General features: G+C 43.3%; 1 protein-coding gene across 4 annotated transcripts; it reads left to right on the top strand.

Moving 5' to 3' along the window:
- The first annotated feature begins 94,058 nt into the window (after positions 1-94,058).
- Positions 94,059-234,159, top strand: syde2 (synapse defective 1, Rho GTPase, homolog 2 (C. elegans)). 4 transcript variants are annotated; one of them, XR_011887961.1, is made up of 7 exons: positions 94,059-95,385; positions 127,867-128,571; positions 141,671-142,764; positions 170,784-170,910; positions 197,217-197,398; positions 198,076-198,156; positions 209,717-209,735. XR_011887961.1 is itself a non-coding variant. In XM_072273280.1 (7 exons), the coding sequence occupies exons 1-7, from the start codon at positions 94,263-94,265 to the stop codon at positions 229,149-229,151; spliced, it is 3,966 nt and encodes a 1,321-aa protein (XP_072129381.1). In that variant the 5' UTR covers positions 94,059-94,262; the 3' UTR covers positions 229,152-234,159. The 4 variants fall into 4 exon arrangements, 3 of the variants coding, with proteins under 3 accessions (XP_072129381.1, XP_072129382.1, XP_072129383.1); XM_072273280.1 differs by lacking the exons at positions 198,076-198,156; positions 209,717-209,735 and adding exons at positions 216,915-217,146; positions 228,649-234,159; XM_072273281.1 differs by lacking the exons at positions 198,076-198,156; positions 209,717-209,735 and adding an exon at positions 198,846-199,283.
- Positions 234,160-288,358: the final 54,199 nt, after the last annotated feature.

Genomic DNA, 288,358 nt, shown 5'->3' on the forward strand with positions numbered 1-288,358 from the left:
GTCACACTTGATAAGTCCTATTCTTTCACGTCTTATCCTCTTGCTCTTCACATGCTTGTAGAAGGCCTTGGGGTTTTCCTTAATCCTGCCCGCCAAGGCCTTCTCATGGCCCCTTCTGGCTCTCCTAATTTCCTTCTTAATCTCCTTCCTGTTAGCCTGATAATTTTCTAGATCTCTGACATTACCTAGCTCCCTGAACCTTTCGTGAGCTTTTCTTTTCTTCTTGACTAGATTTATTACAGCCTTTGTACACCATGGTTCCTGTGCCATACCATAACTTCCCTGTCTCATTGGAACGTACCTATGCAGTACTCCACACAAATATCCTCTGAACATTTGTCACATTTCTTCCGTACTTTTCCCCGGGAACATCTGTTCGCAGTTTAAGCTTCCAATTTCCTGCCTGATAGCCTCATAATTCCCCTTACTCCAATTAAACGCTTTTCTAACTTGTCTGTTCCTATCTATCTCCAATGCTATTATAAAGGAGATAGAATTATGATCACTATCTCCAAAATGCTCTCCCACTGAGAGATCTGACACCTGACCAGGTTCATTTCCCAATACCAAATCAAGTGCAGTCTCTCCTCTTGTATGCTTATCTACATATTATGTCAAGAAACCTTCCTGAACACACCTAACAAACTCCACCCCATTTAAATCCCTTGCTCTAGGGAGATGCCGATCAATAACTGGGAAATTAAAATCTCCCATCACAACATCTCTGTTATTATTACTCCTTTCCAGAATCTGTTTCCTTATCTGCTCCTCGATATCCCTGTTACTATTGGGCGTCCTATAAAAAACACCCAGTGATGTTATTGACCTCTTCCGGTTCCTAACCTCCAACCACAGAGACTCCGTAGACAACTCTTCCATGACGTCCACCTTTTCTGCAGCTCTCACACCATCTCTGATCAACAGTGCCACACCTCCTCTTCTTTTGCCTCCCTCCCTGTCCTTTCTGAAGCATTTAAAACCCAGCACTTGAAGTAACCATTACTGTCCCAGAGCCATCCAAGTCTCTGTAATGGCCACCACTTCACAGCTCCAAGTACTGATTGATCCATGCTCTAAGCTCATCCACTTTGTTCACAATACTCCTTGCATTCTGAAACCGTTGGTCTGAGCGCGTCCCTTCTCTATCAGCTGCCTATCCTCCCTCACACACTGTCTCCAAGCTTTCTCTATTTGTGGGCCAACCGCCTCTTCCCCAGTCTCTCAGTTCGGCTCCCACCCCCCCAACAGTTCTAGTTTAAACTCTCCCCAGTAGCCCTAGCAAACCTCCCCGCCAGGATATTGGTCCCCCTGGGATTCAAGAGCAACCTGTCCTTTTTGTACAGGTCACACCTGCCCCAAAAGAGGTCCCAATGATCCAGCAGTCTGAATCCCTGCTCCCTGCTCCAATCCCTCAGCCACACATTTAGCCTCCACCTCATTCTATTCCTATACTCACTGTCACGTGGCACAGGCAGTAATCCCAAGATTACTACCTTTGTGGTCCTGCTTCTCAATTTCCTTCTGAACTCCCTGTAGTCTGTTTTCAGGACCTCTTCCCTTTTCCTACCTATGTCATTGGTAGCAATATGTACCACAACCTCTGGCTGTCCTCGTTCCCAGTTCAGGATATCGTGGACGTGATCTGAAACATCCCGGACCCTGGCACCTGGGAGGCAAACTACCATCCAAGTTTTTTTCCTGCATCCACAGAATTGCCTGTCTGACCCCCTAAGTATAGAGTCCCCTATCACTACTACCTTCCTCTTCCTTTCCCTACCCTTCTGTGCCACAGGGCGGACTCTGTGCCAGAGGCACGGCCACTGTTGCTTCCCCCAGGTAGGCTGTCCCCTCCCAACAGTACTCAAACAGGAGTACTTATTGTTCAGGGGGACAGCCACAGGGGTACTCTCTAGTACCTGACTATTCGCCTTCCCTCTTCTGTTACCCACTTGTCTGTCTCCCATGGCCCCGGTGTGACCACCTGCCTATAACTCCTTTCTATCACCTCCTCACTTTCCCTGACCAGATGAAGGTTATTGAGCTGCAACTCCAGTTCCCTGGAAATGCTAGCCATTTCTGCCCTTTGAAAAAGCCTCTGACTAGCCACACGATCAATGCTTCTCATCATCTTATACACATCATTTTATATATCTCATGGACTTTTGGTCTTATGGTCTAAAGTCACAGTTGCAAAAGAGAGGACAGTGTAGCCAGTTTCAGTAACAAGCTCAGTGGCAAATGAGCAATGGTTCATCCCACCTCATCTGCACCCCCCATTTATTTAATTAAATTAATTACATTTAATTTAATAAAATAAAAAAATAAGGAATAAATGTCAAGAACATGAGATGAAGAGTCCTTGAAAGAGGAAACATTTCAATGATGGGACAAGTGAAGTTCTTGCCTTCCTAACTACCAGAGAAAGTTAGAAAGTTAGACTTATTATCACGAAGTCTACAATAAGCTCATTGGTCTTGCTGACATTTAGTATGATGCCAGATTTTCAATCTCCCTCCTATATGTTGTTTCATCGCCACCTTTGATTCAGCCTACAACAGTGGTGTCATCAGCAAACTTGAATATGGCATTAGAGCTGTGCTTAGCCACAGTCATAAGTGTACAGTGAGTAGAGCAGGGTGCTAAGCACACAGATCTGTGGTGCACCTGTGCTGATGGAGAGCCTGGAGGAGATACTGTGCCAGTCCAAACTGACTGGGATCTGCAAGTAGGAAATCCAGGATCCAATTGCACAAGCAAGTATTGAGGCCAAGGTCTTGGAGCTGATTGACTAGTTTTGAGGGGAATACCGAGCTATAGTCAATAAAGAGCATTCTGATATGCGCATCTTTGCTGTCCCAGATGTTTCAGGGTTGAGTGAAGAGTTTCTGCTGTGGACTTGTTGCTCCGGTAGGCAAATTGGAGCGAATCTAAGTTGGTCCTCATGAGGAGCTGCTTTGTTTCATCACGAACCTCCTAAAACACTTCATCACTGTGGATGTAAGTGCTACTGGGCAATAGTAATTGAGGCAGGTCACCACCCTCTTGGGCACTGGTATAACTGAAGCCTGCTTGAAGCAGGTGGTTACCTCAGACTGCGGATGTGAGAGGTTAAAGATCTCAGTGAGTACTCCAGCCAACTGATCTGTGCAGTTCTTCAGTACTTGGCCAGGTACACCATCTAGGCTGTATATTTTTCGTATGTTCACCTTTCTGTAGCACGTCAGCTTCAGAGACTGTAATCTTAGGATCAGCAGAGGATGTGGGAGTTCATGATGGTTTCTCCATGTTTTGAAAGTCAAAGTGAGCATAGAAGGCATTGAGGTCATCTAGAAGTGAAGCTCTACTGACTCCCATCTCACTTGATGTAACTTTTTAAGAGGTGATAGTATTTGAGCCATAAGACCATAAGACAAAGGAGCAGAAGTAGGCCATTCGGCCCATCGAGTCTGCTCCGCCATTTTATCATGAGCTGATCCATTTTATCCTATTTAGTCCCACTGCCCCGCCTTCTCACCATAACCTTTGATGCCCTGGCTACTCAGATACCTATCAATCTCTGCCTTAAAGACACCCAATGACTTGGCCTCCACTGCTGCCCGTGGCAACAAATTCCATAGATTCACCACCCTCTGACTAAAAAAATTATTTCGCATTTCTGTTCTGAAAGGGCGCCCTTCAATCCTGAAGTCATGCCCTCTCGTACTAGACTCTCCCATCATGGGAAACAACTTTGCCACATCCACTCTGTCCATGCCTTTTAACATTCGAAATGTTTCTATGAGGTCTCCCCTCATTCTTCTAAACTCCAAGGAATACAGTCCAAGAGCGGACAAACATTCCTCATATGTTAACCCTCTCATTCCCGGAATCATTCTAGTGAATCTTCTCTGTACCCTCTCCAACGTCAGCACATCCTTTCTTAAATAAGGAGACCAAAACTGCCCACAGTACTCCAAGTGAGGTCTCACCAGCGCCTTATAGAGCCTCAACATCACATCCCTGCTCCTATACTCTATTCCTCTAGAAATGAATGCCAACATTGCATTCGCTTTCTTCACTACCAACTCAACCTGGATGTTAACTTTAAGGGAATCCTGTACGAGGACTCCCAAGTCCCGTTGCATCTCAGAACTTTGAATTCTTTCCCCATTTAAATAATAGTCTGCCCGTTTATTTTTTCTGCCAAAGTGCATAACCATACACTTTCCAACATTGTACTTCATTTGCCACTTCTCTGCCCATTCTTCCAATCTATCCAAGTCTCTCTGCAGACTCTCCGTTTCCTCAGCACTACTGGCCCCTCCACCTATCTTTGTATCATCAGCAAACTTAGCCACAAAGCCATCTATTCCATAATCCAAACCGTTGATGTACAATGTAAAAAGAAGCGGTCCCAACACTGATCCCTGTGGAACACCACTGGTAACCGGCAGCCAACCAGAATAGGATCCCTTTATTCCCACTCTCTGTTTCCTGCCAATCAGCCAACGCTCTATCCACGTATGTAACTTTCCAGTAATTCCATGGGCTCTTATCTTGTTAAGCAGCCTCATGTGTGGCACCTTGTCAAAGGCCTTCTGAAAATCCAGATATACAACATCCACTGCATCTCCCTTGTCTAGCCTACTGGTAATTTCCTCAAAAAATTGTAATAGGTTTGTCAGGCAGAATTTTCCTTTATCTTGTCATATGCCTCCAGGTACTCTGTAACCTCATCCTTGACAATCGGCTCCAACAACTTCCCAACCACCGACGTCAAGCTAACAGGTCTATAATTTCCTTTTTGCTTCCTTGCCCCCTTCTTAAATAGCGGAGCGACATTTGCAATCTTCCAGTCCTCCAGAACCATGCCAGAATCTATCGACTTTTGAAAGATCATCGCTAATGCCTCCGCAATCTCCACAGCTACTTCCTTCAGAACACGAGGGTGCATTCCATCTGGTCCAGGAGATTTATCGACCTTTAGCCTATTCAGCTTCCTGAGTACTTTCTCTGTCGTAATTGTGACTGTGCACACTTCTCTTCCCTGCCACCCTTGAGTGTCCGGTATCCTGCTGTCTTCCTCAGTGAAGACTGATGCAAAATACTTGTTCAGTTCCTCTGCCATCTCCTCATCTCCCATTACAATTTCTCCAGCATCATTTTCTATCGGTCCTATATCTACTCTCACCTGTCTTTTACTCTTTATATACTTGAAAAAGCTTTTAGTATCCTCTTTGATATTATTTGCTAGTTTCCTTTCATAGTTAATCTTTTCTCTCTTAATGACCTTCTTGGTTTCCTTTTGTAAGGTTTTAAAGACTTCCCAATCCTCTGTCTTCCCACTAATTTTTGCTTCCTTGTATGCCCTCTCCTTAGCTTTAACTTTGGCTTTGACTTCTCTTGTCAACCACGGTTGCATCCTTTTTCCACTCAAAAATTTCTTCTTTTTTGGAATATACCTGTCTTGCACATTCCTCATTTCTCGCATAAACTCCAGCCACTGCTGCTCTGCCATCTTTCCCGCCAGTGTCTCTTTCCAGTCAACTTTGGCCAGTTCCTCTCTCATGCCACTGTAGTTTCCTTTACTCCACTGAAACACCGACACATCAGATTTCGGCTTCTCTTTTTCTAATTTCACAGTGAACTCAATCATGTTATGATCACTGCCTCCTAAGGGTTCCTTCACCTCAATCTCTCCAATCACCTCTGGTTCATTACACAATACCCAATCCAGTACAGCCGATCCCCTAGTGGGCTCAACAACAAGCTGTTCTAAAAAGCCATCTCGCAGACATTCTACAAATTCTCTCTCTTGAGATCCAGTGCCGACCTGATTTTTCCAATCTACTCGCATGTTAAAATCCCCCACAATTATCATAACACTGCCCTTCTGACAAGCCTTTTCTATTTCCAGTTGTAATTTGTAGTCCACATCCCTGCAGCTGTTTGGAGGCCTATAAATAACTGCCATCAGGGTCCTTTTACCCCTGCTATTCCTTAGCTCAACCCATAAAGATTCTGCACCTTCCGATCCTATATCACCTCTTTCTAATGATTTAATATCATTTCTTACCAATAAAGCCATGCCTCCCCCTCTGCCTACCTTCCTATCCTTCCGATACACCGCGTATCCTTGGACGCTCAGCTCCCAGAGACATGCATCCTTTAGCCAGGTCTCAGTGATAGCCACAATATCATATCTGCCAATCTGTAGCTGTACAACAAGATCATCCACCTTATTTCTTATGCTGCGTGCATTTAAGTACAACACCTTAAGTCATTTGATACTTTTTGCTTTGATTTCACTGCAACTTTATTGCACTGCAACTCATCCCAATGGCTACACATTTGCCCCATCACCTGCCTGTCTTTCCTGACATCTTTACTGCTCACTATCTTAGATTTATTTCTGTTTTCCCCTTCCTCCGCTCTATCATTCCGGTTCCCATCCCCCTGCCAAATTAGTTTAAACCCTCCCTAACAGCTCTATTAAACCTTCCCGCCAGGATATTGGTCCCCTTCGGGTTCAGGTGTAACCTGTCCTTTTTGAACAGGTCATACTTCCCCCAGAAGAGATCCCAGTTATCCAAGAATCTGAAGCCCTGCCCGCTACACCAGTCTCTCAGCCACGCATTCATCTGCCTGATCCGACTACTCTTGCCCTCGCTAGCACGTGGCACAGGTAGCAATCCCGAGATTACTACCCTGGAGGTCCTGCTTCTCAGCTTCCTTCCTAACTCCTGGAAATCTCTCTTCAGGACCTCCTCCTTTGTCCTTTGCCCTGCCACAACTGTTGAGCACCCTTCGTTGATTCAAGATTGGCCCAGAATTTCCACTTTGTCTGCGAGATGGCTTCTGGAGATCACACTTGGACCTCTTGTAACTTCCTTGGTCACCAGACTTGAATGCCTCTGATCTGGCTTTCAGCAGATTGTGGATCTCATGGTTCTGACTGGAGAAGACTCTGAATGATTTAGTGGGGACACACTTGCCTACAGCTGTTTCAATAATGTCCAGTGCAACTATGGTGTATTTATTCAGATCCCTAGATGAGCGCTTGAATATGACCCTGTCCACTGACTCGAAGCAATCTGCAGCCGCTCCTCTGCCTCCTGCAGCTGCCTCTTTATGTCCTAAGTGTGGCCTAATAAGTGTGAGGTGATGTAATTTATATGGTCAAACCAGGGTAGGACCTAATGGGACTCAAACCAGGGCACTAATGAGTGTTGTGGAACAGAAGGACTTGGGAGTACAAGTACACAGTTCGCTGAAAGTGGCTATGCAAGTAGACAGGGTTGTGAAGAAGGCATTTAGTATGCTGGCCTTCATCAAGGTTCAAAATTCAAGTTTATTTATCACGTGTATATTGGAACATACAAAGAAATGTGTCATTTATGTTAACAACCAACACAACCAAGGGTGTCTTGTGGGCAGCCCACAAGCGTCGCCACACATTCTGGCACCAACATAGCCTACCCACAGTGCTCGGCAGAACAACACAGACCACAATAATCAACAAAACAGGAATCTTCTTCTTCTTCACTTGCCTTGCGCGTTACACGCTTGGGCGATCATGGCTCTCCACATTGAACAATCCCTCGCAGCGTCAATGATATCTCGCACACTTAGATCTGTTAGTTCTTTCACAGTGTCCGTGTATTTTCTTCTTTGCCTTCTTCTTCCGCGTTTCCCAGGCATTCGGCCTTGTAATGTAACGCATTTTTTTTTGGCATGTGCCTGTGTGCCTGCGAGTCTGTGCGTGTGCGTGTGTGTCTGTGTGTCCGTGCGTGCATGTCTGTGCGTGTGCGTTTGCGTGTCCGTGATGATGTCTTTTTCATGGCTTTTACAAGGTGCAGAGCGAGAGACAGACTGTGCGGCGCACCACTCCTCACACAGATATTTTCGCAGTATTTTTCCCTTTTATTTTATGAGGTCGAGTTGTGATCTCAACACTCAACCCGGCACGGATGGAAAGTGTACTCGGGAGCAGACCCGACTAGTTTCGAACCCGAGAACCTCCGCTCCCGGGTCTGGCGCCCATGTCGTTGCGCCATCAGCCGGCCCATAATGTAACGCATTCTATTTCTCCCTTTCTGATGACATGGCCCAGAGATGGATTCCAAACTTAGGTGGAGGATTGTCTTTGTACAACAACAGCAAAGGTTGGGCGACATCTAGTGTATGATTCCCAGTTGGGAACACCAGCAGAGGTCACACGCTCTAGGTAGATGAGCACTGCGGCAACAGAAGGCAACGGCAAACCAGTGTTGAAATTTCTGCCTGGTCAGTCATGGAAAGAAACAAAACAGGAATAGTAAACCAAATTCATTCATCAGTCAGGATATCAAGTTTAAGAATTGGGACATAATGTTGCAGTTGTAGCCATGTGCTACACACAGAGCTAGAAATAATGACACACATTCTGTAAGTTGCACTGGAGACTAGTTTATTCAAACTTCGTGGCACTGGCTTTTATGCAGTTCCATTCCCGCCCTCTCCTGGCGGAAATGATGTCAGAGGTGCATTACAAAAGTCCCTTCCCGCGCGCGGGCTTTCTCCCCTTGCTGGTGAAGAAGAAGGCCCAGCGCCATTTTGGGGCTGGCCTCTCTGCCAACGCGTGCGCCATTTTGTGAGCCGGTTCGCCTGCGTAGAAAGTGGGTCGCCACATATGGGCCGGTTTGAGTCAGTCCACCATGAAAACCTCCTCTTTCCCCCCCAATGTCCAGAACGTACGTGGACCCGTTATTCCTGGTCACCTTGAATGGCCCCTGATACGGCCGCTGTAGCGGTGCCCGGTGTGCGCCCCTTCGTACAAATACACTTACAGTTCTGCAGGTACTTGGGTACGCAGGTCGGGATCTGTCCATGCTGTGAAGGGGGCCAGGTTGCCGAGCCTTTAGTGTAGTCTGTCCAGGATTGCTGTGGGTTCTTCCTCTTGCCCCCTTGGGGTTGGTATGAACTCTCTTGGGATGACCAGGGGTGTGCCGTACACCAGCTCGGCCGATGAGGTGTGCAGATCCTCTTTGGGCACTGTGCAGATTCCAAGCAGGACCCAGGGAAGCTCGTCCACCCAGTTAGGCCCTTTCAGGCGGGCCACGAGAGCCGACTTTAGGTGACGGTGGAAGCGTTCCACTAGTCCGTTCGACTGTGGGTGGTAGGCAGTTGTGTGGTGTAGCTGTATTTCGAACAGGCTGGCCACAGCCGACCACAGGCTGGAGGTGAAATGGGCGCCTCTGTTGGAGGTAATGTGGGCCAGTATCCCGAAGCGTGCTACCCAGGTTGCGATCAGTGCTCGGGCGCAGAAATCGGAGGTGGTGTCGGTGAGCGGGACTGCCTCTGGCCATCTGGTGAACCGGTCTATCATAGTTAGGAGGTACCGCGCTCCTCGTGACACTGGCAGGGGCCCCGCGATATCCACATGAACGTGGTCGAACCTCCGGTGGGTGGGTACGAACTGCTGCGGCGGGGCTTTGGTGTGCTGCTGCACCTTGGCTGTTTGGCACTGAGTGCATGTTTTGGCCCATTCACTGACCTTGTTTGCGAAGTCCGTGCCACACGAACTTGCTGGAGACCATCCGGACAGTTGTCCTGATAGATGGGTGCGCCAAGCTGTGCATGGAATCGAAAACTTGCCGCCGCCAGGCTGCCGGGACGATGGGGCGAGGTTGGCCGGTAGCTACGTCACACAGGAGGGTCCTCTCACCTGGGCCTACGAGGAGGTCTTGCAGCTGCAAACCCGAGACTGCAGTCCTGTAGCTGAGCATCTCGTCGTCTGCCTGCTGCGCCTCCGCCAGTACTGGGACACCCCCTGGGACAGGGCCTGGATAGCTGGTCTGGAGAGTGCGTACGCCATGACATTCTCCTTTCCTGAGACATGCTGGATGTCCATCGTGTACTCAGAGATGTAGGACAGATGTCACTGCTGGCGGGCTGACCAGGGATTGGACACCTTTGTGAATGAGAAGGTCAACGGTTTGTGGTCCGTGAATGCGGTGAACTAAGAAGTACCTGAAATGCCGGAGAGCCAGATAGAGTGCCAACAACTCCAAGTCGAAAGCACTGTACTTGAGTTAGGGTGGCTGTAGGTGCCTGCTGAAGAACGCTGGGGGTTGCCGGCGCTCCTCGATAAGTTGCTCCAGCTCCCCACCAACTGCTGTGTTGGATGTGTCCACTGTGAGGGCGGTTGGAACGTCCGTTCCGGGGTGCACCACCATCGCGGCGTCTGCCAAGGCTTCCTTGGTTTTAATGAAAGTGGTCGCGGCCTCTTCATCCCAAGTCATGTCCTTGCCTTTAGCCGACATCAGGGTGAACAAAGGGCGCATGATATGGGCTGCTAAGGGGAGGAAACAGTGGTAGAAGTTCACAATACCAATGAACTCCTGCAGGCCTTTGACTGTGTTGGGCCGGGCGAAGTGGCGGATCACGTCTACCTTGGCGGGCAGAGGTGTTGCCCCGTCTTTGGTAATCCTGTGGCCCAGGAAGTCGATGGTGTCGAGTCCGAACTGGTATTTGGCCGGGTTGATTGTGAGACCAAAATCACTCAGGTGGGAGTAGAGATGGCGGAGGTGGGACGGATGCTCTTGACGACTACCGCTGGCTATGAGGATGTCGTCCAAATAGATGAATAGATGAACGCAAAGTCCAGGTCGCGTCCCACCGCATCCATTAAACACAGGAACGTCTGTGCGGCATTCTTCAAGCTGAACGGCATTTGGAGGAATCCGAACAGGCCAAACGGGGTGATGAGTGCTGTTTTTGGGATGTCTTCAGGGTGTACCGGGATTTGATGGTATCCCCGGATGAGGTCTACTTTGGAAAAGATGCTTGCCCCGTGTAGGTTTGCTGCAAAGTCCTGTATGTGCAGCACGGGGTAGCTGTCTGGAGTTGTAGCCTTGTTCAGTCTGCGGTAGTCGCCGCATGGTCTCCAGCCCCCGGCTGTTTTGGGCACCATGTGCAAGGGGGAGGCCCATGGGCTGTCTGACCGCCATATGATCCCAAATTCCTCCATCCTCTTGAACTCCTCCTTCGCCAGGTGGAGCTTGTCTGGGGGGAGCCTTCGTGCACAGGCATGGAGGGGTGGTCCCTGGGTCAGAATGTGGTGTTGTACTCCGTGTCTGGGCATGGTTGCCGTGAACTGAGGTGCCAGAACTGATGGAAAGTCCGCCAGGATTCTGGTGAATTCGTTGTCAGACAGCATGATGGAGTCCAGGTGTGGGGCCAGCAACTTGGCTTCACCCAGGGAGAACGTCTGGAAAGTCTTGGCATGGACCAGTCTTTTCCCTTGCAGGTCGACCAGCAGGCTGTGAGCTCGCAAAAAGTCTGCCCCCAGGAGTGGTTGGGCCACGGCAGCCAGTGTGAAGTCCCACGTGAACCGGCTGGCGCCAAACTGCAGCTGCAATGTGCGGGTGCCGTATCGTGCTGCAATTTGCAGCCCTCAGGGTCCCGTCTCCCTTTTGCGGGTGTCATACCCCGTCGGGGGTAAAATACTGATTTCCGCTCCGGTGTCGACCAAGAAGCGGCGTTCCGACTGTTTGTCCCAGATATACAGGAGGCTGTACTGGTGGCCAGCCGCCGTAGCCATTGGCGGTGGCTGGCCCTGGCGTTTTCCGTGAACTTGCAGGGCGGGCGACAACGGCGAGCTTCTGTGCCCCACCGCTGGTGGTAGAAACACCACTGTTCATTGGCCTCCTCACTCCTGTCTCTGGGTTGTGTGCGCTCCGTTGCCAGGCCTGATCTGGCCTGTTGTTGGGCGCGTGGCTTGGTAATCTGTCTGACGGACGCCCCGTTCTCCCTCTTGGCTTTCCACAGCACGTCCGCCCGAGCCGCCACCTTCCAGGGGTCACTGAAATCTGCGTCGGCCAATTGCTCTAGGAACGCCTGCTCAAACATGAGGCAGGGCTTTTGTCCTTCAGCCAGGGCCAGTATTTCGTTCATTAATGCTGACAGCGGCCTGTCTCCCAAACCATCCAGGTGCAGCAAGCGGGCACTTCGCTCACACCGTGAGAGGCCAAAGGTCCCTACGGGCAGTGCTTTGAATACTGCATATTTGCCTTCTTCTGGGGGTGACAGTATGAAATCCTCAACCCATGCGGCTGTCTCCTGGTCAAGGGAGCTCACCACGTAATAGTAACGCGTGGAATCAGAAGATATCTGCCGAATCTGGAACTGGGCTTCTGCTTGGTCAAACCACACACGTGGTTGTAGCGTCCAGAAAGTTGGCAGTTTTAGGGAAACTGCGTGAACAGGGGAAGAGTCGATCATCTTTGGTCCAAATCCCGTTTGGACTGTCGGGGTCACCAATGCAGCCATGTGCTACACACAGAGCTAGAAATAACGACACGCAGTCTGTAAGTTGCACTCGAGACTAGTTTATTCAAACTTTGCGGCACTGGCTTTTATGCAGTTCCGTTCCCGCCCTCTCTGGGCGAAAGTGACGTCAGAGGTGCATTACAAAAGTCTCTTCCCATGCGCGGGCTTTCTCCCCTTGCTGGTGAAGAAGGTCCAGCGTCATTTTGGGGCTGGCCTCTCTGTCGACGCGCGCGCCATTTTGTGAGCCGGTTCGCCTGCGTAGAAAGTGGGTCGCCACACAGTTATATAAGTTTGGTTGGACTACACAGTGTAGTTGTACTAGCATAGTGGTTAGCATAACTCTTTACAGTACCAGCAACCTGGGTTCAATTCCTGTCACTGCCTGTAGGGAGTTTGTACATTCTTCCTGTAATTGTGTGGGACTTCTCTGGGCAGTCTGGTTTTGCCCCACATTCCAAAAATGCACCTGTTGATAGGTTAACTGGTCATTGCAAATTGTCATATGATTGGGTTAGGGCTAAATTGGGAGTTGTAGGGCAGTGCGGACGAAGGGCTGGAAGGGCCTACACCACTTGATAGCTTAATAAATAAATAAATAGATACAAGAAATAGACTTAGAGAATTATTAGAGTGCAGTGTTATGTGTTTCACTCGAACGGGGCTGCACGAGGACATACCCGATCAAAACTTTTCCATGGACGGCTTCCAGACTGTTCTGGCTGACCGGAAGTGCACTGAGGGCGGTAAGCGTAAAGGAGTTGGGTGCTTACTGTTCTATTAACAACAGATGGTGCAATCCGGATCATATTATGATCGAGGAACGTGTTTGTAGACCGGATATTGAACTTTTTACTGTTGGACTTCGGCCATATTCCACCGAGATACAACATTGGGCGGCACGGGAGGTCGTTCCTGCCTGTGGCCATCGAATATGCAGCTTCTCCCGTGGAGGGTCAGACACCCTGAGCCAATAGACTGGTCCTGGACTTATTTTCCATCTGGCATAGTTTGCATTTTGTTGTTTGATTGTTTGTGGTTTTCGTATTGCTATATTTATGCTCTATTCTTGGTTGGTGCGGCTGTAACGAAACCCAATTTCCCTCGGGATCAATAAAGTATATCTATCTATCTACCTATCCATCTATCTATCTATCTATGCAGTTTGGTCACCCTGTTATTGTTATCCTGGAGAGGATGCAGAAGAGATTTATGAGGACGTTGCCTGGACTAAAGAGCATTAAGTTATAGGGAGAAGTTGGCCACACTGGGTCTTTATTCCTTGAACCTCACAGAAGTTTATACAATCATGAGGAGTATGGATAAGGTGATAGCCTTTTCCTCAAGGTGGCAGAGTCCAAAACTAAAGGACACAGATACAAGTTAGGGATCTAAGAGAAACTTCTTTGCACAGAGAATGGTGAGTACCAGAAATGAGCTGCTAGTGGCCAAGGCAGCTAAAATTACAACATTTGGATAGGTCCAAGGAGGGGAGGGGCTTGGAGGGTTTTGGGCTGATGCTGGGCAACTGGGACTATCAGGGAGGATGCTGTGGTCAGCATGGACCAGTTGGGTGAAAGGCCTGTAACTGAGCTATATTGCTCTACGGCTCTTGTACACAACCAAAATAGAAATGCCAGAAGAACTTGCTCAGTCAAACAGCATCCTTGAGAAAAGACACCCTCAGCTTTTTAGGATAACTACCCTTCCTCAAATCGTAGATCCTTCTAGGAAAGTATCCTTGACATGAAGCATTAACTGGTTTCTCTTTCACAGATACAGTCTAACTTGGTGAATTCTTCCAGCGTTTTTGTTTGTGTTGCAGATTCAAGTACCTGCAGTCTAAATTGTTTCCCAGAAACAGCAGTGTGGTCGAAACCAGATGATGTGACCATTATCACGATGACTTCAGCTGTGGCTCCAGACACCTGGGTTTGATTCCAACCTTAGTGCTGGCTTCGTGGTTGTAGCCTGAAGTGAAGATACAAAGTGAGGAAAAAAGGATTTTGTCTAATCTTTTGACAAAAAAAATGGCTCACTGACCATAAAACATAAAACCAAGAATATAGACCTGTTGAAATTCCTTAAGGCTGTCACTGCCTGTGGAGTGTGGGTAGTGGATTAAGCTTTTAAATACTCCAATTGCGTGCATCTCAAGTAGTCTCTGACAACCAAGTTCAGCTCCTGGCCTGTACATGTGGTTTAGATACTAAGTCCAACAGAACCACATCCACTGATAGAAGGAGCAAAGGTGCCTTAAATCCAGTCGCTTCAGGCAGATGGGGCTCATCAGCTGTGGTTGGCAGCGCATCTAGGAGAAGAAACACTTTGATCTCAAACCTCACTCCCTTGCAGCTATATCCACTCATGGGGAAGGCTTCAGGAGTAAATCCCGAGGAAAAACCCAGAGCTGGAGTCCTGAAGGCAGTCCTGCATTGAGTTCCTCACTGACTGGCAACTCTTGTGTTGCTTTGTATGTCATCAAAGACTCGCAGATTTCCACAGATGCACCATGGAGAGCAGTATAACTAGTTGCATCACTGTCTGGTATGGAGAGGCCAATATACAGGATCGAGAAAAGCTGCAGGAACTTGTAAGTTCCTTCTTGGGCACTCACCTCCCCAGCAACCAGAACAACCTCAAAAGGTGATGCCTCAAAAAATGCAGCATCCATCACTAAGGACCCTCATCAACCAGAACATGCCCTCTTCTCATTGCTACCATCAAGGAGGAGGAACACGAGCCAGAAGACACGCACTCAATGTTTCAGGAACAGCTTCTTCCCCTCCGTCACCAGACTTCTGAATGGACAATGAACCCATGAACACTCCTCACTACTTTTTCCCTTTTCTTTCTCTCTTGTTGCTACTTATTTAATTATATACAGTATGTGTCTATATATATATATTTAAGTTATCGTAATTTAAAAAAAAATTATTTTGTATTAGAAACATAGAAACATAGAAAACCTACAGCAAAATACAGGCCCTTTGGCCCACAATTTTGTGCCGAACATGTACTTACTTTAGAAATTGCCTAGGGTTACCCATAACCCTCTATTTTTCTAAGCTCCATGTACCTATCCAGTAAAAGACCCAATTGTATCCGCCTCCACCACAGTCGCCGGCAGCCCATTCCACGCACTCACCACTCTCTGTGTAAAAAACTTACCCCTGATTTCTCCTCTGTATCTACTTCCAAGCACCTTAAAACTGCGTCCTCTCCTGTTAGCCATTTCAGCCCTGGGAAAAAGCCTCTGACTATCCACATGACCAATGCCTCTCATCATCTTATACAACTCTATCAGGTCACCTCTCATCCTCCGTCGCTCCAAGGAGAAAAGGCCAAGTTCACTCAACCTATTCTCGTAAAGCATGCTACCCAATCCAGGCAACATCCTTGTAAATCTCCACTGCACCCTTTCTGTAGTTTCCACATCCTTCCTGTAGTGAGGTGACCAGAACTGAGCACAGTACTCTAAGTGGGGTCTGACCGGGGTCCTATACAGCTGTAACATTACCTCTCGGCTCTTGAACTGAATCCCACGGTTGATGAAGGCCAATGAACTGTATGCCTTCTTAACCACACAGTCAACCTGCGCAGCAGCTTTGAGTGTCCCATGGACATGGACCCCAAGATCCCTCTAATCCTCCACACTGCCAAGAGTCTTACCATTAATACTATATTCTGCCATCATATTTGACCTACCAAAATGAACCACCTCACACTTATCTGGGTTGAACTCCATCTGCCACCTCTCTGCCCAGTTTTGCATCCTATGGATGTCCCACTGTAACCTCTGACAGCCCTCCACACTATCCACAACACCCCCAACCTTTGTGACATCAGCAAATTTACTAGCCCATCTCTTCACTTCCTCCTTTGGGTCATTTATAAACATCACCAAGAGAAGGGGTCCCAGAACAGATCCCTGAGGCACACCACTGGTCACCAATCTCCAAGCAGAATATGATCCGTCTACAACCACTCTTTGCCTTCTGTGGGCAAGCCACTTCTGTATCCACAAAGCAAGGTCCCCTTTGATCCCATGCCTCTTTACCTTCTCAAAGTACTGCTCCTGCAAAACAACAAATTTCATGAGATATGCCAGAGACATGAAAACTGATTCTGATACTGAATCACAATTCAAGATTAAATATCAGATTTATTATTTTATCACAAAAACAATCAAACCATTGAAACATATAGTGAAAAGCATTGTTTGTGTCAGTGACCAACACTGTCCGGAGATGTGCTGGGGGAAGTGTTGCCATGCTTCCAGTGCCAACATAGCATACTAACAACAAATTGCTATTGTTTACCAGATTAATTACTGTTATATACACTCAGTCACCATGTCATTCGGTACACCTGTACACCTGCCCTTGAATCTAATCAGCCAATTATATGGCAGAAATTCAATGCATAAAAGCATGCAGACTTCGTCATGAGTTTCTGTTGCTGTTCAGACCAAACATCAGAATGGAGAAGAAATGTGATCTAAGTGACTTTGACCATGGAATGATTGTTGGTGCCAGATGGGGTGGTTTGAGTCTCAGAACCTGCTGATCTCCTAGGATTTTCACGCATAACAGTCTCTGGAGTTTACAGAAAGTGGAGTGAAAAACAAAAAGCATTCAGTGAGCAGCAATTCTGAGGGCAGAAACACCTTGTTAAGGAGAGGGGACAGAGGAGAATGGCCAGACTGGTTCAAACTGACAGGAGGGTGACAGTAGTTCAATTAGCACACATTACAACAGTGGTGTGCAGAAGAGCATCTCTGAACTCCCAACACATCAGACCTTGAAGTGGATGGGGTACAGCAACAGAAAACCATGAACATACACCCAGTAGCCACTTTATTAGGTACAGGAGGTGCCTAATAATGTAGCCTTGAGTGTAGACAAATTACTTTTTCCTGTCCTTAATTATACAAATTGGTTACAATAGTTTAAAGAAATTTCAGAGCATTAATCCATGATAAATATTAACATATTGACATCCCAATAAGAAAAGTAAAGAGTTAAATTAATTTGTACATCATTATAAGCAATTGTTTTTAATCTGTGTTATTTCAAAGAGAATGTTTAATCGTAAATTGCTCTAACCTCAACTATTTCGGTTGAACTCTCGGACAGCTGTTAGTACTTACAATTATTCCACTTACAGAAGGCATTTGTGCTTTTGAAGGATGTAATTTTTCAAAATAGCAAAATAAATCAAAACATTTGCAGACGAGCAAATTTCTCATGCTGATCCACAGAGACTCCAATGTCCCGTAATCCACGTAACTGCCTAATATACCGTAAGACCAGAATTAGGCCACTTCGCCCATTGAGTCTGCTCTCCCATTTCATCATGGCTGATCCATTTTCTCTCTCAGCCCAACTCTCCTGCTTGCTCCCTGTTTCCCTTCCTGTCCCGACTAATCAAGAATCTATCAACCTCTGCCTTAAATATACCCAATGACTTGGCCTCCACAGCCATCTGTGGCAATGAATTCCACAAATTCACCATTCTCTGGCAAAAGAAATTTCTCCTCATATCCATTCTAAAAAGGTGCACCTCTATTCTGAGGCTGTGTCCTCTGGTCTTAGACTTTCCCACCATAGGAAACATCCTCTCCACATCTACTCTATCCAGGTCTTTCAACATTTGATAGGTTTCAATGAGGTAATTCTTCTGAATTCCAGTGAATACAGGCCCAGGGCCATCAAACGCTCTTCATATGACAAGCCTTTCAACCCCTGAATCATTTTTGTGAGCCTCCTTTGAACCCTCTCCAGTTTCAGCACATTCTTTCTGAGATAAGGGGCCCAAAACCATTAAAGTGAGGCCTCACCAGTGCTTTATAAATCCTCAACGTCACATCCTTGCTTTTATATTCTAGTCCTTTCGAAATGAATATCAACCAGCTATTTCTTCTCACAATGTCTCCATTGTGAAATGCCTCATAAAGATTAGCTTTATTCATCATACTTACACTGGAATGTATCGTGAAATGCATCATTTGCATCAATGACCGTCATAATCCAAGGCTGTTCTGGGGCCAGACTGCCAATGTTGCCATGCTTCCAGTGCCAACATAGCATATCCACAGCTTACTAACACTAACACACACGTTTTTGAAATGTGGGAGGAAACCAGAGCACTTGGAGGAAACCCACACTGTCATGAGGAGAATGGACAAATTCCTTACATAAATGGAGAGGACGTTTCCTATTGGGGTAGTCTGGGACCAGAGGGCACAGCCTCTGAACAGAATGACCTCCCTTTCAAACAGGTGAGAAGGAATTTCTTTCGTCAGAGGGGTGGTGAATCTGTGGAATTCATTGCCACTGACAGCTTTGGAGGCCAAGTCATTGGGTTTATTTAAAGTGGAGTTTGATCATTTCGGTGTCAACGGTTTTGGGGAGAAAACAGGAGAATGCGGCGCAGGGATAATTGGGGTGCTACAATCGTGTAGCAGTTGGCATGACACTATTATAGCTCAGAGAGTTGGAGTTCAGAGTTCAATTCTGACACCCACTGTAAGAAAGTTTGTACTTTTTTCCTATGAGAGCATGAGTTTCCCCCAGGTGCCTGTGGTTTCCTCCCACAGTCCAAGGATGGACCAGTGAGTAGGTTAATTGGCCATTATAAATAGTCCTGTGACTAGGCTGGGGTTGCTGAGCAGTGCAGTTTATTGGGCCAAATGGGTCTGTTCTGTACTGTATTTCTAAATAAAAACTGTAAAAAATTAGTGATGTTTGAATGACAGAGCAGACTTGATGGGCTGAATGGCCTAATTCTGTACCTATGTCTTATGGTCTTAGGCAGGAATTGAACTGTGATTGCTGATGCTGTTATAGCGTTATGCTAAGTGCTATACTACCATGTTGCCTCAAAACATAATCAGCATACAGTTTAATTTTATTATTTTTATTAAAATAATGGTACAATGCTCTAAACTAGAGTTGGGGAAAGTACAAGTTAAGTCAGAAAATATCATGGCTAATACGGGGGGGGGGATAAATTTTAAAGTGATTAGAGGTAAATATAGGGGGTGTTAGAGGTAGGTTTTTTACACAGAGAATGGTGTGTGTGTGGAACGTGCTTCCAGGGGTAGCGATAGAGGCAGATACATTAGGGCAGGGGTTCCCAAACTTTTCTTATGCCAGGTTGGGAACCCCTGCATTAGGGATGTTTAAGAAATTCTTAGATCAGCACATCTTTGATAGAAAACCGGAGGACTATGTTGAAGGAACGAATTAGATTCAAGATTAAGATTATTTATCACCTGTACACCAAAACATACAGTGAAATGCGTTGTTTGTGTTAACTGGGGGCAGCCTGCAAGTGGCTCCACACATTCCTGCATCAACATAACATGACCACATTGTTCTGCAGATCAACATAGAACACAATGAACAACAGCAGGTCCAAGCTCCGTTCCTCAGTCCTTTAACCCCAGGACAGGCCTCCAGTGGGCATGTGTGGTAAACCATGTATATATGTTGTAACTCGGTTACCTGACTGGACACACCCCTCTGCCGACTGCCCCTATGGCTCCTCCCACAGAGTCCTGTATAAAGGTGTTCGCCTTGCCCCTCCCCCTCAGTCCGGGGGCAGACACTCACTGTGGAGGTCATATTGTACAGCGAATAAAAGCCTTTCAGTATTTTACCAAACCTCAGTCTTTTGGAGTAATTGAAGGTGCTTCAGCATGTGCTCGGGCCTGCAGACAGCAGGCTTTGATCTCCCCAGCAGAGAAGTTGAAGACTGATCTTAGAGTAGGTTAAAAAGTTGGCATAGGTTGTGAACCAAAAGTCTTGTATTGTGCTGGAATGTTCTATGTTCTACATACACATTCTCAGCCTATAAAATGCACTGCCGGGGGTGGTGATGAAGCGATACATTAGGGACAATTTGAAAACTCATAGGTAGACACATGAATGATAGAAAAATGGAGGACTATATGGGAGGGAGTGGTTAGATTGAAAGGTCGGCACAACATTTTGGGCTGAAAGGCCAGTACTGTGCTGTACGGTTCTATATCTTATGTAATATTTGGTAACAGATTTTGCTCAAATAATCCACATCTGTACTATGGCACCAGACATTCTCGCTGAACTGTTAGCTCAACAGAACCACAGTGGTGTCAATAATCAAGTATCATGTTATAAGGCAAGAAAACATTCTTGCAAGGATGAATTTCACACATGGGCTACAGCATCTCCATTAAACGTAATTGGCACTCTGAGTGATTAGTGGTTCCATACCACTGGAATAATCAGTCTCGGATGGAGACCCCTGCAAATTGCCTCTTCCAAAAGTTCCTTTCTGGAAAGCACTATAGGGCTATTAAAACAAAAAAAAACCTTAAAAGTTTCTTCTCTCAGGAAGTTAATCTGATTGACTATCCTAGTTTGCACCCCCACACCCTGCTATCTATTACTCCCATCACTGCTTCTTTTTCTTCTTCTTAAACCCTCTGACAGCAGCTCACCTGAGTTCTCTGTTCTGGGCCAGTCCTTCAAGTTGTCCCAGGTGTAGCCCATCTTTGAAGATCCTTCTTCTCCCAAGTATGAGGTCTTCGGAGTTTCTATTGGAGTTTCTCTAGTTCTAGGCTTTTCCGGGAGGGGTTGTTAGCCCCGTGACCAACCTTCCTTCTTTCGCAGGTGGGATGGGAACACACATGGTGGAGTTCCCCATCACGGCACTGCAAATACTTTAATAATGCTGTTTACATTGTAAATGATATTTATGTATTTATGCACATTTTATTCTCAATCTGTACTTTAACCTCCAACTTTACTTTTATTCTTTATAATTGTTAAATGTTGGTTTTTGTTGCGCCCTGGCCTACACACTACAGCAAGCTTCTGATACATGTAAATGTACAGCAGCATGCAAAAGTTTGGACACCCCTGGTCAAAATTTCTGTTACTGTGAATAGTTAAGTGAGTAGAAGGTGAACTGATCTCCAAAAGTCATAAAGTTAAAGATGAAACATTCTTTTCAACATTTTAAGCAAGATTAGTGTAGTATTTTTGTTTTGTACAATTTTAGAGTGAAAAAAAGGAAAGCAGCACCATTCAAAAGGTTGGGCACCCCAAGAGATTTGAGCTCTCAGATAACTTTTACCAAGGTCTCAGACCTTAATTAGCTTGTTAGGGCTATGGCTTGTTCACAGTCATCGTTAGGAAAGGCCAGGTGATGCAAATTTCAAAGCTTCATAAATACCCTGACTCCTCAAACTTTGTCCCAACAATCAGCAGCCATGCACAAAGACGACCTAGAAGAGTCATCAGAAGAAAACCTTTCCTGCGTCCTCACCACAAAATTCGGCATCAGAAGTTTGCAAAGGAACATCTAAATAAGCATGATGCATTTTGGAAACAACTCCTGTAGACTGATGAAGCTAAAATAGAACTTTTTGGCTGCAATGAGCAAAGGTATGTTTGGAGAAAAAAGGGTGCAGAATTTCATGAAAAGAACACCTCTCCAACTGTTAAGCTCGGGGGTGGATCGATCATGCTTTGGGCTTGTGTTGCAGCCTGTGGCATGGGGAACATTTCACTGGTAGAGGAAAGAATGAATTCAATTAAATACCAACAAATTCTGGAAGAAAACATCACTCTGTCTGTAGAAAAGCTGAAGATGAATAGAGGATGGCTTCTACAACAGGATATTGATCCAAAACACACCTCAAAATCCACAATGGACTACCTCAAGAGGTGCAAACTGAAGGTTTTGCCATGGCCCTCACAGTCCTCCGACCTAAACATCATCAAAAATCTGTGGATAAGCCTCAAAAGAGCAGAGCATGCACGACGGTCAAAGAATCTCACAGAACTAGAAGCCTTTTGCAAGGAAGAATGGACGAAAATTCCCCAAACAAGAACTGAAAGACTCTTAGCTGGCTACAGAAAGCGTTTACAAGCTGTGATACTTGCTAAAGGGGGTGTTACTAAGTACTGACCATGCAGGGTGCCCAAACTTTTGCTTTGGGGCCTTCTCCTTTTTTGTTATTTTGAAACTGTAAAAGATGGAAATAAAAAAGTTTTCTTGCTTAAAATATTAAAGAAATGTGTCACCTTTAACTTTATGCCTTTTGGAAATTGGGTCATCTTTTACTCGCTTAGCTATTCACAGTAACAGAAATTTTGACCAGGGGTGCCCAAACCTTTGCATGCCACTGTATATGGTGGATAAAGTTGATCCTTGATTCTTCAAAGCAGGACAGTGGATGAGAAACAGGACCAGCTATGAGAGTGGTGCAGCAGATAGGGGTGTTATAGTGCCAGAGACCAGGGTTTGATTCCTACCTCCAGCACTGTCTATGTGGAGTTTGCATGTGTTTCCTCTGACCATGTGGGTTTTCCCTGGGTGCTCCGGTTTCCTCCCACATTTCAAAGACCTACGTGTTAGGCTTAGTGAGTTGTGGACATGCAATGTTGGCACCAGAAACCTGATGAAACCTACGGGCCATCCCCAGCACAATCCTCGCCAATTTGATTTGATACAAACAATGCATTTCACTGTATGTTTCAACGTACAAGAGAAAAATAAAGTGTGGGTCACGAGATTCTTCTGAAAGCTAGAGAAGACTCAATAGGTCAAACAAAATATGAAAAATGTAACTGTTAACCTGGTTTTTGATTTTGCTTTTAAGTTCGAGCTATAGACTCAACATGTCACAGTGACGTGAAAAATGACCAGGCGAGAGTTTTGACTTCAGAGGCAATTGCTGGTTCAGTTACATTTCTCAATAATTCATTTCATACCCTGACAAATGGGAAACCTTCCATAAACCCACACAACTGGGTAATTCTAGAGAATGGTGATTTTCTTTTTGTTAAATTGTTTAAAACATAACTTGAATTCATATCCAACTATTTAAATAACAAAATGTTCTGCAAGAAGCATTAAAGATTAAAGATTGGCTTTACGTATTTGTCACATGTGCTGTTCATTGAAACATAGAGTGAAATACATTGTTTACGTCAAATCAAATCAATGAGGATTGTGCTTGGCAGCCTGCAAGTGTCTGGGCCATGCCATCTTCTCACAGCTCTCATTGTGGTGGGAGTATCTAAGACGAGAGGACACAGCCTCAAAATAGAGGGGCATACTTTTAGAATGGAGTTGAGGATTTTTTTTTAGCTAATGAGTTGTGAATCTGTGGAATTCATTGCCACAGGCGGTTGTGGAGGCCAAGTCTTTATGTATATTGAAGGCAGACCAGATTCTTGACTGGTCAGGGCATGAAGGGATATGGGGGAAGGCAAGAAACTGGGGCTGAGAGGAAAAATGGATCAACCATGATGAAATGGCGGAGCAGACTCAATGGGTCAATTGACCTAATTCTGCTCCTATATCTTATAGTCTTATCAGGCAGGAGGTGCAAAAGCACCACCAGGCACAGGAACAGATATTTCCCTTGAATCATTCGGTTTTTGAATCAACTGGCTCAATCCTAATCACTACCTCAGTTTAAGACTACTTTGCACTAAAATGTACTTCTTTTGATCTGATCATGTTTTCTGATTGCCATGCTTCCAGCACCAACATAACATGGCCACAACTCACTAACCTTAACCATATGTCTTTGGAGTGTGGGAGGAAACTGGAGCATCCAGAGGAAACCTACACAGTCATAGGGAGAATTCCTTGCAGGCACTCTTAAGTTGAAAAGACTTCAGGTAGGTTAAAAAGGTGGCACAACATCATGGGTTGAAGGGTCTGGACTGTGCTGTAGTGGTCTATGTTCAAGATTTCCAGCATCTGCAGAATCTTTTATGTCTCAGGAATTTCATTGCACCTTTGGTGGATATTTATGACGATATACAAATCTGAATCCAAACCCAAATTTGAACCTGAAACTGAACAAATAACATTTATTCAACAAATGTTGAGGTGCTGCCTCAGCAAGGTAGCATCCACCATCAAAGATCCCCAGCACCCTGAACATGACATCTACTTGCAGCTACCACCAGGCAGGAAGTACAGAAGCCTGAAGTCCCACATCACCTGGTTCAAGAACAGCTACTTACTTTCAAACATTCGGTTCTTGAACCAACCAACACAACCCTAATTACTACAGTTTAGAAAGACCATAAGACCTTAAAACCATAAGACACAGAAGTAATTTCCCCCGGGATCAATAAAGTATGACTATGACTATGATTATGTATAATTAGGCCATTCGGCATATCGAGCCTGCTCTGCCATTCAGTCATGACTGATCCTTTTTTTCCCCTTCTCAACCCCATTCTCTGGCCTTCTCCTTGTAACTTTTGATGCCATAGCCAGTCAAGAACCTATCAAGCTCTTCCTTAAATACACCCAATGACCTGGCCTCCATAGCCACCTATGATAACAGATTTCACAAATTCTACCACCTTAGGCTAAAGAAATTTCTCTGCACCTCTGTTTTAAATAGATGCCCCTCTATCCTGAGGCTGTGCCCTCTTGTCCTAGACTCCCCCATCATGGGAAACAACCTTTTCACATCTACTCTGTCTAGGCCTTTCAACATTGAAAAGGTTTCAATGAGATCCCCCTCAGCCCTCTAAATTCCAGTGAGTACAGGTCCAGAGCCATCAAATGTTCCTCATATAATATTGCTTTCATTCCTGGAATTATCCTTGTAAACCTCCTCTGAACCCTCCCCAATGCCAGCACATCTTTCTTAGATGAGGAGTCCAAAACTGTTCACAATACTTAAAGTGAGGCCTCACCAATGCCTTATAAAGCCCCAGCATCACATCCTAGCTCTTGTATTCTAGATCTCTTAAAATGAATGCTAACATGGCATTCGCTTTCCTTACCGCCGACTCTACCTGCAAGTTAACCTTTAGGGTGTTCTGCACAAGGATTCTCAAGTCCCTTTGCATCTCAGATTTTTGGATTTTCTCCCTGTTTAGAAAATAGCCTGCATATTCCAAAGTGCATGACCATGCATTTTCCAACATTGTATTTCATTTGCCACTTTCATATCCATTCTCCTAATTTGTCTAAGTCCTTCTGCTGCCATGATGGCCACTTTGATCACTTTGCACTAAAATGGACTTTTTTTCGTTCTGATTGTGTTTTCTTATGGATAATGTGTATGTTTTCCTTGTGGATGCTCTGTGCCAGTGATGCTGCTGTAAGTTTTTCATTATTCCTGTGCGCACATGGACAATGAACTTGGCTGTGACTTTGATCTTCCTCCACCTCCTTCGCCTGATTCTGCAGCTGAATAAAAATTGAGTTGTCTTAGAGTATAGGATACTTACTTCTATTTGGAGATGTAGCGCAGAACAGGCCCTGGACTCTGACGTCCCAAGCTGTAATAGTGTCGATCTAACCGTTACGCTACCGGCATGGTTTTAAGGTGAGGAGTAAGTGGCTCAGAGAGGGTCTGAGGAAAATCATTTCTTCGGGGAGGGGGGGCCGGTTTATTGGACTCTGGAATGCTGTCAGCGTGGACAGTCATGGGCACCAGAACAAACCAAGAGGAAAATATTGTCAATGCTTGGAGATCTGAAATGGAAACAGTGGATGAGAAAATCCAGGTGGAGAGAAATCTGGATTACTCTGGAGCGGTGGGTGGTGAAGGCAGAGGCTCTATAAAGATGTCAGTCTCTGAGGCTGATGTGAGACCATCCTCCAGGAGGGTGAACCCATGGAAAGCATCTGGCCCAGATGTGGTATCAGGCCAAGTACTAAAGACCTGTACCGGTCAACTAACTGGCGTGTTCACTGAGAACTTTAAACTCTCATTTTGACAGTCTGAGGTACCTACCTGCTTCAATCAGGCTTCAATTATATTGGTGCCTAAGAAGAATGTGGTAACCTACCTCAATGACTATCATCTAGTTGAACTTATATCCACAGTGATGAAGTGCTTTGAGAGGCTGGTGATGAAACCTATCAACTCTTGCCTAAGAAGCAACTTGAATCCACTCTAATTTGCCTACCAGAGCAACAGGAGCAGTCTTTCATCGACCCTATTGTGTTTCTTTTGTACTTACTGTGAATGCCTACAAGAAAATGAATCTCAGGATTGTATACAGCAATTTATAAGTAAATTGATAATAAATTTACTTTGAACTTTGGACAAGTATCTGGACGCACTTAGATCACCAAGGCTATGGACCATGTGCTAGTGTTTGGGATTAGTATAGGTAGCCATTTGAAGTTCATTAGGGGGCTGAAAGGCCTGTGATTTTGTGGTTCATGACAAAACTGAAAAAAGGCTGAATATGGAAGTCTGAAGATGAAGGCCAGAAGATCAAAGCTCCAGGGTAGCTTGTCCAGAGGGCAGAGGCTCAACGTCTGCAAGTCTCAGCCAGGAACTGGAGGCGCAGAAGTGACCTAAGCTGAGGTTGGAGGCCTGACGTGTGTGTGTGTGTGTGTGTGTGTGTGTGTGTGTGTGTGTGTGTGTGTGTGTGTGTGTGAGAGAGAGAGAGAGAGAGAGAGAGAGAGAGAGGGAGAGCAGGTGGGAGGGTGGTACAGGAACATAGTGGTTAGCACAGCACTAGATTTAAGCTGGGTTTTGATTTCTGCCACTCTCATTCTCCCCATGACCACACGGGTTTCCTCCAGATGCCTCCCACATTTCAAAGATGTACAGTTAGGATTAGTAAATGGTGGACATACTATGATGACACAGGAAGCGTGGTGGCAGTTGCAGGCTACCCAGCAGAATCCTCACTGATTTGATTTGACACAAAATTAATTTCACTGTACATTTCGATGTACATGTGACAAATAAAGTTAATCTTTAATCTCTTTCCCATTTTAAGAAGCTTGTTTAGTTGTTGTTGCTTGCGTTATTCTGTCGAGCATTGTGGGTATGCTACGTTGGCACCGGAATGTGTGGCAACACTTATGGGCTTCCCCAGGACACCCTTAGGTGCGCTGGTTGTTAACACAAATAATGCATTTCATTGTATGTTTCAATGTACATTTAATAAATAAATCTTAAACTGAATCAAATAACTTCTATTCACTGGCTAGCTTCTTCAAATCAACCCAAAATATTATTTGCATTGTTCTCTCTCTCTAGATTTCATTTTGGTATGTCACCAAAGAATCTCATAAATTTCTACAGATGCACTGTGGACAGCTCTCTAACTGGAATGGAGGGGCTACTGCACAGGATCGGAAAAAGCTGCAGGAAGTTGTAAACTCAGCTAGCTTCATCGTGGGCACTGATCTTCCCAGCATCCAGGGCATCTTCAAAAGGCGATGCCTCAAAAAGACAGCACCATCATTAAGGACCTCCATTGCCCAGGACATGCCCTCTTCTCATTGCTACCATCAAGGTGAAGGTACAGGGGCCTGAAGACACACAACGTTTCAGGAACAGCTTCTTCCTCTCTGCCATCAGATTTTGAATGGACAATGAACCCATGAATACTAACTCACTATTTTTGTATACTATATATTGCAATTTGTAGCTTTTTAAATATATTACAACAAATTTCACCATATATGTCAGTGATAATAAACACGATTCTGGATCTGATTTGATTCTTTGAATTTGGGGCTGAACCACTATTCTGCCTAATCCCATTGAACCTGCTTGGTTCCTGTACCAAAGAACTCACCGGAACTTAATGACTTCAGACCAATTACCATCACATCTCATGTGATGAAGGTGCTGGGGAGGCTGGTCCTGACTTACCTTGGACCGCAGGTGAGATCTTCATTGAACTTTCTACAGTTTGCCTACCAACCTCATGTGGGAGTGGACGATGCCATCACCTACCTTGTGCAGAGAGCTCACTCCCACCTGGATGATGCTGGTGGCATTGTGAAAATCACATTTTTTGATTTCTCCAGTGCCTTCTATACAATCCAGCCACTTCTTTTGAGTGAGAAGCTGCAAAGGATGGGTGTAGACAAATCCACTATCTCCTGGATTACTGACTACCTGACAGATAGACTCCAGTTTGTACGGCTGGGTAGTTCTCTGTCTGAGATGGTGGTGAGTGGCACTGGAGCACCACAAAGGACTATCTTTTCTTTGTTTCTGTTCACGCTGTACTCCTCAGATTTCCAGTACAAATCTGAGTCTTGTCACTCGCAGCGGTTCTCTGATGACTCTGCGGTGGTTGGGTGTAACAGAAAGGAGCAGGAGTCAGAGTACAGAGGACTGGCGGACAAGTTTGTGGAGTGGTGTGGAAGGAGTCACCTGCTCCTGAATGTAGCCAAAACCAGGGAGATGGTAGTTGATTTTAGGAGGAAGAGGACTGTGATGATCCTGTATACATTCTAGGAGAAGACATTGGGGTGGTGGAAGAGTACAAATACTTGGGAGTTCACCTAGACAACAGAATTGACTGGAAAACCAACACCAAGGCTGTTTAGAAGAAGGAGATGAGCAGACTTTATTTTCTAAGGAAGCTGAGATCATTCAATGTGTGCAGCAGGATGTTGGAGATCTTTTACCAGTCTGTTGTAGCAAGTGTAGTCTTCTTTGTGCCTTTACATTGGGGGAGCAGCATTGGTGCTGGTGAATAAATAAACTCATCAAAAAGGACTTGGTTACAACCCGGACTCTTTTGAGTTAGTGTCAGAGAGGAGGTCACTAAATAGACTGTTATCCATTAGGGACAATCTGACCCATCCTCTCCATGATCTACTGAATAAACACTGGAGCACCCTTTTGAACAGACGTATTCAGCACTGCTGTCACAAGATCTCTGCTCTTAAGAAAATCTTTCTTACCAAATGCAATAAGCATGTACAACAGTTCATCTCTATGTGACAGGAGAACACACATCATAGTACAATAGTCTCTGTTTTATTATTTCACTCATTATTATTACACAGTATTGCACATCATTGCACATTAGTAAATTATTACTGTGTATATTATTATCTATTATTAGTTAAGTCTGCACACTGCTAAGTGTGTTTTAAATGTTGCTTCTGTAACGAAAGCATTTCCTACTTGGGATCAATGAAGTATTTATTGTTGTTATTATTATTATTATCATTATTATTATTAAACTGTGGATCTTCATACCCTTCCCATTCATGTAACTATCCAAATTTCTCTTGAATGTTGAAATCAAACCCACAGGGGCGGCATGGTAGTGTGGTGGTTAGCACAATGCTTTACGGTACAGGTGACCGGGGTTCAATTTTGCCACTGCCTATAAGGAGTTTGTACATTCTCCCCGTGCCTGCATGGGTTTCCTCTCAGAACCCAAAGACACACCAGTTGGTAGGTTAATTGGTCACTGTAAATTGTCCAGTGATTAGGCAGGGATTAAATTGGAGGTTTGCCGGACTGGGCAGCTCGAAGGGCTGAAAGGGCCTATTCCATGCTGAATGTCAATAAATGAATCCACCACTTCCACTGGCTGCTCGTTCCGCACTCTCACCTCACTTAGAGTGAAGAGATGCCCCTTCATTTTCCCCTTAAGCAGTTCACCTTTCACCCTTAACCCATGACTTCCAGTTTAGTCTCACCCAGCCTCAGTGGAAAAACGTGAACACGAGGAATTCTGCAGATGCTGGAAATTCAAGCAACACACATCAAAGTTGCTGGTGAACACAACAGGCCAGGCAGCATCTCTAGGAAGAGATACAGTCAACGTTTCGGGCTGAGACCCTTCGTCAGTCCTGATGAAGGGTCTCGGCCCGAAACGTTGACTGTACCTCTTCCTAGAGATGCTGCCTGGCCTGCTGCGTTCATCAGCAACTTTGATGTGTGTTGCTCAGTGGCAAAAGCCCGTTTGCATTTACCCTATCTATACTCCTCATAATTTTGTATGCCTCTATCAAATCTCTCCTCATTCTTCTGTATTCTAGGGAATATAGTTCTAATCTATTAAACCTTTCCATATAACTCAAGTTCTTACGGCCTGGCAACATCGTTGTAAATTTTCTCTGCACTCTTTCAATCTTATTTAAATATTTCCTGTAGTAAGTGACCAAAACTGGACACAATAATCCACATTAGACCTCACCAACATTTTATACAATTTCAACATCATATCTCAATTCATGTACTCAATACAAAGATTTTGAAGGCCAATGTGCCAAAAGCTCTTTTTACAACCATGTCTACCTGTGGCGCCACCTTCATTGAATTATGGATCTGTATTCCCACCACACTCCTCAGTGCCCTACTTTTCAATGTGTAAGGTCTATTAAACCTGATTCTGACTCCACTGTTCTCTGTTCAGCTTTCCCAGCCTTGACAGTATTTTGTTCTTAGCTTAAAAATATGATGTATGCTCAAGCATGATTGTTCAGCTTGTCTACAGCAGTCAGCACTGCAGAGGAAAAGTTTTTAATTGCATAATGTCATGAAAAGGATTGTGTAGGAGGAGGGAGGAGGTTGGGGAAACAACAGAGAAGAAGTTGCAAAAATATTGTTCAAACTTACAGGCAGTTATATAAAAGCGAAATAATCTATTTGTAATTTCAAACCAAAGCCCTGAAACAAACTTCTTCTGAATAGCAATCTGATAGTCGGCCAAGTTCATTCTCAGCATAAAGAACTGCATAGTGTAACGATCATGGCACTCAGGAGAACTGTGAACATCTGGTTTATATATTGTTGTGGCAATGATTTACAAAGAGATTTAAATTGGTAATGCTATTTGATTGGATTGCTAGTGTAATTTTTTGCAAGTCAGATGTGTAGTGGTGAGATGTAGCTGATTGTCAACAATGCTCTCTTTAAAATAAGAAGTTAGAAGTCGCACAACGTTTAGGTAAATGATCCATGATACTACACAACGTTTAGCTCCCACACAACATTTGGGTAAATGATCCCATGATACTACACAATGTTTAGGCCCCACACAACACTATAAACATTCTCTTTGTGCTCAATAATCCATGTATCACTGCAGTGTTTTAAGAATCTCATTCCAATAGCCATTAACTATGCTCAGTTGTGGTCGATTCTTTATAGGAAGGATGTGGAAGCTTTAGAGAGGATGCAGAAAAGATTCACCAGCACCCTGCTTGGATTGGAAAGCAGGTCTTATGAGGATAGGTTGAACAAATGATGCCAGCACCCCTTTTCTTAGATGAGAAGCCCAGAACAGTTCACAATATTCAAGGTGAGGCCTCACCAGTGCCTTATAAAGCCTCAGCATCACATCTCTACTCTTGTACTCTAGATCTCTTGAAATGAATGCTAACATTGCATTTGCCTTCCTACCACTGACTCAACCTGCAAGTTAACCTTTAGGGTGTTCTGTACAAGGACTCCCAAGTCCCTTTGCATCTCAGATTTTTGGATTTTCTCCCTGTTTAGAAAATAGTCTGCACAGTTATTTCTACTACCAAAGTACATGACCATGCATTTTCTAACACGTATTTCATTTGCCACTTCCTTGCCCATTCTCCTAATCTGTCTAAGTCTTTCTGCACCCTGCCTGTTTCCTCAACACAACCTGCCCGTCCACCTATCTTCATTTCTTCTGGCAACAAAGCCATCTATTTCATCATCTAAATCACTGATTTACAGTATTAAAAGAAATGGTCCCAACACTGACTCCTGCAGAACACCACTAGTCACTGGCAGCCAACCAGAAAAGAATCCTTTCATTCTTCTCACTGCCTCCTACCAATCAGCCAATGCTCTAACCATGCCAATCACTTTCCTGTAATACCATGGGCTCTTAACTTGGTAAGCAGCCTCTTGTGTGGCACCTTGTCAAGGCCTTCTGAAAGTCCAAATATACAACATCCCCTTTATCTATCCTACTTGTAATCTCCTCAAAGTATTCCCCCAGGTTCATCAGGCAAGATTTCCCTTAAGGAAACCATGCTGACTTTGTCCTATCTTGTCCTATCTCACAAAGTACTCCATAACCTCATTCTTAACAATTGACTCTAACATCTTCCCAACCACTGAGATCTGGCTAACTGGTCTAAAATTTCCTTTCTGCTGCCTTCCTCCTTTCTTAAAGAGCAGAGTGACATTTGCAATTTTCCAGTCCTCTGGCACCATGCCAGAGTCCAATGATTTTTGAAAGATCAGTACTAATGCCTCTGCAATCTCTGATGCTACCTTTTTCAGAACCCTAGGGTGCAGTTCATCTGGTCCAGGTGACCTATGTACCCTTAGGTCTTTCAGCTTTTTGAGCACCTTCTTCCTTGTGATAGTAACCACACTCACTTCTCTTCCTCCACACCCTTCATTATCTGGCATGCTGCTAGTGCCTTCCACAGTAAAGACTGATGAAAAATACTCATTTAGTTCATCTGCCATCGCTTTGTCCCCCATTTTTATTTTCCAACCCATTTTCTATTGCAGATAATAAGACGCATAGATAGAATAAACAGAATATTTTCCTGAGGGCAGAAATGTCTGATATGGGAGGGTATAATGTTAAAGTGATTATTACTGCATTTTTCTGAGACTGCATTTTAGCAAGTCGGTTCATTTGGCTGTACTCCTACTAACTGCGTACGGTACAGACAGAGCCTAAAGATCAAGGCTCCGGAGATCAAGACAACCCAGGGGTGGTTGCGGGAGGCTGAGGAACGGTTACAGGATTGCCTTGAGTTAGTGGACTAAGCCATGTTCAAGAACTCATCTGAGGACCTGAATGACTACACCAGGGCTGTTACAGACTTTATTAAAACAGCTGTAGCTGAGAGTGTCCCCACAAAATTGTTCCGTGTTTTCCCCATCAGAAGCCCTAGATGAGCAATGAAATTTGGAAACTGCTGAGGGTCAGATCAGAGGTTTGGAAATCAAGAATGCTTCAAGAGATGCAGGTATAACCTCTGGAAATCCATCTCTTGTGAGATTCTGGACGAGACTGGAATCAATGAGGGATGCTCGACAGCGGTGGCAGGGTTTGAATGCCATAATCCTTTACAAAGTTCAATCTTGCGATATAGGGGACAGCAGAACTTTGCCTCCAGATGCGCTCTGTGCCTTCTACGTTCGCTTTGATCACTAGAACAGGGAGGAACCATCACACAGCCTCATGTCTCCGGATGACCCTTTGGGATGCTTTCAAGAGAATGAATCCAAGAAAAGCATCGGGTCCGGACAGAGGACCTGGCTGAGTACTGAAGACTTGTGCTGACTAACAGAATTCATGGATATCTTCAACCTCTTGCTTTGCTGGTGTGTGGTATCCACCTGCTTTAAGCAGGTTTCAATCGTACCAGTGTCCATGAAGAGCATGGGAACCAGTCTAAATGATTAGCGCCCAATGGCACTTACATCCACAGTGATGAAGTGTCTTGAGAGCCTAGTGCTGAAGCATATCAGCTCCTGTCAGAGCGCCAAATTGGATCCACTCCAATTCGCCTACCAAAGCAACAGATCTACAGCAGATGCTATCTCATTGGCTCTTTACTTAACCCTGGATCATCTGGACAGCAAAGATGCATACATCAGAATGCTCTTTATTGATTACAGCTTGGCATTTAACACCATCATCCCCTCAAAACAAATCAGTAACCTCCAAGGCCTGGGCCTCAATACCCCTTTGTGCAACTGGATCCCGGATTTCCTCACTGGTAGATCAGATTGGCAAAAACATCTCCTCCACAATCTCCATCAGCACAGAAGCACTGCAGGGAAGTGTACTTAGCCCCTTGCTCTACTCCCTTTACACCGATGACTGTGTGGCTAAACACAGCTCCAACACAATATACAAGTTTGGTGATGACACCACTGTTGTGGGCTGTATCAAAGGTGGGGATGAATCAGCACACAGGAGGGAGATTGAAAACTTGGCTGAGTGGTGTAATAACAATAACCTCTCACTCAATGCCAATAAGACCAAGGAACTTATCGTATACTTTAGGAGAGGGAAGCCAGAAGTCCATAAGCCAGTAATCATTGGAGGATCAGAGGTGGAGGTTATCAGTAACTTTAAATTCCTGGGTGGCACTATCTCAGAGGACCTGTCCTGGACCCATTATATAAATATAATTATGAAGAAAGCACAACAGCACCTCTACTTCCTCAGGAGTCTTCGGAGATTTGGCATGTCATCAAAAACCTTGCCAAATATGTACAGATGTGTGGTGGAAAGTGTGCTGCTGGCTGCATTACAGCCTGGTATGATAACACCAATGCCTTTGAGCGGAAACTTCTACAAAGGTAGTGAATTTGGCTCAGCACATCATGGGTAAAACCTTTCCAACCATTGAGCACATCTACATGAAATATTGCCATAGAAAAGCAGCATCCATCATCAAAGATCCTCACCACCCAGGCTGCCATCAGGTAGAAGGTACAGGTGCCTCAGGACTCACACTACCAAGTTCAAGAACAGTTACTACCCCTCAACCATCAGGGTCTTGAACAAAAGGGGATAGCTACACTCATTTAAGGACTCTTTTACCTTGTTATTTCATGCTCATTATTTATTGCTATTTATTTATTATCTGTATTTACACAAATAAAGGGAATGTCAAAGGAGGGTGTTGTACATAGAGAGTAGTGGGTGTGTGGAATGCACTGCCAGGGGTATTGGTAGAGGCAGATACAGTAGGGAAATTTAAGAAGCTCTTAGATACGCACCCAGATGCGTATCTAAGATGGTCTTTTAAAAAAAAACCTTTCAGAGATTTACTGTTTGAAACGATGCCTGGTTTCTACCTCCTCAGTCAAATGGAGTTATCTATTTCTGTTCTGCTTTAAGATAGCATTCCCTTTGTCCATGATTTTAATTCAGTCCAACAGGTTGAGCAACCTGATATTTTTGCTTGCCCGGCAAAATGGAGGCCTACGTGGGAGGGAAGGGTTAAATTGATCTTAGAGAAGGTTAAAATATTGGCACAACACAGCGGACCTAAGGGCTTGGTCTGTGATATAGTGATCTACAGTATGTTCTAATTTCTATATTCTATAAGATTAAAAGCTTTACCTCTTTAGGTGGCCTGATTGCATTCACCAGTTTCCTTTCAAAACAGAAATGACAACTCCCATTTATATTGCATCTTTAACATAAGAAGAGGCTCCAAGACACTTCATATGAGCGACACAAGACTGGGTTTAATATTAGCCAGTATTAAGCAAGGCAAAATATGGCAGTTGCTGGAAGTTCATCACTTGTGCCGATAAAGTTGTTAAGTTCTCCACAAAAGACATCTCCTGACTTTTCACACAAAATTGTTAAGTTTTCCACAAAAGCTGTCTCCTGACTTTTCATACCTTTGGTTTCGACAAAAGGCGGTTGCTGATGAAGCTTAAGACAGGACATTCTTTTATCAATTAAAATTTAAATTTCAGTGGCGTCTTTTACCTAAATTATTAAGTTTTGCTCTATTTGAGTAGCTGGGATGTCTATCGAACTGATCGTTCTTTTGCATCAACTTGATTGTTCTTTTGTATCGGTGGCCTGGTAACTTGTAACAATTCTGACGTTGGGCAGTGAACTTGTTGAACCGCTGGAGGGATGAGAATGCTTCTCCCCTGATGTCAGGACCAAGTTCACTCGCCGGCTGAGATAGAAGAAATAAACTGGTGAAAAGATAAGTAACGACCTTTTTGTGCTGTGGTTATTTGATCCGGCAAATTTACGTTTACAGTGCCACAGTACATCTGCTGCAACCTCGCAGATCCCATCACCCAGATTTAACCCTAACTTTGGTTGTTGTCTGTCTGGAGTTTTCATGTTCTCCCCGTGACCAGATATGTTCTCCAATTTCCTCCCACATTCCATAGAGAAGCCAGGTCAGTGTGTAAGTTGGAGTAAGAATCCAGAGGTATGGCAGGGTAGATTGATGGGAATGTGGGGAGAATGAAATGAGATTAATGTAGGGGTTAGTGACAGAATGATTACTTACTGCTTGCCATAAGCAACCAAAGGCAAAGTAAAATTTATTATCAAAGTACGTAAATGTTAGCATAAATTACTTTGAGATTCATTTTCTTGCAGGCATCTACAGGAAAATAAAGAAATGAGGCTTTATAAGGCACTGGTGAGGCCTCACCTTGAGTATTGTGAACAGTTTTGGTCCCCTCATCTTAGAAAAGATGTGCTGGCATTGGAGAGGGTCGAGAAGAGGTTCACGAGGATGATTCCAGGAATGAAAGGGTTATCATATGAGGAACATTTGATGGCTCTGGGTCTGTACTCACTGGAATTCAGAAGCATGAGGGGGGGATCTCATTGAAATCTTTCGAATGTTGAAAGACCTAGACAGAGTAGATGTGGAACGGATGTTTCCCATGGTGGGAGAGTCTAGAACAAGAGGGCATAGCCTCAGGGTAGAGGGGTGCCCTTTCAAAACAGAGATGTGGAAAAATTTCTTTAGCCAAAGGGTGGTGAATTTGTGGAATTTGTTGCCACATGCAGCTGTAGAGGCTAGGTTGTTGGGTGTATTTAAACAGAGATTGATAGGTTCTTGATTGGACATGGCATCAAAGGTTATGAGGAGAAGGCCGGGAACTGGGGTTGAGGAGGAGATAGAAAAAAAGGATCAGCCATGATTGAATGGCAGAGCAGACTCGATGGACCAGATGGCCTAATTCTGCTCCTAAGTCTTATGGTCTAAATACAATAGAATTTCTGACGACACTTGAGTGGTGATGTTTAAGGCTGCCCCAGCACACCTTCAGACTGTTTTGTTTTGTTTGTTTTGAGGTACATATGATAAATATATCTAGCCTAATATGATCCAAACTTTGCTTCACTTCCCACAGATGTCGCCTGATCCTCTGAGTGTTTCTGTTTTTCAAAGTTGAAAGTTCAAAGTAAATTTATGACCAAAGAACATATCAAGTGAGGTCGTCACTTTTTATTGTCATTTCAACCATAACTGCTGGTACAGTACACAGTAAAAACGAGACAACATTTTTCAGGACCATGGATGCTGTTCTTGGACTACAGTTCAGCATTCAACACCATAGTTCCATCCAGGCTCGACAAGAAGCTCAGAGACCTCGTCCTTGACCCTACCTTGTGCAGCTGGATCCTGGACTTCCTGTCAGATTGCCGGCTGGTTGTAAGAGTGGGCTCCCTCACCCCCAACCCTCTGACTCTCAATACAGGAGCCCCTCAGGGCTGCGTACTGAGTCCCCTCCTTTACTCCGTGTATCGCCACTCCAATCTGCTAATTAAATTTGCTAACAACACCACATTGATTTGTCTTATCTCAAACAATAACGAGGTGGCCTACAGGGAAGAAGTCTTCTCTCTGACACAGTGGTGTCAAAATAACAACCTCTCCCTCAATGTCGCAAAAACAAAGGAGCTGGTTGTGGATTATAGGAGGAATGGAGATGGGCTAACCCCTATTGACATTAATGTATCTGGGGCTGAGAGGATAAACAGCATCAAGTTCCTTGGCATTCACGTCACCGAGGACCTCATGTGGTCTGTACACACCAGCTGTGTGGTGAAAAAGGCACAACAGCGCCTCTTTCATCTCAGACGGTTGAGGAATTTTGGTATGGGCCCCCAAATCCTAAGAACTTTCTACAGGGGCACAACTGAGAGCATCCTGACTGGCTGCATCACTGCCTGGTATGGGAACTGTACCTCCCTTAATCGCAGGACTCTGCAAAGAGTGGTGCGGACAGTCCAGCGCATCTGTAGTTGGGAACTTCCCATGATTCAGGACATTTACAAGGACAGGTGTGTAAAGGGGGCCCATAGGACCATTGGGGACCCAAGCCATTCCAACCACAATATACTCCAGCTGCTACCATCTGGGAAGTGGTGCCGCAGCATAAAAGCCAGGACCAACAGGCTCCAGGACTAGGCCATCAGACTGATGAACTCAACACTGATTTGAGTGTATTCTATACTACATTGACTGTTCTATTTATTGAAAATTATTATAAACTACTATGATTACATATTGCACATTTAGATGGAGATATAATGTAAAGATTTTTACTCCTCAGGTAGTTGAAGGATGTAAGAAATAAAGTCAATTCAATTCAATTCAATTTAATTCAATTCAGTGATCACAATATGATTGAGTTCAACTTGAAATTTGACAGGGAGAAAGTGAAATCTGATATAGCAGTATTTCAGTGGAATTACTGAACAGTGGTATGAGAGAGCAGTTGGCCAAAGTAAATTGGAAAGAGCTGTTGGCAAGGATGACAGCAGAGCAGCAATGGTGTGAGTATCTGGGAAAAATGAAGAAGGTGCAGGATACATGTATTCCAAACACAAGGAAATACTCAAATCTCAAAATAGTACAACTGTGGCTGGCAAGGGAAGTCAAAGCTAATGTAAAACTAAAAGAGAGGGCATATAACAAAGCAAAATTTATTGGTAAGACAGAGGATTGGGAAGCTTTTAAAAAACTAAAGAGAGCAACTAGAAGAATTCTTGGAGGAAAAAGATGAAATATGAAAGCAAGCTAACAAACAATATCAAAGTGGATAGTAAGCACTTTCTCAAAAACGTAAAAAATAAAAGAGAAATGAGAGGATATAGGACTGCTAGAAAATGAAGTTGGAGAAATAATCGTGTGGGACAAGGCGATGGCAGATGAGTATTTTGCATCAGTCTTCATTGTGGAGAACCCAGATGTTGAAAGGGAAGAGAAGTGAGTACAGTTACTATTACAAGGGGGAAGGTGCTCAAAAATCTGAAAGACCTAAGGGTAGATAAGTCACCCGGGCCAGTTGAACTGCACCCTTGGGTTCTGAAAGAGGTGGCATTAGAGATTGTGGAGGCATTAGTAATGATCTTTCAAAAAAAATCATTGGACTCTGGCATGGTGCCAGATGACTGGAAAATTGCAAATGTCACTCTACTCTTTAAGAAAGGAGGAAGGCAGCAGAAAGGAAATTATAGACCAATTAGCCTGACCTCGGTGGTTGGAAAGATGTTAGAGTCAACTATTAAGTATGATATTATGGAGTACTTGGTGACACAGGACAGGATGGGACAAAGTCGGCATGGTTTCCTTAAGGGAAAATCTTGCCTGATGAACCTAACGGAATTCTTTGAAGGATTACAAATAGGATAGATAAAGGGGATGCAGTGGATGATGTTCTGCAGGTGTCAGTGTTATGACCACTTCTTTTTATGCTGTATATCAATGAATTAGATGATGGAATAGATGGCTTTGTTGGCAAGTTTGCAGATGATATGAAGATTGGTGGAGCGGCCGGTAGTATTGAGGAAACAGGTAGGCTGCAGAAGTACTTGAACAGATTAGGAGAATGGGCAAGAGAGTGGCAAATGAAATACAATATTGGAAAATGCATGGTCATGCACTTTGGTAGTAGAAATAAATGTGAAGACTACTCTCTAAATGGGGAGAAAATCAAAAAATCTGAAATGCAAAGTGGCTTGGGAGTTCTTGTGCAGAACACAGGAGGTTAACTTGCAGGTTGAGTCAGTGGTGAGGAAGGGAAATGCAATGTTGGCGTTAATTTCAAGGAGTCTAGAATACAAGAGCAGGAATGTGATGTTGAAGCTTTATAAGGTACTGGTGAGGCCACTCATGAACAGTTTTGGGCTCCTTATTGAAGAAGAGATTTGCTGGTATTGAGAGGGTTCAGGGGAGGTTCACGAGGATGACTCTGGGAATGAAATGGTTCCCATATGAGAAACATTTGATGGCTCTGGGTCTGTATTCGCTGGAATTTAGAAGGATGATGGGGTTTTTCATTGAGACCTTTCGAATGTTGAAAGGCCTAGACAGAGTAGATGTGGAAAGGATGTTTCCCATGGTGGGAGAGTATAGGACAAGATGGCACAGCTTCATGATAGAGGGCATCCATTTAAAACAGAGATGCGGGGGATTTATTTCATCAGAGGGTGGTGAATTGTGGAATTTATTACCACCGGCAGCTGTGGAGGCCAGGTCATTGGGTGTATTTAAAGCAGAGCTTGATAGGTTCTTGATTGGCCACAGTATCAAAGGCTACGGGGAAAAGGCTGAGGAGTGGGGCTGAGGCGGAAAAAAAAGATCAACCGTGATTGAATGGTGGAGCAGACTTGATGGGCCAAATGGCCTAATTCTGCTCCTGTATCTTATGATTGTATGGTCTTATGATCCGCCAAAGGGGACTGGCTCAGGATCTTCTGGTTTCCTCCTCCTGGAGTCAATAATTAGCTCTTTGGTCTCTCTAACATTGAGTGAAATGTTGTGGCTCCACTCAGCCAGAGTTTTAATCTTCCTCTTATATGCTGACTCGTCACCGCCTTTGATTCAACCAACGACAATGGTGTCATGAGCAAACTTAGATATGGTGTTGGAGCTGTACATAGCCTTATAGTCATAAGTATAAAGCAAATAAGCAGGGGGCTAAGCACATAGCCTTGTGGTGCATCTGTGCTGATGGAGATTACGGAGGAGATGTGGTCGCCAATCCAAACTGACTGGGGTTTGCAAGAGAGAAAATTGAGGATCCAATTACAGAAGTAGGTACAAAGGCCAAGGACTTGAAGCTTGTCGATTAGTTTTGAGGGGAGGATGGTATTAAATGCTGAGCTGTAGTCAATAAAGAGCATACTGATGTATGCATCTTTGCTGCCTAGATGTTCCAGGGTTAAAAGAAGAGCCAATGGGAGGGTATCTGTTGTGGACCTGTTAATGGTGGGCAAATTGGAGTGGATCCAAGTTGCTCTTCAGGCAGGAGTTGATATTTTGCATCACCAACTTCTCAAAGCACTTCATCACAGTATAAGTGCTCCTGGATGATAGACATTGAGGTACGTTACCACATTCTTCTTGGGCGCTGGTATAATTGAAGGCTGCTTGAAGTAGCTGGGTACTCGGACTACCGAAACGAGAGATTAGAGATACTGTATCGGGGAATAATGTATACATGTTCTGGTTTAAGGTGGTCTTGGTGAAGCACAGCGATGCCTTGCTGGCAGCAAACGCAACTATGAACTACCTTACTCTTACTTTTTCTCAAAAACTATCAGTGCAATCAATAGCCTGTAACTTCCCTTTCAGAGTCGAGCTTTTGAACCGCCTGTACAACCTTGCATTTTTGTGATGTCAACTGAAGTCTTGTATGTGCAGGAACATTGCAGCGTGGCATGCGGAGCGTGGGCCCGGACCTGGGAGCAGGGAACGAGCCAATGTTAGCACTTTGCTCGAGGCGGTGGGGCCCAGGCCCAATAGCATATCAGAGTGGCAGGGCTCGGGCCTGAGTGCAAGGAATGACCCAAGGTTTCATTGGTTTAAGTGCCGGGCCAGATTGAAAAGGTCAAGTTTTCAGGACCAGAGCTAAGGGACCAGCCAGTATTTATCTTGCTGCTCCACGAGGTTTACTCTTCACTGCACTGAACTGAGACTGCGGCTTGGATCGGCTGTGACTGGCTTCGTGGCTGTGGACTCACTTTCATGAGCTTCAGTTCTGAATGTTATTTGCCTACTTTTAATGTTTGCACGATTTGTTGTTTTTTCTACTGTTTGACAGTCTTCTTTATTACTGGTTTCTGTTGGGTTTCATTGTTCTGAGGCTGTATGTAAGCAAATAAATTTCAAGGTTGTATATGAGACCCGATGCAGACTGGGAGATCATTTTGTTGAACACCTATGCTCTGTCCGCCAGAGAAAGCAGGATCTCCCAGTGGCCACACATTTTAATTCCACATCCCATTCCCACTCTGATATGTCTATCCACGGCCTCCTCTGCTGTAAAGATGAAGCCACACTCAGGTTGGAGGAACAACACCTTGTATTCCGTCTGGGTAGCCTCCAACCTGATGGCATGAACATTGACTTCTCTAACTTCCGCTAATGCCCCACCTCCCCCTCGTACCCCATCTGTTATTTATTTATATACACACATTCTTTCTCTCTCTCTCCTTTTTCTCCCTCTGTCCCTCTGACTATATACCTTGCCCATCCTCTGGGTTTTCTTCCCCCCCCCCCCCACTTTTCCTTCTCCCTGGGCCTCCTGTCCCATGATCCTCTCATATCCCTTTTGCCAATCACCTGTCCAGCTCTTGGCTCCATCCCTCCCCCTCCTGTCTTCTCCTACCATTTTGGATCTCCCCCTCCCCCTCCCACTTTCAAATCTCTTACTAACTCTTCCTTCAGTTAGTCCTGACAAAGGGTCTCGGCCCGAAACGTCGACTGTACCTCTTCCTAGAGGTGCTGCCTGGCCTGCTGCGTTCACCAGCAACTTTGATGTGTGTTGCTTGAATTTCCAGCATCTGCAGAATTCCTCGTGTTTATGTTGTATATGTCATACATACTTTGATAATAAACGTACTTTGAACTTTGAACAATTCAGCCAGTTGAGCAGCACAGGTCTTTAACACACGTTTTTTATTCTCTAATGTCAAAGGAAAGCAGCCAGGCCCTCCGTCACACTGGTGGTTATAAACTGTGTAACTGGCCTCCTAATCAAAACTACAATGTTCCAATGTGAGCTGAGCTGGGATCAAGATATGAAGGGACCTTCAAACTCTAGTTTCATAATTCATGCTGGTACATTGGTTTATTAATGTCACATGTACCAAGGTACAGAGAGAATCTGACCTTGCATACTGTTCAAATACATTAATTCATCACATCAGTGCACGGAGGTAGTACAAGTGACAACGATAATAGAATGCAGTATGACGTCTTAGAGTTACAGAACAAGTGCAGTGCAAGCATATAGAAAGATGAAAGATCATAATGTGGTAGATTGTGAGGTCAAGAGTACATCTTATCGTACTGGGCAATTACTCAATTATCCTATAATTATAGTCATATTAAACAGAGATAACACTTAACATCATAAAACGTAGAACATTACAGCACATTGCAGCCTCTTTGGCCCACAATGTTGTGCCAACCTTTTACATTACACCGAGGTCAATCTCACTTTTCCCTTCCACACAGCCTTCCATTTTTCTATCATCTGTGTGCCTATCCAAGAGTCTCCTAAATCTCACTAATGTATCTGTCTCTACCACCATCCCCGACAGTGTGTTCTACACTCTTAGCATTCTCTATGTTAAACAATCTCTAACACACCCCTTATACTTTCCTCCAATCACCTTAAACTTATGCCCCCTTGCACTAGCCATTTCTGCACTGGGAAAAAGTCTCCGGCTATCTATTCTATCTATGCTTCTTATCATCTTGTATGCCTCTATCAAGTCACCTCTCCTTCTTTGCTCCAAAGAGAAAAGCCCTAGCTCACTCAACCTGTCCTCTTGAGACATGTTCTCTAATCCAGGCAGCATCCTGGTAAATCTCCTCTGCACCCTCTCTAAAACTTCCACATCCTTTCTCGAATGAGGTGAACAGAACTGAACATAATATTCCACGTATGGTCTAACCAGGGTTTTATACACGACCCTGTTGCTCTTGAACTCAATCCCCTGACTAATGAAGGATGGCACACCATATGCTGAATTAACCACCCTCTCAACTTGCAAATTTGATGGAGACGCTAGCATATACCAATCAAGTCATGTTGGTTAAAGTCTTGACTGATAGTTACACTGGGGAATGGAGGGCTTAATACATAATCTAGGTTGGCGGGGTGGAGATACGTCTCTATGTCTCTACCAAAGATTCTCTATTCTGTACTTTACTGTATGAGAGTAACTCCACCATGGACAGATGCAGGCCCAGCTGTGAAAGGAACAAGGTTGGGCATCTGGCTTGCAACCCCATCCTGTAAACCAACAGAAGCTCCAAAGACATCATACCAGGGAGGAAAGATCTTTGAAGATGGGTTGCACCTGGGGACAACTTGAAAGACTGGTCCAGGCCAATGAGCTGCTGTCGGCAGTCTATGCCCCAGTAAGAGTGATGGGCTTAACTTAATGTATAAGAACGCTTTTTGATAGCTAAATATATTGTCACTGCCAAGATCACATGTGGTTTGGTCAGATCGAGTATCTATTCAAAGAGATTAAATTACCAACTAGCATGATTGTTGTATTGTAAATCAATTTAATGTAGAAATGCAATTATTACATTCTTTTTATGACTCTGAAATTCCATTTGATAAGAAAGGCTGCTTGATTAAAATAACTTTTTGAAGGAACATGGAAATTATGAGAACGTAGCTGCTTTGACTGTCAATTCTGCCTTGAACAGACAGAATACCATAAGACATAGGAGCAGAATTAGGCCATTTGGTCCATCGAGTCTGGTCCACCAGTCAATCATGCCTGATCTTTTTTTCTCCTCCTCAGCCCCACTCCCTGGCCTTTACCCCGTAACCTTTGATGCCGTGTCCAATCAAAAACCTATCAAGCTCTGCCTTAAATATACCCAACTGACCTGGCCTCTACAGCACACTGTGGCAATAAATTCCACAAATTCACCACCCTCTGGTGAAAGAATTTTTTCTGCAAAGCTGTTTCAAATGGATGCACCTCTATATTGAGGCTGTGCCCTCTTGTTCTAGACTCCCCCACTATGGGAAACATTCCTTTCACATCTACTCTGTCCAGGCCTTTCAACATTCGAAGGGTTTCAATGAGATTCCCCCTCATCCTTCTAAATTCCAGCAAGTACAGACCCAGAGCCATCAAATATTCCATGTATGACAACACTTTTATTCCCAGAATCGTCCCTGTGAACCTCCTCTGAACCCTTTCCAACGCCAGCACATCTTTTCTTAGATGAGGAGCCTGAAACTGTTCACAATACTCAAGGTGAGGCCTTACCAGTGCCTTATAAAGCTTCAGCATCACATCCCTGCTCTTGTATTGTAGACCTCTTAAAATGAATGCGAACATTGCATTTGCCTTCCTCACCACAGACTCTACCACTGGAGAGGAATAGGAACAGACAAGTTAGAGAAACGTTTAATTGGAATAAGGGGAAATATGAGGCTATCAGGGAGGAACTTGGAAGCATAAATTGGAAACAGATGTTCTCAGGGAAACGTACGGAAGAAATGTGGCAAATGTTCAAGGGATATTTGCGTGGGGTTCTGCGTAGATACGTTCCAATGAGACAGGGAAAGTCCTGCATCTTGAGGCTTGAGGCTGGGGTCCTGCGTCTTGAGACTTGAGGCTAGGGTCCTGCGTCTTGAGGCTTGAGGTTGGGGTCCTGCGTCTGGAGGATACAAGAACCGTGGTGTATAAAGGCTGTTGTAAATCTAGTCAAGAAGAAAAGAAGAGCTTACGAAAGGTTCAAAAACTAGGTAATGATAGAGATGTAGAAGATTATAAGGCTAGCAGGAAGGAGATAAGAATGAAATTAGAAGAATCAGAAGGGGCCATGAGAAGGCCTTGGCAAGCAGGATTAAGAAAAACCCCAAGGCATTCTACAAGTATGTGAAGAGCAAGAGGTTAAGACATGAGAGAATAGGACCAATTGAGTGTGACAGTGGAAAAGTGTGTATGGAGGCGGAGGAGATGGCAGAGGTACTTAATGAATACTCTGCTTCAGTATTCACTACGGAAAAGGATCTTGGTGATTGTAGGGATGACTTGCAGCAAACTAAAAAGCTTGAGCATGTAGATATTAAGGAAGAAGATGTGCTGGAGCTTTTGGAAAGCATCAAGTTAGCTGAGTCACCAGGACCAGACAGGAGGTACCCAGGCTACTATGGGAAAAGAGGAAGGAGATTGCCGAGCCTCTGGCGATGATCTTTGCATCAACAACGAGGATGGGAGAGGTTCCAGAGGATTGGAGGGTTGTGGCTGTTGTTCCTTTATTCAAGAAAGGGAGTATGGATAGCCCAGGAAATTATAGACCAGTGAGTCTTACTTCAGAGGTTGGTAAGTTGATGGAGAAGATCCAGGGAGGCAGGATTTATGAACATCTAGAGAGGCATAATATGATTAGGAATAGTCAGCATGGCTTTGTCAAAGGCAGGTTGTGCCTTACGAGTCTGATTGAATTTTTTGAGGATGTGACTAAACACATTGATGAAGGTAGAGCCGTAGATGTACTCTATATGGATTTTAGCAAGGCATTTGATAAGGTACCCCGTGTAAGGCTTATTGAGAAAGTAAAGAGGCATAGGATCCAAGGGGACATTGCTTTGTGGATCCAGAACTGGCTTGCCCACAGAAGGCAAAGAGTGGTTGTAGATGGGTCATATTCTGCATGGAGTTTGGTGACCAGTGGTGTGCCTCAGGGATCTGTTCTGGGACCCTTTCTCCTTGTGATTTTTATAAATGACCTGGATGAGGAAGTAGAGGGATGAGTTAGTAAATTTGCTGATGACACAAAGGTTGGGAGTATTGTGGATAGTGTGGAGAGCTGTCAGAGGTTATAGCAGGACATTGATAGGCAGCAAAACTGGGCTGAGAAGTGGCAGGTGGAGTTCAACCCAGATAAGTGTGAGGTGGTTCATTTTGGAGGATCAAATATGATGGCAGAATATAGCTTTAATGGCAAAGCTCTTGGGAGCGTGGACGATCAGAGGGATCTTGGGGTCTGAGTCCATAGCACACTCAAAGCTGCCACGCAGGTTGACTCTGTGGTTAAGAAAGCATAAGGTGCATTGGCCTTTATCAATCATGGAATTGAGTTTAAGAGCTAAGAGGTAATGTTGCAGCCATATAGGACCCTGGTCAGACCCCACTTAGAGTACTGTGCTCAATTCTGGTCGCTGCACTACAGGAAGGATGTGGAAACCATAGAAAAGGTGCAGAGGAGATTTACAAGGATGTTGCCTGGATTAGGGAATATGCCTTATGAGAATAGGTTGAGTGAACTTGGCCTTTTCTCCTTGAAGTGACGGAGGATGAGAGGTGACCTGATGGAGGTGCACAAGACAATGAGAGGCATTGATCATGTGGCTAGTCAGAGGTGTTTTTCCAGGGCTGAAATGGCTAGCACGAGAGGTCATAGTTTTAAGGTGCTTGGAAGTAGGTACAGAGGAGATGTCAGGGGTAAGTTTTTTACACAGAGAGTGGTGAGTGTGTGGAATGGGCTGCCGGCGGTGGTAGTGGAGGCAAAAACGATAGGGTCTTTTAAGAGACTCCTGGATGGATACATGGACCATAGAAAAATAGAGTTCTATGGGTAAGCCTAGGTAGTTCTAAGGTAAGGACAAATTTGGCACAGCTTTGTGGGCCAAAGGGCCTGTATTGTGCTGTAGGTTTTCTATGTTTCTATGTTTATACCTGCAAGTTAACCTTTAGGGTGTTCTGCACAAGGACTCCCAAGTCCCTTTGCATCTCAGATTTTTGGATTTTCTCCCTGTTTAGAAAATAGTCTGCATATTCCAAAGTGTATGACCATGCATTTTCCAACATTGTATTTCATTTGCCACTTTCTTGCCCATTCTCCTAATCTAAGTCCTTCTGCTGCCATGATGGCCACTTTGATCCCTTTGCACTAAAATGGGCTTTTTTTTGTTCTGATTATGTTTTCTTATAATTTATGATTAATTAATTTATGTTTTCCTTGTGGATGCTCTGTGCCAGTGATACTGGTGTAAGTTTTTCACTATTCCTGTGCAGACATGGACGTGTGCAGATGACAATAAACTTGACCGTGACTTCGACCTTCCTCCACCTCCTTCGCCTGGCTCTGCACCTGAATAAAAATCAAGTTGCCCTAGACTAGAGAACATTCATTTTTTATTTAGAGATATAGCGTGGAACAGGCCCTGAACTCTGAAGCTCCAAGCTGTAATAGTGTTGCTCTAACTGTTATGCTACTGATATACAAACGTAGTTTTAAAGTGAGGAGTAAGTGGCTCAGAGAGGATCTGAGGAAAATAATTTCTTCTGGGGGAGGGTGTGGTGTTGGACTCTGGAATGCTGTCAGCACGGGCAGTCATGGGCACCAGAACAAACCATTTAGAAAATAGTCTGCACATTTATTTCTACTGGTCATAGTCGTAGTCATAGTCATACTTTATTGATCCCGGGGGAAATTGGTATTAAATAGTAATAAAACCATAAATAGTTAAATAGTAATATGTAAATTATGCCAGAAAATAAGTCCAGGACCAGCCTGTTGGCTCAGGGTGTCTGACCCTCCAAGGGAGGAGTTGTAAAGTTTGATGGCCACAGGCAGGAATGACTTCCTATGACGCTCTGTGTTGCATCTCGGTGGATCTACTACCAAAGTGCATGACCATGCATTTTCCAACATTGTATTTCATTGCAGCAGGCCAGGCAGCATCCATAGGAAGAAGCACAGTCGACGTTTCAGGCTGAGACCCTCCGTCAGGACGAAGGGTCTCAGCCTGAAACATCAACTGTGCTTCTTCCTACGGATGCTGCCTGGCCTGCTGTGTTCCACCAGCATTTTGTGTGTGTTGCTTGAATTTCCAGCATCTGCTGATTTCCTCGTGATTGTTTTTCATTTGCCACTTTCTTCTCATTCTTCTAATCTGTCCAAGTCCTTCTGCAACCTACCCGTTTCCTCTACACTACCTGCCCCTCCACCAATCTTCATATTATCTGCTAACTTGACAACAATGCTATCTATTCCATCATCAAAATCATTGACATACAGCATAAAAAAAAGTGGTCCCAACACCGACCCTGCCAAGCACTACTAGTCAACTGGCAGCTAACCAGAAAAGGATCCTTTATTCCCTCTTGTTGCCTTGCTCTAACCATGCCAGTAAATTTCCTGTAATACCATGGGCTCTTAACTTGGTAAGCAGCCTCATGTGTGGCATCTTGTCAAAGACCGCTGAAAGTCCGAATATACAACATCCACCACATCCCCTTTATCTGCCTTTTATCTCCTCAAACAATTCCAACAGGTTTATCATGCAAGATAGAGGAGCATCCTTTTAGAAAGGAGATGAGGAGGAATTTCTTCTGCCAGAGAGTGGTGAATCTGTGGAATTCATTGTCACAGGTGGTTGTGGAGGACAAATTTTTAAGTATATTTAAGGCAGAAGTTGATAGATTTGTGATTAGTCAGGGCATGAAAGTATATGGGGAGAAGGCAGAAGATTGGGACTGACAGAGTAAATGGATCAGCCACGATGAAATGGTAGAGCAGACTTGATGGGTCAATTGGCCTAATTTTGCTCTTATATCTTATGGTCTATGGTCTTTATAAAACTCTAGTTGGGCTGCATCTGGAGCACTGCATACAGTTCTGGTCACCCAATCACGGGAAGGATGTTGAGGCTTTGGAGACGGTGCAGAAATGGTTTACCAGGATGTTGGGTCCTGCTAAAGGATCATGGCCCGAAACATCAACTATACTCTTTTCCATAGATGCTACCTGGCCTGCTGGGATCCTCCAGTATTTTGTGTGTTGCTTAGATTTCCAGCATCCGCAGATTTTCTCTGGTTTGTTATCAGGATGCTGCCATGATTAGAGAGCATGTGATATAATGAGAGATTGGACAAACTTGGGTTGTTTTCTCTGGAGCACCAGAGGTTGAGGGGAGACCTGATAGAAGTTTATAAGATTATAGATAGAGTAGAGACAGTATCTTTTTCCTAGGGTTGGGAAGTATAATCAAAGCTCAAAGTTAAAGTTCAACATACATTTATTACCAAAGTATGTATACATTATACAACCTTGAGATTCATCTCCTAACAGGCAGCCACAAAACAAAGAAACCAAAAGAGCTTGTATAAAAGAAGAAGACAGTCAAACACCCAATGTGCAGAGAAAAAGAACACATTATGCAAATAATAATCGCAAGCAAATAGTGTTCTTACCTGAAGTCCGCTAAGAGTATCCTATAGTTCAGTGTGAGCCAAGTCGAGGAGCCGCGATTTGAACCGGCCTGTCCCTCGCCTCAGGCCCTGACACCCTGACCTTTTCAATCTGGCCCAGCGCCTAAGGGTTTAATCACCTCAACACTCTCTGGGGCCAGGACGCTGCCTCCTTGATTTGGCCTGTAGCCAACCTTTCCGGTTCAGCATGGCACTTAAATCTCTAACCAAACATTGAGTTCAGTCACCTCAATCCTCTCTGGTGCCTGGACCCCACTGTCTCGATTCGGCCTGTACCTGACTTTTCTGATTTGGCCCTGCGCTTAAGCCTCCATCCAAACATCGAGTTCAGTTGATTTGGCACGCCTTGGTGCCTGGACCTCACTGTCTTGATTCAGACTTCGGCACGGGGTTTAAGGTGATCGAACCTTGAGTTTTCCTTGCTCTCAGCGATGGGCCTGCTGCTTCTCTTTGCCTCCATCCTACCACATCGAATTGCCTTCAAGTCCAAGGGGAAGTTACAGACTATTACTTGCAATGATCGTTTGTCAGAAAAAGTGTGGTTAACAAAGTATTTAGTTGTTTTCTTTGTTTCATTGGCCACCAGCCAGAAGTCCCTAAGGTTCCACCAGCATCATCTGGTTGTAATACCGAAGGCATGCAGTTAAGGTGAGAGGGGGCAATTTCAAAGGAGATGAGAGGGCAAGTTTTTTACTCAGAGTGCGGAGGGTGCCTGTAATGTGCTGCCTGTGGTGGTGGAAGAGGCAGAAACATTAGAGACTTTTGAGAGTTGTTTAGATAGGCAATTGAATGTGAAGAAAATGGAAGGATAAGGCAAAAGAGATTAATTTAATTGGCATTTCATTTCTAATTTTATTGGTTTGGCACTACATTGTGGGCTGAAGGGCCTGTTCTTGTACTGTACTGTTCTATGTTCTATGCTCTAACACCCAGTATTTTTCTGATCAATAGGAAAATATTCATAAGAAAGCTGCTTGAAATGGAGGGCTTATTAAGAAAGATTGGATAGGCTGGGACCTTTATTCTCTGAAGCGGAGGAGGATGAGGGAAAGTTTTTAAAAAGTTCTTAAAATTCTAAGGGTCTCTTGTTGTGCTATGTGATTTTATAATTGGGATTTAAATAAAGAAGCTTTCACTGAAATTTAAATAGGAATCCACCAACAAATTTATCACAGATGTCACCATCAAACATCCCCATTCCAGAGTTCAGGACAAGGATTCTGATACTTAATCAGGATCAGCTGCTTCTATCAAATCAATTCAAAGTCAAGTTTATTGTCATATGCACAGGGTGACATAGTAATGTATGAGTGAGTATATTGCTTTACAGTGCCATTGAACCAGGTTCAACTCCTGCTCCTATGTGTAAGGAGTTTGTACGTTCTTCCCGTGACCATGTAGGTTTTCTCCTACATTTCAAAGATTAACACACCATTTTACGGCACAGGGAGCCCAGGTTCAATTCCCACCACTGTCTGTAAAGATTTTTACATTCTCCCTTTCACCCTATGGGTTTCCTCCAGGTGCTCCAGTTTCCTCCGGCAGTCCAAAGACATACCGGTTGGTAGGTTAATTGGTTATTATAAAATTCTCCCATGATTAGGCTAGGATTAAATTGGGAGATTGCTGGATGGTCTAGCTCAAAGGGCTAGAAGGGCCTTTTCTGCTCTCTATCTCAACAGATCAATAAAAAAATAAATAATTCATTTCAACTTCACCACCTGGGTCCATCAACCCATTCTCCAGATGCTTATCTGCTCGTGTCCCTTCAAGGTTCGAGATCCAAGATTGTTCAATGTCATTTCCCATACACAAGTATAAAGGAAAACAAAATCATTGTTACTATGGATCCAACACAGCACAAAAAAACTCACAGTAAGATATAGAACATAATAATTATAAAAAGCACAATAAATATAAATACATAAGATAGCTTATTTACATAGATTGGCTGTATGTCCGTAAAGTGATGCTAGGCACAGGAGTGTCTGTACATAAGGTGATTGACTGGAAATGATAAAGTAGTGGTGGTTGGGGGTGTGGAGGGGTGGGTTAGTGGTCGGGGGTGTGGAGGGGTGGGTTAGTGGGTGGAGGTGTGGAGGGTTGGGTTAGTGGTCGGGGGTGTGGAGGGGTGGGTTAGTGGTCGGGTGTGTGGAGGGGTGGGTTAGTGGTCAGGGGTGTGGAGGGGTGGGTTAGTGGGTGGAGGTGTTGATCAGCCTCACTGCTTTGGGAAAGTAACTGTCCTTGAATCTGGTGGTCCTGCCGTGAATGTTACCTAGACTAACAGTCCATGAGCAGGGTGAGTGGAACCCTTCATGATGTTACTGGCCCTTTTCCAGCACCTTTCTGTATATATGTTCTTGATGGTGGGTAGGCGGGTAGTCAAAACTGCATTGGGCAGTTTTGACCACCCACTGTAGAGCCTTCCTGACTACCACAGTGCAGTTTCCGTACCATGCAATGATGCAGCGAGTTAGGATGCTCTCTACTGTGCATCTGTAGCAGAACTGCATTCCTGGTTCAACTTTGCTATCCCCCTTCCCCTCCCCACCTGGCACCAAATGTCCATCATCCCTCTCTCTTTTCTTTCCATCTTTCACCTGCCACCATCTGACCCAACACCACCTTTCCCCACCATCCTTTCCCCACCCAGCTCCATCTGTTCATTGGTTTTCCCTTCCTCTTCTATCTTCATCTATCATATTCAGATTTATTTATCATACATTCATCAAGACATACAGTGAAATCCATCATCTGTGTTAGCAATCAACACAATCTAAGAATGTGCTGAGGGCTGCCAGCAAGTGCTGCCATACATTCTGGTGCCAACATAGCATGCCCACAATATTCAGCAGAACACCGGCAACAACAAAACAAAACAACAGCAAAACAATCCCCTCTCCCACCCTCTCACCCACCAATGATACATTCAGATGGGCCACTGGATCTTCAGTCCTTGGCATTGGACTCCTAGACTTGTAGACATTGGACCTCTAACCTCTTGTACTGGGCCTGTCAATCTCTGCCTTTACACCCCCCCTTTCTGCACCTGGCTCCATCTGACCATTTTCTCCCCCATCTTGTTCCACCTCTGTCTCAACCCTCTCTGACCTCTGGAGACTGAGGTATTCCGGCAACACCCTCAGTCTTGATGGAGAGTCTTGACCCAAAGTATGATCCCTCTGCCTCCACAGATGTTGACTAACCTGTCTGGAGCATAGGCTTATTTTATGCTCCAGATTCAAGCATCTGCAGCCACCTTTGTCTCCAAATGGTAGGATTCCACCACAATAAAGCAATACCAACTCCGATGGATAGGTTATATCATCTGGATGCCTAGTTCATGTCTCCCCAGATAGATTCTTTACTCCCAGTTGAAGGGAGGTCAGCGAGCCCCTGGTGGGCAAAGGAAACACTTCAACGATAAGATCAAAATCAGCTTGAAGAAATTCAACATGACATCTAAAAACTGGGATGACATGGCACTCAACAGATACACCTGGAGAAACCTGTTCAAGAGGGAGCTGCACTACATGAGACCAACTTCCAGTATGCCGCAGAGAACAAGTTGCAGCTGTGAAAGGAGAGGCCGAACAACCAAAAGACCCAACCACTAATCACAACCACCACTTACTCTTGCAAACACTGCACCAGAAAATGTAGATCCTAGATCGGCCTCTACAGTCACCTGACGACCCACCAGTAGATAACCCCCTAGGGAGAACACCTTACTTGACTCAAATGATTTCACTCTACAATGGCAGGATTCTTCCAGCAGCACCACAGTCTTGTCATGGCTTGGAGGTTTATGTGCCTCAATGACCCAGAGAACTATGCTGGCTGGAGTCAGGGCTTTATGCTTTGGCTCTTGGTAGGGTCACCAATGCCAAACAGGTCAAAGGATAGAGGCCAGACTAAGAGTGGCCCACCATTCCTCCAGGTTCGGGGGTTCAGCTCAGGGCTAACAAACCCGACTGGTAAAACAAAATTGTTACAAAAACAGCAATGAAGAATTCTTCTACATCTGAGTGCCATGGTATTCCTGAGACTCTACCCAGGGCTTGCATGACTGACAGTAGTGCAAACCAAGCTATTGACACAATGAAGGATGCCCTGAACACTGCCAGGGATGGAGGACATTCATTGATGCCCTAATTACCTGTGGTGTAATGGGCAGTAGCTAGGTATGGCAGGATTAGAATGGTTTTTACCCAGAGAGACACAAAACCTGCACATTTCTGTTGAGAGAACACCTGATTTACAATATTGCCAGGTTTGTTCTGTGCAGTGATCAGTAGGAGTCCGAAGTCAAAATTCAAAGTAAACTAATTATCAAAGTTTATTTTATTTATTTAGAAATACAGTGCAGAACAGGCCCTTTCTGCTCAATGAGTCATACCACCCAGGAACCCACCTATTTAACCCTAGCCTAATCACAGGACAATTTACAATGACCAATTAACTTACTAACCTGTATGTCTTTGGAATGTGGGAGGAAACTGGAGAACCCAGAGGAAACCCAATTGCTCATGGGAAGAATGTACAAACTTCCTTACAGAGGACTTTGGAACTGAACTCCAAACTCCAACAGCCCAAGCTGTAATAGTGCTGCACTAATCGCTGTGCTACTGTGTGCCCCAGTACATAACATGCTACCTTGAGATTAATTTCCTTGCAGGAATTTACAGGAAAAGAAAGAAATACAATAGAATTTATGAAACACCATACATAAATAAAGAATGACAATAAACTATTGTGCAAAATAAGACAAATTGTACAAATAAAAAGAAATACTGAAACCATGAGTTGTAGAGCCAGTCCGTTAGGGTTTACAATCCCACCCTTCCCTGTCCTCCCCCCACTGAAAAGGCAACAGATATCATGTCCTCCAGTGAGAACGGCCAGCTAGGTTGTAGATTCCTGCCCAGGCCTAGTGCTTCAGGCTGGAGAAGAAGGTATTAACTGAATTCTTCAATGGCTAACTTCTCAAAATAGAAAAACTATGTAATGCCATAAACTTCTGAAAAGGCTCCAACTCCACTCATGTTTTAAATCAAAGTTAATACAATACAAAACCAATTTGTGCCTCAGTAGCGTTGTGGCACTATTACAGCTTGGGGCATTGGAGTTCAGAGTTCTTTCCTGGTGTCCTCTGCAAGAAGTTCATATGTTCTTCCTGTGAACATGTGGGTTTCCTCTGGGTGCTCCAGTTTCCTCTCACAGTCCAACGATGTAGGTTAATTGGTCATTGCAAATTGCTCTGTGATTAGGCTAGGACTAAGCAGGTAGGTTGCAGGGAGGTGCAGCTCAATGGATCAGAAGGGCATGTTCTGCGCTGTATCTCAAAAAAATGCCAATACCCCCCCCCCACATCCCCTCCTGAAATATATGGAGGGAGATTGAGGAAAGGGGTTGTTGGCTTGAGCCGTAGAATTGTATTTTTTCTGTCTTTTTACTTTTCCATACTTGCTTGGCAGTACAGTAGTGTAGCAGTTAGCATAACACTATTTCAGCGTTAGCAACCTGGGTTCAATTACCACCGCTATTTGTGTGGAGCTTGTACATTCTGCCTGTGACTGTATGGGTTTTCTCGGGGAGCTCCAGTTTCCACCCATATCTTAAAGATGTGCGGTTTAGTAGGATAATTGATCTTTGGTGTAATTGGGTGGCGCATGCCAGAATCTCTAAATTGTATCTCTTAAGTATAAAAATATAATTTTATATAATCACCTATATACTGTACATGTAATTGTTCAATGAATTCTCCTGTAATTACAGAGTAGTTGCCCCTGTATTTGTCAAAGTTCAAAGTAAATTTTATTATCAAAGTACATATATATCACCATATACAATCTTAAGATTCATTTTCTTGTGGATGTTCTATAGAATAGCCTGTATTTTACATTCGTCTGTAAATGTCTTTATTTCAGTTGTGGGTGTCACATTACTCAAATATGGCTACTTTATGAGTTAACTGTTATCAATGGAATTTCTGTTATCTCTAGTCTGGTATGAGAAGACCACATCTTTTCTTTGCTTCTCTCGACGACCCACCCTTGCTCTTGAACTACTTAGTAAAGCAACAACAAGTTTTATGCCTCAATCTTGATTTCTGAAAAAACCTTTGATAGCAACTGGATCAGGATCCAACAGGGTGTTAGTTAGATATTCTTGTTGGAGACACCTCTCAGTGGAAGTCAGTTCTATACGATACCAAATAGACCTCTGTTGTCTGTGGCCGACCTGCAAAACAATTGTCGATCATCAGGGCCTGACAGTGGTCCAGTCAATTAGAGGAACTAGAGATTCTGCAGATGCTGGATCTATGTAAAAGAGCAAACAGATGACGTTTTGGGCCAAGACCTTTCATCAATCCTCATTCTTGGTCTCGGTGCGAATTGTCGACTGTTTATATCACTCAATATTTGCAGACTGACCTGCTGAGTTCCCACTTGTGTGTGTTGTTCTCAAAATAGAAACACTATGCTAGTTTAAGCATGGTCTGATCACTGTTAGAAGTGTGTGAGAGCTGTCTCTAATGAGTTTTCAAAGTGTAAGATAAACTTATCACCATATACAACCCTGAGATTCACTTCCTTTCAGGCACTCTCAGTAAATACAAGAAACACAATAGGATCAATGGAAGACTGCACCCAACAGGATGGATAAACAACCAGTGTGCAAAATAAAAACCAAAAAACAGTGCAAATATAAAAAGTATACTACTATTAATAATAAAACACAAATAATTAGTTAATGTTGAGAACATGAATTGAAGAATCTTTGAAAGTGAGTCCATAGGTTGTGGGAACAGTTCAGTGATGGGACAAGTGAAGTTGAGTGAAGTTATCCCTCTGGTTCAAAAACCTGATGGTTGAGTGGTAATGACTGTTCCTGCACCTGGTGGTATGTGTCCTGAGGCTCCTGTACTTCCTTCCTGATGACAGCAGCAAGAAGGGAGAATGGCCTGGCTGGTAGAGGTAGGTCCCTGATATTGGATGCTGCTTTCCTGTGATAAGTGCCTCTATAAGTATATGAATATATGAACTATAATGATATTTTATTAACTTAGTTATGGAAATTTTTTGTTTTATGTGCTGTGTGTAATATATGTTTCGAAGGTGCATTGTGGTCCAGAGGAACACTGTTTCGTTTGGTTGTATATATGTACAGTGGGATGACAATAAGCTTGAACTTTAACTTGAACTTGAAGTGTCGTCTTATATAGAGAAGAGAATACGAGAAGATTAGCTTTATTTGTCACATGTACATCTAAACATCGAAACATACAGTGAAATTTGGCAAACAACAGGAATTCTGCAGATGCTGGAAATTCAAGCAACACACATAAAAGTTGCTGGTAAGCGCAGCAGTGAAATTTGGCGTTTGCATCAATGACCGACACAGTCTGATTATGTGTCTGGGGGCAGGCTGCAAGTGTTTCCAGGCTTCTGGTATTAACATAGCATACCCACATCTCACTAACTGTAACCTGTACGTCTTCTGGAACATGAGAGGAAACTAGAGCACCCAGAGGAAACATACACAGTCATGGGAGAATGTACAAAGCCCTCATAGACAACGGCAGAATTGAACCTCGATTGAGGTAGCCTGTGCTGTACAGCAATAGCAACATTTGTTACACTACCAGGCCGCCCTGTATTTTATTTTGTTTTATTTTATTTAGAGATAACAGGACCTTCCAGCCCAACGAGCCTCCGCTGCCCAATTACATCCATGACCAATTAACCTACAAATTGGTATGTTTTTGGACCGTGGGAGGAAACCAGAGCACCCTGAGGAAACCCACACAGTCATGGAGAGAACGTGCAAACTCCTTACAGACAGTGGTGGGAACCGGTGCATCAATGCTAGGGCCATCAGAATCAAAAACAATTACTTTCCCCAAGTAGTAAGCTGATCAACACCTCCATCCACTAACTCCACCACTACTTTATTATTTCCTGTCAGTCACCTTATGTACAGCTCAGCGTCACTTCATGAACATCCAGTTAATCTTGTTTTTAAGTTATCTTATGTATTTATATTTATTGTTTTTAAAAAATTATTATTGTGTTTTTTTTGGTGCCCTATCAGATCTGAAGTAACCATTATTTTGTTCTCATTTACACTTGTGTGCTGGAAATGACATTAAACAAACTTGAATCTTCAATCTTGAATTTTGTGTGCCTTGTTTGTTGTTACTGCCAAACTGCAGTCATTTTTCTGGACCTGGAAGCTGCAATTTAAATTGGCAAAACTTCAGACACATTTTACACAAGGATTGATACCATTGTTCTAATGCAAGGAAAATGTTAAGCACAGTTGGTAACATCAATCACAATTGCCTGGTCTAATTTCAAGATTTCACCTGGAAATAATTTCTAATGTAATTTACTTAAGCTTGTTCAAGATTCAAAATTGTTGGGTGTGGGCTAGGACGAAATGACTAGGAAGTTTACCAGGATGTTGCCTGGACTGGGGGCCTGAGATACAAGCAGAGGTTGCCACAACTCAATATCAGCAAGACCAAGGAGCTGGTTATTGACTTCTTGAGAGGAAACCAGAGGTCCGTGAGCCAGTCCTCATCAGGGGATCAGAGATGGAGAGTGACAGTAACTTTGCATTCCTCGGTGTTATCATTTCAGCGGATCTTTCCTAGGTACAGCATGTAAGTTGCCATTACGAAGATAGCATATTAGTGCTTTTACTTTCTTAGAAGTTTGCATGTCATCTAGAATTTTGTCAGACTTATATACTTGTGTGTTGAAGAGTATATTGACTGGTTGCAACATGGCCTGGTATGGAAACACCACTGCCTTGAAAGGAAAAGTCTACAAAAGATATTGAATACAGCCCAGTCCATCATGGGTAAAGCCTTTCCCACCATTGAGCACCGCTACATGGAGTGCTGTCGCAAGAAAGCAGCATTCATCATCAAGGACCTTCATCATCGAGGCCATGTTCTCTTTTTGCTGCTGCCATCAGGGAGAAGGTACAGGAGCCTTAGGACCCTCACCACCAGATTCAGGAATAGTCATCAGGCTCTTGAACCAAAGGGGATAACTTCACTCACCCCAGCACTGAACTGTTCCCTTAACATATGGACTCACTTTCAAGGACTCTTCATTTCATGTTCTTGATGTCTATTGTTTATTTATTTATTATTATTATTTTGCTTGTTTTTTTGTTTCTTGAACGCTTGCATGAAATGAATCTCAGGACAGTATATGGTGACATATATGTACTTGGATAATAAATTTACTTTGAACTTTATTTCCTAAAAAATAGGAGATTGAGGGGTTACCTGATAGAACACGAGGGGCACACACAGGGTGAAAGTACATAGTTTTTATCCCAAGAAGGAGGTTGCTAAAAACAAAAGAGAATAGGTTTAAGATCAAAGGCCAGAGATTACAAAGATTCAGATTTGTTAATTTATCACATATACATGGAAGCATACTGTGAAAATGTGTCATTTGTATTAACAACCAACACAAGCTAAGGATGTGCTGGGGGGAGCCCACAAGTGTCACTGCACATTCCAGCACCAACACAGCATACTCGTCATGTTGAGCAGAACATCACAGAACATCAGAGGTAGCTTTTTCATGCAAAGGGTAGTGCATATTTACTAGATACAGTTAAAGGACATCTAGATGTGGAAATCTTGGGGCGCCACTGTAGCATCGTGGTTAGCTGAGGGCGTCGGAGGTCGGTGTTCAGTTCTGAGTTTGTACATCCTTCCTGTGAGTGCTTTTGTTTCTTCTAGGTGCTCCAGCTTCCTCCCAAGGTTCAAAGACATTCGGGGTAGTAGGTTAAATGACCATTGTAAATTGTCCTGTGGTTAGGCTAGGGTTGCTAGGCCGGAATGGCTTGTTGGGCAAGAAGGGTCTGTTCCACACTGTATCACAAAATAAATAAACAAATAAAAGTACATGGGTAGGAGGGACCAAATACGGGCAAATGGGACTGGCTCACTGAGCAACACAGTCAGCATGGACCACTCAGGCCTGTTTCTATATTGTATAATTCTAATGTGATAGACACAGATAGATGTCTGATGGCTGGCTTGGTCATGATGGGCTGAATAGCCCATTTCTGTGCAGTATGTCACTATGGTGCCAGCTAGCAATGGCAAAATTCTGCTGACATTTCACAAAAATACTTCTTTTACTTCTTCGTTCAAATATGGTTCTACCTCTACGCTGCATGTTATTGGAACCTGTGATTTACATTCAGATAGTGTGTTTTGGGGCCAGTTGAGCAATCTGGCACTTTGCTGTCTCTAAGGGAGAGGAGTATGATGAGGTTTAGAGTAGAGTGTGTGGCCTGGAGACCGTGTCTGACTCCATTGCTTCTCTCTAATTGAAGTGTCGAGTAAAATTGAAGTCAATGAAGACAAGAGCAGAGAGGGTGGTATGGGGGTGGTACTTAGCACAATCTGTCTGCATTTGACTGGTCTTCCTTTTCCTCTTGCTCACTGTTGTTGGAGGAATGTGCAGGAGCCTTGGGTTCCATGCTGAAATGATTGATAGGCAATGGTGTGCACTCATTTTGGGGGACTTTCAGCTTCACTTGCACGTGTTTCTAGATTCTGGTTACTCTGTTTTTGAGCAGCTTTATCTGGGCAATCGATGCAGCCTGGGGCGCTTTGGCAAAGAATGACCATGCAGGCTGCATTGGATGGTGGTGCGGAGTTGAACTGAATACTACTGGACATCTGGTTTGATGTTTGATATTTTATGTGTTGACTGCAATTTATTCCCTATTTTTAACATGTTGGGTGTTTGATATTTTAATGGGTTTCTTGGTGGTTCTTTGTTTCATGGCTGCTTGCGGGAGGACGACTCTCAAAGTTATATTCTGTATACATACTTTAATAATAAATGTGCTTTGAATCTTTGAATCTTGAAACTAGGTGAACCCTTACGCTCCCCACAACAGCCCCCAGTCCCAGGGGCTCCTGCAAACAGACTGTTCCTTTCCTGATAGTTTTGGCACTTCTGCTGACTGCATAAACTTGCTGAACTATCTGGGGACCACTCAATATCGTTCTAATGGCAGCTTTTATTATGGTTTCCCTGTATTTCCATTAGACTGTGCAGAGAGAGACTCTAGCATTACACCAACCTGAGATTAAGTAAGTTCCACAAATATAACTGTTGCTCTTCACATTATTTATCAATTTGATAAATTGTTCTTATAGAAATATTAATACTTCTCTGTGGTTTTATGGCCATTAACAAGTAACCAAAATATTTATGTTGACCACAAAATAATATGTGAAACCTATACATCTGGCTTTTCTGGGAGAAAATTTCATCTGATTGCATCACATTAAAATGTTGCCGTCTTGACCAAATATTTAGCATTTTACAGCTCAAAGTGTTTCCAGACCTGCAATATACATTTTTTGTAGCTATTTTTGTTCAAGATGCCTTTACGTTCCCTGAGAGATTTATGGCCTATTTGAAAAGCATTCCTGAGATATGCCGGAAGTCCCAGATCCAATTCTCGCTCTCTGCTAGGTTAGTCAACTTTGGGCATGGTGCCATTGGCCCCACTTGGCTAAAGCTGCCAAGATTAAGGAATGTTATTTTGTTTTAACCTTACTCCCTGCCTGATTTGCAATAAGCCATAGAGTGAGATTTGTCTACACTGTCTCCGCCACAGCTAATGGTTTGCACTCCTGTCTTGCAGTGAAACTCCTAGATGTGCTCAAGGCACTTAGCCATAAAAACCTCCATTTACTCTCCAGGTAAATGGCTTATTTGGAGTAAGATTTCAAAGTTCAAAGTTCAAAATACATTTATTATCAAAGTATGTTCACCATACACAATTTTGAGATTCATCTTCTTGCAGGCAGCCACAAATCAAAGCAACATAATCAAATCCATGAAAAACACACACAACGAAGGCTGACAAAGAAAGAACAAATTGTGCAAACAATAAAAAAGGTAATCAAATTACACACAGAACATCACAAACAAGAGAAAATCTACAGATGCTGGAAAGCCAAGCAGCACACACAAAATGCCAGAGGAACACAGCAGGCCAGGCAGGTTCTATGGCAAAGAGTACAGTCGACGTTTCGGGCCGAATCCTTTCCAAAGATGCTGCCTGGCCTGTGGAGTTCCTCCAGCATTTTGTGTGTAACACACAGAACATGAACTGTAAAATTACCAAAAGTGAGTCCAGAGCCACAGAACCAGTTCAGTGCTGAAGCGAGTGAAGACATTCCAGGAACCTAACAGCTGTAGGCCATAGTCAAGGAGCCAAATTCAGGCCTGAGGTGAATGAAGACAGTCCAGGAGCCTGAAGGCTGTAGGCCATTGCTGCAGAGTCTGGTTCAGTGCTGAGGTGATTGCCAATGGCTGCAGGCCTCAACTGCAGAATCAGTTCAACACTAAGGCGAGTAAAATCTCACGGAGTAGTGAGATGAACACTGATAGTCCTCCACCCTCGGTCTCGACATCTCCATCTTTTTAATCTGGCGTGGAGCTTAAAGAATCTCCTCGTTTGTCCTCCCAGCTAATATGATCTGAGGATCAGAGTTGGAGAGGGTCAGTAACTTTAAATACCTTGGCGTTGCTACGTCAGAGGATCTGTCCTGGGACGAACATCACAAAGAAGGCACGGCAAGGCCTCTACTTCCTTAAAAAGTTTGTGTAGATTCGGCAAGTCATCTAAAATCTAGACAGACTTCTATAGATGCTCAGCCAGCATGGTCTGGTATGGAAACACCAATGCCCAGGAATGGAAAAGTCTAAAGAAAGTGGTGGATACAGGCCAATCTATCACAGGCAAAGCCATCCCCATTATTGAGCACATTTACAAGGAGCATTGCCACAAGAAAGCAACATCCTTTATCAAGGACCTCCACCATCCAGTCCATGCTCTCTTCTCACTACTACCATTGGGCTGGAGATAAAGGAGCCTTAAGGCCCACACCACCAGGTTCAGGAACAGTTATTACCATCCAACCATCATTCTGGTTTCTACTGAACCAGAATGGATAACTTCACTCAGCCCAACACTGAATTGATTTCACAACCGATGGACTTCCAAGGACTCTTAACAACCCATGTTCTCAATATTTTTTATTTGTTCAGTTTGTCTTCTTTTGCACATTGGTTGTTTGTCTTTGTTGATACATAGTTTTTATAAATTCTATTGTTTCTTTCAGTCACAAAAGAACAAAGAAATACAATAGATTCAATGTAAAACTACACACAAAGACTGGCAAAACCAAAGTGCAAAAGAAGGCAAATTGTGCAAACGCAAAACTAATAAATAAATAATAGAGTCCTTGAAAGAGACCATAGTTTGTGGAATCTGTTATATTTGAATATGTTATAGCTGTGTTATATTTGAATGCGTGAAGTATACAGAATAAGGTAGAAGAACGTAGCACAGTTACAGATTGACATTAATGATGCTGTAGGTGTCACTGAATCATGGACGAAAGAAGATTATAGTTGGGAGCTTAAAGTCTGAGGATACATATTGTATCGAAAGGACAGACAGGTAGGCAGAGGGGCGGTATTGCTCTGTTGGTAAAAATGACTTCAAATCATTAGAAAGCGATGACATAGGGTTGGAAGATGTTGAATTATTGTGGATAAGGAACTGCAAGAGTATAAAGACCCTGATGGGAGTTAGATACAAACCTCCAAATAGTAGTAAGGATGTGGTGTAAAAATTACATTAGAAGATAGAAAATGCATGCCAAAAGGGCAATGTTACAATAGTCATAGGGGATTTCAATATGCAAGTAGACAGGAAAAATCAGGTTGGTGCTGGATCCCAAGAGGAGGAATTTCTAGAATGCTTACGAGATGGCTTTTTAAAGCAGCTTGTGCTTGAGCCCACTAGGGACCAGCTATTCTGGATTGGGTGTTGTGCAATGAACCGCAATTGATTAGAAAGCTTAAGGTAAAAGAACCCTTAGGAGAAAGTGATCATAATATGATTAAATTCACCCTGAAATTTGAGAAGGAGAAGCTAAAGTCAGATGTATCAGCATTGCAATGGAGTAAAGGGAATTACAGAGGCATGAGAGAGGAGGTGGCCAAAACTGATTAGAAACGAACAGTAGCAGGGATGACAGAAGAGCAGCAATGGCTGGAATTTCTGGAAGCAATTTGGAAGGCACAGGATATAGACAAAGAGGAAGAAGTATTCTAAAGACAAAATGACACAATCGTGCTAACAAAAGAAGTCAAAGCCAACATGAAAACCAAAGAGGGCATATAATAGAACAAAAATTAATGGGAACTTAGTGGATTGGGAAGCTTCTAAAAGGTAACAGAAGGCAATTTAAATGTCAATAAGAAGAAAAAGATGGAATATGAAAGTAAGCGAGCCAATAAAATTAAAGAGGATACCAAAAGTTTCTTCAGATACATGAAGTGTAAAAGAGAGAGGAAAGAGTATATCGGACTGCTGGAAAACGATGCTTGAACGAGGTAGTAATGGGGGCAAGGAAATGGTGGATGAACTGAATAAGTATTTTGCATCCGTTTTCACTGTAGAAGACACCAGCAGTATGGTGGAAGTTTCAGAGACTCAGAGGTCAGAAGTGTGTGAAGTTGCCATTACTAGAGAAATTGTTCTTGGGAAATGTTCTTCTGAAAGTTGCCTCACAGGTAGATAGGGTAGCTAAGAAAGCTTATGGAGTGTTAGCTTTCATAAGTCAAGGGATAGAGTTTAAGAGTCGCGGGGTAATGATGCCGCTCTATAAAACTCTGGTTAGGCCACACGTGGAGTACTGTGTCCAGTTCTGGTCGCCTCACTATAGGAAGGATGTGGAAGCATTGGAAGGGGTACAGAGGAGTTTTACCAGGATGCTGCCTGATTTAGAGAGTATGCATTATGATTAGAGATTAAGGGAGCTAGGGCTTTCCTCTCTGAAGAGAAGGAAGATGAGAGGAGACATGATAGAGGTATACAAGATATTAAGGGGAATAGATAGAGTGGACAGCCAGCACTTCTTCCCCAGGGCACCACTGCTCAATACAAGAGGACATGGCTTTAAGGTAAGGGGTAGGAAGTTCAAGGGGGATATTAGAGGAAGGTTTTTTACTCAGAGAGTGGTTGGTGCGTGGAATGCACTGCCTGAGTCAGTGGTGGAGGCAGATACACTAGTGAAATTTAAGAGACTACTAGACAGGTATAGGGAGGAATTTAAGGTGGGGGTTATATGGGAGGCAGGGTTTAAGGGTCGGCACAATATTGTGGGCCAAAGGGCCTGTACTGTACTGTACTGTTCTATGTATATGTCCTATGAAACTGAAAGGTCTGAAGGTAGATAAGTCATCAGGACAAGATGCTAGACACCCCAGGGTTCTGAAAGAGGTAGCTGAAGAGATAGTGGAGGCATTAGTAATGATCTTTCAAGGATCACTAGATTCTGAAATGTTTATGGAAGATAGGAAAATTGCAAATGTCACTCCACTCTTCAAAAAGGGAGAAAGGCAGAAGAAAGGAAATTATAGGCCAGTTAGTCTGACCTCAGTGGTTGAGAACATGTTGGAGTCGATTGTAAAGGACATGGTTTTAGGTTGCTTTGAGGCACATGATAAAATAGTCTGTGGTCAGCATGAAGAAATAATAAGCAGGATAGATAAAAGAGAGTCAGTTGATGCTGTGTACTTGGGTTTTCAGAAGGCCTTTGACAAGGTGCCATACGTGAGGCTGCTTAACAAGTATGATAGGAAATATACTAGCATGGATAAAACAGTAGTTGATTGACAGGAAGCAAAGAATGGGAATAAGGGAGCCTTTTCTGGTTGGCTGCCGGTGACAAGTGGTGTTCCACAGAGGTTTATATTGGGACCACTTCTTTTTATATAATATGTCAATAACTTGGCTGATGGAATTGATGGCATTTTTGCAAAGTTTGCAAATGATATGAAGATAGGTGGAGGAGCAGGTAGTTTTGAGGAAGTAGAGAGGCTACAGAAGGACAGACAGATTAGGAGAATGAGCAAAGAAATGGTAGGTGGAATACAGCGTTGGAAAGTGTATGGACGGTCATGCACTTTGGGAGAAGAAATAAAAGGACATACTATTTTTAAACGGACAGAAAATTCAAAAATCTGAGGTGCAAAAGCTCTTGGAAGTCCTTGTGCAGGAATCCCTAACAATTAATTTGCAGGTTGATTGTGTGGTGAGGAAGGCAAATGTGATGTTAGCATTCATTTCAAGAGGACTGGAATATAAAAGCAAGGATGTAATGTTGAGGCTTCATAAAGCACTGGCGAGGCCTCACTTGCAGTATTGCCAGCAGTTTTGTGCCACTTATTAAGAACATAAGTCCATAAAATATAGGAGCAGAATTAGGCCATTTTGCCCATTGAGTCTGCTCTGCTATTTCATCATGATTTTTCCTTCCAGCCCCAAATTCCTGCCTTCCCCCTTATCCCTTCATGCCCTGACCAAACAAGAATCTATCAACTTCCGCCTTAAAGATACATAAAGACAGCCTCCACAGTTGCCTGTGGCAATGAATTCCATAGATTGACCACTCCCTGGCTAAAGAAATTCCTCATCATCTCCATTCTATTCTGAGGCTATGTCCTCTGGTCTTAGGCGTAGCCACCAGAGGAAACATCCTCTCCACATCCACTCTATCAAGGTGTTTCACCATTCAATAGGTTTCAACGAGGCCCCCCCTCATTCTCCTGAATTCCAGTGAATACAGGCTCAGAGCCTGTGAGAAGTAGTTCAATCCTGGAATTATTTCATGAACCTCCTTTGAACCCTCTCCAGTTTCAACACATCCTTTCTAAGATAACGGGCCCAAAACGTCTCACAATACTCCAAGTGAGGCCTCAACAGTGCTTTATAAAGTCTCAGCATTACATTCTTGCTTTTATATTCTAGTTCTCTTGAAATGAATGCAAACATCACATTTGCCTTGCTCACTGCAGACTCGACCAGCAAATTAACCATTAGGGAGTCCTGCACAAGGACTGCCAAGTCCCATTGTGCCTCAGATTTTTGTATTTTCTCTCCATTTAGAAAATAGTAAGCCCTTTTATTTCTTTCGCCAAAATGCATGACCATTAACTTCCCAACACTGTATTCCATCTGCCACTTCTTTGCCCATTCTCCTAATCTGTTTAACTCCTTCTGTCACCTCCCTACTTCCTCAAAAATACCTGCCCCTCCACCAATCTTCATATCATCTGCAAACTTCGCAACAAAGCCATCAATTCCTAACTCCTTGTAGTCTTTTTTCAGGACCTCTTCCTTTTTCCCACCTATGTCATTGGTACCACTATGTACCACGACCTCTGGCTGTTCTCCCACTGCAGGATAACGTGGACGCGATTTGAAACAACCCGGACCCTGGCACCTGGAATGCAAACTACCATCTGAGTTTCTTTCTTGTGTCCACAGAATCGCCTGTCTGACCCCTTATCTATAGAGTCACCTATCACTGCTGCCATCCCCTTCCTTTTCCTAGCCTTCTGAGCCACAAGGCCAGACTCTGTGCCAGAGACACAGCCACTGTCGCTTCACCCAGGTAGGCTGTCCACCCCCAACAGTACTCAAACAGGAGTACTTATTGTTAAGGGGTACAGCCACAGGGGTATTCTCTAGTACCTGACTCTTCCCCTTCCCCCTCCTGACTATGACCCACATGGCTGTCTCCCGTGGCCCCAGTGTGACCATTTGCTTATAACTACTTTCTATCACCTCCTCGTTCTCCCTGACCAAGCGAAGGCCATCGAGCTGCATCTCCAGTTCCCTAACTTGCTCCCTTAGGAGCTGCAGCTCGACACACCTGGTGCAGATATGGCCTTCTGGGAGGCTGGGAGACTCCAGGACCTCCCACATCTGACACCGAGCACAGAAAACTGGCCTCACACTCATACTACTTCCTTTCTGCAATTAACACAGGTAAACCTACCTCGCCTCTTCCCGTTACCACCTAAGCTCGTTGAGCCAAAGCCTATCACTCTGCCGCCTCTCACTCTGCTGCCTGCTGGATATGGCAGTCTTCTTTTTAAACCTTTTGCGCTCTACTGGCTGACGTCACACACCTGCGCAGTCTCGCCTCTCTTTTACCCCGAGTTGTAAAAACTCTCTTCGCTCTGAAAAATCAGCCTATTTTCAATGAAAATAGAAAAATTTTCATTGATTCTATTGTTTTTCTTTGTATTTACTGTCAATGCCCACAAGAAAATTAACAACAGGATTGTATATGGTGACATATATGTACTTTGATAATAAATTTACTTCGAAATTTGAACTTTGGGGTGGTACGGTAATGGTGCGGTTAGCATAATGCTTTATAGTGCCAATAATTGGGGCTCAATTCCCACTGCTGTCTGTAAGGAGTTTTTATGCTCTCCCTGTGACTGTGTGGGCTTTATCGAGGTGTTCCTGTTTCCTCCCACATTCCATAAATGTACGGGTTAGGGTTAGTGTGTTGCTGCCAGAAGCATGGTGACACTTGCAGGCTGCCCCCAGCACATCTCAGACTGTGTTGGTCGTTGATGCAAACAATACATTTCACTCTGTATTTCAATGTTTTAATGACCATGTTAGAAATAAAACTAATCTTTGACTTGTTAACTTTACCAACTTTCCTACAGTCTTGAGCTGTTCATTGTCTGTAGGCTGTATATTGTCATTAACCAATGACCAATTAAACTAACATTTTCTTTAAGCTAAACTGGAAGTTGGTTTCAAGGACCTGATAACTTAGAATCATTAAGTCATAGAGCACTACTGCACAGAAGCAGGCCTTTCAGCCCATCTAGTCCATGCCAGTCTGTTATTCTGCCAAGTCCATTGACCTGTACCAGGATCATAGCCCTCCATCCATGTACCTATCCAAACTTCTCTTAAATGTTGAAATCAAACCCACATCCATCACTTTCGCTGGCAGCTCATTCCACGCTCTCACCACCCTCTGAGTGAAGAAGCTCCCCCTCATGTTCCCCTTAAACATTTTATCTTTCACCTTAAATCTATGACCCCTGGTCCTTGTCTCACTCAGCCTCAGTGGAAAAAGTCTGTTTATATTTACTCCATCTATATCTCTTATAATTTTGTATTTGTCTATCAAATTTCCCCTCCTTCTCCTACACTTTATGGAATAAAGTGCCAACCTATTCAACCCCAGACATCCCACCCTGCAAAAACTCATTTCAGGGAGGTATCACCACCATTTCATGGAGGTAGCACCCCCCCCCCCGCAACCCCGTATTCCCCCGCCCCCTGTCGACCTCCAAGGGTGTATGTAATACTTTGTTTAGTGATTTTGTCTAATCTGTAAACCAAGTTGGGTATATGCAGCAAATGTGACATTAAAATATGTACTTATATTATATTATCATGTTTATTCTATTACAACTTTAAGCAAGTCTACAGGGAGTTTGGACTCATCACGTAGGACATCAATAGCGTAGCTCCTTAGCAGCTAGCCAGCTAGTTTAAGTAATGTTAGCTATGCTAATGAACGAATGACACCTGTTAAACTCACCTCAACATGTCTTTTACATCTTAACCCACCATGGGCAATAGAAAAGTCACTGTTGCAAACAGTGCAGCGAGCAACACTGTCATTATTTTGAGGTCGACTGTAAAGCCCGCCCACAGAGAAAACTGATAGGTCTACTTAGCAGGGGTCCCCAACATTTTTTGCACCACAGACCGGTTTAATATTGACAATATTCTTGCGGACCAGCCGACCGGTGGGGCGGGGGGGTGGTGGGTGTTAATCACGACCGGAATATAGGTGATAAGTCAATAGCATCGTAATATTTTAAGTAACATTTGGATATTAAGCACACAGCGCATATTTTCCTTGTATGAACATATAAAATCATTGCAACACACCAATATCACTGAATCAGTGGGAGCCCTGGACTTGTTTTCCTGCAACAAGACAGTCCTATCGAGGGATGATGGGAGCCAGTGATACTCGAAGGGGGTTCCTTATGTCCAGTCTATTCCACAATTTAGTTTTCCTTGCATTCATTGCAGAAAACTCCACTTCACAGTGATATGATGTTGGAAATGGAAGCAACGTTTTCAGTGATTTCATGGCTATCTCAGAATATTTAGCCTTGACTTTGATCCAGAATGCCGGCAGAGATGTAATGTCAAACATACTTTTCAGCCCGCCGTCATTTGCAAGCTCGAGGAGTTGATCTTCCCGCGTTGACATGGATGACACGCGGGTAATGACCTCGCATGCGTTCAAGTTCCAACAGTGGGTGTGACAGGGAATGAGGAAAGGTGCAGCTGACTCATATCGCCAAATCATATCGTTTCCTCGTGGCCCGGTGGTTGGGGACCAATCTTAGCACAAAGAGAGACCAATCAGGATGCTCGCTCTCCCGCTCAAAAAAATCTATTTCCGGGATATTGTATATAATTTCCGGGCATCAGGGAGCCACTATCGATATCCGGGAGAGGTGGGATGTCTGCAACCCATCCCCATAACTCATGTCCTCATGTCCCGGCAATATCCTAGAAAATTTTGTCTACCTAGTCTATTAACTGCTAAGTTCAGTGAAGCTAGCCAAGAGTTATTAAATGCACAGTGATCAGTCTAATTTACCATGCAAAACAGAGGGTTAAACCAGCAGCTTGCCTGTCTAGCTGAAAGGGATAAGTTTTTCACTCAGGGTCGTAGATGCCTGGATGCCCTGCCTGGTATGGTGCTAAAGGCTAATACATTGGAGGCTTTTAAGAGATGTTTGCATAGGCACCTGGATGTAAGGAAGATAGTGGGTTATGGGCATGGTGTAGGTAGGAGGGATTAGTATTTGGGTGTTTTTGATTTGCTTTTTTAGCTCATTCAGCACAAAATTGTGGACTGAATACCCTGTTCCTGTGCTGTACTCTTCTATGTTCTATGTTTTATGAGTTGAAGATTACTTGAAAGTGAGTCCACAGGTTGTTGGAACATGAGGGGCAAGTTTTCTTATACAGAGAGTGGTGGGTGCCTTGAATGCACTGCCTGCTCCATCAGCAGAGACCCTCCCCCCCACCACGCAGGACATGCATGCTCTGTTCTCACTGCTGTCCTCAGGAAAGAGGTACAGGAGTCTCAGGACTCAAACCACCAGGTTCAGGAACAGTTATTACCATCAGGCTCTTGAACCAAAGTGGATAACTTCACTTGCCTCACTTCTAATGGACTCTATTTCAAGGATTCTTCATCTAATTTTCTTGATACTTATTTCTTATTTATTTATTATTATTAATTCTTTCTTTTGGTATTTGAACAGTTTGTTGTCTTCTGTGCACTAGTTAAATGCCCAGTTGGATGGTCTTTCATTGATTCTGTTATGGTTATTATTCTATTGATTTATTGAATATGCCTGCAAGAAAATGAATCTCAGGATTGTATATGATGACATGTATGTACTTTGATAATAAATTTGCTTTGAACTCTGAACTGGGGTAGCGATAGAGGTAGGTACATGACAGACTTTTATAAGATGTTTAGGTAGGCACATGAATGTGAGGAAAACGGAATGTATTGTGTTAGTTATTTAATTACTAATTTATTTAGTTCAGCACAGCAGTGTAGACCAAAGCCTGTTTCTTTGCTGTACTGTTCTATGTTCTATGGTCCCAAAAAGCAGCAGAATGCATTAAAAACTGTTTACAGACACATTAATTATTCCAACTAAGCAATGTTTATAATTGATTTATGGCTTCAATTAAATTTTATTTTCTCTTTTGCATCTCTATGCACTCAATGGCCACTTTATTGTGTACCTCCTGTACCAAATAAAGTGGCCACTGAGTCAATGTTCGTGATTTTCTGCTGCTATAGACCATCCACTTCAAGGTTCAACGTATTGTGCATTCAGGGATGCTCTTCTGTCCACCACTGTTGTAATGTGTGGCTATTTGAATTACTGTCAGTTTGAACTAGTCTGGCCATTCTCCTTGGACTGCTCTCATTTTGCCCACAGAACTGCCGCTGATTTTTTTTTTGTTTTTCGCACCATTCTCTGTAAACTCCAGATACCGCTCTGCATGAAAACTCAGGAGGTCAGCAGTTTCTGAGATATGCAAACCGCCCCTCCCCCATCTGGCACCAACAATCATTCCATGGTCAAAGTCACTTAGATCATATTTCTTCCTCATTCTGATGTTTGGTCTGAACAACAACTGAACCTCTTGATCATGTCTACATGCTTTTATGCTTTGAGTTGTTGCTGCATAATTGGCTGATTAGATATTTGCATTATTAAGCAGGTGTACAGATGTAACTAATAAAGGGGACCATTAAGTGTATATAATTGATTTTATGTCTTCAAATGAATGTTTTTACTTATTTTGTTTCTCTAGGTATTGGACGGGCTGATCACAAAAAGAAAGAAGTTGAAAAACTTCTTTATTTGTCATAAGTACAGTACACTGCAACATCAAAGCATACAGTGAAATATGTTGTTTACGTCAAATCAAGTCCGCGAGGATTTGTGCTGGGGGCAGCCCACAATTGTTGCCCTGGTTCCTGTTTCAACATAGCATGGCTACAACTCACAAATGTGTTTGCAATGTGGTAAGAAACCAGAGAACCCAGAGGGAACCCACGTGGTCACTGGGAGAACATACAAATTCCTTATAGATGTTTGCCAATGTTTGCAAAGTTGAATTTACACATTGTGATTTCAGAGTGTCCCAAAGGATTTTAAAACAATTGAATTATGTCCTGAATTTTTTCACGAGAGTCAAAACTCCTACTCCTGCCAGGAGTGAATTGACTCCTACTCCTTAGACTAAATGTGCAGAGGGAGCTAAAGGTGAAGATCAAGGTGGCTAAAGAAGAATACAAGAGAGAACTGGAGAACAAGCTTGGGCACAGTAGCACATAGGAGTTGTTTAGAGGCATGAAGCACTGATTTCAATCAGCCTAGCTGTAGAGCCTTGGAATGTAGCCATTAATGGGCTAATGAGTTAAATCAATTCTTCAACACACACAAAATGCTGGAGGAACTCAGCAGGCCAGGCAGCATCTATGAAAAAAAAGTAAAGTTGATGTTTCAGGTTGAAGCCCTTCGGCAGGACTGGAGAAAAAAAGCTGAGTAGATTTAAAAGGTGGGGGAAGGGGAGAGAGAAACACCAGGTGGGAGGAGAAAGATCCTGTAGTCATGGTCCACGTGGGTACCAACGAAACAGGTAGAACAAGAAAGAGGCTCTACTGAGGGAATTTGAGCAGCTAGGGACTAAATTAAAATGCAGAACCAAAAAGGTAGTAATCTCTAGATTATTACCTGAACCACATGCAAATTGGCATAGGGGCAAGAAGATTAGAGAGTTAAATGTGTGGCTCAAGGATTGGTGTGGGAGAAGTGGGTTTGAATGCATGGGAAATTGGCACCAGTATTGGGGAAGGAGGGAGCTGTACCAAAGGGATGGGGTCCACCTGAACCGTGATGGGACCTGGATCCTAGCGAATTGCATAACAAGGGCTGTGGATAGAGCTTTAAACTAAATAGTAGGAGGTGGGTACAACAGATTGGAGAAGTATAGATAAAGTAAAAAAGAAAAGTGTGGATAAAGAAAAAGAAATAGCAAAAGATGAAAAAGGGAAAAGTAAGAGTGGACTGAAAAAAAGTCAAGTGCAAAAGAGTAAACGATTATAAGGTTTTAAAAACACTGTGAGTGTAAGGGCACTTTATTTGAATGCCCGCAGTATTTGAAACAAAGTCAGTGAACTCATGGCACAAATCAGCACAAAGATATGATTTAGTGGCCATTACAGAGACGTGGTTGCAGGGTGGAGAGGATTGGTAAGGGAGGTGGGGTAGCATTCTTAATTAAGGATGAGATCGGGGCGATAGTGAGAGACTTTATAAGATCTAGAGAACAGAATGTTGAATCCATCTGGATAGAGATTAGAAATAGTAAAGGAAAATAAATCACTTCTGGGAGTTGTCTATCGGCCACCAAATAATAACATTACAGTGGCACAGGCAATAAACAGAGAAATACCCGAGGTGTGTAAGAATGGAGCAGCAGTTATCATGGGGGACTTTAACTTGCACATAGATTGGGTGAATCAAGTTGGTTGAGGCAGTCTTGAGGAGGACTTCATAGAATGCATCCATGATGGCTTTCTTGAACAGCATGTTACTGAACCTACAAGGGAACATGTTATCTAGATCTGGTCCTGTGGAATGAGACAACTAAAATTAATGATATTGTAGTTAGGGATCCTCTTGGAAGCAGTGATCACAGTATGATTAAATCTTTCATACAAATGGAGGGTGCAATAGTTCAATCTAAAACCAGTGCATTATGTCTAAACAATGGAGACTACGAAGGGATGAGGGAGGATTTGGCTAGTGTAGGCTGGAAACACAGGCTATATAGTGGGACAGTTGAGGAACAATGGTCAACAAAACTATATTCCAGTTAAAAGCAAGAACAGTAAGGATGGGGAGAGCCAGCCTCGGATTACTAAGGGAATAAAAGAAGGCATCATGCATACAAAGTCACCAAGAGTAGTGGGAACTGGAAGATTGGGAAAACTTTAAAAAGCAACAAAGACCTACAAAGTGAACAATAAAGAAAGGGGCAGGTGCAGCACTTGTTCCGCTTGCAAGCATAAGTGCCAGAAGTGAGATCAGTGGGGAGGGATGAATGGACAAGGAAGTTGCATAGGAGTGATCCCTGCAGAAAGCAGAAACTGGGGGGGGGGGGGGCGCGGAGGAGGGAAAGATGTGCTTGGTGGTGGGATCCTGTTGGACGTAGCAGAAGTTGCGGAGAATTATGTGCTGGATGCAGAGGCTGGTGGGGTGGTAGTTGAGTATAAGAGAAACCCTATCCCTGATAGGGTGGCGGGAGGATGCCCCTATACCTCCTCCCTCGCTACCATTCAGGGCTCTAAGCAGTCCTTCCAGGTGAGGCAACACTTCACCTGTGAGTATGTTGGGGGTCATTTACCGTTTCCGGTGCTCTCGGTGTGGCCTCCTGTATATCGGTGAGACTCGATGTAGATTGGGAGACTGCTTCACTGAGCATCTATACTCCATCCGCCAGAACAAGCAGGATCTCCCAGTGGCCACCCATTTTAATTCCACTTCCCATTCTCATTCCGATAAGTCCATCCATGGCCTCACCACTGTCTGATGAGGCCACACTTAGGTTGGAAGAAGAAACACTTTATATTCTGTTTGGATAGTTCTCAAACATGAACATTGATTTCTCAAACTTCCGGTAATCCCCACACTCACCCCCACCCCCTTTACCATTTTCCATGTCTTTTTCCCTCTCTCACCTTTTCTCCTTGCCCACCCATCACCTCCTTCTGGTGTTCCTCCCCTCTTTTTTCTTTCTTCCATGGCCTTTGTCTCTTTCACCCAATCAACTTCCCAGCTCTTTACTTCATCCCCTCCTGGATTCACCTATCACCTGGTGCTTCTCTCTCCCCTCCCCCCACCTTTAAAATATACTCCTCCGCTTTTTTTCTCCAGTCCTGCCAAAGGGTTTCAGCCTGAAATGTCGACTGCACATTTTTCCTTAGATGCTGCCTGGCCTACTGAGTTCCTTCGGCATTTTGTGTGTGTTGCTCAGATTTCTAGCACCTGCAGATTTTCTCTTGTTTGTGAATCAATTCTTCAATAGGTTTGACAATTGCCCTCCTGTTCACACCCCCCAGGTCACAGGTGCTGAGGCACCCAGTGCTCCCTCAGTACCTACACCTCCTCTCTTCCCTCCTTCCCCCTCCAGTTCAACACGTGAATGAACAACACAGGCTAACATTGTCTACATCTCCTCTTTGCCCTACACCGACCATTCACACCTCCAGATACCAAGTGCTATCGTCCTGATCTTCACCTCCCCTAGCCCCCACCTTTCACCAACGCCCCTGTCATCATGGACTCACCTTCACTACTTAGCAGCTGAGAACAGCTTTGGGGCAACTCAGACACGGCAAAGCATTGTGACCGGACGGTATGAACCCCAAGGTCCTGAAGGAGTGTGCTGAGCAGCAATGTGGAATTCTCCAATGCATTTTCATTCTGAGTGTTGACCTGGAAAGGGTCCTAGCTGTGTGGAAAACATCATGTATGGTCCCAGTAGCCAAGAAAGGCCAACCAAAACTCTTGAATGACTACCATAGTGACCTCACACATCTTGAAAACCCTAGAGAGGCTGGTCCTGGTTCATCTTCAACCCGTGGTCAGATCAGCCCTTGATTCCCCGCCAGGAGCACATTGGAGTTGGAGATGTTGTCACCTAACTGCTGAACAGAGCCTACTCCCATTTGGATAAGCAGGGCAGCACTGTGAGGATCATGTTTTTTTTTGATTTCTTAAGTGCCTTCGATAACATAGAGCCCTCATTGCTGGGGGAAGAGCTCTGTTCAATGCAGGTTGGCACTTCCAGGATAATGGACACCTGACTGACAGACCACAGTTTGTGCAGCTTCAGAGCTGTGTGTCAGACATGGCTATAAGTAGCACTGGGGCCCCACATGGGATTGTATTGGCTCCTTTCCCGTTTACCCTGTATGCCTCGAACTTCAGATACAACACTGGGTCATATCATCTGCATAAATTCTCTGATGACTCAGCAATAGTTGGGTGTATAAGGAAAGATGGAAGGATGAATACAGGGTGCTGGTGGAGCACTTTGTCAAATGGTGCAAGCTGAATCATCTGCAACTCAACATCAGTAAGATAAAGGTGATGGACTTTAGGAAGACTATTTAAGTTACTATTGATGGTGAGGACATGGATGTGGTGAGAACCTACAAGTACCTGGGGGTGCACCTGGATGACAGGCTTGAGTGGAGCACCAACACAGAGACTGTGTACAAGAAGGGCCAGAGTCGCCTCTACTTCCTGAGCAGACTCCTTTACTGTCCACCACACTGTAGGCCCTCTGTGGTTGGGATCAGCCATGGATGTTGTGTCGTAGATGTCAACATTTGATATGCAAGCCAAGGCAGTATGATATGGAGAGCAAGCTGTTACGCATGCAGCAAGCACTCCTCTCTCCACATCGCTGATGAATCAATCGAAAGGAACGAGAGACCAATAAAATTTGGTACCACCAGTGTTTCAGGAGTTGCCAGTCAGCATCAAACTCAACATAGGATTGCCTTGGTGACTCCAGCTCTGGATTTTTCTGTAGGTTTACTCCCAAAGCCTTCTCCATGATTGGGTAAAGCCACAAGGCAGTGGATGTTGAGATCAGAGTTCTCCTTTTCCTAGATGATCTGCCAACTACTGCTGATGAGCCCCATCTGCCCAGAGTAACTGGTTTTAAGGTGCCAGTAATCTGTCTTTGTCCCTTCTCCTGTCAGCAGAAATGGTTCCACCAGGTTTAGTAACTAAACTACACATGAAGGCCAGGAGCTGGACTTGGTTGTCAGAGACTGTTTGAGATGTACACCAATTCGGAGCATTTAATAGGTAGTATGAGGTTGTTCCCACTAATTTCCTCACACCCCCCCCCCCCACCCCGGATTATAATGACCTTAATGAACTGTCCATTACATCACCATTTTTTGAATCATTGATACATTTCATACATGACACACTGTATCCAATTTGTAGATGGTAAACTTCCAAAAGCACTCATGATTAGGTTATCATTTGAAATGATATTGTTCAAAGCATTGGCAAAGAGGAATTGGTTACAGTGGAGAGAGTGGAGAGGAGATTCAGCAAGATGTTGCCTAGATTGAATGATTTTGATTACGGGAAGAGGCTGAATAGGCTGGGCTTGCTTTAAAGCAATTGGGGTGGTACAGTAGCGTAGCGGTTGGCACAACACTTTGCGGTACTATTTGTATGATCAGGATTCCACATCCACCATAAGGAGTAAGGAGTTTCTACATTCTTCTCATGGTGACATCAGAAGTGTGGTAATGTAAACCTCACTGATTTGATTTGATGTAAAATGACACACTTCACTGTACATGACACACTTTCAATGTACATGTGCAAATAAAGCTAATTTTTTAGTCTTTTCCCTGTGGTAAGGGAGACTGGGGAGTGGTTTGATATAGAATTAAAAGAAGCATAAGTGAACATAGAACAGTACAGTACAGGAACGTGAACTTGAGCCCACAATGTTATGCTGAACTATTTAATTTATTTATGATTTTATTTAGAGATACTGCACAGCATGGAATAGACCATTCTAGCTCTTCAAGCCATGCCACACCAGCAACCCTAAGCTAACCAGGGGACAGTTTACAATGACTAATTATCTACCTGGTACTGTGGGAGGAAATTGGAGCACCCAGGGAAATCCCATGCATTCCACGAGGAGGAAGCACAGACTCCTAATAGATGATGCCAGAATTGAACTCTGAACACCAACACAATGTCTATATCCTTCCACTTACCTCACATTCGTGTGCCTATCTACACATCTCTTATAAGTCCCTAATGTACAGTATTTGCCCCTACCACTACCCCAGGCAGTGCATACCCCTCAGTCCTTCTCACTGGCCTAAGTGAGGTAGGCGTTCATAATTTTTTTTTCCATGGAGGGGTACCAAAAACATTACAGCAAAAATTTGAACTGAGAAAATGGAGTTTTTAAAGGAGATTGAAAGCAATGATTTTTTTTAAAGCAGAGAGTGGTTGAAATCTGGAACTTGCTGCTCAATGAGGTGGTGGAATCAGATATAATCACAATGTTTATGTGACACTTGAGCAGGTACTTGAACAGGCAAAGCATAAAAGGATACAGACCTAATGCGGGTAAAATTTGGCATGAACCTCTTCTGCAATGATGAGGCTACTTTCGGGTTAGAGGAGCAACACTTTATATTCCATCTGGGTAGTCTCCAACTGAAGACATGAAAATCTATTTCTTCAGCTTCTGGTAATTTTATTCTTCTCTTCCTTCCCTCTTCTTCATGTCCACTCTCTGGCTTCTTACTTCTTCTCCTCACCTGCTTATCACCTCCCTTTGGTGCCTTCTTCCTTCCCTTTCTCCCATGATTCACTGTCCTTTCCTATCAGACTCCTTCGTCCTTTGCCTTTGCCTTTTCCACCAATTACATTCCAGCTTCTTACTTCATTCCTCCCCTCCCCACCCACTGGTTATCACCTTCCAACTTGAACTCCTTCCCCTGCCCCCAACTTCTAATTCTGGCCTCCTCCCCTTTCCTTTTCAATCCTGAAGAAGGGTCTCGGCTTGAAACATTAACTATTCATTTCTATGGATGTTGTTTGACCTGCTGAGTTCCTCCAGCATTTTGTGTGTGTGGGCATGAGGAGCCCATTTCTCTGCTTGTCTTTGACAAGGTTCCACACAGTAGGCTTATTCAGAAAGTCAGAAGGCATGGGATCCAGGGAAGTTTGGCCAGGTGGATTCAGAATTGGCTTGCCTGCAGAAGGCAGAGGGTCATGGTGGAGGGAGTACATTCGGATTGGAGGGTTGTGACTAGTGGTGTCCCACTAGGATCGGTTCTGGGACCTCTACTTTTCATGATTTTTATTAACGACCTAGATGTGGGGGTAGAAGGGTAGGTTGGCAAGTTTGCAGACGACGCAAAGGTTGGTGGTGTTGTAGATAGTGTAGAGGATTGTTGAAGATTGAAGAGAGACATTGATAGATTGCAGAAGTGGACTGAGAAGTGGCAAATGGAGTTCAACCCAGAGAAGTGTGAGGTGGTACACTTTGGAAGGACAAACTCCAAACTAGAGTACAAAGTAAATGGCAGGATACTTGGCAGTGTGGAGGAGCAGAGAGATCTGGGGGTACATGTCCACAGATCCCTGAAAGTTGCCTCACAGGTAGATAGGGTAGTTAAGAAAGCTTATGGGGTGTTATATTTTATAAGTCGAGGGATAGAGTTTAAGAGTCGCGAGGTAATGATGTAGCTCTATAAAACTCTGGTTAGGCCACACTTGGAGTACTGTGTCCAGTTCTGGTCACCTCACTATAGGAAGGATGTGGAAGCATTGGAAAGGGTACAGAGGAGATTTACCAGGATGCTGCCTGGTTTAGAGAGTATGGATTATGATCAGAGATTAAGGGAGCTAGGGCTTTACTCTTTGGAGAGAAGGAGGATGAGAGGAGACATGATAGAGGTGTGCAAGATAATAAGAGGAATAGATAGAGTGGATAACCAGAGCCTCTTCCCCAGGGCACCACTGCTCAAAAGAAGAGGATATGGCTTTAAGGTAAGGGGTGGGAAGTTCAAGGGAGATATTAGAGGAATGTTTTTTACTCAGAGAGTGGTTGGTGCGTGGAATACACTGCCTGAGTCAGTGGTGGAGGCAGATACACTAGTGAAGATTAAGAGACTGCTGGACAGGTACATGGAGGAATTTAAGGTGGGGGGTTAGATGGGAGGCAGGGTTTGAGCGTCGGCACAACAATGTGGGCTGAAGGGCCTGTATTGTGCTGTACTATTCTATGTTCTATGTTCTATGGACTGTATGGCCTTAAATGAACAGACAAGGAATATGATATCTAATCTGAAGGACATTTCTCACTGGTTCTGCACCGGGAGTGTCAGCTTGGATATTATACTCAAGTCTCTGGAGTGGGTCTTGAACCCACACCTTTTCAAAGTAAATTTTATTGTCAAATTACATATATGTCACTACATACAACCCTGATATTCATTTTCTTATGCACATATTGAACAAATCTATAGAATAATAACTATAACAGGATCAATAAAAGACCACCCAGCTGGGGTGTGCAATCAGAGTGCGGAAGTCAACAGACAGAGCAACTGTAAATATAAATAAATAGCAATAAATAATGAGAATGTGAGACGAAGAGCCTTTCAAAGTGAGTCCATTGGTTGTGGGAACCGTTCATTGATGGGGCAAGTGAAGTTGAGTGAAGTTATCCCCTTTTGTTCTAGAGCCTAATGGTTGAGGAGTAGTAACTGTTCTTGAACGTACTATTGCAAGAAGCTAGAACACTAAGGCTGTAAACACGAGGAATTCTGCAGATGCTGAAAATTCAAGCAACACACATCAAAGTTGCTGGTGAATGCAGCAGGCCAGGCAGCATCTCTAGGAAGAGGTACAGTCGATGTTTCGGGCCGAGACCCTTCGTCAGGACTAACTGAAAGAAGAGATAGTAAGAGATTTGAAAGTGGGAGGGGGAGGGGGAGATCCAAAATGACAGGAAAAGACAGGAGGGGGAGGGGTGGAGCCAAGAGCTGGACAGTTGATTGGCAAAAGGGATATGAGAGGATCATGGGACAGGAGACCCAGGGAGAAGGAAAAGGGGGAGTGGGGGGAAAACCCAGAGGGTGGGCAAGGGGACAGAGGGAGAAAAAGGAGAGTGAGAGAAAGAATGTGTGTATATAAATAAATAACGGATGGGGTACAAGGGGGAGGTGGGGCATTAGCGGAAGTTTGAGAAGTCAATGTTCATCCCATCAGGTTGGAGGCTACCCAGATGGAATATAAGGTGTTGTTCCTCCAACCTGAATGTGGCTTCATCTTTACAGCAGAGGAGACCGTGGATAGACATGTCAGAATGAGAATGGGATGTGGAATTAAAATGTGTGGCCACTGGGAGATCCAGCTTTCTCTGGCGGACAGAGTGTCGGTGTTCAGCAAAATGATCTCTCGGTCTGCGTCGGGTCTCACCAATATATAGAAGGCCAGAACACTAAGCTCGCTGGAATACTGTACCATCAAGATGCTAAGGTGGTACGGCACGGCACAGTAGGTTAGCGCTTAGAACATAGAACATAGAATAGTACAGCACAGTACAGGCCCTTCGGCCCACAATGTTGTGCCGACCCTCAAACCCTGCCTCCCATATAAGCCCCCACCTTAGATTCCTCCATATACCTGTCTAGTAGTCTCTTAAATTTCACTAGTGTATCTGCCTCCACCACTGACTCAGGCAGTGCATTCCACGCACCAACCACTCTCTGAGTAAAAAACCTTCCTCTAATATCCCGCTGGAACTTCCCACCCCTTACCTTAAAGCCATGTCCTCTTGTATTGAGCAGTGGTGCCCTGGGGAAGAGGCGCTGGCTATCCACTCTATCTAATCCTCTTATTATCTTGTACACCTCTATCATGTCTCCTCTCATCCTCCTTCTCTCCAAAGAGTAAAGCCCTAGCTCCCTTAATCTCTGATCATAATGCATACTTTCTAAACCAGGCAGCATCCTGGTAAATCTCCTCTGTACCCCTTCCAATGCTTCCACATCCTTCCTATAGTGAGGTGACCAGAACTGGACACAATACTCCAAGTGTGGCCTAACAGAATTTTATAGAGCTGCATCATTACATAGCGACTCTTAAACTCTATCCCTCGACTTATGAAAGCTAACACCCCATACGCTTTCTTAACTACCCTATCCACCTGTGAGGCAACTTTCAGGGATCTGTGGACATGTACCCCGATATCCCTCTGCTCCTCCACACTACCAAGTATCCTGCCATTTACTTTGTACTCTGCCTTGGAGTTTGTCCTTCCAAAGTGTACCACCTCACACTTCTCTGGGTTGAATTCCATCTGCCACTGCTCAGCCCACTTCTGCATCCTATCAATGTCTCTCTGCAATCTTTGACAATCCTCTACATTACCTACAACACCACCAACCTTTGTGTCGTCTGCAAACTTGCCAACCCACCCTTCTACCCCCACATCCAGGTCGTTAATAAAAATCACGAAAGGTAGAGGTCCCAGAACAGATCCTTGTGGGACACCACTAGTCACAATCCTCCAATCTGAATGTACTCTCTCCACCACCACCCTCTGCCTTCTGCAGGCAAGCCAATTCTGAATCCACCTGGCCAAACTTCCCTGGATCCCATGCCTTCTAACCTTCTGAATAAGCCTACCGTGTGGAACCTTGTCAAATGCCTTACTAAAATCCATATAGATCACATCTACTGCACTACCCTCATCTATATGCCTGGTCACCTCCTCAAAGAACTCTACCAGGCTTGTTAGACATGATCTGCCCTTCACAAAGCCATGCTGACTGTCCCTGATCGGACCATGATCAGGCCTATAGATCCTATCTCTAAGGATCTTTTCCAACAGCTTTCCCACCACAGACGTAAGGCTCACTGGTCTATAATTACCCGGACTATCCCTACTACCTTTTTTGAACAAGGGAACAACATTCGCCTCCGTCCAATCCTCCGGTACCATTCCCGTGGACAACGAGGACATAAAGATCCTAGCCAGAGGCTCAGCAATCTCTTCTCTCGCCTCGTGGAGCAGCCTGGGGAATATTCCGTCAGGCCCCGGGGACTTATCTGTCCTAATGTATTTTAACAACTCCAAAGCCTCCTCTCCCTTAATATCAGCATGCTCCAGAACATCAACCTCACTCATATTGTCCTCACCATCATCAAGTTCTCTCTCATTGGTGAATACCGAAGAGAAGTATTCATTGAGGATCTCGCTCACTTACACAGCCTCCAGGCACATCTTCCCACCTTTATCTCTAATCAGTCCTACCTTCACTCCTGTCATCCTATTTTTTTTTCACATAATTGAAGAATGCCTTGGGGTTTTCCTTTACCCTATTTGCCAAGGCCTTCTCATGCCCCCTTCTTGCTCTTCTCAGCCCCTTCTCAAGCTCCTTTCTTGCTTCCCTATATTCCTCAATAGACCCAGCTGATCCTTGCTTCCTAAACCTCATGTATGCTGCCTTCTTCCTCCTGACTAGATTTTCCACCTCACTTGTCACCCATGGTTCCTTCACCCTACCATCCTTTATCTTCCTCACCGGGACAAATTTATTCCTTACATCCCGCAAGAGATCTCTAAACATTGACCACATGTCCTTAGTACATTTCCCTGCAAAAACATCATCCCAATTCACACCCGCAAGTTCTAGCCTTATAGCCTCATAATTTGCCCTTCCTCAATTAAAAATTTTCCTGTCCTCTTTGATTCTATCCTTTTCCATGATAATTATAAAGGCCAGGGAGCGGTGGTCACTGTCCCCCAGATACTGACCCACTGAGAGATCTGTGACCTGACCCGGTTCATTACCTAGTACTAGATGTAGTATGGCATTCCCCTTGGTCGGCCTGTCCACATACTGTGACAGGAATCCATCCTGGACACACTTAACAAATTCTGCCCCATTTAAACCCTTGGAACTAATCAGGTGCCAATCAATATTAGGGAAGTTAAAGTCACCCATGATAACAACCCTGTTATTTTTGCACCTTTCCAAAATCTGCCTCCCAATCTGTTCCTCTGTATTAGCACAATCAATTCACAGTGCCAGCGTTCACAGATTGGAATTTCATTTGATTCCCACCACTGTATGCAAGGCATTCTTCCAGTGACCATGTGGATATCCACTGATTGTTTTGGTTTCTTCTCAGAGTCCAAAGGTGTAGGGTTAGATATAGTAAGTTGTGGATATGCTATGATACAGTCACTATAAAAAGCATTCGCCCCACTTGGAGGATTTCATATTTTATTGTTTTACATCATTGAATCACAGTGCATTTAATTTGACTTTTTTGACACTGCTCAACAGAAAGAAAACTTTCTTGGCAAAGTGGGTAGAAACAAATATAAAGCACAAAATAATTGATTGCCTAAGTATTCACATCTCCCCCACCCCACTAAAATGACACACCAAATCATCACTGGTGCAGCCAATTGGCTTTAGAAGTCATATAATTAGTTAAATGGAGATCTGTTTTTGGAGACCTGTGTGTAGTCAAGGTGTTTCAATTGATTGTAGTAAATACCCTAACCCTCCCGTGAAGCACGGTGGTGGCTGCATCATGCTCTGGCGATGCTTCACTGCTGCAGGCCCTAGAAGGTCCGTGAAGGTAAAGGGTAAAACGAATGCAGCAAAGCACAGTGAAATTCTAGAGGAAAACCTGATGCAGTCTGCTAGAGAACTGCAACTTAGGAGAAGATTTGTTTTCCAGCATGACAATGGACCCCAAGCATAAAGCCAAAGCTACACAGGAATGGCTTAAAAACAACAAAGTTAATGTGCTGGAGTGGCCAAGTCAGAGTCCAGATCTACATCCAATTACGAATTTGTGGCTGGACATGAAAAGGGTTGTTCAGTCACAATTCCCATGCAATCTGGCAGAGCTTGAGCAGTTTTGTAAAGAAAAATGGGGAAAAATTACAGTGTCCAGATGTGCAAAGCTGATCCACACAGACTGAAGGCTGTAATTGCTGCCAAAGGTGCATCTACAAAATACTGACTTGAAGGGAGTGAATACTTATGCCATCACTATTTTGTGGTTTGTAATTGTAATTAATTTTGTTTTTACTATGACACGAAAAAGTCTTTTTCAGTCAGTCAGTGTCAAAAAAGCCAAATTAAATCCACTGTGATTCAATGTTGTAAAACAAGAAAACATGAAAACTTCCGGGGGCGGGGGGGGGGGTGAATACTTTTGACAGGCACTGTACATAGCGACACTATGGCCTGCCCCAGATGACGCTTTTCACTGTATTTTTTGACATACACATGACAAGTAAATCTAACCTAATCTTAAAAAAAAGTGAATGACATAACAATGTAACAGCATTTCTAATCCAATTAAAGGATTTTTGGTTAGATGTTTTTATTTTCTCGCTAATTCTTTAAGAGTGTCCTGTCTCCCAATGTTTTCTGAATGTGTCACTTTCTTTCTAGGTTCTGCTATAGTGGTTCTCTCAAAGGTACACTTCGCAATTGGGGCGGTATGGTAGCGTAGTGATTAGCACAACACTACACAGTACAGGTGAGCTGGGTTCAATTCCTGCCGCTGCCTCTAAGGAGTTTGTACGTTCTTCCTGTGACCACATTGGTTTCTTCCGGATGTCTGGGTTCCTCCCACAATACAAAGATGTACTGCGGTTAGTCGGTCATTGTAAATTGTCCCATGATTAGGAGGATTGCTGGGCAGCGTGGCTCGAAGTGCCAATTCCATGCTGTATCTCAATAAATCAATAAATATATCAATCGGCTATTTTTCCACACATGACTTACCTGGAGATGGAAGAATGGAACTGAGTTAAATCTTTGTGATAGTCTTAAGAATGTAAAGCCTGAACTTTTGCTTCCAGTAAACTCCAAAGGGTAGCTACTGATTTATAGTAGAGCCTGCTTCATAATGGGGAGTTTAATCTCTCCCAGAGAGCTGGCATACAAACCAATAATTTAACAGATACTGTATTGCAAAAACAGGCTATCTCATCATTAGAACATAGAACATAGAAATATACAGACATTACAGGCCCTTCGGCCCACAATCTACTCTAGAAACTGCCTAGAATTTCCCTGGTGCATAGCCCTCTATTTTTCTAAGCTCCATGTACTTATCTAAGAGTCTCTTAAAAGACCCTATTGTATTTACCTCTACCGCTGTCACTGGCAGTGCCTTCCACACACCCACCACTCTCTGTGGGAAAAACTTACCTCTGACATCCCCTTTGTATCTACTTCTAAACACCTTAAAACTATGCCCCCTGTGTTAGCCATTTCAGCCCCGGGAAAAAGCCTCTGGCTAGTCACACAATCAATGTCTCTCATCACCTTATACACCTCTATCAGGTCACCTCTCATCCTCCATCATTCCAAGGAGAAAAGACCAAGTTCACTTAACCTATTTTCATCAGGCACGCTCTCCAATCCGGGCAACATCTTTGTAAATCTCCTCTGCACGCTTTCTATACTATCCACATCCTTCCTGCAGTGAGGTGACCAGAACTGAACACTGTACTCCAAGTGGGGTCTGACCAAGGCCTTATATAGCATAACATTACCTCACGGCTCTTGAACTCAATACTGCTGAGTAAAGAATTGGTTGTCATACATACCAAGATACAGTGAAATGCTCTGCATGGCATCCACACAGATAATTTCATCACACCTCCCAGGAGTTGAAAGAATGAGGGGGGACCTCATTGAAATCTATCAAATATTGAACTGCATAGATAGCATGCACATGAAGAGGGTGTTTCCTATAGTGGGGGAGTCTGGGACCAGAGGGCACAGCCTCAGAATAGAGGGACATCCCTTTAAAACAGAGATGGGGAGGAATTTCTTTAACTAGATGATTGTGAATCTGTGGAATCCCATAGCAGGCTGTGGAGGCCAAGTCATTGGGTATATTTAAGGTAGAGGTTGATAGGTTCTTGATTAGTCATCATCATCATTATGTGCTGTGACTTATGATATAGGTAATAATGTCTCTCAATGACCATGATTGTTCTTGGCAAATTTTTCTGCAGAAATGGTTTGCCATTGCCTTCTTCTGGGCAGTGACTTTACAAGATGAGTGACCCTAGCCATTATTAATACTCTTTAGAGGTTGTCTGCCTGGTGTCAGTAGTTGCATAACTAGGATATGCACCAACAGCTCATACAACCATCCACTTGCTTGCATGGCTTCATGTGACCCTGATCAGGGGGAGGGGGTGCTAAGCAGGTGCTACACCTTGTCCAATGGTGAATTGCAGGCCAGTGGAGGGAAGGTGCACCTCCTTTGGTAGAGATGTATCTTTACAACTAGTAAGAGCATCAAAAGTTACAGGGAGAGGAGAAGAGAATGGAGTTGAGAGGAATAATAGATCAGCCGTGATGAAATGGTGGAGCAGACTTGATAGGCCGAATAGCCTAAATCTGTTCCTATATCTTATGATCTTATCAGTACACAGAGTCGTAGAACATTATAGCACTGAGACAGGCCCTTTATGTCAAATTGTTATTCCAACCAGTATAGATCATTTCACATCCTAACACTGAGATTACTCCACAACCTACAGATTCACATTCAAGGACACTGTAACTCATGTTCTCGGTATTATTCATTTATTTTATTCCATTTTTGCATGATTTATAGTTATAGAGTATGAAGGAGGTCCTATGACTCAACTAGTCCGTGCTGAACCATTAATCTGCCTAGTCCCATTTACCTCCATCGGGACCATAGCCCTCCATATGCCTCCCATCTATGTACCTATACAAATTTCTCTTAAATGCTGAAATCAAACCCGCATCCACCACTTGCACTGGCATCTCGTTCCACACTCTCACCACCCCCTCACATTCCTCTTAAACATTTCCCCTTTCACACTTAACCCATAACCTCCAGTTGTAGCCTCAGTGGAACAAGCTTGCTTGCATTTACCCCATTAATACCCCTCATAATTTTGTATACCTCTATCAAATCTCTCCTCAATCTTCTATGCTCCAGGGAATAAAATCCTATCCTATTCAACCTCTCCCCATAACTCAGGTGCTCAAGTCCTGGCAAATCCCTTGTAAATTTTCTCTATACTCTTTCAACCTTATTTACATATTTCCTGTCAGAATGTGAACAAAACTGCACACGATATTCCAAATTAGGCATCACCGACATTTATACAACTTCAATATACCATTTGCATGGTATTTGCATGTTCTGAAGTTGTGAAAGAGTCCACAGAAATACAAATTTTATTGCACTATAAATAAGTGAACACTGAACTGTTAGTTCTATTGTAGCTCGGGGAAATAAGTCCAGGAGTACAATCCCCAGCATTGTCTAAGTTAAAAATAGGCACTGACAGGAACCAGTGCACTTGGGTTCAGAATGGGAAACAGATTTAATATCACTGGTTAAAAAAAACCAAAAAACATGTAGTGAGATACTGTTCATGGGCTCATTGTCCGTTCATAAATCTGATGGTGGAGGGGAAGAAGCTATACCTAAAACGTTGAGTGTTGTCCACAGGCCCCTGTACCTCCTCCCTGATGGTAGTAGCGAGAAGAGAACATGTCTTGGGTGGTGGGAGTTCTTAATGACAGAATTATACCATAAGTCGATACAGTATATTAGAAGCTAGTTCAGAGAACTTATTTATTTATTTAGCGATATAGCGTGGAACAGGCCCTTCCAGCCTAACAAACTGTGCTGCCCAGCAAACCACTGTTTAAACCTAATTACAGGACAAATTACAATGATGAATTAACCAGTATGTCTTTGGACTGTGGGACGAAACCCACGCATCAACTGGGATGAATATACAAACTCCTTACAGATGACATCGGAATTCATCTCCAAACTTCAGAATGCCCTGTGATGTAATAGTGTCGTGCTAACTGCGACACTACTGTTTTGCATATTGAATTTATTTCAATATAGTTCAGTAATCCAAGAAAACATCATTTAGTTCTTCAAAGAAGATTTCTTCCTTTATAAACAACATAAAAACAACATCCACAGAAATAGCTTCTGGGCTGAATTGATTAGCTGCAAGAAAGTTTTTGTGGTCAATGTACCTCAAAGAAGCCTTTGATGAATGACCCCTTTTCATAAGAAATGGTGCCTGAGGGCTTGAATCTGATTCAGCCACTCAGAACTGCCTTCATTCTGAGCAATTTTATCCTTATCAGCTTTTTGCTCCAATGACACTAAGATAATTGATTGCCTTGATGATTGTTAAGAATTTTTTAAGATACAACACGCTGAGAGATATGCAGCAGATTTATTTCTACCTTAACTGTACACACAATGACCTACTCACCATCAAGGATATATATACAGAAAGGTGCTGGAAAAAGGCTAGTAACATCATGAAAGATCCCACCCACTCTGCTCATGGACTGTTTGTTCCTTTGCCTTCAGGGATAAGGCTACGTAGAATCTACGCCAGGATCACCAGACTCAAAGAACAGTTACTTTCCTCAAGTTATAAGGCTGATCAACATCTCTACCCACTAACCCACCCCTCCACACCCCCAACCACCACTACGTTATCATTTCCTGTCAGAGTCACTTTATGTACTCACACTCCTGTGCCTAGCACCACTTTACGGACATACAATCAATCTATATATATATATATATATATAGATAAGCTATATATATAAGCTACTTTATGTATTTATATTTGTTTTTTATTATTGTGTTTTGTGTTTTTTGAGCTGCATCAGATCCTGAGTAACAATTATTTTATGCTCCATTATAGTTGTGAACAGGAAGTGACATTGAATTTTGAACCTTGTAAGGGATTCAATATTCCTTCCCTGTTAGATCAAAAAAATCACAGACCCCAGGATTCCCGATTTTGCTCATATGTCTCATAGTTTTATCCGGACTGGAAAGTAAAGAGAGAGAAACCAGAATACGGAGGTGGTGTTGAGGGAGGAGTAGAGGCTGGCAGGTGATAGGTGAGACTAAGCGAAGGGGGAAGTGAGAAGCTGAGAGGTAATAGGTGGAAGAGGTTAAGAGTTGAAGCACAAGAAATCTGATAGGAGAGGATAGTCAGCTATGTAAGAAATGGAAGGAGAAGGAGCACTGGAGGGATGTGATGGGCAGGCGAGGAGAAGAGAAAGGGTGAGAGGATAACCAGATTGGGGATGGAAGAAAAAAGGAGGGAGGGGGAAGAAATTACTAGAAGTTGGAAAAATTGATGTTCATGCCCTCAGTTGGAGGTTACCCAGACTCAGTATGATGAGTTGCTCCTCTGACTTGAATATGGCCTCATGTGACAGTAGAGGAGGCCATGGACAGCCATGTTGGGTTGGGAATGGGAAATCAAACTGAAATGGGCTTTTACCCCAATCCTCTTTCTGTTATAAGGATTTTCTTTAAAATTTATGTTGCCACTTTATTTCATAGGCTTCAATTAGTAACCAGTCTTCCAATTTTCGTAGCAAAATCGGTGAATTTAGTAACCACCTTCTGAAAATTCAAGCAACACACATCAAAGTTGCTGGTGAACGCAGCAGGCCAGGCAGCATCTCTAGGAAGAGGTGCAGTCGACGTTTCAGGCCGAGACCCTTCGTCAGGACTTCGTTAGTCCTGACGAAGGGTCTCGGCCTGAAACGTCGACTCTACCTCTTCCTAGGGATGCTGCCTGGCCTGCTGCGTTCACCAGCAAATTTGATGTGTGCTGCTTGAATTTCCAGCATCTGCAGAATTCCTGTTGTTTGCCTTCTGAAAATTCAAACTTGATTTACTCCTAACAAAATTGTGCTGGTTCAACATAATTAATTCAACCCATTAGTTTTTTGTCATATCAAACAGATTTTGCATGACAAGGTTAAACTAACTTGCCTGTAGTTTCTGAGTTTATTCTTTGTAATGTCTTTCCACATGCATTATGATATACATGCACCAAAGACGAGACAGAAAAGACAGAAAGAGATGTATAGGACAAAAGAAGTATCTATGATAGGATGTCTTGAAATGGCTTAATGGCAGTATTATAAACACATTAATCTTGGAGACATAAGGGACTGAAGATGCTAGAATCTAAAAGATGCCGTGCAAGTTGCTAAGAAGGTGTATGGTGTGTTGGCCTTCATTAGTCAAGAGATTGAGCTCAAGAGCCACAAGGTAATGTTGCAGCTCTATAAAGCCCTAGTTAGTCCATACATGGAATATTGTGTTCAGTTCTGGCCACCTCATTATAGGACATGGAAGCTTTAGAGAGGGTGCAGAGGAGATTGTCCAGGAGGCTGGCAGGACTAGAGAGCACATCTTATGAGGATAGGTTAAGTGAGCTAGGGCTTTTCTCTTTGGAGAGAAAGAAGCTGAGGGGTGACTTGATAGAGGTGTACAAGATGATAAAAGGCATAGATCGAGTGGACAGCCAGAAAAGTTTCCCTAGGGCAGAAATGGCTATTACAACTGGGCATAAGCTTAAGGTATTTGGAGGAAAGTATAGGGTGGTGTCAGAAGTATGTTTTATACACAGGAAGTATTGGGTGCATGGAAGACCTTGCCAGGGGGGTGGTAGAGATAGATACACTAATGACATTTAATAAACTCTTGGATATGCACATGGATAAAAGAAAAATGGAGGGTTATGTAGGTCGTAAAGGTTAAATTGATCTTGGAATGGATTAAAAGGTTATGGGCCTGTACTGTGCGGTAATGTTCTATGTTCTAAACAATCTTCTGCAGGACCTCAGTGGGTGACATATAACCTTCTTGGTCTGTGTAATGATTTGCTATTGGTAACCTACCTAGGAGGTCAGACTTACAAAAGTAGTCATAGAAAATATTTCACCAAGTTAGGCAGTGGGTCTCAAAACTCCAACTATGGAATGAGTGCACAGTGTTATATTGTTGGCATTTACCACCTTGATGTCATAGCCAAGAAAGCTCACCAGTGTCTCTACTTCCTTAGGAGGCTAAAGAAATTTGGCATCTCTCTTTAGATGCTCATCATTTTTTATTAATACACTACAGAAAGCTTCCTATCTAGATGAATCATGGCTAGTATTGCAATTGCACTAACTTTGACTGCTAGGAACTGCAGGGAGTTATGGACATAGCTCAGCATATCATGAAATGATTCTTTCTTTATTTTTTCACAAATTGGATGTATGACTGGCTTTGTTGTGTGGGGTTTTTCATGAATTCTATTGTGTTTCTTTGTTTTGTGGCTACCTGCAAGAAGATGAATCACAATTGTATATGGTATGCATACTCTGATATTAAATGTACTTTGAACATTGAACTTTGAGTTCTGTCCTGAGACCAGGATGCAAGTTCCAATGCAAAGAAGCTATGACAGCACCTTTACTTTCTTAAAAGTTTGCATAGATTCGGCATACTATCTAAAACTTTGATGAGCTTCTATAGATGCACAGCGGAGGGTATGGAAACCAATGCCCAGGAACAGAAAAGACAACAGAAGAAATGGATACAGCCAAGTCCATCATGGGTAAAGTCCTCCCCACCATTGAGCACATTTAAATGGAGCATTGACACAAGAAAGCAATATCGATCATCAAGGATCTGACCATCCAGGCCATGCTCTCTTCTCACTGCTACCACAGGGCAGAAGGTATAAGAGCCTTGGGTTCCACATCACCAGGTTCAGGAATAGTTATTACCCTAAGACCATCCACTAGTGTGGATACCTTTACGCACCACAATACTAAGCTGATTCCAAAACCTTCCGACTCTTTTCAAAGACAAAGATTGTCAGTGGCTAATTGAGGCACACGCCATTTATTAGATAGTGGGAGCTTGTCCTTAAAAAACCTTAAAAGGGAATAATCAGGTAGTAATTATGGCTTGATGGACTTTCACAAATCTGATGGTGGAGGGCATGAAGAGGTAATGTTGAAAAGCATAAAATTCTTAAGGGCTCAACAGAGTTGATGTATACAGGATGTTTTCCAAACTAAAATGTCCAGATCAGGTGTGCTCAAGATATTGGGGCAGGCCACTTAGGTCTGAAACTTCCTCACTGCAGATGCTGGAATCTGGAGTAACAAAAATCATTTTTGGAAGTTAGAGGAATTAGAACCAGGTTTATTTCAAATACCTGGGGATACTTATTTTCCATCTGGCACAATTTGCATTTTGTTGTTTGATTGTTGGGGTTTTTTGTATTGCTATATTTACGCTCTATTCTTGGTCACCAATGTAATGAAACCAAATTTCCCTCGGGATTAATAAAGTATCTATATCTATCTATCTAAACTGGACTGGTCAAAGAACACTGAGGCTGTCTACAAGAAGGGTCAGAGCCGTCTCTATTTCCTGAGGAGACTGAGGTCCTTTAACATCTGCCGGACGATGCTGAGGATGTTCTACGAGTCTGTGGTGGCCAGTGCTATCATGTTTGCTGTTGTGTGCTGGGGCAGCAGGCTGAGGGTAGCAGACACCAACAGAATCAACAAACTCATTCGTAAGGCCAGTGATGTTGTGGAGATGGAACTGGACTCTCTGCTGGTGGTGTCTGAAAAGAGGGTGCTGTCCAAGTTGCATGCCATCTTGGTCAATGTTTCCCATCCACTACATAATGTACTGGTTGGGCACAGGAGTACATTCAGCCAGAGATTCATTCCACCGAGATGCAACACAGAGCGTCATAGGAAGTCATTCCTGCCTGGGACCATCAAACTTTACAACTCCTGCCTTGGAGGGTCAGACACCCTGAGCCAATAGGCTGGTCCTGGATTTATTTCATAATTTCCTGGCATAATTTACATATTACTATTTAACTATTTATGGTTTTATTACTATTTAATTATTTATGGTGCAGCTGTAACGAAAACCAATTTCCCGGGGGATCAATAAAGTATAACTATGACTATTATCACTGTCTAGAAATGTGTTGCTTTGTGGCAGTAAATATATAAAATTATATATATTGTGAAAAAAACAACTAAATAGTGATAAGGAAAGAGGAAACGAGCTGGTTACCTGTCCTTCAGGTGTGCTGAGGAGAACTGACGGGAGGAGCAAAGGGGGCGGTCTCATTAACAGCTGCGCCTGCGTGCTCATCAGCCCGCCTCTCTTCAACCAATCTTTCCCATTGGCTGAAAGTAAGAGACGAGGGGCGGGAAATGGGCGGTCGGATTGTCTGTCTGCTGTGCGCTGGTCGCTTCGCGCGACGGTGGTGGTGTGTTCCAGTCGCGAGCCGCGACTCGAGGATGGCTGACGCCTGCGCGGAAGGCGCTGAGCGGAGTGAAGAGCAAGGTCGAGCGGCGGCTGCAGGCAGTGCGCGCAGGGGCGCGCTGAGGAGAGAGATAGGGGTGCAACTGCCGACGCAGGCGAACTAGCTGTGTCCGGGAGCGGAGGGGGGAGCCGAGCGGGGATGGCCGACCCCTTACGCCGGACTTTGTTCGCCAAGCTGAGGGGGAAGAAGCCCAAGAAGACGGCGAGCAGCGTCTCAAGGGGCCACGAAGGTAAAGCGAAGCTCCTTCAGCAGCAGCGGCGGCGGCGACAACAGTTCCAGGCTGGGCCCGGGGCGTTTGGGTTAGGTGGACCGGCGGGCGTCAGTCGGGTCTCCCCGGTCCCGGGCGGAGGAGAGGATGAGAGGCGGAGCGTGTGCGAGGACCTGGCCGGTCCTCCGCCTCTGGACCCCATCCTGGACGACGACGACGACGACGACGGCGGCGATTACTATGACAACCGGCGTCGGCGGGCCTGCAGGGCTCGGCGGCCGTGTCTGGGCGGCCAGGCCGCTTCGCCGTGCCGCCGCGAGAGAGAGAGGCTGAGGAGCCGGCTGCAAGAAGCCTATTACCTGCTCATCCACGCCATGCACGGCATGCCCACGGACACCCCCGCAACCGCGGGCTATCTCCGGGGCACCCCCTCGCTGGCCACGGCCTCCTCCGGCCAGCTTGACCTCCTCCGCCGGCAGCTCTCCGCTTCATTGCCTCCTTCCCGGAGTCATCTCGCCAGCCAGAGCCCGACGGCTCCCAGATCCTCTCTGCAGCGGTCAGTGAGTGACGGGGTCATCGATTACCTTTCCATCCTCACTGACCGGTCAGTGGCGAGCCCGCCTGGCTGGGGCCAAACATCCCCTCAGGCTGGGGGATCGCACCCCGACCATTTACCCTCTTCAGTCTGTGTGAAGCCTTCAGAAAGTAACATGGTGCCCCGTTACGCCGGGTCTAAGCTGAATAAGTTGGGGGGTCCCGGTGATGCGGTCTGCGGATCGTGCGACCAGCAAAACGATAGGCAGGGCTCCTCTTTAAAACCACCTGCAGTGACGGTCAACAAAATGCAGGAGTGGATGCACAGAGGGCGCATGCTGTCCTTGGAGATGAAAGAGCGCATTAGCGGGTCCGTAAAAGCCAGCCTGCCATCTGGTTCATTGCCAGGTCAGGCAGCCCGTAAAGTGGAAGCGCAGAAGGCGAGTTCCCCTGTGGCCGTCAGGGTGCAAGGGAACAAAACGGCCTCGCCCCCCGCCACCCAGAGGGTTTTCCTGACAGGTAGGCAGTTGCTTTGGCAGCTGGACGGCTCCTTTACTGGGACTTGTGCATGGGTTTGTCTTAAAGCATCCAGCTGCTGTCTTGCTCTGCAGAATCGGCTGTCTGAAAAGGGAGGCTTTCACTGGTCTGCATTGGTGGAGGTTCTTTCCTTAATATTGTACCTAAAATTTTCAGGGTGATATACTGCTACTAACACTGTATTACAAATGAACAATGTCTTGCATTCAGAGTTCTTTTAAATTTGTTATCAAGTATTTAAAATTCATTTTGTAGGTGCTGTATGGAGTTTTAAATTTGTTGCATACTTGTGGTAACTGCTTTTTAGATCACAGAGCACTTAGAATCAGTTTGAATATCACTGGCATATGTTGTGAAATTTGTTATGTGGCAGTAGTATATTGCAATGTATAATAAAAACTGAATTGCAATAAGAAATATGAATTAAATAAGTATAAAAAAAGAAAAAAGTGAGGTAGTGTAGTGGGTTCATTGTCCATTTAGAGCTCTGGTGGAGGGGAAGAAGATGTTCCTGATTCATAGAGAACAGTACAGACCTTTTGGCCCACAATGTTGTGCCAACCTTTTAACCTAATCCATAATCAATCTAACCCTTCCCTCCCACGTAGCCCTCATTTTTCTTTCATCTATGTGCCTATCTAAGAGTTTGTGACCTGTGGCCAAGTCATTGAGTATATTTAAAGTGGAGGTTGATTGGTTCATGATTAGTCAGGGTGACAAAAATTTTGGAGAGAAAGCAGAAGAATCTAGGTGAGAAGGATAATAAATCAGACATGCTGGAATGGTGCCAATGTAAGTTTCTTGTGTCCCCAATGTGTCTACCTTACCAGTGCATTCCAGGCCACTGTTCCCTCTAAACTCTGCAGCCATGCAGTGACTGAAATGCTCCTGTGCACCTCGCCTTTGTTACTGTGCAGCTGGAATAGATTTACAAAATGTGAAAAGATTTTCTTTGTACTGTATATTGTACCCTTACATTAATAAAATCAGAAGTATGTGATATTTTCATTCTAAATCTTCATAAGCATTTTAAAAAAAATTGAGTGCCGCACAGTTTTCAGGCTGTTTTCAAAAAAAATCATGCTCAGAGTAATGTGGTTGGTCTGTGCAGCTGTTATATTAAAAAAAAGCTACCTTTGACATCTGCGTGCTCCCCCCGAAATATTTTCCTCCAATCGTATTGGCCATTTTTGCCCTGAGGAAAAGTCTCTGGTTATTTGGAGTCCATGTAAAGTATGTATCTGTTAAAGGTTACTGATTCTGGAGCTGATTTTGCTCACCTCAATCACAAAATGATGGGAGGAATAATTCATTGTGCTGTTAAGTGGCATTTAGTTACAGCATATTCACCACTGTTGGTTAAGATTTTGTCAAAATTACTTGGCTCCTGACCTATTGAGAATCAGGTTTAAAACTTATTCAGCAACAGCTTCTCCCCCTTTGCCATTCTATTACTGACCTGTTTGGATTTTTGTCAAAATTGTTGTGTATCTCGTGCATAATTTTTAATTAACTTTTTAAAAGGTTGGCAATCAATTTGTACTTGCATCAAAGCATACGGAGAAATGCATCAAATCAGCAAGGACTGTGGGCACACTTCCAGTGCCGACACAGACCCTAACCTGTACATCTTTGGAATGTGGAAACCCACATAGTCATATTCAGACTCCTTACAGGCAGTGGTGGGAATTGAACCCCAGTTTACAGCCTGCACTGTAAAGTGATTGCATTAATTGTTATGCTACAGTGCTGCCTTGCAATCATGCTTAAGCCCATCACCCTTACTGGGATATAGCTTGCCAGAGTCCCCCATCGTGGGTTACTTTCAAACTGTTCCCAGGTGTAGCCCATCAAATATTTCTCCTCTTCCAGGAATATTGTCTCTGGACCTTCTATAGCTGTGGGGTTGCAAGCACCATGCCTGCCCCCCCCCCCCCCAATCGCAGCGGGGCTTGGAATTTCATGGCAGAGTTGCCCATGTAATCCAGGGCAAATATTTCTATTGTGAATAATCAATGTTTATGGAACCTACAGAGGAGCTGAGGAACGATCAAATGATTTACTGACATTTTTTCTTGTACTGAAATTTAGAAAGAACAAGGCTAAAATCTGCATTTTGAATACTAATATCATTAAATGAGCTTTTGATCATACTTGGACACAGCAGGATGCCTTTTAGTGCTGTTATTAAATGGAATGCCATGGATATGGTAGGAAGGGATTTGAAAATAGTTCACGTCTGATTCCTTTTTGTTTTGTCCCCTTTTTTTTCACTGGTGCCGACAGAGGTTCTATACTTCTGAATGCAATGATGAAATTGTGCATTGAAAACGTCTTGCAAAACAAATAAAATGTTTGATGTCTTGGCTTATTTCAAATATATAAATTTCGAGTATGAATGGCCATTTGGCCCCCTGAAGCTGCTCCACCATTCAATAAGACTATGGCTGATTTGTTTGTAGCAGCTCTACATTCCAGACTGCTCCTAACCCTTCCCCAGATACTGTCCATTCATAGAATATTACAGCCCGTGATGTCGTCAACCTTTTAACTTGAAGATCAGTCTGACTCTTCCCACTTTCGTAGCACTCCATTTTTCTGTTATCCATGTGTCTATCTGAGTCTCCCAAATGTTCCTAATGTATCTGCCTCTAACAGCACGCCTGGCAGCACATTCCATTCCCAATCTACTGCGTCATGGCCTTCTTGCACTGTTTTTAATTATACACACTGCACTCTGTAACTACACTGTATTTACAGAAATAACCTACCACTGACACCCCCGCCCCCCACAATACTTTCCACCAATCACCTTGAAAATGTTCCTTCCGATTGGTCATTTCCACCCTGGGTTGGGGAAATTTCTGGCTGTGCACTTGATCTATGCTTCTTATCATCGTGTGCACCTCTATCAAGTCACCTCTTGTCCTATTCTCCTCTTCTCCTAAAGAGAGAAGCCCTTGGTTATGAAACTGCCTGACTTTCTCTTAAAGATATTCAACAATTCTTTTCCTCAAGGATGGCATTTTTATAGCTTATAATTGGGTTAAGATGAGAACTTTGAAAAGCTTTGCGATTTTCATTGCAAATTGGCCAATGAGCTATTGAAGAATAGTGTTGAAATGGAATATGGATGAAATTGTCTTTGGCTGCCTTCAGTGTTTTAATTGGTTTATTATTGTCACATGTACTGAGATACTGTGAAAGACTGTTTTGCATGCCATTCACACGGATCATTCTGAACCCAAGATCATTGAGGTAGTACAAAGGGAAAAACAATAACTGGATGCAGAATCTCGTGTTAGTTACAGAGTGCAGTGTGGGTAGATAAAAAAAAATACAGTGCAAGGGCCATGACGCAGTAGATTGAGAGATTGAATTTATCTGTTGTTCAAGTGTCCTTGAGTTGGCTGGTGTGTCTTTTCAAGCTTTTGTATCTTTTGATCAGGGTGGGAGAGGTTTTGATTATGTTGGCTGCTTTCCTGAGGCAGTGGGATACATCTTATTCTCCCTTTATTAGAATTTCTTTTTCATCAGAAATTTTTTCTTTTTCTCCCACATTTTCTTGCCTACCTTTTTGTTAGTCTATTTTGCAGTCTGTAGCCAAATGTGGAAATCTACACAGCTACAATGCATTAAGCAGTTTAAAATATGGACAAGTTTTCTGCCGTTGGAGCTATGGGTTCTGTCTTATTTTATTTTCTCAGTCTAAAATATTCATTGTTACCATTGCAGCTGAATTAGGCCATTTAGCCCATCAAGTCAGCTCCATCATTCCATCATGTTTGATTTATTATCACTCAAGCCCATTCTCCTGCCTTCTCCCTGTAACTTGATGTCCTGACTAATCAAGTACCTGCTGTCCAGGATGCTGTCCAAGTTGCAGGCCATCTTGGACCATGTCTCCCATCCACTACATAATGTACTGGGTGGGCACAGGGGTACATTCAGCCAGAGACTCATTCCACTGAGATGCAACACATAGCGTCATAGGAAGTCATTCCTGCCTGTGGCCATCAAAGTTTACAACTCCTTCCTTGGAGGGTCAGACACCCTGAGCCAATAGGCTGGTCCTGGACTTATTTCATAATTTACTGGCATAATTTACATATTACTATTTAACTATTTATGGTTTTATTACTATTTATTTATGGTGCAACTGTAACGAAAACCAATTTCCCCCAGGATTAAAGTATGACTATGACCTATCAGCCTCTGCGTTAAATATACCCAATGACTTGGCCTCCACAGCTGTATGTGACAGTGAATTCCCCAGATTCCCTCCCCTCTGGCTAAAGGAATTCCCCCTCATCTGTTCTAAAGGAATGTCCTTCTATTCTGATGCTCTGCCCACTGGGCTAGACTTGCCCGCTGTAATACTTGACGCTAGAGATAAAATTGGCTGAGCATGAACCTTATGAATGTTGTACTGATGGAGCTATGTAATTAAAGATTCTGGCAATTTAACTTTGTTTCCTTCCATCATGTTTAAATGACCTAGGTGAGCTGGCTGGGTGGAATAATCTGAATTACTCAGTGCCTACTGAGATGCATAGGACAATCCGAATTCACGTTTTTATTCTGGCAGCATCTTCTCTCTTGTGGAGTTATCTAATAACTGCTGATTATTGCTTGGGTGTTTGGACATGGGACATTAGCACAGTACAGGTCCTTCACCCCATGTTACATGCATTAAAGTCTTATGCAAAAGAGAAGGTGCTGGTGGGAATCCTTTCAAATTATAACGTACCACCACCTATTTGGAAACCCTATTGTCTACTGTGTTCCATAATTGTACTGGAACAAAAAATCATTATCAAATTTTATCTAATGCTAGAACAAGTCACTTTTTATTGTCATTTTTACCATAACTGCTGGTACAGTACACAGTAAAAATGAAAGTGTTTTTCAGGACCATGGTGCTACATGAACAATACAAAAACTACACTGAACTACGTAAAACAACACAAAACTACACTAGACTACAGACCTACCCAGGACTGCATAAAGTGCACAAAACAGTGCAGGCTCTACAATAAATAATAAACAAGACAATATGCACAGTAGAGGGCAGTAGGTTGGTGTCAGTCCAGGCTCTAGGTATTGAGGAATCTGATGGCTTGGGGGAAGAAACTTGCATAGTCCGGTCGTGAGAGCCCAAATACTTCGATGCCTTTTTCCAGATGGCAGGAGGGAGAAGAGTTTGTATGAGGGGTGCATGGGGTCCTTCATAATGCTATTTGCTTTATGGATGCAGCGTGTGGTGTAAATGTCTGTAGTGGCAGGAAGAGAGGCCCCGATCTTCTCAGCTGACCTCACTATTGCAATCTGAGATGGTGCAATTTCTGAACCAGGCAGTGATGCAGCTGCTCAGGATGCTCTCAATACAACCTCTGTAGAATGTGGCAAGGATGGGGGTGGTGGGAGATGGACTTTTCTCAGCCTTCGCAGAAAGTAGAGATGCTGCTGGGCTTTCTTTGCTATGGAGCTGGTGTTGAGGGACCAGGTGAGATTCTCCGCCAGGTGAACACCAAGAAATTTGGTGCTCTTAACGATCTGTACGGAGTCGTCGTCGATGTTCAGCGGAGAGTGGTCGTTCCGCAAGGTTTGATATCACTGGCATGACATGAAATGTTTTGTAGCTGCAGATGTTGCTATACATAATAAACCATAAATTACAATAAGAACTGTATATTTGAAGATTCAAATGAGATTGCAACAAGTGAACAAAGAGAAAACTGAGGTAGTGTGCATGGGTTCATTGTCCGTTCAAAAATCTGATGGCAGAGGGGAAGAGGCTGTTCCTGAAACATTGATAGTAGCAATGAGAAGAAAGCATGTCTTGGGTGATGAATGCTGCTTTTTTGAGGCATCACCTTTTGAAGATGTCCTTGATGCTGGGGAGGCTAATGCTCATGTTGGAGCTGCCTGAATTTGCAACTTCAGCTTTTCCTACTCTTGTTCAGAGGCCCCTAGATACCAGACGGTGATGCAACCAGTTAGAATGCTGTTCATGCTAACAATCTGGTCTCAATCAGGTGAAGGATATTGTTTAAATTTGCTTCTAAGCTGATATTGTGATATGCCATTTTATTGTACAGTGTATGTAGAGAGTACTGTGTATGCAACTTCAGTCCACACTAACTTGTTCTTCCACGGAGGTATTGTTAGTCAAATCTAAATGCAAGTGTGAGAATGTTCAATATGGAAAACAATGTTCAGCACCCTATGATTACCATTTATTGTTCTACGCAAGTATATGGTAACCCCACATCCCAGGAGCTTAAATCTGCAATAGATGTGAATACATAAGCTTTTGAATTATTTTTCTCATGCAGGGTGTCAGGAGAGAAAGTAATGTTGATTTTTCTTCTGCCTTTTAGTGTGGAAGAATACCAAAACTAAACTGTTGAACCAAATTATCACACTGAAAATGCTGGAGGAATTCTGTAGATCAGGCATCTATGGAAATGAGTAAGCAATCAATGCCTCAGCTGAAACATCGATTATTTATTCCTCTCCATAAATTTTGCTGAGTTCCTCCAGCACTGTTCTGGATTTCCAGCATCTGCAGAATCTCTTGTTTATGTACTGAACTATTGTTAATCCAATCAGCCTTCCAGAGGTTAACTATATTGACTGAAAGTTTTTATTCTTTAAACTGTTCTTTGGATTTGAGGTTAGTTTTCTGAAAAACAAATTTAGAACATCAAAAGTGTTTTTAGGAGGAACATTAGAGCTGTTAAAATGTAACCTTTAATTTTAACTATGTAATTCTGTTTTTACATCTTAAGAAATTTAGTTTAAGATAATTTAAAAAGCTGTTTGGACATTTGACAGTTACTTCAGTACTAAAGACTAGCCATGAGAAGAATTGCTAGCCTTGGGCACTGGTTCCAGACATGTATATGGTCTGTTGACTGTGGAATGTGGAATATTTTGTGGAGGTTTCTTTAGTGAATGTACGAGTTCGTTAAATTACTTGTCCTGAGCCTCGAGGCATAAATTCCCTCTTTCACCACCCTCCACCCCCCCACCCCAATCTCCCTCCCTCAGCTCAATCCAAAAATGTAAATTGAACAGGGGAAATGATGTGCAATGTTTGGGTAATGATTAGTAATGAAAACATCGGTTTTTGTATGAAGATAGCAGTTACCTACATTACAGCATTATCCAGAAAAACCTAGAAACAAGGCATAAATTGCTGTGTATTGGGAAGCTGACTGTTAAAGTAGATTAAAAGGAGATGTCATATTCAAAGTAGACCTTAGCAGTTTAATCCTAGAACTTTGTACGTTTAAAAGAAATACTTTTTCTCTCAGCAATTAGAGTTGAAAAGATCTTGAGTTCTTATCAGATCAAATTCAAATTAATTATTTGCATGTATTCATTGCATATCATTGTATGATATACAGCTTGTGTAGGTAAGATCATAAAACCATAAGGTAGGCCATTCTGCCCATAGTCTGTGCTGCCATTTTATCATGATAAATCCATTTCCCTCACAACCCTGTTGTCCTGCTTTCTCCCTGAAATCTTTAACACCCTGTCCAATCAAGAACCTATCAAACTCTGCTTTAAATGTACCCAATGACTTGGCCTTCACGGTGTCTGTGGCATTGATTCTGCAGATACACCAACCTCTCTGGATAAAGAAATTCCTCATCTCCTCTAAATGGAGGACCCTGTATTCTGACATTGTGCCCTCTGGTCATAGACTCCCCCACTATAGGAATTAATGGCAACGAATTTAATCTGGTGCATATAACATAGAGCAGCACGGCACAAGAACAGGCCCTCCAGCCCTCGATGTGCTTGAACCAATAATGTTTTGGCTAATTCCCTGTATATAGTCAATACCATGTAAATATTAAGGTGCTCATTTCACAAGAGCCCAAAATGCTAGTAAATGCAACATAATCTGTTTACTCTGCTTACTAGCAATTGTGCATTGTGAATCAACAACCTTGAAAACTTAGGCTTCTGTACCTCTCTCTGCAACTGGATCCTTGACTTCTTCACCGGGAGACCACAGTGTGCAGATCAGTTATCAAGCCCCCTTGCTGACAATCAACATGTGCCCTCAAGAATGTGTGCTTACCTTTACTCTGTCTACACTCATGACTGTGCGGCTAGGCACAGCTCAACACCATCTATAGACTCGTTGGTGATAGCACTGTTGGCAGAAGAAAGATCGGTGGGGAGGGATTGGGGGGGGTACGAATGGACAAGGGAGTCCCTCGTGGCACTTATCCTTGTAAGCGGAGCAAGTGCTGCACATGCCCTTACACTTCCTCCCTCACTACCATTCAGGGCCCCAGACAGTCCTTCCAAGTGAGGCGACACTTCATCTGTGAGTTGGCTAGGGTGATATACTGCGTCTGGTGCGGCCTTCTATATACTGGCGAAACCCGACGCAGTCTGGGAGATCATTTTGCTGAACACCTACGCTCTGTCCACCAGAGAAAGCAGGATCTCCCAGTGGCCACACATTTTAATTCCATGTCCCATTCCCATTCTGATATGTCTATCCATGGCCACCTCTACTGTAAAGAAGAAGCCACACTCAGGTTGGAGGAACAACACCTTATATTCCGTTTGGGTAGCCTCCAACCTGATGGCATGAACATTGACTTCTCAAACTTCCACTAATGCCCCACCTCCCCCTCGTACCCCATTCGTTATTTATTTATGCGCACACATTCTTTCTCTCTCTCTCCTTTTCTTCCTCTGTCCCTCTCACTATACCCCTTGCCCATCCTCTGGGCTTCCCCCACTCCCCCTTTCTTTCTCCCTGGGCCTCCTGTCCCGTGATCCTCTCATATCCCTTTTGCCAATCAACTGTCCAGCTCTTGCTCCATCCTTCCCCCTCCTGTCTTCTCCTATCATTTTGGATCTCCCCCTCCCCCTCCCACGTTCAAATCTCTTACTAGCTCTTCTTTCAGTTAGTCCCGACGAAGGGTCTTGGTCCGAAACGTCGACTGTACCTCTTCCTAGACCAAGCAACGTTCACCAGCAACTTTGATGTGTGTTGCTTGAAATTCCAGCATCTGCAGATTTCCTCGTGTTGGCAGAATCTCAGATGGCCTATAGGAGGCATACAGAACAGAGATTGGCTGGTTTGGTGTTGTTGCAACAACCATCTCACACTCAGTCAGCAAGACTAAGGAAATGATTGTGGGCCTTAGGAACAATTACCGGTCCTCAAAGGTCAGTGGTGGAAAGGGGGAGCAGCTTCAAGCTTCTGGGTGTCAATATCCCAGGACCTATCCTTTGTCCAACACATTTAAGCAGGCACGCAGTAGCTATACTTAATTATGAGTTTGAGGAGATTTAGTATGCTACAAAAGATTCTAACAAATTTCTACAAATGTATTGAGAGTATTCTAACTGGTTGCATCACTGTCCGGCATGGAGAGGCCTCAGTTGTAAACTCAGCTAACTTCATCACAGGCACAAAACTGCACCTTTGAGGAGATTTTAAAGGCGATGCCTCAAGAAATAGGCATTAAGGACCCCCACCACCCAGAACATGCCCTCTTCTCATTGCTCCTATGAGGGAAGAGATATAGGAGCTCGAAGGTACACACTCAAAGTTTCAGGGCCATCTTTTCATCTGTCATCAGATTTCTGAATGGACAATGATCTCATGTACACTACCTCACTATTCCTTTTTTGCACCTTTTTTATTTTGTAACAAATTTTACAATGCTACTGAGACTAGTACTAGGAAGATTGTACAGGGCTAAGGAGTTGATATTGGAAGGAGGGCATAGACTTTTGGATCATTGGTCTCCTTCTAGGAAAGGTGGGACCTGTACAGAAGGGATGGTTTGTACCTGAACTGGAGGGGGACTAACATCCTAGTGGGAAGGTTTATTAATAGCCCATGGTGGAGTTTAAACTAGAGTTGCAGGGGGATGGAAGCCAAAGTGCCAGAATAGTTAGTGGAGAGGTTGTGGAGGCAGATGTTGGTAAGAGCTTAGACAGAGTTAGGAATCAAAAGGTTGAGCATGGTGCAACAAAATCAAAAATGATGAATACAGGACTGAAGGTCTTGTATCTGAATGTGTGCTGTATAAGGAATAAGGTAGATGAACTTGAGGCACAGTTGCAGAGTGGCAGGTGTGTTGTTGTAGGCATCATGGAATCAAGGCTGAAAGATCGTAGCTAGGAGCTTAATGTCCAAGGATACACATTGTATCAAAAGGGTAGGCAGGAAGGCAGAGGAGGCGATGTTGCTCTGGTGAAAAATAAAATCACCATTAGAAAGGGGTGACATAGAGTCGGAAGGTGTTGAGTCATTGTGAATAGATCTAAGGAGCTGAGGGTAAAAGGCCCTGTTGTAAAAAGGAAGTTGTATACAGACTCCTAAAAAGTAGTAACGATGTGGTCTGCAAATTACAACGGGAGATGGACACTATGCCAAAAAGGCAATGATACAGTGGTCTTGGATGATTTCAATATACAGGTAGATTGGGGAAAATCAAGTTGGTGCTGGATTACAGGAGGGAGAATTTCTAGAGTCCCTCTGAGATGGCTTATTAGAGCAGCTCGTGGTTGAACAGAGGATCAGCTGTTCTGCAATGGGTTGATTAGAGAGCCTAAGGTAAAAGAACCCTTAGGAGCAAGTAATCATAATATCAAATTCACCCTGAAATTTGAGAAGTAATAGCTAAACTGAAGCTGTATCAGTATTAGTGGAGTACAGGGAATTACAGAAGCATAGGAGGAGTTGTCTAGAATTGATTGGAAAAGAACACTGGCAGGGATGATGGCAGAGCAGCAATGGCTGGAATTTCTGGAAGCAATTTGAAGCCGTAGGCTATATCCATCCCAAAGAGGAGGAAGTATTCAAGGGGAAAGATGACAACCATGGTTAATGAGAAGTCAAAACCAACGTAAAAGCCAAAGAGAGGGCAGACAATAGATCAAAAATTAGTGGGAAGTTAGAGGATTGGAAAGCAGTTTTTAAGGGAAAAAAACAAGCCAGCTACAGTCATTAGAAGGTAAAGATGGAATATAAAAATAAACTAGCCAATAATATTAGAGGACACCAAAAATTTCTTCAGATACATAGTCTAAAAGAGGGAGAAGGTTCTTGGGGAAACAAAGGTCTGTAGATAGACCTGGACCAGTTGGTGTATACTACAAAGTTCTGAAAGAGGTGGCCGACGAGATTGTGAAGGCATTAGCAATGATCTTTGACTAGATTCTGGAATGGTTCCAGAAGACTGGAAAATTGAAAATGTCATGCCACCCTTCAAAAAGGGAGAGAGACAGAAGAAAGGAAATATATAACCATATAACAATTACAGCATGGAAACAGGCCATCTCGGCCCTTCTAGTCCATGCCGAACTCCTACTCTCACCTAGTCCCACCAACCTGCTCTCGGTCCATAACCCTCCATTTCCTTCCTGTCCATATATCTGTCCAAATTAACTTTAAACGACAACATCAAACCTGCCTCAACTACTTCTGCTGGAAGTTTGTTCCACACGGCCACCACTCTCTGAGTAAAGAAGTTCCTCCTCATGTTACCTTTAAACTTTTGCCCTTTAACTCTCAACTCATGTCCTCCTGTTTGAATCTCCCCCACTCACAATGGAAAAAGCCTATCCATGTCAACTCTATCAATCCCCCTCATAATTTTAAATACCTCTATCAAGTCCCTTCCCAACCTTCTGCGCTCCAAAGAATAAAGACCTAACTTGTTCAACCTTTCTCTGTAACTTAGGAGATGAAACCCACGCAACATTTTAGTAAACCTCCTCTGTACTGTCAATTTTATTGACATCTTTCCTATAGTTCGGTGACCAGAACTGTATACAATACTGTACTCCAAATTTGGCCTTACCAATGCCGTATACAATTTCAACATTACATCCCAACTCCTATACTCAATGCTCTGATTTAAAAAGGCCAGCATACCAAAAGCTTTCTTCACCGCCCTATCCACATGAGATTCCACCTTCAGGGAACTATGCACCATTATTCCTAGATCCTTCTGTTCTACAACATTCTTCAATGCCCTACCATTTAGCATGTGTGTTCTATTTTGATTAGTCCTACCAAAATATAGCATTAAACTCCATCTGCCATCTTTCAGCCCACTCTTCTAACTGGCCTAAATCTCTTTGTAAGCTTTGAAAACCTACTTCATTATCCACAACTCCACCTATCTTAGTATCATCTGCATACTTAACTAATCCAATTTACCACCCCATCATTCAGATCATAAACATATATGACAAACAACATTGGACCCAGTACAGATCCCTGAGACACACCGCTACACACCGTCCTCCAATCTGACACAGTTATCCACCACCACTCTCTGGCATCTCCCATCCAGCCACTGCTGAATCCATTTTACTGCTTCGATATTAATGCCTAACAGTTGAACCTTCCTAATCAACCTTCTGTGTGGAACCTTGTCGAAGGCCTTACTGAAGTCCATATAGACAACATCCACTGCTTTACCCTTGTCAACTTTCCTAGTAACCTCTTCAAAAAATTCAATAAGATTTGTCAAACATGACCTTGCACACACAAATCCATATTGACTGTTCCTATCTATCCAGATAATTATATATACCATCTCTAAGAATATTTTTCATCAATTTACCCACCACTGATGTCAAACTCACAGGCCGATAATTGCTAGGTTTACTCTTAGAACCCTTTTTAAACAATGGAACAACATGAGCAATACACCAATCCTCCGGCACCATCCCTGTTTCTAATGATATTTGAAATATTTCTGTCAGAGCCCCTGCTATTTCCACACTAACTTCCCTCAAGATCCTAGGGAATATCTTGTCCGGACCCAGAGACTTATCCACTTTTATATTCCTTAAAAGCGCCAGTACTTCCTCTTAATTTAATTGTCATACTTTCCATAACTACCCTTCTTGTTTCCTTTTACCTTACACAATTCAATATCCTTCTCCTTAGTGAATACCGAAGAAAAGAAATTGTTCAAAATCTCCCCCATCTCTTTTGGCTCTGCACATAGCCGTCCACTCTGATTCTCTAAGGGACCAATTTTATCCCTCACTATACTTTTGCTATTTATATAACTATAGAAACCCTTTGGATTTATTTTCACACTTGCTAAAGCTGCCTCGTATCTTTTAGCTTTTCTAATTTCTTAAGATTCTTTTTACATTCTTTATATTCCTCGAGCACCTCATTAACTCCAAGCTGCCTATATTTATTGTAAATCCCTCTCTTTTTCCAAACCAAGTTTCCTATATCCCTTGATATAGGATAGAAATGAGAGACCAGTTAATCTGATCTCAGTATTTGTGAAGATGTTAGAGTTGATTATTAAGTTCGAGCACTCAGGGTACTCATTATAAAATGGGCTATAACCTTCATTGTTTCTTTGAGGGAAAATTTTGCTTGACAAACCTGTTGGAATCCTTAGAAGTAACAAACAGAATGTACAATGGAGAATTGGTTGATGTTGTGTACTTGGGTTTTAAGAAGGCCTTTGACAAGGTGCCACACGAAGCTGATAAGCTACAAGCCCATGGTATTAGAGGAAAGATTCTAGCATGGATAAAGCATGAGGCAAAGAGTGGGAATAAAGGATCTTTTCTGACTGGCTGCCAGTGACTAGGGGGTCTCTGTGGGGACTGATCTTTTTGTTATACGTCAATGATTTGGATGATGAAATTGATGGCTTGCACAATTTACAGATGATATGACGATAGCTTGAGTGGCAGGTAGTTTTGAGAAAGTAGAGGGGCTGCACAAGGATTTGTACAGATTAGGAGAATGGGCAAATAGGTAGCAGATAGAATACAGTGCTGGGAAGTGTATGGTCATGCACTTTGGTAGAAGAAATGAAAGGGTTGATTATTTTCTAAATGGAGAGAATACAAGAAAAAAACTGAGATGCAAAGGGACTTTAGTCCTTGTGCAGGATTCCCTAAAGATTAATTTGCAGGTTGACTCTGGTGAGGAAGGCAAATGCAGTGTTAGCATTCATTTCAAGAGGACCAGAATATAAAAGCAAGAATATAATGTTGAAACTTTATAAAGCACTGGCGGTCTCACTGAGAGTATTGTGTACAGGTTTGTGCCCTTATCTTAGAAAGGATGTGCTGAAACTGGAGATGGTTCAAAAGAGATTAACAAAAATGGTTCTAGGATTGAATGGCTTGTCATGAAGAGCATTTGATGGTTTTGGGCCTTTATTCACTGGAATTCAGAAGAAATAGGGGTGACCTTATTGAAAACCTATCGAATGGTGAAAGGCCTTGGAGAGTGGATGTGCAGAGGATGTTTCCTATGGTTGAGAGTCAAAGACCAATGGACACATCCTCAGAATAGATGGACATCCTTTTGGAATGGAGATGGTGAATTTCTTTAACTAGATGTAACGAGCTGTAATGTTTCACTGCTAATGTAATGGTTTTCCTGTAGCAGCAATGTTTGGGTTATGACAGGAGGTAACAGGGCTTGGGATGTGGGAGGGCGGCCCACACAATGAGAGAAATGCTTCTTGTGAGTCTGGAAGAGAGATTTTTGCGGTCTTTTGGTTGGCAAGAGAAGAAGGAAGGCGCGTGTGGAGAGAGAGAGAGAGAGAGCTGGGAGACCACCAGACGGAGTGGACCGGGAGTGAGGGTCCAAAGGTCAGCGACACTTGGAGGAGGTCGATGGTTGATGAATGGCTGTATTTGTGAGCTCCAGCATGCACTTTAGATTTTTCTCTTATAATGGACCCTTTTTCTTTTTATTTTCTTTAATAACCCTATATTCAGTTTAAAATTTATAAAGTTCAATCAGTTAATTGCATATGGTGTACTGTCTGATAATTTTGCGGTGTGGATTTGTAACTGGGCAACACATCACGCAGCATCTACACGAACGAGATTTCTCAGTTTGGCGGGGCCAGAAGTTGTCTTCCCCTAAACGAACACGTGCTGGCCGAGCCTGAGGGTTACAATTGTGGGGGCTCGTCCAGGTTTGATTCTGTTGGATGCTGTGTGATTACCCTGAGCAATGAACCAGTGGGGTAGATATTTGTACTCCGGATGAATTGTTAATTTGTCTGCTAGTACTGTTAAAGTTGCGATTGCGGGCAGAGGTTTGATAAAATGGCGGGCGCAGCTCTTGTTTTAATGCAGACCAGCGTTGAGGTAGTGGTAGCTGGGGGTGGAGATTTCAAAGACAGGGTTCCTTCGTTTCTGAGGAGTGAGGGGAAAGAGTGGTCGGATTTGGAATGTCTAATTAGTCCACATCCCCTGGTGAAGTGAGAATTCTGAGTTAGTATTCACCCTTACTTCTCTGGCGAATAAATGGAAAACTCAGATTCAAAGTCCCAGCTATGGCAGACTCCGCCTATTCTCTGGAATAACACCCATCCCTAAAGGGGAAGAGGCGTATGAGGCTTGGACGGAGTAGACCTCTCAGTTCTTAGCGGAGGGGACCTCTCAGTTCTTAGCTGAGTGGCAGTGCTCTGATGTAAAGCAACAGAGATTGGTTGAAAGTTTGAATGGGCGAGCCGCTGACGTTGTGAGAGCTGTCAGGTTGAAATATCCGGTAGCGCCAGCTGTCAATTACATGCAAGCACTGGACAATGCTTTTGGCCTGACAGGGAGCCCAATGGAGCTCATGGCGGGGTTTCAGAACGTGCATCAGGAGAAGGGGGAGAAGCTTTCTGCTTTTATTTTTCAGCTAGAGGCAGCTAAATTACTTGCAGCGCAGAGGGGTCATTCAGGCGGCTGAGGAGGATCAGTTAAGAGTGGACCAGATAGCCAGGGGCACCCAGTCCCATGTCTTGATTGCTTGGGGTCTCCGACAGTCTTGTAAGACATGTCCCCCTCCATCTTTTGTTGAGCTGATCAGAGAGGTACAAGAAGAGGAGAATGCGGCGAAGGGGCAGGAGGACTCCTTCAGCAGGGTACAGTCCTTGTAGTAGTCCCCTGTGAAGTGACCGCAGATAGTCTACCCCAGGGAGCGGTAGAGGAGATTGTGGCAGAGTTGAGACCGGAGATATGTTGGCTGTTATCAGTGGGTGTGGGCTCCCTCCCCCATATAATGGAACTGATGGCGGGGGGGGGCAGATCCCCCAAGGGGACGAACAATGCAGAGGTCTGCTGGCAGCAGGTGTCATGCCAGAAGGAGAGTGAGCCCCTGGGTACCTAAGCAGGGAGAGTCGTTGGGAAAACCTAGAGGAGACTCAGTGAGGGAATGGCCTGGTGTCTCTGGAGGAACACATTCCCAGCAATGTACCAAGGAACCCCCCGAAAGCGAAAGGCCCTATTCCTGAAAGCTTAGTGGGTCCATGCTCCAGTGTGTCGCTATGAGTGGAGGGTATTCATGCTGAGACCATACTCGACACTGGGTTGCAGGTCATGTTGTACCTTTTGTTTTACAGCTGGTATCTGAAGCATATACCATTGACACCATTCAGGGCACTGGACATCTGGGGGCTTAGTGCTAATGATTATCCACACGACAGTTATTTGTCAGTGAAGTTGGATTTCTCAGAGGCCGATGTGGGAGTGTCTGAGGTCCTTGATACACTGGAAAACAACAGGAATTCTGCAGATGCTGGAAATTCAAGCAACACACATCAAAGTTGCTGGTGAACGCAGCAGGCCAGGCAGCATCTGTAGGAAGAGGTGCAGTCGACGTTTCAGGCCGAGTCCTGACGAAGGGTCTCGGCCTGAAACGTCGACTGCACCTCTTCCTACAGATGCTTCCTGGCCTGCTGCGTTCACCAGCAACTTTGATGTGTGTTGCTTGATACATTGGTGCTGGTTTGTCCAGACCCTGTTGAGAAGGGCGGCGTTTCAATTCTGGTGGGGACCAACACGCCTCTTGTGAGGAGGCTCGTGGGGGCCTGCAAGGAGAAGGCTGGCGAGAGTTTTCTGGGAAAATTCTGTTCACCCGGTGTTTCGAGCTGCTTTTGAGGAAGTGTGTGGCTGCATCAGGCTGGATACCGAATTTAGACGAGGGACTGTGTGGTCCAATGGTAGTACTGCCTGGGGAAGTAGCGAGAATGATGGAGACCCCCAGATTTCCTGGAGTGCCTGAGGGTGAAGGAATCTTAGTGGACACTCCTGAAGGCCATGAGGGGGAGTTGGGATTTCCTGGGGTACCGGTGAAGCCCAAAAGAATAAATCAAGGAAGGTAGTGCACCCGTGGCTCACAAGAGAAATTAGGGATAGTATCAATTCCAAAGAAGAAGCATACAAATTAGCCAGAGAAAGTGGCTCACCTGAGGACTGGGAGAAATTCAGAGTTCAGCAGAGGAGGACAAAGGGCTTAATTAGGAAGGGGAAAAAAGATTATGAGAGAAAACTGGCAGGCAACATAAAAATGGACTGTAAAAGCTTTTATAGATATGTAAAAAGGAAAAGACTGGTAAAGACAAATGTAGGTCCCCTGCAGACAGAAACAGGTGAATTGATTATGGGGAGCAAGGACATGGCAGACCAGTTGAATAATTACTTTGGTTCTGTCTTCACTAAGGAGGACATTAATAATCTTCCAGAAATAGTAGGGGACAGAGGGTCCAGTGAGATGGAGGAACTGAGCGAAATACATGTTAGTAGGGAAGTGGTGTTAGGTAAATTGAAGGGATTGAAGGCAGATAGATCCCCAGGACCAGATGGTCTGCATCCCAGAGTGCTTAAGGAAGTAGCCCAAGAAATAGTGGATGCATTAGTGATAATTTTTCAAAACTTGTTAGATTCTGGACTAGTTCCTGAGGATTGGAGGGTGGTTAATGTAGCTCCACTTTTTAAAAAAGGAGGGAGAGAGAAACCGGGGAATTATAGACCGGTTAGCCTAACGTCGGTGGTGGGGAAACTGCTGGAGTCAGTTATCAAGGATGTGATAACAGCACATTTGGAAAGCGGTGAAATGATCGGACAAAGTCAGCGTGGATTTGTGAAAGGAAAATCATGTCTGACGAATCTCATAGAATTTTTTGAGGATGTAAGTAGTAGAGTGGATAGGGGAGAACCAGTGGATGTGGTATATTTGGATTTTCAGAAGGCTTTTGACAAGGTCCCACACAGGAGATTAGTGTGCAAACTTAAAGCACACGGTATTGGGGGTAAGGTATTGGTGTGGGTGGAGAGTTGGTTAGCAGACAGGAAGCAAAGAGTGGGAATAAACGGGACCTTTTCAGAATGGCAGGCGGTGACTAGTGGGGTACCGCAAGGCTCAGTGCTGGGACCCCAGTTGTTTACAATATATATTAATGACTTGGAGGAGGGAATTAAATGCAGCATCTCCAAGTTTGTGGATGACATGAAGCTGGGTGGCAGTGTTAGCTGTGAGGAGGATGCTAAGAGGATGCAGGGTGACTTGGATAGGTTAGGTGAGTGGGCAAATTCATGGCAGATGCAATTTAATGTGGATAAATGTGAAGTTATCCACTTTGGTGGCAAAAATAGGAAAACAGATTATTATCTGAATGGTGGCCAGGAAAAGGGGAGGTGCAACAAGACCTGGGTGTCATTATACACCAGTCATTGGAAGTGGGCATGCAGGTACAGCAGGCGGTGAAAAAGGCGAATGGTATGCTGGCATTTATAGCGAGAGGATTCGAGTACAGGAGCAGGGAGGTACTACTGCAGTTGTACAAGGCCTTGGTGAGACCACACCTGGAGTATTGTGTGCAGTTTTGGTCCCCTAATCTGAGGAAAGGCATCCTTGCCATAGAGGGAGTACAAAGAAGGTTCACCAGATTGATTCCTGGGATGGCAGGACTTTCATATGAAGAAAGACTGGATGAACTGGGCTTGTAATCGTTGGAATTTAGAAGATTGAGGGGGGATCTGATTGAAACGTATAAGATCCTAAAGGGATTGGACAGGCTAGATGCAGGAAGATTGTTCCCGATGTTGGGGAAGTCCAGAATGAGGGGCCACAGTTTGAGGATAGAGGGGAAGCCTTTTAGGACCGAGATTAGGAAAAACTTCTTCACACAGAGAGTGGTGAATCTGTGGAATTCTCTGCCACAGGAAACAGTTGAAGCCAGTTCATTGGCTATATTTAAGAGGGAGTTAGATATGGCCCTTGTGGCTACGGGGGTCAGGGGGTATGGAGGGAAGGCTGGGGCGGTGTTCTGAGTTGGATGATCAGTCATGATCATAATAAATGGCGGTGCAGGCTTGAAGGGCCGAATGGCCTACTCCTGCACCTATTTTCTATGTTTCTAAATTGCAGAAGCCCTTGGTTGTACAGGCAAGCAAGATATCAGTGATTATCAGGAACACTACGAAGAGGGAGGTCACCTTCAAGCGGGGGATACTCCTGGCGCATTTGTTCCCGGTGACGGTAATGTCTAGTGCCCCTGTGAGACATGCTGCAGTGAAACTATTGGAAAAAGGGGGCAAGTTGTCATTCAACCTGAGTCATTCAACTTTGGGGACTCCCCAATTCCTGTTGGTTGGAAGAGGAGGTTGGTAGAGAAGATGTTGAAGCTGGAAGGTGTCTTTTCCACTGACAAGTTTGATGTAAGTTGTTCCAAGAGCATACGTCACACTATCCGGGTGATCGAGGACACCCTGTTTAGAGAGAGGTTGCGGCGACTGGCCCCTGCAGATGTGGAAGATGTGCGACAGCATTTGTGTAAGTTGAAGGAAGCTGGGATCATCACTGAGTCCTGAAGCCCCTATGTGTCCCCAATAATGGCCCGGAAGAAGAATGGGAAGATATGGATGTGTGTGGACTATAGGACTGTGAACGGGCGCCCCTTCCCTGACCAGTACACAGTACTGAGGATCAAAGATGTGCTAGCCCGTCTGAATGGTGCGAAGTAGTTCAGTGTACTGGATTCGAGAAGTGAATATTACCACATCCCCATGAGTGAGGCTGACAAAGAGAAGGTGGCCTTTTCGTCCAGTTTGAATGGATGCCCCAGGGCATATCGGGAGCTCCTGCAACCTTCCAGCGAGTCATGGAGAAGATGGTGGGGGATATGAATTTGCTTGAGGTATTGGTGTATCTGGATGACCTCATAGTATTTGGATCTACCTTGGAAGAACATGAAGCGAGGCTGCTGAAGGTGCTGAACTGCCTGAAAGCTGAAGGATTAAAACTTTTACCTGGACAAGTGCCAGTTCTGCAAGATGTCTGTTAGCTATGTTGGACAGTCTCACGGGATAGAGTAACTACAGATCCAGCTAAGAGGCAGTTTCCACTTAGCCAAGACCCCAGAATGTGAGTGCTCTGCGCTCATTCTTCAGGTTTTGTGGTTACTATCAGAGGTTCGTGAAAGGTTACGTGAAAGTGAGTCACCCATTGAATCAGCTTCTGTACAGTTACCCTCCCTTGGGGAAGGGACAGGAGGGTGGAGAGTATCTTAACCTGTCAGAGCCCTTTACATCCCTCCTTGGTCCAAACTGTGAAGAGGCCTTTCAGTCGCTGAAGGAGCTGCTGACCCAAGCGCCAGTGCTGGCTTTTGTGGATCCTCGATTGCTTTATGTACTGCACACAGATGCCAGCCGGGAGGGCTTAGAGGGGCACCCTGTATCAGGATCAGGGCAGCGGGTTGAGACCTGTTGCGTTTGTCAGCCGGAGTCTACTGCCCTCCCAGAAAATCTATCCCACGCACAAGTTGGAAGTTCTGGTGTTAAAATGGGTGGTGGTAGATAAGCTGAGTGACTACTTTTACGGGGCCAAGTTTGAGGTGAGGACGGACAACAACCCTCTAACTTATATCCTGACCTCGGTGAAACTGGATGCCACAGGCTTATCTGAAGTGTGTATCTGAGGTGAAAAGAAAGTTGAAAAAGGCTTATGAATTAGCTGGGGTTGTGGCTGCCAAGCAGAATCGAGGAAATAAGAGGAGGTATGATCAAAAAGTGAGGTTTTCCCAACTCCTGCTGGGAGAGTCCTCATAAGGAATTTGGGGCTACCTGGAAAGCATAAGTTGGCTGACTGTTAGGTGGCTATGCCCTATGGGGTGGAGAGTCAGATGCTAAACCTACCAAGTCAAGTCACTTTTTATTGTCATTTCGACCATGACTGCTGGTACAGCACACGGTAAAAACAAGACAATGTTTTTCAGGACCATGGTGCTACATGAAACAATACAAAAACTACACTGAACTATGTAAAACAACACAAACTACACTAGACTACAGATCTATCCAGGACTGCATAAAGTGCACAAAACAGTGCAGGCATTACAATAAATAATAAACAAGGCAATAGGCCCAGTAGAGGGCAGTAGGTTGGTGTCAGTCCAGGCTCTGGGTTTTGAGGAGTCTGATGGCTTGGGGGAAGAAGCTGTTACATAGTCTGGTCGTGAGAGCCCAAATGCTTCGGTGCCGTTTGCCAAGTGGCAGGAGAGAAAAGAGTTTGTATGAGGGGTGTGTGGGGTCCTTCATAATACTGTTTGCTTTACGGATGCAGCGTGTGGTGTAAGTGTCTGTAATGGCAGGAAGAGAGACCCCGATGATCTTTGCTGACCTCACCAGTTTTCTGGGTGAAACCAGAGGATGAGAATGGGCCTGTCAAGATTCTCCATCGGAACCACCTGTTGCTCCTGGGTCAAGAGGTGCAGGTAGACCCAGAGCCTGACTTGGAGCCTGCACCTAGTAAGAGAACTCTGCGGAAATGCGGGGTGACTACCGAGCCCCTAACAGGCAAGGTTAGGCTGGCCCCTACCCCTGAGAGGGTTACTAATTCAAAGGGTGAGGACCTGGATGTGTGGTAGATGCTGCCTTTTGCTAACTCCCCATTGATTGAGGAAGAGACTCCTAGTCCTTCTCCCAGTGAGACAGGTGAAGTGGGGGGGGGGCGGGCTCTGTGGGCAGCCTGGGTTGTGGCGGGACTCTGCAGGGAAGGAAGTGGGGTTTGACCATGGGACAGGGTACAGAGTTGCAGGTGGGCATTAGTGATAGATCGGGGGAGGACACGCTAGGAAGACCGGAAGTATCCCCGGTAGTGTCTGAACCTGAAGAGTTAAATGAGGGGGTCTGGTGGTCTTGGAGAATTAGGAGACAGCCAGATAGGCTGGCTCATGTAGCACCGGGGAAGTGTAGAGTGTGACCTCTGCTGTTCTGGGGAGCTATGTCACTGCCTTTTACACCTGGGTTGAGCCTGTGGGTTACATATAGAATAGTGAATCTGTGGAATTCTTTGTTAAACAGGCAGCTGTGGAGGCCAAGTCTTTATGTATATTTAAGGTAGAGGTTGATGGATTCTTAATTGGTCAGCACTTGAAGGGATATGTGGAGAAGGCAGCAGATTGGGGCTGAGGGTAAAATTGGATCAGCCATGATGAAATGGCAGAGTGGGCTTGATGGGCCAAATGTCCCAATTCTGCTCCTATCTTATGGTCTTATAATAAACCTGTTTCTGTTTCCAAAGAGGGCTAAAGTAAATATGGCAAAACGTATAATTGATAGAAGTTGTGCATCTCCCTCTCGGGCATCATGCTAACTTCCAGTCTGTATTCTAGACTTGTAGAACAATACAGCACAGTATGAGCCCTTTTGCCCTACAATATTGTGCTGACTTGTATAGCCAACTCTGATCAATCTAACCCTTCCCTCCAATATAACTTTACATTTTTCTTGCGTCCATGTACCTGGAGTCTCTTAAGACTTCCTGTTATATTGGCAATTTGCCTACCGACACAACTGATCGACAGATGACGCAATAGCCACAGCTCTACACACCGTCCTTACACAGTTGGAGAAGAGATGCTTATGTGAGAATGTTGTTCTTGGAGTAGAGTTTAGCATTCAACACCGTAATTCCCTTCAGGCTTGACAAGAAGCTCAGAAACCTCAGTCTTCACCCTGCCTTGTGTAGCTGGATCCTGGACTTCCTGTCAAGAGTGAGCTCCCCCACCTCTGACCCTCAACACGGGTGCCAGTCAGAGCTGTGTACTAAGCCCTCTCCTTTACTCTCTGTATATCCATGACTGTGTCACCAACCACAGCTCTAATCTGCTAATTAAATTTGCCGACGACACTACACTGGCCTAATCTCAAATAGTAATGAGGCAACCTGTGGAGAGGAAGTCATCACCCTGATACAGGGTGTCAAGAAAACAACCTCTCCCTCATCATTGCCTAAACAAAGGACCTGGTTCTGGATTACAGGAGGAATGGAGACAGGCAAACCCCAAAAGACAGCAATAGACCTGGGTTTGAGAGGGTGAACAGTTTCAAGTTTCTCGGTGTAATCACTGAGGATCTCGTGGTCTGTACTTACCGGCTCAGACGGTTAAAGTTTGGTATGGGCCCCCATCTTCTAAGAACTTTCTATTGGGGAACATTGACTGGCTGCATCACTGCTTGGTATGGGAACTGTACTTCCCTCAATTGCAGGACTCTGCAGAGAGTGGTGTGGACAGTCCAGTGCATCTGTAGATGTGAACTTCCCTCTATTCAGGACATTTACAAAGATGGGTGTGTTTATATATTAAAAAAAAAGCCTGAATGATCATTGGCCAGGTCACCCCAACCACAAACTGTCCTAGCTGCTACCATCCAGGAAAAGGTACCACAGCATAAAAACCAGTACCAACGGGCTCTGGGACAGCTTCTTCCACCAGGCCATCAGACTGCTTAATTCATGCTGACACAACTGTATTTTGGGTTATATTGACTACCCTGTAATAAATTACTATAATTGCACATTTGAAGGGCGACATAACGTAAAAGTTTTTAACTCCATGTATGCGTGTGCGCCCTTAACTCCTGGTAGAGTCATTAGGGCGCCGTCATGACAGGCTTCTTTGCACCGATCTTTTTGGCATGCTCATTGTATGGTATGTCTTGGGCATCTGAAACCTGGTGGAGCCCATCCCTCTCCAGGTTTTTTTTAACGAAGTTGAGTTGTTAGCTCGACACTCAACCCAGGCACGGATGGAGAGTGTACAAGGTAGCAGGCTGGATTCGAACTCCGGACCTCTCACCCCGAAAGTCCAGTGCTGTTGCCACTATGCCACCAGCTGGCCTAATGTATATGGAAGATGTATTAATAAATTAATAAGTCAATTCACAGTGTACCAGCCACTTACCACCATTTTTTTGTGAAAGAACTCTCAGAAATCTCCCATAAACATTCCTCCAGTTACCTTAAAAGGATGTCCTCTGGTATTTCTGCCCTGGGGAAGTATTTGACTGTCTACTGGCTCTGATCTTGTACAGCTCTCTCAAGTTGTCTCTATTCACCTTTGTGCCAAAGAAGATCCCTAACTCACTAAGCTTCCCCAGAACATGTTCTCTAGTCAAGGCAGCATTCAGGTAAATCTCTTCTGCACTCTTTCCAAAGCCTCTCAATCCTTCCTTTTGAGGTGACCATACAGAACACAATACTCCCAAGTGTAGTCTAACCAAAGTTTTTAGAGTTGCAACATTGCCCAATCCCTGAATTAATGAAAGCCAACATACCACATACCTTAATCATCTATCAAATTGTGCAGCAACTTTATGGAGTCTATGGATATAAATCCCAAATCTCTGTTCCTCCTGACTGCTAAGAATCCAGCTATTAACTCTGTACTCTTTCTTCAAGATCAATTTTCACTTTACACTCTTCCAGATTGAACTCTATCTGCCGCTTCTCTGCACCATGTCAATATGCTATTGTAACCTATGCCAACTTCTACACTATTCACACCAAGCGTTCATGTCGTCTGTAAACGTGCTATCCCTCCCTTCCACTTCCTCATTATAAAAACTGCAAACGGATATCCCTTTGGAATATCACAAGTCAGACCTCTAGGTAGAATACCCTCCATCTACCATCACTCTCTGCCTTCCGTGGGCAAGCCACTTCCAAATCTCTGCAGCCTAATTTCTATGGATCTTGTGCCTCATGACTTTCTAGATGAGCCTTGGGCAACCTTGTCAAACGCCATTCATATATACCACATCCACTGCTCTACCTTCATCAGTTTGTTTTGTCATCATTTTTAAAAACATTAATCAGGTCCATGAGGCATGACCTGTCCCTCACAAAGCCATGTTCACTACCCTTAATCAGCCTGTGCTTCTCCAAATGCTTGTAATGCCTTGCCTAAGAATCATCTCCATTTGTTTGTCCATCATTGTTGTAAGACATACTAACTAGTCTATAATTTCTATGATTATTCCTATTACCTACCTTAAACAGAGAAATATTTGCCATCCTCTTATCCTCTAGGACTACTATGGCCAGTAAAGACACAAAAGAATGTCAAGGCGCCAGTAATATCTTCTCTTGTTTCCTGTAGTAACCTGGGGTATATCCTGACTGGCCCGAGGAACATAGCTATCGTGCTTTTCAGACACTCCAACACGGCATCTTTCTTGACCTCTACATCTCCAGCACATGCACTGATGTTACACTTGTCAAAGTCCATCTCACTGGTGAACACTGAAGCAAAGTATTCATTTATGACCTCCCTTAACCTGGTCTCCCTCAGGCAAACTTCCCCTTTATCTCTACACTCACTACAGCCGTGTCTCTGTTCTTCTCATTTCTCCCAAGTCACTTCTTAAGCTGCTTCCTGACTAGCTTTTAGCTTTCAAGAACCCTGTCTGATTTTTGCTTTCTAAATCTTAAATATCCTTTCATTTGACTAAATGTTCCACTTTTCTTGAGAATACCATCCTTGTTCACCCTACCATCCTTTCCCTATCTAAGTGGGACAAACTAATCTAGAACGTCATGCAAATGGCCCCTTAACATCCACATTTCTGTTGTGTCTGTTCCCAATTTACACTTCCAAGTTTCTGCCTGTTTCCATCATAATTATCCCTCCACCAGTTAAATAATTTTGCATATCATCTGCTCCTATCCTTGTCCATGGCTATATAAGTGTCAGGGAATTGTTACTATTTCTGAAACACACACAAAATGATGGAGAAACTCAGTAATTCAGGCAAGATATATGAAGGGGAATAAACTGTTCATAAACAGGTGATTCTGCAGATGTTGGAAATCCAGAGCAACACATTAAATGCTGGAGAAACTCAGCAGGTCAGGCAGCTTCTATCTCTGAAATGCTTGCCTTCTGAGGTCTGTCATCTGATTAGATCCTGTATAGCCTCTTCTAGTTAGCCTGTTCACAAGCTGTATTCGGAATCCATCCTATACACACTACATACTCTTTGCTCCATTTAAACTTTTGTACTAAAAAGGTACTAATCAATATTAGGGAAGTTGTAGTCATACATGACAACAGCCATGTTTTTGCATCTTGCCAAAATCTTCCTCCCACTCTTTTCTCAGTGTTCCAGGTACTATTGGTGCTTAATACTCCCCATAGTGATTGCTCCCTTTCTGACTTCTCTCCTGGACATTTTTCCTTTCTGCAGTTCTGATATCTTCCCTGATTACCAATGACACTCCTCCCCTTCTTTTATCTCATCTAAGTCCTGGGACATCAAACACCTAATCCTGCCCTTGCACAGCCAAGTTTCAGTAATGGTCATAATGTCATGAGTCCGTCACTCTTGTTCTTAATACTTGCATTAAAGTAAGCACATTTCATATCACCCACTGCCTATCCTTAGACTCTCTGCATCTACCTTTACACCCATTCCTCCATCCTCTGACCTAACCCTATGGTTCCCATCATCCTACCAACCTTCTTTAAAGGGAGATTACAGCCTCCAGCATTGAAGTGAAAGTGAATATAGAACATAGAAAATACAGTACAATACAGACCCTTTGGCCCACAAAGCTGTGCTGAACATGTCCTTACCTTAGAAATTATCTAGGGTTACCCATAGCCCCCTCTTTTTCTGAGCTGCATGTAGCTGTCTAAGACCCTATTGTATCCACCTCCACGCCGTCGCTGGCAGCCCCTTCCACACACTCTCCACTCTCTGTGTATATTTTTTTTAAAAAAAAGCCAACAACAACAACAACTACTTACCCCTGACATCTCCTCCATACCTACTTCCAAGCACCTTAAACTGTACCCTCTTGTGCTAGCCAGTTCAGCCCTGGGAAAAAGCCTCTGGCAATCCACACGATCAGTGCCTCTCATCATCTTATATACCTCGATCAGGTCACCTCTCATCCTCTGTTGCTCCAAGGAGGAAAGGCCGAGTTCATTCAACCTATTCTCATGAGGCATACTCCACAATCCAGACAACATCCTTGTAAATCTCCTCTGCACTCTTTCTGTGGTTTCCACATCCTTCCTGTTGTGAGGTAACCAGAATGGAGTACAGTACTCCAAGTGGGGTCTGACCAGGGTCCTATATAGCTGCAACATTACCTCTCGGCTCCTAAACTCAATCCCATGATTGATAAAGGCCAATGTACCGTATGCTTTCTTAACCACAGAGTCAATCTGCGCAGTTGCTTTGAGTGTCCTATGGACTCGGACCCCAAGATCCCTCTGATACTCTACACTGCCAAGAGTTTTACCATTAATGCTATATTCTGTCATCATATTCGACCTACCAGAATGAACCACCTCACACTTACCTGGGTTGAACTCCATCTGCGACTTCTCAGCCCAGTTTTGCATCCTATCAATGTCCTGCTGTAACCTCTGACAGCCCTTCCACACTATCCACAACACCCCCACACCTGTGTGTCATCAGTAAATTTACTAACTCATCCCTCCACTTCCTCATCCAGGCCATTTATAAAAATCATGTAGAGTAGGGGTCCCGGAACAGATCCCTGAGGCACACCACTGGTGACCGACTTCCATGCAGAATATGACCCATCTACAACCACTCTGAATCCACAAAGCAATGTTCCTTTGGATTCCCATGCTGCCTCACCTTCTCAATAAGCCTTGCATGGGGTACTTTGTTAAATGCCTTGCTGAAATCCATATAGGCTACATCTACAGCTCATGTTTTGTGAGCTGCCTACAAAGCAGCACCATGTATCACCAGCACCATCTTGGATTAATTTTCTTGCTCGCAGGATAGTATATGATGACAAATATGTACTTTAATAATTTACTTTGAACTTTAGTTTAGACCTCTCAACAGCTGTAACAAACCTGCCCACAAGAACAGTGGTTTCTCTCTAGTTCAGATGTAACCTGTCCCTTTTGTACAAGTCACATCTTCCCCAGAAGAGATCCCAATGATCCACAAATCAGAAACCCTGCCTCTGCAACAACTCATCAGCTACACGTTTGTCTGCTGACTTGTCTCAATGTATCTTTTGTTATAGTTGTCTTCCTTGAATGCTTTGTCTTGTACTTGTCAAATGAAGTTAGCAATCTTGCAGTTCAGTTTTAATTTTCCCTCCATCACAACTCTAAGAAACTGTTAGATAGGTACATGGATGATAGAAACATAGTACCATATAGGAGGGAAGGGTTAGATTGATCTTACAGTAGATTGAAAGGTCATCACACTATCATGGGCAGAATGGCCTGTACTGTGCTAGTGTTTTATTTTCTATGTCTAAATCTCTAGCATGGCGCTTTTCATCACAGGATTGAAAAATGCTTATCTGCTTTTTAAAAAATTGCTTGGAATACTATTTTTCCAGCCCTGGTGATTTTTATCTACTTGTAAATATCACAAATACTTGATCTTTGTGCAACTCCATGGCCCCCAAGACCAAGAAAGCTCCAGCATGTCTCTCTCCAGAAAGCAAAGACAATTTGGTATGTTCCCAGTGACTCTGATTTTACTTTTGAGATGCATCATAAAAAGCATCTTATCTGAATATATAGTCATACTTTATTGATCCCGGGGGAAATTGGTTTTCATTACAGTTGCACCATAAATAATTAAATAGTAATAAAACCTTAAATAGTAATATGTAAATTATGCCAGGAAATAAGTCCAGGACCAGCCTATTGGCTCGGTGTCTGACCCTCCAAGGGAGGAGTTGTAATTTAAATAGCCACAGGCAGGAATGACTTCCTATGACGCTCTGTGCTGCATCTCGGTGGAATGAGTCTCTGGCTGAGTGTACTCCTGTGCCCAACCAGTACATTATGTAGTGGATGGGAGACATTGTCCAAGATGGCATGCAACTTGGACAGCATCCTCTTTTCAGACACCACCGCCAGAGAGTCCAGTTCCATCCCCACAACATCACTGGCCTTACGAATGAGTTTGTTGATTCTGTTGGTGTCTGCTACCCTCAGCCTGCTGCCCCAGCACACAACAGCAAACATGATAGCACTGGCCACCACAGACTCGTAGAACATCTCAGCATCGTCCGGCAGATGTTAAAGGACCTCAGTCTCCTCAGGAAATAGAGACGGCTCTGACCCTTCTTGTAGACAGCCTCAGTGTTCTTTGACCAGTCCAGTTTATTGTCAATTCATATCCCCAGGTATTTGTAATCCTCCACCATGTCCACACTGACCCCCTGGATGGGAACGGGTCACCAAGCTTGGTTAGGCAGCTTCTATAGTCAATGCAGCAAGAAATTGCACAGGGATGTAATTCATAGAATCCAACTTTCCTTCTATTAACTCTGTCAACTTCTCTAAATACCAACATCATCAAAGATCTTGCCCACCCCAGTCATTCCCTCTTGATCTTTCCCATCAGACTGAAGATACAAAAGTTTGAGTGTGTGTACCACAAGACTCAAGGACAGCTTCTATCTTACTCTTATTCCACTAGAATGAACTTTTCATGCAAAAGGATGAAGTTCATATAAGATCATAAAACAGGAGCATAATTAGACCATTTGGCCTGACGAATTTGCTCTGCCATTTCATCATCATTGATTTATTATCTCTCTTAACCCTATTCCCTGTAATTTTTGACAGTGACTAATCAAGAACCTATCAAAATACACTTTAAATATACCCAGTGACTGTCCTTCACAGCCATCGGTGGCAATAAATTCCACAGATTTGCCACCCCCTGGCTAAAGAAATTGCTCCTCACCTCTGTTCTAAAAGAATGTCCTTGTATTCTGAGGCTGTGCTCTCTGGTCTCAGACTCCCAACTATCGTAAATATCCTCTCTATGTCTGCTCTATATGCCTTTCAATATGCGATAGGTTTCAATGTGATCCTACTCATTCTTCTAAATTAGAGCAAGTACAGCCCCATATCAATTTTATCCTGCCCCTGAACTTCCTGTCCATCTGCAATGCACTTTCTCTAACTGTAATCCTACATTGTTTTCTTTTTACTATTTTGAACTTGTGGCATGCAAGCTAAAACTTTTCATTGTCTTGGTACATGTGATAAACTAATATTGATGCATCTAAGGTTATTCATAACTATGAAAGGTGAATTGAATGTTCCAGTTCTCAATAAACAGAAGGATATTAATTCATTTTCATTTTTTACTCTTGCACTAATTTAATTTATTTATATATTATAAGTTATAGATATCTATTATACTGTGCAGTTGCCGTTGCCGAGAAACGACAACTTTCGGTGATATCAGAATCAGGTTTAATATCAATGGCATACAGTGTTCTGAAATATGTTGCCTGGTAGCAGTACAGAGCAATTGATAAAAGAAAATGTTACAAGAAGAAATATGATAAAATATATCAATTAAATTCATAGTACAAAGTGCACAAAATGAGGTAGTGTTCATGGTTCTATGAAAAGTCTGATGGTGGAGGGGAAGAAGTTGTTCCTGAAACGTTGTTTTCAGACTCCTGTACCACCACCTTGATAGTAGTTTTAAATTATTTCCGATCTTTTGCAATTTGATGTATAAGGGTTTGTGGTCCTCATTAATACATGGGATTTCTTGGTTTTCCACCTGTCCTGAGATTCTATTCCTAATTGTTGGCCTACAGGAAATGAGTATTAATGGAGATGTCTATAATTGTTAGAAATTCGTTAGACTTGTTTTGTATTTTGCTACTTAAAAGCAGAGTGTTCACTGGTAAATAGATGCTAAATAGTTAACTAAATGCGGGGGAAATGTAGTGGGATGAGAATTTTTGTTTTATTATTAGATATACAACTTGGAACAGGCCTTTCCTTCCCACCAAGCCCTGTCACCCAACACCCCACTGATTTAACTCTAGCTTAATCACAGGACAATTTACAATGACCAATTAATCAATAAGTCTTTGGACTGTAGGAGGAAACCCAGGTGATCACAGTGAGGGCATACAAACTTTGTTACAGCATCTGTCGAATTGAACTCCAATGCCCTGAGCTGTCGTGCTAACCGCTATGCTGCTGTGGCTGTTGTATAGGAATCTGTTATCTATTCTGCATTTTACTGCATGTGGACTAGGCTGATTGGAACCAATGAGAGCATTGATCACTGATAGTGTATCAACTTGTGCGAACAGGTATGTAAATGAAAAGTATGCCACCTGCTAATGAGCTAGTATGCATGTTAAGTAATTTCCAGTCAGAATGGTTCAATTGTGGGTTAATTTCAGAACTGAGTGTATGTTTGGTTAAAATTTACCTGATAATATCAGCATTAGTAAAGAATCAGTTATCTGCGTTCAGCTGGAATGTCGTGCAAGCAGCAACATGCTTGATAAGATTTGTACTGCCTGAAGAGTAGTAATATACCAGAGTGTTGCACTACTTGTGTTCTGTGACCATTGCATTCCTCTGAAAGTATTTGCCTAGAAGGGAATATTATGTGCTATTGTCAGCCATGCAGGCAAGGATGGAAGTAAACAGATTTTTTGACCAGATTTGATTCTGTTTATACACAGGACATGGTGACCCAGAATTCCTTTGAGTCATAGAGCACTATAGCACAGAAGCAGGCCCTTTGGCCCATCTAGTATGTGCTGAACTCATAGAAGCCTATTGAATATTGAAAGGCCAAGATAGATTGGACATGGGGTGGATGTTTCCTGTAGTGTGGAGCTCTGGGACAGGCCACAGCCACAGAATAGGACATTTAGAACAAAGATCAGTAATTTCTTTAGCCCGAGACTGGTGAATCTGTGGAATTCATCACCACAGATGGCTGTGGAGGCCAGTCATTGGGTATATTTATGGTGGAAGTTAGTAGGTTCTTGATTTAGGGGCATCAAAAGTTACAGGGAGAAGGCAGGAGAATGGGGTTGAGAGGAATAATAAATCAGCCTGATAGAGCGGACCCGATGGGTCAAATGGCCTATTTGAATGCTTTGCCATCATTTGAAAGTTTTGTAGTTGAAAATAAGTTTGAGTTGTTTAAATGTAGGCCACTATTGATGTTGACCAAAATGTTTCAAGAAATGTTTTCTCTTAGATTTTTTTCCCCCAATTTGGTTGTAACTAAAATGGGTTGTAGTAGCAACTCCCAAAATTGTAAAAAAATAATGCCATGTAGGTAGTAGATCAATTCGTGGAATTTGAGCTTCCATAAGTATGCAAAAATTGAATTAATAAATGGTTTAATAATTTGATGTGCTTCTTCTGTTCATGGTTGTAACCTGTGGCTTTTGACAATCTAAATCCATACAGTACGCAGTTAAGTTTATGAATTGCAAGCATTGGGAGTTGTGTGACAGTCCTTTGTTTGAATCTGCCATTTTTTCTTTGACTCTTAGCATAGTAGTGAAAACTTTAGTTTACTGAGCCCAATTTTCACTTCTGGTTACAGATTTCATTGAAAATGTACACGCCTCTTCAAAAATAAGGAGAGAATTGAAAACCTCTGAAGCTAACAAGATCAATGAATACAAGCCACACATAAACAACATCACAGTGTCCAAAAAAAGAAACTGGCTACAGCAAAGTTCTCTGAACCCTTATTTGAATGAGGAGACCAATTCCCCTGTATCATTAGAGTTAACAAACCACATCACTGGTCCAAGCCCTTCGCCGGAAAACAAACAACAGCCTGCAATTTTACCTCAAGAGACTGACCAACAAAATAACCACAGAATTGCTACAGAGATTATTTTGGATCATGGTGAAGAAAATGATGCAGATGACGAGGGGGAGATATGGTATAATCCCATCCCAGAGGATGAAGACGTTGATATACCACAAACACAGTCCCTTCCTGGGAGCTGTCTGGCTAAAACTGAAAATTCAGAAGGCATGCAGATCAAATCGCCCAAATTGCCTGTCAGTGATTTGGTTAAAGGACAAGTAACCTTGGGAATTCCTGTAAATTGCTCTGAAAGTGTGAAGGAAATCCAGGTAGCTTCAGTGACTGATGTGAATCGGGCAAACTGTGTGAATTCTACGAGTTCTACAAATTCCACCGAATGTGGGCAGCTGCGTAGGCAGATGTGTGTGTGCAAGTCTAACAGTGGGACAAATATGGATGAGAGCTGTGTGCACAAACTGCCATCTGCAGGTAAGCTATTTTCATAGTATATTGGACACCTTGGTTCATAAAAGATTGAAACTTTGGTGTCCAAAAAGTGGAGTACAGAACTTAAGGTGTATGGTGTGTTGGCCTTCATTAGATGAGGGATTGAGTTCAAAAGCTGTGAGGTAATATTGCAGCTCTATAAAACCCTGGTTAGACCACACTTGGAATAATGTATTCAGTTCTGGTTAGATGGAAGGATGTGGAAGCTTGAGAAGGGGTGCAGAGGAGATTAACCAGGATGCTGCCTGGGCTAGAGAGCATGTTTTATGTGGATTGGTAGAGCAAGCTAGGGCTTTTCTCTTTAGAGTGAATGATGGTGAGAGTTGACTTGACAGAGGTGTACAAGAGCCATAGAGTGGATAACCAGAAACCTTTTTTCCAGGGCAGAAATGACTAATATGAGGTGGTGTAATTTTAAGGTAATTAGAAGAAAGCTTTTGGGGCATATCAGAGGTAGGTTTTATTCAGTGATGGGTATGTGGAATATGTTACCAGGGGTGGTGGTAGAGGCAGATACAATAGGTTGTGTTCTATGTTCTACATTGTGTCGCTCCTTAGAATTGGCCAGTGGTGTTTTACAGCACTGTTGCCATAGACTGGAAACGGGCTTTTGCAGCAACTTTGCCCATGCGGGCTGTGATGCCCATCCCATTTACCTGGAGTAAGTCTGCATTCCTGTTCTTAGTTTTCCTTGCTAAGTACCTGTCCAAATGCATTGAACATTCAGAATTGTGTATTTCTTGTATTAATATCATCTGCCGATACATGAGGGACTTTTAAGAAACTTGGCACATGGATGATGTAAAAATGCGAAGCTCTGAGAGGGAAGGATTAGATTGATCTTAGAGTAGGTTCAAAGGTCAGCACATGGGATGAAGGGCCTGTTCTATGTAATATCAGGTAATAAATTTTGCTCAAAATTATCCTCATCCATGTGGAAATGAATGCTCCAGTATGCATCAATGAGGGATCTTTTTCTTAAAGTAGGTTAAGGATCCGCGCCATGTTTACTCACTACTGCCATCAGGTTGGAGGTATAAGAGCCGCAGGACCTACACCGCCAAATTCAGCAACAGTTATTACCCCTCAACCATCAGACTCTTGAACCAGAGGGAATAACTTGACTTGCCCCATCATTAAACTGTTCCCACAACCTATGGACTCACTTGCAAAGCCTCATCTCGTGTTCTTGATATTTATTGCTTGTTTGTTTATTTTTGTAGTTGCACGATTTTTTTGCACATCGGTTGTTTGTCAGTCTTGTTGGGTGTGGTCTTCCATTGATTTTATTCTGATCTTGTATTTACTGTATGCAAGAAAATGAACCTCAGGGTTGTACATGGTGACATATATGTACTTTGATAATAAATTAACTTTGTACTTTGTAAACAGTTGGCACAACATCATGGGCCGAAGGGCCTTTACAGAGCTGAAATGTTTTATGTGCTAATTCCATGAAAATTAATTCCAGACATTGCCAAAGAACTGCAGCATGATCTCTTGTGTGGAGATAGACAATGTTCATTACTTGAAACTGACTGTAGTTTTGAAATGTTAGCAAATTCTCTACATGTTATTGCATATTTTGCCATGTAAATCACTTTCCCCCTCACCTAGTCTCACCTATCACTTGCCAGTTTATACCCCTTCCCCTCACCCCACCACCGTATTCTGGCTTCTGCCACCTTCCTTTCCAGACCTGATGAAGGGTCTCAGCCCAAAATGTTGATATTTATTCGCTTCCATAGATGCTGCCTGACCTGCTGAGTCCCTTCAGAATTTTGTGTGTGTTGCTCTTTAGTATCAAACCCAGGTTTCATATCACTGGCATATATCATGAAATTTGTTTGTGGCAGCAGTATATTGAAGTACGTAATAAAAAACTATAAATTACAATAAGAATTAAATGTATATGATTAAGTAGTGCAAAAAGGTGCAAAAAAAAAAACTGGCAGTGTACCTGGGTTCAATGTCCATTCAGAAATCTGATGGCAGTGGAGAAGAAGTTGTTCCTGAAGCATTGAATGTGTGTCTTCAGTCTCAAGTACCACCTCCTTAATGGTGGCAATGACAAGAGGGCATGTCGTGGTTGATGGGGTACTTGTGGATGCTGTCTTGTTTTTTAAGGCATTGGCTTTTGAAGATGTCCACAATACGGGGAAGTTAGTGCCCATAATGGTGCTGGCTGAATTTACAACTTGCAACTTATTTCGATCCTGTACAGTGACCCTTCCTTGGAAGATGGCTTACTTCCATGTTTGCTATCGTTGGTTGGAAGATGAACTGGGGCGTTTGCTGGGTGACAGACATTGAAATGGGATAGCAAGGTGCATCCTCCTAAAGTCAAAGCTGAGAACTTGACTCTCATATGGAAATGATTTTTGAGCTAAAGTCAAAAAGGGAGCTAGGCATTTTTTAAATTCCATCTGGCCTCCACTCTAGAAACCGGGAATGTAAAATACCAGCCATTTGGGAGATTGAGGCTTTTAATTTCTCTGCTGGAGAGGAGCACTGATCACATTACACACACTCCAGTGGGCATTGAAGTATCCATTTAAACTTGGGAAATGTATGTGGGGTTGGGGAAAATAGAAGATTGTTTCTGACTAAAATGATTTTCAGTTAAGTGTCTCAAATTATTAATGCTGTTGTTTATTTAAGTGTTCTTGTAGAATTGGTACCACATGACTGAATATTTCATCTGCATTTGATGGTTCTGGGCCAATACTCACTAGAGTATGGAAGAATGAGGGGGGGATCTCATTGAAAGGCCTAAAGTACCAGAGGGCACAGTCTCAGAATAGAGGGACGTCCATTTGGAATAAAAATTAGTCTAGTGAAATTTATTGCTGCTCATGCTGTGGTGGCCAAGTGATTGGGCATATTTAATGTGGACATTGATAGGATCTTGATTAGTCAGGATGTCAAAGATGATGGTGCAAAGACAGGAGAGTAGTTTTGAGGGAAAATCAGCCACGATGGAATAGCTGAGCAGACTTGATGGGCTGAATGGCCTAATTCTGCTCCTATGTCTTATTCTGGCCTACCACAATTTCAAAGTACAGCTGACTTAGTTTCTGAAATGTGCTAGTTATAAATGTATTACCGTTAAAGGCTCCCAGCAGCTGATACAGGAAAGTTTCTAACAACTTACTGCCTTGGCTAATTTAGTCTTTCAGTTCTTATGGAGAGTTCTTCTCCTGTACTAACTCCCAGCCAAGACCTAATTGGAAATTTACTCTGAAGTAATTCTACAATCTGTTAAAGATTAGCTTTACTAATGGTTAGCTTTATTTGTCACATGTACACTGAAACATACAATGAAATGTTTGTATCAATGACCAACACAGTCCCACAACTCACCAACTGCAACCTGTATGTCTTTTGGAATGTGGGAGGAAATGAGGAAACCCATGCTGTCAAGGGGGCAAGGCATTAGAGCTGAAATAGCACCTCCATTGATGCCACCTGACCTGGTGAACATATTTGGCATTTTTTTAGTATCTGTACTTTTTCCTCTTAATTTTTTTTTAAACTAAAGACCATCCAGAAGAAAAGACAATCTTGAAGGCCATGTTAATGAAGGTCCACTAGGTTAATTCCTCGAATGGAGCCACACATATAAAAGTTGCTGGTGAATGCAACAAGCCAGGCAGCATCTCTAGGAAGAGGTACAGTTGACATTTTGGGCCCTTTGTCAGGACTAACTGGAGGAAGAGCTAGTAAGAGATTTGAAAGTGGGAGGGGGAGATCAGAAATGATGGGAGAAGACAGGAGGGGGAGGGATGGAGCCAAGAGCTGGACAGTTGATTGGCAAAAGGAATATGAGGATCATGGGACTAGAGGCCTAGGGAGAAAGAAAGGGGGAGGGAGGAAGCCCAGAGGATGGGCAAGGGGTATAATGAGAAGGACAGAGGGAGGAAAAAGAGAGAGAAAGAAAGTGTATATAAATAAATAACGGATGGGGTATGAGGAGGAGGTGGGGCATTAGCAGAAGTTTGAGAAGTCAATGTTCATACCATCATGTTGGAGGCTACCCAGATGGAATGTAAGGTGTTGTTCCTCCAACCTGAGTGTTCCCCATCCATTATTTATTTGGAGGCATCCTGGAATGGAGGAGTTTTTGTGAGCAAAATGGGCTTTAGTTTATAGAGATTGAATTAATCAGAAGTGAGTTTATTGAAACAAGTTTGAGGAACCTTGTCACAGCAGATGTGGTGGAGGTGGTACTTGTCAGCAGTCTAGAATGGGAGTGGGACATTGTTGCAAAAATTCACCATATAAGTTCTCAATAAATTTATTATGAAATACATATGCCACTATGTACAACCCTAAGATTCATCTTCTTGTGGGCAATCACAGTACATAGAAAAAACATTATAGAATCAATGAAAGACTGCACCCAACAGAGCGGACAGACAACCAATGTGCAAAATACAACAATATAAGCAAAACAAAAATAATAAATAAGCAATAAATATTGAGAACATGAGGTGAAAAATCCTTGGTGAGTCCATAGGTTGTGGGAACAGTTCAGTGATGGACTGAGTGAAGTTATCTCCACTGGTTCAAGGTTAAGTTTGAGATGAGGGCAAATTTGAACTTTGTTGTGATCCTTTGGAAATCTCTGTCCCATTGACTTGTGAACGATGAATCAGGAAGTCTAAGGTTAAGAAGCTTTTGGGCTGGAAGAGAGTCCAGAGTTGTAGAGCAACTAGAATTAAAGCCAGAAGGATAGTTGGGCATGATTTTATTATTGGAGCAAGCTTGATGCATGTGGGTCTCTTAAGTTTTCTAGTTGTGAAGTGAACTATAAATTTAACAGGATGAATATAACTTTCATAATATCTCATTAGATCTGGGAATCCTTTATCATTTTGTGCAATAATTTATTGGAACTAAGCTGTGGTGTTGATAATGTGAATAATAGCTTATGACCACAATAGTTTTGAAATTCTGGATTGGCTTGTCAGAGGACACTTCACTAGTTAGTACTTTCCTAGTTAGTTCTATCTCTTAATTGATCAAGGCTTGTAAATGCAACACACATACACAAAGCCGGAAAAACTCACCAGGCCAGGCAGCATCTATGGAAAAATGTACTTTTTTTCCATAGGTGCTGCGTGGCCTGCTGAGTTCCTCCAGCATTTTGTGTGTACTGCTTGAATTTCCAGTATCTACAGATTTTCTCTTGTTAAGGCTTGTAAATGTTTTACTTGATTGGAGTAATTTACTTCAGTATGTAAATAGTGCAGAAATAATATAGAATTTGTTAATTTGGACTTTGTGTGGATCTTTCAAAATTTGGTAAGTTGGTTTATCACTAAGTGGGGCAGCATGATAGCATAGTGGTTATCACAACACTTTACAGTACAGGCAATCAGAATTGATTTCCCACTGCTGTTTGTAAGGAGTTTGTATGTTCTGCCCGTGATCGAATGGGTTTCCTCCAGGTGCTCTGGGTCCCTCCCACAGTCCAAAGACATACTGGTTGCTAGGTTAATTGGTCATTGTAAATTGTGCTGTGATTAGGTTAGGATTAACTTGGGCGTTTGCTGGACGGCGTGGCTCGAAGGGCCTATTCCATGCTGTATCTCAATAAGTAAACTATCACATGTACCAAGGTACAACGAAAGCTTGTTTTGTATGCCGTTCACACAGATTTCATTACCCGCTATTGTCAGGTAGTACAACAGGATACTGAATAAAATGTTCTAGTTAGAGAATGTTTAGGCAGACAATAAGGTGTAAGGCTATAACAATGTAGATTGTGTGGTCCAAGGTTCATCTTATAGAAGAAGTCTTTCAATTTAGAGGCTGTCCTTGAACCTTGTGGTACTTGCTTTCTGAGTTTTTTTTTTATTTCCTGCCCAATGGGAAAAAGAATGTTTGGGGTGGGTGGGGTCTTTAATAATGCTGGCTGCTGTATCAAGACAGTGTAGAATCCATGGAAGGAGGTTGGTTTCTATGATGTGCTGAGCTATGTCCAAAATGTTCTAGTTTCTTGAAGTCCCAGGCAGAGCCGTGATGCATTTAAGACTTAATCGAGTTTACCAAAGGCACTTCATGGCCCATTTTTAGCTTTCCTAATCCATTGTTTAAGTGCTTTCATGTTTTTGTATTCCTCAAGGTTCTTGTCTAATTTCAGCTTCCTAAACTTTGCATATGCTTTCATTTCCTTTTTGACTAAACTTGCAACTATCCCTTGTCATCTAAGGTTTTTGAATGTTGCCATCCTTTCATCTCTGCAGCAGCACATTGGTCCTGAGTCTAACTGATATTTTGAGGGGATGTGGATACCTCCAAATAGTTGCACCCACTCCACTTTTCCCATTTCTTGCAAATCCTGTGGGGTACCACAGAGTGTAGCAGTTAGTGCATCATTATTATAGCTTGGAGCTGTAATAACGATGCACTTGGAGTCTCAGTTCTGGTGTCCTCTGTAAGCAAGTCTATACATTCCTTTCCCTGTGCCAATGGGTTTCCTCCAGGTGCTCAGATTTCTTCCCACAGCCTAAAGACCTACTGGTTGGTAGGTTAATTGGTCATTTTAAATTGCCCTGTGATTAGGCTAGCGTTAAATCAGTGGGGTGCTGAGCAATGTGTTTCAAAGAGCTGGTAGGACCTGTTTCACACTATATTTCAAAATAAATAAATTACTGCTGTAATAAGTCTTATAATTACTACTGCAAAACAAAATTTCACATATAAATCAGTGATTTTAAAAAAAAAATCTGATTCTGATTTCCCCCAATTTAGTAATTTCATCTCGGAATTAGTCTTATCCAAACCATCTAAAAACAGAATTATGACCCCTGCTTCCGACTACTTCCCACTGAAACTCAGGTTTAAGTCAAATTAAGATTGCTTTGCAAGTGTATTAGCGAGGCAAATAGGTTTGAATAGCAAATGTTTTATCAAATAAATGATAACATAACTTCGTAAATTGGCCTTGTCTTCATTCTTTCAAATGTGACGACAGTATTTAAGCTAAAATTGTGTCAATGAACTGCATTAATGTAATTGTTACAACCCCCCCCCCCCCCCCCCCCCGTTTGGAATTGATTTTAGAATTAGTTTGGTGATTTGGGGTGACCTTAAAGGTCACTAGATTCTTGCTGCAATTTATGTAATTTTACATTTAAATAACCAATGCAATCTAAGTAGTGGATATGGGGAGCATGTTTCCAATAGTGGGGCAGTTTAGGACCAGAGGACTCAGCCTCAGAATAGAGGGACATTCCTTTAGAACAGAGGAGGGAGTTCGTTAGCCAGAGGATGGTAAATCTGTGGAGTTGATTGCCACAGACGGGTGTGGAAGGCAAGTCATTGGGTATATTTAAAGTGGAGACTGATGGGTTCTCGATTAGTCTGAAGGTCACAGTTCATGAGATAAAGGCAGGAGAATGGGGTTGAGAGGGAAAATAAATCAGCCATGATGAAATGACCTAATTCTTTCCATGACTTGTGGTCAATTGTTTTACACAGAAATATTCATGTATATTTCATTCATGATGCTTTTATGTGTAAAATCTACAGAAGCATAATTTTTTGATATACAATTCATTTTGCATTAATCAGTGGAAGATTACCAATTACTTATCCCATTTCAGATGTACATATCTGCAAATTTTTGATTAACTTGTATTTTCCTTCTCCTTCTCTTCCTTCTTTTCAACCCCCCCCCCCCCCCCCGAAAACAGAATCCTTTCAAATCTTATTCTGCATTAACACCTCAGGGACATGCTTGGGATGGCTTTCAAATTAAGTTACTCTGTGTGGTAATGATTTAATAATTTTATTAGTATTTGGTTGCTGGAATTGATGGACGTCCTAGCGGCAAGTGTGAGAGGCTGTAAGCAATTGATTTGGTTTGGCTTTTGCAATGTTTTGGCCAATGTTCAAAACAGCTGAAGTGTGGGAAATGTTTCACTGACTGGCTCCGTGTGACGATTTAAACAATAAAATCTGAACCTATTATATCTGGTTCCAGTGGAAATAACTAATTGCCAAACAACTTGTGTCACCTGGCAGGTATGGACATCAGCTTTAATATCACTGGCATATGTTGTGGAATTTGTTTTGTGGCAGCAGGATATTGCAATACATAATACAACCAATACATAATAAATTACAATGATTATTTATTTTTAAATAAATCATGCAAAGAGGTAGTCTTCATGGATTCATTTTTCATTCAGAAATCTGGCAGAGGGAAAGAAGCTGTTCCTGAAACTTTGCGTGTCTTCAGGCTCCTGTACTACCTCCTGGATGGTAGCAATGAGAAGAGTGCATGTCTTGAGTGATGGATGCCTCCATAATTCTCATAGAGAATTGCTGAAATTAGGTGCAGTGAGATTTGGAGGGAGGGAGAATAGGGGGAGATAGCAGAGGTATTTTTAGTAGTGGGTGTGTGGAATGCCCTCCCGAGAATGGTGGAGGCAGATACATTAGGCACATTTAAGGAACCCTCAGGTAGGCACATGGACGATAGAAAAATGGGGGCTGTGGGAGAGAAAGGTTAGATTGGTCTTAGTAAAGATCGATACAACACTGTGAACCAAAAGGCTGGCATTGTTCTATAATGAGGGTGGGGAGGGGAGGAGGAGATGATCAATTAGTTTTAGGAGTTACTGATCTGCGCCATGAGCTACTGGTTTGTCTTCAAGCTTTCTGCACGTAGAGGAGTCGCACAGTTTCAAATCTCTGGAACAAATTTGTTCAATTTGTTCATCACATTGGGTTATCTTTAAAGTGGAATCTACGTTGGAGATGTGAATCCTATCAAAACAGATTCTACTTTCTCCAGGTATCTGTATTAAATTGGGCATTCTGCAGTGTCCATGACAAGTCAGTAAACAGGCTTACCAAAGCTCAAAGTAATATTGAGGCTGGAATGCTAACTGCAATGTCCATGGTCATTTGCTCTGTAACTCTGGTGAGTGAAGTTATGTATGCTGGTTCAGGAATCTACTGTTGTCTTCCTACATGTAGGTATAAAAACTCCAGGAGGAATTGCACTGAAAAACAGCTGCTATCATGTAGAAATGATATTCTGCCTTGTTTCGTTCTTTACTCTCCTTCACTTTCACGTGTCATTAATACGGAGGTTCCCAACCTGGTGTCCACAGACCCCTCGGTTAATGGTAGGGGTCCGTGGCATTAAAAAAAGGTTAAAAGAAGGATTATTCTATTTGGTATAAAAGTGGCTTATGTTGAGAACATAGAATGTAGAACAGTACAGCACAGGAACAGGCCCTTTGTCCCACAATGTTGTGTCAAGCCAGTTAAGTTAGTAATCAACTGGACAACTAAACTAATCTGCCTGCACAATGTATATATCCTTCCATTTTCCTCGTATCCATATGCCTATCTAAATGCCCCTTACAAGTCCCTAATGTGCCTGCTGCTGCCACCTGTTGCTGAATACTATGAAAGCAGCCTTCCTTTTGTTACTGGATCTGCAGTACAACGAGTAGTATTGTCTGAAGTCCCCTTTTTTTTTTGATGTAGTTTAATGCCAGAATCTACACAGCAAGCAAGCAGCTGGAGCCTAGACCTTGTACTGTTCAGTTAACTGATCAGCTAAACTGGTGGGAATCAGGTGTAGAGAAAAACTTTTAGATTGTGCTAGAGTCCAGTGTGCAGTTTTGGTGACCACACTATATGAAGGATGTGATTGAAAGGGTGCAGAGGAGATGCACCGTGGTGTTGCTGAGGCTGGTGGACTTTAGTTATGGGGAGAAATTGGCTAGGGTGGGTTTCTTTTCCCTGGAGTGAAGGAAGCTAAGGAGTGACCTTGACAGTGGAGGATAAAATTACAAGTGGCATAGATAGGAAGACTTGAACATCTACTCCAGGGGTTCCCAACCTGAGATCCACAGGCCTTTTACGTGATGGTATTGGTCCACGGTATAAAAACAGCTGGGAAGCCCTGATCTATCCTATGATAAGGGTATTACAAACAAGGTTTGAGGTGAGGAGTTTTAACAAGATATGAGTGGAATGGTTTGTTCAGTGGTTAATATCTGCAACTCTGTCAGAGAGGTAGAATTGGATACATCATTCAATGTTGATGAGTTTAAAGATTCAAGCAGACAAGATGTGGAAGGGAAATGCAGGTTGCTCAGCACAGTAACGTGCTAGTTAGTACGTTACTTCACAGCACTAGCAATTATTGATCAGGTCGATTCCTGCCTCTCCATAAGGAGTTTGCATCACTCTCTGTGACCGTGCATGTTCATCCCACACTGCAAAAAATATAGGTTAGGGTTAGTAAGTTGTGAGCCTGCTACGATGGCACCGGAAGAGTGGCAACACTTGCCCAATACAATCCTTGCAAATTTGAGTTAATATCGACATAACACGTTGCAGTATTTTGATGTAAATGTGACAAATAATAACTAATAAAATCTCTTTAAATAGGTTTAGTGCAGATGGGCAGGCATACGATGGGCCAAATGGCCAGTTTCTGTATTATACAGTTACAACTGAGTCTTTCACTGCTTTTATTTCAGTCAAACTAGCCTGCTTTGTTTTATCCAAGTTGGGAACATGTTAGAGCAGGCATTTGTTGCACATATCCTGGCACATTTTCAGCTTAAAATGTAAAAGCACAATTAGCAATATGAAAAGTTCCCATAAGACCATAAGATGTAGGAGCAGAATTGGGCCATTCAGCCCATTGAGTCTGTTCTGCCATTCCATCATGGCTGATTTATTATTCCTCCCAACCCTTTTCTTCTGCCTTCTCCCCATAACCTTTAACACCCTTACTAATCGAACACCTAGCAACCTCTGCTTTAAATAAACTGAATAAGTTGGCCGTCACAGCCATCTGTGACAATGAATTCCACAGATTCACCACCCTCTGGCTAATGAAGTTCCTCCTAGTCTTTTTATTCCAAATAGATGTCCTTCTATTCTGAGGTGGTGCCCTCTGATTGTAGACTCGCCAGCTATAGGAAACATCCTCTCCTTGTCCACTGTTTAAGCCTTTCAATAGTCATAGTCATACTTTATTGATCCTGGGGGAAATTGGTTTTCGTTATAGTTGCACCATAAATAATAAATAGTAATAGAATCATAAATAGTTAATTAGTAATATGTAAATTATGCCAGGAAATTATGAAATAAGTCCAGGACCAGCCTATTGGCTCAGGGTGTCTGACCCTCCAAGGGAGGAGTTGTAAAGTTTGATGGCCACAGGCGGGAATGATGCTCTGTGCTGCATCTCGGTGGAATGAGTCTCTGGCTGAATGTACTCCTGTGCCCACCCAGTACATATGTAGTGGATGGGAGACATTGACCAAGATGGCATGCAACTTAGACAGCATCCTCTTTTCAGACACCACCGTGAGAGAGTCCAGTTCCATCCCCACAACAATATTCGATAGGTTTCCATGAGATTCCCCCTCATTCTTCTAAACTCCAGGAAATCCAAGCCCAGAGCCATCAAACAAGCCTCATACATTAATCCTTCTGTTCCTGGAATCATTCTCCTTTACCTCCTGGACTCTCTCCAATGCCAACACATTCTTGGATAAGGGGCATAAAACTTCTCACAATACTGCAAGTGCAGTCTGACCAATGCCTTGTCTTGCCTCAGTACCCGGTTCCTGTTTTGACACGCAAACACGAGGAAATCTGCAGATGCTGGAATTTCAAGCAACACACATCAAAGTTGCTGGTGAACGCAGCAGGCCAGGCAGCATCTCTAGGAAGAGGTACAGTCGGCATTTCGGGCCGAGACCCTTTGTCAGGACTCCAGACGAAGGGTCTCGGCCCGAAACGTCGACTGTACCTCTTCCTAGAGATGCTGCCTGGCCTGCTGCGTTCACCAGCAACTTTTATGTGTGTTCCTGTTTTGACATTCCTCTGTCACTAATCAGTGATGGAAATTATGTAGGCATTTTGCAAATGGCTAACAGCTATTTTATTCTGTTGATGTACTTTATTCATAGAAGCTGGCTGCAGATTGATTTGATTAATAGTCATTATTTTCATCTTCTGATGTTAGTGCACATTGGCAGTTAAATTATCCTGTCTAAGCTTCATGCCATCCTCAAAGAGGAAAACCAGGTCAGCTTTACATAAATATTTACTGTTAGTTATGTATATGTGAAGCAAGAGCTACAACGGAATAGTAGGATTAAACATTTTACTGAGTCATGGTAGTAACGCTGCACACTACAACTTTGTAGGCATGTCGGGATGGGAAAAACGTGCACTTGAAAGCCTATGCCAAAAGAGTCCTCTGCACGTAAGAGACCAATCGATTCACAGAACGATCAATTGGCCGCAAGCACACATTCTTATAATCAATCCAAGTCAAGGATATTGCAACTCTTGTTCTCAGTATTACTTATTTTGCATAATTTGGCTTTTGCGCATTTGGTCAGTCTTTGTGCAAATGCTTCAAAGCTTCTGCCTTTTATGGGAAGAGAACAGTAGTGAAATTATGAATAGATTCTTTCCTAATTTACCATTCCACTGAAGGCTAGCACAAGCAAGAGATAGCGGCGTCAAAAATATTTTTATGCAACTTCCTTCAAACTGCCTATTCAGAAACCAATTTCTGTACTGCTAAGATAATTAACTCAGCCTTGCTTAAGGGTTTTAGTAGGAATACACAGCTCAGCAGTTGTCGGCAACTGATGTTTCATTTTCATAAAATAAGTTGCTGCTTCTTAAGCACATCACCCTTAGTGGGGTATAGGCCACTGACAGCAGCTCGCCAAAGTCCTCTGTCCTGGGCCGAAGGTTGATCAGCCCTGTGGCTTTCACGATGCACTTTATACATCTTCTAGGCGAAGATGCTTCCTTTCCCAGGGATGAGGTCCTTGGAGCTTCTGTTGGTGTTTCTGTAGCTCTGGGTTTTTACAGGATGGGGTTCCTAGCCCATGCTCAGCCCTTCTTTTGCAGCCAGGCTTGGGACCATCCATGGTGAAGTTAATAAACTAAACAGTGTCTTCTAATTTGTCAATTGCAATTTTATGTATGTGCTTAAACTTTGGTTAAATTTTTTCATACTTCAAAGTTTTCTATATAGATCTTAACATGATGTTAATTTTGATTTTAGTACACACCATGGATCTTTTCAATGGTTCCGTTTGTGCAGTGGAAGTATTAGCAGCAACAACGAATGAGTTTTCACCACCTTCCAGCCCTTCGCCTTTCAAAAAGGGGACTGCAATTAATTGGTCATTCCCAGAAAAGATAAAATCTCCTCGGACTGTGAGGAAGCTTTCAATGAAAATGAGAAAACTTCCAGAAATTAGCAGAAAATTGAGCATTAAAGGGACTTCCAGCCATAACTACAATGATTCAGTTTCTAAAGGCACCTATGGATCTTTATCTCCTGGGATTTTGACGAATGCTGCTAGTAGAAATGTTATCAGTCGTTATCACCTAGACACGAGTGTTGTATCACAGAACTGCAAAAAGAAAAATTTGGGGGGCTCCAAGTCTGCTAGCAAAGGTGGCTACCTTAGTGACGGGGATTCACCAGAACTTGTTGCCAAATCGGGTAAGCACTCCTGTGAAAGTAAACCAGCAAAGGGGAATGTTGCTTCAAGCCCCCATAAAACACACAGTGCAGAAATTGACGTTGATGCTTTTAGGCACTACAGTTTTGTGGATCAACCCAAATGTTCTCAATATATTTCTGGACTAATGAGTGTTCATTTTTATGGTGCCGAGGATTTAAAGCCACCAAGGATTGATTCCAGAGAAGTATTCTGTGCTATACAAGTGGATTCTGTCAACAAAGCCAGGACAGCCTTGCTCACCTGCAGAACCACATTTTTGGACATGGATCACACATTCAATATTGAGTTGGAGAACGCACAACATCTCAAGTTGGTTGTCTTCAGCTGGGAGCCAACGCCTCGGCGGAACAGAGTCTGTTGCCATGGCACCGTTGTACTCCCCACACTCTTCAGGGTATCCAAGATGCACCAGCTGGCAGTGAAGCTCGAGCCCAGAGGGCTCATTTATGTGAAGCTCACCCTGATGGAGCAGTGGGAAAACTCACTGGACAGCCTAGACGCAGAGCGAGAGCCAATGGTATTTGGTGTTGAGGCACGAAAAATAGTTGAGAAAGAAAACACGGGCTTGAGGGTGCCATTGTTGATGCAGAAATGTATAGTGGAGATTGAGAAAAGAGGTTGTCAGGTAAGCTCTAAGTCATTTTATTTTAATTGGAAAAAGTTCTCTTTTGTTATACAGTGGATTCTGGTTAATTGGAACACATCATCAGGACCAGTACATTTTGGTCCAATTAATTGGCTGACCCAATTAGCCGAAGTTTCATGGAAATAGTTAAAAACGTATAAAAAAAAGAAATGCTGTTTAACTGAGTAACAAGTTATGTATTTAAATGAAATAGAAAACAAATTGGAACATGATCAATACTACAATACTATAAAATTTAGTTACTGACAGTTATTGATGGAGGAATTTGTCCAGTGTACACTGCCATGTTCTTTTGATTAACTGTAAATGAACAAAATCAGCACACACCTAGAGCAGATAATGGACTACCTTCATGCTTTTGACGATTGCATCTTCCAAATTTTCAATTTCATTGTAACATTCAAGATTGTCAATACCCTAAAATCCTTCATAGTTGCTAACTTGTTGAAAGAGTGAAATCATTTCATTTTTACTCTTGGCTGTTTCTGGCACCTCGAAGCCTGAATACTTGAAATTGCAGTTTAAGTTGTTGCCAACCATCAGTGACAACAATCGCTGCTTTTTGAACACAAGTGCACACCACTGACACCGTTTTAAAAACTGTTTGCTCTATGCACGATGTAAAGTTTAATGGCAACACAAGTGCACATGACTGAATCTAGTTAGAACCTGTTCAGCAACAGTCTCCTGTCCAAATGATGCAGCATAGTGCCCCAAGTAAATGATGGGAATCCTGGTTATTTTCTTGATTATTTTTCAAGAATTTTCCCAAAATGACCCAATTAACCGCAATCCACTGTTTGCTACATTTTGTAAAATATCCAAGTTGTGGTTTAAGACACATTCTAAACTTATAAAGACTGAAGTTCTAATATTGTGAGTATTCTGTACTATTGGTCTTTTGAATCAAGATTTTAGCTGAATTGGGTGATTTATACCTGTTTAAATGAGTCTCTTAAATGCCTCTACCACTTCCTTTGACAGCTCCTTCCATTTATCCAACACTCTCTGTGGAAAAACATGGCCTTCAAATTTTCCTTGTTACCCCCTTCATCGTAAGCCTATGCCCTCTAATTTTAGATTCCTCACATCCTGCAAATTTTTAAATTTAATTGTCATTTACACATGAATACAACCAAATAAAACTGCTTTCCTCTGGGTCCTAGGTGCAATACACAATACCAAGAGTCACACAGCACGTAGTTCATATAGCATATAGTTACATTAGCAGAAAAACAGTCACCAAAAAACCCAAGATTCCTGGGCATCTTGGCCTGCAGATTGATAAATGAGATGTTGTTGGCAAGAAAAAGCCCACAGCGATTCTTCATCATGCGTTAGTGCTGGCGCAGATGAATGCGATCCAGTCTTTATTCCTCCGACCGAACACTGAAGAGTGCACTGGGAGGGGCCCAGCCTCCAACCCAGCATTCTCGCTGCACTTCTGCTCTCTTCCACATTGCCTGTGGCATCTCCTCCCCAGGTCAGCTGTAACAGGCAACAGGACTGAGGGTCTGGTCTGCGCAACAACCCAGACAACCCAGCTTCCCCGCTGTTGGTCTTATCGATGAACCGGACTTGCAGTATTCTACATTACCAATGTCCAACAAGGTTTTGCGCTCACAAGAGAGTTCAAGATAATTATTTTCACTGTTTGTTTGACCATGAGCTGCCTCTGGCTCAGTGTAGCAGGCAGCAACGTGGTAAGCAACAAATCCAGCTCCATCGTTATCCAGCAACTCGATAGTGGTGTTGGCCTGCAGTTCTTGTTTTTAACATCTGTCAGTGTCTTGCCATAAAAGAGACATCACTGACGAGAAAGACTCTTATCTACTCTATCCATGCTCCTTGTTAATTTTCCTTTATCTCTTACTTCACATGAATCATGTTAAGTATGCAATGCTGGATTTTGATCTCTTTTAGTCACATGTAAGAAGATACAAATGATACGATTTATTAACATGCAGTTTCTGTTTGGAATGCTGCCAAACTCTTAACAAACCATCAATTGTTCCCCTATTTGAAATGCAGGGAAATGTGACTAGTGGTTTTGTGTTTAACAAGTTTTTTTTTGTTTGAGGTCACTATCAGTTATTGATTCTGAAATGTCTGAATGGCCTGAGTCTATGTCCAAGTAGCATGCCATTGATTTTTAAAATAATTTCCTTCCCTCCTGCCCACTTCTCAATTGCATATGTAATAATTTAATTGTCTACTGCATTCTGACAATGAAAATTATCTTCACAATCATAAGCACAAGAGATTCTGCAGTTGCTGGAAACCCAGAGCAACACAAAAAATGCTGGAGGAACTCTGGTTCGGCAGCATCAATGGAAATGAATAAACTGTTGGCATTTTGGGCAAAGACTCTTCAACTTCACTTTCAGGTTAAGATTTATTAATTTTGAAAGGGTTAGAAAAGATAGTAGGAAAGTTGTTTCCATTGGTAGGTGAGACTAGAACTAGGGGACATTGCTTCAAGATTCAGGGGAGAAGATTTAGGATGGAGATGAGGAGAAACTGTTTTTCACAGAGTGGTGAATCTGTGGAATTCTCTGCCCAGGGAAGCAGTTGAGGCTTCTTCACTAAATATATTTAAGATACAGTTAGATAGATTTTTACATAGGGGAATTAAGGGTTATGGTGAAAAGCCAGGTAGACGGAGCTGAGTTTATGGACAGATCAGCCATGATCTTATTGAATGGCAGGGCAGGCTCGATGGGCTGGATGGCCGCCTTCTGCTCCTATTTCTTATGTTCTTATGTTCATACCAAATCTCCTGAAACTCCTAATGAAGCAGTTACCTTGGCATACCTTCAATCTTATTTCATCAACATATTGAGTCTCTGACAAATTTGTTCCCCTGATCTAAGCTCTGAACATCATACTCTTCTCTCTTTACCTACCTCCCACCACTGCTAAAACCACACCCTACACTTGTTGGAAGAATGAGGGAGGAATCTCATTGACACCTATTGAATACTGAAAGGCCTAGATAGTTTGGACATGGAGAGGATGTTTCCTAAAGGGGCCTAGGAATAGAAGGCACAGCCTCAGAATAAAGCATTTTACAAAACAGGTGAGAAGGAATTTATTTAGCCAACGGGTGGTGAATCTGGGAAATTCATTGCCACAGATGGCTATGGAGGCCAAGTCATTGATAGGTTCATGATTAGTCAAGGTGTCAAAGGTTACAGGAAGAAGGGAGGGGAATGGGGTTGAGGGATAATAAATCAGCCATGATGGAATACAGAGCAGACCATAAGATATAGGAGCAGAATTAGGCCATTTGGCTCATCGAGTCTGCTCTGCCATTTCATTATGGCTAATCCAATTTTCTTTTTAGGCCCAATCTCCTGCCTTGTCCCTGTATGCCTTCATGCCCTGACCACTCAAGAATCTATCAACCTCTTCCTTAAATATATATAGACTTAGCTTCCACAGCTGCTTGTGGAGATGAATTCCACAGATTCACCACCCTCTGGCTAAAAGAAATTCCTCTTTAATACTGTTCTAAAAGGACAGCCCTCCATTCTGAGGCTGTATCCTGTGGTCTTAGATTCTCCCACCACAGGGAACATCCTGTCCAGACCTGATAGTTGAATAGCCTAATTCTGTTCCTATGTCTTATGGTCTATGAACTGATGACGTATGGAGACAAGACTGCAGATGTTGGAATCCGGAGCAAAAAAAAACCCCAAGCTTGTGGAGGAACTCAGTGGGTCAGGCAGCATCTGGAGGGAAAGGAATGGTTGACATTTGAATTCAATGCTATGCAACAGGGTTTCATCCTGAGATGAATAACCTACTTTCCCAACACACTGGCTTTATTTGGCTGCATGGCCTCCATTGCATGGACCAAGATCTTGTGCCTCAGTGTTGCCTGTTGTGGCTGCTGGGAAGGAATCGCAGATGTTGGCTGCCCTCTCATTGGTGCTGATCTACCGTGTTGCTCGATGGAAGATGAGCTGGATTGTATTCATCTGAGGCACTTCTGCAAGAATGATTCTGGAAATGAAAGTGTTAATGGATGAAGAGTGTTTGTCATTGGGCTTGTACTCAGTGAGTTTAAAGAATGGTGGGGGAGGGGGAGAAATCCTCATTGAAACCTCTTGACTATTGAAAAGCTTAGATAGGAAGAATGTTTTCTATAGCAAGTCTAGGACCAGAGGGCACAACTTCAGAATAGAAAGGCATCAATTTAGAACAGGAATGATGTGGAGTTTCTTTAACCACAGGGTGGTGAATCTATGGAATTCATTGCTTCAGACGGTTGTGGGGGTTAAGTGATTGGATATATTTAAAGTGGAGGTTGATGGTTTCTTGTTTAGTCAAGGCATCAAGGTTTTTGGATGAAAGTAGAATGAGGCTGAGAGGGATAATAAATCAGCTATGATGGAATGACAGAGCAGACGTGATGGGCTGAATTATGCTCCTATGTCCTGTGGACTTCTTGTTGAAGTAAGGGTTTTTCTTAGAAATCCAGAGCTCTTTTTCCATTAAATTCACGGGAAACCTACTCTGTTTGTTTCCTGGTATATACCCTATATAAATAGCTCTTAGGAAAATATTAGTTACTATCCCTTTCCAATCCCACAAAATTCTCAATTTTTTTGGCATGCGTATTTACTCTGGAGAAAATAGAATCTTCTATAGAAGAGATGCAAAACGGCAGTGAGGTCTTGGACCCTACAGTTGTGCTGTTTGCTGTCTTGCGGCAAATTAGGCTGGATAATTCCCCAGGGCCCGAGGTAGAAAATTGGATTGGACATTGACTTTGCAGAGGAAGTGATAGAGTGGTTGGAGATGGTTGCCTCTCTGGAAGTCTATGACTGGTGGAGTGCCACAGGGATCAGTTCTTGTTTCATTGCTTGTCATCTATATCAATGTTCTGGATGATGTGATAAACTGGATCAGCAGATTTGCGTGCAAATCGGTCTGTAAGGCAGCGGGAGTATTTAAAAGGGAGCAGTTTGACAGAGCGGGCGACGGAGTAGAGGGAGACAGGGTAGGAAGGCTTTGTCTCGAGAGGCTTCGGTGAGCAGAGGTTGAGGGCGAGCTTCACTCCAAGTGAGGTAAGGCTGGGTAAGTTCCTTTAAAAGGAGAACGGACTTCAATGGTATTTTATTTGAAGCAAGGAAGGCGGCAAGTCTGTAGCGTATTGGGTAGGTCATGACAGCTGAGATCGGCCCCGTGGTTTGTTCCTCCTGCAGCATGTGGAAAATCAGAGATACTTCCAGTGTCCCTGACGACTATGTGTGCAGGAAATGTGTCCAGCTGCAGCTTCTGGCAGACCGCATTGAACAGCTGGAGCTGCGATTTGGATTCATACTGGAGCATCCGCGATGCTGAGAAAGTCGTGAATAGCCACACCGCAGGTAAAGGCTACACAGGTAGAAAGGGAATGGGTGGCCACTAAACAGCGTAGCAGTAGGCAGGTAGTGCAGGAGTCCCCTGAGGTCATCTCCCTTCTAAACAGATATACTGTTTTGGATACTGTTGGGGGAAGATGTCTCATCAGGGGAAGGCAGCAGCAGCCGAGTTCATGGCACCATGGGTGGCTCTGTGGCACAGGATGGAAGAAAAAGGAGCGGGGATTGGATTGTAAGGGGAATAGATAGGCGTTTCTGCGGCCGCAAGCAAGACTCCAAGAGGGTATGTTGCCTCCCCGGTGCAAGGGTCAAGGATGTCTCTGAGTGGCTGCAGGACATTCTGGAGTGGGAGGGTGAACAGCTAGTGGTCATGGTGCACATAGGTACCAACGATATAGGTAAAAAATGGGATGAGGTCCTACAAGGTGAATTTAGGGAGTTAGGAGATAAACTAAAAAGTAAGACCACAAAGGTAATAATCTCTGGATTACTACCAGTTCCACGTGCTAGTCAGAGTAGAAATAGGAGGATATTTCAGATGAATACGTGGCTTGAAAAATAGTGCAAGGGGGAGGGATTCAAATTGCTGGGGCATTGAAACCAGTTCTGGAGGAGGTGGGACCGGTACAAACAGGACGGTCTGCACCTGGGCTGGGCTGGAACCAATGTCCTAGGGGGAGCATTTGCTACTGTTGTTCAGGAGGATTTAAACTAATGTGGCAGGGGGATGGGAACGTGCAGAGAGACAGAGGGGTGCAAAATGAGGGTAGAAACAAAAAGTAGTAAGGTGAAAAGTAAAAGTGGCAGGCTGGCAAATCCAGGGCAAAAATCAAAAAGGGCCACTTTTCAACATAATTGTATAAGGGCTAAGAGTGTTGTAAAAGCAAGCCTGAAGGCTTTGTGTGTCAATGCAAGGAGCATTCGTAACAAGGTGGATGAATTGAATGTGAAGGTAGTTATTAATGAATATGATATAGTTGGGATCACAGAGACATGGCTCCAGGGTGACCAAGGATGGGAGCTCAACATTCAGGGATATTCAATATTCAGGAGGGATAGACATGAAAGAAAAGGAGGTGGGGGAGCATTGCTGGTTAGAGAGGAGATTAACGCAATAGACAGGAAGGACATTGGCCGGGAGGATGTGGAATCGATATGGGTAGAGCTGCATAACACTAAGAGGCAGAAAACACTGGTGGGAGTTGTGTACAGGCCACCTAACAGTAGTAGTGAGGCTGGGGATGGCATTAAACAGGAAATTAGAAATGTGTGTAATGAAGGAACAGCAGTTGTAATGGGTGACTTCAATCTACATATAGATTGGGTGAACCAAATTGGTAAGGGTGCAGAGAAAGAGGATTTCTTGGAATGTATACGGGGTAGTTTTCTGAACCAACATGTCGAGGAACCAACTAGAGAGCAGGCCATTCTAGACTGGGTATTGAGCAATGAGGAAGGGTTAGTTAGCAATCTTGTCATGTGAGGCCCCTTGGGTAAGAGTGACCATAATATGGTGAAATTCTTCGTTAAGATGGAGAGTGATATAGTTAATTCAGAAACAAAGGTTCTGAACTTAAAGGAGGGTAACTTTGAAGGTATGAGACGTGAATTAGCTAAGATAGACTGGCAAATGATACTTAGAGGGTTGACGGTGGATATGCAATGGCAAGCATTTAAAGATTGCTTGGATGAACTACAACAATTGTTCATCCCAGTTTGGCAAAAGAATAAACCAGGGTAGGTAGTGCACCCGTGGCTGACAAGGGAAATTAGGGATAGTATCAATTCCAAAGAAGAAGCATACAAATTAGCCAGAAAAAGTGGCTCACCTGAGGACTGGGAGAAATTCAGAGTCCAGCAGAGGAGGACAAAGGGCTTAATCAGGAAGGGGAAAAAGATTATGAGAGAGAACTGGCAGGGAACATAAAAACTGACTGTAAAAGCTTTTATAGATATGTGAAAAGAAAAAGATTGGTTAAGACAAATGTAGGTCCCCTGCAGACAGAAACAGGTGAATTGATTATGGGGAGCAAGGACATGGCAGACCAATTGAATAACTACTTTTGTTCTGTCTTCACTAAGGAGGACATAAATAATCTTCTGGAAATAGTAGGGGACCGAGGGTCTAGTGAGATGGAGGAACTGAGGGAAATGTACGTTAGTAGGGAAGTGGTGTTAGGTAAATTGAAGGGATTGAAGGCAGATAAATCCCCAGGGCCAGATGGTCTGTATCCCAGAGTGCTTAAGGAAGTAGCCCAAGAAATAGTAGCTGCATTAGTGATAGTTTTTCAAAACTCTTTAGATCCTGGATTAGTTCCTGAGGATTGGAGGATGGCTAATGTAGCCCCACTTTTTAAAAAAGGAGGGAGAGAGAAACTGGGGAATTATAGACCGGTTAGCCTGACATCGGTGGTGGGGAAAATGCTAGAGTCAGTTATCAAAGATGTGATAACAGCACATTTGGAAAGCGGTGAAATCATCGGACAAAGTCAGCATGGATTTGTGAAAGGAAAATCATGTCTGACGAATCTCATAGAATTTTCTGAGGATGTAACTAGTAGAGTGGATAGGGGAGAACCAGTGGATGTGGTATATTTGGATTTTTCAAAAGGCTTTTTGACAAGGTCCCACACAGGAGATTAGTGTGCAAACTTAAATCACATGGTATTGGGGGTAAGGTATTGATGTGGATAGAGAATTGGTTGGCAGACAGGAAGCAAAGAGTGGGAATAAACGGGACCTTTTCAGAATGGCAGGTAGTGAGTAGTGGGGTACCGCAAGGCTCAGTGCTGGGACCCCAGTTGTTTACAATATATATTAATAACTTAGACAAGGGAATTAAATGCAGCATCTCCAAGTTTGCAGATGACACGAAGCTGGGCGGCAGTGTTAGCTGCGAGGAGGATGCTAAGAGGATGCAGGGTGACTTGGATAGGTTAGGTGAGTGGGCAAATTCATGGCAGATGCAATTTAATGTGGATAAATGTGAGGTTATCCACTTTGGTGGCAAGAACAGGAAATCATATTATCTGAATGGTGGCCAGGAAAAGGGGAGGTGCAATGAGACCTGGGTGTCATTATACACCAGTTATTGAAAGTGGGCATGCAGGTACAGCAGGCGGTGAAAAAGGCGAATGGTATGCTGGCATTTATAGCGACAGGATTCAAGTACAGGAGCAGGGAGGTACTACTGCAGTTGTACAAGGCCTTGGTGAGACCACACCTGGAGTATTGTGTGCAGTTTTGGTCCCCTAATCTGAGGAAAGACATTCTTGCCATAGAGGAGGTACAAAGAAGGTTCACCAGATTGATTCCTGGGATGGCAGGACTTTCATATGATGAAGGTCTGGATCGACTAGGCTTATACTCTCTGGAATTTAGAAGATTGAGGGGGGGATCTGATTGAAACATATAAAATTCTAAAGGGATTGGACAGGCTAGATGCAGGAAGATTGTTCCCGATGTTGGGGAAGTCCAGAGTGAGGGGTTACAGTTTGAGGATAAAGGGGAAGCCTTTTAGGACCGAGATGAGGAAAAACTTCTTCGCACAGAGAGTGGTGAATCTGTGGAATTCTCTGCCACAGGAAACAGTTGAGGCCAGTTCATTGGCTATATTTAAGAGGGAGTTAGATATGGCCCTCGTGGCTAAAGGGATCAGGGGGTATGGAGAGAAGGCAGGTACAGGGTTCTGAGTTGGATGATCAGTCATGATCGTACTGAATAGTGCTGGCTCGAGGGGCCGAATGGCCTACACCTATTTTCTATGTTTCTATGACATCAAAATTGGCTATAGTGGACAGCTAGGAAGTCTATCAAAGCCTGTAGAGGGATTTGGACCAGCTAGAGAAATAGGCTGAAAGAGAACCAGAGGACAGAGCCTCAGAATAGAGAGGCATCCTTTTAGAATGGAGATGAAGAGGAATTTCTTTAGCCAGAGAGTGGTGAATCTGTGGAATTTATTGCCACAGGCTGCTGTGGAGGTCAAGACTGTGTGTATATTTAAGGCAGAGTTTGACAGATTCTTGACTGCTAAGGGTATGAAGCGATACAGAAAGAAGGCAGATTGGGCCTGAGAGGAAGATTGAATCAGCCATGATGAAATGGCAGAGTAGACTTCATGGGCCAAATAGCCTAATTCTACTCTTATGTGTTCTTATGGAAAGTGGCAAAAGGAATTTAATGCAGACAAGTGTGAGGTTTTGCACTGCGGGAGGACCAACTAGGATAAGTCTTAAACTGAGCAGTAGGGCACTGGGGAGTGCGGTAGAACAGCACTTCTTTGAATCTTTGAAAGTGGTGTTACAGACAGTTGGATCATAAAGAGAGGTTTTGCCACATTGATTTATGAAGGCCAGTCACAGTATTGAGTACAGGAGATGTTAAAGTTGTATAAGATGGTGGAGCCTAATTTGTCGTGTTGTGTGCAGTTCTGGTCACCTACCCACAGGAAAGATGTCACGAAAATTGAAAGTGCAGAGAAAGTTTACAAGGATGTTGCTAGGATGTGAGGACCAGGGTTATAGGGAAAGGTTGAATAGCTTAGGACTTCATTCCCTGGCGTGTAGAAGAATGAAGGGAGATTTGAAAGGTATACAAAATTGAGGGCTATAGATAGGGTAAATGCAGGGTTTTTTTCCCCAGAGGTTGGCTGACGCTACAACTAGAGGTCATGGGTTAATGGTGAAAGGTGAACTGTTTAAAGGGGAATGAGGGGAAACTGTTTCACTTAGGGCGATGAGAGTGTGGAATGAGCTGCCAGCACAAGTGGTGGAAGTGGATTCAATTTCAATGTTTAAGAGAAATTTTTGGAGGATAAATAGCTGGGAGTGAAAAAGAGGACTATCGTCGATGGAATAGGCAGTGTAATGGTTTGTCATGGCCCAAAGGGTCCATTTCTATGCTGTAGTGCTCTATGTTTAACTGTATCAGCAACATATAATAAGGGAAGGGAATTCTTTTAACATAAACACAAGAGATCCTGCAGATGCTAAAAATGGTGGAGAAACTCACAGGTCAGGGAACATCTATGGAAATGAACAAGAAGTCAACGTTTTTGGCTGTGATCCTTCAGGATGGGAAAGGAAGGAGGAAGAAGCCAGAATAAGGTAGGGGAAGGGGAACTAGATAGAAGATATTGTGAGATCAGGTAGGTGGGGAAGGTGGGATGAAGGAAGAAGCTGAGAGGTGATCGGTGGAAGGGTAAAGGACTGAAGAAGGAATCTTGTAGGAGAGTAGACTGTGGGAGAAAGGAGGAGCGTCAGGTGATGTGATAGGCTGGTAAGGAGAAGAAGTAAGGGGGGGGTCAGAGTGGGGAATTGAACAAGTGGGAGGGGGAAGTGATTAATGGAAGAAGGAGAAATCAAAGTTTATGCCATCAGGTTGCAGGCTACCCAGACAGAATGAGCTGTTGCTCCTCCAACCTGAGAGTGGCCTCATTGTGGCAGTAGAGGACACTTCGAACCAACATGTCAGAATGAGAATTAAAATGCTTTGGCCACTGAGAAATCCTGCCTTTTGCAGATGGAGCAAAGGTGCTTTTAACAACTTGCAGTAACTTTAATTCTTCTTTCTCTATAGTTTTCCAACACTCTGCTGGAACTTCGTTAATGCCATGTGTCAATTTTTTTTGTCATAGTGCCTGGGCAGTCTATCATTCCCTCTGCCACTCTACAAATGGTTGTAGTAAACTATTTTGCTAGAACCCCTGTGGCCATCCTCCTCAGTAATTGTTATCTCGTTTTGGATGCTGTTGAGGCGGGGGGTGACCTGACAGAGGATGACCACGGCTGTTGGGTCTCTGGCACTAAGCCTGGTTCCGTGGTGCAGAAGAGAGAGAAGAAGATGAGGAATGCAGTAGTCATAGGGGATTCCATAGTGAGGGGAACAGACAGGAGGCTCTGTCAGCCTGATTGAGATACCTGCATGGTGTGTTGCCTCCCAGGTGCCAGGGTACGGGATGTTACGGATTGGCTGCAGAGTATTGTGAAGGGAGAGGGTGAACAGCCAGAAGTTTTGGTACACATTGGTACCAATGACATAGGTAGAAAAAGGGAGGAGGTCCAGAAGAGAGAATTCAGGGAGTTGGGTAGGAAGCTGAAAAGCAGGACCTCCAGGGTAGTAATCTTAGGATTGCTGCCCCTGCCATGTGCTAACGAGTGCAAAAATGGCATGATCAGGCATGTTAATGCATGGCTGGGAGACTGGTGTAGAGGGCAGGGCTTCGGGTTCCAGGATCATTGGGGCCTCTTCTGGGGAAGGTACGACCTGTACAAAAAGGACGAGTTACACCTGAACCCAAAGAGGTTCAATATCCTCGCAGGCAGGTTTAATAGAGCTGTTAGGGAGTGCTTAAACTAATTTGGCAGGGGATGGGAACTGGAGTGATAGGGCTGAGGAAGGGGGAAAACAGAAGTAAATAAAAGATAGTGTGCAACAGAGATGATCGAAGGGACAGGCAGGAGATGAGGCATTATCACAGCCAGTGGGATAAGTTACAGGGCAATAGAGGCGAGGTGCAGTTAAGACAGAAAGCAACAAATACTGGACTGAAAGTGTTATATTTGAAGGTACGCAGCATAAGGAATACAATGGACGATCTTGAAATTCAGCTACAGATTGGCAAGTATGATGTTGTGGCCATTTCTGAAACTTGGTTAAAGGATGGCTGCCATTGGGAGCTGAATGTCCAAGGATATATGATATTTCGGAAAGATAGGTTAGGAGGTAGAGTGGATGGTGTGGCCGTGTGTATAAGAAATAATATTAAATTATTAGAAAGGGATGACGTACGATCGGAAAGTGTAGAGTCTGTATGGGTTGAGTTAAGAAATGGCAAGGGTAAAAGGACCCTAATGGCAGCTGTATACAAGCCTCCAAACAGCAGGAGATAGAAAAGGTGTGTCAGAAGGGCAATGTCATGATAATCGTTGAGGATTTTAACATAGACATAGAAAATAGGTGCAGGAGTAGGCCATTCGGCCCTTCGAACCTGCACCGCCATTCAGTATGATCATGGCTGATCATCCAACTCAGAACCCTGTACCTGCCTTCTCTCCATACCCCCGATCCCTTTAGCCCCAAGGGCCATATCTAACTCACTCTTAAATATAGCCAATGAACTGGCCTCAACTGTTTCCTGTGGCAAAGAATTCCACAGATTCACCACTCTCTGTGTGAAGAAGTTTTTCTTCATCTTGGTCCTAAAAGGCTTCCCCTTTATCCTCAAACTGTGACCCCTCGTTCTGAACTTCCCCAACATCGGGAACAATCTTCCTGCATCTAGCCTGTCCAATCCCTTTAGAATTTTGTACATTTCAATCAGATCCCCCCCTCAATCTTCTAAATTCCACAGAGTATAAGCCTAGTTCATCCAGTCTTTCATCATATGAAAGTCCTGCCATCCCAGGAATCAATCTGGTGAACCTTCTTTGTACTCCCTCTATGGCAAGAATGTCTTTCCTCAGATTAGGGGACCAAAACTGCACACAATACTCCAGGTGTGGTCTCACCAAGGCCTTGTACAACTGCAGTAGTACCTCCCTGCTCCTGTACTCGAATCCTCTTGCTATAAATGCCAGCATGCCATTCGCCTTTTTCACCGCCTGCTGTACCTGCATGCCCACTTTCAATGACTGGTGTATAATGACACCCAGGTCTCGTTGCACCTCCCCTTTTCCTAATCGGCCACCATTCAGATAATCTGTTTTCCTGTTCTTGCCACCAAAGTGGATAACCTCACATTTATCCACATTAACTTACACCTGCCATGAACTTGCCCACTCACCTAACCTATCCAAGTCACCCTGCATCCTCTTAGCATCCTCCTCACAGCTAACACTACCGCCCAGCTTCGTGTCATCCGCAAATTTGGAGATGCTGCATTTAATTCCCTCATCTAAGTCATTAATATATATTGAACATATATGTGAGAGATATATTGAAAGTGGATTATGAAAACCAGGCCTATACTGTGAGAGAATTTGTAGAATGTCTAAGGGATGGCCTTTTAGAACAGCTTGTTATTGAGCCCACTAGGGGATCGGCTATGTTGGATTGGGTGTTGTGCAATGATCCAGAGGTGATAAGAGAGCTTAAGGTTGAGGACCCCTTAGGGAACAGTGATCACAATATGATTGAGTTCACATTGGAATTTGAGAAGAAGCTGAATCCCAATGTGTCGGTATTTCAGTGGAATAAAGGAAATTACAATGACATGAGAGGAGAACTGGCCGAGGTTTACTGGGAAGGGAAGGACGGCAGAGCAGCAATGGCTGGAGTTTCTGTGAAATGTGAGGGAAGTGCAAGACAGATATATTCCAAATAAGAAATTTGCAAATGGAAGAAGGACACTACTGTGGCTGACAAGTGAAGTCAGAGCCAAAGTAAAAGCAAAAGAGAGGGCATGCAATGAAGCCAAAGATAGTGGCAAGATAGAGGATTGGAAAGCTTTTAAAAACTTGCAGAAGGAAACTAAGAAGTTCATTAGGAAGGAAAAGATAGATTATGTAAGGAAGCTAGCGACTAATATCAAAGAAGTACTAAAAGCTTTTGTAAGTATATAAGGGGTCAAAGAGTTAAGGGTAGACATAGGACCAATAGAATGACGTTGGAGATATTGTAATGAGAGACGTAGAGATGGCAGAGGAACTGAATGTGTATTTTGCATAAGTCTTCACATTGGAAGACATCTGCAGTATACCAGACATTCAAGAGTGTCAGGGAAGTGAAGTATGTGTAGTGAAAATTACGACTGAGATGGTGCTCAGGAAGCTTAATGGTCTGAGGGTGGATAAATCTCCTGGACTTGATGGAATACACCATCAGGTTCTGAAGGAGAGATTGTGGAGGCATTAACAATGATCTTTCAAGAATTGATAGATTCTGGGATTGTACTGAATGACTGGAAACTTGCAAATGTTACTCTGCTATTTAAGAAGGGTGGGAGGCAGCAGAAAGGAAACGATAGACCTGTTAGTCTGACATCATTGGCTGGAAAGTTCTTGGAATCAATAGTTAGGGATGAGATCACAGAGTACTTGGAGGCACATGACAAGATAGGCAAAAACCAGCATGGTTTCCTGATAGGGAAAATCCTGCCTGACTAACCTACTGCGATTTTTTGAGAAAATTATAAGCGGGGTAGACAAAGGAAATGCAGTGGATATGGTATACTTGGATTTTCAGAAGGCCCTTGACAAGGTGCCGCACAGGAGGCTGCTTAGCAAGATGAGAGCCCATGGCATTACAGGGGAGTTACTAGCATGGGTGGAGCATTGGTTGATCGGCAGAAAGCAGAGAGTGGGAATAAAGGGATCCTATTCTGGCTGGCTGCCGGTTACCAGTGGAGTTCCACATGGGTCGGTGTTGGGACTGTTACATACCTCAAGGAGATCTTGTGACTTTCTTGTGAGAATGCTGTAATGGTGTTTTGGAGGTCACCTGATGTAATTTTCCCGCTGATGTGAGGTCACATGATGACATGTTCACCATGGGTATAAAAGGGAAGACCTCTGGTGACACAGTTAGATTTTCCAGCTAGAACATTTGTCAGTGTCGCCGTTCTGTTGCTTATTTGTTTTATGATGCAGTTTCATTTTTACAACGGAGTTTTACGTTCTATTGTAAGGCGCAATAGTACTGGACTGGCAGTTTCTGCCAGGTTTGTCGATGTACCTTTTCAGTAGTATTGGAGAGTGAAGACTTTATCGAAGTACAGGACCTGAAGGATTAAGAGAAGTTGGTATCGTTCAGCAGTTTAACAAAGGATCGACCTTATTGTGTCTTCGTTGAAGCAGTAGCGACCTGCATTGAGGATGACTCCTGCCAAAAGAGTAAGGTAGTTCATGCAGGATTTGCTCGCCAGAAGAAAGATCAGTTATTTTAAGCTGTTTATTTCCTTCATCGTGAATCCTTTGGACAGAACCAGCAGGAAAGTCGGGTCGATGAAGAAATCCTTCTCCAGAGAAGTCTCTCCTAATTGAGTCTGTGGTGGCCAGTGCTATCATGTTTGCTGTTGTGTGCTGGGGCAGCAGGCTGAGGGTAGCAGACACCAACAGAATCAACAAACTCATTCGTAAGGCCAGTGATGTTGTGGGGATGGAACTGGACTCTCTGACGGTGGTGTCTGAGAAGAGGATGCTGACCAAGTTGCATGCCATCTTGGACAATGTCTCCCATCCACTACATAATGTACTGGGTGGGCACAGGGGTACATTCAGCCAGAGACTCATTCCACCGAGATGCAACACATAGCGTCATAGGAAGTCATTCCTGCCTGTGGCCATCAAAGTTTACAACTCCTCCCTTGGAGGGTCAGACACCCTGAGCCAATAGGCTGGTCCTGGACTTATTTCATAATTTACTGGCATAATTTCCATATTACTATTTAACTATTTATGGTTTTATTACTATTTATTATTTATGGTGTGACTGTAACAAAAACCAATTTCCCCCGGGATCAATAAAGTATGACTATGAATGTATAAATCTGTTGGACATTCGAATTCACCATTTGAAGAACTGTATTTGACTTTACCGCTTTAAGAACTGTTTTTGCATTTATCGCTTTAAGAACCAGTACCGAGTGGCGATTTGTTGAATGGCTGCATAGCGGTTAACTTCTGGTTAAGGTTTTTCATTTGTTTTTTTATTGTTTATCCGTGTTTAATAAATGTTTGGTTGTTTTTATATATCCTGACTCGATTGATATTCATTGTTGCCAGTTACATAACAGGACCGCTGCTTGCTACGGTGTATGTCAATGATTTGGACTATGGGATTAATGGATTTATGGCTAAATTTGCCGATGATACAAAGATAGGTGGAGGAGCAGGCAGTGTTGAGGAAATAGAAAGCCTGTAAAGAGACTTGGATAGTTTAGGGGAATGGGCAAAGAATACAAATAAAATACAAAGCAATTACCCTCCCCCACCTGGGACAGTCCGACCTATTTCATTGTTTCTGCTTCCCAAGTATAGCCCGGTCATTAAGCGTGTGAAACCCACAATGAAGACTATTAAGATCTGGCTGGAGGGTGCTGACTCTGCTCTTCAGCACCAATTCCAGCACACAGACTGGAGTGCGTTTGCTGCCCATACCACCACAGACTCTCAGATTAACATTGATTTATATACCAACTCTGTCCTTGAGCACATCAACAAATGTGTAGATAGAGTGACATCACAAAAACAAGTAAAAGTTTTCCCCAATCAGAAACCATGGATGAACAGGGAAGTTCACCTCCTGCTCAAAGCCAGAGATTCAGCCTTCAGGTGTGGAGACCAGGAGGCTTACAGCTCAGCCAGGGCCAACTTGAGGAGGGGCATCTCTCAGGCTAAACACATATATAAACAAAGAATCGAGGAGCATTTCAATTCCTCAGACCCCCGGTGCATGTGAAATGGCATACAGGTCATTACAGATTTCAAACCACCTGGTACTGTGCCCCCTTCCAGCTCTGCTTCCCTCCCTGATGAGCTCAATTACTTCTACGCTCGCTTTGACCAAGAGAACAAGGAGGTCACCCTCAAAGCGGATGTCCCACCTGGTGAACTGCTTCTCTCACTTTGCACCTCTGATGTTTGTGCCACTCTGAGCAGGGTGAATGTACAGAAGGCAGCTGGTCCAGATGGAATACCTGGTCGTGTGCTCCAGAGACTGTGCAGGGCAGTTGGCCGGGGTCTTCACGGACATTTTTAATTTGTCCCTGGCCCAGGTGGTTGTCCCCACAAGCTTCAAGATGGCCACCGTCATGCCAGTGCCGAAGCATTCCACTGCCACGGGCCTGAATGACTTCCACCCAGTTGCACTCACCCCCATCATTGCAAAGTGCTTTGAGAGACTGGTTCTATCACATCTGAAATCCTGTCTGCCCACTACCCTGGAGCCCCATCAATTTGCCTATCGCACCAACAGGTCAACAGAGGACGCCATCTCCATGGCACTTCACTGCCCTGCCCCACCTACACAGCCCCAACTCTTACATCAGAATGGTGGTCATTGACTTTAGTTCGGCATTCAATACTGTGATCCCTCCAAGCTGATTGCCAAACTTTGCCAGCTTGATATCAGCTCATCCCTCTGCAATTGGACCTTGGACTTAATGACTAACAGACCCCAATCATTTAAATTAGACAACCTCTCCTCCACTGTCACCCTGAACACTGGCGTGCCTCAAGGCTTGTTTGCTGAGCCCTGTTCTGTACCCCCTTTTCACCTATGACTGCATTCTTGTACATGGTTCTTAACTCCATAATCAAGTTCGCAGACGACACCACGGTGGTTGGCCTGATCAGAGGGGATGATGGGACAGTCTACAGGGACGAGGTTCGGCACCTGGCCGCGTGGTATGCCAACGACAACCTGGCCCTTAACACCCAGAAGACCAAGGAGATCATTGTGGACTTCAGGCATGCTAGGAGCCACACTCACGTCTCCATCTACATCAACAAAACTGTAGTGGAATGTGTATCAAGCTTCAAATTCTTTGGTGTCCACAATTCCGAGGATCTCACTTGGTCCCTGAACTCCTCCATCCTGGTCAAAAAGGCACAACAGCGCCTTTATTTCCTGCGGAGCATCAAGAAAGCTCACCTCTGTCCCAGGATACTGATTGGACTTTTACCGCTGTACCATTGAGAGCATACTCACCAACTGCATCTCAGTGTGGTATGGCAATTGTCCTGTATCAGACCGCAAAGCACTCCAGCATGTGGTGAAAACTGCCCAGTGGATTATCGGCACCCAATAGCCCACCATTGAGAACATCTACCATAAATGCTGCCTGGGCAGGGCGAAAAGCATTATCAAGGATGCATCTCACCCTGACCATGGACTTTTTACTCTTCTCCCTACCGGTAGGCAGTACAGGAGCCTCCGCTCCCACACCAGCAGGCACAGGAAGAGCTTCTTCCCTGAGGCTGTAACCCGCTGAACCTCACGTCACAGTGCTAAGCAGTATTGCACCCATATTGTACTGTCTCAGTACCTTAATATTTGTGTGCTGTAGCACTTACTTTTTATTTGCAGTTATTTTGTAAATAACACTATGCATTTCTGGTTAGATGCTAACTGCATTTCATTGGCTTTGTATCTGTAGTCGGCACAATGACAAAGTTTAATCTAATCTAACAATGTTGGAAAGAATATGGTCATGTACTTTGGTGGAAGAAATAAATGGGCAGACTATTATTTAGATGGAGGAAGAATTCAGAACACAGAGATGCAAAGGGACTTGGGAGTCCTTGTGCAGGATACCCTAAAGGTTAACCTCCAGGTCGAGTTCGTGGCGAAGGAGGTGAATGAAATGTTGGCATTCATTTCTAGAGGTATCGAATATAAGAGTAGGGATGTGATGTTGGGGCTCTATAAGGCACTTGTGAGACCACACTTGGGAGTATTGTGTGCAGTTTTGGGCTCCTTATTTTAGAAAGGATATGCTGACATTGGAGAGGGTTCAGAGAAGATTCACGAGAATGATTCCAGGAATCGGAATCAGAATCCTTTATTATTGCCAAGTATGTGGACACATACAGGGAATTTGATGCCGGTTTCCCTGAGATCTCGCTGTACAGAATCAAAAACAAACAAAACAAAAGTGCAAATAATTGTGAACTATATACAATGAGGTATACCTCTGTATGTACAGGTGGACTTGGTTTATAATAGACTGAAATTCAAGTGTTCATAAGACTGATGGCATACGGAAAGAAACTATTCTTGTACCTATTTGTCCTGGCATACAGTGATCTAAAGTGCCTACCAGAAGGAAGGAGTTGGAACAGGCGATGTCCAGGGTGTGATGGGTCTACAATGATGCTGCTTGCTCGCTTCCTGACTCTAGATGCATATAAGTCCTGGATCGAGGGCAGCTTCACACCAATAATCCCTTCCGCAGCCCTGATGGTTCTTTGGAGTCTATTCTTGTCTTGTTTGGTAGCTGATCCAAACCAGACAGTGATGGACGAACAGACTGAACGGGTTACCATATGAGGAACGTCTGGTAGCTCTTGGGCTATATTCCCTGGAGCTTAGGAGAATGAGGGGCATCTCATAGAAACATTGCGAATGTTAAAGGTCCTGAACATATTAGATATGGTAGTTATTTCCCATGGTAGGTGAGTCTAGGATAAGAAGGCACGACTTCAGGATTGAAAGACATCCAATTAGAACAGAGATGCAGATAAATTACTTTAGTCAGAGGGTAGTAAATCTGTGGAATTTGTTGCAGCGAGCGACTGTGGAGGCTAAGTCATTGGGTGCATTTAAGGCAGAGATAGGTTCTTGATTAGCCAGGGCATCAGGGGGTATGGGGAGAAGGCAGGGGAGTGGGGATGATTGGAAGAATTGTATTAGCCATGATTGAATGGTGGAGCAGACTCGATGGGCCAAATGTCCTACTTCTGCTCCTATATCTTATGGTCTTAATTTTCTTAACAGTAAATGGAGTTTGTGAATTGGCAGCAGCATAGGTTTACCAGGATACTGGTCGTCTCACTATAGGAAGGATGTGGAAGTTTTAGAGAGTGCAGAGGAGATTTACCAGGATGCTGTCTGGATTGCAGAGCATGTCTTAATGACACAGGTTGAGCAAGCTAAGGCTTTTCTGTCCGGAGAAAAGGCAGATGAGAGGTGATGTGATGGAGGTCTACAAGATAAGACGTATGGTTCATAGACTGCCAGAGGCTTTTTCCAAGGTAGAAATGGCTTGTAAAAGAGATCATAATTTTGAGGTGATTGTTGGGATGTATGGGGATGGGGATGTCAGAGGTAACTTATTTTTAATGGTGGGTGCATGGTTCTTGCTGCCGGGGTGATGGTAGAAGCCGATATATTTGTGACATTTTAACAAACTCTTGGATAGACACATGGATGATAGAAAAATGGGGTGGGGTTATGTGGGAGGGAAGGGTTAGATCTTAGACTAGTTTAAAAGGTCGTCATTACATTGTGGGCCAAAGGGCCTGTGCTGTACTGTTCTATGTACTGATCAGTGTGGGAGTTTGCTTTGCAGCTATTGGCTGCCTTGGATCCATATATTTATCCATATTCCTATATTTAGATTCATAATTGCAGAGGCAAGTTACAGATAACACATTGCCTCCGTATGAAAGATACAAAGTTGTGCAATCTGGAACAGTCTGACTGCTGATCCAGCAGATGAAAGCTTGTTAGAAAATAGAAGAAGAATGGTGGTTTTATTTAGGAAGCTGTTTTGGAATGTTGAATGTTAAATGTTCAGCATTGTCTCTGGAGAATGCTGAGCTGGCCAATTGGATCTCCTCATTATCTAGTCTTTGCTGTGGTGGTTTTCGAAAGGAATATCTTGTGGGCTGAATATGGCCTGCAGCCAAGATGTCATGCATCACTGACTTAGTTGGTCCCACATCAATAAACCCCTTTCTTGTTGCCTCCCACATCAACTTGGCCTAATTAGAATGACATTGGTCTGAGTTGGAGGCACGTAGCCTGAATATTGTGGAAAATTAGATCCAATAATGCCAAATATTGTCTAGAATTAGAGATTGGTTAAGTTTACAAAGAATTATTTTAAGTATTTGATTTTATTTTGGTCTTTTAACAAAAGTAGAATGGGCCCCTCACTCCTCCAGCATGGGAGCAAATCAGAATCTGATTTTTTTTTTTAAATCACTGACATAAATAAGTTGTGAAATTTATTTAGAGACAATGTGGACCAGGCCTATTGGCCCAACAAGCTCACTGCTTAGCAGCCCACCTATTTAACCCTAGCCTAATCACAGGACAATTTACAATGTCCAATTAACCTGCTAACCACTACATCTTTGGACTACAGGAGTAAACAGCAACACCCAGAGAAAACCCACGTGTTTATGGGGAGAATATATTCACTCCTTATTGATGGCAATAGAATTGAACTTGACAGCTCATACCGCTGCAGAGTTACGCTAACTGTTGCACCATCATGCAGTCTGATTTATGCTAAATGTTCAGAAATTGTGATTGGATAAGTTAATAAAGAAATTATTTTAAGTTTGATTTTTCATCTTTTACTGAAAGTGTAATAAGTACTTCATTCCTCCACCATGGGTTCAAATCAGTGTCCACTCTGTTAGCACACCTGTATACCACATTAATGCAAGTATCTAATCAGCCAACCACGTGGTAGCAACTCAATGCATAAAAGCATGCAGGCACGGTCGAGAGATTCAGTTATCATTCAGACCAAACATCAGAATGGAGAAACAATGTGATCTAAGTGACTGACTGGAATGATTGTTGATGCCAGATTGGGTGGTTTGAGTATCTCAAACTACTCTCTAGAGTTTACAAGGAATTGTGTGAATAGCGAAAACATGCAGTGAGCAGTGGTTCTGTGGACAAAGGCACCTTGTTAATGAGGGAGGTCAGGGGAGAATGATTCAGGTTGACAGGAAGGCAACAGTAACAGAAATGACCATGAGTTACAACAGTGGTGTGCAGAAGAGCATCTCTGAATGTACAACATGTTAAACTTTGAAGTGGCTGGGCTGCAGCAGCAGATGACCACATCTTTCACTCTTTTACCTAATAGAGTGGCCGCTAGGTTTATGTTGTGAAATTTGTTTTGTGGTAGCAGTACAGTACACCTCAATGTCAGGATGCGTAGAGATGTCGAAGTATGGCCAGGAGTCTTGGGTCGTCATGATGTTGGAAACTGCAGCAACAATGGGAGGATGCTCCTGGAGCTCTGCACAGAATTAGGCCTGGTTGTAACAAATATGCTGTTTCAAGATAATCTGGAGACACCTCTGATCCAAACACAGGATCTCCTGGACTATATGCTCATGTGCCAAAAGGATGTACTGGATGTTCTACACACTAGGGTCATGCTGAATACAGACTGTTTGAGGGGAAAGTCAGACTGGCTATCAAACCAACAATAAGGAAAAGGGGACCATGGTCAAAGAGACTCCAGGTGGATAAACTCTTCGGCCGCTGAGATGTATTCCAGATCAAGCTAAGGAAGAAACTGGACAGCAAAGGCACCCCAAGCGCAGACTCTGACACAGGAAAGAAATGGGAGCACCTAAAGAATGGCATCCAAGAAACGGCTGTTGAGGTAATTGGGTACTCAAGAAGAAACGAGGACTGGTTTGATGAAAACAACATTGAAGTCTGGAACTTTCTCCAAAAGAAACACTCTTCCTCTTAAGTGCTGCTGTCTAGACCCAATGGCCATAGCAGAATACAGAGCTGCATGCAGCATCCTCCAAGCCAAATTGAGATGGATGCAGAACGAACACAGCACTATGCAGACACCATAAACATTCGAGTCTTCTATGAACCGTTGCACGTAATGTATTGTCTGAATCATCAGATTCGGAAGGCTCCAGCCTGCTGACAGACAAGGAAGCCATCATGAGGCAGAGGACAGAGCACTAAGAGAGCCTTTTCAGGGTAATCGTCACGTCCAAGAAGCACCCATTGAAATGATCACCCACTGCCCTCTTAAGACACCAACAACTGTACCATAGCTCCTGAGGATTCTTCTTTCCTCATGATTTTCGCAAGTGAAGAACCAGCCATCATCATCACAGTGCAATACATAAAAACATTGCGATAAATTGCAATAAGAAATAGTGAATAAGCAGTGCAAAGGAGGGATCGTGAAGTTGTGTTCATTGTCCATTCAGAAATCTGACGACAAAGGGGAAGAAGCTGTTTCTAAAACTTTGAATATGTCTTCAGCCTGCAAGTGTTGCTCTGCTTCTAGTGGGAACATTAGCATGCCTACAGCTCACTGACATTAATCCACAGTACAGTCTTTGTACTGTAGGAGGAAACACGTGGTCATGGTGAGAATTTACAAACTCCTTGCAGACAGTGGCAGGAATTGAACCCTGATCGATGATCGTAAATGTTGCGAAATGTTACACTAATGGCTATGAACAAACAGCACATCAAGCTATAGGCCCTTCAGCCCACATTGTTGTGCCAGACTAATTAAACCAGTCATTAAATGCCTAACTAAACTAATCCCTTCTGCCTATATAAATTTCAAAGTAAATTTATTGTCAAATTGCTTGTGTCGTATACTACCATGAGATTTATTTTCTTGCCAGCGTTCACAATAAATACAAAGGAACACAACAATCAATGAGAAAATGCACACAGGAGCAACCACTAATTTACAAAAGACAACAAACTGCAAATACAAAAAAGGGAAAACAAAATAATAAAAAAACAAAAAAATGAGAACATGATCTTGAAAGTGAGTCCATAGGTTGTAGGAAGTGTTCATTGTTGGATTGAGTTCTCCTTTCATTTGTGTACTGGGAATGACAATCTTGAATCTTCTAAACGTTTGAAGGAGGACATATGACATTTTGTGTAGGCTTTTAGGACATTATCAACACAGACTCCTCCAAATCCTGGGTGAACAATCCTGGGAATGTTTCTACAGCGTGACATGAATTTGCCCTTCTTGATGTGGATGTTAATTTTTACAAATGCTGTGTTGCTGCTCGCCAATTATGATAACACTTTAGTTGGTTTTATCTTTTTGTTAGTGTTTTTTATTATGTTCTTTATACTGCATTAGATTCGGATTAACAATCACAGTAGGCAATGTGAAACAATGGGGGTCACGGTGGCATAGTAGTTTCCATGAAACTATTACAATTCAGTGTCAGAGTTTGGAGTTCAATTCCTGTAAGGAGTTTGTACATCATCCTGTGAATGCATGTTTCCTCTGGGTGCTCTGGTTTCCTCCCACAGTCCAAAGAAATACCAGTTAGTAGGTTAATTGGTCATTGTAAATTGCCTGGTGATTAGGTTAGTGTTAAATCGGAGGGTTGCTAGGCAGTACACTCATTGGGCCAGAAAGGCCTGTTCTGCCTTGTGTCTCTAAATAAAAAAGTAAATGACATAAAATCATTTTGCTCTCCTTTACATTTGTGTACTGAAGGAATGACATTAAACAGTTTTGAATCCTATTAATAGTGTCTGTTAAAAATTGTCTTTTTGAAGATAATTTTTAAACATTGTATGCTGCGAATGACCGGCTTTGATCAGGGTCGTGTTGCCCTTTAATGACAATTGGCAAGAACTCTGGAGAAGTGCTGGGTTGTACAGAATCCAAGTAGAGTAGAAGAGTTTTTGGACAACTTTTAAATTCCCGTGCTTGCCTTTTATTTGCTTTGCCCTTGTATTTGCTTTTTAGCAGAGGACTTGGCATTTTACCATGTTATTGCTTGATACAAAGGAAGGGCTTTTTTAAAGGAGTGATCTGTTTGTTTCCATGGAAGGGGTGGATGGAACGTACAGAGATTGATGTGATTGCTAATCAACCTTGCATGTGGCACAGTAGTGTAGCAGTCAGCATAATGCTGTTACACGTCATCTGTAAGATGGTTTGATTTGTGCCACTGTCTCTAAGGAGTTTGTGTACTCCCCCCATAATATGACTCAACTTCACAGTAGGCCCAGTAGCGTAGAGGTGAGCGTAATTCTATTACAGGGAAGACATTGCTTAAAAACTGGGAAGATGTTTCACTCAATGGATACACTTGGAAGAAATGTGTTAGAGGGCGCTGTGCTATGTTGGAACAACCTCCAATGTGCCGTAAAGAAAAAGCAGCAGTTGCAAAAGAAGAGACTGAACAACCAAAAGACCCAACCACTAGTCACAGCCACACTCACAACACGCTGAAGGAACTCAGCAGGTCGGGCAGCATCCGTGGAAAAGATCGGTCAATGTTTCGGGCCGGAACCCTTTGTCAGGACTGTCACAGGATGCTGCCCGACCTGCTGAGTTCCTCCAGCGTGTTGTGAGTGTTGCTTTGACCCCAGCATCTGCAGATTATTTTGTGTTCACTAGTCACAGCCACCACTTACTCTTGCCCACACTGTACCAGAATATGTAGATCCTGGATTGGCCTGTACAGCCACCAGATGACCCACCGACAGACAACCCCTTTGGAGAAAATTTTACTCTACTTGAATGATCACATTACCACAGCACCAGCTGGGTAAGATTGGTGTTTGATTTTCCCCTTGTATTCTGTATAGTGTTTATATATTCTCCCCATGACTGTGGGTTTCTTCCGGGTGCTCCAGTTTCTTTTTGCAGTCTAAAGATGTATTGGTTAGGGTTAGTGATTTGTGGGTATGATATCTTGGGACTCGAAGCATGGTGACACTTGTGGGCTGCCCCCAGCACAATCCTCACTGGTTTGATTTATTACAAACAACACATTTCACTGTATGTTTCAGTGTACATGTGGCAAATAGTGCTCATCTTTAATCTTGTCTTGAATTCTTTTGTGAAACCCAGGCATGCAGGACAGTGATGATCACAGCAGCAGGGATAAAGGGGAGTTGGACTTGTACTTTCCACAGTAGTTGGGTTGACAGTGATTACTGCTGAAAAAGACAGTAATGAGTAATTTCATTTAAATGGGTGGAAAAGTTGGCATTTTAAATCTGTGTACCTTTATTTTCTGGGAATTAAAACAATGAAATCTTAATACAAGCTTTTCTGTAAATTGCCATGAGTTTATGAAAGGATATAAATGCAAGAGAGAGCATCAGATGATCGCCAGATTGAACTGTTCAATAAAGTAGTTTTGTTCTGTGCTTTCTAGAGTTTCAAAGAGTGATATATGATCTCACTGAAACAAAAAAGATCTTGTGCCTGACAGGATAAAAATAGGAATCATTTTGCTCCTGGATATTCTCCCTTCTCACTGTCTCATCGGAGAGATGAATCATCAGGTTCGCTGATGACAGAACAGTGGTTGGCCTCATCAACAACCACAACAAGAGGAGGTAGAATGGTGCAAGCACAGTAACTAGCATCTCAATGTGGACAAGACCAAACAGGTGATTGTGGATATTAGGAAGGTGCCGGCCACTCATTGCACATATACAGCTCATCCGTGGAGAGAGTTAGGCGCATCAAGTTTCTGGGATGCACATGACAGATGATCTCACCTGGTCCCTCAACATCACTTCTTTGGTCAAGAAAGCACAGCACCATATCCACTTCCTGAGGAGATTAAGGCAAGTGAGACTCACCTACCCCTTCAGCTACATCACCGCCTGGTATGGGAATTGCAAGTCATCTGACCACAAGTCCCTACAAAGGGTTGTGAGGGCTGCTGAATGGATCATAGGTGTCTCTCTTCCATCCTTCAGATATATTTATTAGTAGTGTTGCGTACACAGGTCCTTAGCATTATCAATGATCCCTGCCATCGGACTGCAGCATTAGGATAAAAACTGTTAGGATGGGAAACAGCTTCTTCCATAAGGCCGTAAGGCTACTGAACTTCCTGCTACCTTTTGGGTCTTATCACGCATGAAGCGCCAATAGCATTATACTGTTTTCTTTTTATTGTGTATCACAAATACACCTGATTTGTTAATTTACTAGTGGTACTAATAATGTGTCGTGTGAGTTATATATTGTGTTGTGCACCTTGGTCTGGAGAAATGTTTTGTTTGGTTGCATACATATATACAGTTGAATGACAATTAACATGAACTTGAAAAACCTGAAAGCACTTAGTACCACCAGGATCAAGCTTCTTACCCCATTGTTATAAGATTATTGAATGGTCTTCTAGCACAATGAAATGGAGTCTTGACCTCATAATCTATCTAAGGCCGTTGCACCTTAGTAGCTGCCTGCACTACACTTGCTCTGTAACTGTAACACTTTATTCTGCATTCTATTATTGTTGTACCTTGTACTATCTCAATGCACTGTTGTAATGAAGTAATCTGTGTGGAAGGCTTGCAAAACAAATTGATTCTAAATTGCTAAATTTGGTTTGTTATTGTCACTGTACCTCAGTAATTAACCAATTTAGAAGGAATAAAAGCATTGACTATTTTCTAAGCAGGAGTGGATTCAGAAATCAGAGGTGCCAAGCAATTTAGGAGTCCTAGTGCAGAAGTCCCTAAATGTTAACTTGCCGGTTGAGCTGGTAATAAGGATGGCAAATGCAATGTTAGCATTCATTTTGAGAGGACTAGAATATAAACCAAGGATAAAATGCTGAGCCGTTATAAGGTGTTAGTCCAACCACAATTGGAGTATTTTGAGCAAGTTTTAGGCCCCCATATCTAATATTTAAGGAAGGATACGCTGGCATTGGACAGAGTCCAGGGGTTTACAAGAATGATCCTGGGATTGAAAGGGTTGACACATAGAAATGTTTAATGGCTCTAGGCCTGTACCAGCTGGAATTTAGAAAAATGAGCTCTCACTGAAGCCTACCAAATATTAAAACGCTTAGTTAGAGTAGATGTGGAGAGGATGTTTCCGATAGTGGGGGAGCCTAGAACCAGAAGACACAGCCTCAGAATCAAAGCATGTCTCTCTAGAACAAAGATGAGGAATTAGTTTAGCCAGAGTGGGGTGAATCTGTGGAATTCATTGCCAAAGAGAGCTGTGGAGGGCAAGTCATTGAGTATATTTAAAGCAGTGGTTGATAGGTTCTTGATTAGTCAGGGAATCTTGATGGGCTGAGTGACCTAAATCTGCTCTTAAATTTCTGCTCTTAAATTTTTTCAATCGTTTTACTAGTCTGACAGAAGTATTTGGTATCGTGAAAATTCTGTAATGACTGCATGTTATCACCACCTGCTTTCCTTTTCTAGGTTGTGGGCCTATATCGACTTTGTGGCTCTGCTGCAGTTAAGAAAGAATTAAGAGAAGCTTTTGAGCGTGACAGCAAATCTGTTGGCTTATCTGAGAACCTGTATCCAGATATCAATGTAATTACAGGTAAATGTGATGCAGTTTTGTGCTCATTGTGATGTCCATGGAATGTCCAGGATATTGTGCAGAAATGAGAAGTTCCTCAAACACCTCCAACACTGTCATACTGCTGCACATTACTTTTTTTGTTAAGAGCTGGATTTATTAAATTTCAGTAAAGTTAGTGTTTCATTTATCATTGAAGATGTACTTTATCATTATACATTTGTACTTGACCATTTATCATTAAAGTGGCCACTTTAGGAGATACACCTGTAAACCTTGTTAATGCAGATTAATCAGCCAATCATGTGGCAGTAACTCAATGCATAAAAATATGCAGACATGGTCAAGAGGTTCAGTTGTTCAGAATCAAACTTCAGAATGGGCTAGAAAAGTGATTTCAGTGACTTTCACTAAGGAATGATGGTGCCAGATGGGGTGGTTTGTCTATCTCAGACACTGCTCGTTTTCTGGGAATTTCACACACAACAGTCTCTTGAGTTTAGAACGGTGTGAAAAGCAAAATATCCACTAAGCGGCAGTTCTGTGGGTGAAAATGCCTTGTAATGAGGGAGGTCAGAGGAGACTGGCCAGACTGGTTCTCGTTGTCATAATGACGACAGTAACTCAAATAACCACACATTACGACATTCAGAGCATCTCTGAACACACAACACGTTGAAACTTTAAGTTGATGAGCTACAACAGCAGAAGACCACACTGGCTTTCACTTCTTTACCTAATAAAGTGACCACTGAGTGCATATTTTACAAATATTTTCTTAATTGCATTATGATGTAAACCAATAGAGAGAAAAATCTATTAATATTCTCTGATTTGGATATTTCTTTCAAAATTTGCAAGATATGAACTTGCAAATACACTTCTAGCCACGCAATAAACACCACCGGTCAAAAGTTATAGTCCATAGGATGAATTAAAAATAATGATCATTTAGACTAAGTACATAGTGAAAAGTGAAGTGATTCACTTGCCTCTGTGGAGGAACAGGGGGATCTTGGGGTTCAAATCCATAGATCCCTCAAAGTTTTCACGCCAGTTGATAGGGTAGTTAATGAAGGTGTGTGGTGTGTAGGCCTTCATTAGTTAGCTGATTGAGTTCAAGAGCCATGAGGTAATATATTGCAGCTCTATATAATCCTGGTTAGAGTACACTAGGCATAATGTGTTCATTTCTGGATGCCTTATTATAGGAAGAATGTGAAAGCTTTAGAGGGGATGCAGAGGAGATTTACCAGAATGGTGCCTGGATTACAAAGCATGTCTGATGAGGAAAGGTTGAATGATCTAGGGCTTTCCTCTGGTCTGAAGGAGATTGTGAGGTGACAATAGAGATGTATAAGATAAGGGGCATAGATCGAGTGGACAGCCAAAGACTTTTCCCAGGATGGTAATAGGGTCATAATTTTAAAGTGTTGGGAAGAAAGTATAAGGGGGAGGAAATGTTGGAGGCAGGTTTTTTTAAACAGAGTGGTAGATGCATGGAATATGCTGCCAGGGGTAGTGGTAAAGGCAGCTTAGGACAATATTAGCCTTATCATGTTGGTGACTTTGCACTCTTGAAATCTTAAGATTCTGTTCTCCCCTATTCCTGTTTCATAACTTGTCACTCATCACAATTAGCATGTCCAAGCACCAGTGATAAATCTGTCAAAAATGGAATGTTTAATGCTTTTCTGAGTGTATTTTATGAAAGTTAATAAGCATCTATTGTGGATTAACTTTAAATTACTATATATGGTAATAAAGAAACTTGGCTAACAACATCAATGCATTGTTGACCAGCTCCTTTCTCTAATACTGGTTCATAGGATCTGAATTCACTTGCAGATTCAATGGCTAATGCTTTTGTGTCATCCCTTTGTCCCTCCTGTGTACTTCCACCCAGCTAGTCCCAATTTCCCACATTTGGCTCGTATCCGTTGAAGCCCACCCTTCCATATACCTATCTAAGCAATTGTTAAATGATGCCATTGTATTTGCCTCAACCACTTCCTTTGCCAGCTCAATTCATATACTCATCACCCTCTGTATGGAAAAAGTTTCCCCCCAGGTCCCTTTTAAATCTTTATCTCTCTCCCTAAACCTATTCTGCACCCCCCACCAAAGTTTTGAACTCCCTCTACCCCAGGGTAAAGACTGTAACCACCCATCTTATCTACGCTTCTCATAATTTTAAATACTTCTGTAAGATTTATCATTATGCGCTGTGTCGTATGATATGGGTGATCATGATCTTTGAATATGATTGTACTTGGCAAATGCTTCTACAGAAATTGTTTGCCATTGCCTGTACAAGATGGGTGAGCCCAGCCATTATCAATACTCTTCAGAGACTGTTTGCCTGGCGTCAGTGGTTGCTTAACCCGGATTTGTGATGTGCACCAGCTGCTCATACGACCATCCACCACCTACTCCCACGGCTTCACATGACCTTGAATTGAGGGCTAAGGAGGTGCTACACCTTTCCCAAGGTTGCCCTGCAGGTTAGAGGAAGGAAGGAGCACCTTACACCTCCTTTGGTAGAAATGTTTTTCCATCCCATGCCACCCGAATTGCCCCCCTCATTCTCCTACGTAGAGACCTAGCCTGTCTAATCTCTGCTAATAACTCTGGCCCTCTAGTCCTGGCAACCCTCAAAACTTTTCTGCACTCTTTCCATTTTAAGCATATTTTTCCTGTAATGGGGTGACCAAAGCTAAGCCCAATAGTTCAAATGTAGTCTCACTAATGACTTGACCACTGTAGCATTATGTCCCAACTCTTATACTCAGTGTCGTGACCAGCGAGCTAAATCCCTTTTTCACCATCCTGTTTACATATGATGCCACTTTCAACAAACTATACACTTGTACTCAGTGGGTCTGTTATATTGCACTACTTAGTGCTCTACCGTTCATAGTCAGTCCGATGCTGGTTTGGCTTTCCTGAATGGATCACCTCACACTTATCTGTATTGAAATTAATTTGCCACTCCTCAGCCCACTTTTCTCACTGATCAAGATCCTCCTGTAACCTACGATAACCTTCACTATCAACACTACCTTTATCCTCAAACTGTGACCCCTCATTCTGGACTTCCCCAACATCGGGAACAATCTTCCTGCATCTAGCCTATCCAACCCCTTTAGGATTTTATACATTTCAGTAAGATCCCCCCTCAATCTTTTAAATTCCAATGAGTATAAGCCTAGTCAATCCAGTCTTTCATCATACGAAAGTCCTGCCATCCCAGGAATCAACCCAGTGAACCTTCTTTGTACTCCCTCTATGGCAAGGGTGTCTTTCCTCAGATTAGGGGACCAAAACTGCACACAATACTCCAGGTGTGGTCTCACCAAGGCCTTGTACAACTGCAGTAGTACCTCCCTGCTCCTGTACTTGAATCCTCTTGCTATGAATGCCAGCATACCATTCACCTTTTTCACCGCCTGCTGTACCTGCATGCCCACTTTCAGTGACTGGTGTATAATGACACCCAGGTCTCACTGCACCTCCCCTTTTCCTAATCGGCCACCATTCAGATAATCTGTTTTCCTGTTCTTGCCACCAAAGTGGATAACCTCACATTTATCCACATTAAATTGCACCTGCCATGAACTTGCCCACTCACCTAACCTATCCAAGTCACCCTGCATCCTCTTAGCATCCTCCTCACAGCTAACACTGCCGCCGAGCTTCGTGTCATCTGCAAATTTGGAGATGCTGCATTTAATTCCCTCCTCCAAGTCATTAATATATATTGTAAACAACTGGGGTCCCAGCACTGAGCCTTGCGGTACCCCACTAGTCACTGCCTGCCATTCTGAAAAGGTCCTGTTTATTCCCACTCTTTGCTTCCTGTCTGCCAACCAATTCTCTATCCACATCAATACCATACCCCCAATACCGTGTGATTTAAGTTTGCACACTAATCTCCCGTGTGGGACCTTGTCAAAAGCTTTTTGAAAATCCAAATATACCACATCCACTGGTTCTCCCCTATCCACTCTACTAGTTACATCCTCAAAAAATTCTATGAGATTCGTCAGACATGATTTTCCTTTCACAACTCCATGCTGACTTTGTCCAATGATTTCACCGCTTTCCAAATGTGCTGTTATCACATCTTTGATAACTGACTCTAGCATTTTCCCACCACTGATGTTAGGCTAACCGGTCTATAATTCTCCGGTTTCTCTCTCCCTCCTTTTTTAAAAAGTGGGGTTACATTAGCCACCCTCCAATCCTCAGGAACTAGTCCAGGATCTAAAGAGTTTTGAAAAAATTATCACTAATGCATCCACTATTTCTTGGGCTACTTCCTTAAGCACTCTGGGATACAGACCATCTGGCCCTGGGGATTTATCTGCCTTCAATCCCTTCAATTTACCTAACACCACTTCCCTACTAACATACATTTCCCTCAGTTCCTCCATCTCACTAGACCCTCGGATCCCCTACTATTTCCGGAAGATTATTTATGTCCTCCTTAGTGAAGACAGAACCAAAGTAGTTATTCGATTGGTCTGCCATGTCCTTGCTCCCCATAATCAATTCACCTGTTTCTGTCTGCAGGGGACCTACATTTGTCTTAACCAATCTTTTTCTTTTCACATATCTATAAAAGCTTTTACAGTCAGTTTTTATGTTCCCTGCCAGTTCTCTCTCATAATCTTTTTCCCCTTCCTGATTAAGCCCTTTGTCCTCCTCTGCTGGACTCTGAATTTCTCCCAGTCCTCAGGTGAGCCACTTTTTCTGGCTAATTTGTATGCTTCTTCTTTGGAATTGATACTATCCCTAATTTCCCTTGTCAGCCACGGGTGCACTACCTTCCTTGATTTATTCTTTTGCCAAACTGGGATGAGCAATTGTTGTAGTTAATCCATGTAATCCATGCGATCTTTAAATGCCTGTCATTGCATATCCACTGTCAACCCTTTAAGTATCATTTGCCAAACAACAGGAATTCTACAGATGCTGGAAATTCAAGCAACACACATAAAAGTTGCTGGTGAACGCAGCAGGCCAGGCAGCATCTCTAGGAAGAGGTGCAGTCGACGTTTCAGGCCGAGACCCTTCGTCAGGACTAACTGAAGGAAGAGTGAGTAAGGGATTTGAAAGTTGGAGGGGGAGGGGGAGATCCAAAATGATAGGAGAAGACAGGAGGAGGAGGGATGGAGCCAAGAGCTGGACAGGTGATAGGCAAAAGGGATACGAGAGGATCATGGGACAGGAGGTCCGGGAAGAAAGACAAGGGGCGGGGGTGGACCCAGAGGATGGGCAAGGGGTATATTCGGAGGGACAGAGGGAGAAAAAGGAGAGTGAGAGAAAGAATGTGTGTATAAAAATAAGTAACAGATGGGGTACAAGTGGGAGGTGGGGCATTAGCGGAAGTTAGAGAAGTCGATGTTCATGCCATCAGGTTGGAGGCTACCCAGACGGAATATAAGGTGTTGTTCCTCCAACCTGAGTGTGGCTTCATCTTTACAGTAGAGGAGGCCGTGGATAGACATGTCAGAATGGGATGTGGAATTAAAATGTGTGGCCACTGGGAGATCCTGCTTTCTCTGGCGGACAGAGCGTAGATGTTCAGCAAAGCGGTCTCCCAGTCTGCGTCGGGTCTCGCCAATATATAAAAGGCCACATCGGGAGCACCGGACGCAGTATATCACCCCAGCCGACTCACAGGTGAAGTGTTGCCTCACCTGGAAGGACTGTTTGGGGCCCTGAATGGTGGTGAGGGAGGAAGTGTAAGGGCATGTGTAGCACTTGTTCCGCTTACACAGATAAGTGCCAGGAGGGAGATCAGTGGGGAGGGATGGGGGGGGGATGAATGGACAAGGGAGTTGTGTTGGGAGCGATCCCTGCGGAATGCAGAGAGAGGGGGGGAGGGAAAGATATGCTTAGTGGTGGGATCCCGTTGGAGGTGGCAGAAGTTACAGAGAATAATATGTTGGACCCGGAGGCTGGTGGGGTGGTAGGTGAGGACCAGGGGAACCCTATTCCTAGTGGGGTGGCGGGAGGATGGAGTGAGAGCAGATGTACGTGAAATGGGGGAGATGCATTTAAGAGCAGAGTTGATAGTGGAGGAAGGGAAGCCCCTTTCTTTAAAAAAGGAAGACATCTCCCTCGTCCTAGAATGAAAAGCGTCATCCTGAGAGCAGGTGCGGTGGAGACGGAGGAATTGCGAGAAGGGGATGGCGTTTTTGCAAGAGACAGGGTGAGAAGAGGAATAGTCCAGATAGCTGTGAGAGTCAGTAGGCTTATAGTAGACATCAGTGGATAAGCTGTCTCCAGAGACAGAGACAGAAAGATCTAGAAAGGGGAGGGAGGTGTCGGAAATGGACCAGGTAAACTTGAGGGTAGGGTGAAAGTTACCAGGTAAACTTGAGGGCAGTTAAACGCATCTCCCCCATTTCTCGTACATCTGCTCTCACTCCATCCTCCTGCCACCCCACTAGGATTAGGGTTCCCCTGGTCCTCACCTACCACCCCACCAGCTTCTGGGTCCAACATATTATTCTCCGTAACTTCCGCCACCTCCAATGGGATCCCACCACTAAGCACATCTTTCCCTCCCCCCCCCCCGCATTCCGCAGGGATCGCTCCCTACGCAACTCCCTTGTCCATTCATCCCCCCCCATCCCTCCCCACTGATCTCCCTCCTGGCACTTATCTGTGTAAGCGGAACAAGTGCTACACATGCCCTTACACTTCCTCCCTTACCACCATTCAGGACCCTAAACAGTCCTTCCAGGTGAGGCAACACTTTACCTGTGAGTCAGCTGGGGTGATATACTGCGTCCGGTGCTCCCGATGTGGCCTTTTATATATTGGCAAGACCCGACGCAGACTGGGAGACCGCTTTGCTGAACATCTACGCTCTGTCCGCCAGAGAAAGCAGGATCTCCCAGTGGCCACACATTTTAATTCCACATCCCATTCCCATTCTGACATGTCTATCCACGACCTCCTCTACTGTAAAGATGAAGCCACACTCAGGTTAGAGGAACACCTTATATTCCGTCTGGGTAGCCTCCAACCTGATGGCATGAACATCGACTTCTCTAACTTCCGCTAATGCCCCACCTCCCCATCGTACCCCATCTGTTACTTATTTTTATACACACATTCTTTCTCTCACTCTCCTTTTTCTCCCTCTGTCCCTCTGAATATACCCCTTGCCCATCCTCTGGGTTCCCCCCCCGCCCCTTGTCTTTCTTCCCAGACCTCCTGTCCCATGATCCTCTCGTATCCCTTTTGCCTATCACCTGTCCAGCTCTTGGCTCCATCCCTCCCCCTCCTGTCTTCTCCTATCATTTTGGATCTCCCCCTCCCCCTCCAACTTTCAAATCCCTTACTCACTCTTCCTTCAGTTAGTCCTGATGAAGGGTCTCGGCCTGAAACGTCGACTGCACCTCTTCCTAGAGATGCTGAGTATCATTTGCCAGTCTATCTTAGCTAATTCACGTCTCATACCTTCAAAGTTACCCTTCTTTAAGTTCAGAACCTTTGTTTCTGAATTAACTATGTCACTCTCCATCTTAATAAAGAATTCCACCATTTATGGTCACTCTTACCCAAGGGGCCTCTCACGACAAGATTGCTAATTAACCCTTCCTCATTGCTCAATACCCAGTCTAGAATACCCTGCTCTCTGGTTGGTTCCTCGACATGTTGGTTCAAAAAACCATCCCGCATACATTTCAAGAAATCCTCTTCCTCAGCACCCTTACCAATTTGGTTCACCCAGTCTATATGTAGATTGAAGTCACCCATTATAACTGCTGTTCCTTTATTGCACACATTTCTAATTTCCTGTTTAATACCATCCCCAACTTCACTACTACTGTTAGGTAGCCTGTACACAACTCCCACCAGTGTTTTCTGCCCCTTAGTGTTATGCAGCTCTACCCATATTGATTCCACATCCTCCCGGCTTATGTCCTTCCTTTCTATTGCGTTAATCTCCTCTATAACCAGCAATGCCACCCCACCTCCTTTTCTTTCATGCCTATCCCTCCTGAATATTGACAGAAAATGATATAGTAGTGGTGGTTGAGGGTGTGGAGGGGTGGGTTAGTGGGTGGAGGTGTTGATCAGCCTTGCTGCTTGGGGAAGGTAACTGTTTGAGCCTGGTGGTTCTGGCATGAATGCCACATGGCCTCCTCCCTGATTGGAGTGGAATAAACAGTCAATGAGCAGGGTGGGTGGAACCCTTTGTGATATTACTGGCCCTTTTCTGGCACCTTTCTGTATATATGTCCTTGACAGTGGGTAGGCTGGTGCCGATGATACATTGGACAATACTAACTACCTGTTTGGAGCTTTCCTGTCTGCTGCAGTGCAGTCTTGTACAGTGCAGTTGTGTAGCATGTTAGGATGTTCTCTACTGTGCACCTAGAACATAGAAATCTGCAGCACATCACAGGCGCTTCGGCCCACAATATTGTGGCGACCATATAAACTACTGTAGAAACTGCCTTGAATTTCCATACCGCATAGTCCTTTATTTTTCTAAGCTCTTGTACCTATGTAAGAGTCTCTTAAAAGACCCTATTGTATTCGTCTCTCCCACCGTCACTGGCAGTGCATTCCACACACCCAGCACTCTGAAGGGAAAAACTTACCTCTGACGTACCCCCTGTACCTACTTCTCAGCACCTTAAAACTGTCCCTGCATGTTAACCATTTCAGCCCTGGGAAAAAGCCTCTGACTATCCACACGATCAATGCCTGTCATCATCTTGTACACCTCTGTCAGGTCACCTCATATCCTCCGTCGCTCCAAGGAGAAAAGGCCAAGTTAACTCAACCTGTTCTCATAAGCCACACTCTCCAATCCAGGCAACATCTTTGTAAATCTCCTCTGCACTCTCTCTATAGTATCCACAGCCTTCCTGTAGTGAGGTGACCAGAACTGAACACAGTATTCCAAGTGGGGTCTAACTAAGGTCTTGTAGAATGACACAAGTATAGATGTGCATAGTCTCGCTTTCTTCAGCCTCCTCAAAGTAGAGGTGTTGGAGATAGAACATAGAAACTCTACAGCACAATACAGGCCCTTCAGCCTACAATGCTGTGCCAAACATGTACTTACTTTCAGAAATCACCAAGGGTTACCCGTAGTCCTCTATTTCCCTAAGCTCCATGTACCTATCCAAGTGTCTCTTAAAAGACACTTATTGTATCCGCCTCCACCACCATCACCAGCAGCCCATTCCATGCACTTATCAGTATCGCAATGGAATGAAGGGAATTAAAGAGATATGAGAGAGGAGCTTGCCCAGGTGGATTGGAGGAGGATACTGGTGGGGATGACGGCGGAACAGGGATTGGGGAAGTTTCTGGGAATAGTTCACAAGGCGTAGGATAGATATGTCCCACGGAAGAAGTTCTCATGTGGCAGGGATAGGCAACCATAGCTGACAAGGGAAGTTAAGGACTACATAAAAGCCAAGGAAAGGGCATACAAGTTAGCAAAAGTGAGTGAGAACTTGGATCAATACACACACAATACTGGAGGAACTCAGCAGGCCAGACAATATCTGTGGGGGGAAAAATGTAGAGTTGACATTTTGTGCCGAAACCCCAGTGGCCACCCATTTTAATTCTACTTCCCATTCCCATTCCGATATGTCGATCCACAGCCTCCTCCACTGTCGGGATAAGACCACACTTAGGTTGGAGGAACAATACCTTATTCCGTTTGGGTAGCCTCCAACTTGGTGGTATGAACATCGATTTAGTGTCAGGGAGCAGGAGTGTGTGCCATTGCTATTACAAATGAAAAAGTACTAGGCAAACTCAAAGGTCTTGTGATGAATAAGTCACCTGGACTAGATGGACGACACCCCAGAGTCCTGAGAGAGGTTAGTGAGAAGATACCAGATGCATTGGTCGTGATCTTTCAAGACTCACTTGATCCTGGCATGGTCCTGGAGGACTGGAAGATTGCAAATGTCACTCCTTTCTTAGAGTGGAAGAAGGCAAAAGAAAGGAATTTATAGGCCAATTAGCCTAACCTCAGTGGTTGGGGAAGTGTTGCAGTCTGTTTTTAAGGATGGCATTTCAAGGTATTTGGAGACTCATGATAAAATAAGCCAAAAGTCAGCATGGTTTCTGTAAAGGGAAATCTTGTCTGACAAATCTGTTGGATTTGTTTGAGGAAGTAACAAGCAGGGTGGGCAAAGCAGAGGCAGTGGATGTCATTTATTTGGATTTTTAGAAGGCATTTGATAATGTGCCACACATGAGGCTATTTAACAAGATAAAATCCTGTGGCATTACAGGACGGAAACTGGCATGGATAGAGAAATGGCTGACAGGCAGGAGGCAGTGAGTGGGAATAAAGGGGGCCTTTTCTGGTTGGCTGCCAGTGTCTAGTGGTGTTCCTCGGGTCAATATTGGGACCACTGCTGTTCACATTGTTTGACAGTGATTTAGATAATGGAATTAATGACTTTGTGGCAAAGTTTGTGGATGATACAAAGATAAGTGGAGGGGTAGGTATTGTTGAGGAAGCAATGCACTTGCAGCAGGACTTGGACAAATTGGAAGAATGGACAATAAAGTGGCAGTTGGAACACAGTGTTGGGAAATGTATGATGATGCATGATGATGGTAAAAGTAACAATAATACAGACTATTATCTAAATGGGGAGAAAATTCAAATATCAGAGGTGCAGAAGGGCTTGGGAGTCCTCATGCAAGGCTCCCAGAAGGTTAATTTACAGGTTGAGTCTGTGGTAAAGAAGGCAAATTCAATGTTGGCATTTATTTCAAGGGGAATAGAATATAAAAGCAAGAAGATAATGCTGAGCCTTTATAAGACACTAATCAGGCTACACTTGGAGTACTGTCAACAGTTTTGGCTCCCTCATCTCAAAGGATGTGTTCTCATTGTAGAAAGTCTCGTGAAGATTCACAAGGATGATTCCAGGAATGAAGGAGTTAACATATAAGGGACGTTTGGCAGCTTTAGGCTTGTACTCACTGGACTTTAGAATGATGCAGGGGTTCTCATTGAAACCTACTGAATGTTGAAAGGACTAGATAAGGTGGATGTGGAGAGGATATTTCCTATAGTGGGGGTATCCAGAACTAGAGGGCACAGCCTCAAAATGGAGACGCGACCTTTTAGAAGAGGTTGATAGTTTGCTGATTGGTCAGGGCATCAAAGGATATGGCGAGAAGGCAGGTGTATTGGATTGAATGGGATCCGGGAGCAGCCATGCTGGAATGGCAGAGCAGACTTGATGGGCTGAATGGCCTATTTCCACTCTTGTATCTTATGGTCTGTGGTTTTATAATAGGTGAAACCAGATGAGAAGAAAGGTAGATGGGTAGGGCAGGGGGGTGAATTGAGAATCTGGGAGGTAATGGGTGAGGCCAAGTGTGTGGGTAGGTGGTGAGGGAATTGAAGTGAGAAGCCGGTGATAGTTGAGACCAGGTGAGTGGGAAGCTGGGTGTGTGGGTTAAGTGGAGGGTGAAGTGAGAAACTGGTGATAGTTGAGACAAGGTGAGGGGAAGGGGGGTTGAATTAAGAAACTGGGAGGTGTTCCTTTTGTAGGAGTCATCAAAAATAATGAGATGTAGAATGAAGCTGATTACCATAGGTTGCATAAAAATGGGTGTCTGGAATCACTGGTAGGGGTGAGAGTAGAAAAGAGAGTAATCAGAGAAGTGATTGGATATGTTTCTTCGCCAGTCTTGCTGAAGGGTTTCAGCTCAAAACGTTGACTGTACTTTTTTCCACAAATACTGTCTGGCCTGCTGAGTTCCTCCAGCATTTTGTGTATGTTGCTCGGATTTCCAGCACCGGCAGATTTTCTTGTTTGTGGATATGTTTCTTCTTAGTGCATCACTCCTATTGGGGCATAGGCCACTGACAGCAGCACACCAGAGTCCTCTTTCTTCGGCCCATCTTTCAGTTTTCAGTTCTTTGGGTTTATGAAGCAATATATTTTCTCAGGTTATACCGTCAAAAATATTTCACTACAATGCTGTCTTAATTGGTGATAGTCTGGCATATCTGACAATGACAGGAGATTTGTGTGGGAGTGTTTTTAAAGTGGAAAAGCCATTGCCCTGGGGCAGTTTCACTTTCTCAACCTTGGAAATCTGGGTCCAGTGGTCCAAGTAGTTGTCACAATTGGATTGTTACTTTGTAGTGGATGACCGTGACTACTTCTGTACCTCATCATGCCCTTCACCCTCCATGGAGTGATGTAGAGCCACTTTCCTGGCCATTGAATCTCACTGTGGTCCCATCTGCCCAGTCCACCAAAGCTGACTTTGCATGCTAGGACAGGCATAGCCTTATCTCACTGAGGTATGAGGTCTGCCCTCACCTGGTTTCGTCCACCTGTTGAAATGGTGTACTGGAGTGTGGCTGCTGTTGCATGCAAACAGCTACTTAAGCAGTTATTATTACTATACCACTTGCATGCCGAAAGTGCTTTGGGATTTTTGATGAACTTGTATTCACCTTGTTTGTATATTTTGTTTTGTGTGGCTGAGTGACTTGTTCAACAATGGGGTTGATTCTATTCACCTTTCTTGCGTGTACTTCATCTAGTTATTTAAAAATAAAATTGGTTATTTGACATTCCAGGAGTAGTAATGAAATCCAGTTAAGAAAAATATGCATAACACCACATTTTGGCGCCACTTGCACTCTCAGATGGGGCATAGTTCAGGTAATTGACCTTTTAAATGAATGACCCCTGGGGTACTTGAAAGTCTGTGACCCTGGAATGTGAGCCTATATCATTAAACACGAGAAGGACCAATTACTGTTAGCAGACAGTAATATGGCTGCCGATTGAACGTTTATTGTTGCCTTGGACAGATTCTGAAACCAGAGCTAATGTTTTTAATTTTTTTCAAGTGCTCAGAACATTTTTGCCATTTCACAATTTAACCCAGAAGAAACAATTCAAGTTATGTAAGAGTTACCATTTTCAACCTTTTGTCTATCAGCTGTGTTACAGATAAATTTAGTACAGATTTCAGCATTATGGAGCTATCCATATTTAATTATTCCACTCCTGTCAAATCAAACCAAATTTGTGTTTTTATTCCAATAGCATTTTCTCCTTTCTTGTTACCTTGATTCAAATAACTGCTGATTATCACTTGGCTGTTTGGACATAGGACATCAGCACAGTACATGCCCTTCACCTCAATGTTGTGCTGAGATTTTAATTTAGTTCAAGATCAATCTAACCCTTCCCTCCTACATAGCTCTCCTTGCTTCTATCATCCATGTGCCTATCTAAGAGTTTATTAATGTATCTGCTTCTACACTCACCCCTGGCGGTGTGTTCCACAGACCCAGCGCTCTGTTTTTTTTTCAAAAAACTTACTCCTGACAACTCCCCTATACTTTCCTCAAATCACCTTAAAATTATGCCTAATTTAATGTGAAGTTAAACATCAGATTAACTGTAATAGAGCAGGAGGTTATGATTTTTGTACATGTTTTTGTTAAAAGTTCTTAAATTAGACCATGAATGTAGTCCAGGGAACCCATGTTAGAGGAGTTCAGGTAACAGTAATTCACCCTAACAGAATTCATAAATCAGGCTGTACCCAGAATTTTTAGATATGATCAGAATCAAGTTTATTATTCATAACATACATTTAATTTCAAGTAAGGATGCGTTTTATAATCTGGTGCACAACAATTGTGAGCAATTATAAGTGCATTCACATTTTAAGTTGGTGTATCCATGATTTAATTAAATTAGCAAATAGAAATCTTCAAATTTTAATAGATTTGAGTTCTTGTGACAACTGAGATTCTATTCAATGAGGTATTAGCATTTCAAAAGCATTGTTGAGGATCCCTACCACCCATCACTAATCTCTTTGATGCAGTACCATTATGGAGGAGGTACAGAAGCATCAGGACTGGGTTACAAGTTCTTTCCTCAGTCTATGAATACCCTGCCATCACCGAGGTCTTGTCACTAAGACAGGGAGCCATTTACTGTTTACCCGTGCTGCACGCTACACATGCATTTTGAATTATTTTTGGTTGGTTGATGAATTTGTGGTAACATTGTTTCATTTGGGTATATGTTTGTGCTATATATATGTGTGTGTGTGTGTGTGTATATATATATATATATATATATATATATATATATATATAAATACATATATATATGAAAATTATTGACCTTTAACAGGGTAGGCAGTGATTTTTGAACATCTAGTAACTGTGCTTTCCAAACAAACAGTTTTGTGTTTCAGAGTGATGTGGGAATCTGATGGCCCCTTATTTGACAGATTATTGATGAGCTAAACATGGGTATTTAAAGCAGAAAATCTTGACCCAGAAAGCAATTGGTGTAGCACTGGTTTAACTTGTTATGAAGTGTCTGGAATCCCTTCAGTTTGCTCTCACATGTTTATTTTTGGGAATGGACATGTTGCTGCATTTTTGCATCGTGTCTGCATTCAATCATGTGACTTTGCACGTTGGAGTTAAATGTGTATATTCAGAGTGAATAAGAAAAAATAAAGCATTGCGATATATTGTGGGTTTAGCATGCCATCTAAGCGTGTTCGCTGTAGTAGGTGACTGAGCTCAGGGTAAAGCGTACCAGCTAATTGATAATTGGTAATTTTTTTTTAAGGAAGGTAGCTAAAATGGTACAAAATGCACCATGTTTTTCAAGGGCTAATTAAACTTGGGTAATGATACTTTCAGCAGGTCACAGTTCATCATGCCCCCTCTGCTTCAGTGTTTAACTCATTAAACTGATTTTGTTGAAGTGTTGAGTTTCATTTTTCAAATTAGATCCAAAAATAGAATGTTGATTAATTATTCTTCAACTACTGTTCAAAGTCCAAAATAAATTTGTCTATGTACAACATGTCACCATATATGTACAATCCTGAGATTTGTTTTCTTGCAGACATTTCTTGTAGAACAGAAAAATACAATAGAATCGATGAAGTACTTCACACAAAGGCTGACAATCAATGTGCAAAAGACAAAACACAAATAATATATGTTGTAAGTTTGTCAGTTGTGGAATCAGTTCAAAACTGAGATGAGTGAACTTTATTTCAAGCCAAACCAGCAACACCACAATTTTAACCCTAGCCTAATCTCAGTACAATTTACAATGACTAATTAACCTACCACCCAGTATGTTTTTGGACTGAGGGCGGTGGGGGGGGGGGGGGGTGGAGAGATCCAAAGCACCTGGAGAAAACTATTCATGCTGGTTCAGGAGCCTGACGATTGTCGAGTAATAACTGTTTCTGAGCGGTGTGGGACCAAAGGCTCCTCCACCTCCTGCCAATGATAGCAGTGAGAAGAGGATAAAGCTTGGGTGATGGGTTTCCTTGATGATGGGTGCTGCTGTGGCGGTGCTCTTTGTAAATGTGCTCAATGGTGGGGAGGATTTTGCTGCTGATGAACTGGGCTGACAGCTACAGCAAACCAAACTTTTCAGAAACATTTTTATTTTATTATGCATTCTTTTTAAATATGAAAAAAATCTTTGTTTACAATGAACACGGACAGAGCAGAATGCCAAACCTATCTCTCTGTGGTAGGGAAATGATTGACGAAGACCTTTTAGGACAGGATTACACTTCTACGTGGTGGGCTGGTTCCAGAGATGAAGTCACATGGGATCCACAGTCAATTGTTAAAGTGGATTGAACATTGGCCTAGTCATGGAAGACAGGGTAGTGGTGGAGGATGCTATTCTTGCTAGGTTAGTGGTGTTCTGCAGAAATCCTTCCTGGTACCTCTGGTACTATATATAAGTAGTTGGCAATCTTTATGATTTAAAAATTTACTTTATTTGTCACAAATATATTGAAACATCAAATCATACAGTGCATTGCTTTACTTTGTGTCAGCAACTGACACAGTCCAAGGATTGTGCTGGGGGCCCAGCCCACAAGGGTTGCCGTGCCTCTGGTGCCAACATAGCATTCCCACAACTCACCAAACATAACTCTTTGGAATGTGGAAGAAAACTGGAACACCTGGAGGGACTCCACACTATCACAGGAAGAACGTACAAACTCCTTACAGAGAGCGGCGGGAATTGATCCCCGAGCGGTGATTGCTGGTGCTGTAAAGTGTTGCACTAACAGTTGTGGTTAGTGAGGAAGGTTCTAAAGCATACAGCAGGATAGAAATGGAAATTTGGGTGAAGGAATGGTAGCCAAATATTGTTTTAAAAGTTAGATTTAGTACTTATAAATTGCAGAATGCTGTGGTTGTGAATACTCAAGCACTAAATATTTCAGCAAATCTTTAACTTTCAATTTTTATCCCTGTCCTAGTACAATGGGTCTCCCTCCCACTCCCCCTTTCCCTTCCCTTAGTTGGGCATAGATTACCAATAGCAGCTCACCAGAGTGTCTATCCTGGGCCAGTCTTTGAAGTTGTCCCCAGGCAAGATCCTCCTCTCCCAGGGATGAAGTTTTTGGAGCTTCTATTGGTGTTCCTGTACCTCTGAGTTTTTAACAGGGTGAGGTTGCTTGATATTGGCAGTTTGGGATTTACTGGGGCATTTCATCATTTCCTTTGCCCAACCCTTTTTCCGATGCTGGGCATAGGTCTGTCCATAGTGAATTTATTTTCAAGGCATATACATATATATGCTGTCTTAAGCATCATTTTCTTATAGGCATTCACAGGAAATTGACAAAATGCAACAGAATTTATGAAAAATATCCATAAAGACTGACGAGCAACCACCGTGCAAAAGAAGACAAATTGTGTAAATTAGAAAGTAAATAATGCTGAGAAAATTAGTTGTAGAGTCCTTGCAGGTGAGTCTGCAGGTTGTGGAATCAGTTCAGTGTTAGGGTGATTGAAGTTGAGTGGTTATCTACACTGGTTCAGGAGCGTGATGGTTGAAGAGAAATAACTGTCTCTGAACCTGGTGGTGTGAGAACAGGTTCAAAATGTAGCAACGTTTCGTCTCTAATTACATCGGAGTAAGTCCATTCCTGATCCTCAGCGTGGCAGAAGACATCAAGAGTCGTATCAAGTTGCATGTACCTGCTCGATGATGGTCACTTTGGGATTCGCCAGGTTACTGCATCATTCCCTTTGTCCAAAAATGGACTGTGAAGCCCTCCATTGGTCAGGGTTGCATCCGAGGTGACTACTGATATGCAAACCAGGGCAGTACGATCTGGAGAGCAAGCTTTTGGAGTCTTCCTTCTTCACGTAGCTGATGAATCCAAAGGAGCAGTTTGGCATCAGCAGCATCAGAGGAGCTGCCGGTCAGCAATGAGCTCAATGTAGGACTGCCTTAGAGACACCTGCTCCAGATTTTTCCGAAGGATCTCTGAAGCCTTCCCCATGAGCCGCAAGGCAGCGGAGATTTGAGATCAGTTTTCCTTCTAAATGAGCTGCCAGCCATAGCTGGTGAGCTCCATCTGCATGGAGCAACTGGTTTTAAGATGCAAGTAACTCATCTTTGCAAGTTCTCCTATCAGTAGAAATGTTTCTATCAGGCTTAGTAGCTAAATCACGTGTGAAGGCCAGGAGCTGGACTTGGATGTCAAAGGCTGTTGAAGATGCACACCAATTGGGAGAAATTGTAAGTAATAGGTGCTTATCCCCACTACTCCTCCCTCCACCCCCATCCCCAGGCAATGAAAACCTTGGACCAAACATGGACTACGGAGTTGAATTCAAGAGGTGATATGAGAGTGAATGCCCTTAAACTCTGCCTGGCACTGACTGACTGTGACATAAGAGAATATAAAAATGGATAGTGTTGGAAGTACTCAGCAGGTCATGCCAAATATGCAGAAGGGAAAACTAAGTTAACGTTCCAGGTCAAAGAGTGATGCAAAATGAACATCAAGGAGAGAACATTCCTGTAACTAGGAACCACATCCTGTAGAAAGGAAGGTCAAGTGGTTGAGATTAACCATTGCATGAGTTTCCCAGCAGAGCATTCTAGGTTTAACCATCTGCAGATTCACACTAGTGTTGTAATTAGTTTGATGCTGTTACTGCTCGGGACATCGGAGTTCGAAGTTCAATCCTGGCAACCTCTGGAAAGAGTCTCTGTACAATGTGTATTCTCGCTGTATAATGTGTGCGTTTTCCCTGGGTGCTCTGGTTTCCTCCCACAGTTCCCAAGACATATCCAGATAGATTATTTGATCATTATAAGTGACCAGTGAGCCTTACGTCTGTGGTGGGAAAGCTGTTGGAAAAGATTCTTAGAGGTAGGATCTATAGGCATTTAGAGAATCATGGTCTGATCAGGGACAGTCAGCATGGCTTTGTGAAGGGCAGATCGTGTCTAACAAGCCTGATAGAGTTCTTTGAGGAGGTGACCAGGCATATAGATGAGGATTGTGCAGTGGATGTGATCAATATGGATTTTAGTAAGGCATTTGACAGGGTTCCACACGGTAGGCTTATTCAGAAAGTTAGAAGGCATGGGATTCAGGGAAGTTTGGCCAGGTGGATTCAGAATTGGCTTGCCTGCAGAAGGCAGAGGGTGGTGGTGGAGGGAGTACATTCAGATTGGAGGATTGTGACTAGTGGTGTCCCACAAGGATCTGTTCTGGGACCTCTACTTTTCGTGATTTTTATTAATGACCTGGATGTGGGGGTAGAAGGGTGGGCTGGCAAGTTTGCAGATGACACAAAGGTTGGTGGTGTTGTAGGTAGTGTAGAGGATTGTCAAAGATTGCAGAGAGACATTGATAGGATGCAGAAGTGGGCTGAGAAGTGGCAGATGGAGTTCAACCCAGAGAAGTGTGAGGTGGTACACTTTGGAAGGACAAAGTCCAAGGCAGAGTACAAAGTAAATGGCAGGATACTTGGTAGTGTGGAGGAGCAGAGGGATCTCGGGGTACATGTCCACAGATCCCTGAAAGTTGCCTCACAGGTGGATAGGGTAGTTAAGAAAGCTTATGGGGTGTTAGCTTTCATAAATCGAGGGATAGAGTTTAAGAGTCGTGATGTAATGATGCAGCTCTATAAAACTCTGGTTAGGCCACACTTGGAGTATTGTGTCCAGTTCTGATCACCTCACTATATATAGGAAGGATGTGGAAGCATTGGAAAGGGTACAGAGGAGATTTACCAGGATGCTGCCTGGTTTAGAAAGTATGTATTATGATCAGAGATTAAGGGAGCTAGGGCTTTACTCTTTGGAGAGAAGGAGGATGAGAGGAGACATGATAGAGGTGTACAAGATAATAAGAGGAATAGATAGAGTGGATAGCCAGCGCCTCTTCCCCAGGGCACCACTGCTCAATACAAGAGGACATGGCTTTAAGGTAAGGGGTGGGAAGTTCAAGGGGGATATTAGAGGAAGGTTTTTTACTCAGAGAGTGGTTGGTGCATGGAATGCACTGCCTGAGTCAGTGGTGGAGGCAGATACACTAGTGAAGTTTAAGAGACTATTAGACAGGTATATGGAGGAATCTAAGGTGGGGGCTTATATGGGAGGCAGGGTTTGAGGGTCGGCACAACATTGTGGGCCGAAGGGCCTGTACTGTGCTGTACTATTCTATGTTCTCTATGTTCTATGTAAATTGTCTCATGATTAGGTTGGGTTAGGGTTGCTGAGTGGTGCGGATCGAAAGGCCAGAAGGACTTACTCTGCTCGGTATCTATAAATAAACTGGAATATTTTATTATTGACCTCAATAATGAGTATACTATTTTGGATACTGTTGTTGGGGATGACCTCCCAGGGGAATGCCATGGAGACCAGGTTACTGGCACTGAGCATGGGTCCAGAGTGCAGAAGGGAGAGAAGGAGAAGAGGGGAGCAGTACTGATAGGGTCTCAATAGTCAGAGGAACAGACAGGAGATTCTGTGGATGTGAGCAGGGCACCCTGATAGTATGTTGCCTCCCAGGTGCCAGGGTCAGAGACGTCTTGGTTCGCATCCACAGCGTTGTGCAGGGAGAGGGAGGGAGAGCAGTTAGATCTCTTGGTACATATTAGTACCAATGACATAGAAAGGAAAAGCAATGAGGTCCTAAAGAGAGAATTTAGAGAGCTAGGCAGAAAGCTAAGAAGCAGGACCTCCAGGGTAGTAATTTCTGGATTGCTACCTGTGCCATGCACCAGTGAGGGTAGAAACAGGATGATTTGGCATTTAAATATGTGGCTGAGAACCTAGTGCAGGGGGCAGGGCTTCAGGTTCTTGGATTGTTGGGATCTCTTCTGGGGGAGGTATGACCTGTACAAAAGGGATGGGTTGCACCTGAACCTGAGGGGAGGATTTGAACGAATTTGGGAGGGGGATGGGATCCGGAGTGAAGAGATTCAGGGCAGGACAGATGGGAAAAAAAAACAAAGATAGCATGCAGTCAGATTGTCAGGAAGGGCAGGCAGATGATAGGACAAAATTGCAGCCAGCAGTGGAAGAATCTGCGTTAGGGATGCAGAATCAAGAAGGATAGCAAATACAGTACTCAACGTGTTAAAGCTTAATACATGGAGTATACGAAATAAGATGGATTGTCTTGTTGCACTATTACAGATTGTTGGGTATGATGTGACTGAATCTAGTTGGAGGATGCTTGTAGTTGGAAGCAACTATAAGCTGAATATACAAGTTTACACATTGTATCAGAGGGACCTGAATGTTTGTTGTATGCAGGCCTTCCAAACAGAAGCTGAGATGTGGACTATAGATTACAATGGGAAATAGAAGAGGCATGTCAAAAGGGCAATGTTATGATAGTCATGGGAGATTTTAACATGCAGGCAGTTTGGGAAAATCAGGTTGGTATTGGATTCCGTGAGAGTGAATTTGTTGAATGCTGACAAGATGGCTTTTTAGAGCAGTTTGTCACTGAGCCTACTGGGGGATCAGCTATACTGGATTAGGTGTCATGTAATGAACTCATTGATTGAGTTCAACGTGAAATTTGATAGAAAGTAGAGTCTGACGTAGCAGTCTATCAGTGGAGTAAAGGAAATTGCAGCGGTATGAGGGAGGAGTTGGCCAATGTAATTTGGAAGGAGGGGCTGACAGGGATAGCAGCAGAACAGCAGTGGTGTGAGTTTCTGGGAAAAATGAGGAAGGTGCAGGTTAGATGTATTCCAAAAACAAAGAAATACTCAAATAGCAAAATAGTACAACTGTGGCTAACAAGGGATGTCAAAGCTAATGTAAAAGCAAAAGTGAGGGCATATGACAAAACAAAAATTAGCGAGAAGATGGAGCATTGGGAAGCTTTTAAAAACCTTCATTAGGAGGGAAAAGATAAAATATGAAAGGAAGCTAACAAACAATATCACGGTGGATTAAAAAAGCTTTTTCAAGTATGTAAAAAAAAAGAGAGAAGAGAGTGGATATAGGACCATTAGAAAATAAGTCTGGAGAAATAATAATGGGGGACAAGGAGATGGCAGGTGAACTAAATGAATATTTTGATCAGTCTTCACTGTGGGAGACACTAGCAGTGTGCCAGGTATTGAAGGGTCTGAGGGAAGAGAAGTGAGTGTAGTTACTATTATAGGGGAGAAAGCGCTCAAGAAGCTGAAAGACCTAAAGGTGCATAAGTCACCCGGACCAGAAGAACTGCATCCTAGGGTTCTGAAACAGGTAGCAGTAGAGATTGTGGAGGCACTAGTTAATGATCTTTCAAGAATTATTGGACTCTGGCAATGTTAGGAAGGACTGGAAAATTGCAAATGTCACTCCACTCTTTAAGAAATTAGGAAGGCAGCAGAAAGGAAATTAGACCAGTTAGCCTAACCTCAATGGTTGGAGTCAATTGTTAAGGATGAGGTTTGGATTACTTGGTGACACAGGACAAGATTGCACAAAGTCAGCATGGTTTCCTTGAGGGAAAATTTTGCCCGATGAACCAGTTGGATTTCTTTGAGGAGATTACAAGTAGGATAGATAAAGGGGATGCAGTGGATGTTGCATATTTGGACTTTCAGAAGGCCTTTGACAAGGTGCCACACATGAGGCTACTTACCACTTTAAGGGCCCATGTATGACAGAAAAGTTACTAGCATGGTTAGAGCATTGGCTAATTAGTAGTAGGTGGCAAGTGGGAATAAAAGGAGCCTTTTCTGGTTTGTGGTTGGTGGTGTTGGTGATGGGACTGCTTTTTATGACTTAGATGATGAAATTGTAACACGCTGTTATGGCTGCTCTGTAATGTTTCACTTGTTAAGGCTAATGAAATGGCTTCTCTGTAATGTTCATTGCTGAGGTAACGATTCCTCTGTAGCAGCAATGTTTGGGTTATGGCTGGAGATAACAGGACTATGGTTATGCATGTTAGCCAATCAGGATTTTGTTGCTCTGCCTTGTGAACCTGAAAGGAGTTTTCTCGCGGGCTTTTGCCGGGGAGAGATGAGGAGAGAAAATGCGAATGGGGAGAGTTGGTAGACCGCTGGACGGGGTGGACTCGGAGCGAGGGTCCGAAGGGCAGCGATGATCAGAGGAGGTCGATAGTGAACAATTGACTTATTAGTGAGCTCCAACTTTGCGCAACAGACTGTTTAATAAGATTGGGCCCTTCAAATTTTTTTTTTTGCAATTAAACGATTAAGCTATATAATTCTTACTTTGACTATATGGTTAGTAAAGAAACGACAAAAAAAGAAAAAAAAGGGCCCAATCTTATTAAGGTTAACTTGCAGGTAGAGTCAGTGGTGAGGAAGGCAAATGCAATGTTTGCATTCATTTCAAGAGGTCTAGAATACAAGAGCAGGGATGTGATGCAGAGGATTTACGAGGCACAGGTGAGGCCTCACCTTGAGTATCACAAACAGTCTTGGGATCCTTTATGTAAGAAAAGATGGGCTGGCATTGGAGAGGGTTCAGAGAAGGTTCACAAGGATGATTCCAGGAATTGCAAGGATTATCATACGAGGAATGTTTGATAGCTCTGGGTCTGTACTTGCTGGAATTTAGAAGGATGGGGCGGAATCTCATTGAAATCTTTCAAATGTTGAAATACCTAGACAGAATAGATGTGGAAAGGATATTTCCCATGGTGGGAGAGTCTAGGACAAGATGGCATAGCTCCCAGTTAGAGGAGCATCCATTTAAAACAGAGATGTGGAGAAATTTAGCCAGAGAGTGGTGAATTTGTGGAATTTGTTACCACAGATGGCTGTGGAGGCCAGGTCATTGGGTGTATTTAAGGCGAAGATTGATACGTTCTTGATTGGCCACGCCATCAAAGATTATGGGGAGAAGGCTGGGGAGTGGGGCTGAGGAGAGGATAAAAGATCAACAATGATTGAATGGTGGAGCAGACACAAAGGGTCAAATAGCTTAATTCTACTCCTATGTCTTGTCGTCTTCTGGTCTTGTGTACTAGAAATGACAATTAACAATCTTCATTTGACTTGATTGTTAACAGGAATGTCTTTGGATCTTGGCCTGAAACATTGGCTGTTTACTCTCTTCCATCGATGCTCTCTGGCCTGCTGAGTTTCTCCAGCATTTTCTGTGTGCTCTTGTCAATCTCTTTGTGTTTGCTAGAATGATTTTCTACAATCTCAAGTGCATTTGCATAAGATGGAAATCTAACAGCACTTGTCTCTTTTTCTTGTTAATTTTTACCCCACTTTTTTTTATATAAAAAATCAACACTGGATTCTCATTGTCTCCCTGAACTCGGCACTTTTTATTTGAAAACTTTGAGAATGCATTGTAGCTCGTTATCTGTTCACCAACTAGAGCCCAGTCCTGATCCTTCTGCTTGTGAATGTTTAACAGGTTGTTCTTGTGAAAGATCAGCTAGTGACCTCTTAGTAATCTGAAGAGGTGAGGTCAATTGTTGTGATGAGTTGATCGAGCTAGGTAGGGTTTTTCTCTTTGGAGTGAAGGAGGATGAGAGCTGATTTGATAGAGATGTACAAAATAAGAGAGATAGATAGAGCAGACAGCCAGAGACTTTTTTTCTCATGGTGGAAATGGCTAAAACAAAACACAATTTTAAGATTATTGGAGGAAAGTACAGGGGAATGTCAGGTTTTTTTTTTACAGAGTGGTGGGTGTGTAGAACACCTTGCTAGGGTGAGGCAGATAAACTGGGGACATTTAGGCTCTTGGATTGCCATGTGGATTATAGACACATGGTGGAGGGTTAGATTGACTTTGGAGTAGGCTAAAATCTCGATACAACATCGGAACTGAAGTACCTGTGCTGGGCTGTAATGTTCTATGTTCTACTCTCTAGCTTAGTACTGGGAAACAAATCTCGACCCTGGTATGTAATAAATTACATTTGTACAATGCAATTGCTAGTTATCATAAATGGTAATGCAATTTAACTTTTAAAATCCAAAGCCCTTCTCTTCAACTCTATTACAAACCTAATGCTTCTTTCATTGTCAGTTCCATGCCTTCACATAGACATTGTCTCTTACTGAATTATGTTATCCAGTGTAATCTAAAATGTCCATTTCTACATACTGGCCCCACAATTGGCATCAGTCTAGACATCATTCTGGAAAATGCCTTCTTCAAAGTACTTGTTATCCTTATCTTCTCTTCCCACACACACTCTACCCCACCCTTCAAAAGCTACTGCTTTAACATAGAATTTTGTCAAATCTGTAAATCAACATTTTTCAGTTTCCATCTTTATAACTTAACAGAATAATTTACTGCCTGAAAGGTGCTATAACAATGCAAGCCAGAAAACATTAAGTTCTGCTGTAGTCCAGACTTTGCATTTCCCAAGCAAGCGTGTTATGCTTGGTTAAGATATATTGGCACTGTCATAATAGTTTCCACTGCCATGCTTTAATTCTGGATGTACACTCAGTGGCCACTTTATTAGGTACATCTGCACACCAACTTGTTAATGCAAATATCTAATCGTCAATCATGTGATAGCAACTCAATGCATAAAAGCATGCAGACATGGTCAAGAGGTTCAGTTGTTGTTTAGACCAAATGCCAGAAAGGGGAAGAAATGTGACTTTGACCATGGAATGATTGTTGGTGCCAGACAGGGTGGTTCGAGTATCTCAGAAACTGCTGATCTTGTGAAATTTTCACGCACAATGATCTTGAGTTTATAGAGAATGGTGCGAAAAATGAAAAAAAAAGTCCAGTGAGCTGCAGTTTTGTAGGTGAAAACGCATTGATAATGAGAGAGGTCAGAGGAGAATGTCCAGACTGGTTCAAGCTGACAGGAAAGTGATAGTAACTCAAATAACCATGTGTCATAACAGTGGTGTGCAGAAGAGCATCTCTGAATGCACAACACATGGAACCTTGAAGTTGATAGGCTAAGCAACAGAAGACCACACTGGGTTCTGCTCCTGTACCTAATAAAGTGGATACTGAGTGTATATGAAATGACCTGGGCTACTTGTAGTCTCCACATTGTGATCTTTAATATCAGAGCAACACACTTTGATATTGCAGGAAAAGCTCAGCAGGTCAGCCAGCATCTATGGCAGGGGATCCCTTCCTGGGGTCCACAGACCTCTTGCTTTATGGTATTGGACTATGACATAGAAAATGTTGGGAACCCCTGGTCTATGAAGGGAATTACCAGCCAATGTTTCTTGCCAAGGCTCTTTGTCGGGACTGGAAATAAAAGTGGAAGAAACCAGAATAAGAAGGTGAGGGGAGAGGAAGGAGTACAAGTTGGCAGATGATGGGTGAGACCAGGTGTGTGGGGGAGAAGTGATGAAGTATGAAGATGGGAGGTGATAGGTGGAAAAGTAAAGGGCTAAATAAGATGGAATCTGATAGGAGAGGAGAGTGGATGGGAGAAAGGGAAGGAGGGGACACCTGAGGGAGGTCTCTATTATGTTTGGTCCATTGTGATTTGTTTCAATGAAATGTTTTTAAAGGTGTTCCTGGTTTTGATCAGCATTAACATTGTCCAATCCATCTTACTCTTTCACACAGTCATCTGTTTCTTTTCCCACCTCAACAGCAGAAAAGAATTTTGGAAAACCAGTTCAAAGTAAATTTATTATCAAAGTACATATATGTCACCATATACAACCTTGAGATTCATTTTCTTGTGGGCATTCACAGTAGAATAAAGAAATAGGGTTGAGTCAATAAAAAAAACACACAACAAAAACTGACAAGACAACCAATGGGCAAAAGAAGACAAACTTTACAAATCACGTTCAGGTTCAGGAATTTCTCAACCATCAGGATCTTGAACCAGAGGGGATAACTTCACTTAACTTCACTCATCCCATTGCTGAACTGTTCCGAAAACCAAAAAATAATACATAAATAATACAGTTTATCTATTATTGTTTTTTGTCATTCCTAAGAGTTAAGCAGATACAAGGTAAATGGTCACATTGATTTCTGTTTTTTTTTTTGCTTGTGCAGGTGTTCTCAAGGACTACCTGAGGGAACTGCCATCACCATTGATAACGAAGCAGCTATATGACGCTGTTCTGGATGCCATGGCTAAGCAACCCCTCAAGATTACCTCTTCTGGGTGTGAGAATGACCCGAGTGACTGTGAGTACACAGCCAGTCTCCTGGACTGCCTGCCGGAAGTGGAGAGGGTAAGCTTAACATAGTCCTGCTTTTAACATGAAACTCAGCACATGTAGATTTGGGGTTAACAAAAAGCATCCAATTGTTGTCATGCAGTCATGGTATATCACCAGGCTCATGCAGCAAACATACAATATTCAACATTCAAAATAAATTTATTATCAAAGTTCATATATGTCACCACATACAACCCTGGGATTCATTTTGTTGTGGGCTTTCACAGTAAATGATTCGCAATTAGCTCTATTTGTCACATGTACATTAAAATGTGCAGTGAAATGTGTTTTGTATCAAACCAGTGAGGATTTGTGCTGGGTAGCCTGCAAGTGTCACCACACTTCTGGTGCCCACATAGCATGCCTACAACTCTCTAAGCCTAACATGTCATCTTTGGAATGTGGGAGGAATGCAGACCACCTGGGGGAAACCCACTCTTCTCACCTGCTCATCTTCTCCCTCTGGTGCCCCTCCTCCTTCCCTTTCTCCCGTAGTCCACTATTTTCTTACAAGATTTTTCCTTCAGTCCTTTACTTATTCTAACTATCACTTCCCAGCTTCTCACTTCATTCCCAGACACCACCCCCCCCCATCCACCTTATTGCTCACCTAATTTCACCTATCACTTGCCAGCTGCTACTCCTCCCCTTCCACCTCTTACTCAGGCTTCTGTCTCCTTCCTTTCCAGTCCCAATGAAGGGTCTTGGCCCGAAATATGGACTGTTTATTCCCTGACCACCTGAGTTCCTCCAGCGAAACAAGATACATGGTAAGAATGACAAGGTGACCACAGAGGCATATAGGTAGTGGGCAAGAATTTAGGAATAGTGTATTATGTGGGAAAATGTCAAATTATTCATATTGGAAGAATAAAAAGGAAGCATATCATCTGATGGTCTCAGATCAATCCTGATCTTATAAATGTCAGAGCAGGCTAAAGTGGGCAGCTGTCCTTAACTCATATTAGAATACATTTGGTAGAATAATTTAGTGTAGCATTTAGAATGGCGCTATTATAGCTCAGGGCATTGGAGTTTGGGGTTCAGTTCAGGCGTCCTCTGTAAGGAGTCTCTATACCTCCTCCCGCAGGTGTCCGCCGGGTGCTCTGGTTTCCTCCCACAGTCCAAAGATGTACCAGTTAGTAGGTTAATTGGTCCTTGTAAATTGCCCTATGATTAGGCAGGGGTTAAATAGGTGGGTTGCTGCTGGCATGTCTCTTTGGGCCAGGAGGGCCTGGTCTGCACTGTTTCTCTAAGAAAAGTAAATAAAGAATGAGTGCACTATTCACAAAACCTTCAGATAAGCAGTCACTTTTGATTATAAACTGGGACAAATGTGTGAAGAATTCTCAATGAAATCTTTAAATAATTCTTGCCAAAATTTTGAAATTTTGAATAGTCCAATTGATTTGGGTTGTTATTCCTGGTTGTCACACCCCTCTTTACATTGGCATCCCAGAACAGATTCTACACAATCAAGAAAGCTCGCCAACACTTTACTTTCTGAGCTAGCTGAAGAGAACTGGACTCTACACATCTATACTCATGACCTTCTCTAGCTGTGCAGAAAGAATGTAAGACAATAAAACATAGCAGAATTAGGCCATTGAGTCTGCTCCACCATTCTATCATGGCTGATTTATGATCCCTCTCAACCCCATTCTCTTGCCTTCTCCCTGTAACCTGATTAATCAAGAACCTATCAACCTCCGCCTTAAATATACCAAGTGACTCGCACAGCAGTGTATGGCAATGAACTCCACAGATTCATCACCCTCTGGCTGAAGAAATTTTTCTTCATTTGTTCTAAATGGACATCCCTCTATTCTGAGGCTGTGCCCTCTGGTCTGAGACTCGTCACTATAGGAAATACCTTCTCCACATCAACTCCAAGTGGTGCAGGTGAGCTCAATTTCAACATTTCAAGAGAAGTTTGGATAGCCACATGGATGTTAGGGGTATGAATGGCTCTGGCCTTGTGCAGGTCGATGGGAGTAGGCAGATTAAGTGGTTTGGCATAGACTAGGTGGGCCAAAGGTCCTGTTTCTGAACTGTACTTTTTTATGACTCAACATCAAAGAGCTATCTTGTAGGCATTTTCCCCCTCTACTTGCATATTGAAATCCCCCATGACTATTACAACATTGCCCTTTTTACCTGCCTTTTCTATCTCCCATTGTAATTTGTAGCCCACGTCCTGGCTTTTGTTCAGAGGCCTGTGTATGACTTCTATCAAGGTCTTTTTACCCTTGCAGTTTCCCACAAGGATTCCACATCTTCCGATCCCATGTCACCTCTTTAAAATGATTTGATGTTATTTTTTTACCATCAGAGCCACCCCATCCCCTCCACTGACCTGCCTAACTTTTTGATACAATGTGAAGCTCCCAATTATGATTTTCTTCCAGCCACACCTCAGCGGTTCCCACAATGTCATACATGCCAATCTCTAACTGTGCTACAAGATCATCTACCTTATTCCATATGCTGCATGCATTCAAATATAACAGCTTCAGTTCTGTCACAAACGAGAGAAAATTTTCAAATGCTGGAAATCCAAGCAGCACACACAAAATGCTGAAGGGTCCTGCTGAAGGGTTTCAACTTGAAACGCTGACTATACTCTTTTTTTTCATAGATGCTGCCTAGCCTACTGAGTACCTTCAGTCCTGTATTCATCACCATTTTTGGTTTTGGCACGATGTTACACTTTAACTCATTCACTGACTGCAGTTTTGCCCTTTCATTTGCCTTTCCTTCCTCACAGTCTCATTACACTGCATCTACTTGTATACCAACTGCTCCATCCTTAAGCCATATCTCTCCAGTTCCCATCCCCCGCCAAGTAAGTTTAATCCTTTCTGAACGGCTCTAGCAAACCTGCCTGCAAGGATGTAGTAGGGAACATCCTAACAAGCTGCATCACTGCACGGTACGGAAACTGCACTACAATAGTCGGGAAGGCTCTACAACGGCTAGTCAAAACTGCCCAATGTATCACTAGCACCCATCTACCCACCATCAAGTACATATTGTATATACAGAATGGTGCCAGATAAACCGATCACCCTGCTCGTGGATTTTGTCCCAATCCTATCAGGGAGAGGACTATGTAGCATTCACGCCAGGACCACCAAACTCAAAAAACTGCTATTTTTCCAAGCAGCAAGGCAGATCAACATCTCCACCCACTAACTCATCCATCCACACCCCCAACCACCACTACTTTATCATTTCCTGTCAATCACCTTTTGTGCAGACACTCCTGTGTGTAGCATCACTACAATCTATCTATATTTGCTATCATATGTATTTATATTTATGGTATTTTTTATTGTGTACTTTATCTTGTATTTTTATTTGTGATGCAGTGGATCTGGAGTAACAATTCTTAGAAATTGTGTACTGGAAATAACATTAAACAACCTTAAATCTTGTTAAATTTGGTTTTGAAACTGGGCTAATGATTCAAGCAGTTCCATTGTGTTTTCGACTAAAGACTTGTCAGATGGCTAGTTTCCAAGACCACTATCAAATGAACTTGCAGTGATTAAAGTTTTATCATATGTTATTGTCAAAACACTGAGTAGTTTACTAACATCTGACTATACAGTATATGTCTTATGATAAGCATTGCTAAGAAGTTCTGTCAATGTTCACTTGCTGAGAGAGGTGAAAGATGATGGAAGTACGAATTTAACTCCTTGATTTCATATGACCATATTCTGTGAGGCTTTGCTCAGTTCAGCGCTGAACCTGGCTCCGCACCTGTGGCTTGCAGCACTGAACTGGCTCTGAGGCTGTGGACTTGTCTTTGGGTTCTGCAGTTTATGCTCTGGATTTTTTTTTTTACTTATTTGCAGAATTTTTTTCTTTCTTTTTCTCACATTGGATGTATGGCAGGGTTTTTGTGGATTCTATTTGTTTTATGTCTCCCTTGAAGAAGAAGAAGTTGTTTCTCTATAGTATACATACTTTGAAAATAAAGGGTCTTTAAACTTAGAGCAATTCTGTAAAATGTTAAGTGCACCATAGCTGGCAGTAATGCCCCCTCTAAATCTGGTAATTAGATTGTGTCTCAGGGTATTTTTTCTTTAACTTGAAGACATTTTGCGGTCAAATATTAGAAGCATGGAAATGCTCCACTGCAAGTTTCACCAGAGCTGATTGTTCTTAAAATGCAGCGACTTGAACTTGTGTTCAACTAGAGGCGGTGCTCTCTAATTCTGGATACCCCCACCACAGGAAACATCCTCTTCACATCCACCCTATCTAGTCCTTTCAACATTCGGTAAGTTTCAATGAGACTCGCCCCCACATTCTTCTAAATTCCAGTGAGAACAGGCCCAAAGCTGCCATACGCTCCTTATATGTTAACCCCTCATTTCCGAAATCATCTTCATGAACCTCCTCTGGACTCTCTCCAATGACAACACATCCTTTCTGAGACGAGGGGCCCAAAACTGTTGACAATAGTGGCCTGACTAATGTCCTATAAATGCTCAGCATTATCACCTTTATTATTATTTTTTTTCTGTTTGCTAGATTAGGTATTGCATTAAACTGCTGCTGCTAAGTTGACAAATTTCTCGTCACCTGTCAGTGATAATAAACCTGATTCTGATTCTGATTCTATTGTTCCTTTTACCAAAATGCATTATTCCATCTCATCTTACTGCCCATTCTTCCAATTTGCTATCCTGCTGCAATCCCATTGCTCCCTCAGCACTACCAACCCCCCCACCTATCTTCATATCATCCACAAACTTCACAAACTTTGCCACAAAGCCATCAATTCCACTATCTAAATCATTGACTAACAACGTCAAAAGTAACAGTCCAAATTCTGACCCTTGAGGAACACCACTAGTCACCGCTGCCTCCTACTGTCAGCCATTCTCTTAACCATGCCAGTACCTTCTCTGTAACTCCATTGGATTTTAACTTAAGCTGCCTTATCAAATGCCTTCTGATAATCCAAGTAAATGACATCCACTGCCTCTCCTTTGTCCACCCTGCTTGTTGCTTCCTCAAAGAACTCTAACAGATTTGTCAGGCAAGATTTCCCTTCACAGAAACCATGCTGACTTTGACTTATTTTATTCTTCAAGTCTCCAAGTACCTTGAAACCTCATCCTTTCTTTCTTTTTCAATCTTTTTATTAGTTTCATAAAGATATAAACATGACATAGTAGCAGTACAAAGTTATTGGGAATACATTGTTATAATTAACATGTGATTATAAAGCCAAATACTACTTAAATGATAAAACTCCCAATGATATAGGATACCAATGAATAATATAGAACAAAGAAAAATATCTAAACAAAAATCATGAAAGAGGAACAAAAAATAACCCCCCCCCTCCAAAAAAAAACTAATCTAAACAGAATTAATCGACTAAACTGGAAAAAAAAAAAGACCTGGGCTGTTTTAACATCGTAAAAAATGGGAGAAAAGAAAACCTTAGTGTCGATGACTCCGTTCCTCTCAATCTCATCCTTAATAATAGATTCCAATACTTTCCCAACCACTGAGGTCAGGCTAACTGGCCTAAATTTCATACTTTTGCCTTCCTTCCTTAGTGTGGAGTGACATTTGCAATCTTCCAGCCCCCCCCCCCCCCCAATAAGATCTGGGCTATTACACAACACCGATTCTACGATAACCTAAACAACAGGAATTCTGCAGATGCTGGAAATTCAAGCAACACACATCAAAGTTGCTGGTGAACGCAGCAGGCCAGGCAGCATCTCTAGGAAGAGGTACAGTCGACATTTCAGGCCGAGACCCTTCGTCAGGACTGCTACGATAACCTTTTACCTTTGTGACGATATCCTGAGTTATTCATTGTGGACTGTACTTTTAAAAGGAGAGAGAGTGTGCAGCTGTACAGCACAAACAACTTGTTATTGAGCGAGAGAGAGAGGTGAAGACTGCTCACAGTTTGTTTGGGATTTCTGCAAGGACACTGCTAGCTTCTGAGTTCCTACAGAGAGAAAAGGGAGGAGCTACTGGATGGACAGCTGGTGTTCAGCACAGCAGTATTTAAACCAGCGTAGTTTCTTGTTTCGCAGGACACGCAGACACACTAAGGTATGGTGAAGTTACCACTATCCTGTTCAGGTGCCCACAAGTGTGGGACTGTCTGGCATGGAGGGACCACAGCACAGGATTGAGAAAAGCTGCAGAAAGTTGTAAACTCAGCCAGTTCTATCATCAGTACTAGTCTCTCCAGCATTGAGGACACCTTCAAAAGGTGATGCCTCAAAAAGGTGGCATTCATCATTAAGGACCCCTACCACCCAGGAAATGCCCTCTTCTCGTTGCTACCATCAAGGAGGAGATACAGGAGCCTGAAGAGAGGCACTCATCATTTCAGGAACAGCTTCTTCCCTCTATGTTCAGATTTCTGAATGGACCGTGAGCCCATGACACTACCTCTGGTTTTTTGTCTCTCTTTTTTGGCTCTTTTTGCACTAATTTTATTTAAAATGTTAAAATATATATATTTCATTATTATGCATTACTTTGCATTAATATGCCAGTGAAACTGATTCTGATTCTTAAGTCCTCCAACTTTTTTATGCATAAGTGTTTTTAAAAGTCCCCCTTTCCCATCAAAGTTGAACAGGCCTGTGGTTGTTATGCATAAACCTATATAACCATATAACAATTACAGCATGGAAACAGGTCATCTCGGCCCTTCTAGTCCATGCCGAACTCTTACTCTCACCTAGTCCCACGGACCTGCACTCAGCCCATAACCTTCTATTTCTTTCCTGTCCATATAGCTACCCAATTTAACTTTAAATGACAACATCGAACCTGCCTCAACCACTTCTGCTGGAAGCTCGTTCCACACAGCTACCACTCTCTGAGTAAAGAAGTTCCCCCTCATGTTACCCCTAAACTTTTGCCCTTTAACTCTCAACTCATGTCCTCTTGTTTGAATCTCACCCACTCTCAATGGAACAAGCCTATCCACGTCAACTCTATCTATCCCCCTGTTAATTTTAAATACCTCTATCAAGTCCCCCCCCAACCTTCTACGCTCCAAAGAATAAAGACCTAACTTGTTCACCTTTCTCTGTAACTTAGGAGGTGAAACCCAGGCAACATTTTAGTAAATCTCCTCTGTACTCTCTCAATTTTATTGACATCTTTCCTATAATACGGTGACCAGAACTGTACACAATACTCCAAATTTGGCCTCACCAATGCCTTATACAATTTCAACATTACATCCCAACTCCTATACTCAATGCTCTGACTTATAAAGGCCAGCATACCAAAAGCTTTCTTCACCACCCTATCCACATGAGATTCCACCTTCAGAGAACTATGCACCATTATTCCTAGATCCCTTTGTTCTACAGCATTCTTCAATGCCCTGCTATTTACCATGTATGTCCTATTTTGATTAGTCCTACCAAAATGTAGCACCTCACATTTTTCAGTATTAAACTCCATCTGCCATCTTTCAGCCCACTCTTCTAACTGGCCTAAATCTCTCTGCAAGCTTTGAAAACCTACTTCATCAGCCACAACTCCACCTATCTTAGTATCATCTGCATACTTACTAATCCAATTTACCACCCTATCATCCAGATCATTAATATATATGACAAACAACATTGGACCCAGTACAGATCCCTGAGGCACACCACTAGTCACCGGCCTCCAATCTGACAAACAGTTATCCACCACTAGTCACCGGCCTCCAATCTGACAAACAGTTATCCACCACTAGTCACCGGCCTCCAATCTGACAAACAGTCATCCACCACTACTCTCTGGCATCTCCCATCCAGCCACTGCTGAATCCATTACTTCAATATTAATACCTAACGATTGAACCTTCCTAACTAACCTTCCGTGTGGAACCTTAGAGACAACATCCACCGCTTTACTCTCGTCAACTTTACTAGTAACCTCTTCAAAAAATTCAATAAGATTTGTCAAACATGACCTTCCACGCACAAATCCATGTTGACTGTTCCTAATCAGACCCTGTCTATCCAGATAATTATATGTACCATCTCCAAGAATACTTTCCATCAACTTACCCACCACTGACGTCAAACTCACAAGCCGATAATTGCTAGGTTTACTCTTGGAACCCTTTTTAAACAATGGAACAACATGTGCAATACACCAATCCTCCGGCACCATCCCGTTTCTAATGACACTCGAAATATTTCTGTCAGCGCCCCTGCTATTTCCATACTAACTTCCCTCAAGGTCCTAGGGAATATCCTGTCAGGACCCGGAGACTTATCCACTTTTATATTCCTTAAAAACGCCAGTACTTCCTCTTCTTTAATCATCATAGTTTCCATAACTACCCTACTTGTTTCCCTTACCTTACACAATTCAATATCCTTCTCCTTAGTGAATACCAAAGAAGAATTGTTCAAAATCTTCTCCATCTCTTTTGGCTCCACACATAGCTGTCCACTCTGATTCTCTAAGGGACCAATTTTATCCCTCACTATCCTTTTGCTATTAATATGACTGTAGAAATCCTTTGGATTTATTTTCACCTTTCTTGCCAAAGCAACCTCATATCTTTTAGCTTTTCAAAGCCTACTCCTGTTTTTGAACAAAGGAATAATATTTGATCCCTCACACTACTAAAAGATTATGATTAATGCCCCCACTATCTCCTCCTATCTTCTCACAAAATCCCATCTTGTCTATCAGCCCCAGTGACTTCAGTGCCAAGTCAGAATGAGATTTATTGCTGTGTGTTGTGGAATTTGTTCTTTTTTGGCAGCGGTTCAGTGCAAGACATCAAAAGTTACAATGAAGAATAAAATAAATAGGGCATAAAGGCAATATTGAGGTAGTATTCATGAGTTCATGGAGCATGCAGAAATTTGATGGTGGAAGGGAAAATGCTATTCTTTAAATATTGAGTTTTCAGGTTCCTGTACCTTCTCCTTTCTCATACTAATGAGAAAAGGACATCCTGGATGATGACATTTTGAACACTTCTAAGTGTGGCATGATAGCACAACACTTTACAATCACCAGCTATAAGATTGATGTTCGATTCCTGCCGCTGTCTGTACGGAATTTGTATGTACTCACTGTGACTAGTGGGTTTCCTCTGGGTGCTCTGGTTTTCTCCCACATTCCATAGATATACAGTTAGGGAAAAAGTGAGTTGTGGCCCTGCTATGTTGATATTGGATGGTGGTGACACTTGTGGGCTGTCCTGGCAAGCCTCACTAATTTGATTTGATGCACTGAATGTTATGATGTGCAGGTAACAAATAAAACTTATCTTTATCTTTATGCCATTAATTTTTGTACAGTGCAATGTTTCAACTATCTGTTCATTCACTAATCACTTTTCCTGATGAAGACAAATGCAATGTATTCAGTATGTCGACGGCACCCTCAACATCCATATCAGGTTCCCACGTTTGTCCGGAATTGCCCTGCGTAGTTTAATAGTTACACTCAGTGGCCACTTTATTAGGTACACCTGTACACCTCGTTAATGCAAATATCTAATCAGTCAATCATGTGGCAGCAACTCAAAGCATAAAAGCATGCAGACATGGACAAGAGGTTCAGTTGTTGTTCAGACCAAACATCGGATTGGGGAAGAAATAGATATGCAAATTTGATCATGAAATGATTTTTGGTGCCAGGCGTGGTGGTTTGAGTATGTCGGAAATAGCTGATCAGTTTCTGGGGTTTTTCCACTCACAACAGTCTCCAGAATTTACAGACAATGAATGGAGTGAAAAATGAAAAACATCCAATGAGTGGCTGCTCTGTCGGCAAAAGTGCCCTGTTAATGAGAGAGAGCAGAGGGGAATGGCCAGACTGGTTCAAGCTGACAGAATCAAAACGAGGTTTATTATCACCAGCATGTGACGTGAAATTTGTAACTCAGCAGCAGCAGTTCAATGCAGTACATAATATAGAAGAAAAAAAAAACATAATAACTAAATAGGGAAATCAATTACAGTATACATATATTGAATAGATTAAAAATTGTGCAAAAAAACTATTTTTTTTTTTGAAAAAGTGAGATAGTGTCCAAGGGTTCAATATCCATTTAGAAATCAGATGGCAGAGAGGAAGAAGCTGTTCCTGAATCACTGAGTGTGTGCCTTCAGGTTTATGTACCTCCTACCTGATGGTAACAATGAGAAAAGGGCGTGCCCTGGGTGCTGGAGATCCTTAATAATGGACGCTGCCTTTCTGAGACACTGTTCCTTGAAGATGTCCTGAGTACTTTGTAGTTTAGTACCCAAGATGGAGCAAACTAAATTTACAACCCTCTGCAGCTTCTTTCGATCCTGTGGAGTAGCCCCCCCATACCAGACAGTGATGCAACCTGTCAGAATAGTCTCTATGGTACATCTATAGAAGTTTTTGAGTGCATTTGTTAACATGCCAAATCTCTTCAAACTCCTAATGAAATACGAGGGGTGATTGATAAGTTTGTGGCCTAAGGTAGAAGGAGGTGAGTTAGTAACCTCAAACTTTCTGCATAATCACTCAGAGTTGAACTGCATGTGCATGTAACAAGAGCTGTGTAACTCATCTCTTTCTACCTTAGGCCACAAACTTATCAATCACCCCTGCTGTGGGCACTTTCTGGAGGTCCAAGATCCGTATGCTGCACGACCGCTGGACTTAAGTGTAGGAGGGGACTATGTTGAAAAATAAATGTGCTAGGTTTTCTAAAATTGGCTTCTTCTACCTTAGGCCACGAACTTATCAATCACCCCTCTTAGAGCTGCTGTCTTGCCTTCTTTATAACTACATCGATATATTGGGACCAGGTTAAATCCTCAGAGATCTTGACACCCAGGAACTTGAAACTTCTCACTTTCTCCACTTCTGATCCCCCAATGACAATTGGTATGTGTTCTTTCGTCTTACCCTTCCGGAGGTCGGCAATCAGTTCTTTCGTCTTACTGACGTTGAGTGCAAGGTTGTTTCTGCGGCACCACTCCACTAGTTGGCATCTCACTCCTGTATGCCCTCTTGTCATTACCTGAGAGAGTAGAGCAGTGGGCTAAGCACACACCCCTGAGGTGCACCAGTGCTAATAGTCAGCAAGGAGGAGATGATCCAATTGCAGAGGGAGGTACAGAGGCCCAGGTTCTGCAACTTCTCAATCAGGATTGTGGGAATGATGGTATTAAAGGCTGAGCTATAGTCAATGAACAGCATCCTGAGGTAGGTGTTTGTGTTGTCCAGGTGGTCTTAAGCTGTGTGGAGAGCCATTGAGCTATTGTGGCGATAGGCAAATTGCAATGGGTCCAGGTCCTTGCTGAGGCAGGAGTTCAGTCTAGTCATGACCAACCTCTCAAAGCATTTCGTCACTGTAGGTGTGAGATGTGAGTCATTAAGGCAGCTCATATTATTTTGCTTAGGCACTGGTAAAATTGTTGCCTTTTTGATGCAAGTGGGAACTTCTGCCCATAGCAGTGAGAAGTTGAAAATATCCTTGCATACTCTCACCAGTTGGTTGGCACAGGTTTTCAAAGCCTTACCAGGTACTCCATCGGGACCTTCCACCTTGTGAAGGTTCACGCTCTTTAAAGACAGCCTATCATCAGCCTCTGAGACAGAGATCACAGGGTCATCAGATGCAGCAGGGATCTTCACAGATGTAGTTGTATTCTCCCTTTCAAAGTGGGCATAGAAGGCATTAAGTTCATCTGGTAGTGAAGTATCGCTGCCTGTCATGCTATTGGGTTTCACTTGGTTGGAGGTAATGTCTTACAAACCCTGCCAGAGTTGTCGTACATATGATGTCACCTCCAACCTGGTTTGTAATAGTCTCTTCGCTTTTGAAATAGCCCTTCGCAAATCATACGTGGTTTTCTGGTACAGACCTGGGTTGCCAGACTTGAATGCCACAGATCTAGCCTTCAGCAGACAACGTACCTCCTGTTTCATCCACAGCTTTTGGTTTGGGAATGTACAGTAAGTCTTTGTAAGCACACACTCATCCACACAGGTTTTAATGAAGTCGGTAACAACTGCAGCATACTCAGCCAGGTTTAAAGATGAATCCCTGAATACAGCCCAGTCCACCGATTCAAAGCAGTCCTGTAGGTGCTCCTGTACTTCCTTTGTCAATACCTTGGTCCTCACTACTGGTGCTGCAGTCTTCAGTCTCTGCCTATACTCAGGGATTGGAAGTACAGCCAGGTGATCAGACTTTATGAAGTTAGAGCGTGGAATAGCACGGTAGGCATTCTTGATGGTAGTGTAGCAATGGTCCATTGTGTTGCTTCCTCTAGTATTGCAAGTGATCTGTTGATGGTAATTGCTTAGTGATTTTTTCAGACTGGCCTGGTTAAAATCTCCCAAAACAATGGTGAAGACAGGAAGGCAACAGTAACTCAAATAACCAAGCATTACAACAATGGTGTGCAGAAGAGCATCCCTGAACGCACAACACGTTGATCTTTGAAGTGGATGGGGTACAGCAGAAGACCACACTGGCTTCCACTCCTGTACCTAATAAAATGGTCAGTGAGTGTATATGTCTATAGAACAGTTCTAGATTCCCATTAACATTGGCAGTTCATAACTCTCTTTGCCTCTTATTACAGTTTTCACATCCCATTGGATTCTTTTGCAATAAGCCTGGCATTGCCCCCCTTTCTTTGCTTCCCATTAGAAACCATAGAAAAACTACAGCACAGAAACAGGCCTTTTGGCCCTTCCTGGCTGTGCCGAGCCATTTTCTGCCTAGTCCCACTGACCTGCACACGGACCATATCCCTCCATACACCTCCCATCCATGTATCTGTCCAATTTATTCTTAAATGTTAAAAAAGAACCCGCATTTACCACCTCGTCTGGCAGCTCATTCCATACTCCCTCCACTCTCTGTGCGAAGAAGTGCCCCCCCCCCCAATGTTCCCTTTAAACTTTTCCCCCCTCACCCTTAACCCATGTCCTCTGGTTTTTTTCTCCCCTTGCCTCAGTGGAAAAAGCCTGCTTGCATTCACCCTATCTATACCCATCATAATTTTATATACCTCTATCAAATCTCCCCTCATTCTTCTATGCTCCAGGGAATAAAGTCCTAACCTATTCAACCTTTCTCTGTAACTGAGTTTCTCAAGTCCCGGCAACATCCTTGTAAACCTTCTCTGCACTCTTTCAACCTTATTTATATCCTTCCTGTAATTTGGTGACCAAAACTGAACACAATACTCCAGATTCGGCCTCACCAATGCCTTATACAACCTCATCATAACATTCCAGCTCTTATACTCAATACTTTGATTAATAAAGGCCAATGTACCAAAAGCTCTCTTTACGACCCTATCTACCTGTGACGCCACTTTTAGGGAATTTTGTATCTGTATTCCCAGATCCCTCTGTTCCACTGCACTCCTCAGTGCCTTACCATTAACCCTGTATGTTCTACCTTGGTTTGTCCTTCCAACGTGCAATACCTCACACTTGTCTGTATTAAACTCCATCTGCCATTTTTCAGCCCATTTTTCCAGCTGGTCCAAGTCCCTCTGCAGGCTCTGAAAACCTTCCTCACTGTCTGCTACACCTCCAATCTTTGTATCATCAGCAAATTTGCTGATCCAATTTACCACATTATCATCCAGATCATTGATATAGATGACAAATAACAATGGACCCAGCACTGATCCCTGTGGCACACCACTAGTCACAGGCCTCCACTCGGAGAAGCAAGTCTCTACTACCACTCTTTGGCTTCTTCCATTGAGCCAATGTCTAATCCAATTTACCACCTCTCCATGTAGACCTAGTGACTGAATTTTCCTAACTAACCTCCCATGCGGGACCTTGTCAAAGGCCTTACTGAAGTCCATGTAGACAATATCCACTGCTTTCCCTTCATCCACTTTCCTGGTAACCTCCTCGAAAAACTCCAATAGATTGGTCAAACGTGACCTACCACGCACAAAGCCATGTTGACTCTCCCTAATAAGTCCCTGTCTATCCAAATGCTTGTAGATTCTGTCTCTTAGTACTCCCTCCAATAACTTACCTACTACCGACATTAAATTTACTGGCCTATAATTTCCTGGATTACTTTTCGATCCTTTTTAAACAACGGAACAACATGAGCCACTCTCCAATCCTCCGGCACCTCACCTTGTAGACAGCGACACTTTAAATATTTCTGCCAGGGCCCCTGCAATTTCAACACTAGTCTCCTTCAAGGTCCGAGGGAACACCCTGTCAGGTCCCGGGGATTTATCCACTTTAATTTTCCTCATTCTTTGTATCTCTTTTAGCACCTAGAGAGCTTTAGATTTGACACCATAAGACAGCAGCAAAGTTAGGCTATTCGATGCATTGAGGCTGCTCCACCATTCCATCATGGCTGATTTATTTTCCCCCTCAATCTCATTTCTCCTGCCTTCTTCCTGTAACATTTGATACCCTTATTAATCGAGAGCCTATCAACCTCTGCTTTAAATATACCCAATGCTGGCCTCCACAGCCACCTGTGGCACCAAATTCCACAATTTCAGCGACACTCTAGCTAAAGAAATTCCTCCTCATCTCGTTTATAAAGATAGCCTTGTATTCTAAGACTGTGCTCCCTAGTCCTAGACTCTCCCACTATGGGAAACATCCTCACCATGTCTACTTGATCTAGACCTTTAGGAGCCTTTAGTTTTGCTGCTAAGGCTATGCCATCATTGAAATCGAGAGGCCTGAAGTGTATTTGCAGACCTTCTAGTATGCACTGCATGTCACGTTATTGATGTTTTCCACTGGCCCAGCTCAAACATTCTTATCACTGGTTTTGTTCTTTCGCGTTCTTTGAATACCAGCAATAATCTGAAATGGACGGGGATGATTTTCTGGAATGAAAGATGTGCTGGTATGCAGGTCCTATAGGTGACTTCCATTTCGTACAGAATATTATACAGTAACCTCTTTGTACAAAAAAAAACTTTAAGCTAGCTTAATACATACTTAATTATTTTTTTTAATCCTGTTCACTGAAATTGGAAGTGTTTGAAGGAGCAGCAGGGTCTGCCAGTTTCGAGTGAAAAGTATGTTTTTTGTGTTATAAAGTTACTTCTATAAAACTGGCAATCAAAGCCAGTGATTGTTGAATTATAGACTGTCTGAGAGATAACAGTGGCTTTTTTGATTTGAAGGCAAAAATTTTTTAAGCACCTTTTAAAGGAAATCATTTAAAAGCATTAAACGGATAAATCTGACACGAAACTGTGTTCCTTTCATGTCTATTTATAAAAATGAATATGTGAAATAAAACAGGGATTTGAAACCTTCTTTGTTGCTAAAGTCTTTTCTATAACCGTAAAACATATGTAGGAGCAGAATTAGGCCATTTGGCCCATCCGGTCTGCTCCGCTATTCTGTCATGGCTGATGAATTATCTCTCTCAATCCCATTCTCTTGTCTTCTCTGTACAACCTTTGACACTGACTAATCAGGAACCTACAGTGGCTATAAAAACTATTCGCGTTCGCGCCCCCCCCCCCCACCCCCAGAAGTTTTCGTGTTTTATTGTATTACAACATTGGATCATAGTGGATTTAATTTGGCTTTTTTTGTCACTGATCAACAGGAAAGAAAACTTTTGTGTCATAGTAAAAACGGGCTTCTATAAAATGATCTAAATTAATTATAAATATAAAACAAAATACTTGATTGCATAAGTATTCACCCCCACCCCCTTAATATGACACACCAAATCATCAATGATGTAGCCTATTGGTTTTAGAAGTAACATAATGGAATATCTGGTTTTGGAAACCTGTGTGCAGTTAAGAGGTTTCAATTGATTGTAGTAAAAATAACCTGTATCTGGAAAGTCCAACTGCTGGTGAGCTAGTATCCTGGCAAAGCCACACCATGAAGACAAAAGAGCACTCTAAGCAACTCCACATAAAGGTTATTGAAAAGCCCGAGTCAGGAGATGAATAGAAGAAAAATTTTGTCAATGACTATCCATTGGAGTACAGTTAAGTCAATTATCAAGAAATGGAAAGAATATGGCACAGCCGTATATCTGCCTAGAGTAGGCCATCCTCAAAATTGAGTGGCTGCAAGAAGGGGACTAGTGAAGGAAGTTACCAACAGACCTATGACAACTCTGGAAGAGTTACAAGCTTCAGTGGCCGGGATGGGAGATGCCCAGATGTTTCAGCAGTCACTGCTTTATGGGAGAGCGGCAAAGAGAAAGCCACTGTTGAAAAAAACTCTCATGAAATCTTGGTTAGGGTGCCAGAAGGCACGTGAGAGATTCTGAAGTCAGCTGGAAGAAAGTTCTAGAAACATAGAAAACCTACAGCACAATACAAGCCCTTCGGCCCACAGTGCTGTACCTAGGGCTACCCATAGCTCTCTTTTCTAAGCTCCATGTACCTATCCAGGAGCCTCTTAAAAGACCCTATTGTATCCACCACAGTCGCCAGTAGCCTATTCCACCCACTCACCACTCTCTGTGCAAAAAACTTACTCCTGACTTCTCCTCTGTACCTACTTCCAAGCACCTTAAAACTATGCCCTGGGAAAAAGCCTCTGATTATCCACACGATCAATGCCTTTCATCGTCTTATACATCTCTATAAGGTCACCTCTCATCCTCCTTCGTTCCAAGGAGAAAAGGCCAAGTTCACTCAACCTATTCTCATAAGGCATGCTCCCTAATCCAGGAAACATCATTGTAAATCTCCTCTGCACCCTTTCTATGGTTTCCACATTCTTCCTGTAGTAAGGTGACCAGAACTGAACAGTACTTCAAGTGGGGTCGGTAGCTCTATGGTCTGATGAAACCAAAATTGAGCTTTTTGGTCATCGGATTGACACTATTTGGCATAAGACAAACATCGCACATCATCAAAAACACACCATCATTACCGTGAAGCTTGGCAGTGGCTGCACCATGCTGTGGGGATGCTTCACTGCAGCAGGCCCTGGAAGGCTTGTGAAGGTAGAGGGTAAAATGAATTCAGCAAAATACAGGGAAATCCTGGAGGAAAACTTGATGCAGTTTGCAAGAGAACTGCGACTTGGGAGAAGATTTGTTTTCCAGCAACACAATAACCCAAGCATAAAGCCAAGGGTACACAAGAATGGCTTAAAAACAACAAAGCTAATGTCCTGGAGTGGCTAAGTCAGAGTCCAGACCTCAATCCAATTGAGAATTTGTGGCTGGACTTGAAAAAGGCAGTTCACTCACAACCCCTGTGCAATCTAACAGAGTTTGAGCCGTTTTGTAAAGAAGAATGGGGAAAAATTGCAGTGTCGAGATGTGCAAAGCTGATAGAGACCTATCCACTCAGACACAAGGCTGTAATTGCTGCCAAAGGTTGCTCTACTCAACATCTACTTGAAGGGGGTGAATACTTAAAGCAATCAATAAGTTTGTGATTATTTTATAAAGCTGTCTCCTTTTAAACTCTTCTCTCTGTAGGCTGACATCAACGCGCTTGCGCAGTCGTGCCCCGATCAAACTGCTGAAGATATAACTGTCTCCTTTTAAACTCTTCTTGCTGTTCTACCTGGCTGACGTCCACACGCTCGCGCAATAGTGCCCCGATCAAACTCTATATTAACAAGCAATAGTACTCATACATCCCCTTTAAACCTTTCTGCTCTCAGCCTAGACCTACGCCATTTTTTATTTGCACCCCGTAAAATGACTATTTTACCCTATCTTTGCCCCTCATAATCTTATTATAGCCCGTCAACCTTCAGTGCTCCATGGACAACTACTACTTATAGCTGATACACTACAGTCCAGGTAACGTCCAGCTGAACATTTTCTCAGAATTATATTTATTATCAGTTACATATGTCATGAAATTTGTTTTTTTTTTGGTGGCAGCAGTAGAGTGCAATAGACTACAAATTTTGTTCCTCTCCATGCCTTGTGGTGCATCGGGCAGCAACCTTGCCATTTCTTTAGTGTTTGTTTGTTTTTTTTGAGGCTGAGTTGCTATCTTGACGCTCAACCCAGAGGAAAGGGGGCAAGGAGCCAGCCCGATTCGAATCCGGGATTACTCACCTTGAAGTCTGGTGCGGGTGCCACTATACCACCAACCAGATAAAAATTAAAGTTAGAAATGTATTAAAAAAAATAAAAACGTGGTGCAAAAAGAGAGCAAGAATAATGGAATCAATGAAAGAGCACACCAACATGGCAGACAACCGTTGTGCAAAAGACAATAAACTGTTCAAATTAAAAAAGTAGAATAATAATAAATTGATTCGCAATAAATATCAAGAACGTGTGGTGAAAAGTCCTTGAAAGTGAGTCTATAGGTTGTTGGAATATTTCATTGATGGGGCAAGTGAAATTGAGTGACATTATCCCCTTTGCTTCAAAAGCCCGATGATTGAGGGGTAATAACTGTTTCCGAACCTGAAGATGTGAGTCCTGAGGCTCCTGTGCCTTCTTCCTGATGGCAGCAGCCTGAAGGGAGCGTGATCTGGGTGTTTGGTGTCCCTGATAATGGTGCTGCTTTCCTGTGACAGCACTCCATATAGATGTTCTCAATGAAGGGGAAGGTTTTACCCATGATGGACTGACGCAGCCCACCAGTTTTTGTAAGATGTTACGTTCAAGGGCATTTGTGTTTCCATGACATAATTTGTGTTTCCATAAAAGTCACTGAAGTTTTAGATGTCATGCTGAATCTTCACAAACTCCTAAGGAGTGTGGGGTATCTGGGGTGCCACATCTTGAAGGGCTGGAAGGGCGTATTCTGCACTGTATCACTAAATTTTAAAAAAGTCTTCTTGCAGGCAGCCACAAAACAAAGAAACACAATAGAACCCATTAAAAACTCCACACACAACAAAGACTGTCAAATATCCAATGTGTGAACAAAACAGAACAAATCATACAAGCAAAAACAAGTAACAAATAGCACAGTGAACATGAATTGCTGAGTACCTGAATGTGAGTCCACGTTCACGGAGTCAGTTCAGTGCTGGGGCGAGTGCCAATGACTGCAGGCCACAACCATAAAGCCTGTTCAGTGCTGAGGCGAGTGCCGGTGGCTGCAGGCCACAACCATGGAGCCAGATCAGTTCTGAGGCAAGTAAAACCTCACAGAGCAGTGAGCTAAACACCATTTCATCCTTTGCCCTTTGCCTTGATGCCTTGATCTTTTTCATTGGGCTTGGCGCTTAAATCAGCCAAACAACAGAATGATTTTTGCTGTCTGGCCTGGATCCCGCTGCTTTGAGCTAGCCCCAAGTCCACTCCAGCAATGGCTGCCGTGGCTCTACCTGCATTCCCAAGAGTCCAGTTCATTGAATCTTTCAGGATACTGCAACAACACTGGGTCATACAGATGGTTCAAAAGCTCAACTCCCAAAGGGAAATTACAGGCTGCAGATTGCAGTAATCAGAGTCCAGAAAAAGTGTAGTTAATAGAATAGTTAGTAGTTTTGTTTGCTGCCTGTACAGCGTCACCATGTCTCACCAGCACCATCTTTAATTGGCTTTCTTTCATTGATCATTCATCAATTTGCCTTTGCTTTTTAACCACAGGCAACACTGAAGATGCTGCTGGATCATCTGAAGCTTGTTGCTTCGTACCACGAGGTCAATAAGATGACCTGCCAGAACCTGGCAGTGTGTTTTGGGCCTGTACTCCTAAGCCAGCGGCAAGAGGCCTCCAACCATAGCAATAGGGTTTTCACAGACTCCGAGGAGTTGGCCAGTGCGTTGGACTTCAAGAAGCACATCGAAGTATTGCATTACCTACTTCAACTCTGGCCAGGTGAGAGAAGATTTATTTTTAATTGTGTAGTTGTACCAAACTAAATTTTTAATGAATTCCACTTTGGAAAAAATAATAAACACAAGAGATTCTGTGGATGCTGGAAATCCAGAACAACACGTACAAAGTGCTGGAGGAATTCAGCAGGTTGGGCAGCATCCATAGAATAAACAATCGACATTTTGGGCTGTGACCCTTCATCAGGATTGGAAAGAAAGGGGAAAGAAGTCAGAATAAGATGATGTTGGGGAGTATAAACTGGCAGGTGATAGGTGAAGCCAGGAAGGTGAGGGAGGGGGGAATAAAGTAAAAAAACTGGGAGGTGATAGGTGGAAGGGATAAAGGGCTGAAGAAGAAGGAATCTGATAGAGGAAAGTGGACCATGGGAGACAGGGAAGGAGGAGAGCATTATTATTATCGGAAAAATAATAATGTGCATTGGGTCATTATATACTCTTCCCATCTACAGAACTGATGAGAGATTTTTTTTAATGACAACGTTGAACAAAAATGATAGAGAAATTAATTCCCTGAACTCTGTCATTTCCATTACAATGTGCAGTGTTGATCTAGTTTCAAAGACCACATTGAAAACTTAAAAGCTATTTGGCCAAGTGATTCAGGGCTTTCTCCTGGACATGGAAGTAATTGACACCTGAATGATCACTTTGGACGTTGGACCTATCTACTATTTTTCTTGTAAAATGGAAAATCTAAATCCCTTTGAGTATCATTCATCTGTAGTCTCACTTCATTTGGATAATTGCTTTTTGAATTTCAACCTTACCAAAATAAATGACCATGTTAAACTTCATACTTAGTCGGTCCTCTATTCCTTTTCTTAGATGCTGCCTGACCTGCTGATTTCCTCCAGCATTTCATGTGTGTTAAATTCCACTTACCATATTTCCACCCACTGACTCAATCTATCAACTCTGAATGGCCACTTTTTTAGGTACCTCCAGTTCATGGGCTTCTGCTGCTATAGCCCATCCACTTCAATGTTCGATACGATCAGAGTCGCTCTTCTGCACACCACTGTTATAACGCATAGTTATATGATGTACTGTCGCCTTCCTATCAGCTTGAAACAGTCTGGCCATTCTACTCTGACTTCTGTCATTAACTAGGCGTGCTTACCCACAGTGCTGATACTCACTGGATGTTTCATTCCATGGTCGAATTCACTTAGATCACACTTCTTCCCCATTCTGATGTTTGGTCTGAACAACAACTGGTCCTCTTGACCATGTCTGCATGCTTTCACACATTGAGTTGCTGCCACATGGTGGCTGATTAGATATTTGCATTAACAAACATGTGTACAGGTGTACCTATTAAAGTGGCCACTGAGTGTATATTCTGTTGTAGAATTGCAATGCCCTCTTCTAACTACTTTCATTTAGAACTTGCAGCCCAGGGCAACTCAGCTCAAATAAATCAAAGTCGAGTTTATTGTCTAACACTCAAGTCCTTGTGTGCACAGATCACAGACACATAGCATCATATAAGCAGCATTCATAAGGAAAGCATAAATATTACACAATTTTACAAGAAAACACAATAACAAAAAAGGTCCATTTAAGTACAAAGTGGACGTAGTGTTGTCCATGCTATTACTTATGGTCTACTCAAGGCCAATGTTCCCACTAATATTCTTTACAGCCGCGCAAACCAACCATTGCTCCGAGCAGGAAATCTTTACACAGCCTGAGAACTGCACTGTACTTTATAATAACACTATATAAAAAAAAATTCCAGCTGTGCAGCAACGAAGGCTATGCATGGGAGCATTTCAGTTTCTGCGCTGCCATGGACCCATGCAGTTCAGAGAGAACAGTGCTCAAGAGCAAGCCCTCACTGAATCCTTTCAGTAGCAGAGTAAAATCCAAAGTGATTGTTCAGGCGTGGAGGTGGTGTTGATTAGTTTCATGCCCAGGGGAACGTCCTGAATCACTTGGCCAAATAGCTTTCATGTTACCAATGTGGTTTGTGAAACTAAAACAACACTGTACATTCCAATGGAAGCAACAAAGTTCAGTGGATTAATTCCTCTCTCACTTTTGTTCAATGCTGTCATTAAAAATATCCTACATCAGTTCTGTAGATGAGAAGACTATATAATGATTTAAAGTAAATTAATAATAATAATGCCCTCCTTCCCTTTTTCCTCTTCTATCAGATTTCACCTCTCACCTCTCAGTGAGAGAAGATTTCTTCTTCTCCAGCCCTTTTCGTTTTCCCTCGTTTTCTCCTCTCCTCCAGGCTGAATGAAGGGTCTTGACCCAAAACATTGACTATTTATTCCCCTCCATTGATGCTGCCTGACCTGCTGAGTTCATTCAGTATTTTGTGTGTGTTTTTCTGAATTTACAGCATCTGCAGATTCTCTCGTGCTCATTATTTTTCCCAATGTGGAATTCATTAAGAATTTAAACACAAGAGATCCTGAAAATGTTTATAGTAATAAAACCACCAGTTTTAAATTGCTCAACGTACTATTAATCTACCAAGACTTTTCCAAACATGTAGCCAAAATTGTATTCTTTCCAGCACCTGTTAGTTAATTTAAAATATATACATTTACAGTTTTATTGTTATGACTCGTTAGTCTTTAACGCAAAGGATGACATGTCAGATAAATGTGCTCTACAGCACGGGTTCCCAACCTAGAGTCCATGCATCTCTTGGTGGATGGTAAGGCTCCATAGCATAAAAAAAGGTTGAGAAGCCCTGCTCTACAGGCTGTTGAACATTGTACTGTTTGCTCTCCATGCCCCAGAACATATTGGTGCATTTCTACACTGCCATCCTCACATCAGCCGTCGCTGTCTGGTCTGGTGCAGCATCCTCTCGCGATATACGAAAACTACAGCAAAACTGTCATGTTGGCAGTAAAGGTCATTGTCTGCAGTCTACCACCACTGTAGGACTTGTACGTATCCAGGACAGAAGCGGCAGAAAAAACCATTGCAGATACTACCCACCTTACAAACTGCTGGTTCCAAAAGCTCCCTTCTGGAAAATGCTTTAGGGCTATTAAAAGAAAAACTTAACAAATTTTAAAACTTTCTTTCCAGAGATGATTAATCTGGTCAACCATTCTAGTTAGACCACACCGCCCCCCCCCCCCCCACTCTATCGGTTACCCCTCCCCCCTGTCACTACACTGCACCATAAATACTAAACCACTTATCATCATGTACACCTCTATCAAACCACTTCGCATCCTTTTTCTCTCCAAAGAGAAGAGTCCTGGTCACTCAACTTTTCAAAAGTTAAAATTCAAAGTACATTTATTATCAAAGTATGTATGCAGTATATAACCTAGAGAGATTCATCTCGCAGACGGCCATGAAACAAAGAAACACTATGGAACCCATTCAAAGAAAACATCAGACATCCAAAGTGCAGAAAAAGACCAAATCACACAAAAGGCAAAATATGAGCGATTAACACGCAGAATATAAAACATCAGACAACAGAGTCCCTGAAGCGGTCTTCTCCTATCATTTTGGATCTCCCCCTCCCCCTCCCACTTTCAAATCTCTTACTAACTCTTCCTTCAGTTAGTTCTGACGAAGGGCCTCGGCCTGAAACGTCGACTGTACCTCTTCCTAGAGATGCTGCCTGGCCTGCTGAGTTCACCAGCAACTTTGATCTGTGTTGCTAGGAATATTGAGTTTAGTTGACTACAGGCTACAGAGCCAATCCACCCTGATGAAAATCACGCAAAATAGCAATACAAGAATGACGTGCTGCATCCTGATAAATCACATCAGTTTGTTAACTGAGAAATCAAAGGGTACATTTTCACAATATTTTTGCTCATTTTTGCCCTGGGCAAATTGACTGATGACTTCTTTTATTCAAGAACTATTTTCAGAAAATGCTTGCAGTTCAGTTACGTCCAGAAGGAATTTTTCCCTTGGCATTTATGGGAATACACATTGCTTCTACATTCCTCTTTTCCCAGTACAACTGAAATTGCAGCTAAATTGGTCAGGACTGAGGTTATTTCACAAATATTTTCATAACCATAAAGAGTTTTAAAGCATGGAATTTATTCCTGCTGTATTATCCATATAAGGACGATCAAGGGTCAGTGTTGGATGCCATACACTTGTACATGTATTAGGAATTTGCTGTGGTGTGCTGGTCAGAGCATGGCGTGCAGCAAAGAAACAACAACATTTTACATAAAAATAAAGTTAGAAGTAGGAATATGGTATAAAATGTGTGTAAATACCTAAATACCAGCATGTATTTACAATGTAAACAGCATTATAAAAAAATGGTTTAAAATGTTTACAGTGCAGTGACGAGGTAATAGATGCGGGGGGGGGGGTGCTGAGGGCCCTAGAATTGTTGATCGGATTAACTGCTTGGGGGAAGAAATTTAAGAATGTCAAGTATAGAAGATTATGAGTGGTATAGATAGGGTAAATGCAAGCAGGCTTTTTCCACTGAGGCTGGGTGAGTCAAGAACAAGTAGATGAAAAGTGAACTGTTTAAGGGAAACTTCTTCACTCAGAGGGTGGTGAGAGTGTGGAACGAGCTGCCAGCTGAAGTGGTGAATTCAAGTTCAATTTCAACATTTAAGTGAAATTTAGAAAGGTGCTTGGATGGGAGGGGTATGGAGGGCTACGTTCTGGGTGCAGGTTGCTGGGACGAGGCAGATTAATAGTTCAGCATGGACTAGATGGGCCAAAGAGCCTGTTCCTGTGTTGCAGTGTCGATGACTCTTAAGTTTTTGTTATAATAGTCCTATAGTGCCTTCCAGAAGGGCGCTTTTGGAAAAGGCAGAGTGGATAGTGCCTGCAATGATTTTTTTCTGCTCACTTCTTTGTCCTGGACATATACAAGTCCTGCAGTGATGGTAGACTGCAAACATTGACCTTTTCTGATGACCTGACAGCTCTCTGTAGTTTTTGTATATTGTGAAAGGATGCTGTACCAAACCAGACAGTAATGGTTGATGTGAGGATGCTCTCTCTGATAACAGTGTAGAATTGCACCAGTATGTTCTGGGGAAAGTAGAATTTTACTAATTCCTGCAAGAAATACGCTGTCTGGTCTTAAAACTCTACTAGCAAGTACAGTACTTGGCAAGGAATAGATTTAAATAGCATTTGTTGATTATTGAGAAATAAATTCCTGAGCGTAAGGAAGTCTATATTTTCAGGAAGTAGAAATTCTTTCACCCACTCATTTATTTTATTAAACTTAACCAATTTCTGACACTGAAGATTTTAACTGCATGATTTTTCAGGTTTTGTTTAGCTTAAGGGATATGAGAAATATTTGAATGTGTTTCTACTGAAACAATTAGAGATCTTGCAAGGCAACAGCTCATTATATTTTTGCTGGCTGTTCTGTCATGTGGAATGTTTATTTTGGTGGTTTTGACTGATGTAGAGTCATAGAACACCACAGCATAGAAACAGGCCCTTCAGCTCATCTATTTCATGCCAAAATACTGTTCTCCCTAGTCCCATCAACCTGTACCTGGACCATAGCCCTTCATAGCCCTTTGTTTGTTGCCATGCTTACCCTTAAAGTCTGAGGCTTGTGCTTGAATTCATAGCAGACTTTTAGTATGAGGTGTCGTCTCTTATGTTGTATTACTGCAGGTCAGGTCGTACTAATGACTGAGTTTTTTCAGGGCATCAATGAAGGTAGAGCAGTGGATGTTGTATATGTGGATTTTAGCAAGGCATTCAACATGGTCCCTCATAGGAGGCTCATCCAGAAGATTAAGATGCATGTATCCATAGTGTCTTGGCCATTTGGATTCAAAAATAGCTTGCCTATAGAAGAGGCACAGTCTTTGATGGGTCTTATTCCGGTTGGAAGTTCATGAGTACTGTTCTGGGATTCATAGAACACTGCAGCAAAAGCACAGAGCCCATGGCCCATTATGTGCCAACCTTTTAACGTACTCCAAGATCAATCTAACTCTTCCATCCTACATATTTGTACCAGGGTTCCATCTGTTTGTGATATAGATGTATTTATCCGATACCTAGGCTGTCAGAAGCAGGTCGTTGGGTGACAGTCAGAGGGGGGAAAGCGAAGGTGAGCAGACAGGTAGTGCAGAGCACCCCGTAGCCATTCCCCTGAATAATAAGTTTATCGTCCTGGATACTGTTGGCGGGGACGACCGACCAGGTGTGAGCCACAGTGGCAGGGCCTCCGGCACTGAGTCTGACCCTGTGGTGCAGAAGGGTGGGACGGAGAAGAGGAGAGCTGTCGTCATTGGAGACTCTATAGTCAAGGGGGCAGACAGGAGATTTTGTGGACGTGAGAAGGACACCCACATGGTTTGTTGTCTCCCGGGTGCCGGGGTCCGGGATGTCTCTGACCGGGTGCACGACATCCTGGTACGAGAGGGAAAGCAACCAGAAGTCGTGATACATGTTGGGACCAACGACATAGGCAGGAAGAGGGATGAGGTCCTGAAGTGTGAGTTTCGGGAATTAGGCAGAAGGCTGAAGAACAGGACCTCAAGGGTGACGTTCTCAGGATTGCTGCCAGTGCTACGTGACAGAGATGGTAAGAATTGGAGGAGATGGCAGTTGAATGCGTGGCTGAGGAGTTGGTGCAGGGAGCAGGGTTTTAGATTTTTAGATCATTGGGATCTCTTCTGGGGAAGGTGGGACCTGTACAGATTGGATGGGTTGCACCTGAACTCGAGGGGGAGCAATATCCTTGCAGGTAGGTTTGCTAGCATGGTTCGGGAGGGTTTAAACTAATTTGCGAGGGGGATGGGACCCAGAGCGATAGAGCAATGAAAGAAGTGCATGGAGTAAAGCCAGATCTAACATACAGAGAGGCTTTGAGGAAAGAGAAGCAGAATAAACGGTGTAAAGACAGTAAGGTAGAAGGGCTGAAATGTGTGTACCTCAATGCAAGAAGCATCAGGAATAAAGGTGATGAACTGAGAGCTTGGATACATACATGGAATTATGATGTAGTGGCTATTACAGAGACTTGGCTGGCACCAGGGCAGGAATGGATTCTCAATATTCCTGGATTTCAATGCTTTAAAAGGGATAGAGAGGGTGGAAAAAGGGGAGGAGGGGTGGCATTACTGGTCAGGGATACTATTACAGCTACAGAAAGGGTGGGTAATGTAGCAGGATCCGCTTTTGAGTCAATATGGGTCGAAGTCAGGAACAGGAAGAGAGCAGTTACTCTACTGGGGGTATTCTATAGGCCCCCTGGTAGCAGCAGAGATACAGAGGAGCAGATTGAGAGGCCGATTTTGGAAAGGTGCAAAAATAACAGCGTTGTTATCATGGGTGACTTTAACTTCCCTAATATTGATTGGCACCTGATTAGTTCCAAGGGTTTAGATGGGGCAGAATTTGTTAAGTGTGTCCAGGATGGATTCCTGTCACAGTATGTGGACAGGCCGACCGGGGGAATGCCATACTAGATCTAGTACTAGGTAATGAACCGGGTCAGGTCACAGATCTCTCAGTGGGTGAGCATCTGGGGGACAGTGACCACCGCTCCCTGGCCTTTATAATTATCATGGAAAAGGATAGAATCAAAGAGGACAGGAAAATTTTTAATTGGGGAAGGGCAAATTATGAGGCTATAAGGTTAGAACTTGCGGATGTGAATTGGGATGATGTTTTTGCAGGGAAATGTACTAAGGACATGTGGTCGATGTTTAGAGATCTCTTGCGGGATGTAAGGGATAAATTTGTCCCAGTGAGGAAGATAAAGGATGGTAGGGTGAAGGAACCATGGGTGACAAGTGAGGTGGAAAATCTAGTCAGGTGGAAGAAGGCAGCATACATGAGGTTTAGGAAGCAAGGATCAGATGGGTCTATTGAGGAATATAGGGAAGCAAGAAAGGAGCTTGAGAAGGGGCTGAGAAGAGCAAGAAGGGGTCATGAGAAGGCCTTGACGAGTAGGGTAAAGGAAAACCCCAAGGCATTCTTCAGTTATGTGAAGAAAAAAAGGATGACAGGAGTGAAGGTAGGACTGATTAGAGATAAAGGTGGGAAGATGTGCCTGGAGGCTGTGGAAGTGAGCGAGGTCCTCAATGAATGCTTCTCTTCGGTATTCACCAGTGAGGGGGAACTTGATGATGGTGAGGACAATATGAGTGAGGTTGATGTTCTGGAGCATGTTGATATTAAGGGAGAGGAGGTATTGGAGTTGTTAAAATACATTAGGACAGATAAGTCCCCGGGGCCTGACGGAATATTCCCCAGGCTGCTCCACGAGGTGAGAGAAGAGATTGCCGAGCCTCTGGCTAGGATCTTTATGTCCTCGTTGTCCACGGGAATGGTACCGGAGGATTGGAGGGAGGCAAATGTTGTTCCCTTGTTCAAAAAAGGTAGTAGGGATAGTCCGGGTAATTATAGACCAGTGAGCCTTACGTCTGTGGTGGGAAAGCTGTTGGAAAAGATTCTTAGAGATAGGATCTATAGGCATTTAGAGAATCCTGGTCTGATCAGGGACAGTCAGCATGGCTTTGTGAAGGGCAGATCGTGTCTAACAAGCCTGATAGAGTTCTTTGAGGAGGTGACCAGACATATAGATGAGGGTAGTGCAGCGGATGTGATCTATATGGATTTTAGTAAGGCATTTGACAAGGTTCCACACGGTAGGCTTATTCAGAAAGTTAGAAGGCATGGGATCCAGGGCAGTTTGGCCAGGTGGATTCAGAATTGGCTTGCCTGCAGAAGGCAGAGGGTGGTGGTGGAGAGAGTACATTCAGATTGGAGGATTGTGACTAGTGGTGTCCCACAAGGATCTGTTCTGGGACCTCTACTTTTCGTGATTTTTATTAACGACCTGGATGTGGGGGTAGAAGGGTGGGTTGGCAAGTTTGCAGACGACACAAAGGTTGGTGGTGTTGTAGATAGTGTAGAGGATTGTCAAAGATTGCAGAGAGACATTGATAGGATGCAGAAGTGGGCTGAGAAGTGGCAGATGGAGTTCAAACCAGAGAAGTGTGAGGTGGTACACTTTGGAAGGACAAACTCCAAGGCAGAGTACAAAGTAAATGGCAGGATACTTGGTAGTGTGGAGGAGCAGAGGGATCTTGGGGTACATGTCCACAGATCCCTGAAAGTTGCCTCACAGGTGGATAGGGTAGTTAAGAAAGCTTATGGGGTGTTAGCTTTCATAAGTTGAGGGATAGAGTTTAAGAGTCGCGATGTAATGATGCAGCTCTATAAAACTCTGGTTAGGCCACACTTGGAGTACTGTGTCCAGTTCTGGTCACCTCACTATAGGAAGGATGTGGAAGTATTGGAAAGGGTACAGAGGAGATTTACCAGGATGCTGCCTGGTTTGGAGAGTATGCATTATGATCAGAGATTAAAGGAGCTAGGGCTTTACTCTTTGGAGAGAAGGAGGATGAGAGGAGACATGATAATAAGAGGAATAGATAGAGTGGATAGCCAGCGCCTCTTCCCCAGGGTACCACTGCTCAATACAAGAGGACATGGCTTTAAGGTAAGGGGTGGGAAGTTCAAGGGGGATATTAGAGGAAGGTTTTTTACTCAGAGAGTGGTTGGTGTGTGGACTGCACTGCCTGAGTCAGTGGTGGAGGCAGATACACTAGTGAAGTTTAAGAGACTACTAGACAGGTATATGGAGGGATCTAAGGTGGGGGCTCATATGGGAGGCAGGGTTTGAGGGTCGGCACAACATTGTGGGCTGAAGGGCCTGTACTGTGCTGTACTATTCTATGTTGTATGTTCTATATAGAAATGACCTGGATTAAAATGTGGATGAGTGAGCAGGTACAGAGAATTGTAGCATTGTGCACAGTGTAGAAGATTACAAAGGATACGGTGGGATATAATCATTTGTAGATACACGGTAGAAAAATTGCATATATTGTTTAATCGAATCAAGTGTGAGATTTTCCAGTTCTGGAGGTCAAATATCAAGTGTGAGGTGTTGTAGTTTGAGAGATCAAATATCAAGGGACAGTACACATTTAATGGCAGGGCCCTTAACAACGTTGGTATTCAGAGGGATCTTGGAGTCCAGTGCAAGAACTTCCTGTGAGTGGTAAAGAAGGCATGCTTACCTGTATTAGTCGAGGGTGTAAGTTCAAAGTCAGGAAGTGATGTTGGAGCTTCAAAAAACTCTGGTTTAGCTGAATTTAGAATATCGCATTCAATTCTGGTCACCCTGTTATAGGAAGGATGCTGAGCTTTGGAGAAGGTACAGAAAAGATTTACCATGATGCTGCCTGATTTAGAAGGCATGAGCTATAAGAAGAACTTAGACATATTTGAATTGTTTTCTCTAGAGCAGCAGAGGCTATAGGGAGACCAAACAAAGGTTTATATATTGCAAGAGGTCAGTATCCTTTACCAGGTCAAAATGTGTTGTACCAGAAGGCACAGACTCAGAATAGAGTGACATCCATTTAGAATAGAGATGAGGAGGAATCTCTTTAGCCAGAGGGTGGTGAATCTGTGGAATTCATTGCCATAGACAGCTGTGGAGGCCATCATTGGGTATATTTAAAACAGAGGATGACAGGTTCTTGATTAGTCAGAAGTCAAAGGTTATGGGGAGAAGGCAGGAGATTGAAATGAAGAGAGATAATAAATCAGCCATGATGAAATGACAGGGCTCTAATATGCTGTGGCCTGATGCATTTGAACCATCCCCCTCGGTGCATACATGGCTGCTCCATAGAGAGAGTTAAGAGCATGAAGTTCCTGGGAGTTCACATCACAGATGACCTCACCTGGTTCCTCAATATCATCTCCCTGAATAAGAAGGCACAGCAGTGCCTCCACTTCCTGAGGAGATTGAGACAAGTGAAATTCCCCCATCTTAACTGTATTTTACATGAACACCATTGAGAGAGTCCTGACAAGCTACATCTCCATCTGGTATGGGAACAGCCGAGCATCAGACTGGAAATCCCTAAAAGGACTGTGAGAATAGCTGAGAGGATCATAGGGGTCTCCCTACCATCCAGCAGGGGCATTTATCAGGAGCGTTGTATATGCAGGGCCCTTCTTATCATCAAGAATCCCACCCATCCATCCAGCATCCTCTTTGACTCTCTACCATCAGGCAGGAGACTCTGATGCATAAAAACAAGAGCAGTCAGGATGGGAAACAGTTTCTTCTCTGAGGCCATTAGGCTTCTGAATCCCCGCCGCATCACATTCAAAGTGTCACCTGTTAATTTGTTCTATACTCTACAAAATTTAATTTATGCACTTCATTTTGTTTATCATTTGTAGATTTAATTCTTACTTTCCTAAGTTATTGTATGCTATGTGTACTACTATGCTTTACACCCTGGTGTGGAGAAACGTTGTCTTGTTTGATGGTATACATGTATATAGACGATAAACTTGACTTGATAATTAATGAAAGAGTTAGAAATTTAAAGGAGATGCATGGGGCAGGTGTTTTTCTAGTCTAGTAGCAACTGGATTTGTTGGTTTAATTTGATAGAAATACTAATAAAATTTTCCCAAATACTTTTCTTTCTAGTGCAAAATGCCGGTACCAAAGAGTACGGGGAAGGTGGTGGATTTCCTAAACCAGACAAGTCAGTGAATTGTGTGAGGAGGAGGAAGCAGCGACCTACAATGCTAAACTTAACAAATTCCGAGATGCCGAGTGTGCTGCGTTCCAGACAGGTTAGGCTCGACAGTCCTAGCAATCGCTATGCTGGGGACTGGAGCAGTTGTGGCGAAAGTTACCTCCTGAGGCCAAAGGAAGAGAGTGCTGAGGCAGACTATGACGATGTCCCTTCAGAAGACACTGGGAGTGAAGAGGAGAACTTAATGACAGATGGGACAAATCGTGTACTGCAACCACATGCAGAGCCAGAATCCAAAGAGCAAGTACACGAGACTTATGTTAGCATGGAGGAAATCAGTCCAGCAGTGAGAGATCGAGTGAACCTTAGGGATCTTCAAGAAAGTATTGACACACTAATTGGAAACTTGGAACGAGAACTGAGCAAAAACAAGCTAAATGTCACTTGTTAAGCTACCCTGTCAATTAGGGAGAGTTCCAGCCAACAGTTGTATCAGCCATTTTCTATGATGGGAGTGCTCTTTCAGTATGAGATGTAATGTGAGTTATCTTGGGTCCGTTGACTCATTTTAGGCATTCCAGGGTTTTTGTTGAGGCCCTCCGATGGTCATAGTCGACCATGCATGTTGCATCCTAACTGTCTACATTATCAGTTGATACTCAAGTTAGGGCAGTACAATATGTACAGCAAACTGCTGCCTGAGCATGCAGCAGGCTCCCCTTCTCCAAGCAACTGATGAATCCAAAGGAATGGCAGAGACTGACACAGTTTGGCACCAGCAGCGTCGCAGGAGTTGCCTGTCAGCATTGAGCTCAATGTAGGACTGCCTTAGGGACTCCAGATCTGAATTTTTCCTCTGGGTTTACTCCCGAAGCCTTCCTCATGAGTGGGTATAGCCGCAAGGCAGTGGAGGTTTAAGATCAGAGTTTTCCTTTTCCTAGATGAGCTGCCAGCCACGGTTGACGAGCCCCATCTGCTCGGAACAACTGGTTTTAAGGTGCCAGGAGTTCGCCTTTGCCCCTTCTCCTGTCAGTAGGTAAGCTTCTGCTGGGCTTAGTAGCTAAGCCATATGTGAAAGCCAGGAGCTGGACTTGGTTGTCAGAGGCTATTTGAGCCGCATGCCATTGGGAGCATTTAATAGGTAATGGGAGCTTGTCCCTACTACTGTCTCCCCTCCGGCTATGACAGCTTAAAGGAACCAGGACCGTTGTACATGTAAGTTTTTCTTTTCTTCATATTGGAAGAATTCAGTGGATTGACCCCAAGGGGTATGTGGTGCCTTAAAGGCATGTTATTTTACAGTACTGTAGACTGAGCACTGTGTTCAGGTAGGAATATCAGCAGATGCACTTATGAATGACGAGGACTTTTGAAGGAGACTAGCCATTATCACTCAGCATCCTGAGTCGTCTTTAAGCTCACCTCTGATCATCCTCATGTTTAGATGCTGCTTGGCAGATCTTTCTGCAGTGAGACAGAGTGTTTTTCAACAGCAATAGTTACCAATTAAAGATCTGCCCATCACTGTTCATTTGCATTGTAATACAAAGGCTGCTATGAAGAAACTATATGCACAGGGGAGAAAAAAAAACCCTGCACATTTTTTGGGTAATGAAAAATATTGTAAGCTGTTATCTTTCTTTGTTATTAACACATCTCTGTAACTGTATTTAAAGGCAAATCAAAGCAAATGGTATATTTTTCTAACCCTTTATATTTTTGATAAAATGTTACTTACTGCCCATTACGCCGTTGACGTTTCGGGCAGCAATGAAGGTCCTACATCTCTGGCAGTGTTCAGGGCTTCCTTCATCCTGTCAGTAGCTTCCTCTCGGTTTCACTACTGTCAGCCATGCAAGTCCCGGGTGGAGACTCAGGAATACTGTCGCACTCAGATGTAGAAGGATTCTTCATTGGTGTTTTATCAGTCAGGGTTGTTAGCCCTGAGCTGAACCACAGAACCTGGAGGAGTAGTGGACCACTCTTAGTCTGGCCTTTGACCCTTTGACGTCTTTGACATGGGTGACCCTACCAAGAGCCAAAGCATAAAGCCCTGACTCCAGCCAACATAGCTGTCTGAGTCATTGAGGCACACAAACCTCTAAACCACACCAAGGTTGTGGTCCACTTGGAGCTTTGATTAAGTATGATTTGCATGTATAGTGATGCACGTACCAGAAGACCAAATACCATTAGATATACTGCCTGAGAAATGTATAAATAAATATATATATAAATGCACGATAAAGAGAGCTGTGAGGAAGTGTTTTTAATATAATGTGGCTAAATATTTTGCAACACCTGCTATGGCATTATGCTTGCTTATGACAAATTTTTAAAAATTTAGAGATACAGCATGGTAGCTGGCCCTTCTGGCCCAACAAATCTCTGCTGCCCAATTACACCCATGTGACCAATTGACCTACTAATCAGTATGTCATTGGAATGTGGGAGGAAACCAGAGCACTGGAAGGAACCCAGGCCATCACGGGGAGAACATACAAACTCCTTACAGATAACAGCAGAAATTGAACCCCAGTTGCTGGCATTGTAAAGCGATGATCTAACTCAATCTTTGCCTCTATCTTGTACACCTCTATCAAGTCACCGCTCATCCTCCTTCGCTCCAGAGAGAATAGCCCTAGCTACCTCAACCTATCTCCATAAGACATGCTCTCTAATCCTGGTAAATCTCCTCTGCACCCTCTAAAGCTTCCACATCCTTCTTATAATGAGGCAATACTTAAGACCATTAGGAGCAGAATTAGGCCATTCAGTCCATTGAGTCTGTTCTGCCATTCCATCATGGCTGATTTATTATCCCTCATTCTCCTGCTTTCTCCCCGTAACCTTTGATGACCGTACTAATCAAGAACTATCCACCTTTGTTTTCATTATACCCAATGACTTGGCCTCCACAGCTGTCTGTGGCAATGAATTCTGCAGATTCATCACTCTCTGGCTAAAGAAATTCCACTTCATCTCTTTGACCTTTGGTCCTAGACTCCCCCCACTATTGGAAACCTCCTTTCCACAGCTAGGCCTTTCAATTTTCAATAGGTTTCAATGAGACTCCCCTCTTATTCTTCTAAACTCCAATGAGTATAGGGCCAGAGCCATCATAAGGTCATCATATGCTCCTCTTCAGCCCATCCAAACCTTGCCAAACTGTTGTTCTGATTAATCCCTTTGAGCCACAACTGGACCACAGCTCTCCATGCTTTATCCAGACTTCTCTTAAATGTTGTAATCAATGCCACATTCACCATTTCTGCTGGCATTTTGTTCCACACTCTCACCACCCTCTAAGTGAAGAAGTACCCCTTAAATATTTCACCTTCCATCCTTAACCCATGACCTCTAGTTCTAGTCTCAACCAATCTGAATGGAAAAAACCTGCTTGCATTTACCTGATCTGTACCCCTTATTTCATACGCCTCTATCAAATCTCCCCTCAGTTTTCTGTGCTCCAGGGAATAAAGTCCTAACTTTTTCAATCTTTCCCTATAACTCGGGTCCTCTGGTTCTGACAACGTTTTGTAGATTTTCTTTGTACTCTTTCAATCTTATTGATATCTTTCCTACAGGTAGGTGACCAGCACTTCACACAGTACCCCAAATTAAGCTTCACAAAAGTCTTATAGGGGGTGCCACCTAGCATAGTGGTTAGCGCGATGCTTTTACAGCTCATACAGTTGGAGTTCAGTTCTGGCATTGTCTGTAAGGAGTTTGCACATTCTCTCAGTGACTGCATGGGCTTCCTCCAAGTGCTTCAGTTTCTTCCCACAGTTCAAAGACAAACCAGGTAATAGATTAATTGGTCATTGTGAATAGGCTACAGCTACGGTTAATTATAGGTGCGTTGATGGGTGTTGTGGCTCTTTAGGGTGGAAGGGCCTGTTCTGCGCTCTATCTCAAAATAAAATAAATTGTACAACTTCCTTGTCTAACTTGAGCCTGTGTAGAATCATTTCCACCTCGGCCTCAAAGTTGGGTCAGACATTGAGCAGTTCTGTACATAGTATCATAGTCATTCCTGCCTCCTTATTTCTAACAATTAATTCTGTCCCTTGGACCTCTGTATCTGCTACCCTGGAAAAGGGTTCTACTGAATCAGTATAGAAGTGGCATCTTTCACAATGTGCATTCCTGTCAGTTCTCCATCCCCTTAAATCAAAATTCTGCTCATTCTTTCACATATGCAGCCTAACTGGGGTGATGAGCTAACAAGTTTTACAGAAACGGTACTGTTACAACTGAGATTGAAAACAGGCCAACTTGCATAACCTAAAGTCAATTAAAGTTTAACATCTGGAGTTAAAAATTACAGGCACCTTGTATTTCCCAGTCTCATAAATTAACATGTGCAAAAGTGCTTAGAGAATGAATCACATTGTCCTCGAGCACTCATTCGTTCATTATGTTCCATGTCTATGACCATGACTGTCCTTGGCAAATTTCTCTTCGGAAGTGGTTTGCTGTTGCCTTCTGGGCGGTGTCTTTTTAGGACAGGTGACCCCAGCCATTATCAATACTCTTCAGAGATTGTCTGCCTGGCATCAGTGGTCCCATATGCAGGATGTGATATGGATCAGCTGCTGATACGACCATCCACTACCTGCTCCCATGATTTCACATGACCCTGATTGGGGAGCTAAGCAGGTGCTACACCTTGCCCAAGGTGACCTGCAGGCTAGCGGAGGGAAGGAGTGCCTAATACCTCCTTTGGTGGAGACATATCTCCACCCTATCACCCACACAGAGCATTACAGCGCAGAAGTAGCCCGGTTTTTGCTTAGTCCCATCGACCTGCACAGGGACCATAGCTCTCCATACCTCTCTCATCTATGTGCCTATTACCACATTATCAGTTAAATCATTAATACAGATGACAAACAGCAATGGGCCCAGCACCTATCCTTAGTTTCCAATTTCTAGGGATTAGATTTCCTAGTTTCACCAAATTATTAACTATGGATTTGATATACTGCCATTTTATTATTTAAGCTAAGGTTGGCCTTAATCTTTTTTACAGCTGCAATGTTTTCAGACACTGTTTTAAACATTTACTGAAAATATGAAGTTATATGACCGAATAAACACGATAAAAGTTGCCACTGCTATGTCACGTTACCTTGTGTTTCAACTTGCTTTTAATGTGTATACTGTGTATAATGTGAACACATTTGGCCATCTTAGTTTTAATTAACACTCCTCACAGCTTGAAGATCTTTGTAAAGGGTTTTCAGGCTTTAATTTATCTACTGAATTGTTATTCATGTGCTTTAATAATCCCGTATGCATTATCTGTTACACAGAAGTATAGTTGCCTTGAACTGATAAAGTATCATTAAACATGTAAATATGACTATATACTGATCTGAGCACACTGCTGTGCACTGATACCAATATTTAACAAATTCACTTTCTTTCATCCTATTAAAACGTGGTGAAACATGGATCCTTTCTACTACGTTATTTTGTATCTATTTTATATCTGTGCCATTCAATTTATGTATAGTAGTGAGATTACTTGAGTCGAGTATGATGCTTTCCTGAGGGATTGCCTATTGGTGGGTCCTTGGATGGCTGCAGATGCCGATTCAAGATGCACATATTTGGGGTGGATTTCATTTCTGGAGAACGCCTGTGCATGACTTTGTTTAACGTGAGGAGGCTGCTCAGGCAGTCATCACACAGTTCTTGACAGATCAGGGTCAAGGTCCAGTGGTATGGAATGCAAGATGACTGGGGAATCCTTCACTGCCATTGTGATGCATCATCATCTCCCGCTAGCTCCACCATTGAGATCTTTGTTTGGAATCTCCCTCTTCACCTTACTGCATGGGTATCCCAGCCAGGAGCTAAACTCCAGATAGCATTACTGTCAGGATCTCTGGAGCTCAAGTCTCTCCACCACGACAAGGTGATGATCATCAGGGAATATATATCATTATGCAAGTAATCTTTTAAATAAGGTTATAAGTGTTTACTTGCAGAAAAGATGAGGATTAACTTTATTTGTCACATGTACATCAAAACATACAGTAAAACGTGTCTTCACAGTCAGAGGACGTGCTGGAGGCAGCGCACAATGTTGCCATGCTTTTGGTGCCAACGTAGTATGCCCACAACTTACTAACCCTAACTGTACATCTTTAGAATGTGGGAGGAAAACCGGAGTACCCAAAGGAAACCGACCAGGTCATGGGGAGAACATAAAAACTCCTTACAGTCAAGGTGGGAATTGAACTTTGACCATTTATGCTGTAATAGTGCAATTCATTTGTAATTGTGGTTCTATTTTTTCAGTTTTACACATTACGTTTACTTCAATCATCTTAAGGGCTTTTTGTGCAGAATATTTTTTCAAATCAAAAATGCAAAATATTGACATGATACCAAATCTCAGCATGTATTTTTATTTAGAGATACGGCATGGTAACAGGTCCTTCTAGCCCAGTGAGCCCTTGCTGTCAATTTACATCCATGTGATCAGTTAACCTACTAACCCGTACATCTCTGAATGTGGGAGGAAACCTGAGCACCCAGAGGAAACACGTGATCATGGGAGGAGATATTCAAACCCCTTACAGACACCAGCTGGAGTTGAACCTGGGTTGTTGGTGCTGTAATAGCGTTAGACTAACCACTGTGCCAACCCAAACACGTAGCAGTGAATGTTTTGAAAAAGCTTTTCTGCCTTCCTCAAAAGAAAAATTAATGCATCAAGGGATTAATTTCTGAATATTGTGCCTTATCTAATTTGGATCATAATACCCTTGACGTGCCAATAAACAAAAGTTTCCCCATGCATTCTACGGTATAACTGGGAACTGTTAACTAATTGTAAAAATTGCCTATGACATTTTGAACTCTAATCAGCCTTATTTCAATGAGTAGGCAAGCGAATGTTAATAAGATGAACCTGGTCTATGTGGAATGTATTAGAATCAGAATCAGGTTTAATATCACTGGCACATGTCATGAAATATGTGTCTTTGTGGCAGCAGTACAATGCAACACATTAAAAATTTTTTAAAAATTATAAATTACAATAAGAAATATCAGCATGGTTGTATGTTGCATGTCATATGACTTGGGCAATCATGGTCTTTCCATGACCATGAATGTTCTTAGCAAATTTTTCTACAAAAGTGGTTTGCCATTGTCTTCTTGTCAGTGTCTTTACAAGAGATTGTCTGCCTGGTGTCAGTGGTTGTGTTACCAAGACTGTGATGTCCATCAGCTGCTCATACGACCATTCACCACTTGCTCCCATGGCTTCACATGACCCTGATCACGGAGCTAAGCAGGTGCTACACTTTGCCTGAGGGTGACCTGTAGGCTAGCGGAGTGAAGGAGCTTCTTACAGCTTTAGTATCTCCACCCCGCCACCCAAAATCTATCTCTATATATATATATATATAAAATTAAATTAAATAGGTAGTAGGTAAAGAACAAAAGAACAAAAAAGAGGGGAAAAAAGGGTAGTGTACATGGGTTAATTATCCATTCAGAAATCTGATGGTGGAGGGGAAGAAGCTATACCAAAAACGTTGAGTGCATTTCTTCAAGCTGTTTTATCTCCTCCGTGTTGGGAACAATGAGAAGATGGCATGTGCTGAGTCATGGAGGTCCTTAATGACAGATGTTGCCTTTTTGAGGCATCACCTCATGAAGATGTCCTGGATGCTCCGGAGGCAATTGTCCATGATAGAGTTAACTGTAAACATGTAATAGTTAATGTAGTTAGAGGCCCTTCTGGTGGAGTCTTGCAAATTGTCAGTTAATCATGTACTTACAGTTTGTTCAGGTAGAATATTGGGAATTCGTGATTGGTTTATTATTGCTGCAAATACTGAGCTACAGTGAAAAACTTTTGTTTGTGTGCCATCCAGACTGATCACTCCATACGTAAAGTGTATCATAAACATGAGATTCAGCAGGTCAGGCAGCACCTATGGACATGAATGAACAGTTGACATTTCAGGCCAAGATCCTTCATCAGAATTGGAAAGGAAGGGGAAGTATGCCAGAATAAAAAGATGGGGGAGGGGGAGGAGTACAAGCTAGAAGGTGTTAGGTGAAGCTAGGTGGATGGGAAAGGTAAAGGGTCGCTGAAGAAGGAATCTGATAGGAGAGAAGAGTGGACCATGGCAGAAAGGGAAGGAGGAGGGGCACATGTGGGAAGCGATGGGCAGCTGAGGAGAAGATGTAAGAGGCAGAGTGGCAAATAGAAGAGTATAGAGGGAGGGGAAGGAGAAATCAATGTTCATGCCATCAGGTTGGAGGCAACCTAGACTGAATGAGGTGTTGCTCCTCCAACCTGAAAGTGGACATATCATGCAAGGTAGCGTGCTTAGCGTAACACTTTACAATGCCAGCAGCTGGAAGATCGGAGTTCAATTCCTGCTGCTGTCTTTCAGGAGTTTGTAAATTGCCTCTGTGACCGCATGGGTTTCTTCCAGGTCCAATGGTTTCCTCCCACATTCCAAAGATATTACAGGTTAGGATTAATAAATTGTGGGCATGCTAAATTGGCGCCAGAATCGTAGCAACACTTGCAGCTTGCCCCCAGCACGTCGTCAAACTGTGTTGGTCATTGATGCAAAAAACGCATTTCACTGTATGTTTTGATGTACATGTGACAAAATAAAGCTGACCTTTATTCTTTAAGTACAGCCAGGTACTATAGAAGGAAAACAATGCACAATATAGTGTCACAGTTGAGCAACATGTTAGTGTCACCCTAACCAATACACTATTACAGCTTGGGACGTTCTAGAACTTGGATTTCAATTCCAGCGCAGTCTGTAAGGTACGTTCTTCCCCATGAAAGTGTGGTTTCCTCCCACAGTCCAAAGACATACTGTCTAGTAGGTAAATTGGTCATTGTAAATTGTCCTGTGATTAGGCTAGGGTTAAATAGGACTGTGTGGCTTGTTGGGCTGAAAAAGCCTGATCCATGCTGTATCCTAAATATATAAGTTACAGAAAAAAGTACCGTGCAGGAGAGTAGACAATTAAAAGGCAAGAATTGCAACCAGGCAGATTGGGAGATCAAAGTCCATTCAAGAGTTTAATAACAGTGGGATGGAAGCTGTCCTTGAACCTGGTGGTACGTGTTCCTAAGCCTCTCTATCTTCTGCATGATAGAGTTATGGAGCACTACAGCACAGAAACAGGCCCTTCAGCTGATCTAGTCTATGCCAAACTTTTCGTAACTGCTATGTGCTGTGCATTGTAGTTTGCACCATGGCCTTGGTGGAGTGCTGTTTCGTTTGGCTATATTCATGCACATGGTTGAATGACCGTTTACCTTGAATTTGAATTTATTCTACCCATTGACCCGCACCTGGATCATAGCCGCAGAGTTGGGGTCAGACGTTGAGCGAGCAGAATCGTCCCTAGCATCCACAATTACTCCTGCCTCTTGATGATGGGAGAGAGGAGAAGAAGTGTCCAGGGTGGAACAGGGTCTTTGGAACTGCGAGATGATGGAAGAGTTATTCCTTTTCTTTTGCAGTAATTTTGTAGTTAATAGTTATTTTTATGTTTTATCAAGATACTGCTGATATCACGGCATACAAGTCAATGATAAATCTGGTGACAGATCCCCGTGGCTCTCTTTTATATATTTAAACTTTTATATATATATATATATTTCTATGGGCGGTCGGCTGGAGATGCGTCTCTACCAAAGGAGGTATGCTTGAAGGTTACCCTTGGGCAAGGTGTGGCACCTACTTAGCCCCTGGATCTGTGTCACGTGAAGCCATGGGAGCAGGTGGTGCATATCACAAATCCTGGTTATGCAACCACTGATGTCAGGCAGACAATCTCTGAAGAGTATTGATAATGGATGGGGTCACCCACTTTGTAAAGACACTGCCCAGAAGAAGGCAATGCCAAACCACTTCTGTAGAAAAATTTGCCAAAAGCAACCATGATCAGGACCATGATCGTCCATGTCATAAGACACAGTAGAAAATGAATGAATGAATTAATTAATATATTTATTTTTGAAATTTCACCTATTTATTTAGAAATATTGTGTGGAACAGGCCCTTCTGGCCCAACAAGCCATGCCGCCCAGCAACCCACCTACTTAATCCTAGCCCAATCACAGGACAATTTATAATCAGCAATCACCCTACTAACCAGTATCACAGTCTTTGGACTGTGGGAGGAAACTGGAGTACCTGGAGGAAACCCTCAAACACGGGGAGAACATTCAAACTTTCTTAGACAATGCTTCAATTGAATTCTGAACTCTTGACACCCCGAGCTGTAATAGTGTCACATTAACCACTACGCTACCGTGGCACCCATTTTTAAAAGTATTACACTGTACTGCTGCCACAAAAGAACAAATTTCACGACATATGTCAGTGATAATAAATCAGATTTGGATTGGCTTTTCAGCAAACTTATCACTGACAACTGCAGTTGTATCAAGACCAAACACAGGCTGGCACATCCACTCACCATGCACATGACCAAGTTACTGTTGAGAAATGGCCTTAGCAAGTTGAGAAATATATGACGTGTGTCGAAAGGAATGCACAAACATTATTTACCAATAGAAGAAGCTGCTTCAGACAAACACTGCTGTGTTTAAAAGAGGCCCCAGCTGAAATACATTGGCAGGGCTACTGCGGTGGTTATAATGTGGCCACTTGAAGCTTGAAGGTAACAGAGTTGTACATGGAAACAGGCCCTTCAGCTGACATGTCCTTGCTTGCTAAGATGTCTACCTAAGTCAGACCCATTTCCCAATCCTAGTTCTGGCTACGTTGTCACCAGTGACTCTCTGTAAGACAGAAAGGTGCTGGAAAAGGGTCAGTAACATCGTGAAGGATACCACCCACCCTGCTCATGGACTGTTTGTCCCACTCCCATTAGGGATGAGGCTATTACCAGAGTCAAAAACAGTTGCTTCCCCAAGCAGTGGTTGATCATCAACTCCACCCCCTAACCCACCCTTCCACACCCCAAACCACCACTACTTTATCATTTCCTGTCAGAGTCTCCTTAAGTACAGAGAATTCTGTGTCTAGCATCACATTATGGACATACAATCAATCTATGTATATGAGCTATCTTACATATTAACATTTATTATTTTATTATTATTTGTGTTGCATCAGATCTGGAGTAACAATTATTTCATTCTCTTTTACATTTAAAGGTCAAGATAGGACAAAGTCGGCATGGTTTTCTTAAGAGAAAATCTTGCCTGATGAACCTCCTGGAATTCTTTGAGGAGATTACAAGTAGGATAGATAAAGGCGATGCAGTGGATATTGTATCTTTGGACTTTGCGTTAATGTCTCCATCACTATATACAGCCATGTGAATTTATAAGTCTAATGGATCGTAGAAAGAAACTGTTCCATAGCTGGTTGGTCCTGGGTTTAGTGCTGCAGCACCATTTGATAGATGGAAGCAACTGAAACAATTTACGTTTAGAGTGATTGGTGTCCCCGATGATCTTCCAGACCTTCTTTACTCACCTGCTACTGTAATGGAGGGAAACTCACATCCACAGATACACTCAGCTGTCCATACCACTTTCTGCAGTGCCCAGTGATTAAGATTGGTGCAGCTCCCATACCAAGCAGTGATACAGCCAGTCAGTATGCTCTCAATGGTGCCCCTGTCGAAGGTCTTGAGGATCTTGGGGCTCATGCCAAACTTCTTTAGTCGCCTGAGGTGGAAGAGACACTGTTATGCTTTTTTTTTTGCCACAGAAGGGTCAGAACCATCTCTATTTCCTGAGGAGACTGAGGTCCTTTAACATCTGCCGGACGATGCTGAGGATGTTCTATGAGTCTGTGGTGGCCAGTGCTATCATGTTTGCTGTTGTGTGCTGGGGCAGCAGGCTGAGGGTAGCAGACACCAACAGAATCAACAAACTCATTCGTAAGGTAGGTGATGTTGTGGGGATGGAACTGGACTCTCTCACGGTGGTGTCTGAAAAGAGGATGCTGTCCAAGTTGCATGCCATCTTGGTCAACGTCTCCCATCCACTACATAATGTACTGGTTGGGCACAGGAGTACATTCAGCCAGAGACTCATTCCACCGAGATGCAGCACAGAGCGTCATAGGAAGTCATTCCTGCCTGTGGCCATCAAACTTTACAACTCCTCCCTTGGAGGGTCAGACACCCTGAGCCAATAGGCTAGTCCTGGACTTATTTCATAATTTGCTGGCATAATTTACATGTTACTATTTAACTACTGATGGTTCTATCACTATTTATTATTTATGGTGCAACTGTAACAAAAACTAATTTCCCCCGGGATCAATAAAGTATGACTATGACTATGTACAGTCCAAATAAGGTCTTTGGTAATGTGTATACCAAGGAACTTTAAACTACTCACCCTCTCAACTGCAACCTCATTGATGTTGATTGGGGCAAGTCCATCTCCTTTCCTCCTGTAATCCACGATCAGCTCTCTTGTTTTTTTGGACAGTCAAGGAGAGGTTGGACCGTGAGAGGTTGGATACCTTTGGACTGTGGGAGGAAACCATAGCACAGGGAGGACATTTGGAATCCTTACAGATGATGTTCGAATTGAACTTTGAACTCTGATGCCCGGAGCTGTAATATCGTCGCACTTGCCGCTCTGCTACAGTAGTGCTACCTATGAGGTTAGCGAAAAGGGCACCTCAGACTAAGGCAGAGTCTGGTTTTCAGATGTCCTAGAGGCATATAGCATAGATACCAGCCCTTCAGCCCATCTGGTCTATGCCAACCCATTTGAGCTAGTCCATTCGTTTGTGTTCGACCAATACCCTACTATTACTATCAATGATGAAGTTGTCTTAGACATTGTTGAGGCCTAATTTGGAGTATCAAGTGCAGTTCTGGTCACTTACCTGCAGGAAAGATATCAATGAGATTGAAAGAGTGTGAAGAAAATATACAAGGATGTTGCCGGGACTTGAGCTGTAAGGAAAGGTTCAATAGGTTAGGATTATTCCCGAGAGCAGAAGTTCCCAACTTTTTTTATGCCATGGACCTTTACAATTAATGAAGGGGTAAGTGGACCCCAAGTTGGAAACTCCTGCCCTAGAGTATGGGAGAATGAGGGGAAATTTGATAGAGGTATACAGTGAAGGTGGCAGAGTGGAGATACATCTCTACCAAAGGGGGTGTAAGTTACTCCTTCCCTCTGCTAGCCTGCAGGTCACCCTTGGACAAGATATAGCAACTGCTTAGCACCCCACCACCACCCCTGACCAGGGCAATGTGAAGCTGTGGGAGCAGGAGATGGATGATCATATGAGCAGCTGGTGCATGTCACAAGTCCTGGTTATGTGACCATTGACACCAGTCAGACAACTTCTGAAGAGTATTGATAATGGTTGGGGTCACCTGTCTTATAAATTAGAATTTGAGGTCATGGGTGAGGGTGAAAGGTGAAAAGTTTAAGGGGTGCATGAGGAGAAACTTCTTCACTCAGAGGGTGGTGTGAGCTGCCAGCAGCCTTGGTGGATTTGGGTTCCATTTCAACATTTAAGACAAGTTTGGATAAGTACATGCATGGGAAGGGTATGGAGGGCTATCGTCTGGGTGCAGATGAATGGTATAAGGCAAATTGATAGTTTAGCATGTACTGAATGGGCTGAAGAGCCTGTTTCTGTGTGTAATGCTCAATGGCTCTAATATACTTGTCCAAGTGTCTTTTAATGTTGTTAATGTACCTGCCTCAATCACTTCCTCTGGTAGCTCATTCCGTATGGTGAGTGGAAAAAAGTGCCCCTCGAGTTCCTATTAAATCTCTTCCCTCTCACCTTAAACCTATGAATTCTTGATTCTTCAGCCCTGGGAAAATGACTGGGTGTGTTTGCCCATTCAATAACACTTATACTTAAAACACCTCTGTAAGATCAATCCTCATTCTCCTGAGCTCCAGTGAGTAGATTCAGATTCAAGATTGTTTAATGTCATTATTGCCTGTACACCAGTGTAAGGAAGAATGAAATAATTGTTACTCCAGATCCAATGCACCACAAAAAAAGATAAAGAAAACAACAATAATAAATATAAATACAAGTTAACTTTTGTATACACTGATTGTAAGTTCATAAAGTGATGGTAGGCACAGGAGTGTGGGTACGTAAGGTGACTCTAGCAGGAAATGATAAAGTAGAGCTAATTGAGAGCATAAAACCATAAGATATAGGAGCAGCAAACGACAAACACACATCAAAGTTGCTGGTGAATGCAACAGGCCAGGCAGCATCTCTAGGAAGAGGTACAGTCAACGTTTCGGGCCGAGACCCTTCGTCAGGATATAGGAGGAGAATTAGGCCATTTGGACCATTGAGTCTGCTCCGCCATTTCATCATGACTGACCCAGTTTTCCTCTCAGCTCCAGTCTCCTGCCTTCTCCCCGTATCCCTTCATGCTCTGACCAGTCAAGAATCTAGCAATCTCTGCCCTAAATATACATAAAAACTTGATCTCCAAAACTGTCTCGGGCAAATTCCACAGATTCACCACTGTCTGGCTCAAGAAATTCCTCTCCATTCTATCAAGGCCTTTAAATGTTTGATAGGTTTCAATGAGGTCACCCCTCATTCTTCTGAATTCTAGTGAATACAGGCCCAGAGCCATCAAATTCTTTTCATATGACAAGCCATTCAATCCTGGAATCATTTTCATGAACCACCTTTCAATTCGCTCCAGTTTCAGCACATCCTTTCTAAGATAAGGGGCCCAAACTAGCTCACAATTCTCCAAGTAAGGCCTCTTCAGTGTTTTAAAAAGTTTCAACATTACATCCTGGCTTTTATACTCTAATCCTCTTGGATTGAATGCTAACATTGCATTTGCCTTCCTCACCACAGACTCAACCTACAAATTAACCTAGGAAATCCTGCCCAAGGACTCTCAAGTCCCTTTATTCCTCAGTTTTTTTGTATTTTCTCTCCATTTAGAAAATATTCAACCCTTTCATTTCTTCTACCCAAGTGCATGACTATACAGTTCCCAACATTGTCTTCCATCTGCCACTTCTTTGCCCATTTTCCTAATCTAAGTCCTTCTGTAGTCTCTCTACTTCCTCAAAAATACCTGCCCCTCCACCCATCTTTGAATCATCTACAAACTTTGCAACAAAGTCATCAGTTCCATTATCCAAATCATTGACGTACATCGTAAAAAGAACATCAACCAATTCTCCTTTGTTTATACTGCTTGTTATTTCTTCAAAGAATTCCAACAGATTTGTGGAAACATAGAAAACCCACAGCACAGTACAGGCCCTTCAGCCCACAAAGCTGTGTCGACATGTCCTTACCTAAGAAATTACCTAGGGTTACCCATAGCCCTCTAATCTTGTCAGGCAAGATATTCCCTTGAGGAAACCATGGTGACAATGGGCTATTTTATCATGTGTCTCCACCCTGAGACTTCATCCTTAATAATTGACTCCAATGTCTTCCCAATCACTGAGGTTAGGCTAACTGACCTATAGTTTCATTTCTTCTGCCTCTCTTCCTTCTTGAAGAGTGGAGTGACATTTGTAATTTTCCAGTCTCCCAGAACCATTCCAGAATCTAGTGATTCTTGAAAGATCATTATAAATGCCTCCATGATCCCTTCAGCCACATCTTTCAGAACTCTGGGATGTAGCTCATCTGGTCCAGGTGAGTTATCTACCTTCAGACCTTTCAGTTTCCCAAGAACGTTTTCTCTAGTTTTGGTAACTTCACACACTTCAGGTCCCCTGACACGTGGAACTTCCACCATACTGCTAGTGTCTTCCACAGTGCAGACTGATGCAAAATACTTATTCAGTTTGTCCTCTATTTCCTTGTCCCCCATTACTACCTCTCCAGCATCATTTTCCAGTAGTGCGATATATTGCTCCCGGTTCCAACATCACGTGCTTTCACCGCATGAACGGCTCTCTGTTGTTTTTCGGGGAGCATTTAATTAAGCATGAAACGTGTTTGCCAAATTTCTCTGTCTTTCTTCAGCTCCCCCACTCATGCTGCCGACGTTATAAAAATAACAACTGGAATCAGTTCAAGTTTCAATCTGGTTTTCATTGGACGCGTACCCAGAGCAGTATATTACCACAATTAAACTCTAATTATCACCAACTCAATAGGGACTGTGTGTTCTAAGCAAGACCTCACTGTTTGCTCCGTAGAATGAACTGCAGAGGACATTCATAGATCATAGAACATTACAGCACAGTGCACGCTCTTCAGCCCACAAAGATATGCTGACATTTTAACCCACTCCAAGACCGATCTAACCACTTTTATTTCTTGGATCTTGGAAGGAAATAGTTGTCATTATGTCGTATCCTTTAAGAAGTGGAAAGCAGCTTTTTGAACCCAGCAATGGAAAGGGGAAAACTTCGAAAGAAAAATCAGAAGATATGCCTGTCTGGGCTGAGTGTTTGGAACGCGCGTTGATGGGTCTCGACAACAAAATAGACAATAACACTTCTGAGTTGAAGTCGTTCCGACAGAGTTTACAGACTGTTGAGGAAAATATTGTTTCCTTGAATACTGAGTTTAAAGAATCGAAACGTCAGATTGTGGATATTTCAACCCGCTTGGAACAGGCTCAACGCAAGATTGTCGATTTAGAGGCGAAGTCTCGTCGAAATAATATCCGAATTGTTGGACTGACATTTTAACTTACTCCAAGATCGATCTAACCACTCCCTCCCACATAACCATCCATTTTTCTATCATCCATGTGCCTATCTAAGAGTTTCTTAAATGACCCTAATGTATCTGCCTCTCCCACCACCCCTGGCAGAGCATTCCATGCATCCACTACTGTGCGTAAAAAAACCTGCCCCTCACATCCCCGTCTCCAGTGTGTGGGTGATGGGTGGAATTTAGGAAGAGTTGATGGGAATGTGGGGAGAATGAAATGAGATTGGTGTAAACACGAGGAATTCTGCAGATGCTGGAAATTCAAGCAACACACATCAAAGTTGCTGGTGAATGCAGCAGGCCAGGCAGCATCTCTAGGAAGAGGTACAGCCGATGTTTCGGGCCGAGACCCTTCGTCAGGACTAACTGAAAGAAGAGTTAGTAAGAGATTTGAAAGTTGGAGGGTGAGGGGGAGATCCGAAATGATAGGAGAAGGCAGGACGGGGAGGGATGGCGCCAAGAGCTGGACAGGTGATTGGCAAAAGGGATATGAGAGGATCATGGGACAGGAGGTCCGGGGAGAAGGAAAAGGGGGAGCGGGGGAAAACCCAGAGGATGGGCAAGGGATATACTCAGAGGGACAGAGGGAGAAAAAGGAGAGTGAGAGAAAGAATGTGTGTATATAAATAAATAACGGATGGGGTATGACGGGGAGGTGGGGCATTAATGGAAGTTAGAGGAGTCGATGTTCATGCCATCGGGTTGGAGGCTACCCAGAAGGAATATAAGGTGTTGTTCCTCCAACCCGAGTGTGGCTTCATCTTTACAGTCGAGGAGGCCGTGGATAGACATGTCAGAATGGGAATGGGACGTGAAATTAAAATGTGTGGCCACTGGGAGAATGGTGTAAATGTTTTTATTTTAAAAGATTTTTATTTATTTGTACTCATCTACTGAAATTTTAAAGAATAAAGAAAATATTTATATGAAAAATTATTGGGCAAAAATGTTGGCAGCCAGCATGGGCTCTGGGTTGAATGGTCTGTTTCCATTAGACTTTGAGATATAGAAGAAGATTTAAGGCATTTGGCCCATCAAGAGTAACAGAGGTGTGCAAGATGATAAGAGAAAGAGATCGAGTGGACAGACTGAACCTTTGTCCCAGGGCAGAAATGATTAATACAAGAGGGCCTAATTTTAATATGACTGCAGAAAAGTATAGCAGAGATGGTAGGTTTTTACACAAAGTAGTGGGTGCATGGAACTGCCAAGGTTGGTGGTAGAGACAGATACATTAGGGTCATTTAAGAGACTCTTAGATAGGCACATGGATGATGGGAAAATGGAGGGTTATGTGGGAGGAAAGGGTTAGATTGATCTTAGAGTGGGTTAAAAAGTCTGCACAACATTGTGGGCCAAAGTGCCTGTACTATCCTGTACAGTTCTATGTTCTGTGTACTCAGGCCAGTGTGGAGGTTTGCTGTGCAGACACTGGCTGCCTTAGGTCCCACTAAAACAACAGGCTATGATGCTCTTTGCGGCACGCTGAAAGGAATGGGAAGGGTGCTATGCAAATGAAAATTTGTGAGTTTGTTTCAGCTGGAGTTTCAACTTAAAGAACTCAGGGCAGTTGCAACACAGTGGGAATGTCCCACTGTGTGGCAGCCTAGTCTTCATTAGGGGGTTTTCTGAGACTGGCCTTGTGGTTCCTGAGATTCATAAGACCATAAAACTACAAGATATAGGAGCAGAAGTTGGCCATTTGGCCCATCGAGTCTGTTCTGCCATTCAATCATGGGTTGATCCAATTCTTCCAGTTATCCCCACTCCCCTGCCTTCTCCCCATACCCTTTGATACCTTGGCTAATCAGGAACATATCTATCTCTGCCTTAAATACACCTAATGACTTGGCCTCCACAGCCGCTCGTGGCAACGAATTCCATAGATTTACCACTCTCTGACTAAAGTAATTTCTCCGCACCTCTGTTCCAAATGGACGTTTTTCAATCCTGAAGTCGTGCCCTCTTGTCCTAGACTCCCCTACCATGGGAAATAACTTTGCCATATCTAATCTGTTCAGGCCTTTTAACATTCAGAATGTTTCTATGAGATCCCCCCTCATTCTCCTGAACTCCAGGGAATACAGCCCAAGAGCTGCCAGATGTTCCTCATTACGGTAACCCTTTCATTCCTGGAATCATTTTCATGAATCTTCTCTGAACCCTCTCCAATGTCAGTATATCCATTCTAAAATAAGGAGCCCAAAACTGCACACAATACTCCAAGTCGGGTCTCACGAGTGTCTTATAGAGCCTCAACATCACATCCCTGCTCTTATATTCAGTTAGCTGACATGCTCAGAGCGGTCACAGTGTTAGCCCAGATGATATTTGAACTCTGCAGCTGAAATATTAATGCACTGTCCCCATGGAAGCTACAGGTCACGACAGTGAAGGAGGTGTCGGTGGGACCAAGGTACACCTCCTCACTAAGTTATAGCAGTTCTTACAATTGTTACCCAGGCAGATGGGGCTTGTCAGCTCACTAAGGAGAAGGAAAATTCTGATCTCAAACCTCTCTTGCCTTTCAGCTGTACCCTCTCATGGGGAAGGTTTTGGAATTGTAGGATCTCTGTTATTTTCCTGATCCTTAGGGTTCTTTTCAGGGTCCAAAGATGGCAAGGAGTCTTAGTTCTTAACAATAATTTAGTTCAAAGTTTAAACAAAGATACTGGCGTTTAAAACTAAGGAAAGAGCTGAGAAGCAAAGCAGAGATTCAATGAAAAGCAAAGATGGAGAAGGCAAATAGTTGAAGGAAAAAGATGAGATTGCATTCTGAGAAACCCATCAGCTTTATATTCAAGATAATAAATAAAATTCCTCAGATAAGAATAAATGGTTGCACACTTGTAACAATTAGCCAATGAAAAATGATAAAGGCAGTAAACCGTTATATAGCTGCTATACCACTTTCTGCCAGTAGGCGGGGATGAACCACCATAGACTGTAAAAAATATGTGAGGTTATTAAAAAAGTACAAAACATGATTAAACTACAATTTCAGGCTTACATTAATCCATTTTTAAAAATTTAAAAAACAACAGATTCCAACAGTAGTAAACACCCAGGAAAAATCTGGAGCTGGAGCCCCTAAGGCAGTCCAACATTGAGTTCAATGCTGACTGGCAGCTCCTGCGATGCTGCTGGTGCCAAACTGTATCGGTCTCTGCCGTTCTGTTGGATCCATCAGCTGCGTTGAGTGGGGAAGCCTCCTGCTCGGGCAGCGTGTAAATTCTCCCTGTGCCTGCTCTGCCGGGTTTCCTCCGGTTCCTTCCCACGTTCCAAAGACTTACAGGTTCAGTTTAGTGAACTGTGGTCTTGCTATATTGGCTCCTGAAGCAGCCAGAGGAAATACAGCATGGCAGCAGAATGCTTTACAGCACTAGAGACGCAGGTTCAATTCTTGCCTGGGTCTGTAAGGAGTTTGTACGTTCTCCACGTGAAAATGTGGGTTTCCTGTAGGTGCCCAGAGATGTACAGGTTAGTAGGTTAATTAATCATATGGGTGTAATTGAGGGAGTTTTCAGTATAAAGATGACCTTGAGTTATTTGTTCATTGTTTTCTTCTTCAATTCTTCCTTTATTCTTCTGACTTATAGTAATGCAAGTTGGTTACAGTTACTTCTTTATATCAACATCTCATAAAATGGCTGTTAAAAACAAGAATTACATTCTTGTACTTCCAAAGAACTTACTTCACAATATAATCCTTTTTTCAAGGATCAATTTTATGAGCCATATACACTTACAGAAATTAGGGATTTGCAGTGGTGTGTGGTGCAACATGCAGCAATAAACAACATTCAACAACTATAAAGAATAAAGGATCGTTTGGTACTGCCCTCCGGTGGTCGATCGGTTCCTCATATAATAAGCCTTTCATTCCTGCAATCATTCTCGTGAGCCGTCTCTGGACCCTCTCCAATGTCAGCACATCATTTCCCTTCTTCTACCTTCTTCCCTCCTTGAAAAGTGGAGTGACATTTGCAATTTTCCAGTCCTCCGGAACCATGCCAGAATCTTGATAGATCATTACTACTGTCTCCACAATCTCTTCAGCTACCTCTTTCAGAACCTGGGGTGCAGTCTATCTGGTCCAAGTCTTCTTTTCTGAAATCGTAACCATATGTCCTGTTTGTGCTGTAGACTATCTGCAATGGTGATAATATGTTTTGCACTTGGCCCTGGAGGAACACTGCCTCATTCGGATATATCCATGATTGGTTGATGACAATTAAACTTCAACTTAAAACAATAATATGAAAATAAAGCTAGAGGTTAAAGTATGGGTACAGAGTACAATGTGGATAAATACATAAATAGCAGCAGGTATTTAGAGTGTGTAAAGTGTTATAAAATATTTTAAAGTGTTTACAATGCAGTGACTGAGGCAATAGCTAAAAGGGGCTAGGTAGGTGACTAAATACTGTAGTATAGTTGATCAGATCTTCAGAATTAACATAACTAAATTGAAGATCAATAACTATGCAATTTCAGAACTAACAGATTTTCTGGGCCATTGGATATTAAAACCCTAACACATTTTTGTTTTGCTGTCTTTACATGTTACTCAGTCGTAGAATAAAATGTCGAGTGAACACAGCGGGTTTAAAGGGTACAGAGAGTATACAGACACTCCAGATACCGGTTCAGCCACACATCTATCCACATTCCACCCTGGTGTTGCAGTCTCTGGTCCAGCCACCTATTTTCCAAATACTGAGAGCTCTACTCAATCTCCACACTCTCCCTTTAGATGGACCTGAAATTCCATCAGAACATAGAACTGTACAGAACAGTGACAGGTCTTTTGGCCTGCAATGTCTGTGACAACCACAATGCCACATCAATTTGTATAGACCACAAAACCATGCGACATAGGAGCAGAGAGGTGCCCTCGCTGAGGTGTTGTGACTTCACTCGACAATCAGTCAAACTCCACTCAAAAATACCACGAGAGTCAAGATGTAGCCTCCCAACTCCTTGGGTTTATTGCAGACTCAATGGCATGTCATAGTGAATAAGGAGAGAAAAAGCAATACTTCTGCTGGGGAAACAACAGGACGGCTTTAGATAGAAACTTCTTTAGTTCCTGGCATAATCATCTGCCTTTCTGCCAGTCAAAGTGCTTTCCTACTTCCTATTTTCTGTAATGATGCAGCTCTGTAAGACTCTGGTTAGGCCACACTTGGAGTATTGTGTCCAGTTCTGGCCACCTCACTATAGGAAGGATGTGGAAGCATTGGAAAGGGTACAGAGGAGATTTACCAGGATGCTGCCTGGTTTAGAGAGTATGGATTATGATCAGAGATTACGGGAGCTAGGGCTTTACTCTTTGGAGAGAAGGAGGATGAGAGGCTACATGATAGAGGTGTACAAGATAATAAGAAGAATAGATAGAGTGGATAGCCAGCGCCTCTTCCCCAGGGCACCACTGCTCAATAGAAGAGGACATGGTTTTAAGGTAAGGGGTGGGAAGTTCAAGGGGGATATTAGAGGAAGGTTTTTTACTCAGAGAGTGGTTGGTGCGTGGAATGCACTGCCTGAGTCAGTGGTGGAGGCAGATACACTCGTGAAGTTTAAGAGACTACTATACAGGTATATGGAAGAATTTAAGGTGGGGCTTATATGGGAGGCAGGGTTTGAGGGTCGGCACAACATTGTGGGCCGAAGGGCCTGTAAAGTGCTGTACTATTCTATGTTCTATGTTTTATGTATGTCCTGACTGGACAGGAAGTGACCTAATACAGTTCTGAAACTGCTTATTTCAAAATAAAAGCTGGATGTGCTTAATCACATAGAAAGCAAAACATAAATCAATTGCCTGAAGAGCGAAACCAGCAGAATTAGGACAGTCAGATTATCAGGTCTGTTCTGCAATCCTAACATCCTATTATCCCTCTCAATCCCATTTTCCTGCCATCACCCTGGAACCTTTGATGCAATGATTAATCAAGAACTTATCAACCTGCACCTTAAATAGACCAAATGACTTGACCAAATTCCACAGATTCACCTCCCTCTGGCTAAAGAAATCCTTCCTCATCTCTGTGCTAAATGGACACACCTCTATTCTGAGGCTGTGCTCTGTGGTCAAAGAGAGCCATTAAACAGTCCTCATATGTATATGATCCACATGCCTCCAATTTGTCCAACACCCTCTTGAACACCCACTATCCACTCCCACCTGTTCCAGGCACTTACCAACTCTGTGTAAAAAAAAACTTGCCCTGTACATACCCTTTAAACTTTCCTTTCTTCCCTCTGACATTTGACAGTTCCACCCTGGGGTAAAGATTCTGATTGTCTGTCTATTCCCCTCATTTTATGAAATTGTATTAGATCTCCTCTCAGTCTCAGATGCTCCAGAGAAATCAAAGAAAATTTGTCCATCTTGACTCAGACTCTCTAATCCAGGCAGCATCATGGAGACCCTGTTCTGCACCCTCTCCAAAGCCTCCACATCTTCCCTGTAATGGGGCAACTAGAACTACACACAATGCTCCAAATGTGGCCCAACCCAAGTTGTATGCATCTGCAAAATGATTTCCATACTCTTTAACTCCTTGTCCCGAGCAATAAATGCGAGCAAGGTATTTCCTTCCTAAATCTTCAGAGAACTTTTTTCTTCCTCTTGACTAGATGTTCCACATCTCTTGTCAACCCTGGTTTCTTCACCCTACCATCCTTTCCCTGCCTCAATGGGACAAACTTATCCAGAGCCCCATACAAGAGTTTCCGAAACAAACTCCACATTTCTGGAATTCCTCATACTGAAGCTCTTTGAGGACATAACAAGCGCAGTGGGTAGAGGGGAACAGATGGGTGTTATTTACTTGAATTTCCAGAATTCGATAAGTTACTTATCCATAAGATAAGGATGCATAGAGTTGAGGGTGATGTATTAGCATTGATAGAGGATAGAAAGCAGAGAGTTGGGATACATGGGTCTAACTCTGGTTGGCAATCAATGGTGAGCGGTGTGCCACAGGGGTCGGTGCTGGGCCCACAACTGTTCACAATATACATTAATGATCTGGAAGGGGGGCTGAGTGTACTGTGTCTAAGTTTGCTGATGATACTAAATTGAGTGGAAAAGCAAATTGTGCTGAAGGCTGCAAAGAGATATAGATGGGTTAAGTGAGTGGGGAATGGTCTGGAAGATGGATTACAATGTTGGAAATGCGAGGTCATCCAATTTCAAAGGGAAATTGAAAGAGCAGATTATTATTTAAATGGCAAAAAAGTTGCAGCATGCTGCTGTGCAGAGGGACTTGGGAGTGTTTGTGCATGAATCACAAAAAGTTGGTTTGCAGGTGCAGCAGGCTGTCAAGAAGGCAAATGGAATATTAGTCTTCATTGCTAGAGGGACTGAATTCAAGAGCAGGGAGGTTATGCTGCAACTGTACAGGGTACTGGTGAGGCCACACCTGGAGTACTGTGTGCAGTTCTGGTCTCCTTATTTGAGAAAGGATATACTGGCTTTGGAGGTGGTGCAGAGGAGGTTCACCAGGTTGATTCCAGAGATGAGGGGGTTAGACTATGAGGAGAGATTGAGTCGCCTGGGACTGTACTCCCTGGAATTCAGAAGGATGAGAGGAGATCTTACAGAAACATGTAAAATTTTGAAGGAATAGATAAGATAGAGGAAGGAAAGGTGTTTCCACTGGTAGGTGAGACTAGAACTAGGGGACAAAGCCTCAAGATTCAAGGGAGTAGATTTAGGATGGAGATGATGAGGAAATACTTTTCCCAGAGAGTGGTGAATCTGTGGAATTCTCTGCCCAGGGAAGCAGTGGAGGCTACCTCAGTAAATATATTTAAGACAGGTTGGATAGATTTTTGCATAGTAGGGGAACTAAGAACTATGGGGAAAAGGCAGGTAGATGGAGCTGAGTTTACGGACAGATCAGCCATGATCTTATTGAATGGCGGAGCAGGCTTGATGGGCCGGATGGCCTACTCCTGCTCCTAATTATTATGTCTTATGTTCAAGTTGCTGCAGAATAGCACCAGAATCGCCTCTCCCCCAATTAAATACTTGCCCATTCCATCTGCTAATATACCTCTGCAAAGCTATTGGAAAGGTCAGGGAGTTGTGGTCAATCTCTTTGAAATGCTCACCCACTGAAAGATCTGACCGCTGGAGCTGGTTCAATGCCTCGCACCAGATCTAGTGTAGCCTCCCCTGCAGTCAGCCTGTCCAGATACGAGGGGTGATTGATAAGTTTGTGGCCTAAGGAAGGAGGTGAATTATACAGCTCTCATTCTACTTTCTCCCTCTTTCATAATTCTAAAATTTTGCTCATTTTTAAGACTGAAGGGGGAAAATAAAGATGTGAATAAAAATTTAAATTATTTTAAATAAAATTCTAAACTGAATTAAAATGCTGTAAGATGCGCCTGAGGGGTAGCTTTTCGACACAGAGGGTGGTGACTACATGGACTGAGCTGCTCAAGGTATTGGCTGAGGTAGGTTCAACAGTATCATTTAACATGCACTTGGATAGGTGCATTTCACCAACATCTGGTAAGGTGGCTGGCTGCAGGTTCGATCGCAGTGGCTTCTATGGGTCAACCAAAGATGTTATTGTCCTTCTTAAAAGTATTTTTTATGATTGCAAAACCCTGCTGGACATTAAGAACTTAAAGTACTGCAGGTCGGCCCCATCAGCAAGTTGCTTGTTGACAGAGAAACTGAAGGAGATGGGCTTGGTGCGGATTGCATTGCTGTGCATTACAGAAGCACTGCTGCAGCAAGAAGGTATGCAGTCCAACAAAAAGTTATCGTAAGACCATAAGATACAGGAGCAGAAGTAGGCCATTCTGCCCATCGAGTCTGCTCCACCATTCAATCATGGCTGATCCAATTCTTCCAGTCATCCCCACTCCCCTGCCTTCTCCCCATACCCTTTCATGCCCTGGCTAATCAAGAACCTATCTATCTCTGCCTTAAATAACCCAATAACTTGGCCTCCACAGCCACTCGTGGCAACAAAAGAATCAGAATCAGGTTTATTATCACCGGCATGTGACGTGAAATCTGTTAACTTAACAGCAGCAGTTCAACGCAATACATAATCTAGCAGAGAGCGAGAACAAAATAATAATAATAATAAATAACATAAAACATAATGAATAAACAAGTAAATCAATTACGTATATTGAATAGATTTTTTTTAAAAATGTGCAAAAACAGAAATACTGCATATTAAAAAAAGTGAGGTAGTGTCCATGGGTTCAATGTCCATTAGAAATCGGATAGCGGAGGGGAAGAAGCTGTTCCTGAATCACTGAGTATGTGCCTTCAGGCTTCTGTACCTCCTACCTGATGGTAACAGTGAGAAAAGGGCATGCCCTGGGTGCTGGAGGTCCTTAATAATGGACACTACCTTTCTGAGACACCGCTCCCTGAAGGTGTCCTGGGTACTTTGTAGTCTAGTGCCCAGGATGGAGCTGACTAGATTTACAACCTTCTACAGCTTCTTTTGGTCCTGTGCAGTATCCCTTCCATACCAGACAGTGATGCAGTCTGTCAGAATGCTCACGATGGTACAACTATAGAAGTTTTTGAGTATATTTGTTGCTTTCCCAATCTCTTCAAACTCCTAATAAAGTATAGCCGCTGTCTTGCCTTCCTTATGACTACATCAATATGTTGGGACCAGGTTAGATCCTCAGAGATCTTGACGCCCTGGAACTTGAAGCTGCTCACTCTCTCCACTTCTGATCCCTCTATGAGGATTGGTATGTGTTCCTTCGTCTTACCCTTCCTGAAGTCCACAATCAGCTCTTTCGTCTTCCTGACGTTGAGTGCCAGGTTGTTGCTGTGGCACCATTCCACCAGTTGGCATATCTCACTCCTGTACGCCCACTCGTCACCACCTGAGATTCTATGAACAATGGTTGTATCGTCAGCAAATTTGTAGATGATATTTGAGCTATGCCTAGTCACACAGTCATTCCACAGATTTACTACACTCTGATTAAAGTAATTTCTCCACATCTTTGCTCTAAGTGGACGTCCTTCAATCTTGAAGTTGTGCCCTTTTGTTCTAGACTCCCCTACCATAGGAAATAACTTTGCCATATCTAATCTGTTCAGGCCTTTTAACATTCGGAATGTTTCTATGAGATCCCCCCTTTCCTTGTGATTGCCAGACCCTGTTGGATTTGTTAATGAAATACAATAGAATTTATGAAAAACCATACATCAACAAAGCCTGACAAATGTGCAATGCTACAAGTCCAATTCACTGATTTATTGGTGGACTATGAACTATGGAGGATTGAGCTTGGAGGGGTATGACGTGAACTCAGGAAATTAGGCTGTCTGGGAGAGCACCGTGTCCGGAACGGAGAGGTTGGGCCGAACAGCCTGTACTTGTGCTGTATTGCTCTGTGATTCAATGACTGTCATTACTCAGGTGACATGGTAGCACAGCGGTAATTGCAATGACTTACAGCACCAGCAATCAGTGATACGAGTTTAATTCCTGTGCTGGTGGTAAGGAGCTAGTACATTCTCCCCACGACTGCATGGGTTTCCTCCGTGTGCTCTGGTTCCCTCCCACATTCCAAAGACACACAAGTTACCGTTAGTCAGCTGTGGGCATTCTACATTGGCACTGGAAGCGTGGCAACAGCCCATCTTCAGCCTGTGCTGGTCGTTGACACAAACAACACATTTCTCTCTTTGTTTTGATGTTATGATGTACATTTGACAAATGAATCTAATCTTTTTTTCTTTATCATTATTGCCCAGGTTACAGTGGAAAGATGTAAAAGGTGGAGATAAATTACAAATCATGGTTTTGGGAAGAACTTTGTCCATATCTGTGAGAGAAGAGAACTCAGGTTCCGGGGATGAATATTGACCAAATTAAGAGGAAGTAAGAGTGGTGAGTCAGTTGTGGCTGTTGTTCAAGGCTGTGAAAGATGAGAGAAAGTAACTTACCCTACAAAGTTACATTTGATAGCACGAATTTTACGTCAATATTTCATTGTTACCACATACAGGGAGAGAGAGAGAGAGAGAGGTAGAGAGACAATAGAGGAGCGATTCTCAGCCACGTACAGATTACTGGCAATAAGTCACATTTCTGGTGGAGTTTGTACAGAGAGCAACACACATCAAAGTTGCTGGTGAACGCAGCAGGCCCAGCAGCATCTCTAGGAAGAGGTGCAGTCAACGTTTTGGGCCAAGACCCTTCGTCAGGACTAATTTCCAGCATCTGCAGAATTCCTCGTGTTTGCGTTTGTACAGAGAAGATGGTCTGGAGTCTGGAATTGGTGCTGGGGCTGTTCATAACCACACCGTGGATCCACAGTTTCAACAAGCAACATTCCTTCAGTTCAGATTGCTGGTGTGACGATACAGACCTGTGCCGGCCTCTGCGTCGAGAGAATCAGGCCGAAGTCGAGGTGAGTGATGAGGCCTATGAATTCCCGAGGGTAAGTGGTTCTGTGACTCCTTGTCTCCTGGACGGCAATGGGCAGCAACATTTAAATAGGAGCATTGTGAGGGAGCTCCTTCTATGTTCAAAGTAAATTTATTACCAAAGTATGGGTTATATTACCATGTACTACCCTGAGATTCATTTCCTTACAGGAATTTACAGGAAAGTAAAGAAATACAATAGAATTTATGAAAAACTATACATAAACCAAGTCTGACAAACAACTAATATGCAAATGAAGACAAAGTGTGCAAATAAAAAATAAATGATACTGAGAACATGAGTTACCAAGAGTAGTTGAAAGTGAGTTGGTAGGTTGTGGAATCAGTTCTTTGTTGTGGTGAGTGAAGTTATCCATGCTGGTAAATCATTCAGTAGAAGGTACAAGTTCCTCAGGACTTGCAACACCAGGTTCAAGAACAATTACTACCCGTCAACCATCAGGCTTGTGAATATTCTACTTCTGGTGCTCCCAGAACTGATGGTCTCACTTTAAGGGCTCTTTGTCTTGTTATTTCTAACTCGTTCTTTATTGCTATTTACTTATTTGTAGTTTGTTGTTCATTGATCCTGTTTACAGTTACTGTTCTATAGCTTTGCTAAGTATGCCTGCAGGAAAAAGAATCTCAGAGTTGTATGTGGTGACATGTATGTACTCTGATAATAAAGTTTATTTTGAACTTTGAACTTGTGGCTCAGGAGCCTGATGGCTGAATGGCTGTAACTGTTCCTGAACCTGGGGAATTCTGTACTTCCAGCCCAATGGTGGTACTGAGAAGAGGACGTGGTCTGGATGGAGAACCAGATCCATGATACCATCCAATGAAAGCTGTTGGGTTTGTAAATAAACATGTACAAAATTCAATTCAGGAACGTAATCAGTTTTATTACAATGAATTCAGGTACATAGTCAGTGATATTACATTGAATTCAGGAACGTAGTCAGTGATATTACATTGAATTCAGGTATGTATTCAGTGGCATTACGTTGAATTCAGATATGCGTTCAGTGATATTACAATGAATTCAGGTACATAGTGATATTACATTTAATTCAGGCACATAGTCAGCGATATTACATTGAATTCAGGTATGTATTCAGTGGCATTACGTTGAATTCAGATATGCGTTCGATGATATTACAATGAATTCAGGTACATAGTCAGTGATATTACATTGAATTCAGGCACATAGCGATATTACATTGAATTCAGGTATGTATTCAGTGGCATTACGTTGAATTCAGATATGCGTTCAGTGATATTACAATGAATTCAGGTACATAGTCAGTGATATTACATTGAATTCAGGCACATAGTCAGCGATATTACATTGAATTCAGGTACGTAGTCAGTGATATTACATTGAATTCAGGTATGTATTCAGTGGCATTACGTTGAATTCAGATATGCGTTCAGTGATATTACATTGAATTCAGGCACGTAGTCAGTGATATTACATTGAATTCAGGCACATAGTCAGCGATATCACATTGAATTCAGGTACGTAGTCAGTGATATTACATTGAATTCAGGTATGTGTTCAGTGCTATTACATTGAATTCAGGCACATAGTCAGTGATATTACATTGAATTCAGGCACATAGTCAGTGATATTGCATTGAATTCAGGTATGTATTCAGTGACATTATGTTGAATTCAGGTACGTATTCAGTGATATTACGTTAAATTCAGGTATGTAGTCAGTGATATTGCATTGAATTCAGGACAGCAACATAAGACCATAAGACATAGGAGCAGAATTAGGCCATTCAGCCCATCAAGTCTGTTTCACCATTATATCATGATTGATTTATTTTCCCTCTCAACCCTATTCTCCTGACTTCTCCCTGTAACCTTTGCTCCCCTTACTAGTCTCACTGACTAAATTGATGAAGACAAGCCAGTGGATGTTAACTTTAGCAAGCCCTTTGACAAGGTCCTGCATGGGAAGGTTCACTCGCTTGGCATTTAATATAAGGTAGCAAATTGGATTAGACATTGGCTTTGCGAGAGAAACCAGAGAGTGATAATAGAGGGTTGCCTCTCTGTCTAGTGGTGTGCTGCAGGTATCGGTGCTGGGTCCATGTTTGTCATCTATATCAATTATCTAGATGATAATGTGGTTAACTGGATCAGCAGATTTGCAGATGACACCAAGATTGGGGATGTAGTGGACAGTGAGGAAGGCTATCATGGCTTGCAGAGGGATCTACATCAGCTGAAAAAATGGGCTGAAAAATGGCAGATGGAATTTAATGCAGATAATTGTGAGGTTTTACACTTTGGTATGACCAACCAGCGTAGGTCTTATACAGTTTGTCGGCAATAGACAATTTAAATGGTTTTGCATGGACTAGACAGGCCGAAGGGCCTGTTCCTGAGTGGTATTTCTCTATTGCTAGGGTAGATTACCCTGAGATTCAATTTATTGAAAATAAAGTAATCAAAGAGTTTTATGAGAACTATATAAAAACTAAAACTGACAAACAACCAATGTGCAAAAGAAGACAAACTGCACAAATAATAAATAAATACATCATACCGAGAATATGAGTGGTAGAGTTCATGAAAGTGTGTCAGCAGTTTGTGGAATCAGTTCAATGCTGTGGTGAGTGAAGTTATCCACGCTGGTGGTTGAAGAGCAATAACTGTTTCTGAACCTGGTGGTGCGGAACTAAGGCTCCTGTACCTTATTCCTGAAGATTGTAGAGAGAAGAAGCATGGCTTGAATGGTGTGGGTCCTTCATGATGAATGCTGCCTTTTTGTGGCCGTGGATGGGCTCACTAGTGGGGAAAGCTTTGCCTGTGATTGACTGGGTTTTAATCCACCACCATCTTTAGATTTATCTGTTTCTGGGCATTGGTATCTCCATACCAGGCCATATGACAACCAGTCAGTATACTCTGCACTATAGAAGTTTGACAAAGTTTTAGATAACATGCCGAACCTGTGCAAAAATATAAGAAAGGTCTGTCGTGCCCTCTTTGTAATGGCCTTCTTGTAATTGTTCTTTGTAATACTGTATGCTATGCTGATCTATATTATTGTGTGAGACTTTGATGTCTTCATTACCTCAGATGGCAGTTTTGCTTTTATTCAAGGTTTTTGCCTTTCACCTTGACGGCAGCGATTGGAAGCAATATGACTGGTCGAAGATCACAACTATTGTAGTCACTGAAGCCATTGAGATGGAGGCTATCTGTACTGCTCATGCAAATAACGCTCGAATTGTCTTGAAAGGTACAGTAACTCATTTCATCACAGCCGAGGGAGTGAATAGTTTGTGATTACCATCTGTAGATCTAAATGGCCAACTATTGGGCACCACGGGAGTGTAGCAGTTAGTGTGACACTGTTACAGCTTTGGGCGCCTGAGTTCAGAGTTCAATCCTGTAAGAAGTTTGCACACCTTCCTGTGAAGTGCCTGAGCTTCCTCCGGGTGCTCCTGTTTCCTCCCACAGTCTAAAGACATATCAGTTAGTACGGTAACTGGTCATTCTAAAATGTCCTGTGTTCAGGCTAGAGTTAAATAGGTGGAATACTGGGAAGTGTGGCTTGTTGAGCCGGAAGGGCTGGTTCTGTGCTGGATCGCTAAATAGATAAATAAATATGTAAACAAACAAACTAATCAATAAACAATGTTAAGGTGTCGAGATAGAATGAAAGTGTGAATGTGTGAGGAGGCTCTGGGCCTGTATTTTCTAGAGTTTAGGAGCATCTCATTGAAACCCATTGAATACTGAAAGGCCTAGATAGAGTGGATGGGGAGAAGATGTTTCTTATAGTGGAGGAGTCTAGGACGAAAGGACACGGCCGCAGAACAGAGAGAAATCCATTTAGAACAGAGATGAGGAAGAATTTCTTTAGTCAGAGGGTGGTGAATCTGTGGAATTCACTGCTATAGACGGCTGTGGAGACCGAGATATTGAGAATATTTAAAGCAAAAGTTTGACAGTTTCTTAATTAGAAAAGGCATCAACAATTCTGGAGAGAAGGCAGGAGAACAAGGTTGAGAGGAGAAATAAATCAGTCATGGAAAAATGGCAGAGCAGGCTCAATTTGTCGAATGGCCTCACTCTGCTCTTACTCTACATATCATGGTGTTATGGTCTTACATGGGCACAGGCCTTGCCATTATCTAGGACACCTTCGAAAGCTGATGCCTGAAAAAAGCAGCATCCCATCATTAAGGAAACTCAGCAACCAGGACATGCTCTCTTCTCATTACTGCAGTCAAGGAGGAAATACAGGAGCCTGAAGACACACATTTAATGTTTTAGGTACAGCTTCTACCTTTCTGCCATCATATTTCTGAATGGGCTGTGAACCCATTACCTAGTGGATCAGGCACACGTACCCACCTAATCAGACAGACTTCAATGGTGCACTTACCCCCCTGATCAGACAGAGTCACCCCCCTGATCAGACAGTTACCCCCCTGATCAGAGTCACCCCCCTGATCAGAGTCACCCCCCTGATCAGACAGAGTTACCCCTCTGATCAGACAGAGTCACCCGTCTGATCAGACAGAGTCACCCCCCTGATCAGACAGAGTTACCCCCCTGATCAGAGTCACCCCCCCGATCAGACACACTCACTCATCTGATCAGACAGAGTCACCCGTCTGATCAGACACACTCACTCATCTGATCAGACACACTCACCCAGGTGATGTGCACAATCACCCTGTGAGGATCCTATAAGACATAGGAGCAGAAATAGGCCACTTGGCCCGTTATGTCTGCTCTGGCATACATTCGCAGCTGATTTACTATCCCTTTCAACCCAGTTCTGCCTTTTTCCTGTAACCTTTGACATCCCGTCTCATCAAGAACCTATCAACCTCAGTTTTAAACCTACCAAAATTCATTGGCCTCCACAGCTGATGCGGCAATGAATTCCACTGGATCATCCTCCTGAAATTTTTGATAAGCTTCTCCACTTTCAATGACAACAGGTATTTTATTTTCTGCAACAGAGACAGAATGCCTGAGGAATTCAGCCAGTCAGCCTGCATCAGTGAAACAGTCAAGTCTGTCCATGTCTATACTTCAGTAAGATGGCGCTGGAGTCATTTCCGCCTTGGCGGCTGGCCAGTCTGGTTGCTGCTGCTCCTCAGTGTTCGCTCGGTGAAAGACAAGCTGGATTGTATTCATCTGCAGCCACATTTACGTAAGATGAGGAACAGCAGCCAGTAAGATGCAACTGGAAACCATAAAACCATAGAACATTACAGCACAGAAACAGGCCTTTTGGCCCTTCTTGGCTGTGCCGAACCATTTTTCTGCCTAGTCCCACTGACCTGCACTTGGACCATATCCCTCCACACACCTCCCATCCATGTACCTGTCTAAGTTTGTCTTAAATGTTAAAAGTGAGCCCGCATTTACCACTTCATCTGGCAGCTCATTCCACACTCCCACCACTCTCTGTGTGAAGAAGCCCCCCCTAATGTTCCCTTTAAACTTTTCCCCCTTCACCCTTAACCCACGTCCTCTGTTTTTTTTTCCTCCCCAAGCCTCAGTGGAAAAAGCCTGCTTGCATTCACCCTATCTATACCCATCATAATTTTATATACCTCTATCAAATCTCCCCTCATTCTTCTACGCTCCAGGGAATAAAGTCCTAACCTATTCAACCTTTCTCTGTAACTCAGTTTCTCAAGTCCCAGCAATGTCCTTGAAAACCTTCTCTGCACTCTTTCAACCTTATTAATATCCTTCCTGTAATTTGGTGACCAAAACTGCACACAATACTCCAAATTCGGCTTCACCAATGCCTTATACAACCTCACCCTAACATTCCAATTCTTATACTCAATAAACAACACACATCAAAGTTGCTGGTGAACGCAGCAGGCCAGGCAGCATCTCTAGGAAGAGGTACAGTCGATGTTTCAGGCCGAGACCCCTCGTCAGACCTGAAACGTCGACTGTACCTCTTCCTAGAGACGCTGCCTGGCCTGCTGCGTTCACCAGCAACTTTGATGTGTGTTGCTTGAATTTCCAGCATCTGCAGAATTCCTGTTGTTTGCATCTTATACTCAATACTTTGATTAATAAAGGCCGATGTACCAAAAGCTCTCTTTATGACCCTATCTACCTGTGACGCCACTTTTAGGGAATTTTGTATCTGTATTCCCAGATCCCTCTGTTCTACTGCACTCCTCAGTGCCCTACCATTTACCTTGTATGTTATACCTTGGTTTGTCCTTCCAAAGTGCAATACTTCACACTTGTCTGTATTAAACTCCATCTGCCATTTTTCAGCCCACTTTTCCAGCTGGTCCAAGTCCCTCTGCAGGCTCTGAAAACCTTCCTCACTGTCTACTACACCTCCAATCTTTGTATCATCAGCAAATTTGCTGATCCAATTTACCACATTATCATCCAGATCATTGATATAGATGACAAATAACAATGGAACCAGCACTGATCCCTGTGGCACACCACTAGTCACAGGCCTCCATTCAGAGAAGCAATCCTCCACTACCACTCTCTGGCTTCTTCCATTGAGCCAATGTCTAATCCAATTTACTACCTCTCCATGTATACCTAGCGACTGAATCTTCCTAAGTAACCTCCCATGCGGGACCTTGTCAAAGGCCTTACTGAAGTCCATGTAGACAACATCCACTGCTTTCCCTTCATCCACTTTCCTGGTAACCTCCTCGAAAAACTCCAATAGATTGGTTAAACATGATCTACCATGCACAAAGCCATGTTGACTCTCCCTAATAAGTCCCTGTCTATCCAAATACTTGTAGATCCTATCTCTCAGTACTCCTTCCAATAATTTACCTACTACCGATGTCAAAATTACCAGCCTATAATTTCCCGGATTACTTTTAGAGCCTTTTTAAAATAACGGAACAACATGAGCTATCCTCCAATCCTCTGGCACCTCACCCGTAGATACCGACATTTTAAATATATCTGCCAGGGCCCCTGCAATTTCAACACTAGTCTCCTTCAAGGTCTGAGGGAACACCCTGTCAGGTCCTGGGGATTTATCTACTCTGATTTGCCTCAAGATAGCAAGCACCTCCTCCTCCTCAATCTGTATAGGTTCCATGACCTCACTACTTGTTTGCCTTATTTCCGTGGCATCCATGCCAGTTTCCTTAGTAAATACAGATGCAAAAAACCCATTTAAGATCTCCCCCATTTCTTTTGGTTCCATACATAGCTGACCACTCTGATCTTCAAGAGGACCAATTTTATCCCTTACTATCCTTTTGCTCTTAATGTACCTGTAGAAGCTCTTTGGATTATCCTTCACCTTGACCGTCAAAGCAATCTCATGTCTTCTTTTAGCCCTCCTGATTTCTTTCTTAAGTTTTTTTTTGCACTTTTTATACTCCTGGAGACATATCATCTAAAACTTTAAGAAACTTCTATAGATGCATGGTGGAGAGTATCCTAACTGGTTGCATCCCTACCTGTTATGGAGACACTAATGTGTAAGAACAGAAAAGCCTACAAAAAGTAGTGGATACGGCTGTAGAGTGCTGAATCTGTGTAATTCATTTCCTCAGATGGCTGTGGAGGTCGTCATTGTGTATATCTAAAGCGAAGGTTGATAGGTTCTTGATAATCAGGGCATCAAAGACTATGGGGAGAAGGCAGGAGAATGGGGTTGAGAGGGAAAATAAATCAGCCAAGATGGACTGGTTGAGCAGACTCCTCCTATGTCTAGTCTCTGAACACCAGTTCCATCTTTCAGAGTTTTCACGTGTTCAAGAGCAGTGCGATAACGTTGCAACTCTGGGAGCTCTGGTTACACCTCATTTGGAATACTGTGTTCAGTTCTGGTCACCTCACTACAGGCAGGATGTGGAAGCTTTAGAGAGGGTGCAAAGGAACTTGACCAGGATGCTGCCTGCACTGTTGGCTGTTTTGTATAAGAATGATAGGCTGAGCTCGGACTTTTCTCTTTGGGGTGATGGAGGATGAGAGGTGAATTGATAAAGGCGTACAAGAAGATAAGAGGCATAGATCGAACGGATAGTCAGAGACTTTTTGGCAGAGTGGAAATGGTTAATAAAGGGGGCATCATTTTAGCTGATTAGAGAATGTCAGAGGTAGTTTTTTTACATAGAGAGTGGTGTGTGCTTAAGACCATAAGACATAGGGGTAGAATTAGGCCATTCAGCCCATTGCGTTTGCTCCACTATTCTGTCATGGCTGATCCCGGATCCCACTCAACCCCATACACCTGCCTTCTTGCCAGATCCTTTGATGCCCTGACTGATCAGGAAACAAACAACTTCTGCCTTAATTATCAGAATCAGAATCAGATTTATCATCACTGGCATGGGACATGAAATTTGCTAACTTAGCAGCAGCAGGTCAATGCAATACATAATACAGATGAGAAAAAAAATAAGTAAAATTAAAAAACAGAAATAATGTATAATAAAAAAGTGAGGTAGTGTCCGTGGGTTCAATGTCCATTTAGGAATCGGATGGCAAAGGGGGAGAAGCTGTTCCTGAATCACTGAGTGTGTGTCTTCAGGCTTCTGTACCTCCTACCTGATGGTAACAGTGAGAAAAGGGCATGTCCTGGGTGCTGGAGGTCCTTAATAATGGACGCTGCCTTTCTGAGACATCACTCTCTGTAGATGTCCTGGGTACTTTGTAGGCTAGTACCCAAGATGGAGCTGACTAGATTTACAACCTTCTGCAGCTTCTTTCAGTCCTGTGCAGTAGCCTCTCCACACCAGACAGTGATGCAGCCTGTCAGAATGCTCTCCACAGTACAGCTATAGAAGTTTTTGAGTGCACTTGTTGACATGCCAAATCTCTTCACACTCCTAATGAAGTATAGCTGCTGTCTTGCCTTCTTTATAACTACATCGATATGTTGGGACCAGGTTAAATCCTCAGAGATCTTGACACCCAGGAACTTGAAACTGTTCACTCTCTCCACTTCTGTTCCCTTTATGAGGATTGGTATGTGTTCCTTCGTCTTACCCTTCCGGAAGTCCAAATCAGCTCTTTCGTCTTACTGACATTGAGTGCGAGGTTGTTCCTGTGGCACCACTCCACTAGTTGGCATATCCCACTCCTGTATGCCCTCTTGTCAACACCTGAGATTCTACCAAAAATTGGTTGTATCATCAGCAAATTTATAGATGGTATTTGAGCTATGCCTAGCCACACAGTCATGGGTATATAGAGAGTAGAGCAGTAGGCTAAGCACACACCCCTGAGCAGTGATGATCCTCAGTGAGGAAGATGTGTTATCACCAATCCACACAGATTGTGGTCTTCCAGCTAGGAAATCGAGGATCCAATTGCAGAGCAAGGTACAGAGGCCCAAGTTCTGCAACTTCTCAATCAGGATTGTGGGAATGATGGTATTAAATGCTGAGCTATAGTCGATGAACAGCATCCTGACGTACGTGTTTGCATTTTCCAGGTGGTCTAAAGCTGTGTGGAAAGCCATTGAGATTGCGTCTGCTGTTGGCCTATTGTGGTGTTAGGCAAATTGCTCAGTCTAGTCATGACCAACCTTTCAAAGCATTTCATCACTGTAGATGTGAGTGCTACCAGGCAATGGTCATTAAGGCAGCTCACATTATTCTTCTTAGGCACTGGTATAATTGCTGCCTTTTTGAAGTAAGTGGGAACTTCCACCTGTAGCAGTGAGAGGTTGAAAGTGTCCTTGAATACTCCCATTAGTTGGTTGGCACAGGTTTTCAAAGCTTTACCAGGTACTCCATCAGGACCCTCCACCTTGTGAGGGTTCACTCTCTTTATAGATAGCCTAACATTGGCATCTGAGACAGAGATCACAGGGTCATCAGGTGCAGCAGGGATCTTCACAGCTGAAGTTGTGTTCTCCCTTTCAAAGCGTGCATAGAAGGCATTGAGTTCATCTGGTAGTGACGCATCACTGCCATTCATGCTATTGGGTTTCACCTTGTAGGAAGTAATTTCTTATAAACCCTGCCAGAGTTGTCGTGCATCTGATGTCACCTCCAACCTCATTCGAAATTGTCTCTTTGCCCTTGAAATAGCCCTCTGCAAATCATACCTGGTTTTCTGGAACAGGCCTGGGTCGCCAGACTTGAATTCCACAGATTTAGCATTTAACAGACAACGTACCTCTTGGTTCATCCATGGCTTTTGGTTTGGGAATGTACAGTAAGTCTTTGTAGGCACACACTCATCCACACAGGCTTTAATGAAGTTTTTAACATAGTCATAGTCATACTTTATTGATCCCAGGGGGAAATTGGTTTTCATTACAGTTGCACCATAAATAATAAATAGCAATAAAACCATAAATAGTTAAATAGTAATATGTAAATTATGCCAGTAAATTATGAAATAAGTCCAGGACCAGCCTATTGGCTCAGGGTGTCTGACCCTCCAAGGGAGGATTTGTAAAGTTTGATGGCTACAGGCAGGAATGACTTCCTATGACGCTCTGTGCTGCATCTTGGAGGAATGAGTCTCTGGCTGAATGTACTCCTGTACCCACCCAGTACATTATGTAGTGGATGGGAGACATTGTCCAAGATGGCATGCAACTTAGACAGCATCCTCTTTTCAGACACCACCGCCAGAGAGTCCAGTTCCATCCCCACAACATCACTGGCCTTACGAATAAGTTTGTTGATTCTGTTGGTGTCTGCTACCCTCAGCCTGCTGTCCCAGCACACAACAGCAAACATGATCGCACTGGCCACCACAGACTCGTAGAACATCCTCAGCATCGTCCGGCAGATGTTAAAGGACCTCAGTCTCCTCAGGAAATAGAGACGGCTCTGACCCTTCTTGTAGACAGCCTCAGTGTTCTTTGACCAGTCCAGTTTATTGTCAATTCGTATCCCCAGGTATTTGTAATCGTCCACCATGTCCACACTGACCCCCTGGATGGAAACAGGGGTCACCGGTACCTTAGCTCTCCTCAGGTCTACCACCAGCTCCTTAGTCTTTTTCACATTAAGCTGCAGCATACTCATCCAGGTTTGAAGATGAATCCCTGAATACAGTCCAGTCCACTGATTCAAAGCAGTCCTGTAGGTGCTCCTGTGCTTCCCTTGTCCAGACCTTCTTGGTCCTCACTGCTGGTGCTGCAGTCTTCAGTCTCTGCCTATACTCAGGGAGTAGAAGTACAGCCAGGTGATCAGACTTCCCGAAGTGAGGGCGTGGAATAGCACGGTAGTCATTCTTGATGGTGGTGTAACAATGGTCCAGTGTGTTGTTTCCTCTGGTATTGCAAGTGATCTGTTGATGGTAATTGCTTAGTGATTTTTTTCAGACTGGCCTGATTAAAATCTCCCAAAACGATGGTGAAGGCTTTAAGACGTGCTGTTTCGTGCATGTTGATCTCATTGTTCAGATCACCTAAAGCCTGATTGACATTGGCCTGAGGTGGAATGTATACTGGTACCAAAATGACCCCGGAAATCTCCCGTGGTAGGTAAAAAGGATGGCACTTAACTGCGAGATATTCCAGGTCTGGTGAGCAGAATTGGGACAGCATTGGGACAATATTTGTGTACCAAGAAAAGTTGATCATGAGGCATACTCCTCCAGCTTTGCTTTTGAGAGACTCTATGGATCTATCCTGGCGGTGTATAGTAAACCTGGTGATCTGAATCGCTGCATACGATGTGGAAGGGGTTAACTAGCATTCCATGAAACAAAGGACACACGTGGTCCAAATGTCCCTCTGATTCAGCACCCCAGCTCTAAGATCATTGTTTTTATTCACCAGAGACTGAATGTTTGCCAGCAAGATAGTCGGTATAGGGAGTTTAAAACCCCGTTTCCTTAAACGCACTTGTAACCCCACTCTGCACCCACGTTTCCTCTGTGGTTTCTTACCTGGACACTTCTGACCACAATCGGTTTTAAGCAGCGATACTTTGTTTAAATGCATTAAGACATCTTTGTTGACTGTACTAACCTTGGAAGCAGTTGTGCTTTTTAGCTGTATCAGGCTGAAATGGGAATATTTAATCATATTCATTGAGAGTACTGCTGCTATTCGAGTTGTGCTTCGACGTCCCAGAAGGTAGTTGAATGATATAAATATACCCATGGACTTGGCCTCCACCGTTGTCCGTGGCAGAACATTCCACAGATTTAATAGTCACTGGCGAAAAAAATTGCTCTTTGCCTCAGTTCTAAAAGGTCACTGCTCAATTTTAAGGCTGTGCCCTCTCTAGTTCTGGATACCCCCACCACAGCAAACATCTTCTCCACATCCACCTTATCTAGTCGTTTCAACGTTCGGTAGGTCTCAATGAAATCCCCACACATTCTTCTAAATTCCAGTGAGTACAGGCCCAAAGCTGCGAAGCGACCTCATATGTTAATCCCTTAATTCCCGGAATCATTATCATGGACCTTCACTGGACACTATCCAATGACAACACATTTTTCTGAGCTATGGGGCCCAAAACTGTCATCATGACTCCAAGTGTGGCTTGACTAGTGTTTTATAAAGCCTCAGCATTATCTCCTTACTTTCGTATTCTATTCCCCTTGAAAAAAATGCCAGCATTGAATTTACTTTCTTTACCATAGACGCAACCTGTAAATTAAACTTCTTGGAGTCTTGCATGAAGACTCCTAAGTCCCTCTGCACCTCTGACATTTAAACCTTTTCCCCATTTAGATAATAGTCCACACCATAGTTCCTTTTACCAAATTGTATTATCATACATTTCCCAGCACTAAATTCCAAACAGCCACTTTTTCGCCCATTTTTCCAATTTGACCAAATCCTGCTGCAATCGCATTGCTTCCTCAGCACTACCTACCCCTCCACCTATCTTTGTATCATCTACAAACTTTGCCACAAAGCTATCAAAGCCATCTGTACATATTGGCTGTGTAGTGATAAAAAGCACAACAGTGCCTCTTTCACCTCAGATGGTTGAAGAAGTTTGGTATGAGTCCCCAGGGACTTTCTATTGGGACACAACTGAGAGCATCCTGACTGGCTGCATCACTGCCTGGTATGGGGACTGTACTTCCCTCAATCACAGGACTCTGCAGAGAGTGGTGTGGACAGTCCAGCACACCTGTGGATGTGAACTTCCCTCTATTCAGGACATTTACAAGGACAGGAGAATAAAAAGGGCCTGGAGGATCTTTGGGGACCTGAGTCACCCCAGTCACAATCTATTCCAGCAGCTACCATCCGGGAAACAGTACCGCAGTATAAAAGCCAGGACAAACAGGCTCCGGGACAGCTTCTTCCACCAGGCCATCAGACTGATCAATTCACACTGATGCTATTGTATTTCTAAGCTATATTTGCTGTCCTGTTGTACATACTATTTATCACTAATTCCTATAAATTGCACATTGAACATTCAAATGGACATGCAACATAAAGATTTTTACTCCTCATGTATATGAACGGTGTAAGAAATAAAGTCAATTCAATCAATTCCATTTTCTAGATTATTGACAAACAATGTGAAAAGCAGCAGTCCCAATATTGACCCCTGAGGAACACCACTAGTCACTGGCAGCCAACTAGAAAAGGCCCCTTTTATTCCCAGTCACTGCCTCCTGCCTGTCAACCATCCCACTATCCATGCCAGTATCTTGCCTCTAACGCCATAGGGTTTTATCTTGTTGAGCGGCCTCATGTGTGGCATCTTATCAAACACCTTCAGAAAATCCAAGTAAATGACATCCACTGCTATCTTATATGCCCTTTCCTTGGCTGTTATCCAGTCCTGATCTTCCTTGGAGTGCTTTGGTAGAAACAAACACACTAGGGACATTTTAGGAGACTCTTGGATAGGTACATAGATGATAGAAAAATGGAGGGCTGTTGGAAGGAAAAGGTTAGATTGGTTGGTACAACATAGATTGGCATAACATCGTGGGTGAAAGGGCCTGAACTGTGCTCTAAGGTTCTATGTTTTCTGCAATTCATTGCCACGGATGGATGTGGAGGCAAGGCCATTGGTGTATTGAAAGCAGAGGATTGTAGATTCCTGACTAGTAAGGGCTTCAAAGGTTACTGGGAGATGGCAGTGGAATGGGTTGAGAGGGACAATAACTCGTCCATACTGGAATGATAGAGCAGACTTGATGGGCCAAATAGCCTAATTCTGCTCCAATGTCTTATGGTCTTCTGTATAACGTGTCTTGTAACATTCTGTACATCCTGTTGTCTAAACTGTCCTTTGTTTCACCCCTTATCAGACAGCTTAACAATGTTTGACATGGAAGACAAAGAGTCTCGAAGAGATTGGATCGAATTCACTGTGGACTTTATAAGATTCGTACATATGGATGGGATTTATTTGGAGTACCTGGAAATTTTTCAGAAGGGGTCCAATTTGTACCACGAATTAACTGAGTTTGTTAAAGAAATTGCCTCATATTTCCACCAAGAGTTACCTGGAACTCAGGTAAAATGGCTGAATGGTCAAGCTTTGCATGATGGGAGCTCACTGCATGCACTCAGTGGCCACTTTACTAGCTGTACACCTGCTCGTTAATCAAAATATCTAATCAGCCAATCACGTGGCAGCAACTCAACGTATAAAAGCATCCAGACAAGGTCAAGAGGTCCAGTTGTTACAGACCAAATATCAGAAAGCGGAAAAAGTGTGATCTCAGTGACCTTGACTGTGAAATAATTCTGAGTGCCAAATGGTATGCTTTGAGTGTCTCAGAAACTGCTGATTTCCTGGGGTTTTCACACACAACGGTTTCTAGAGTTTACAGAGAATGGTGTGCAAAACGAAAACATCCAGTGAGCAACATTTCTGTGGGCAAAAATGCTTTGTTGATGAGGGAGGTCAGAGGAAAATAGCCAGACTGGTTCAAACTGACAGGAATGTGACAGTAACTCAAATAACCACACATTACAACAGTGGTGTGCAGAAGACACAACATGTCTCTGAAAGCACAACATGTCAACCGTTGAAATGGATAGGTTTCAGCAGCAGAAGACCAGAAACATACACTCAGGGGTCACTTTAATAGGTGCAGGAGATAAAGTGGCCCCTAAGGGTACATTAAAAATATAAAAGTACTTTTGGAGACACAGGATGAAACAATGGAAGAACAAAAAAGGGTGGTGAATCTGGGGAATTCATTGCTACAGATGGCTGTTCAGGCCAAGTCATTGTGTATATTTACAGTGGAAATTGATTGGCTCTTGATTAGTAAGTGTGTCAAAGTTTATGGGGAGAAGGTAGAAGAAGGTAGACAGGGATAATAAGTTAGATATGATCAAATGGTGGAGCAGACTTGTAGGGCTGAATAGCCTAATTCTGCTTTTATGTCATAATATCTATAGTCTTCAGGACTTGAGGACCTGAGTTATCATGAAAGGTTGAATCGGTTAGGTCTTTATTCCCTGGAGGGTAGGGGAATGAAGGGAGATTTGACAGAGGTATACAAAGTTATGAGGGGTATAGGTAGAGTAAATGCAAGCAAGCTTTTTCACTGAGATTGGGTGATACTAGAACTAGAGGTCATGGGTTAAGGGTGAGAGGTGAAGTATTTGAGGAGAAACTTCTTCACTTAGTGAGTGGTGAGAGTGAGGGGTGAGGTGCCAGTGGAAATGGTGGATGTGGGTTTGATTGCAACACTTAAGAGAAATTTGAATAAGCAGATGGATGGGAGGGGTGTGGAGAGCTGAGATCCTGGGGTGCATCATTGGGACAAGGCAGAATAACAAGTTCAACATGGCTGAGATGGGCCAAAGTGCCTGTACTCTGTTGTAGTGCTCAATGTTGTATGTTTAAATTCCATCTCCTATTTCTCCACACATGATCGATATTATCCTGTATCTTCTGACAACTCTCACTGTGACGTGAGGAGGTAGTGCTGTAATTGTTAGTGTGATGTTATTACAATGTCAGCTGTAAGGTTGGGGTTCAATTCCCCCCACTGTCTGTACGTTCTGCCCGTGACCACGTGGGATTCCTGTGTGAGCTCTGAATTCCTTCCACATTCCAAAGACATGCAAGTTCCTGTTAGAAAGTTGTGGGCATGCGATGTTGGTGCCCGAAGTGTGGTGACACTTGTGGGCTGAACACACAATCCTTGCTGATTTAATTTGACACAAAACAATACATTTCACAGTCTTATCTACAGGTGACAAATAAAGCTAATCTTTGATCTTCTCTCGAATTACCGGTATAAAAATAAGATGAGACTGATTTCTCATTGTCCTTTGGCCCTCAGATGGAGTACAATGTTGGTAAATGCGAGGTCATCCACTTTGGAAGGAAAATGAAAGAGCAGATTATTATTTAAATGGTAAAAAATTGCAGCATGCTGCTGTGCAGAGGGACTTGGGAGTGCTTGTGCATGAATCACAAAAGGTCTGTTTGCAGGTGCAGCAGGCTATCAAGAGAGCAAATGAAATGCCGGCCTTCATTGCTAGAAGGATTGAATTTAAGAGCAGGGAGGTTATGCTGCAACTGTATAGAGTACTGGTGAGGCTGCACCTGGAGTACTGTGTGCAGTTCTGGTCTCCTTATTTGAAGAAGGATATACTGGCTTTGAGGCGGTGCAGAGGAGGTTCACCGGATTGATTCCAGAGATGAGGGGATTAGACTGTGAGGAGAGATTGAGTCGCCTGGGGTTGTACTCACTGGAATTCAGAAGAATGAGAGGAGATTTTAGAGAAACATATAAAATTATAAAAAGGGACAGATAAGATAGAGGCAGGAAAGTTGTTTCCACTGATAGGTGAGACTAGAACTAGGGGACATAGCCTCAAGATTCGGGGGAGTAGATTTAGGACGGAGATGAGGAGGAATTTAAGGTGGGAGCTTATATGGGAGGCAGGGTCTGAGGGTTGGCACAACATTGTGGGATGAAGGGCCTGTACTGTGCGATACTATTCTATGTTCTATGTTCTAAGTTCTTTTCCCAGAGAGTGGTGAATCGGTGTAATTCTCTGCCCAATGAAGCAGTGGAGGCTACCTCAGTAAATATATTTAAGACAAGTCTGGATAGATTATACCATAGTAGAAGAAGTAAGGGTTATGGGGAAAAGGCAGGTAGGTGGAGATGAGTCCATGGCCAGATCAGCCGTGATCTCATTGAATGGGGGAGCAGGATTGACAGGCCAAATGGCCAACTCCTGCTCCTATTTCTTATGTTCTTATGTTCTCAGATCTCCTTTCATGTACCTTGGTCTCCACACTGCAAGAACGAACGATGTTATGACTTTTTAGCAATTTCACGAGCCTGTGACATTTTATTTGTGGCATCCTATGACATTCCAAATGACCTGCGGGATGGTTGTGTTGCAAGGTCAAGTGCTCCCTATCACCGGGTTTTGTCAGGTAGGTTCAATGAGACCCTCAGCCTCACCCTCTCACAAAGCTGACTGAGATCCAATTTATACAATTTGTCCTTTCAGGAATGTCGGATTATATCAGACTGGGCATTGACTCCAGAAAGCTGGTGATGGGCCTTGCTTGGTACGGTTATGACTACACCTGCAAGCGCTTTCTCGGGGTAAGATATTATCGAGAAGACTATATGATATATGAGCAGAATTAGGTTATTTGGCCCATCGAGTCTGTTCTGCGATTCTATCATGGCTGATTTATGATCCCTCTCAACCCCATTCTCCTGCCTTCTCCTTTTTATACCCTGACTAAACAAAAACCTACAACCTTTGTTTTAAATATACCCAATGACTTGCACAGTCATCTGTGACAATGAATTCCACAGATTCGCCACCCTCTAGCTAAAGAAATTCCTCCTTATCTCTGTTCTAATGCGACTTCTTTCTACTCTGAGGCTGTGTCCTCTAGTCCTAGACTCATCCACTACTGGAAACATCCATAAAACAGTGGATAAAACACAGGAGCAGGATTAGGCCCTTTGTCCCATCATGTTCTCTCAGCCATTCCTTTGTGGCTGATTTAGAAACATAGAAATATAGAAAATAGGTGCAGGAGTAGGCCATTCGGCCCTTTGAGCCTGCACCGCCATTTATTATGATCATGGCTGATCATCCAACTCAGAACCCTGCACCAGCCTTCCCTCCATACCCCCTGATCCCCATAGCCACATGGGCCATATCTAACTCCCTCTTAAATATAGCCAGTAAACTGGCCTCAACTGTTTCCTGTGGCAGAGAATTCCACAGATTCACCACTCTCTGTGTGAAGAAGTTTTTCCTAATCTCGGTCCTAAAAGGCTTCCCCCTTATCCTCAAACTGTGGCCCCTTGTTCTGGACTTCCCCAACATCGGGAACAATCTTCCTGCATCTAGCCTGTCCAATCCCTTTAGGATTTTATACGTTTCAATCAGATCCCCCCTCAATCTTCTAAATTCCAACGATTACAAGCCCAGTTCATCCAGTCTTTCTTCATATGAAAGTCCCGCCATCCCAGGAATCAATCTGGTGAACCTTCTTTGTACTCCCTCTATGGCAAGGATGCCTTTCCTCAGATTAGGGGACCAAAAATGCACACAATACCCCAGGTGTGGTCTCACCAAGGCCTTGTACAACTGCAGTAGTATTTCCCTGCTCCTGTACTCGAATCCTCTCGCTATAAATGCCAGCATACCATTCGCCTTTTTCACCACCTGCTGTACCTGCATGCCCACTTTCAATGACTGGTGTACAATGACACCCAGGTCTCGTTGCACCTCCCCTTTTCCTAATCGGCCACCATTCAGATAATAATCTGTTTTCCTATTTTTGCCACCAAAGTGGATAACTTCACATTTATCCACATTAAATTGCATCTGCCATGAATTTGCCCACTCACCCAACCTATCCAAGTCACTCTGCATCCTCTTAGCATCCTCCTCACAGCTAACACTGCCACCCAGCTTCGTGTCATCCGCAAACTTGGAGATGCTGCATTTAATTCCCTCCTCCAAGTCATTAATATATATTGTAAACAACTGGGGTCCCAGCACTGAGCCTTGCGGTACCCCACTAGTCACCGCCTGCCATTCTGAAAAGGTCCCGTTTATTCCCACTCTTTGCTTCCTGTCTGCTAACCAATTCTCCATCCATATCAATACCTTACCCCCAATACCGTGTGCTTTAAGTTTGCACACTAACCTCCTATGTGGGACCTTGTCAAAAGCCTTTTGAAAATCCAAATATACCACATCCACTGGTTCTCCCCTATCCACTCTACTAGTTACATCCTCAAAAAATTCTATGAGATTCGTCAGACATGATTTTCCTTTCACAAATCCATGCTGACTTTGTCCGATGATTTCACTGCTCTCCAAATGTGCTGTTATCACATCTTTGATAACTGACTCCAGCAGTTTCCCCACCACCGACGTTAGGCTAACTGGTCTATAATTCCCCGGTTTCTCTCTCCCTCCTTTTTTAAAAAGTGGGGTTACATTAGCCACCCTCCAATCCTCAGGAACTAGTCCAAAATCTAACGAGTTTTGAAAAATTATCACTAATGCATCCACTATTTCTTGGGCTACTTCCTTAAGCACTCTGGGATGCAGACCATCCGGCCCTGGGGATTTATCTGCCTTCAATCCCTTCAATTTACCTAACACCACTTCCCTATTAACATGTATTTCGCTCAGTTCCTCCATCTCACTGGACCCTCTGTCCCCTACTATTTCTGGAAGATTATTTATGTCCTCCTTAGTGAAGACAGAACCAAAGTAATTATTCAATTGGTCTGCCATGTCCTTGCTCCCCATAATCAATTCACCTGTTTCTGTCTGTAGGGGACCTACATTTGTCTTTACCAGTCTTTTCCTTTTTACATATCTATAAAAGCTTTTACAGTCAGTTTTTATGTTCCCTGCCAGTTTTCTCTCATAATCTTTTTTCCCCTTCCTAATTAAGCCCTTTGTCCTCCTCTGCTGAACTCTGAATTTCTCCCAGTCCTCAGGTGAGCCACTTTCTCTGGCTAATTTGTATGCTTCTTCTTTGGAATTGATACTATCCCTAATTTCTCTTGTCAGCCACGGGTGCACTACCTTCCTTGATTTATTCTTTTGCCAAACTGGGATGAACAATTGTTGTAGTTCATCCATGCAACCTTTAAATGCTTGCCCCTCTCAACCCGATTCTCCTGCCTTCACTCCGCAACCTTTGATGCCCTGACTAATCAAGAACCCCAACCTGCACTTTAAATTGAGTCAATGACTTGGCCTCTAAAGCTGTCCGTGGCAATGAATTCCACAGATGGAAAATATATAAATCAGCCATGATGGAATGGTGGAAGAGAGTCGATGGGTTGAATGGCCTGATTCTGCTCCTGTGTCTTATGATCAATAGCTGCATCTTTTGAGGTTGTAAATCAAATCATCCCGTGAGATAATAGACCATAAGAACAGAATTAGGCTATTTGTCTCATGAAGTTTGCTCTGCCATTTCTTAATCTCCTCTCAACCCCAATCTCCTGCCTTCTCCCCATTTCCCTTCATGGCCTGACCAGTCAAGAATCTATCAACTCTGCTTTAAATTTACATTAAGACTTTCCTCCACCATTGCCTGTGGCAAAGAATTCATCAGATTCACCACTCTCTGGCTACAGAAATTCCTCCACATCTCCGTTCCAAAAGGACGCCCCTCTATTCTGCACCTGTGTCATTTGGTCTCAGACTCTCCCACCATAGAAAACCCCTTTTCCACATTCACTCTATCAAGGCCTTTCACTATTCAATAGGTTTCAGTGAGGTCACCCCTCATTCTTTAGAATTCCAGCAAATACAGGCCCAGAGCCATCAAACACTCTTCATATGACAACTCATTCAATACTGGAATCATTTTCATGAACTTCATTTGAACCCTCTCCAGTTTCAGCATATGCTGTGCTATATCCTGTTTGACCTTTGATCATTTTCCCTTGTGCCATATCCCTGTTCTGACACCTGAATTCTTGATGATTTTGTGTTATAAATGTTTCTTCAATATCATACCTAATGACTCAGAATGATTCACCGTAGACACCAATTATACTTTCTGTGTATTTTTCATATTATCAGAGTGACTGTTTTTACATCCACAATGAGGGGAGATTTGATAGAGGTATATAAAATTATGATGGGTATAGATAGAGTGAATGCAAGCAGGCTTTTTCCACTGAGGCAAGGGGAGAAAAAAAACCAGAGGACATGGGTTAAGGGTGAGGGGGGAAAGGTTTAGGGGGAACGTTAGAGGGGGCTTCTTCACACAGAGTGGTGGGAGTGTGGAATGAGCTGCCAGATGAAGTGGTAAATGCGGGCTTACTTTTAACATTTAAGAAAAACTTGGACAGATACTTGGATGGGAGGTGTATGGAAGGATATGGTCCAGGTGCAGGTCAGTGGGACTAGGCAGAAAAATGGTTCGGCACAGCCAAGAAGGGCCAAAAGGCCTGTTTCTGTGCTGTAATGTTCTATGGTTCTAATTTATTTCTCTCTCTATATTTCTCAGATGGGTGACTGTGAACTGGAAGTGACTTCTCGATCTGTCCCGTGTAGTTATACTGCAGCAAGACGGATCCCATACAAACACATCATGCAGCGTCTGCCGAGATCACTCACTGGCAGGTTCTGGGACGATGATTGGAAGGCCCCATATTTTGTCTACTTGGTAAGATGATCTACAGAACACACTGGGGACCTGGGCATCAGAGCATTCCACCTACAATACAAATACACCAGTCTCCCAGACTGAATAAATTCTGTGTAAACAACTCCGCAAAGCACAAATCATTCGATCTGTTTGGTGGTAATTGGGTGCAGGAGATGGGCCAAGTGTTTGGGAGTGAATGAACCAAGTGTGGAATCCAGCAGGTATTTTAATCAGAATCAGAGTGAGGGTTATTATCACGGACATACGTTGTGAAATTTGTTGTTTTGTGGCAGCGACTGCAAACAGTGCAATACATAAATATATTATAAATTACAATAGGAAATAAATATAAAATGAAATAATTATTTCAAAAAGAGATCAGAAACAGTTTGTGTCTAATGAAACATACGTCTTGGCCTCCTGTCCCATGATCCTCTCAAATCCCTTTTGCCAATCACCTGTCCAGCTCTTGGCTCCATCCCTCCCCCTCCTGTCTTCTTCTATCACTTTGGATCTCCCCCTCCCCCTCCCACTTTCAAATCCCTTACTCACTCTTCCTTCAGTTAGTCCTGACGAAGGGTCTCGGCCCGAAACGTCGACTGTACCTCTTCCTACAGATGCTGCCTGGCCTGCTGCGTTCACCAGCAACTTTGGTGTGTGTTGCTTGAATTTCCAGCATCTGCAGAATTCCTCATGTTCTTGAGCTAGTTGATATTTTACTGTATTGTCTAGAATCAAGCGTAGATAGAGAGATTGGAGATGAGAACTGAAATAGGTGTGCTGTCTCGGTTTGACAAAATATTCCATTCATTCTTACTCTTTTGTCTTTCAGCCCTTCCTTTGTGTTTCGTTAACTTTTTACCCCAAACACTGACCCCAATTTTGAGAAGCAATGTTCAGACTGCAGAATGAAAATCCAGAAACGAGACACACACTTTCTGCCCTTACTTCCGTAAATCAAAAGGCCAGAAGATATAGGAGTGGAGTGAGACCATTCGGCCCATCAAGTTTGCTCCACAATTCCTTCATGGCCGATTTATTTTCCCTCTTAATCCCATTCTCCTGCCTTCTCTTCATAATTTTCGACACCTTTACTAATCAAAAACTTATCAGCCTCCACTTTAAATATAGGTGTTGAACTCTGACCTGTGGAGTCACCTTTAGGAGCAAGGTGTGGAGCTTCTCTTTCCAGAGATTTGGGGAGTTTCACTCCTTTCTGTCGAGCTGTTAAACCAGGGGCAGAGACCCTGTTGTGACTGAGGAGCCTCACATCCGGTTCACGGAAGCTGATTCACTGATGGAGAATTTTAAGTATTTCTCAACATGGAGAGGGAATTAGTTTGTAAATTTCACAGGAGGAAAGGACGTTGGGCATGGTGAGGGTGGAGCACCTCTGGAGGGGTGTTGGTGAGGAACACGTGTGGTACAGGTGTCAGAGAATGAGTGCATAGGGAAGAGAGTGGCGTGGGTGCAGACACACCCAGCCCTGAGACACCAGGCAAGGTCACTTGATTTCAAACAACTGGTTTATTGTTCATTACAGAATGTGTCTCTGGTGCTTCCCAGTCCCTCTCCTCTCCTGCCCGTGATTCCCCTCTCCTTAGCCCCCTCCCACTCTCAGTCCACAATAGACACCTGTATCGGAATCAGCTTTATCACCACACACACGTTGTGAAATTTGTTTGTTTTACAGCAACAGTAGAGAGCAATACATAAACATTACCATCAGTTACGATAAGAAGATGTACTGTGGCCACTTTATTAGGTACAGGAGTGGAACCTAGTGTGGCCCATCCACTTCAAGGTTCAAAGTTCTGTCCATTCGGAGATGCTCTTCTGCACACCACTGTTGTAACGTGTGGTTATCTACGTTACTGTCACCTTCCTGTCAGCTTGAACCAGTCTGGCCATTCTCCTCAGTCCTCTCTCATTAACAAGGTGTCCTCACTCACAGAACGGCCGCTCACTGGATGTTTTTTTTTGCTTTTTGGACCATTTTCTGTAAACTCTAGAGACTGTTGTGAGTGAAATTCCCAGATCGTCAGCTTCTGAGATACTCAAACCATCCCGTCAGGCACCATGGACAAAGTCACTTAGATCACATTTTTCCACATTCTGTTGTTTGGTCTGATCAACAGCTGAACCTCGTGATTGGTCGATGAGATATTTATATTAACGGGCAGGTGTACAGCTGTACCTAATAAAGTGGCCAGTTGTGTAAAATATCGTGAAAAAGAGAAATTTGGATCCTTCTGTGATGGAGGTTTATCTTTGGATCGGCACAGGGATGTACAGGGAATGGAGGGAGATCTCTGTCTGTCCTCCCTCCCCCACGTTCACATCCCAGATACCCCTCTCCCTGCCCCCTTCCCAGACTCACTCCACACCACAGACTCAGTTCGATCCTCCTAACACCCCACCAGTCCCTTTCCACAGCTGTTTCCCCCTCACCTCCTCACACTGACTGCCCCCTCCCCCCTCCACACTCTCCATCCCAACACAGGGTTCTCAACCCCGAAATGTTAAGTGTCCGTCTGCCCCCACAGATGCTGTGTGGACAACCAAGCCCCTCCAGTGAAGAGATAAGAGATACCAATGTTGGAATCTGGAGCAACAAAAAGATTCTGTAAACCTTCTCTGACAGGGAGGGGTGTAGGGTCTAGAGGGGGTCATAGAATCACTTCCTTCACCTTCGCTGTAACCTCTCTAGCCTCTACTCACCTTCCTCACCCCATAACCCCATCTGCCCCTACACCCCTCTCCCTGTTTCTGTGACCCCCTCCAACCCCTACATCCTTCCCTCTCTCTGTAACCCCCCCCCCCCCGGCCCCAACACCCCTCCCTGTCTCTGTAACCCCCTCTGGCCCCTAAACCCCTCCCTGTCTCTGCAAACCCTTCCAACTTTTGCACCTCTCCCTACCTCTGTAAGTTAGGGAAGTTAGTGTGGAAATAGCAGGGGCTCTGACAGAAATATTTCAAATGTCATTAGAAACAGGGATGGTACCGGGGGATTGACGTATTACTCATGTTGTTCCATTGTTTAAAAAGGGTTCAAAGAGTAAACCTAGCAATTATCGGCCTGTGAGTTTGATGTCAGTGGTGGGTAAATTGATGGAAAGTATTCTTAGGGATGGTATATATAATTATCTGGATAGACAGGGTCTGATTAGGAACAGTCAACATGGATTTGTGCGTGGAAGGTCATGTTTGACAAATCTTATTGAATTTTACTAGGAAAGTTGATGAGGGTAAAGCAGTGGATGTTGTCTATATGGACTTCAGTAAGGCCTTTGACAAGGTTCCACACGGAAGGTTAGTTAGGAAGGTTCAATTGTTAGGTATTAATATTGAAGTAGTAAAATGGAATCAGCAGTGGCTAGATGGGAGACGCCAGAGAGTAGTGGTGGATAACTGTTTGTCAGATTGGAGGCCGGTGACTAGTGGTGGATAACTGTCGTCAGATTGGAGGCCGGTGACTAGTGGTGTGCCTCAGGGATATGTACTGAGTCCAATGTTGTTCGTCATATACATTAATGATCTGGATGATGGGGTGGTAAATTGGATCAGTAAGTATGCAGATGATACTAAGATAAGTGGTGTTGTGGATAATGAAGTAGGTTTTCAAAGCTTGCAGAGAGACTTAGGCCAGTTAGAAGAGTGGGCTGAAAGATGGCAGATGGAGTTTAATGCTGATAAATGTGAGGTGCTACATTTTGGTAGGACTAAGCAAAATGGGACATACATGGTAAATGGTAGAGCATTGAAGAATGCAGTACAGAGGGATCTAGGAATAATGGTGCATAGTTCCCTGAAGGTGGAATCTCATGTGGATAGGGTGGTGAAGAAAGCTTTTGGTATGCTAGCATTGAGTATAGGAGATGGGATGTAATGTTAAAATTGTACAAGGCATCGGTAAGGCCAAATTTGGAGTATTGTGTACAGTTCTGGTCACCGAATTATAGGAAAGATGTCAACAAAATTGAGAAAGTACAGAGAAGATTTTGTAGAATGTTACCTGGGTTTCATCTCCTAAGTTGCAGAGTAAGGTTGAACAAGTTGGGTCTTTATTCTTTGGAGCGTAGAAGGTTGAGGGGGGACTTGATAGAAGTATTTAAAATTATGAGGGGGATAGATAGAGATAGAGCCTTTTCCATTGAGAGTGGGGGAGATTCAAACGAGGACATGAGTTGAGAGTTAAGGGGCAAAAGTTTCGGGGTAACATGAGGGGGAACTTCTTTACTCAGAGAGTGGTAGCTGTGTGGAACGAGCTTCCAGCAGAAGTGGTTGAGGTAGGTTCGATGTTGTCATTTAAAGTTAAATTGGATAGCTATATGGACAGGAAAGGAATGGAGGGTTATGGGCTGAGTGCAGGTCGGTGGGACTAGGTGAGAGTAAGAGTTCGGCACGGACTAGAAGGGCCGAGATGGCCTGTTTCCGTGCTGTAATTGTTATATGGTTATATATGGCCTCTACATCCCTGCCTGTCTCTGTAACCACTTCCAGCCCCTCTCCTTCTCTGTTCTAAAGTGTGTCCTTGTATTCTCAGGCTGTGCCCTCTCCACCTAGACTGTCCAAATATTGAAATCATCCTCTACAGATAAAATTCTATCCAGGCCTTTCAATATTTGGTAGGTTTCAGTGAGATCCCACCTCATTTGTCCCTGTGCCATCAAACACTCCGTGTACATTAACCCTTTTTGTCTCATGCATCTCCCCTGGAACTCTCCAATGCCAGCACAGCTGTTCTTCGATAAGGGGCCCAAAACTGCTCTTAATACACCAAGTGTGGTCTGACCAATGGCCTTAGCATTATATCTTTGCTTTTATATTCAAGTACTCTTGAAGTGAGTGCTAATGTACTGTATAGCCTGCATTATAATAAGAGACTACTTTATGTTTTAGTAACTCATCGTTGCATGCGCTATTAGGCACATATTGATCTGTACGAGTGTGCCGAGTTCGGATTATGCCAGTAAAGAACTATGAAACTTAGCTCCCGTCTCCAGCATTTTTATTAATAACATTGTTGTGTAACCCAGCCACATACACAACAAATTGGCGACGAGGTTAATGAATCTACATCATATCGGAATGCCATGTTTTAATTGGTAACGACACTTGGAAGAAGAACGCAAGGGACGAGCCAAGGAGCGGAAGAAGGAAGCAGAGCGAGGCTGCCAGTCTGAAAGGAAGCAGGAGCACAGCCGGGGTCGGGAACGTCATGAGACCAAGAGACACTGTCGGAGCCGCAGTACGTCCAGCAGAGACCACAACCAGCGCTGACCCCCAGGGGCTGAGGGTCTGCCTGCCCCTGAAGATGGATAAAAAGGAGCAACACACCCACATCTAGACAGATTGCGCTCGTGGCGCTAGCAAAATGGACACGTGAGTCAAAAAGAAAACAAGGGGGAAATGGGGCTAAATTAACATAACAAAGATGACGATGATTGGAACCATTTCAGCATTTGATAGTGGCATTGAAGACTGGGCAATTTACATTGAGAGAGTGGAGTTATATTGTGAGGCTAACGGTGTTAATGATGAAAAGAAAGCCAGCATCTTACTCAGTATTATGGGAGCAAAAACATACGGGCTGCTACGGAGCTTGTTAACCCCTGAAAAGCCAGCTGACAAAACGTTCAAGCAAATAGTAGACACTCTCCAACAGCATTTAAACCCCAAACCACTGGTCATTGCTGAAAGATTTAAATTTCACAAACGGAATCAGAGCAAAAATGAAAGCGTTTCTGAATACTGTGCTGAATTGCGCAAACTATCAGAACATTGTCAATTTGGGGCTGGTCTATCGGATGCATTGAGGGACAGGTTAGTGTGTGGCATGCACTGTGAAACCATCCAGAAGAAGCTTCTGTGTGAAAGAGACCTTACATTTGAGAAGGTGCTGAGCATTGCAATATCAACAGAAACAGTAACATGTGGTGCTTTCGAGATACAACAAAAATCTCTGGAACATGTTACAAATAAAATGTCACTGAACGGAAATGAAGGAAAGAAATGTTACCGTTGTGGGAACATGGCACATGACCCTGATGACTGTTGGTTTAAAGATAAAGAATGCAGAAACTGTGGCAAACAGGGCCACACTGGCAGAGTATGCAAAGCTAGTAAACAGCAGAAAAAGGGTAAAATACAGAGAAACAAGAAGTCCCATAAAGGAAAATACAACAATGTACCCAAAATGAAAGAAGCAGTTCTGATGAAAATGTATCAGACAAAAGTGAATTGTCTTGTCTGCAACTTTACAGTGTGAAAGAGACAGATGATTGAAGAATAATATGGTTCACTCCACAAGTGGCAGGCGTCAGGTTGAAAATGGAGTTGGACACAGGCTCAGCTTTAACAGTGATCTCTATACATGACTACAAATGACTGTTTTCTCACATACCTCTGAAACGAACTAACCTACTGCTAAAGACTTACACAGGACAGAAAGTGCGTCCCAAAGGCAAAAGTTAAGTGACAGTGACCTACGGATACAAAACACAGCAGCTGAACCTCTCTGTACTGAAAAATGGAGGACCACCATTGCTGGGACGAGAATGGCTCAGGAAAATCCAGTTGGATCGGTACACCATCAAGGCACTAGATGCGTCAGCAAAGGAGGGCAGCAAGGCTACATCTGAGAGACTGTCACAAACACTTGCTGACTCTGAGGAAGTGTTCATGAAAGGAATAGGAGCACTTCAGGGCATGAAAGCAAGGATTGAGATTGAGGAAAATGCATTTCCAAAATTTCACAAAGCCAGACCAGTGCCATATGCAATCCGTCCTACAGTAGAGGCAGAGCTGAAAAATCTGGAGCAGACTGGGGTCTTGTCAAAGGTGGATTGGAGTGAATGAGCCACGCCTTTTGTTCCAGTGATGAAGAAAACCTCCAGCACAAAACCAGGAAAACCAAGCAAGGTGCGCACATGTGGAGACTTTAAAGTGACGGTTAACCCAGTTTTCCGCACAGTATGCATCCTTTACCTCGTATTGAGGATATCTTTGCTTCCCTGTCAGGAGGGGAACAATTCACAAAAATCGATTTGACCCAGGCTTATCTCCAAATGGAAATCGATGAAGCATCCAAGAAATACCTGACAATAAATACACATAAAGGACTTTACCAGTGCAACAGGTTGGTGTTTGGGATAGCATCAGCTCCTGCAATCTGGCAAAGGGCAATGGACCAGGTCCTGCAGGGGATTCCAGGGACTCAGTGTTACCTGGATGACATCATTGGCACCGGCACAGATGACGACGAACATCTTTCTAATCCTGAACAAGTGCTCACCAGGTTATGAGAATATGGGCTCAGAGCTGATCGACAGAAATGTGAGTTTTTCAAAAAGGAAATCTCATACTGTGGGCATGTGATCAACAAGGACGGTTTACACACGTCTCAAGACAAGATAGAAGCAGTGCTTAAGGCACCACCACCTGAAAATGTGTCTCAGCTGAGAGCATGTCTTGGTCTAGTGACCTATTACCACAAGCTCTTGCCTAACCTATCAACAGTCCTACACCCACTAAATGCATTATTACAGACAAGGACACAATGGAAGTGGACTGAGAGCTGTGAGAAAGCATTTCAAGAAAATAAAAGACTCATAACTTCAGAAGGGGTTCTCACGCACTTTGACCCCTCCTTACCAATCCGACTAGCTTGTGCTGCCTCACCCCATAGGATAGGAGCTGTGTTATTGCACAAGTTTCCAGATGGCTCAAAAAGACCAATAGCCTTTGCCTCCAGAACGCTAACTTCAGCTGAACGCAACTACGCACAGATTGACAGAGAGGCCCTAAGCCTCATGTGGGGAGTCAGGAAATTCAGTCACTACCTGTATGGCCAAAAGTTTACTCTGTTGACTGACCATCAGCCTCTCGTGTCAATCTTCAACCCAAGAAAAGGCATTCCAGTGATGACAGCACAAAGGCTGCAGCGATGGTCTCTTTTCTTAGGAGGTCACAGGTATGACATTGAACACAAGGGGACCAAGCAACATGGCAAAGCAGATGGCTTGTCACGTTTACCACTGCCGACTTCAGAGATAACGACACAAATGGATTCAGCAGAGATCTTTCACACAACAATAGTTGAACAATTACCAGTAACAAACAGCCTCACTGAGACAACTGTCTTGTCTCCCTTTCTCTTCACCATTTTCACCTCGGACTTCAACTACTGCACAGAGTCTTGTCATCTTCAGAAGTTTTCGGATGACTCTGCCATAGTTGGATGTATCAGCAAGGGAGATGAGGCTGAGTACAGGGCTACAGTAGGAAACTTTGTCACAGGGGTGTGAGCAGAATTATCTGCAGCTTAATGTGGAAAAGTCTAAGGAGCTGGTGGTAGACCTGAGGAGAGCTAAGGTATCAGTGACCCCTGTTTCCATCTAGAGGGTCAGTGTGGACATGGAGGAGGATTACAAATACCTGGGGATACGAATTGACAATAAACTGGACTGGTCAAAGAACACTGAGGCTGTCTACAAGAAGGGTCAGAGCCGTCTCTATTTCCTGATGAGACTGAGGTCCTTTAACGTCTGCCGGACGATGCTGAGGATGTTCTACGAGTCTGTGGTGGCCAGTGCTATCATGTTTGCTGTTGTGTGCTGGGGCAGCAGGCTGAGGGTAGCAGACACCAACAGAATCAACAAACTCATTCGTAAGGCCAGTGATGTTGTGGGGATGGAACTGGACTCTCTGATGGTGGTGTCTGAAAAGAGGGTGCTGTCCAAGTTGCATGCCATCTTGGACAATGTCTCCCATCCACTACATAATGTACTGGGTGGGCACAGGAGTACATTCAGCCAGAGACTCATTCCACTGAGATGCAACACAGAGCGTCATAGGAAGTCATTCCTGCCTGTGGCCATCAAACTTTACAACTCCTCCCTTGGAGGGTCAGACACCCTGAGCCAATAGGCTGGTCCTGGACTTATTTCCTGGCATAATTTACATATTACTATTTAACTATTTATGGTTTTATTAATATTTAATTATTTAGGTGCAACTGTAACGAAAACCAATTTCCCCCGGGATCAATAAAGTATGAGTATGACTATGACTGTGAAAGAGAAACACGCAATGACCCTACGTTGCAAAAGTGTATGACATCATGGTAAAGGGATGGCCAGCGCGGGGTAACACACTGTTTCCAGCCTTCTCAGCGAGGAAGGAGCAGTTGTCAGTGTGTCGGGGAACACTAATATGTGGCTCACGAGTTGTGATTCTTCCCAAGCTACACACCAGAGTGCTGGAGGAACTGCACGAGGGGCACCTGGGTACCCTGAAGATGAAAAGTCTTGCCCGTGCCTATGTGTGGTGGCCAGGAATCGATAAACAGATTGAGGACTTGACCAAGAACTGCTCTGGATGTCAAAAGATCCAGAACACAACACCACAAGCCCCTCTCCATCCATGGGAGTGGCCCTCATCACCATGGCAATGAGTGCACATCGACTTTGCTGGACCATTCATGGACTGTATCTTTTAATCGCCGTCGAGGCACATTCCAAATTAGATTAGATTAGATTATGAGGACACGCAGTTCTCTTTTATTGTCATTTATAAATGCATGCATGCATTAAGAAATGATACAATGTTCCTCCAGAATGATATCACAGATACCCAAGACAAACCGACTGAAAAGCTGACAAAAAACACGTAATTATAACATATAGTTACAACAGTGCAAAGCAATACTGTAATTTGATAAAGAACAGACCATGGGCACAGTAAAAAAAAAGTCTCAAAGTCTCTCGAAAGTCCCATCATCTCACGCAGACGGTAGAAGGAAGAAAAACTCTCCCTGTCATGAGCTTCCAGCGCCGTAAACTTGCCGATGCAGCACCCTGGAAGCACCCGACCACAGCCGACTCTTGAGTCCGTCCGAAAACTTCGAGCCTCTGACCAGCCCTCCGACACCAAGCACCGAGCACCATCTCTGCCGAGCGCTTCGACC

This window comes from Mobula birostris, chromosome 12 (assembly GCF_030028105.1).
Source record: "Mobula birostris isolate sMobBir1 chromosome 12, sMobBir1.hap1, whole genome shotgun sequence".
Lineage (NCBI taxonomy): Eukaryota > Metazoa > Chordata > Chondrichthyes > Myliobatiformes > Myliobatidae > Mobula > Mobula birostris.

Bases quoted from the DNA above. Each gene is read 5' to 3' on its own strand.
- syde2 (XM_072273280.1), top strand. From the start codon at position 94,263: ATGGCCGACCCCTTACGCCGGACTTTGTTCGCCAAGCTGAGGGGGAAG. The intron at 142,765-170,783 runs GTAAGCTCTAAG...TTCCTTTTCTAG, and splicing joins TTGAGAAAAGAGGTTGTCAG to GTTGTGGGCCTATATCGACT. The intron at 170,911-197,216 runs GTAAATGTGATG...TTGCTTGTGCAG, and splicing joins AGATATCAATGTAATTACAG to GTGTTCTCAAGGACTACCTG.